Source organism: Phyllobates terribilis, unplaced genomic scaffold, assembly GCF_046119375.1.
Source record: "Phyllobates terribilis strain yellow unplaced genomic scaffold, ASM4611937v1 Scaffold_7__3_contigs__length_470593459, whole genome shotgun sequence".
NCBI lineage: Eukaryota > Metazoa > Chordata > Amphibia > Anura > Dendrobatidae > Phyllobates > Phyllobates terribilis.
The window spans coordinates 355,893,794-356,182,151 of record NW_027362767.1 but is presented as its reverse complement, the minus strand read 5'-3'; the positions used below and the strand labels follow the sequence as shown (position 1 = coordinate 356,182,151).

The 288,358-nt window shown below is 44.2% G+C and overlaps 2 protein-coding genes across 4 annotated transcripts; one reads left to right on the top strand and one right to left on the bottom strand.

Moving 5' to 3' along the window:
* Positions 1-110,767: 110,767 nt before the first annotated feature.
* On the top strand, positions 110,768-143,117 carry CD40LG (CD40 ligand). The gene is made up of 6 exons (XM_073637911.1): positions 110,768-111,018; positions 113,570-113,707; positions 127,936-127,981; positions 131,149-131,211; positions 135,305-135,355; positions 142,436-143,117. Exons 1-6 carry the CDS (start codon positions 110,803-110,805, stop codon positions 142,819-142,821), a joined length of 900 nt encoding a protein of 299 aa, XP_073494012.1. The 5' UTR covers positions 110,768-110,802; the 3' UTR covers positions 142,822-143,117.
* A 12,496-nt stretch (positions 143,118-155,613) lies between these two features.
* ARHGEF6 (Rac/Cdc42 guanine nucleotide exchange factor 6) lies at positions 155,614-282,745 on the bottom strand. Of its 3 annotated transcripts, none has more exons than XM_073641265.1 (22): positions 282,398-282,745; positions 269,444-269,527; positions 263,300-263,384; positions 253,488-253,615; positions 251,677-251,878; positions 248,319-248,389; positions 246,799-246,893; positions 242,515-242,610; positions 240,209-240,331; positions 236,110-236,248; positions 226,515-226,574; positions 203,998-204,144; positions 203,086-203,172; positions 200,458-200,536; positions 200,086-200,225; positions 197,997-198,152; positions 184,217-184,237; positions 176,107-176,200; positions 174,642-174,731; positions 170,040-170,139; positions 166,098-166,152; positions 155,614-161,520 (listed from the first exon to the last, which is right to left on the bottom strand). In XM_073641265.1, the coding sequence occupies exons 1-22, from the start codon at positions 282,560-282,562 to the stop codon at positions 161,398-161,400; spliced, it is 2,340 nt and encodes a 779-aa protein (XP_073497366.1). In that variant the 5' UTR covers positions 282,563-282,745; the 3' UTR covers positions 155,614-161,397. The 3 variants fall into 3 exon arrangements, with proteins under 3 accessions (XP_073497366.1, XP_073497368.1, XP_073497367.1); XM_073641267.1 differs by lacking the exon at positions 282,398-282,745 and adding an exon at positions 274,766-274,875; XM_073641266.1 differs by lacking the exon at positions 184,217-184,237 and having other exon boundaries at positions 282,398-282,740.
* Positions 282,746-288,358: the final 5,613 nt, after the last annotated feature.

Here is a 288,358-nt window from a genome sequence, read left to right as displayed (position 1 = left end):
TTCAACAGATATATTTGTGTCTGAAAAATCAGGGAGACACTATTTTTTTTTTTTACAGCAAAAAATGCAAAAAGCAGGATAATAGAGATGTTTTACCATGGAACATCAAAACCACAGTAATAATTTACAGGTGTATACCAGGCTTTTTAAAATATATATATATTTGCGGCTGAACAGTGAGCGACACACTCAAACTGTTTTTTTTAGATACAAATGGCCCAAAAGTGGATAATACAGAGGTTTGTACCGTGGAACTGCAAAACCACACTTGTATTTCTCGGGCCTACACCAGACTATTTTCAACAGATATATTTGTGTCTGAAAAATCAGGGAGACACTATTTTTTTTTTTTTTACAGCAAAAAATGCAAAAAGCAGGATAATAGAGATTTTTTACCGTGGAACAGCAAAAGCACACTTCTGTCTCTCTGGCCTACACCAGACTATTTTCAACAGATATATTTGTGTCTGAAAAATCAGGGAGACACTATTATTATTTTTATACAGCAAAAAATGCCAAAAACAGGATAATAGAGATGTTTTACCGTGGAACATCAAAACCACAGTAATAGTTTACTGGTGTATACCAGGCTTTTTAAAAAATATATATATTTGCGGCTGAACAGTGAGCGACACACTCAAACTGTTTTTTTTAGATACAAATGGCCCAAAAGTGGATACAGAGGTTTGTACCGTGGAACTGCAAAACCACACTTGTATTTCTCGGGCCTACACCAGACTATTTTCAACAGATATATTTGTGTCTGAAAAATCAGGGAGACACTATTTTTTTTTTTTTTTTTACAGCAAAAAATGCAAAAAGCAGGATAATAGAGATTTTTTACCGTGGAACAGCAAAAGCACACTTCTGTCTCTCTGGCCTACACCAGACTATTTTCAACAGATATATTTGTGTCTGAAAAATCAGGGAGACACTATTTTTTTTTTTTCACAGCAAAAAATGCAAAAAGCAGGATAATAGAGATTTTTTACCGTGGAACAGCAAAAGCACACTTCTGTCTCTCTGGCCTACGCCAGACTATTTTCAACAGATATATTTGTGTCTGAAAAATCAGGGAGACACTATTATTATTTTTATACAGCAAAAAATGCCAAAAACAGGATAATAGAGATGTTTTACCGTGGAACATCAAAACCACAGTAATAATTTACAGGTGTATACCAGGCTTTTTAAAATATATATATATTTGCGGCTGAACAGTGAGCGACACACTCAAACTGTTTTTTTTAGATACAAATGGCCCAAAAGTGGATAATACAGAGGTTTGTACCGTGGAACTGCAAAGCCACACTTGTATTTCTCGGGTCTACACCAGACTATTTTCAACAGATATATTTGTGTCTGAAAAATCAGGGAGACACTATATTTTTTTTTTTTACAGCAAAAAATGCAAAAAGCAGGATAATAGAGATTTTTTACCGTGGAACAGCAAAAGCACACTTCTGTCTCTCTGGCCTACGCCAGACTATTTTCAACAGATATATTTGTGTCTGAAAAATCAGGGAGACACTATTATTATTTTTATACAGCAAAAAATGCCAAAAACAGGATAATAGAGATGTTTTACCGTGGAACATCAAAACCACAGTAATAATTTACTGGTGTATACCAGGCTTTTTAAAATATATATATATTTGCGGCTGAACAGTGAGCGACACACTCAAACTGTATTTTTTAGATACAAATGGCCCAAAAGTGGATAATAAAGAGGTTTGTACCGTGGAACTGCAAAACCACACTTGTATTTCTCGGGCCTACACCAGACTATTTTCAACAGATATATTTGTGTCTGAAAAATCAGGGAGACACTATTTTTTTTTTTTTTACAGCAAAAAATGCAATAAGCAGGATAATAGAGATTTTTTACCGTGGAACAGCAAAAGCACACTTCTGTCTCTCTGGCCTACACCAGACTATTTTCAACAGATATATTTGTGTCTGAAAAATGAGGGAGACACTATTTTTTTTTTTTTTACAGCAAAAAATGCAAAAAGCAGGATAATAGAGATTTTTTACCGTGGAACAGCAAAAGCACACTTCTGTCTCTCTGGCCTACACCAGACTATTTTCAACAGATATATTTGTGTCTGAAAAATCAGGGAGACACTTATTATTTTTATACAGCAAAAAATGCCAAAAACAGGATAATAGAGATGATTTACCGTGGAACATCAAAACCACAGTAATAATTTACTGGTGTATACCAGGCTTTTTAAAATATATATATATTTGCAGCTGAACAGTGAGCGACACACTCAAACTGTTTTTTTTAGATACAAATGGCCCATAGAACTGCAAAACCTTACTTCTATTTCTCTGGCCTACACCAGACTATTTTCAACAGATATATTTGTGTCTGAAAAATCAGAGGCACACTTTTTGTTTTGGGGGGGGCACCAAAAGGTTAATAAGATGGGTATTTGTACTTGTGAAGGAGGAAAAAAAAAAGAGGATTTAGATAAAAAAAAAAGGATTTTTCCTGGCCCCCGGGACCTGGAGCTAAGTCCAGCATTTTCAGCAACAGGAGCAGCACACAGGACTGTAATGCAGCGTTTGCTGGTATAACCACTGGGTCTCCTATACAGCCTGCCTGCCTGCCTGATATACCTGGGATGGATATTAGTCCTGAGAAGGACTGTTTGTTTGATCTGGCAGCCTTTACAGACCCTACACTAACTATTTTGCAGGATATATCTCTCCCTAAATCAGCAGCGCTGTCCCTACACTGTCTGATCCGGAGCGACTGTGTCCAAGATGGCGGCGCCCGGTTTTAAATACTCAAGGTGACGCTGTGCGGCCAGCCAATCACTGTAATGCCCACAAACAACATGGCTGCGGCATTACAGTGACTGGCTCGCAATCCCTGCATGTTCATTGGCTCTGTAAAGAGCGCCAAACATGCAGGGCGGAGACCCGAGCTCCCACCCGAGTAACCCGGAAATGCTCGGTGCTCGCCGAACATCCCGAGTAGCGTGATGCTCGGGCGAGTACCGAGGAGTGTCGAGCATGTTCGCTCAACACTAGTTATTGCACATTGGGTGATTGGTTTTAGGGAATATTAATATCCTGAGTATGACCCGTGTAATAAAATAGGGGACATACAGGATAGACTGCATTCAGTACGGTGGTTTTGTTCATAGTATTTTAAACATTTATAATAAAATATCATTTTTTAATTATTGCTATTCCACCTCAGTCAGTGAGTTTTGTGTATTTTGGTGGTTATAATATATTTTGAGTTGTTGGTCCTCAGTCAGTGAATCCTTAATGAAAGTCCACCCAACCACGGACATGTGGACAAGTGCTTGTGGGCAAGGACGGTACATCTTGCTGACGGCACACTGGGTTAATATAGTGGAAGCCGGGACCCAGTCGGACCATGGGACGGAACACGTCCTCCCGACGCCGAGGATTGCATGCCCTTGGTCAATCAGGGTTGCCCCCACATTCTACAGCTCCTGCACCGCCTTCTCCTCTTCAGCCTCCATCTTCGAAATGAGTACATCAGTCGCAAGTTGAAAGCACTGCAGCACTTCCTCGGCCAAGCGGCAACAGGCTGTGCTGAAGCTAATATGCTTAGATGACAAACCGCACAATGCTAGATAGGAGGCTGTGCTTAGGACCCAGCGACTACTTCTCTTAGTCTGGGTATATATATACCTGGTGTATCAAGGTGGATGTCGCTGGTTATACTCATTTCTATTTGGAACTTGGCTGAAGCAGCATCACGTCCTCTCTGGAGTCTTGAGGGGATGTGCCCTGTTGGAGTTCTTCTAAAGCTGAATTGTTGTTCCCCTGTGTTGTCTTCCTTTTTGTCTTTAGAGTGCTAGCGGAGGTTGACTAGTGCTCATTTCCTCCCACCCCCAACTATAGCCTTACGCCAGGGATAGCAGGGCGAGGCACATGATCGGCGACAGCTGTGGAGGCTGTATAAGGATGTTAGGGGAAGACAGGGTGACGCTAGTCCAGATTAGGAGGTCACCTCTTCGCCCTTTCCCTAGTGTCTGGGTTCCCTTTCCCTTTCCCCTCTGTGTTGCATTCACACCTGGCGTGACTCTCTGTGTTGCACTCACATCTGGCGTGACAGCGGGCACTGGGTCAATCAGGGTGGCCCCCACATTCTACAGCTCCTGCACCTCCTCCTCCTCTTCAGCATCCATCTCCGAAATGACCACATCAGTCGCAAGCTGGAAGCACTGCAGCACTGCCTCGGCCAAGCAGCAACAGGCTGTGCTGAAGCTAATATGCTTAGGTGACAAACCACACAACGCTGAAGAGTTGTGGACAGCTCTGAAAGAGCAGGCAGATCTGTGGCTGACACCGCTGACCCTACAGCCAGGCATGGTCATATGTGACCATGGCCGGAACCTGGTGGCGGCTCTGAGGCGAGGCGAGCTCACACACGTACCATGCTTGGCCCATGTGCTTAACCTCGTGGTTCAGCGGTTTCTCAAAATCTACCCGGATCTGCCAGATCTGCTTGCCAAAGTACGCCGCCTGTGTGCCCATTTTAGAAAGTCAGCTATAGCTTCCGCCTCCCTTGCCGTGCTTCAGCAGTGTTTGTAGCTTCCAGCTCACCGACTGATCTGCGATGTCACCATGTGTTGGAACTCTACATTGCAGATGTTGGGAAGGATTTGTGAGCAGAAGAGGGCAGTTGTTGACTACCAGCATCAACAAGGCCGACGGTATTCAGTTCAGACTCAACACATAAGACCTCAGGAGTGGACATGGATGTCAGACATATGTACCATCCTCCAAAACTCTGAGGACTCCACCAAGATGGTGAGCGGCGATGACGCCATAATTAGCATCACCATCCCGCTTCTCTGTCTTCTGAAACGCTCTCTGCTCACAATTAAAGAGGATGCATTGCAGGCGGCGCACGATGAGATGGAGCAAGGAACCATACAGGGTGATTCCACACACCCCACCCTCATCTCATCCCAATGTGCATTCGGTGATAATGAAGAAGAGGAGGAAGAACAGAAGCTAGTTTCCTGCGCTATAGACGGTACTACCTACACAATTGTCATACCGTCTGTTCAGCGTGGATGGCCTGAGGACAGGGAGGAGGAGGAAGTGGAAGAGGATGAGGAGGAGAGCATGGTCAGTCGTCCTCTTGGTGAGGACACGGAAGTCTTGCCTCTTTGCAGTCTGGCACACATGGCTAAGTTTATGTTACACTGCCTTTCCCGTGACCCTTGCCTTGTCCAAATTTTGGGTGAGAGTCATTACTGGTTGGTGACACTTCTAGACCAACACTACAAGGAAAATTTTATGTCTCTTATTCCCATGCTGGACAGGCCTAATAAAATGGGGCAGTACCAGAATGCCCTTGTTGCGGAATTATTTAAAAAATTCCCATCTGAAAACACTGGCGGCAGAGGTCACAGTTCATTGGACAACCAAGGAGTACAGGCGAGAGAGACACAAATGCAATCCAGCAGAGGCAGAAGAACACTGTCAAAGTTCTGGGACAGTTTTCTCAGACCCTCCATCGCACAGGCCCTGAGGCGCGGGGTACTCTCCCAAGAAGGGAAAAGTTTCGGAACATGGTGAGGGAGTACCTTGCCGACCGTACCAAAGTCCTCTGTGATTCCTCTTTGCCTTATAATTATTGGGTATCCAAGCTGGACACGCGGCATGAACTGGCTCTCTACGCCTTGGAGGTCCTGACCTGCCCTGCCGCCAGCGTTTTACCAGAGCGGGTTTTTAGTGCCACTGGTGGAATTATAACAGATAGGCGCATTCGCCTGTCAACTGAAAATGCTGACAGGCTGACTCTTATAAAAATGAACAAGGGCTGGATTGGGTCAGATTTCTCAACACTACAGAATGATAGCAGCGTAACATAAACTCAAATACAGTGTCTTTTTTTGGGAGGTCTAACTATATGCTTCCTGATTTTGTCTATTTCCTCTTGTCCTGCTCCTTCTCCGCATCCTCATCCTCCACCACCATATCACCACCATATGTACCATATCAACATATCTACGTCTCTTGCAAGGGACAAGGAGTTCCTCCAAATTTTTGGCAGCCGTTGCTTAACTTCATAGGCAAAGAGGATGGGAGACCATCTCCTTTCTAATGGGAATATGTCTTTACTGAGGCCCACCTCTATGTGTCTTTAAATTGTTAGTGGGGTTTTTCCTAAATTTTGGCAGCCATTGGACTCACTGCATACCCTTTAACTGTAGAGCAAACTCTCTCCTTTCTAATGGGAACATGTCGTTACTGTGGCCCAGCTCTATGTGTCTTTAAATTGTTAGGAGGGTTTTTCCTAAATTTTGGCAGCCGTTGCTCTCACTGCATACCCTATAACTGAATAGCCGACCCTCTCCTTTCTAATGGGAACATGACATACTCGTTACTGTGGCCCAGCTCTATGTGTCTTTAAATTGTTAGTGGGGTTTTTCCTAAATTTTGCCAGCCTTTGGACTCACTGCATACCCTTTAACTGTATAGCAGACCCTCTCCTTTCTAATGGGAACATGCCGTTAATGTGGCCAAGCTCTATGTGTCTTTAAATTGTTAGTAGGGTTTTTCCTAAATTTTGGCAGCCGTTGCACTCACTGCATACCCTATAACTGAATAGCAGACCCTCTCCTTTTTAATGGGAACATGTCGTACTCATTACTGTGGCCCAGCTCTATGTGTCTTTAAATTGTTAGTGGGGTTTTTCCTAAATTTTGGCAACCGTTGGACTCACTGCATACCCTATAACTGAATAGCCGACCCTATCGTTTCTAATGGGAACGTGCAGTACTTGTTACTGTGGCCCAACTCTGTGTGTATTTATATTGTTAGTGGGGTTTTTCCTAAATTTTGGCAACCGTTGGACTCACTGCATACCCTAGAACTGAATAGCAGACCCTATCCTTTCTAATGGGAACATGTCGTTACTGTGGCCCAGCTCTATGTGTCTTTAAATTGTTAGTAGGGTTTTTCCTAAATTTTGCCAGTGATTGCACTCCCTGCATACCCTACAACTGAATAGCAGACCCTCTTTCTAATGGGAACATGTCGTACTCGTTACTGTGGCCCAGCTCTATGTATCTTTAAATTGTTAGTGCGTTTTTTCCTAAATTTTTGGCAGCCCTTGCAGTCACTGCATAAGCAATAACAGTATAGGAGACACACTTATTAATAATGGGAACAACAAAGCATAACCGGCTGATGGCTCTCTAACAATAGCAAGGGACGACTGCTGGCCTTTTAAGAATAGTAAGGGCCGCCCGATGGCCCTATAAAAATAGGCTTTGTGACTTTTAGAGTCCCTCCATCATAAATTAAACAGGATGTGTCTGATGATGTGTCACACACCACATGGCCAAATAAAGTTGTAAAATGTTAAAATGACATTTCCCAGTGAATGCATTTGTCTTGATTGAAAGCAATGCAAAAGTGCAAAAACGTACCAAAAACGCTACGTGTGAACATAGCCCAAGGTGTGGAGGAGCATTTTTGTTTTTGTATATTTATTTTGCCTTACATACAAGTCATTACCCTGGAAATGATCTTCCTTAACATATTTCCCTGGAAAATCCATTTTGGTTTTGTTTTTGTATGTTTTATTGTGAGTCCGTAAAAGTGGCGTAATACATCTGACAACATTGTTGACAGCAGGGACCTGGGAGTCAGAAATGCTTCCAGGGGTCTTCCCCATGCTGTTCCCTTGTCATTTGAGCACTGTTCCCATCGATTTGGGCAATTTTTAGGCCCTCTGCAGACCGCCGGGGGGAGCCGCCTGAAAAATGCTTGAGTTTCCCATAAACTTACATTGGGCTCCTTACTCAGACCGAGCACTCGAGTATTCCAATTTGCTCGACTCGAAAATCGAGTACCCGAGTATTTTAGTGCTTGCTCATCACTACTGATAAGATGTGACAAATTTATTAAGTGGTGTGCACCTCCTAATGAATTTGGTGCATCTTATTCTTGCAAGTCTCTGGACATTACCATTGCGAGACATGTAATGACTGACAGTCTGCTCTCCTGATCTACATGTCTCACACTGGTAACGCCCCCTTTCATCTATTAATATACTTACCTTGTAATGTCTTCACATCCTGTTCCATCCAGATGTGTCCGGATCCCAGAATTCCAAGCGGTGTGTAATGCACACGCCCGGGCTGAGCGGCGTGTGCGTGTGACTCCACTGGACCGTGCCGGAGAGTGAATGCCTGGAGGGGCGTAACTAGGTATTCACCCGATCCGACCAGGGTCGCACGACGGCATACGACGCCAGTGCACCAAGGAGGAACCGAGCAGAGGGACCAGGTGCTACTCCAGGACAGACCCCGGACACGGCTGTTGACCCACACAGGGGAATACAGGAACAGACTGGTTAGGCTGGCACACAGACTGGTGGGAATAGGCAGGCACGACTGGTATGCAGGCAGGCGGGTAAGCAGGCAGGGGGGTACAGGCAAGCATGGCTAGAGTGCAGACAGGAAAGCACTAGCAGGTAGGAACACAGGCGGGATAGGACCCAGTACACACTGGGACTCTGGAACAGAACCACAGATGTGGCGGACAAACACAGCAGAGTGAGGCCGCCCAGAGAGGTGAGCGAGAGCAGGGCAGGACGAGACCGCCCGGAGCGGTGAGCAAGAGCAGGGCAGGACGAGACCGCCTGGAGCAGTGAGCAAGAGCAGGGCAGGACGAGACTGCCTGGAGCGGTGAGCAAGAGCAGGGCAGGACGAGACCTCCTGGAGCGGTGAGCAAGAACAGAGCAGGACGAGACCGCCTGGAGCGGTGAGCAAGAGCAGAGCAGGACGAGACCACCTGGAGCGGTGAGCGAGACCGCCTGGAGCGGTGAGCAAGAGCAGAGCAGGACGAGACCGCCTGGAGCGGTGAGCAAGAGCAGAGCAGTACGAGACCGCCTGGAGCAGAGAGCAAGAGCAGAGCAGGACGAGACCGCCTGGAGCGGAGAGCAAGAGCAGAGCAGGATGAGACCGCCTGGAGCGGTGAGCGAGGAGTCAGAGCAAGACTGCCGGAGCAGTGAGCAAAAGGTTAAGAGCGGAGCGAGACTGCCGGAGCAGTGAGCAAAAGGGTCAGAGCGGAGCAAGGCTGCCGGAGCAGTGAGCAAAAGGGTCAGAGCAGAGCAAGGCTGCCGGAGCAGTGAGCAAGGAGTCAGAGCAGGACGGACAGGGCTCTGTTCACACGGAACAGACAGGAAGGGAAAGGAAGAGCCAGATACCCACAGGGCACCCGCAGTGAAGCAGCGAGTGGACCACAAACTCACAAACGGGAGTACAGAGACAACAAGCAGGAGTTAGGTACGAGTTCAGACTGCAGAAAAAGGAAAGGAACGGACATAGAGGCAAAACAGGTAAAGGATAGGAGAGAGTTCAGACTGGAACTGAGTGTACGGAAGAGACCGACACTGCAGCGGGATACAGGAGCGGGTCTGGGAATACGGCCCCCAGAGAGGCGGGACGAACAGGCAAGGAGCGTGTTCAGACAGGGCAGACAAGATACAGGAGCGGGTCTAGGTAATCGGCCCCTAGAAGGCGGGAGGAACAGGCTAGGAGCGTGTTCAGACAGGACAGACAAGTTACAGGAGCGGGTTTAGGTAATCGGCCCCTAGAAGGCGGGGGGAACAGGCTAGGAGCGTGTTCAGACAGGACAGACAAGATACAGGAGCGGGTCTAGGTAATCGGCCCCTAGGAGGCGGGGGGAACAGGCTAGGAGCGTGTTCAGACAGGACAGACAAGATACAGGAGCGGGTCTAGGTAATCGGCCCCTAGAAGGTGGGAGGAACAGGCTAGGAGCGTGTTCAGACAGGACAGACAAGATACCGGAGCGGGTCTAGGTAATCGGCCCCTAGAAGGCGGGGGAAACAGGCTAGGAGCGTGTTCAGACAGGACAGACAAGATACAGGAGCGGGTCTAGGTAATCGGCCCCTAGAAGGCGGGAGGAACAGGCTAGGAGCGTGTTCAGACAGGAAAGACAAGATACAGGAGCGGGTCTAGGTAATCGGCCCCTAGAAGGCGGGAGGAACAGGCTAGGAGCGTGTTCAGACAGGACAGACAAGATACAGGAGCGGGTCTAGGTAATCGGCCCCTAGAAGGCGGGAGGAACAGGCTAGGAGCGTGTTCAGACAGGCCTGGAAATACAGCCTCCAGGACAGGCAGACAAGAGAAACACAGAACGGGACCTGGCACCTTCAGAGTGCAAGCACACACTGAATGAAGCACAATGCTCAGGCAGGGATTGATTGGAGCAGCTGGGTTATATACCAGGTGACAGACAGCAATAGGCTGAGGACGCACAAGGGATGTGACCCACAGCAGGTACAAAAAGCAGGAAGTGATCGGGCGCCGCCCTTAAGCAGCAGAAACAGACACAAACAGACAGCATGGAGGGAAGCCAGAGAGACATTCTGGACTGGAGATCAAGTGCGCGCTCTTGCACAGTGGGAAATGGACCACCATGCAAGGGCGCCGCCAGGTATGTTACACGGTGGAAGTTCGCCCACCGTCATATTGGGACACCCAAGTGATGGGTGTCTCAATATGGAAACCGCTGGTGGTACCAGCCTCTTGCGCGGTACAACCAGCAGAACACCGTCACACCACACACACACACACTGTATACAACGTACGCACCACACACACACTGTGCGCACCACTACACACACACTCTGTATACGCCGTACGCACCATACACACACTGTATACGCCGTATGCACCACGCACACACTGTATACGCCATACGCGCCGCTACACACACACTGTATACGCCGTGCGCACCACACCCACACACACACTGTATATGCCGTACGCACCACACACACACTGTATACGAACCACACACACTGTATACCCCGTATGCACCACACACACACACTGAATACTCCATACGCGCTTCTACACACACATACACTCTGTATACGCCGTACGCACCACCACACACACTCTGTATACGCCGTACGCACCACACACACACACACTGTATATGCCGTATGCAACACATACACACACAGTATACCCCGTACGCACCACACACACACACTGAATACGGCATACGAGCTTCTACACACACATACACTCTGTATACGCCGTACGCACCACCATACACACTCTGTATACGCCGTACGCACCACACACACACACACTGTATATGCCGTACACACCACACACACACTGTATACGCCGTACGCATCACACACCCACACTCTGTATACGACGTACACACACTGTATATGACGCGCCCCCTGGGCCGTGGGGTACCCGGAGCCGGGCCTGTAGATGCTGGGGGTTGTAGTCACCGTGGCGGTGACCCGGTCCGTGACCCAGGGCAGTCAATCCAAGGGTAGTATTTGTGTATGAATGTAAATGTCCGACTACGCCACCTGTGGAATGCGGTCAATAGGAACCGCCGCTGCGGAACAGTCCTCTGAAGCTGGTGGTTTGGCAGCGAGAGTGGTATAACTCCCCACAGGAGGAGTGTAGCTTCAGGACAGTGTGGGTGGATGATGGTGGTTGTAGTGCAGGGAGTCAGTAATGAACACAGAGTCAGATTGTGCAGTCCCAGGGTCTTTACTCACGATTATAGCAGTTCCAGATACAGGGCCAGTGTAAGAGCCCACAGCGTCCTGTGCTCACGCAGTGAGGGGCTCGGTCGACCCTCAGGTAACTCTGGATTATTTTGCAGGACCTCCTTCTGTGTGTCCTCTCTCTGGCCTGCTCCCTGCACCTCACACCCAGTGGCACTTCCATCCGGTATCCTCTGGCCTTGGCGGGCGACGTCTGTTCTGTCCCCTGGGTCCTATGTGGCTACCTTCTTAGTGTGGACTTGTGGCCTGCGGTACTTGAAGTGCTGCAGCCTCCGGTTTTCTAGTTGAACCTTGTAGTTCTTGCTAGTTGAGGAACCGGTTCCCTCTATCTGGCCTGACCCCCCTACTCTCTAGTAGCGGCGGGCGTACGGGTGGCTTGCTGCACGGCCCGTACCCCTGGGGTCCCTTCTCTTCTCGTTCCTGGAGCCTGGAGCTTCCAGCCTCCAGCTCCCTCTCCTCCCAGGCTCAGGCCTCCTGACTCGGCCCGCCTGTGGAGCAGAGCTCATACAGAGCCCCTGCTTCCTGTCTTCACCTCAGTCTGTCTGACTGGAACTGAACACTGATCTAAGATGGTTCCTTCCTTTTATATGCTCCTTCTCCAGTGCTCCCAGGATCTACGTCCTCCACCCATCCACTACATAGTTCCCCCTCTCTAGGTGGTTCCCCCCACTCCAGCCAGGGATCAGGGACTGTGCTCTCCCATAGGAGCAATCTCGCCCTGTCCCCCGGAAATGTGGTGTAGTGGATGTAGTGTTAGGGTCCTGAGCCATACTCCTTCCTTACCTGAGAGTGAGATACCACACCTCTGGGTGAGATGCAATACCTCTGTGGCGACCGAACCCTCAGGGGTGCCACATATACGCCGTACGCACCACCACACACATACACACACTCTGTATACGCCGTACGCACCACGCACACACACTGTATACGCCGTAAGTGACTCGCCCCCTGGGCCGTGGGGTACCCCGTTCTGCCGGGGCGGGCGCCATTTTCAATACAGTGAAACAGTCTCTTTTCAGGCACGCAATACCGGCTTGTGGCGGGTTGGTCACGATCCTGCCGACTACGCCAAAGCTGACTCGCCCCCTGGGCCGTGAGGTACCCGGAACCGGGCTTCTGTACGATGCTGGGGGTAGTAGTGGCAACCCGATCCCGTGGCTCAGGGTGGTCAGACCATATTGTGGCAATCTATTTATCAGTGTTTTGTGAATGTCCGACTACGCCACCCGTGGATTGAGGTCAGAGATAACCGCCGCTGCAAGGCAGACCACTGAGGCTGGTGTTGGTGTGCAGCACAGGGATAGGATAACTTCCCACGGGAAGAGTGTAGCCTCAGGGCAGTGCAAGTGGATGCTGGGGGTGATGGTGCAGGCGCAGCAGAAATCACACAGAGTCCAATGATGTAGTCCAGGGTCTTTTACTCACAGTTGTTATCCAAGTCACTTCTGTCAGCAATGACTGCCCAAGCCGTGCTGCGTCCACCAGGTGAGGGGCTCGGTCAACCCCCAGGCAATTCAGGAGTATGGCACAGGACCCCCTTCTGTCTTTTCTTTGGCCTCTCGTGCCCCACCAGTGACCAAACTTCTGTCTGGCTACCGCGGACCGTGTCGGGTAAGCGTTGGCCTCCGCTTCCCCCTATCCTATATGGCGCCTTCCTAGCAGGTTTAGCGGGGGGTCGCACCAATAAATGATCATGACCTCCGGTTCTTGGCTGAGGGATGATTTACCTCTACCAACTTGGGAATCCGGTACCTTTCCACAGCCTGACCCTTCACCCGATATAACGCGGGTTTGCAACGGTTGCTGTCCGTTCTGCTCTCTTAGGGTCCCTTCTGCCTTCTTGTTTCTGGAGCCCTTTCACTACTCTGTCTCTTCTCCTTCTCCTCTTCTCCTCTCTGGCCCCGGTCTTCTCTCTAGGCCCGCCTCGTGGAACTGAGCTCAGGCAGAGCCTCGGCTCCCTGTCAGCTCTGACTGACTGAACTACTTCTCTCCTCTGAACTGCCCCCCTGACTAAGATAGCTCCCACCTTTTATCTGCTTCTCTGTGTCTGAGCTCAGGTGACCTGCACCCAATGAGCTCCTTCCTGTGCTCCAGAAACCCGCCCCCTTTCTGCTCCTACACCACTGGGTTCTCTCCCTCCTCCCCACTCCAGCCAGGGACATGGTCAGTTGTGCCTGCAGCTGGGAGCACCGTCGAGCTGTCCCCCTGAAATGGGGTGAGTGTGTGTGTGTGCATGCAGCTAACTGAGCCCTGGTCCACACTCCATCCTTACCTGGGAGTGGAATATCACACCTCTGGTTGAGGTGCAATACCCCTGTAGCAACCGAGCCCTCAGGGCGCTACATAAGCACCCCCCCCACACACACTGTACACGCCGTACGCACCACACACACACAGTATACGCCGTTCGCATCACACACACACTGTATACGCCGTACACACCACACGCACCCACACTGACAGTCTGCTCTCCTTATCTACATGTCTCACACTGGTAAAGCCCCCTTTCATCTATAATATACTTACCTTGTAATGTCTTCACATCCTGTTCCATCCAGATGTGTCCGGATCCCAGAATTCCAAGCGGTGGAAGTTCGCCGACCGCCATACTGGGACACTCAAATGATGGGTGTCTCAATATGGAAACTGCTGGTGGTACCAGCCTCTTGCGCGGTACCACCAGCGGAACACCGTCGCACCACACACACACACACACTGTATGCGCCGTACGCACACACACATACTCTGTATACAACGTACGCACCACACACACACTGTACGCACCACCACACACACACACACTCTGTATACGCCGTACGCACCACACACACACTGTATATGCCGTACACACCACACACACACACTGTCTACGCCGTACACGCACACACACACACACACACTGTATACGCCATACGCGCGCACACACACACACTGTATACGGCGTACGCACCACACACACTGTATATGCCGTATGCACCACTCACATACACTGTATATGCCGAACACACCACACACACTGTATACGAACCACACACACACACACACTGAATACGCCGTACGCACCGCTACACACACATACACTCTGTATACGCCGTACGCACCACACACACACTGAATACGCCGTACGCACCACCACACACACTCTGTATAATCCGTACGCAACACACACACACACACTGTATACGCCGTACGCACCACATACACACAAACTGTATACGCCATACGCACCACACACACACAGTGTATACGCCGTACGCACCACACACACACTGTATACGCCGTACTCACCACACACACACTGTATACACCGTTCGCACCACATGCACCCACACTGTATACGCCATATGCACCACACGCACCCACACTGTATACACCGTACGCACCACACATACACACTGTATAAGCCGTACGCACCACGCACACACACTGTATACTCCGTACGCACCACATACACACACACACACACTGTATATGCTGTACGCACCACACACACACTGTATACGCTGTACGCACCACACACACACTGTATACGCCGTACGCACCACACACACACTGTATACGCCATGCGCACCACCACACACGCACACTGTATACGCCGTACGCACCACCACACACACACTGTATACGCCATGCGCACCACCACACACGCACACTGTATACGCCGTACGCACCACCACACACATACACACACTCTGTATACGCCGTACGCACCACACACACACACACTGTATACGCCGTATACACCACACACATGTGGCACCCCAGGGGTCTGGTTTCCACAGTAATGCAATGTTATGTCTGAGAGCAGGTGGGAGGTCTCTTGGTCAGGAATCCTATGCATGCCACACCTCCTGCCCAGTCCTGGGAGGGGAAGGACTTCCCCTATATAAACTTGGGGCTGAGGCAGGGTTAGAGAGTTCAGAGGGAGAGTTCAGCCAGGAGGGCTGACAGGGAGCTGTGGCTCCGGCTGGGCCCAGCTCCTGGGCCATGCCAGAAGTAGAGACAGAGAAGAGAAGCAGCTATGGGAAGAAACAACAGGAGCTCTGTGGGAGCAGTGCTATAAGGAGTCAGGGGCTGGCAGCTGCAGAGCTCGCCCTGACTGAGAAGTTATCACCGGACCCGGAGTCCGAGGCTGTGGGGACTAATCCTTACCCAGCAGCAGAAACCGACCGGCAGGGGATTGCAGGTCCTCTGGCCCAGAAACCCAAAGGCACGGTCACACGCATGGGACCAGCACCGCCGTCGTGGAGCGGAAGCTACTAGAAGGCCCCGAGTCACCGGCCATACGGGTGAGCACCACACGGTACACTCAGGGACGTGGGCTACTTATACCCGCTTCTAGCAAGGTAGCCAGAAGAGTATCGTTAGTTTGGGAGGCCTACAACTCCGCCTGGCCAGGGGAGATCCCATCTGCTCAAGGACTGACCAGGCCCCAATCGCTAGCCAGTACTCCGAGAGGGTCTATCGTTGTCACCAGTAAAGACCCTGAACTACACCGTACCGTCTCTGAGTGGTTCCTGCTACCCCCATCATCCACGTCGGCTGCCCTGAGGCCATACCCCTCCCGTTGGGGGTTATACTATCACGCTGCACAATCCTACCACCGGCCTCAGCGGTCTGCCCTGCAGCAGCAGCTCCTTAGCTGTACTCAACGGGTGGCGTAGTCGTCCAACATCTACCGCTAATACAGCGCCACTTAGTCTGACTCCCTGGGCACGGACTGGATCACCGCCACGAGACTACAACCCTCAAGAGATCCGGCTCCGGGTAAGCTCCCGCGTGCGCAACGCAGCGCGACACAGGCCCAGGGGCGCGTCAGCTTTTGGCGTAGTCGGCAGGATCTCGTGCCCGCAACCACCGGGTACTGCGTGCCTGAAAAAGACTGTTCAAACTTACCAGTGGTGAAGATTCCCGCCATCCGTGGAGGTTTCCCGCCATCCGGCGCCATCTTCTACCTTCTTCCCGCCATCCGCGAAGTTTTCCCGCCATTCGGCGCCATCTTCTGCCTTCTTCCCGCCATCCGTGGAGTTTTCCCGCCGTTGGACGCCATCTTGAAGACGCCGCGCGGGAAGAAGAGGGGCGTGGACTCCGAAAGCGCGCGAGAACTGAAGCCCCGCCTCACGTCCGGACGTTGCGTAAGGTTCTGGAAGGAGCCCAGCAGACGCCGACGTCACAGGAGCGCGACGGAAGGTCCTCAACCCTGACGATCCACTGCGGAGCCGCGGCCTACGGAAGAGGATCATCGCAAGGTAGGCCACGGTCCACTAGGGGGGAGAAGGATGCCGGATACGCAGGAGAGCTTCACCGCTTCAACCCCCGCCAGCGCCACCGCTGTTGCGGTCATGCCTTTCACCATGCCCTATATCCCGGGGGCAGCCTGGCTACCCCAATACTCAGGGGAGTCACATACCCTGAATGACTTTAGAGAAAAGCTGGATAGCCTCTTCCAGGTGTACCCCCTCACAGAAGAGCAAAAAGTGAGCATCCTGGTGGCCCAACTAACCGGGGCAGCCCAAAGGGAGGTAAAGTCCTGGCCACCTGGGAGGAGGACTGTCGCAGAGATACTAACCCAGCTAACCGAGGAGGAGCTGCAGTACTACCAATACGAGGAAAGCCAAGAGGACCCGGACGGGTCTGAGGACTACCCTCAGGAGGGAGCACAAAGAGGACATAGCTACTGAAGGGAAGTAGCGTGAATAAAGAGCTGTACATAGTTACCCGTTAGGGTACAAGGACTGCTGCTAATTAAAATATGGTCCCCGTTGGGATTAGTGAATTGTTCCCCGTGTGTCCCTATCCCTTACCAGGCTGAGGACTGTGAGCAGCCATCCCCTATCCCTTACCAGGATGAGGACTGTGAGCAGCCAATCCTTATCCCCACTGGCCGAGGACTGAGAGCGGCCATATCCTGTAAATAATTATGTGTTTCTAGTAATTTATAGGAGTCCTTGGTGGATTTACCGGGAATCCTTTGTACAGTTAGTGGAGCGTAACCCAGGATGGACTAAAAGACTGTTAAGGACTCGGGGCAGGACAGACCCCTACCTGGTTACGTCTCCCTGTTTTGGTGAAATGGACACCTTGCTTTCTTCAAAGACTGCACCCGGTTACGGACATGCCGTGACCACCTTTATGTGTTTCTTTATTGTATTGTTATTGTTATATCTTGTTATGTTTTTCTAAAATATGTTTAGTCCCGGAGTACTAAATTTCACTAGGGGGGAATGTGGCACCCCAGGGGTCTGGTTTCCACAGTAATGCAATGTTATGTCTGAGAGCAGGTGGGAGGTCTCTTGGTCAGGAATCCTATGCATGCCACACCTCCTGCCCAGTCCTGGGAGGGGAAGGACTTCCCCTATATAAACCTGGGGCTGAGGCAGGGTTAGAGAGTTCAGAGGGAGAGTTCAGCCAGGAGGGCTGACAGGGAGCTGTGGCTCCGGCTGGGCCCAGCTCCTGGGCCATGCCAGAAGTAGAGACAGAGAAGAGAAGCAGCTATGGGAAGAAACAACAGGAGCTCTGTGGGAGCAGTGCTATAAGGAGTCAGGGGCTGGCAGCTGCAGAGCTTGCCCTGACTGAGAAGTTATCACCGGACCCGGAGTCCGAGGCTGTGGGGACTAATCCTTACCCAGCAGCAGAAACCGACCGGCAGGGGATTGCAGGTCCTCTGGCCCAGAAACCCGAAGGCACGGTCACACGCGTGGGACCAGCACCGCCGTCGTGGAGCGGAAGCTACTAGAAGGCCCCGAGTCACCGGCCATACGGGTGAGCACCACACGGTACACTCAGGGACGTGGGCTACTTATACCCGCTTCTAGCAAGGTAGCCAGAAGAGTATCGTTAGTTTGGGAGGCCTACAACTCCGCCTGGCCAGGGGAGATCCCATCTGCTCAAGGACTGACCAGGCCCCAATCGCTAGCCAGTACTCCGGGAGGGTCTATCGTTGTCACCAGTAAAGACCCTGAACTACACCGTACCATCTCTGAGTGGTTCCTGCTACCCCCATCATCCACGTCGGCTGCCCTGAGGCCATACCCCTCCCGTTGGGGGTTATACTATCACGCTGCACAATCCTACCACCGGCCTCAGCGGTCTGCCCTGCAGCAGCAGCTCCTTAGCTGTACTCAACGGGTGGCGTAGTCGTCCAACATCTACCGCTAATACAGCGCCACTTAGTCTGACTCCCTGGGCACGGACCGGATCACCGCCACGAGACTACAACCCTCAAGAGATCCGGCTCCGGGTAAGCTCCCGCGTGCGCAACGCAGCGCGACACAGGCCCAGGGGCGCGTCACACACACTGTATACGGCAGATTCTCAGGGCGATCTATGTCCAGCCCATAGATCTTAACAGCTCGTTTACATAATAAAATAAGCTGGATTTGTCTGGAATCGGATCTCAGATATCAAGGTATCATTTTGTTCAACTTTCAATTACCTACATGTCCATATAAACAGCTTAGGAGGGTTGAATCTACTGTCAAATTCCCTTTATTAAAAAGTTATCAAAGTTCACATGTACCACAAAATGACAACAAAAGAAACAGGAATTCTATATTTTGTTTATCTTATTTAAAAACAATTCCCCGTCCAGTATAATTGTCACATTATCTTTATTTTGTGAATTGATACAATCATGTCAATATCAAATATATATATATATATATAGTTTTTGTTTTTATGTTTTTAAAAATAGTTTTTTTTTTATTTTTTGTCATATTTTAAGTAACCTAACTTTTCATTTTTTTATTTACAGAACAGTATAAAATCTTAATCTTTGTGAAATCAGCTGTAGTTTTTATTGGTACCATTTTGGAATGCATACGACTTTTTGATCTGTTTTTATTTCTTTCTTTATTTTTTAGCCAAGGTTAACAAAACTGCAATTATGGCTTATTTTTTCATAATTTTATTTTAAACATTTAATAACATTTTTTTACAGTACTTACTGGTTCCACAAGGGGACTTGGACATGTAATCATTTGATCACATTGATAATACAATGCACAATCTACAATATGCTGTACAGGGCATTACCTAACCTGTCAGTGTTTCCTGCCATATTCCTCAGCCAATCAAATCTCCCAGTGTGAGTTGCGCTGTGGGGGTGCCGACGTGCTGACAAAGGGAATGATCTCCCTTTGTCAAACTCACATGCTGCTGTGACTACTGGCAACGGCATCTGAAGGGTTAAAGTGCAGGGGTCAGAGATTTGTCCAGTTTCAGCACATGGAAGTGTACAGCACCCTGGCATTAATGATGCTTTAAAAAAAAAAAAAATAATGCAGGAGTCTGGCTGTGTAGAACAGCCAGCGCCTGCTGTGGATGGCACCGGGACATCTCCAAAGCTCATGCCATCCATCAGACATAACTGTACACTGGACTGCATGAAATCACCTGCAATCTGGATATAAAGTTACATCCATTTGCAAGAAGTGGGCTAAGATTATTAATAATAACAATAATAATTCAGTCACTTACTGAAAATAGAAAAGATCAGAAGGAAGTGACGCGCCCCCTGGGCCATATTCTTTAGGGGGAATATCCGGAGCCGGATCAGATGGGAGTTGTAGTCTTCCGAGTGGCTGTGACCCGGTCCGTGCCCAGGGTGTCAAACTCAGTTGTATGTGGCAGTCCTACAGATGTTAATAAGTTCTTAATGTCGACTACGCCACCCGTTGTATTGCGGTCACTATGGCCGCCGCTGCAGCAGGGTCCGCTGAGGCTGATGGTGTTGGTGCAGCTATTGATGGTATAACCCCCAACGGGTGGGGTATAGCCTCAGGGGGTCAGGTGCAGAGGATGGGGGTTGTGGTGGTGCAGCATAGATGTTAAAGGAAGACAGAGTCGGGTTATGCAGTTAAGGGTATTTACTCACTGCTGATGTTCCGGTCACTCCAGCTTCGAGTGACCTCCCGAGCCGTGCTGCATCCACCAGGTCCTGGATCCAGCCAACCCCCAAGCAAGTCCGGAGCGTGACCCTGAGCTCTCCTTCTGTCCTTTCTCTGGCCGTCCCCACTAGTGATCCACCCAGGTCCAGCTCCCTCGGGCCTTCTGTTGGGAGACCCTTGGCCTTGGGTTCCCTGACCCTCCACGTGGTATGCCTTCGTGGTGGATGTGGTGGGTGGCCGTGGCAGACGCTGCCCACGGCCTCCGGTCTCTGGCTGGGGTGTGTTTTTGCCCCCACCAGCTTGGGTTCCGGTACCCTAATGCCAACTCTTCACCCGCTGATGGACTTTGGGTTCTCAGAGTTCCTTTTCTGTTTTCCCCTCTGGGTCTTTCTGGCTTTCTCCTCTCTCTCTCTGGGGCTTCTCTGCTCCTCTTCCTCTGACTTCTCTGCAAAGACTCACAGACTGACTGACTGTGGCTGACTGACTGACTGTGGCTGACTGACCCTGTTCCTAGTTGGTGCCCACCTTATATACACCCTCTATGTGTGAGCTCAGGTGACCAGCACCCAATGAGCTCCTATCTTTACCCAGGCTGCTCCCCCTATCTGCCCCTACACTACTTGGGATGTACCACCCCCCTCCCACTCCAGCCAGGAACAGACTCGGTCGTACCTGCACATTTCTAAGTGGGAGTACCGTCGGTCTGCTCCTCGGAAATGGGATGTGTGTAGTGCATGCAGCCTACCGAGCTCAGTCCCACACTCTATCCTTACCCGGGAGTGGAATATCACACCTCTGGGTTGAGGTGCAATACCCCTGTAGCAGCCGAATCCTCAGGGTGCTACATTCCCCCCTGGTAAATCACAGCACGTCCTCGGGCTGTAAGACATAACACCAAAACATACAAATTTTTGCATAAACATATAAAACATATAAAACATTATATATATATATATCAATATAAAACATTCTCGTCGCCTCTGGCTCCTCCTCCGGTCACTGTGCAACGTGTGACCGGGTAAAGTGCGACAGTCTCTCTGGAAAACTGGTTTTCCTATAAAACCGGTAGGGGGCGCTTTAGGACGCGCAACTATTTACAGGGAATATGGCCGCTCTCAGTCCTCGGCCAGTGGGGTTAAGGGAAATACGGGTAACAGTTCACACATGCTGGTCCCAACGGGGACTATATTAGCAACAGCAACAGTTTCAGTTTCAGTTTCAGTTCACGGTTTCAGTTTACGGTGCCCCGACGGGCAACTATATACAGCTTCTGCTTCGCTGTCCTTAGCGACGGCGTCCTCCTGCTCTTGCTTTTTGGTTACCTTTGGCTCTAGTTTCAGACCCGTCCGGGTCCTCTTGTTCTTCCTCCTCACACCGCAGCTCTTCCTCCGTCAGGCGATGCACATGGAGGGCGTAGGGACCTTTGGCACACTTGTGCCGGGTGAAGGTGACCTCGTCCCCGATGTAAAGGTCACGACCTCTGTGTCCCTCCGGTAGGTGGGACTCAACGTCTCTCCTGGTCACGAAGACGTCGCCTAGGGTGTGGTGGTCTCGGATGAAGCCCCACCCACGATGCAGGTTAAACTTTATCACAGTCCCGGTGGTGCGGGGACTATGCGCTACACGGGGGTCTCTCCTGGCCCGGCTCTTCTGCTCCGCGCTCTTTACTTGAGCTAGCTGTTCCCGGACCCGCCTCTCTCTCCGCTCCCTCTCGAAGTCCTCGAGCTGTTGGCGGCAGCACTCAGCACGCTCCGCTGCAGCTGCCCGAGTCTCTTGAGTGAACCCCATAAGATCTTCTCCGGTGGGGTCCCACTCAAACTGTGCTTCCGCTAGCGGGGGCGAGATCCTCTTTACGGGCTTTGGAGCCGGGATCAGGGGTTCATCCAGGGGTCTCTCTCTCCGGAGTCGGGGATGGTGGAACTCCGGTGGCCATATAAATGGCTGCCCATCCGGGCACGTATGCTGGGCGTACAGGTCCCCTCCCAGATGCGGCACTCTTGGTCTTATGGGCGCGGTGGTGGTGGCGCCCGGGTTGCCCGGGCCTTGCGGCCAGGCCTGGGGTATCTGGAAGGTAAAGGGCACCGTAAGGACGGCGGCGCCCTGGGCTACTTGGCCCTGCGACCAGGCCGGGGGCTCCGCGGAGGTAGGGGGCGCTGTTGGTATTGCGGCGCCCGGGGGTACTAGGCCTTGCGACCAGGCTGGTGGTACTTCCTGCTTGGTCACGCTCGGGGTCGAGGCGTGTGACGTCACAGGGGTCGCGGCTCCCGTTTGAGGCCTAGTCTGCGGCGGTGACGTTGCAGCGACGGGCACGGCAGGATAGACTTCGGGCTCTGCGACGGGGAGCTGGGGCAGGTACGCGGTTTCCCGGTCTGGGGTATAGACGTCCCCTTTACCTGCCTCCACTCGTTCGGCTCCCTTCTCGGCGCCGTCTCCGGCCTTCAGTCCTCCCGCGCCATCCTCAGAGGCGGTCTGTCTCCTCGTCTCGAGTGGCGTGCTCCGCTGACAGGTCTCGGTCTGCTGGGCCATCTCACGGCTCCACTCCGCCAACGTCTCTCGCTGCACCCGGGCCATCCTCCTTGCGAGGCCCTCCAGAGCGGTCTGTGCACACTCCCGGTCTCGGGGGAGCTGTGCTAGGACCTCCACTAGGCCTAGTGGGGTCGTTGTTTCCAGCAGGCTCCTGACCAACGGGTCGGTGCTGCTCTGCTCTCCTACAGTCGTCTCCAGCAGGCTCCTGGCCAGCGGGCCGGTGCTGCTCTGCTCTCCCTCCTCGGTTTCTAGCAGGCTCCTGGCCAACGGGCCGGTGCTGCTCTGCTTTCTCGCCATCTCCGGGTAAGCTCCTCCGATATTCTTCTCCAGGCTTCTTGCCTCCGGGTGCGCTCGCTCTAGACTGCTCCAGGCGGCACCCATCTTTTCTCTCTCCTTTCGTCTCCTCCCCCTTCGAGGGCGGTCCCGGGGCCACTTGGTGATTGTCAGCTCCAGGGGCTGTTCTTTCACGCTGACAGACACCTCTAGCATCACAGTCTCTGTTGGTGGGGGCGGTTTCCACTTTTGGCGCCATTTTCGGTCCTGGCCCACGATGGGAGGTGGCCTCTCGCCACCCTCTGGCACGCCCATAATGGCGTCCGCTCTTCCAAGGCGGGAAACCTTTGGAAATGGCGGGAATCGCTTCCCAGTGGCGGGAAACTCTGCAGATGGCGGGAAAACGCTGTTAATGGCGGACAACCGGCTGGAATCGACTGGTGATGGGGTCCGATGGCGGGGACCCTCCGGAACCGGCAGGAGACTTCTTTTTGAGGTAAACTCATTCTTTTCTTCAGGCACGCAGTACCCGGTTGTTGTGGGCACGTAATCCTGCCGACTACGCCAAAGTTGACGCGCCCCCTGGGCCATATTCTTTAGGGGGAATATCCGGAGCCGGATCAGATGGGAGTTGTAGTCTTCCGAGTGGCTGTGACCCGGTCCGTGCCCAGGGTGTCAAACTCAGTTGTATGTGGCAGTCCTACAGATGTTAATAAGTTCTTAATGTCGACTACGCCACCCGTTGTATTGCGGTCACTATGGCCGCCGCTGCAGCAGGGTCCGCTGAGGCTGATGGTGTTGGTGCAGCTATTGATGGTATAACCCCCAACGGGTGGGGTATAGCCTCAGGGGGTCAGGTGCAGAGGATGGGGGTTGTGGTGGTGCAGCATAGATGTTAAAGGAAGACAGAGTCGGGTTATGCAGTTAAGGGTATTTACTCACTGCTGATGTTCCGGTCACTCCAGCTTCGAGTGACCTCCCGAGCCGTGCTGCATCCACCAGGTCCTGGATCCAGCCAACCCCCAAGCAAGTCCGGAGCGTGACCCTGAGCTCTCCTTCTGTCCTTTCTCTGGCCGTCCCCACTAGTGATCCACCCAGGTCCAGCTCCCTCGGGCCTTCTGTTGGGAGACCCTTGGCCTTGGGTTCCCTGACCCTCCACGTGGTATGCCTTCGTGGTGGATGTGGTGGGTGGCCGTGGCAGACGCTGCCCACGGCCTCCGGTCTCTGGCTGGGGTGTGTTTTTGCCCCCACCAGCTTGGGTTCCGGTACCCTAATGCCAACTCTTCACCCGCTGATGGACTTTGGGTTCTCAGAGTTCCTTTTCTGTTTTCCCCTCTGGGTCTTTCTGGCTTTCTCCTCTCTCTCTCTGGGGCTTCTCTGCTCCTCTTCCTCTGACTTCTCTGCAAAGACTCACAGACTGACTGACTGTGGCTGACTGACTGACTGTGGCTGACTGACCCTGTTCCTAGTTGGTGCCCACCTTATATACACCCTCTATGTGTGAGCTCAGGTGACCAGCACCCAATGAGCTCCTATCTTTACCCAGGCTGCTCCCCCTATCTGCCCCTACACTACTTGGGATGTACCACCCCCCTCCCACTCCAGCCAGGAACAGACTCGGTCGTACCTGCACATTTCTAAGTGGGAGTACCGTCGGTCTGCTCCTCGGAAATGGGATGTGTGTAGTGCATGCAGCCTACCGAGCTCAGTCCCACACTCTATCCTTACCCGGGAGTGGAATATCACACCTCTGGGTTGAGGTGCAATACCCCTGTAGCAGCCGAATCCTCAGGGTGCTACAGAAGCACCCACCTGTGTTCTTGGCAAACAACCACATAAAGCAGCACTGTGTAAATCTGTAGACGGATGCCAGCCACAGAAACACTATTGAAGATGCCAACCACTGTGAAGAATGCTGACAAAAAAGGCAAAAAAAATGCATTATAATAACACCATGCAGCCATGTTTATACCCCATTCACAAAGGCTTTTAAAAAGAAAGGTGAAAATAAAAAAGTCAAATAGAAAATGTTCTTCTATTCCATGTATCTTGTCTTCTATAAGTGGAATGTAGGATTTACTAGGCTTTCCTGCAACAATGACTTAAAAGGAATCTGTGGCCAGGCTTTTGCTACCTCATCAGAGCATCAAAATGTGGGAAAAGAGACCTTGAATCCAACAATGTTTCACTTAGTTTACTGGATGCAGCAGTTGTGATACAGGGATTTTAGATGTAGCATGTAGCAGAGCTGAGAAACCTAACCCCACCCACACCAGGCTCTATCTACATTGTTTACTGACAGTGAGCTGCTTATCAGAGGAAGGGGCGTGGTTGAACCAGGGCTCTGGAGAGCTGTAGTTCTGGCAGTGTTAATCTCCTGGTGATAAAACCTTCATTGTATGTAAACAACAGCACACAGTCTGATAAGTGACACATCACTGAAATCTGTGTCTCGGCCCCTACGTCATGCTATCCTCAGATTACATAGCAAAAACCTGCTGACGGAGTCCCTTTAATTTATGGTTGTTGCCCTCTGTTATCCTGCCCAAGACTAAGTGATTTATTGGCTATCACTCACCTGACACTTAGCATTCAGGATATAGCACACCACCTTGTCATATCTACTTGGGTTTTAAAACCCCCATACAGACCAAATAGCTGTCGGCAGAATGATCATACACAGGAACACTTGGCTCATGGAGTGGGGAGGTCCCTGTACAGATTAGACTATAGACTGATTCTGCAGTCATTGGCAGGATTGGCCAACTTTAGTCTACCGTGTATGAGGGCATTTGGATATCAACATTTTTTAGAGACCATTGTATGCAAAGATGATTAAGGTTTGCTTCCTTCACAAATATGACCTAAATAAATGTCCCAACACCGCCTTCATCTCACTGTGCCTGAGCAAAACTGATACTTTCGAGTCCATGATTCACAGAATAAAACTTGAGAGTCAGCGCTTTATGGTAAAGTGGTTAACACCTGCCTATCACAGGAAGGCTTTGAAGACTAATCCAAATCAGCATTTTATCAGATGTGCTTGAGTTCATTGCCAAGTATGATAGACCAAAAAGCTAATGAAGGTAAAAGTGCAAAGGTTTAGACAGGTGTGGAAAAAATGCTGCAAAGTAAGAATGCTTTCAAAACTAGAAGTGTAGTTGATTTTTATTAATTAACAAAATGCTAAGTGAATGAACAAAAGAGAAATATAAATCAAATCAATATTAATCAAAAACTGATGGTAGGAGTCACAGGGCGGTCTAGTCACATAGGGAACCCTACAATACTTGGAGACACCCTTAGCAGGAGTGGCTTCTTGACTGTGGATTAATTATTTGGCTAATTTAAACTTCTTGTGCGACATGTAATCATACTCATGACTGGAGATACACTATATATACAACACAGGACCCATAGGCAATCAGCTAATCACCATTGATTCGGCGACTGAAATCTCAGAAAGTTAGATGCCATGAATTGAGGAAACTTCAGTCAATCTTTGTGCCTTCTAAAGGAAAGAGAGCAATGAAGGAGTACAAGATCAAAAAATATATAGAAAGAATCTCAAAATGTATTTATCAAGATATCACAAAGAACAAACATAGGGAACCGTGGACAGACAAATAAAATGGCAGAATAAATATTGAGGCCAAAACCCCACACCAAAGGAGTCAAATATGTCAAAATACCACGTATCAGTATTATAGTATCTCACACCTGAGTGATACAGATGACTGAACTAAATTACCAAGTAACTCCTAACATACTGTAAATCCAGAGGGCTGATCAACCATACTGGCGTGAGGCAGATATTCTAACAGAAAGGAAAAAAGTCAGCAAAACTATATAACTGTATCTATAGACATATTGGTGATGGTATAGCAGCGGTGTGTGTTGCACAGACCCTTGACGCGCGTTTCACCACTACAGTGGTTTCGTCAAGAGGTAGAGATATGGCATGCTAGTCAGTGTTAAATACCTTGTTGATGGATCTCAGGTGGGATGGGGGTATGGCGCATCACTGCCATGTTGCCACATCCCGGAGTGGGCCACGCTTTCAATGCGCGTCATCAGGATCACGTTTCCCGGTCATGTGACCCGGCTGTGACCAAGGTGACGCGTCACCAAGTGGGAGCACCCCCACACCGCGATGCCCAAATAAGTAACCCGAGAGGAGGAGGTGAAAGGTAAGAAAGTTTAAAGCATAATGTTGTTGATATGACTTAGAATATAGATTGCAAAAGGGCCAGAACAATAATCTGATTATGAAAAAAATATATTGGAGATTTATCCTAACTTACATTGCTAGGCCCATAGATCTTACCAAGCACAATAATACTTACAAGTCTCTTACTGTGTAAAAAAAAACTTGTATATTGCCAATACCTAATACCTATCAGATCAAACAATCAATTATGCAAGCGACAGTATAAACAGATAGAGCAGCTCAGTAGGTGAACATATATTATGTATTGCACTATAGAGCCAAAATATGTAATAAACTATCCATATCTTAAATTTATATCTAATAGCAACTTCTGGTACATCAAACAGAGCATAGAATATATGTGCAAAGTGTGTTACTGATGCCCATTAATCAGCAGGAAAAGAGTATATCTGTATAATGCCACCTGTACAGTACAGTAGGACATCAATTACATATGTAATCTTTCCCAAATATCAGCATCGAATCCTATTTCACATGTACAAAGCCATATTAACATATAATAATCCCATATATATATATATATAACCCAATAAGGCATATAAAAAGATGAAGAAAGTCTCTTCAGCTACTGAGATTTAATGAGAGTACAGCAGATCGCCCCTAAGAAGCTCATATTGATGCATCAATCTGTTGTCGTCATTGATTGTAGACGAAGGCCCAACCCATTCAAAGCTTGCAAATATCCCACACTTCTAGTTGAAAGAAAAAAAGACCCAAGGTAAGTAAATACAAGACTATATCAATAAAAGTGCCAGAATGTACTATGAAATGAAAAAAATAAAAATAAAACAACTAAACACTAACACTGTTAAAATGTGTGCCTTCAGATGAAAGGTTTAAAGCTAACATACTCTAACATAATCTTTGTGCCTTCTGTAAGAGAAATGTGGTACCACATGGAGATACCGCAACAGAAAGAGGCCAGAAGATCTGGTTTCACGCACTCCTGCACTGGTTAGAAGTACTTCACCATCTTATTAAACAGTACAGTTTTTTCCTTGCTAGCAGTGCAAGGGTTAATCTGTTCAGTTGAAGCTTCTGGAGCTTTCCTACCTGGATTGTCTCAGCTGTTCAGAGTTGGCCACTCCCCTCTACTATATATGCTCACCTCAGTGTTAGTTCTAACTGCCTGATTTGGAGTTGGAGGTGTAGTTCATGGTTCGAGTTGGCGTTTAAAGATTTGTTCAGGAGATTGTTGCTTGGAGTTTTGTTTGTGTGCACAGCCCTGTGTTCCACTCTGATGTTTGGTGACTGTATTTTGTATGATTGGTATTTTCATTTATCCCTGTCCATCTTCCCTTGTTTATCTGGTTAGTGTATTCCTATATACTTTGGCTTCCCACTGCACTGAGTGGGATAGGAGCCAGATAAAGGTTGATATAGGAGCATAGCAAGGCACGAGAACCCTGCGTCTCCACCTTCAGGAGTAATCCACGGGACAGGGATAGACTAGGGCATCCCTAGTTCTAATAATCTGTTTAGTGCCCAAAGTACTAAGGCACTGCGTGACAATATTCATATTTCATAACAGACAAACTTCTTGAACTTTCAATCTTTTTAATATATACAGGAAGCTAAGTCTATTTTGTTATTTGAGAGTCTTTTGCATTTTCATAATTCCCTTTATGTTTAAAACATGAGCTAAGTTTCTAGCAATGGATTTTCTCATGGAGGGTTTATGATCAATTCTGCTACAGTCAATATGATCCAAGACTGCAACTTGAAGCTAAAACGCATCTTCCTTATTCATATATTTTTTAAACATATTGCTTTGCAATTTCTCAAGAATGTTTGTCCGACGCCAACGCATTTCAAAACTTTGTAAGTTCTTTTTCACAGCATGACAAAGGTTTGTAAATAAAGAAGATACATTTTAACTTCTGCAATTTTGCTGCAGGCTAGAAGACTCCTTGCATTTGAGAATATGGGCTGGGTAAAACTTTCATTAGTCAGAAAGCGCTGGTCACTTGGTGTATATGTAGTAGAAGAAAAAAAGTCTTCAGGAGAATTCTTGCAGGATGTGTCAAAGATGAGGAGAGATTGCCATCTGCTGGTCAGAGACAATCAAACGGAACCAAGATGTGTTAGGAAAGTTGAAGTGGGAGCAGATTTAGACGCTGGACCCGGTCAGATGACTTCCAGGAAGGATTACTTGAATATAAAAGTCCAGAGTGCCAAGCTTGAGGCAGGATTGGTGCCAAGCTGCACATAGGAGCAGACGCGCTCCCGACGTGCTGAGAAGCCCAGTGTGGCAGGCCTGAGCCAGAGACCTGCGATGCATAACAGCCGGACACCGGTGGATAAACTCCGGATTCCCCACAGAGGTGCTTCGAGTGCTGCGCCTGCTGAGGATAGTCGGGACCTGTTTGCGGTGCTGAGTGAGTTCACAGGACCCGACATCGCCCGCCAATAGCCGAGGTCTGGATCCCCCTACCCAAGGCTTGAGAGACTGCCTCCAAAGGTCAAGCAGAGAGGAGCTGGGAAAAGGCTGCGCCAGGAGAGTCACGCCAGCAGAAGCAGAGGAGCTGCACAAGTGAACAGGGCCATCACTTCCACTGTTCACCTATGGTACCAGGGGCTGTTGGGTTTAGGATCTCAGGTTGGAATGGGACTGGTTGGGGCGGGAGAAGCTAAACTTGATTTGATTGACTTTGTCCGAAAAAGACTTGCGGCCTAGCAGGAATAACCAGTGATCCCTGCTAGGGCCATATACAGAGTTAAAGAACTAACGTGGTGACGCCCACGACTAGGTGCATCACACTACCTTGAGAGACTTTGCATTATTACTTCAAATTACCGTGTGTTATCCCTGTTACTATTACCTTGTTTAGAACACCTGTTACATACACTACCGTTCAAAAGTTTGGGGTCACCCAGACAATTTTGTGTTTTCCATGAAAACTCATACTTTTATTTATCAAATGAGTTGCGAAATGATTAGAAAACATAGTCCAGACATTGACAAGGTTAGAAATAATGATTTTGTATTAGAAAGAATAATTTTCTCCTTCACACTTTGCATTCGTCAAGGAATGCTCCCTTTGCAGCAATTACAGCATTGCAGACCTTTGGCATTCTAGCTGTTAATTTGCTGAGGTAATCTTGAGAAATTTCACCCCATGCTTCGTGAAGCCTCTCCCACAAGTTGGATTGGCTTGATGGGCACTTTTTGCATACCATACGTTAAAGCTGCTCCCACAACAGCTCAATGGGGTTGAGATCTGGTGACTGCGCTGGCCACTCCATTACAGATAGAATACCAGCTGCCTGCTTCTTCCCTAAATAGTTCATGTATAATTTGGAAGTGTGCTTTGCGTCATTGTCCTGTTGTAGGATGAAATTGGCTCCAATCAAGTGCTGTCCACAAGGTATGGCATGGAGTTGCAAAATGGAGTGATAGCCTTCCTTATTCAAAATGCCATTTACCTTGTACAAATCTCCCACTTTACCAGCACCAAAGCAACCCCAGACCATCACATTACCTCCACCATGCTTGACAGATGGCGTCAGGCACTCTTCCAGCATCTTTTCAGTTGTTCTGCGTCTAACAAATGTTCTTCTGTGTGATCCAAACATCTCAAACTTTGATTCGTCTGTCCATAAAACTTTTTTCCAATCTTCCTCTGTCCAATGTCTGTGTTCTTTTGCCCATATTAATCTTTTCCTTTTATTAGCCAGTCTCAGATAAGGCTTTTTCTTTGCCACTTTGCCCTGAAGGCCAGCATCCCGGAGTTGCCTCTTCACTGTAGATGTTGACACTGGCGTTTTGCGTGTACTATTTAATGAAGCTGCCAGTTGAGGACCTGTGAGGAGTCGATTTCTCAAACTAGAGACTCTAATGTACTTGTCTTGTTGCTCAGTTGTGCAGCGGGGCCTCCTACTTCTCTTTCTACTCTGGTTAGAGCCTGTTTGTGCTCTCCTCTGAAGGGAGTAGTACACAACGTTGTAGGAAATCTTCTGTCAAGTTTCACATGAAAGTTCTCTTTTTCTGGCCATTTTGAAAGTTTCATAGAACAAACAAATGTAATGCTCCAGATTCTCAACTAGCTCAAAGGAAGGTCAATTTTATAGCTTCTCGAATCAGCCAAACCATTTTCAGCTGGGCTAACATACTTGTGCAAGGGTTTTCTAGGGTCTTCTAAACATCCATTAGCCTTCTTACACAGTTAGCAAACACAACGTACCATTAAAACACTGGAGTGGTGGTTGTTGGAAATGGGCCTCTATACAACAATGTAGATATTGCAATAAAAACAAGACGTTTGCAGCTAGAATAGTCATTTACCACATTAACAATGTATAGAGTGTATTTCTGATTCATTTAATGTTAGCTTCATTGAAAAAAATGTGCTTTTCTTTCAAAACTAATGACATTTCTAAATGAGCCCAAACTTTTGAGTGGTAGTGTATATATATATAAACTGTTTGTATCCATCCCTGACTGTCCTCGCCTTGTGTCTCTGTGCGTTGCATTACGGCACCTGCATTACATATACACAGTCATGATGTTTGATACCATGGAAGTGAGGAGAGTATTCTGAATATCATATTATGACTTGTCATAAAAAGATATCAAGAGAGCACTACAATCAGAAACAATATTAAGAACATATATGACCATCAGTAAGAGTGTATATGACAGTAAAGGACTACATGACCAACACTAAGAGCAAATATGACCATACATAAAAACAAATAATAAGAGCAGGAGGATGGATGGCTCCAGAAAAGGCAGCTCGTAAGAGGCAGCTCAAGATATACTTTATTTGACTGTAGACTTTTTTGGTATTGCCAGAGAGCGCGGGCGCTCATGTGACCTGAAGTATGTGATTTGCACACTTCCAGACACATTCTGGCTAGACATGCTCGACCTCCTTCAATACAAATGAATTGAGCAAGGCCGAACACGTCTAGTCGGAATGTGGCAGGACGTATTCAAATGACATTCTTGGGGTCACATGACCAACCCCTGTCAGCAATACTGGAGCATCCTGACAAAGTGTGGTTCGCGTGCTATTAAGGATTTCACACTATGTGAGACTGCAGACTTTTATTAAAAGACTGGACAACCCCTTTAAAGTGGAGTCAGGTCAGTAATATCACAACAGGGCTGCTGCTGCTGCCATTGTTTATTAGGAGTTTAAACTGAGCTCATGCAATCAGCAATAACTTTCCTAAACGGAGTGGTGTCATCCAGATATGGAATGATTTAAAGGGATTTCCAGAACGCCATTTATTCATGTCATCTTAAATCTATAACCAAACCCGCAACTATAACATGTCTTTAATTGTACTGGTCCCATCATATGGGATGAAGGGATTTTTGTTTTTGTTATATCCTAAAACTCCAATCTATAGGTGTGACCACAGCCACGGCACCCCCTGTTTTGCTACCCCATACACTGCTTGAAACCAACACCTAGAAAAAAAGGTAGGTACAACTAATTCACAAAATTGCTAACATGTGGTTATCCCCGCTTAAATATTGTGGCCAACAAGTAGCACAATCACATAATAGGGCTGAAAAATGTCCATGTTAACACCAAATCCCAAAAATATCTCATATAAACCTAAAGTGCTTAATGCAAAAATAAACCAAAGTAAGAACATACCACAATAGAACATATAGGCAGTTTTATACTGCCAATGGTGGCAAGCCACGCGACTGCTATGGGGCCCGTGAGCCGGGGGAACCCGATGTCAGCGCCTGCATCGTACACCCCCCACATCAGGCCCCTGCCCTTCCCTGCATCGGGCCCCTGCATCGGCCGCCCCCCCCCCTCTGCATCGGACCCCCCCTTCTCTGGCTAGTCAGCCCCGCACCCCCTCCGCTCCGCATTCAACTGTATCGGCAGAGATGCCGATACAGTTAAAAGCAATGATGATGGAGGGAGCATCATGTGACACTCCCTCTCCCATCATTCCTACTCTGCGTCTGATGCAGCGGTGTGATGACGCGTCACGCTGGGTCAGGCAGTGGAGCCAGCAGCTGTTGAGGTGATGAGAGAGACACGCTGCTGAGACTGAAACGGCAGAGGAACGAGGAGCGGTAAGTATGTATTTATTTATTTTTAAATTATTGCATACTGATAATACTGGAGGACTGGGGGCTGCATTTTACCCTATGGGGGCTGCATTTTACCTTATGGGGGGCTGAATTATACTGCGTGGAGGACCATGGGGGGTGCATTATACTGAGTGTAGGACCATGGCGAGTGCACTATACTGTGTGGAGGACCATGGGGAGTGCATCATACTGTGTGGACGACCATGGGGAGTGCATCATACTGTGTGGAGGACCATGGGGAGTGACTTATACTGTGTGGAGGACCATGGGGAGTGTCTTATACTGTGTGGAGGACGATGGCGAGTGCATTATACTGTATGGAGGACCATGGCGAGTACATTATACTCCTCTGTGGAGTGTGAAGGTTTGTGTGGAGGCCATTATACTGTATGTAAGTAAACAATGGTGCAGCGGTCTCAGGGAGCGCCAAAGGAATACTGGACAATTTAATAGATGGCAACCGACTTTTATTCTTCCTCCAATACCACTGCCACAACGCGTTTCAACGGTCTAAGCCGTCTTCATCAGGTGGGGTAAAGGAGAATGTTACAATGACAGCTTTATAAAGGGGTGGTATTTTACATAATTTAGACCACGTGTTGTAATCAATTAACCCTTTCATTGAAAAACTCCATATAATGCATTCTATGGAGTTTTTAAATTGTCCAGTATTCCTTTGGCGCTCCCTGAGACCGCTGCACCATTGTTTACTTGTGAAATATCTCCATACGGAGCCAAAGCGGCAGGAGCAGCCTGGTCTATTTGGATGTGTGAGGACCTGCGGTTATCCAGCCACCGAGTTAAACTACTGAGGACCTGCGGTGACGTGGTATCTGGTCCGGCAGGATCGCGTGACCACTTGAGGAGCACGGAGTTGCGAGGCAAACACCGACAGGACCATACTACAAATAGAGGTGACCCGGAGCCTCATTAATCACATGCTTAATCTTGGTTGTGTAGACGTACACAACCATCACAGGTGAGTGTACTGGCACTTTTTAAGTTATTTAAATAGCCCTGTGAGTCTACACATGCGCCCTTTCTTTTCTTTTCGCATTATACTGTATGTAGGCCCATGATACTGCATGGAGGGCTGTGTGGGGGTCACAGTTAGGGGATCATACTGTGTTGGGGTCACCATACGTTTCCGGGGGAGTTGAGGTGGGGTACTGTAGGGTCATTATACTGTGCATGTGGAGGCTAATGTGGAGGAATTCACCATGGGGGTATCATACTGTGTTTGTGGGGCACTTTTGTTGGCATCATACTTTATGGTAAAATGAAAGAGGGATCTGGGACTTCAGCAGGAGGAAAATTACTATGTAAAGGCTGGAAAGTTGTGAGATCTGCTCTTCTGTAACCACAACAATTATTTACATTTTTGGGGGAGCCCAATTAGAACTTCTGCTATGGGGCCCCATGATTCCTATGTCCGCCCCTGCCTATAGGTATTAATGCGAATAATGTGATATCTAGTAAAGTAAAATAAGAATCACCTATATGACATGGAATAGCATAAAAACCAGTGTTGGAACTTGATAAGTACTACCAGAGAATTCCTCACATGTATAGCTGCATCATGCAGCTTCCTCAATGGTTACCATTTTTATGTAACAAAGTGGTAACATGCCCCAAAAATGCATCTCCTGTGATGTCATTGCTGCAGCACCTGCATCTGCTGTGATGTCTATGCCGCAGCCCCTGCGTCTCCTGTGATGTCTTCGCTGCAGCCAAATTTCTCCTGTAATATATATGCCCCAGCCCCATGTCTCCTGTAATGTCTATACCACAGCCCCAAAGTGTCTCCTATGATGTATATACCAGAGCCCCAAAGTGTCTCCTGTGATGTAAATAGTGAAGCCCCATGTTTCCTGTGATGTATACAGTGGTCTTGGTGTCTCTTGTGTGATATATATACAGCAGTCTTTGTGTCTCCGATGTTATGTAGACTGCAGTCTGGATGTCTCCTATGTGATGTATGTACAGCTGGATCAGTGTCTCCTATGTGATGTATATACGGCGTCCCCATGTCTCTTGTCATGTATACAGCGGTGTTGGTGTCTCCTATGTGATGTATATGTGTCACCCTGGCCTGGATGCCACAAGTGTAATAAAGCTGTGTCTGAGAGCAAGGGGGAGGTTCTCTAGTCAGGGGAACATTAGCATGCAATACCTCCTGTCTCAGGCCAGTAGGGGGAGCTGGCTGCCCCTATAAAAGTTGGAACTGGGGGCAGGGTTAGGGAGAACTGGACGACCTGTCTCAGCACTGAGAAGTGTCCCAGAGCAGAGAGGGACAGTTGTATTGCACCTAAGAGGAAGTGTGGCAGGAGGAGAGCCACAAGCCAGAGACAAGAGGCGAAGTGAGCCTGTCTTGGCAGATAAAGGACTTAATTTACCAGACTTTGGTGTCTGAGGCTGGGAGGATTCCACATCCTACAGCAGATAACCAGTCCACAGGGGACTGTATATTCCTTGGCCTAAGAAGCCTGGAGGCTCTGCCACAACAGAAGGGACCAGCAAAGCCGTACCAGGCTGGGAGCAGAAAGGAACCCACGTCGCAGGCCATACAGGCAAGAATACACGGAGAGCTTGGAAACGTGGGCTGTTACCCTATAAGGAGGAGATAGCCAGAAGGAGCGCAGAAAGCACGGTAGGCCTACACCCTCACCCTGACCAGGGCCAATTTCCCCATTGCTCTCAGACATCAAGGTCCCCTACTAGCCGGGACTGTTTGTGGGTCAGTTTACCTGTTCTAGTAAAGACCCTGGACTGCAACCTGTTGTCTGTGTGCTCCTTGCTCCTCCAGCACTAGCGGCACTGGGACTCTCACCACCATCACTCCCACCATCCATTATACTGCCCTGGGGCCGCACTCTTCCCGTGGGGGGTCACACCATCCCAGCTGCATACATCATCAGCCCCAGCGGTCTGACTTGCAGCGGCAGTTCCTAATGACGGCAAATCCACGGGTGGCGTAGTCGGACATAATCATCAGCACATAACGGACTACCACTGGCCTGACCACCCTGAGCCACGGAACCGGGTTGCCACTACTACTCCCGCCGTTTCCCTATTGCCCGGATCCGAGTGCCCCACGGCCCAGGGGGCGAGTCAGCTTTGGCGTAGTCGGCAGGATAGTAACCAACCCGCCACAAACGGGTATTGCGTGCCTGAAAGAGACTGTGCACCTACCTGAAAAGAGGTTTCCCGCCATCCGGAGCCGTTTCCCGCCATTTCCAGCCGTCTCCCGCCATCTTCCGTCGGTTCCCGCCATCTTCAGCCGTTTTCCCGCCATCGGACGCCATCTTCAGGACGCCGCGCGGGAAGAAGAGGGGCGTGGACGCCCAAACCGCGCGAGACCCGAAGCTCCGCCCCACGCACCGACGCTGCGCAAGGTCCTGGAAGGGAGAGAGAGCGACGCTGACGTCACCAGGTCGCGACGCAAGGTCCTCGTCCGGAGCAGCATCAGCGGAGCCGCTGCCTACAGAAGAGGATCGTCGGAAGGTAGGCCGCGCTTAACTAGGGGGGAGGAACATGTCGGACACAGAGGCGCCCACTACCACCAGCGCAGCTGCAGCAGCGGTGATGCCATTTTCCCTGCCCTACATCCCTGGAGTGGCCTGGCTGCCTAAGTACTCAGGGGAGCCCCATGCCCTGACTGATTTTAAGGAAAGGCTGTACAGTTTGTTCCAAGTCTACCCCCTGACAGAGGAACAGAAGGTTAGCATACTAACAGGGCAGTTAACTGGTGCAGCCCAAAGGGAGGTAAAATCATGGCCCACTGAGGAGAAAAGGACCGTGAAGGGTATTCTGGCCCGGCTGCGGGGTACCTTTGACATACGTACCTCCGCTGAAATTAAAATGAGGTTCTATGGATGTAAGCAGCGGGCACAGGACAGCATCAGAGACTATGCCCTAAATTTGCAGGAAGCCTTGAGGGCCATCCAACAAACTGACCCTGGCAGCGTGCAGGATACGGATAAGCTACTAACACAACAGTTTATAGAAGGTCTGCTGTCTAGCGCCCACAGGACCCAGCTGCGCCTCATTTTCTTTCAGAACCCTGATCTGACCTTTGCCCAATTTAAGGACAGGGCCATAAGGGTGCTCCGTGAACCCGCAACAAGTGGCGCTATAAACGCCCAGCGCCGTGCTCTCACCTACCACCAGGAGGCAGCGCCCTCCTCTATGGACTCCGTGGGGGCTGACGCACAGGCCCTGAACAAAGCCTCGTTGAAAGATCTGCATCACCAAGTCCAGGAGCTGACCAGGAGCGTCGCGGCGTTGACCAGGACCGTCCAGGCATTACAAGTGGACCCGTCAAGACCCATCGAGCTGGCTTCAAGTCCGGAGGATGTCCCGTGGCGTTGACAGAGGAGGATCCCGTCGTTCTGAGGGAGGCCAACAGACCGCTACGCAGAGGATGGACAGCCCATTTGCCGTCGATGCAACCAGCCCGGACACATTTCCAGGTACTGTAATTTAAACGGGTCCAACCTGGGGCAGAGGGCCAACCCCCAGGCATAAGATCACCAGGCCCTTACAATTGGCGTAATAAGTACGTTGGGGGCGCCCGGTTTTACCCGTGGTGCTAGACGGTATCCCCATGAGCGCCTTGCTGGATACTGGGTCGCAAGTAACCACTATCCCTTATGTACTTTTTAAGCAGTATTGAACTGATGCTGATATCACACGGTATCCAGACAGTAACTTGAGCATCATCGCCAGTAATGGTTTACCCGTGCCGCAGATGGGGTTCAAGGAGATGACCATTAAAATTGGTAAAGTTGAACTACCGGCACAGGGAGTGATTATTGTGGACATTGACCGTCGTGAAAGTCACCCTAAAATAACTGTGGGTACTAACGTGATTGAAAATTGTCTTTCAGAGGTAATTGTAATTCTACAACAGGTGGCGGTGAATGCTAGTTCCAGCCAACAGAGAGTCCTCAACAAGGAGATAAAAGCCCTGATGAGACGGCAGCAGGTAGAACTGTCTGGTGGTGAGATCAGTAGCGTAAGACTCAGTGACCCATTCCCCATTTCCATGCCTCCCAAAAGTGAAATGATGATCTGGTGTCGGACTGCAATTGGGTTGAGAGGTAGAGACTACCAAGCCATGGTAGAACCCGTGTACTCAGACAGCAGGCCCACCATTTTGACAGCCAGGGGGGTGGTTGATGTCCGCCATGGGAGGGTGCCCGTTCGCATTCTCAACATTGGGGAGAGAGAGGTACACTTACCCAGGTACGCTACACTTGCCAAACTGTTTGTTGTCGAACACAAAGCTATCAGGGCCGTGGAACCCTTGCCTCCATCTCCTCAGGCGGAGGGTAATGGCTCCCAGAAACAAAAGGAGGACTGGTGCCAGAAACTCCATGTGGGTGCTGACTCCACTCCCCTGCACCAAAAACAAGGAGTCTACCGGGTGGTCCAGGAGTACGAGAGGATTTTTAGTAAGCACCCGCTAGACTTCGGCAGAGTAAAAGGGATAGAACACCATATCCCCACGGGGAGCCACCCACCAATAAAAGAGAGACACAGGCCTGCACCCCCTGCACATTATCAGAACGCCAAGGGTATGCTGCGGGAAATGAAAGAAGCTGGGGTCATTAGAGATAGCTGTAGCCCCTGGGCAGCCCCCCTGGTTCTGGTAAAAAAGAAAGACGGCACCATGAGAATGTGCGTGGACTATAGACAAATCAACCGTATCACCCACAAAGACGCATATCCACTGCCTAGAATAGAGGAGTCTTTAGCCGCACTAAAATCAGCTAACTTCTTTTCTACTTTGGACCTTACTAGTGGGTACTGGCAGGTTCCTGTGGCAGAGGCTGACAAGGAGAAGACCGCCTTCACCATCCCGATGGGACTGAGTGAGTTCAATTGTATGCCCTTCGGGCTCTGCAACGCACCAGGGACCTTCCAGAGGCTGATGGAATGCTGTCTAGGGCACCGAAACTTCGAGACGGTCCTCCTTTACCTGGACGACGTGATCGTCTATTCGAAGACTTACGAGGACCATCTAAAGCACCTGGCCGAGGTGTTCGAAGCCCTGGCAGGCTACGGCCTGAAGGTGAAACCATCGAAGTGTCACCTGCTGAAACCAAAAGTCCAGTACCTAGGGCACGTGGTAAGTGCGGAAGGAGTAGCCCCCGACCCGGACAAGGTCACGGCAATCAAGAGCTGGCCAAGCCCCTCGAACATCAAAGAGGTGAGACAGTTCCTCGGGTTGGTAGGCTACTACCGAAGGTTCATCCCCGGGTTCACTAAGATGGCAGCTCCTATGCAGGACCTCCTGATCGGACAGTCTAAGTCCAGAAGTCAAAAGCCACCCTTCAAGTGGGATAAACCGGAAGAGGAGTCCTTCCGCCAGTTGAAGATGGCCCTCACGGGGGATGAGATCCTGGCCTACCCTGAATATGGCCAGCCTTTTATTCTCCACACAGACGCCAGTAATGTGGGACTGGGAGCCGTACTGTCCCAAAACCAACAGGGCAGAGAAAGGGTGATCACGTACGCCAGCCGGAAGCTGAGACCCACTGAGAGGAACCCGGAGAATTACAGCTCCTTCAAGCTAGAATTCTTGGCGGTGGTGTGGGCCGTGACGGAACGCTTCAAGAATTACCTGGCCTCCGCAAAGTTCACGGTGTACACGGACAACAACCCGTTAACACACCTAGACAATGCAAGACTTGGTGCCCTGGAACAGCGGTGGATGGCCCGTCTCTCCAACTATGACTTCGTGATCAAGTACCGGGCGGACAAAACCAATGCCAACGCTGATGCCCTATCGAGAATGCCTCACTTACCTGAAGGTGACGCAGACCCAGAAGAGCTGGAGGAGGTAGAACTCCCCGCGTTTCAACGGTATGGAGCCGCTCAATACTCCCACCGCGTGAAGGAGGAGGATCTAACAACCGTGATGATCAATCCCCTACCTCACCACAGCTGGGCCGAGACCCAAGATAGTGACCCTGCCATCCGCCTGGTGAAAGATCTGCTGACCCAGGAAGACGCCCGCATGGATCCGGATGCCCCAGAGGAAGCCAAGCAGCTATGGAAAGAGAAGAGCAAGCTGTTCCTCTACGAAGGCAAGCTGTGTAGAAGGATTGTCAACCACCAGACCCATGAGCTGACCTGGCAAGTCGTGGTCCCAAGGCGGGATGCAGCTATGGTCCTGGGGGCTTACCGTGACAGAGCGGGGCACTTCGGTTGGAAGAAACTGGAGTTCCTGCTGAGAGGACGGTTCTTTTGGGTCGGCATGAGAGGGGCTGTAGAGAAGTGGTGCAGAGACTGTGGCCCTTGTCACCTAAGGAGGAAGGACCGTGCCAGCCAGAAGACACCCTTGAGGCCCATCGTCACCACGCAGCCTCTTGAGCTGGTAGCTCTGGACCACGTCAAGTTGGCTCCAAGCCGGTCAGGGTACATCTATGCCCTGACAATCGTGGATCACTACTCCCGTTTTCTAGTGGTGGTCCCAGTGAAAGACTTGACAGCCCAAACGGCAGCCAGAGCCTTCCAGCAATACTTCTGTCATCCACACGGGTATCCAGAACAGGTCCTGACAGACCAGGGTCCAGCGTTCGAGGCTGAAATCTTCCAAGAGTTCTGCAACCTCTATGGCTGTAAGAAGATTCGGACAACGCCTTACCACCCACAAACCAACGGGATGTGTGAGAGAATGAACAATATAGTCATTGATCTCCTGAAGACGTTGCCCCTGGAAGAATGCAGCCTGTGGCCAGAAAAACTGCCGGACCTGATAGACCTATACAACAATATCCCGGTGAATGCTACAAACTGCACCCCGGCTTACCTGATGCGAGCCAGACCAGGTAAGCTGCCCGTAGACCTGGAGATGGGAGTTCTAACACCTGAGGACACCTCCCCAGATGCGGACTGGGATACGGAAAGGCAACTGCAGTACAAGAAGGTACAGGAGAATGTGGAGAAGAGCCTGGCCCAGGTGAGAGAAAGGCAAGAAAGACTCTTCAACCAACACGCCCCTGCTGGTCCCCTAGAACCTGGTGAGCAGGTCCTGAAGCGGAAGAGAAGGCTACATAAGTTGGATGACCAGTGGGAAAGGGAACCCTACACCATACTGCAGTCTGATCACGACAACCCGAAGGTGTGCGTGATCACCAAGGACAGAGGAGAAACCACTAGTACCGTCTCCAGAGACCACCTCAAAAGGTGCCCCGAGCAACTCCTTAGTGCAGAAGAGGATCAGAGTGACCTTGAACCCGCAGAGGACAAGGAAGAAATGATCAGCACCGTTCTCGGAGAGTTCCCTCAGTCCTGGACTCGAATAAACGATGCCATAGTGGTACCCGTCCTGCATTTCCTGCAACCGACTGAGCAACAACCTACACCAGAGCCGGAAAGTGAAGAAGAGCAAGCAGCTCCAGAGGCAGAAGAGCCTGTACCAGCAGCCCAGGAGAGTCAACCCTCTGCTGACAGTGAGCCTGCCATGCCTGCGGTAAGCCAAAGGACCCGCAGACGGCTGCCTGCCCTGCCTGTAAGTCCAGCTGGTAGCTGTACCCCTAACGCTAGTGGGGAAAGCCAGGTCGGTCCACCACCAGACAGTGGGTTACGCAGGTCAACCAGGAGCACAAAGGGGCAGATACACGCTCGCTGGAGAATATAGGGTGCACTAAAATTGTAAATAACCATGTTGCCAAATGTTGAAATGTTTGCCAAGTTACCTGCATCATTATTAATAGTGTATTTCAGTTTCTTGCAGCTACCGTAAGGACTCAAAGGTTATGGACTTTTTATAACCGGGACTTTGTATGGACTGCGTTCAGAGCCTAACCAAGGAATGAACTAAGACTGTAAAGGACTTGGGGTAGGACAGACCCCCACCTGGTTAAGGCTCCCCGTTGTGATGGTGATATGGACACCCGGTCACAGACCACACTGTGACCTTAAGAACTCAATTTGTGCGTCACTTTCCTGATAATGTTTTATGGTCATGCATATTGTCTTTGTTTATTGTTTAGTCCCGGAGTACTACATTTTACTAGGGGGGAATGTGTCACCCTGGCCTGGATGCCACAAGTGTAATAAAGCTGTGTTTGAGAGCAAGGGGGAGGTTCTCTAGTCAGGGGAACATTAGCATGCAATATCTCCTGTCTCAGGCCAGTAGGGGGAGCTGGCTGCCCCTATAAAAGCTGGAACTGGGGGCAGGGTTAGGGAGAACTGGATGACCTGTCTCAGCACTGAGAAGTGTCCCAGAGCAGAGAGGGACAGTTGTATTGCACCTAAGAGGAAGTGTGGCAGGAGGAGAGCCACAAGCCAGAGACAAGAGGCGAAGTGAGCCTGTCTTGGCAGATAAAGGACTTAATTTACCAGACTTTGGTGTCTGAGGCTGGGAGGATTCCACATCCTACAGCAGATAACCAGTCCGCAGGGGACTGTATATTCCTTGGCCTAAGAAGCCTGGAGGCTCTGCCACAACAGAAGGGACCAGTAAAGCCATACCAGGCTGGGAGCAGAAAGGAACCCACGTCGCAGGCCATACAGGCAAGAATACACGGAGAGCTCGGAAACGTGGGCTGTTACCCTATAAGGAGGAGATAGCCAGAAGGAGCGCAGAAAGCACGGTAGGCCAACACCCTCACCCTGACCAGGGCCAATTTCCCCATTGCTCTCAGACATCCAGGTCCCCTCCTAGCCGGGACTGTTTGTGGGTCAGTTTACCTGTTCTAGTAAAGACCCTGGACTGCAACCTGTTGTCTGTGTGCTCCTTGCTCCTCCAGCACTAATGGCACTGGGACTCTCACCACCATCACTCCCACCATCCATTATACTGCCCTGGGGCCGCACTCTTCCCGTGGGGAGTCACACCATCCCAGCTGCATACATCATCAGCCCCAGCGGTCTGCCTTGCAGCGGCGGTTCCTAATGACCGCAAATCCACAGGTGGCGTAGTCGGACATAATCATCAGCACATAACGGACTACCACTGGCCTGACCACCCTGAGCCACGGAACCGGGTTGCCACTACTACTCCCACCGTTTCCCTATTGCCCGGATCCGAGTGCCCCACGGCCCAGGGGGCGAGTCATATATACAGTAGTCTTGGTGTCTCCTATGTGGTGTAGACAGCAGTCTCGGTGTCTCATACGTGATGTATATGCAGAAGTCTTGGTGTCTCCTATGTGGTGTAGACAGTAGTCTCGGTGTCTCATACGTGATGTATATACAGAAGTCTTGTTGTCTCCTATGTGGTGTATATACTGCAGACCCCCCACTGCTTGAGTTCTATAAATGTAACGTAAGCAGCTATTAATTTCCCACTGTGAGGAGACCTGTAGTGTAATATACATCTGTGTTCAGTACAAGAGTTGCCTGCCCTCCAGACCGACACATACTGTATCTGGAAAAGCAGTTGTGAGTAGCAACATCATCCATATCACCTAACATCACAGCTGCACCAAAGAGAAGCAGCTCCGGCCATCACATTGGGTGGGGGGGGGGGTTAATTAAGTGCTTGACTAAATATAACAGGGTAATTTTCAAGTTGATAATTTTGTCCAGCCCCCGAAGGATGGTATAAATACCCAAATGGCCCTTGGCAGAAAAAACGTTCTCCGTTTTAGGCAAATAAAAATTCTTTATTTCTTGACCATTTTGACATTGCCCATTTTTACCGCTTAAAGAGGGACTGTAGTTTTTGTTAGGGAGTAGCTATTAATGCACATGGGTTGAGGATTAGTGCATTTACTGCACCCCATATTTGTGCCTCTGTCTGTTCCCAGTGGGGATTCCAATCTAATTTCCCTACACTATGAGAAAGCGCCAATTTGAGCATTAGAAAACATTGGCTTAACAAAGGGAAACTTACAGCACAAAGCATTTGGCATCATCCTATTCCTATATCCCTAGTAACATAAGTATGCATCCTGCTGATCTAAGTGTGCATGTTTATTTGGAAGTTGTGGGCATATCGCTTTTATTCAATAACTGCGTATGCCCAGCATTAGGGGCTACTCGGTACAGTGATTGAATTAATGAATACATGAAGGAATAATAATTAATTGCTGCTTTATGCATGAAAAAAGTCCATTGGTTTCTGTATTGCATCATTCCAAAAAGTTAATTTGTCGTGTACTTAGAAGTGTACAACTAACGCAATCTGTCAGGCAAGAAGTTGTGCTCCTGCTGCTATGCTGCCATTTAACATATGAGCACTGGGTGTCACTCTGTCTGTGCTGTATATGTGATGCATAGTCTAGTCTAACAGCCCGACTAATTAGCAGAATAGAGGGAAAAATGGCTGATGATTATAATATTTTAAAAATTATATATCAAAATAGTTTATGTTGTCATGAATGTTCATCCAGAGGACAGCAAAGAAGACAGAAGCCAATTTCATCATTTTAGGGGACATACTCTTTTTTTTTTTACTCTGGATTAGAATTAATCCCTCTACTAACCATACCACCTTGTGATAATATTATTTGTAAGATCCCTAAGTTCTCCACCTCTGGGGACATTTTTTTCTTTCATTACTTAAATACATGTTTTTTGGGGCTAAAAAAATATTTTTGCAATTGGGTATAATTATAAATGTTCCATTTACAAACGCTTTACTAAAGGGGTGGTCCGAAACTAACATTTATTTTAATCCTATATATGCTTTTTGCAATAGGTTTCAGTTACCTTTCTCAGGGAGTTGGAACCTGGTTTGATCTCCATGAGCAAAACGGGCATACATGACCCCTAAAAGGTTATTGTTAGGATTATGGTTTCTTAGAGTTGGTCACTAGTGGCTGCCATTTCATTGTGAACAACTTCTGCACTTTTAAGGTTCGCTCACACTTGCGATTAAATTGGGTGAGTGCAATCCAATAAAAAATCGGATTGCACTCGGCCCGATTCGGCATGCGAAAACAATCACAGCATGCTGCGAATGGCTGCGAGAATCGGATCGCACACACCCATACAAGTCTATAGGTATTTTTGTGAACGATCCCACTGCATTTGGAAGTTACCCGAGTGCAGTGCGATTCCCGTTGACACAATGGAGGAGATGGTGAAACTACTTTTTCCGTATCCTCCGCACCTGTGCTGTGTTTCTCTCATGCAAGAGGATTGGCGCACGGAGCACTGACACTCAGCTCAAACTCACAGCAGAGCAGGAGTCGAATGTCATTAGCATATTGCATCCAATGCTCTCGCATCAGGTGCTATACACTAGTGTGATTCCCGCCTTATACTTGACCCGTGGAGATTGCCAAGAAGGTCAATGTTGTTGATTTTGCCATCTTGCTTCCAGTTTGTGCCTACTTAAGGGGGTAATCTTAAGTTTGGAAGATATCCCGTCTACTGGATAGGGAATAACTTCCTGGTCTGCTGGGACCCCTGAAAGCAGGTGACTGGATGCAACGAACAGATGAAGCACAAGGTGGAAGTAACTACCAATACTATTTATTTCCCTGAGTTGTGGTTACTATAGCAACAGCAATTAATGCTAAACAGGATAATTACAGCATGAAATATACAATAACAAATATACAATGAATCCTCAGGTTCACTCTAACTGCTATGACAGTCTATTGTCAACGCTCTTGTAACTTCTGACAAAGGGGATGATGCCGGTACTAGAGAAAGTCACAGTATTATCACTTTTTCTAACACAGGCCCTAGCAGGAGTCTCCGGTTCCTCCGGCTAGACCGCAAGTCCTTCTGATAAAGTCTAACAAGGCTTCGCATCAAGAGGACCCTGCCCTGTCTGTTGTCCTACTCTAGTCCAGCCCCTGTACCGTAACTCGGTGCTGGAAGCTATGGCCCGTCTCACTCGCGCCTCACGTTCGTCACTGCAGGCTTCCACCACGAGTGAAGTCCCCTCATGGATCTTCGGAGCTTGACCGACGGCGGATATCTCTGGCACCCTGTGGGCTGAGGGCTGGGCCTCAGCTCTTGACTCGCATAGTCTGGATTCCTGGTCTTGACCGGTACAGGTCGGGTTTTCGGGCCTTGACCGAAGGGGTCTGGATTCCAGAACTTGCCTGGCTTGGATCAGATCTTCGGGTCTTGACCGATGTTGTCTGGAGCCCGAAACTTGCCTGGGGCCGTCCGGGTTCTGCTTGCAGGCACACCTCAACCCGCTGCCTTGGGCCTTCTGTCGCAGGCTGTTACATCGACCTCAGTGTCTTCCTTAATTCACGTCCTGCCCATTCCTTCAATTGGCACCAAAATTCTTTCCGCTTTGACGCGCTGGCCTTTTATATTGGGAAACCACGTCATTAAGGTCACTTGACCCGGTGCTCCATTCAAACTCTTCCTCCCTGAAACTCTCTCTCTTCTAGTTGATTCCACAGGGTCTCGTTTGGACAGTAGATGGCGGTCTTATTGCACAAATGCTGCACAGCATTGTCTCTTATGTTGTACCTTCTTATACCCCTACCAATCCCAAGAACTTAGGCTCTGAAGATTATGCACACTGCCACTCCATTCATTCATAATGGGACTAGAGATAGTTGAGCGTTGCACTCGGCTAGTCTTCGACACTCCCATAAGAATGGATGGAGTGGCTGTGTGCATGATCTTCAGAGCCTAAATTCTTCGGATTGGTGAATATGATTGACCAACATTCCATTCACATGGGGTTCTTTAGAGCCACAGTTCTTGGAATCGGTGAGGGCTGCAGCAGTCGGACCCCCAATGTCCATCGGATAGGGGATAAAGTCCAAATTTGAGAATAAGACCACATGAAAATCCAAACAGCTCTTGAGAACTGTGTTTGCCACACTATTTGCAAGATTTTCTTATACCTCAAATCCATCCTTCATGCTTCAGTATTTGACCAGTATCTTTACAATTACTCTGATGCACCTAATGATGCATGACGTAGCATGAGGTCGCCATCAAACAACTCAATTTTAAAAGCTGTCAGTTAGGCACTGTTCCATTGCCTGACCTTAACATATTAAGTACACTCCACATGATATATAGTGGGATCACTGGAGAGTACAATTGGCTCAATGTGTTTAACGTTCTGCACTGAACTCTGGAAGGCATATGACATTTTCTTTACTGATGTGTTGTAATACAAAGTGCAGCATACTGAGCTACAAAAATATTAGCATAAAATCTTGTTCTCAACTTGTATTTACTGGCGCAACAGAATCTAAAAATGCAGCAGTAAATTTATTTGTTGCCTGAGCTTTCACTTCATTCCACCATTCATCTCAATCTATAGACAATGAAAGTTCTAGCATTGCTGCTTCTTTTAGAAGCCCAAGAGGAAGCCAAAACAGGTGAAACAAAAGTTGGACTGGAGTAGTTTTTGGTCCTTCTGGTGGTTTTTAGAAACTCACTTTAGGTTTGCGGAAATGTTTTTGGACTGTGGAAATTTGTATAACTAACAAACTAAAGCTGCACTCTGTAACGCTATAGTATGCAAATATGGAACATATTAATATATTCCATTTTTGCATACTTTAGCGTTACAGAGTGCAGCTTTAATTTGTTAGCTACATATGGAGGTGACTCTCTTAGCTTGCAACTGTTCACACCTGGTTTTTCTGTTTGGAAGTGATGATCAGTCTGTGATACTTGTAGAGATTTCTATGTCTGTAGAATGAGCTGAACGATCGGGATGGGAACAGAGCTCAGGAAAGAACTAAATCCACACACATAGAAATGTTTCTTATAAGAAAAACATATGAAGCTTCTACTTCTCCAATAAATGCAAGTTGAGTGTGGGGTATTATATTAATATTTTGCCATTGTTGTAAAAAATTTTAGAATCACTGGCTTACAAAACTATAACTTTTTCATTTTATTACCAAGATAACAAAAAATAAGCAATCACATGGTTAATGAAGAACCAAGTTGAGGTCAGCTCACTAGAAAAGCAAATATTCAGATTGCACTGAAGCCTTGTAGTATAGCAAGTCTCAAACATAAAAAAGATACAAGTTCCAGCAACATGAATCATTAAAATGATGATTTATTGCATAAAAAGCCAAACAAATCCAAAGCCAACATCAATAAAAAAAAATCAAATGTGTTTTAGACACAATCCGTAAGAGAGAAACTTTGGTGAAGTCGTCAAATTCAAATTTCAAATGATTCGCTTATCTCTACACCTAACCCTATCGAGCAGTTTTAAGAGACACATTTCAGGACAGTCTTGTAGATATTGTTTGTCTACTGCTCCATTTTTTTGTTGTTTGATATTTGGGCGTCATCTCATTATTATTATTATTATTCATATAAAATGGATTTTGCATGCATAAGTGTGTGCCCAGAAAAGCGTATGAGCTCAAATAGAAAGTCTAGGAGCCCGTACACCACTGGCTGAGTAGGGCAAATCAAAGGAGTTTTTTAAGCAATTGGTGAGTATTTCAAGATGAGGACCCCCACAAATCTGCTTCACCTGTTACAAAGAAAGAAAATATGTATTGTATGGATTCATTCGCTCCGATAGGCATTAGGCCTTAGGTAGCGTTCACACAGGCAATACAGTTTTGGTCCAAACACATGCAGTTTCGATTGCTTTCCACAGGTTACCCAGCACCAAAACAACAAAATCATAAACATATATCCCTAGCCTTGTCCAGGCGCTAACTAAACAGTATTAGACCCTCACTACTACAGACATGGCTGAGCTAGCCCCAGCTCGGTCAAATAAAACTGCTAGCGCGCATAGCAACCACTGATACTTGCAGTTTGGTGCACACATCCTGTGCAGACTCTTCTCAAAGAGATTCTGTGTTGCTTCTTTCCTCAACTTCAAGACGCCTCCAGTCTGCTCAGCCTCCCCAGCAGACTGACTTAGATGAACACCTAGGCTGTTTATATTCAGGGCTAGCCAGGTTTACTAATAAAAGAATGCAGAGCTTGCATTTAACACTAGCCTACCTGCCATTGTTAATGCATATATTTTTAAATAAGTACTCTTTAAAGAAGAGATTGGTATGTATTGTATTAACATAAGCACTAAAATAAAAGAGACAGTCAAAAAATGGTAGAACATGTAGCTTCTTCCCATAGTGGGGGCATACCCACCACTGTTAAATTATGCTTACCTGTTCTTTGCCATTCTGGAGATCCATGTGGTCTGCACATGGAGAGCTCCATCATTGTGGTTGTGTTATGCACACGCCCGGACTGACTGGCGTGTGCGTGTTTAGTGATTCCACTGGACCATGAACCGGAGAGTGCCTGGAGGGGCGTAACTAAGTATCTACCCGATCTGACCAAGGTCGCACGACGGCATACGACTCCTGTGTACCAGGGAGGAACCGAGCAGAGGGACCAGGTGCGACTCCAGGTCAGACCCCAGACACGGCTGTTGACCCACACCGGGGAATACAGGAACAGGCAGGTTAGGCTGGCACACTGACTGGTGGGTATAGGCAGGCACGGCTGGTATGCAGACAGGCGGGCACTGGTAAGCACAACTGGTATGCAGGCAGGGAGTACTGGCAGGCACAGCTGGTATGCAGACAGGCGGGCACTGGTAAGCACGACTGGAATGCAGGCAGGGAGTACTGGCAAGCACGGCTGGAGTGCCGACAGGGAGGCACTAGCAGGTTGGAGCACAGACTGGAAAAGGTTCAGTACAGACTGGGACTCAGGAACAGAACGGCAGATGCGGTAGACAAGCGGAGCAGAGCGAGACCGCCGGAGCGGTGAGCAAGAGCAGAGTGAGACCGCCGGACCGGTGAGCAAGAGCAAAGCAGGGTAAGATCACCTGGAGCGGTGAGCAAGAGCAAAGCAAGGAGAGACCGCCTGGAGCGGTGAGCAAGAGCAAAGCAGGGAGAGACCGCCTGGAGCGGTGAGCTAAGGCAGAGCAGAGCGAGACCACCTGGAGCGGTGAGCAAAGGCAGAGCAGAGCGAGACCGCCTGGAGCGGTGAGCAAAGGCAGAGCAGAGCGAGACCGCCTGGAGCGGTGAGCAAAGGCAGAGCAGAGCGAGACCGCCTGGAGCGGTGAGCAAAGGCAGAGCAGAACGAGACCGCCTGGAGCGGTGAGCAAAGGCAGAGCAGAGCGAGACCGCCTGGAGCGGTGAGCAAAGGCAGAGCAGAGAGAGACCGCCTGGAGCGGTGAGCAAAGGCAGAGCAGAGCGAGACCGCCTGGAGCGGTGAGCAAGGCAGAGCAGAGCGAGACCACCTAGAGCGGTGAGCAAAGGCAGAGCAGAGCGAGACCACCTGGAGCGGTGAGCAAAGACAGAGCAGAGCGAGACCGCCTGGAGCGGTGAGCAAAGGCAGAGCAGGCAGAAACCGCCGGAGCGGTGAGCAAAGGCAGAGCAGGCAGAAACCGCCAAAGCGGTGAGCAAGGCAGAGCAGGCAAGAACCACCGGAGCAGTGAGCAAGGCAGAGCAGGCAATAACCGCCGGCGCGGTGAGCAAGGCAGAGCAGGCAAGAACCGCCGGAGCGGTGAACAAGGCAGAGCGGGCAGAAACCGCTGGAGCGGCGAACAAGGCAGAGCAGAGGGATCAGGGCTCTGTTCACACCGAACAGACTGGAAGGGAAAGGCAGAACCAGATACACACAAGATACTTGCAATGAAGTAGCGAGTGGACTCTAAACTCACAAATGGAAGTACTGCGACAATGAGTAGGAGTTAGGTGCAGGTTCAGACTCTGCAGAAAAAGGGAAGGTACGGACATAGAGAAAAACAGGAAGCAGGTTAGGAGACAGTTCAGACAGGAACTGTTACTGCAACAAAATACAGGAACGAGCCAAGGTAAAGCCAAGTGCTGGTTCAGACAATGCAGGAGAAAGGGAAGGTATGGACATAGAGAAAAACAGGAAGCAGGTTAGGAGACAGTTCAGACAGGAACTGTTACTGCAGCGAGATACAGGAGCGAGTCTGGGTATGCGGCCCCCAGAGGGCGGGACGAACAGGCTAGGAGCGTGTTCAGACAGGCCTGGAAATACAGCCTCCAGGAAGGCAGACAGGCAGGCAAGAAAACACAGAATAGGACCTGGCACATTCAGAGTGAAAGAGCACACTGAATGAACACGTTGCTCAGGCACCAGCTTCCAGGTGAAGCTGGTTTAAATATCCAGTGACGGACAGCAATAGGCTGAGGACGCATTAGGCTAGCAGACTGGACTGGTGATCAAGTTTGCGATCTTGCATAGTGGGGGATGGAGCACTATGCAAGAACGCCACCAGGTATGTTACAGGTTGTATATTTAGGACCAAGTTTCTGTGCATAGAGTTATTTCCTGCACAGCCCCCGATGATGCTCATGACATCCGCTGGCCAGGATCTGAATTAGCTGCTACCACAGTGAAGAAAAAGATGATCATGTGAAGTCACCCATGGACCTCTAAAATGGCATGAGGAAGATTAATATAATTGGGTTTGGGTAGGTACTTTCCTTAGAGAAAAAGCTTAAAATATGCGCTAAGAATGAGTTTGAGAAAGTTTAATTTTAAAAGCTACCATTAAAATATAAGTGGATCCAAATGTTCATTTCATTTTCTTCATAAATGTTGGTAAGTTTTATTTAGTAAAACCCGTATTTAATGCTCATTAGCTACAAAAAACTTAGTGCAGGATCTGACCAATTACTGTCAAGTAAATAAAAAGCATTAATTTACAAGAACACCATATCTATCAAACCAGAATCTAATTTTCCATTTATTCTTACTTTTGCGACAAGAAAATTAACTGCAAAATATTTCATTTATGTGTGAATGCGAGATTGCGGTAACAGCTTATTTACATAAGGCATCAGAAGTAACCGTAGTGTTGTCCTTAAATGGTTCCTATCTGACTGACAACTCAACATTAAAAATATAGGTGCTGATTTACTAAAGCTGTTTAATTTTTAGGGAGTGCAAAGTTAGACTAGGCAGTCTTAAAATGCAGCAGATTTATCACAGTCGCTAATGTTGATTGAGATGTTTGGTACATTTGAGACCAGGTAGCGTAAATCATGTATTGTATTAGATGACTTGCCCGAATCATCAAAGCTTTTACCCCAGTATTCTAGCATAAAAAGCTTTGAAAGGTGACATAATTTTGGCGCAACTGGAGGCTGCGCTAAAATTATGCGACTTTTGACATCCCCACGCCACTTTCACTCAACTCCAACAAAGTGTGCGTCTAAAGCACACAATAAATGTGATGAATGATAAGTAAGACAGATTTTGGTGAAAACTAAAGCAGAATTCTTTCACTTGTAGCTTAGTAAATTAGCCCCAAGGTCTGTAATAAAATCCAATTTTCTACATATGAGCCATGTGTATAAAACTAATTTGGCTGATCCAAGTGAATGTCTGTCTAGGTAACTGATTATCTGAGAAGTTTCTTGCAACAGAAATAACTTTGAAATAAAAATACATAATATTAAATTATTTCCCATGGCAATAATGCAAATTAGCATTATTCTGCATAATTAACACAATGTAGTAACTTTACATTGACAAGTACAAACAGAATTTATGAAAGAGAAACAATAGATAATGAGCTGTTGACTTACAAATATAATTTGTAAACAAGAATGACAGAGAACCCATTCTTCGCTCTATTTCTAAAAGGTGATGGTCCTAGCGGTCTTCTGTATACCCATTATTAGAGAATGAAAGTACAAATAAAACACGTTCTCGCTAAGCTAAAATCATATAATAGAGCAGGTAATATGCGTCAGGGAAAAAAAGAGCTAAAAATCCTGTCTCAGTTTGCAGTTTTCTTAGTACAATAGTGTGTTATTCTGTTTAATCAATTTCCTATACAGTGAATGTCTTCACGTAGAAACTTGAACAGAGAATTTGTTAACCAACTTTGGCCAAATGGAACTAATCCTATTAGTCTTAAAAGTCTTGTCTTTTGACTACGGAGGAGCTTTTAGCAATGGGCCTAGGAACTGTCAGAATAAACAATGTTGTTTTCATTCACAAATGTCCAATTTAACACCTTAATAGGATTAATATTAATGAATAATCAATGGGCTCCATGTTTTGACTTAAAGAAATTATACCATTCAATTACAAAATTCAATGACAAAACCTGAAAGTCATTTTTACATCATTACATAGTTATATAGATTGAAAAAATGCATAGGTCAAGTTCAACCTTTCTCCACCAGTTATACATTCTCTATTGCTAAATGATTTATAACCCACAATACCATTTGTTGTGATGAAAGCATCTATTCATATAAATGACATCGCTCTTGTTAAACAAGCCCAACTTTTCTGACCATTTATCATAGGAGAAGCCCTCCATCCCATGTAATAATCTAGTTGCCGACATTTGGACTGACTCTAACTTCCCAATATCCTTTTAAACTGGATCCCATAGTCTAGATGTGGCCTTACAGGTGATTTATAGAGCGATAACAATACATTTGAATCACAGGATTTTTTTCTCACCATCTGGTATTGCACCATTTTACTAGCCCTCTCCGCCGCAGGAAGGAGAGAAGGAAAGTTGTCCTTGTAGCCTGGGTCAAGGAGGGTGAACAACCAGTAATCAGTGTTGGCCAAAATGTGTATAACGCGAGGGTCACGGGAAGCACAAAAGGACTTAAAGTCAGCTATGTCTGCCAGACTCCCAACAGGCAAGACTTCCCTGTCCCCACCAGGAGGGCAACTCTCCATCTCCTCCTCCTTCCTCTCCTCCTCTTCCTCTTCAGCCCATCCACGCCCACCTGAACAGACAGGGTGAAGCTAGTGTAGATAGTACCCTCTTTAGCGCAGGCAACCATCTCTTCCTCCTCCTTAGCCTCCTCCTCATTATAACCCAATCCACGCTGAGAAGATGAGATGAGTCTGGGCTGGGTAGTATCACCCTGTGTACTTTCTTCCTCCATCTCCACCTGGTCCACATGCAAAGTTTCCTCTTCAGCATTTGAGTAGACACAGAAGCGGGATAGTTACACTGATTTTAGTGTCATCGCCGTTCACCATCTTGGTTGAGTCCTCAAAGTTTTGGAGAAACTCACAGATGTCAGACATCCATGCCCATTCATCGGTTGTTATGTGCGGAGGCTGACCAGAATACTGACGGGCATGTTGTAGCTGCTATTCAACTACTGCCCTCTGCTGCTCACAAAGCCTTGCCAACATGTGTAATGTGTAGCTCCAGTGTGTGGTCACGTCACACACCAGTCGGTCAGCTGGCAATTGCAAGAGCTTCTATAGCACTGCCATACCGGCGGCAGCTGTAGCCGACTTGCTGAAATGGGCACACATGCAGCATACCTTTACAAACAGCTCAGACAAATCTGGGTAGGTTTTCAGAAACTGCTGAACCACCAAGTTGAGCACATGGGCCAGGCATGGTGTGCTGTTTGTCACCTAAACAAATTAGTTTCAGCAGAGCCTGTTGCCGCTTCACCGAGGCAGTGCAGCAGTGCTTCCAGCTTGCAACTGATATGGGCGATGTGCTCAGAGATGACAATTCAGAGATCGAGGATGGGGAGGAGTAAAGGGTGCAGTAACTTATGTAGGTGGTAGAGGAAACCCTGATGGATCTAGGACCTGCAATGCTCGGCATCGGTAGGATGTGTGCCGTCCAAGGGTTCGACTCAATTCCAGCCTCGACAAGATTCGCCCAGTGTGCAGTTAGGGAAATATAGCATCCCTGGCCGCAAGCACTTGTCCACATGTCGGTCTTTAAGTGGACATTCCCAGTAACTGCGTTGGTCATGGCATGGGTGATGTTATGGGACACGTGCTGGTGTAAGATGGGGACTGCACACCGGGAAAAATAGTGGCGGCTGGGGACTGAGTACAGAGGGACGGAAGCCGCCATGAGGTTGCGGAAAGCCTCAGTATCCTCAAGCCTAAATAGCAACATTTCCAGGGCAAGCAGTCTGGAAATGTGGCTGGAGAAGGGACACCTGAATGCTGCACTGGGACAAAGAATTGGACATGGTTGCTGATGATGCTGGTGAATGTCAACAACAGGTGAAGGGCAGGAGGCATCCACGCCTTTGTCCTGGACAGAGGATTGGCAAGCACGTACCACGAGCAGGTGTTCGGCCATCCTAGTTGGGTGTTTTGATGACATGTACCTGAGCATGCTGATGGTGGTCAGGCTGTGAGTGGTCAGGCCCCTGCTGATCTTGGTATGGCACAGATTGCATATGACTGTTCTTTTATAGTCCACAATTTCTTTAACCCCTTTACCCCCGAGGGTTGTTTGCACGTTAATGACCAGGCCAATTTTTACAATTCTGACCACTGTCATTTTATGAGGTAATTACTCTGGAATGCTTCAACGGATCCCCCTGATTCTGAGATTGTTTTTTTGTGACATATTGTAATTCATGATTGTGGTAAAATTTCTTCGATATCACTTGCATTTATTTGTGAAAAAAACGGAAATTTGGCGAAAATTTTGAAAATTTTGCAATTTTCAAAATTTGAATTTTTATGCCCTTAAATCAGAGAGATATGTTACACAAAATAGTTAATAAATAACATTTCCCACATGTCTACTTTACATCAGCACAATTTTGGAACCAAAATTTTTTTTATTGGGGAGCTATAAGGGTTAAAAGTTGACCAGCGATTTCTAATTTTTCCAAAAAAATTTACAAAACCATTTTTTTAGGGACCACATCATATTTAAAGTCACTTTGAGGGGTCTTTATGACAGAAAATACCCAAAAGTGACACCATTCTAAAAACTGCACCCCTCAAGGTGCTCAAAACCACGTTCAAGAACTTTATTAACCCTTAAGGTGCTTCACAGGAATTTTTGGAATGTGGAAGAAAAAAATTAACATTTAACTTTTTTCACAAAAATGTTACTTTAGACCCAATTTTTTTATTTTTGCAGGGGTAACAGGAAAAAATGGACCCCAAAATTTGTTGTGCAATTTCTCCTGAGTAAGCAGATACCCCATATGTTTGGGAAAACCACTGTTTGGGCGCACGGCAGGGTTCGGAAGGGAAGGAGCGCCATTTGACTTTTTGAATGTAAAATTTGCTTGAATAATTAGCGGACGCCATGTTGCATTTGGGGAGCCCCTGATGTGCCTAAACAGTGGAAACCGCCCACAAGTGACACCATTTTGGAAACTAGGCCCCTCAGGGAACTTATCTAGATGTGTGGTGAGCACCTTGAACCCCCAGGTGCTTCACAGAAGTTTATAACATTGAGCCGTAAAAATAACATTTTCACATTTTTCCTACAAAAATGTTTTTCAGCCCCCACTTTTGCATTTTCATAAGGGTAACAGGAGAAATTGAACCATGCAGTTTGTTGTTCAATTTCTCCTGAGTAAGCAGATACCCCATATGTGGGGGAAAACCACTGTTTGGGCGCGCGGCAGGGTTCGGAAGGGAAGGAGTGCCATTTGACTTTTTGAATGTAAAATTTGCTTGAATAATTAGCGGATGTGCCCCTGATGTGCCTAAACAGTGGAAACCCCCAACAAGTGACACCATTTTGGAAAGTAGACCCCTCAGAAAACTTATCTAGATGTGTGGTGAGCACCCTGAAGCCCCAAGTCCTTTACAGAAGTTTATAACATGGAGCCGTAAAAATAAAAAAATCAAACTTTTTCCACAACAATGATGTTTTAGCCCCAATTTTTTTATTTTCATAAGGTTAAGAGGAGAAAATGGACCCCAAAAACTTTTGTGAAATTTCTCCTGAGTACGCCAATACCCCATATGTGGGGAAAATACAGTGTTTGGGCACACGGCAGAGTTCAGAAGGGAAGGAGCACTGTGTGACTTTTTGAACGCAAAATTGGCTGGAATCGAGAGCGGACTCCATGTCGCGTTTGAAGAGCCCCTAATGTGCCTAAATAGTTGAAACCCCCCACAAGTGACCCCATTTTGGAAACTACACCCCTCAAGGATTTTATCAAGAGGTATAGTGAACATTTTGAACCCAGAGGTACGACACAGAATTTGATGACATTAGGTCATCATATTGAATAAGTTGCCATTAGTCTTGTGCGCAAGTGCTCGCTACTTGAGTTTGCATCGGGTACTCAGGTATGCACCATGTATGACGGGTGCTCAAGTGAAATGCTCGAGTCCCCGCCCGCATGTTTCATGGTTATTAGACACCCCAAAGAAAACATGCGGTGATCGCTCGAGCACTGCAGGCAATCCCCGCAAGGTTTTTTTGGCCGCGAAGCATATGGGGCGGAGACTCGAGCACTCGCGATACTCAATGCATACCCGAGCACCCGATGCAAACTCAAGTAGCGAGCACTTGCGTTCAACACTAGTTGCCATATCGTCATTTTTTTTTTTTTTTATAAAAAAAAACAACCCTAACCCTACCCTAACCCCAACCCTAACATTAGCACAACCCTAACCCCAACCCCAGCCCTAGCGTTTATTTTTTACGCCGTTCCTCGTGCTGTATAAGTGATGAGATTACTTTATTCTTCGGGTTGATGCGACTACAGAGATACCAGAATCATATCGGGTTTTTATGACTGACAGCTGTCACACACTAAAAGACACATATTTTGTAAAATCTAGTTTTTGCATCGCCATATTTTGAGAGCTATAATTTTTCCATATTTTGGCCGACAGAGTCATGTGATGGCTTGTTTTTTGTCGGACAAGTTGACGTTTTTATTGGTGCCATTTTCAGGCATGTGACATTTTTTGATCGCTTTCTATTCCAGCTTTTGGGAGGCAGAATAAACAAAAACCAACAATTCAGGAATTGTTTTTTTTTTTTAAATTTTATTCTACTCCGCGTGTGGTAAAATTGATAAGGCAGCTTTATTCTTCGGGTCAGTACGTTTACAGCGGTACCACATTTATATCGTTTTTCTATGTTTTGGCGCTTTTACACAATAAAAGCCATTTTATAGAAAAAATAATTTTTTTGCATCGCTTTATTCTGAGAGCTATAACTTTTTGATTTTTCGGATGATGGAGCTGTTTGGTGGCTTGTTTATTGCGGGACAAGATGACGTTTTCAGCGGTACCATTTTTATTTATATTCGTCTTTTTGATCGCGTGTTATTCTATTTTTTGTTTGGCTGAATGATGATAAAGCATTGTTTTTTGCTTCGTTTTTTATTTTATTTTTTTACCGTGTTCACTGAAGGGGTTAACTAGTGGGACAGTTTTATAGGTCGGGTCGTTCCGGACATGGCGATACCAAATATGTGTACTTTTATTGTTTCTTTGTTTGTTTTTTTTCATAATATTTATTGATGGGTACATTATATTTTTATTTTTGGTGGATTATTTTTTATTTTATTTTTTTATATTTTTACAATTTTTTTTTTTTTTTTCACTTTCTGAGAGTTTTTACACTTTTTTACTTTGTTCCACTCTGGGACTTTCACTTTTTTTATTCTGATCACCTGCATAGCATAGGGATGGAGCACCATCCCTGTGCTATGCAGGCAGTCAGTGCTGCACAGCGAGACGATAGTTTGCTCATGCACTGCGCATGAGCAAACAATCTTCCTGCTGTCTGGTGACCCGGATGTTGTCATGACGACATCGGGTCGTCATGGCAACACCCGGGAAGCCGTGGCAGACAGCGCTGGAGGCTGGAAGAGGAGGTGAGTATTGCGGTCACCTCCCCTTAGCCACCGCAATGCTGCGATCGACTTAGATCGCAGCATTGCGGGGGTTAATGTGCCGGGAGCGGTGCAGGACCACTCCCTGCACATAGTACCGGGTGTCAGCTGTGACAATCAGCTGACACCCCACGGCGATCGCGCCCGCACAGCCTGTGTGCGCGCGCGATCGCCATGACATATTAATACGGGTCAGGCTCTTAAAGCCCAGGGCACAGACACGTATTAATACGTCATGGGCTGTAAAGGGGTTAAAAAAGTGCCAGACTGGGGAACATCTAACCTTTTGCCTGGGAACTTGATTTGTGTGGGTGCTCTGGGGAACAGTTGCCCACCTTCTCCCTCTGACTACCCCACTGCCTCTTCCTGCCTGTTGCAGTGCTGCAGATCCCTCCCCCTCTGTGCTGCTTCCCAGGTTGGGACTTCATCATCCACCACCTCGTCTTCCACTTCCACACTCTGATCTTCCTGACTCGTTGACTTAACAACATCACTTGTTGGCAACTGTGTCTCATGATCATCTACCTCTTGAGACATTAATTGCCTTTCCCCATCGGCGCCTTCTTCTGACCTTGGCTGTCCCTCTTGAAATATGCCGGGAAAGAGGCTAAAATCAATAAATGGAAATGTAAAGAGCTCCTTGGAGCAGCCGAGTGTGGGATCAACTGTCTCTTGAGACTTGTCATGGTGCGAAGAAGGATGGTCAGGGTGAGGATTATGTGGTCCAGACTCTTGGTTAGTGAGACTGGACCATGTAGAAGACAGGGTGGTGCTGGGAAACATACTGGAAGCATTATCTGCCATTAAACCGACCATCTGTTTGTACTGTTCTGGCTGCAAGGGTGGTGTCCCACGCCCCCCTGCAAAGTGGGACAGGAAGCTAGGTCTCATGGATGAGCGGGTTTGTTGTGCTTCCGCAACAGCCACAGTTTCACCTGGCCCATGGTTTCGGCCACTGCGTGCACCAACAGTAGCACGTTCACTTCCCCGTTCCTTACCGCACCACCTTGAGCATTTTAAATTAGATATATAATATATGCCTGCAAATGTTCCGGTATTAATAGGGAAAAGAAAATATGTAGCCCTGAAAAAGACTTTTGTTTTAGGTTGCAGTCAATAAACCCTGCCTATATGCCTCTGATCCAAAACTATCCCTCCTCTATCAGTTATCCCTACAATGAATGCAGGTAAAAGCGGTTTTACTAGAGAAAGGAGAGTATGTAGCCATGAAAAGGACTTTTGTTTTACTGGTGCAGCAGCTGTATACAAGTACTGTAATAGCAATTAAACACTGCCTAAATACCTGCTCTAAAATAAGCTCTCCCTCCTATAACAACTCTCCCTGAACCGCTTCCAAAGGAGAGTGTGCCGAGTATCATGTCACCGTGTCTTATATACGACCCGATGATGCGATGTGGCCGGCCAATCACAGTAATGCCAGTAGCAACATGGCTATGGCATTACCATGTATGGCAGGCAATCCTTGAATGTTAATAGGCAGTCTAACAGCTGCAAAACATGCAGGGCGTACCCGAGCACCCCGGTGCTCGATCAAGCATTGAGCAGTGGCGAGCACATTTGTTCATCACTACTCTTCATATCTGAAAGCATGAAAATGGTTTAGGTTACCCCTTGGTCACTAGCTAACAGCAATGGGAGGCTGCAGAACTTAGCTGCTTACTTCCATCACTCATGTCCCAGTGTTAATAAAACAGATATACAATAATTCCCCTGTACAGATGCAGGAAATTTAATTCGCTGTCACTTCCCTGCCCTGCAGGAGTTTTCAGCATTCATCATGCTCTACTGAGAGCAACTTAAATTTGATGTAGCCATTTTCATCAATTACATAGGAAATGCCGTTGCAAAGGCTTCATTGAGAAAACACAAGTTCCATAGTCTCACAGTCTCTTCAGAGCTACGCAGTTATAATAAAGTGATATCTAATATTCCACATACTATGTCTTCAGACACTTGAAAAGCTAAAAAAAAAATGTAATCATCACCAAAATGCCTCCTCAGGTAGGTGCAAAACTCTCAAACTTCTGGTCAGGAAGGTCGAAAATTACAACTGACTGATTTCATCAATAAAGTTACTGTCTGGAGTTTGAACGGATCTCACCACAGAGATTAGTGAGAAAGACAATTCATCAGTTATTTACAGGAATTTTTTGAGGAGGTGAGTTAGAATTAATCGCCAAGTCTTAAGGGGATATAGGAGTAATAGACTAGACTTAGCGTTGCTGCTAAAAGACAATTAGATGGCCACAATCTATCGGATGATTGGCATATGAAGGTAATCTTCCTTCCTAAGGGAAGGTTTCTAGGGTAGCAATGTTCATTAAATGTACAGAAAAAAAGTAAATTCGGTATACTTGTCTGACCTTTGACCAATCTTGAGCCCCTAAGGTGTTCAGAAAAAAAGTTGTGGTCATAGCAGCAGTTCTCAGACTAAGAGCCATCTTTAGTATTATACTGTATAGCCGGACTAAATAATGGCTGGTCATATCAGTAGCTTACCTTTTTCTTTAACAATATCTCCAAGTCACCTTAAACATGTTGCAGGAAAGTCATAATTGAGCCCTACAAAACAATTGTAGTCTAGTCAATTTGCAGGACCATGGTCCAACTACCACATCAGTATTCCATGGTCGCTGGATGGGAACAGTACTTCCATCCAGCCGGCCATGGAGTACTGATCTGGTCACTGGCTCAATGTCCTGCAAATTGATTCATTTACATCTACAAGGTACAAAAATTCCATCAAGAATGGTTTGGCCTGATCAGCCATACTATATGTTTAAAGGTTTGATTGTCCTGGTCTATAGACCAGTCATAAGACAGGCAGTGTCATAAACTAAAATATATTTTGTACTGTCTAACTGGAACTGAGACAATCAAGATTGAGTAGGGGGTTAATAATAACCCAAGACATTCTGTCCAGGATCAAGTAATAAATGTCAAATCTGGGCTTGGAGTCTCTGTCATCAGTCTATTGGTTGTAGTTATCTGGGTTGAGGAACCTACTAAATGTATTAGTCCCCAGAGGAAAGAGTTTTCTATTCCAATCAGAAGGAGATAATGGTCATAAGCCAGGTAAGACTTGAAGCAAACTTTTGCTGAGGGAATGAAATCTTCTGCTTCCTTTTATCAAAAGACTATTAGCATCCCTTATCCAGAATCATCTCAGTGTTAAAACTAGAGCTCTTGCAGTCAGAGTTCTTATCAGCCAAAATATGGGACATGCTGCAGATCAACCTCATGGCCTTCAAGAAGAATGCCAAGCTTTCTCTCTTCTTCTTGCTCAAACCATTCTCTCCAGATTTATGTTTTGTCAATGGATAGGTATCACATATTTGTGTACAACAGTCCGCCCACCTCTGATATTTTTTCAGAGAACCTTGGCCATGATCAAGGAGGAGAAATCAAGTGCTATACAGATAGCTCTTTTTGACCTTGGTGATATTACTCCCCTATACTGCTTCACCTGTCAGTTGAAAGAATAGTCTTCAAAAAGAAAGGTATTCCAAACGGGATAAATCTATATTGCTTTCATCCAGTATAGTCGTCACTGCCTGTAAACCTATGCCAAGATCTGGAAAAATGTCATGGTTGGTATACTGTACATTGAAACAATTTTTCAGCCTGGATTTTTCTGATCTAATCTTATTGCAAGAGGGTTTTAATACGTTGATGAGGTATAACTTCCTAGAGGTACATTGGGCAGTCCTAAATGTATTCTTACCAGATTAATTCTCAGATCATCATTTTGCTATTAATCCTTTAGAGCAGTGTTCCCCAACTCCAGTCTTCAAGGTCCACCAACAGGTCGTGTTTTCAGGATTTCCTTAGTTTTGTTCATATGATAATTACATCACCTGTTCAATACTAAGGAAATCCTGAAAACATGATCTGTTGGTGGGCATTGAGGACTAGAGTTGGGGAACACTGCTTTAGAGCAAGGATGTCGAACTCAAACATACAGAGGGCCAAAATGAAAAACTTGGACAAAATCGCTGGCTGACCAGTATACAGTATAATAGGCCCCACACAGTCCTCCATACACAATAATGAGCCGCACATAGTCCTCCAAACAGTACAGTACAGTATAATGGGCCCCACATAGCTTTCCATAGAGTATAATGGGCCCCACGTAATCCTCTGTACAGTACAATATAATGGCCCCACAGTGCTCCTTATAGTATTATAGGCCCCACATAGTCCTCCATACAGTACAGTATAATGGGCTCCACAGTCCTCCTTATAGTATTATTGGCCCCACATTGCCTTCTATACAGTATAATGTGCCCCACAAAGTCATCCATACAGAATAATGGCCACACATAGGGGCAGGGTTGGACTGGGGCACAGGGACACCGGAGAATTCTCCGGTGGGCCAGTGTCCTCGGCGGGCCCCCGAGCAGGACATACAGGGGCCCGCTGGTTAACATGGCCGCCAGGGCACCTGCACCGGAGCCTGGAGATCGAGGGCAATCTGGCCTGCTTCTTGGACCCCCAGGCTCCGGGGGGCACATGGCCAGCTTGCCCTCATCGTGTGCGGCAGGCAGGGAGCGATTCCTCCAGCTCCACTGCTGACAGGAGGAAAATGGCAGCGGAGCTGAGGGATCCGTCCTCTGCTTCCTGCCTGGCGCTTTCTCCCACAGGCTCGCGCGGCTTGATGGCTTGATCATGCAGCGCGCGCCTGTGTCAGGAAGAAAGTAGCCGGCAACGATGATGCTGCGGGGGAACAAGCAGAGAGGTAAGTGTTTTTTTGTTTTTTTTAACTAATACCCTGTGGATGAGGGAGAGCAATAATGATGGAGAGGTGGGGGGAGATATGGCAATGATGATGGAGGAGGTTGGGGGGAGATATGGCATGGCAATGATGATTGAGGAGGTGAGGGAGATGTGGCGATGATGGAGGAGGTGGGGGGAGATGTGGCAATGATGATGGAGGAGGTGGGGGGAGATGTGGCAATGATGATGGAGGAGGTGGGGGGAGATGTGGCAATGATGATGGAGGAGGTGGGGGGAGATGTGGCAATGATGATGGAGGAGGTGGGGGAGATATGACAACGATGGAGAAGATGGGGGAGATATGACAATGATGGTGGGAGAGAGCAATGATGGGGATGGGAGAAAGCAATGATGGAGGAGGTGGGGGAAAGCAATGATGGGGATGGGGAGAGCAATGATGGGGAATTATTTGGACGCTATATGCTGTTAATATCTGGTCTGGTCACGGTATTGTGGTATTTCTCCCTTGTATGTAGTATTATTCGGTCACTATGTGTTGGTAATATGTGGTCTGGTCATGGTGTGGCAGTATTTCTACCGTGTATGTGGTATTATTCGGTCACTATGTGGTGATAATAAGTGGTCTGGTCACGAGTGTCACTGTATTTCTCCCTTGTATGTAGTATTATTTGGTCACTACAGTACAGACCAAAAGTTTGGACACACCTTCTCATTTAAAGATTTTTCTGTATTTTGACTTTGAAAATTGTACATTCACACTGAAGGCTTCAAAACTATGAATTTACACATGTGGAATTATATACTTAACAAAAAAGTGTGAAACAACTGAAAATATGTCTTATATTCTAGGTTCTTCAAAGTAGCCACCTTTTGCTTTGATGACTACTTTGCACACTCTTTGAATTCTCTTGATGAGCTTCAAGAGGTAGTCACCTGAAATGGTTTTCACTTCACAGGTGTGCCCTGTCAGGTTTAATAAGTGGGATTTCTTGCCTTATAAATGGGGTTGGGACCATCAGTTGTATTGTGCAGAAGTCTGGTGGATACACAGCTGATAGTCCTACTGAATTGACTGTTAGAATTTGTATTATGGCAAGAAAAGAACAGCTAAGTAAAGGAAAACGAGTGGCCATCATTACTTTAAGAAATGAAGGTCAGTCAGTCCGAAAAATTGGGCAAACTTTGAAAGTGTCCCCAAGTGCAGTTGCAAAAACCATCAAGCGCTACAAAAAAATTGTCTCACATGAGAACCGCCCCAGGAAAGGAAGACCAAGAGTCACCTCTGCTTCTGAAGATAAGTTTATCCAAGTCACCAGCCTCAGAAATCGCAGGTTAACAGCAGCTCAGATTAGAGACCAGGTCAATGCCACACAGAGTTCTAGCAGCATACACATCTCTACAACAACTGTTAAGAGGAGACTTTGTGCAGCAGGCCTTCATGGTAAAATAGCCGCTAGGAAACCACTGCTAAGGACAGGCAACAAGGAGAAGAGACTTGTTTGGGCTAAAGAACACAAGAAATGGACATTAGACCAGTGGAAATCTGTGCTTTGGTCTGATGAGTCCAAATTTGAGATCTTTGGTTCCAACCACCGTGTCTTTGTGCGACGCAGAAAAGGTGAACGGATGGACTCTACATGCCTGGTTCCCACCGTGAAGCATGGAGGAGGAGGTGTGATGGTGTGGGGTATTTTGCTGGTGACACTGTTGGGGATTTACTCAAAATTGAAGGCATACTGAACCAGCATGGCTACCACAGCATCTTGCAGCGGCATGCTATTCCATCCGGTTTGCGTTTAGTTGGACCATCATTTATTTTTCAACAGGACAATGACCCCAAACACACCTCCAGGCTGTGTAAGGGGTATTTGACCAAGAGGGAGAGTGATGGGGTGCTACGCCAGATGACCTGGCCTCCACAGTCACCAGACCTGAACCCAATCGAGATGGTTTGGGGTGAGCTGAACCGCAGAGTGAAGGCAAAAGGGGCCAACAAGTGCTAAGCATCTCTGGGAACTCCTTCAAGATTGTTGGAAGACCGTTTCCAGTGACTACCTCTTGAAGCTCATCAAGAGAATGCCAAGAGTGTGCAAAGCAGTCATCAAAGCTCAAGGTGGCTACTTTGAAGAACCTAGAATATAAGACATACTGTATTTTCAGTTGTTTCACACTTTTTTGTTAAGTATATAATTCAACATGTGTTAATTCATAGTTTTGATGCCTTCAGTGTGAATGTACAATTTTCATAGTCATGAAAATACAGAAAAATCTTTAAATGAGAAGGTGTGTCCAAACTTTTGGTCTGTACTGTATGTGGTGGTAATATGTGGTCGGTCATGGTGTGACAGTATTTCTCCCTTGTATGTGGTACTATTGGTGTTGGTGTAGTGGATTGTGTTGTGTATGGCGGTCATTTGTTCTCTCTGATATTAATTAGGAGAAGATTCTTTATTTCCATTAGTGATTAAATACTTGGAACAAGATGCACTTACAGGGGTTCTCCGGGGAAAACAAGTAATCACCTCTCCACAGAATGAGTGATAACTTATTGATTAGTGGGGGTCTGAATGCTGGGACCCGCAAAAATCAGTAGAATGTGGAGCTTTTATCCCCATTAGACTGGAGCTCATGTGTGAATTAACCACTGATACATTCATTCACTCAGTGGTTGTTCTTGTTTTTTTCTGGAAGCCCCAAAGAGAATAAATGAGGATGCGGTCAGACGTCCCACCTACTGCTGCATTTTAAAATGGGGATAAGTGTCTTGTCAGGGATAAAACTTCCCCATTCTTCCGATGGGTGCATTTTCCAATGTTGTGACCCAAACGATCAATAAGTTATCACCTATTTTGTGGACCCCATGGATCGGTGATAACTTATTTTAACCAAAGAACCCCTTTAATGCACTATAACAGGGGTAATGTATAACAGGTATTTGCATATAGCTGTAGGGTGGGCCCCGAGGATCAATTCCTCCTGTGGGCCCCAGACACCCCAGTCCGACACTGCATAGGGGTGGTGGTTCTGGTGTTGCGGGCCAAATATAATCACCCTGCGGGCCAGATTTGGCCCACAGGCCAGAGTTTGACATGCATGATTTAGAGCAATCAGGACTTTAAACGGAATCTGTCAGTAGGATTAACCCCTCCTAAGCCGTCTATATGGGCATGTAATTTATATAAAGCTCAATAAAATGATATCTGTGATCTGATGTCTTATTCCAAAGAAATCCATGTTTTTATTATTATGAGGGCATTACCAGTGTGAGACATGTAGATTAGGAGAGCAGACTTTCAGTCATTGCATGTCTCACACTGGTAACGCCCACTTCCATTTAAAATAAGCTTTGGGGGCAGATTTTCCAGGACATCTATGTCCGGCCCATAGATCTTAACAGCTCATTTAAATATTAAGAAAAATGTGGATTTCTCTGGAATAAGTAGTCGGATCTCAGACACCAATATATTATTTTATTCAACTTCCTATGAAGTCAACAGTCTAATGTGTATCGGAACTTCCTGACTGAGAGAAGGATCTACTACATTGAATTTCCAACAGCTGTTCACTTTGATCTCAGCAATTTAAGCCGCTGTTAGAGGAGACTTGCAGTGGCTCTCTCATAGAGAACACAGGAGTGCTCAGGTGAGAAAAGTGTTCCTGTGCATGAGGGAGTCAAGAGAGATATCGTTTGGGCCACAGTTATCTAATGAGTATAAAGAAAGGGATTGGCCAGGAGGGTGCAATTTTTGAAACAAAGAGATCCGGATTGGGTATAAGAGTGGAGGGGGCGGGCATTTGGGGGGGGGGGAGTATATTAAGGAAAAAGTGCGGGAAATAGTCAGTCATAAGAAAGTTCATAGTAAAAGACACAAAAAAAAAAAGAAAATTACCCACTCACCCATCAATTGTGGACACTGACCGGGCGTAATGGAGACGGTGGAATCCCTGATTAACAGGCTGCGGGACGCAGCTTGATCCAGGCTGGAGTCACAGCTTGCAGAGTTGCTGGGTAATGTCCCAGCCGAAGAATCGCTGGCGGGGTCGGGAAGGAGAGCAAGGAGAACGCGGCCCCCTGAGAGGCTCTCACCCGAGATGTCCGCGCGCAGCAGGCGCAGGCTGCAGAGCCCCTCAGGGGACCCTGAGTCAGGTGAGCATGGCGGCGGAATCCCCCGCCGCCGCGCCCGCCACTGCAGGTATCCGCCCAGCCGGCCTGCAGGCGCTGCTGTCAGAGGGTTGCAGTTCGGGACCGAAGTGAGGGCCCCACCGGTAGTGCGGCCTGCTCCGGCGGTGCGCCGCAGTAACAGAGCCCGGGCCGCACTGGAAGCAAGGCCCGCACCTCAGCCGCGTTACCAGTCAGGGGGCGTGGCTTCACCGTAAGTTCGGCCTGCGTCATTTCCTGTGCCTGCAGCACGTGACCGGGCCGGACAGGAAGTGGTGCGTGCACCAACAACGCTGTCCCCCACAACTAGAGCCGGCAGCGGTTCTTGGCGGCGGGAGGCTTATAGCAAAGGGGCAAGAAGGAGCAGCAGCACGGCAGGCACACCTGGCGAGGTTCCAGTCGGGGTGCCTGCCAGACCAATCACCAGTGGAGGACAGCACGGCGTTTTTACGGGCAGGCAGCAGCAGTTTGCTGACCTGCTGCCTGGCCCTAGTCACCAGATCCAGGATAGCAGAGCGGCGGGCAGTGGCAGGGAGTTGCCTGGCAGTCTCCCATGGATCAGCACGGACCGGGCTGGGGAGTCTGGGTCCAGAGGTCGTGCGAGGCCACGGACGGCAGGAAGGATCGGCGCAGAGACGGGCGGCGGACGAGCTGCGGAAGCACCGGCACGTGCTCAGGTCCCCCCTGATGACGAGGAGGACAGGGGCGCGGGCCTTGAGCAGCAGCAAGAATCTGGAGGATCAGAATACGGAGAGGATCGGGACGACTCAAGAAATCAATAGGACTCGGGACGTACAGCTGGCGGGGACACAGCACCTGCGCAGCTCGGTGAGTATGCGTCTATGTATGGTTTGTCACCCGCGGGGTCGTTAGCGGATGGGGCGGGGGATAGGCAGTTGGCAGGGCCCAGCGGGGAAAATGTTAGGGGGAGGCGTGGGTCGGATGTCGTGGGGCTCAGGGATATTTTGGCAAGAATGTCACAATTCCTGGCTAGGATAGACATTGGTGGAGCCAGCGAGGCAGGGTTATCTCTGGTGGGGGCTTGGTTACCTAGTTGACCTGTAGTGTCGCAGGTGGGGAGTTAATCTGCAAAGTCGGCAGTGTGTGTAGTGGGGGCACCTTCGGGAGTATCGGTTTCCGTGCAGACAGAAAAGGATAATGCGGATGCCGTAAAATTGGATGATAGGGCAAAAGCGGAGGTATATCTGTGCTTTGAGGGGCCGTTGGGGGCACACTTGAAAAAAAGAGGTTAAAGAAAAAATATGGCGGGACGAATATGTTGAAATTTTTTCCCTACTTCCTCTGGAAAAGTTTAATTTGGACAAGGGAAAAAAGGGAGACAGTAAAAAAGAGGAGGAAGAGATGCGTAGGTGGAGATTGATTCCTCAGACGTTTGTCAATTGGTTGCAAGCTTTTGCAATAATGGCTAGCGTCATTGGAGAAAAAGCTCCGGATAATTGCTCGAGTTTATTTTGTTACCTAGATGCTATAGGGGAGGCTCATCGTACTTATGGGGGCCAGACATGGTTACGATACGACGAGCAATTTCGGCAGTCCGCCCGGAGATTAGATGGGATCAAAAGGATATAGGGTTGTGGCTGAAGGTTATGGCTCCGGTGAGGTATGGGCAGTCCTTTCATGGGAGCAGCAGTAGTGGGAACCAATCAGCAGGACACGGGGGAAGAAGCCAGGGGGCACAAAGCACTAAGAAGGAAGCGGGAACTTGCTGGCAATTTAATGATGGCCAATGTAAGTACAGGAACTCCTGCAAATTTAAACATGTGTGCTCCCATTGTAACGGAAGTTCACACTGAGCATCTAAATGCTTTAAAAAGGGTAAGGGAAAGCTGCCAATGGGTATCGGTCAAGGGGGTGACTCTGGTGAGGCTTCACGAGATGGCCCCCTTTCTAAGTAGGTATCCGGACCAGTTGAAGGCTAAGGTCATTTCAGATGGTTTCTTGGAGGGTTTTAGAATTCCTCCTCTTGATCACGAGGTCCCCTCTGTGTTAAAAATTTGATGTCGGCTTCCCTTCATCCGGAAGTGGTTAGTGTGAAGTTGGTAAAGGAGGTTGAATTGGGTAGGATGGCCGGTTCGTTTCAGGAATTACCTAGTAGAAAGGTGACTATTTCGCCGTTGGGAGTAATGCCCAAGAAAGAGCTGAATAAGTTTCGTTTGATTCAGCATTTGTCGTACCCTAAGGGGCTTTCTGTGAATGATGGCATTGTGCAAGAATTGTGTTCGGTTGAGTATACATCATTCGATGCGGCGGTGCAATGGGTACGGAGATATGGGCCAGGATCGTTGCTAGCTAAGACTGATATCAAGTCGGCTTTTAGGTTGCTGCCAGTTCACCCGGATAGCATCCCGTTGTTAGGTTGTTTTTGGAAAGGAAAATATTACATGGATAGGTGTTTGCCAATGGGCTGTGCAATTTCGTGTTCCCTGTTTGAAATGTTTAGTACTTTTTTGGAATGGGTGGTGAGGGACTTGGCATTAGTTCATTCGGTCATTCATTATTTGGATGATTTTTTGTTTATAGGTCCTCCACAATCGTTGTGGAGGAATTTGTTAGGTACCATGGTGTGGGTAGCGGAGCATTTTGGCGTACCATTGGCGGAAGAAAAATCAGAAGGATCTTGCACCATGTTAAGTTTTTTGGGCATTTTAATTGATTCAGAGAGGATGGAGTGTCGGTTACCTAATGATAAATAGAGTTTGCTCAAGCAGGAGGTTGCATAAGGTGACGCTGAAGGAGTTACAATCACTGTTAGGTCGTTTGAATTCTGCATGCAGGATTATGCCAATGGGCAGAATATTTTGTCGCAGGTTGTCAGGAGCGACAGCAGGAGTGCGAGCGCCTCATCATTTCATTCGTTTAAATAAGGAACACAAGGAGGATTTGAAGGTTTGAAAGTTGTTTTTGAAAAAGTATAACGGCAGGTCGTTAATTCAGCACGAGTTTTTTAGCAGTTTTGATTGTGAGATTTTTACAGATGCTGCAGGAGGTGCTGGTTATGGGGCCTATTGGAAGGGGTGTTGGAGTATGGCCGAGTGTGTGGAAGGAGAGGGGTCTTAAGAGGAACCTGGCGTTGTTGGAATTGTTTCCTATTGTTGTTGTGGTTTCAATTTGTGGGGAGTGTTTTGCGAACAGGAGAATAAGGTTTCATTGCGATAATATGGGAGTGATGTCTGTCATCAACAGCTTGTCGGCCTCGTCTCCGCCTGTGATTAGGCTGCTGAGGGAACTAGTTCTTTGTTGTCTTAATTTGAACCCTTGGATTACGGCAGTCCATGTTCCAAGTGTACAAAATTCCATCGCAGATGCCTTGTCTCGTTTCCAGTGGAATAGTTTCCGGGCGCTAGCACCAGAGGCAGAGGACGTGGGACAGGAATGCCCTTCACATCTGTGGCAGCTGGTTATGGAGGAGCGGTTAATACGGGAGTAGAGATGAGCGGTGTTCGACTATAACTGTTCGCCAATCTCAAATTCGAGCTGTTTTGGGCGGTGTTCGAGTCGTTCAACGAACGCGAACAATTTGCAAAAAATTTGGCTGTTCGAGGTTATGTTTGATAACTGTTCGTGCACCAAAAGCGTGTCCTGCATGTCTGGCGCTATTTAGAGCACCAATCATGCAGGGATTGTCTGCCACTCACTGTAATGCCACAGCCATGGTGGTTGTGGCATTACAGTGGTTGCCCAAATCGATGGGAACAGTGCTCACAGTGAAACATGAAAAGACGCAATTCAGCAGCGACATACACCGGTACCCGACAATTTAGAACAGAAAGAATAGAGTATCACACATAGATTAGATAGATAGAAACATGTCAGTCACATATATAAGAAGTACAGTGATAGTGTTGATTACTGTACTTGTCATTTAGTGTTAAAATAAAGGATTTCTAAAAAAAAAAATTGGCGTGGGGTTCCCCGTAATTTTAGTCTCTTGCGGAGGTTAAGCAGATGGCTGGGGCAGATGTTTGAAGCCTGGGAAGGGGGTAATAGCCACGGAGCTTCCCAGGCTACTAATATCAGCCCCCAGCTGAATACCTAGCCTTTACTAGCTATTAAAATGGGGGACCCCAAAAAAATGACGTGGGGTCCCCCCTATTTTAATAGCTAGCAAAGGCTAGGCAGACAGCTGGGGGCTGATATTAATAGCCCAGGAAGGGTGCCATGAATATCGGCCCTCTCCCAGGCTAGAAACACCAGCCGTCAGCCGCCCCAGAAATGGCGCATCCGTAGGATGCGCCAATTCTGGCACTTAGCCTCGCTCTTCCCACTGCCCTGTAGCGGTGGCAGTGGGGTAATAGGGTTGGGGTTGATGTCAGCTTATAATGCCAGCTGACATCAAGTCCAGGTTAGTAATGGAGAGGCGTCTATAAGACACACCCATTACTAACCCCATAGTCAAAGTTAAAAAAAAAGCACAAACACCCAGAATACACTGTGTTCCAAATTTTTATGCAAATAATATTTTCTCAGATTTTCCCTAATTACCTATATGAATTGCAGTCATTGTAATTTTCCAGTCAAATAACTATTAGAGTACAATTGAAAGGTTTTTGTACAAACTGCCTATGATAACAGTATATTTTTAAAAAAATAAAAAACTCAAACTGCACTCAAAATACATGTTCCAAATTATTATGCACAGCAGAGTTTTCAACCTTTTCATTTTAATAAAGAACAAAAAAATGGTCATTTTTGAAATTATAAGCATTAGCAGGTTATTACAAACTGAAATCAAACAGTTTTCAACTCAAAACTTTATTCTAGGTGATGTTACATTTGCACATAGGACCGCTTGTTCGAAAGGAGCTTCTGAACTCTCTCGTCCATTGAATTTGTGAGGTTTTGGATGGTTTCTGCTTTAATTGTTTTGCATGAGGACAGAATACCCTCCCAGAGCTATTGCTTAGATGTGAACTGCCTCCCGCCATGATAGACACTCCTTTTGATGATGCTTCAGAGGTTCTCAATGGGGTTGAGGTCAGGGGAGCATGGGTGCCACACCATAAGTTTGTCCCCTTTTATGCCCATAGCAGTCAGAGATGCAGATGTGTTATGTGCAGCATGAGACGGGGCATTATCATGCAAGAAAATGATCTTGCTGCGGAATGCACGGTTCTTCTTCTTGAACCATGGAAGGAAGTGCTGTTTTAGAAACTCAACATACATGATGGAGTTCATCTTTACCCCTTCAGGGATCCTAAAAGGGCCGACAATCTCTCTGCCCATGATTCCAGCCCAAAACATTTGTCACGGGTGTGTCGCCACGAAGATCGTCACGATTACACAGCCTGACTTCTCGCAGCTGACTTTTTGGTGCTTTGTGTTTTCGGCAGTGAGGGAGTTAATTCTCTCTCTCTCTGTGCTAGACGAGGTCCAGCCTCGCCCAGCTGCAATCAATGTTGATTTAGTGAGACTCCTTCAAATGCCTGCTGGTCTGTTTGGGAAGTGTCGGTGAAAGCATTTCATACAGACTAACAGAGCGGATCGTGGTATTTGGAGTTTCTGAGATAAGTGTATTTGGAGTGTTTCTTCCCTTCCTCGCTTTATCATTTATCTCCTTTCCCGTTGGTGTTCCCTCTGTTGTAGTTGTGTAGTTTTTGTATGCAAGGTGGTTTTGGTTTTTCCCTTGTACTGTCTCGTTCGTCTAAGTACTGTGTGTGGGCATATTATTACTTGTCCCCTTTTGTTGTGATCGGGGTCCTTCTCAGGACTAGATTACTTAGGTACAGGGATCCTCAGGAGGTAGGGGTTACGCTGGCGGCCTGGACCTCTGTACCTTTAACAGTACCTCCAGGTTGAGGGATTAGTCAGGGCCCCAGCTTAGGGTCAGCTTAGGCCCCCCTACCTCCAGTATACTGAGACAGCGTGACAACATTACTCCACCTCCTCCTTGTTAGCGCCGTAGCCGTGTTTGCATGGGGTGTCCATCAACCAGCCATCCTCCACTCCATCCATCTGGACCATCGAGATCATTTCATGCATGATAATGCCCCGTCTCATGCTGCACATAACACATCTGCATCTCTGGCTGCTATGGGCATAAAAGGGGACAAACTTATGGTGTGGCACTCATGCTCCCCTGACCTCAACCCCATTGAGAACCTCTGGAGTATAATCAAAAGGAGTGTCTATCATGGCGGGAGGCAGTACACATCTAAGCAACAGCTCTGGGAGGGTATTCTGTCCTCATGCAAAACAATTGAAGCAGAAACCATCCAAAACCTGACAAATTCAATGGACGAGAAAGTTCAGAAGCTCCTTTCGAACAAGGGGTCCTATGTGCAAATGTAACATCACCTAGAATAAAGTTTTGAGTTGAAAACTGTTTGATTTCAGTTTGTAATAACCTGCTAATGCTTATAATTTCAAAAATGACCATTTTTTTGTTCTTTATTAAAATGAAAAGGTTGAAAACTCTGCTATGCATAATAATTTGGAACATGCATTTTGAGTGCAGTTTGAGTTTTTTATTTTTTAAAAAATATACTGTTATCATAGGCAGTTTGTACAAAAACCTTTCAATTGTACTCTAATAGTTATTTGACTGGAAAATTACAATGACTGCAATTCATATAGGTAATTTGGGAAAATCTGAGAAAATATTATTTGTATAATAATTTGGAACACAGTGTAAAGTCCTTTAATTGAAATAAACACACAATTCTTTATTGTTCTAAATTAAACCATACTTAACATCACGCCCATTTCAGCTGAAGCCAACGATCTCCTGCAATAAAAGTAAAATAATAAAGCAACATCATCCTTACCTTTCCATGGTTCCCACGACAGCTTCAGCTCTGCTACATTCACATGACAGGCTGGACCGCAGCAGAACGCTGCAATCCAGCTTGCCATGCCGCAGACACTGAGAAGCGCAGGCATGCTTGCGCTCCTCAGTGTCTGGCTGTGACGGCATAAAGATGAGCCGAGGTCATGTCCAATGAACTCAGCTCACCTCATGCACGTCACTGACAGCGTGGGAAAATTCTCAGCGCTTCAGCAGGAGAATTCTCCCACGCTGTCAGTGACGTGCATGAGGTGAGCTGAGTTCATTGGACATGAACTCGGCTCATCTTTATGCGGTCACAGCAAGACACTGAGGAGCGCAAGCATGCCTGCGCTTCTCAGTGTCTGCCGCATGGCAAGCTGGATGGCAGCTTTCTGCTGCGATCCAGCCTGTCATGTGAATGTAGCAGAGCTGAAGCTGTCGTGGGAACCATGGAAAGGTAAGAATGATGTTGGTTTATTATTTTTCTTTTATTGCAGGAGATCGTTGGCTTCAGCTGGAATGGGCATGATGGTAAGTATGGTTTAATTTAGAACAATAAAGAATTGCGTGTTTATTTCAATTAAAGGACTTTATTCTGGGTGTTTGTGGGTTTTTTTAACTTTGACTATGGGGTTAGTAATGGGGGTGTCTTATAGACGCCTCTCCATTACTAACCTGGACTTGATGTCAGCTGGCATTATAAGCTGACATCAACCTCAGCCCTATTACCCCACTGCCACCGCTACAGGGCAGTGGGAAGAGCGAGGCTAAGTGCCAGAATTGGCGCATCCTATGGATGCGCCATTTCTGGGGCGGCTGACGGCTGGTATTTCTAGCCTGGGAGGGGGCCAATATTCATGGCACCCTTCCTGGGCTATTAATATCAGCCCCCAGCTGTCTGCCTAGCCTTTGCTAGCTATTAAAATAGGGGGGACCCCACGTCATATTTTTTGGGGGTCCCCCATTTTAATAGCTAGTAAAGGCTAGGTATTCAGCTGGGGGCTGATATTAGTAGCCTGGGAAGCTCCGTGGGTATTACCCCCTTCCCAGGCTTCAAACATCTGCCCCAGCCATCTGCTTAACCTCCGCTAGAGACTAAAATTACGGGGAACCCCACGCCAATTTTTTTTTTTAGAAATCCTTTATTTTAACACTAAATGACAAGTACAGTAATCAACACTATCACTGTACTTCTTATATATATGACTGACATGTTTCTATCTATCTAATCTATGTGTGATGCTCTATTCTTTCTGTTATAAATTGTCGGGTACCGATGCTGAATTGCTGGCAGGCTTTTTTAAAGAGAGTGTCTTCTGAGCAGTTTGTCAGCTTTTGAACACCTTTGAAGGTGTTTTCTATGTGTTTCTATGTGTTTTTGTTTGCCTGCCATTGGTTTTAACGGTGTTCAACGGTGTTTTAAGGTGTTCGACGGACAGTTACACGAACATCCCGGTGTTCGACGAACCGAACCCGAACACTATGGGGGTGCCTCAATACTATACAGGAGTCCATTACAAGGCAGACCTGGTCATCATACGAGGCATCTTGGCGAGTATGGCAAAGTTGGATACTGCAGTGGGGCTTGGTGGAGAGTGACGGAGATAGAGGGATGGCAGTGTTGTTTCTTGTGGGAAGGGCAGTGGAGATTGGGTGGTCTGTTTCAAAAGTGGGCAAATTCGTTGCAGGACTTGCGTTTGGTTTTAAATTGCAGGGCAAAAAAGATGTTGCGAAATCCTTTTTAGTGAAGCAAGCACTTAGGGGCTTTAGGAGAGGAGGTAAGGAGTTAAATAAAAAGACCGGTGTCTTTTAGCATCTTGGAACGGTTGGGTTTAGTGTTGTATAAGATATGCTGTTCAGTTTTTGAAGCTACACTGTTTAGGTTGGCTTTTTCATTGGCGTTTTTTGGTGCGCTGAGATTAGGTGAATTGGTGGCACCAAGCATGAATAAGGTTGGGGGTTTGTTGGCACAGGATGTTAGCTGTTGGGATAGGGGCATTGAATTTTGGATCAGGCGTGGGAAGACAGATCAATTGGGCAGAGGCAAGCAGGTAGTGTTGGATGAGGTTAATGGAGCTTTCATGTGCCCTAGGAAATGTTTAACGGTGTACTGGCAGGTTTGGTTTGGGCGAGTGGGTCCCTTATTATGCCATGAAAATGGGGAGTTTTTGTCACGCTTTCAATTCATAGCAGTATTTAAGAAAGGAGTTCGGGAGTTGGGCCTTCGCCCGGAGGTGTACAGCTCACACTCTTTTAGAATTGGCGCGGCATCAGAAGCGGATGGTTTGGGTTTAGGCAAGGACATGATAAAACGCATCGGGAGGTGGAATTCTGATCGTTATTTGTCTTATGTACGGCATTAGGTATGGGGGCTTAGGTTATTTTATCTTGTTAAGTATTGAATACCTTGTGGTTGTTTGTTGCAGGTGGCATCCCGTTGTTAGCGTGGATTCTGGGACACTCTTTCGTCTACTGGGGGGCGCTGCGGGCGGACGTGAGGCCAGACGGTAGGCAATTGGGTTTTGGTAGAGAGCAAGTGGTGGTTCGGTGGCTTGGCTTTAGAGGGATGATATGGAGAAGGGTGCTGCCTGAATTTCATAAGGCAGCCCGTTTGGACCGTACGCCGGATATTTTGGTGGTGTATATGGGGGGGAATGATTTGGGGGCTCGCCTGGTTAGGGAATTGATGAGGGAAATTCGATTTGATTTTTTAAGGTTATGGACATCCTTTCCTGAGGTGTTGACGGTTTGGTCTGACATTGTGCCAAGGAAAAAACGGAGGGAGGCTAGATCATTGAAGGGGATTAATAGGGCACGAGTGAAGTTGAACAGAGCCATATCAGCTTGTGTGCCCAGGAACGGTGGAGTAAGCGTTCGACATTTTGAACTCGAGGCGGGGGTTGGAAATTTTTGGGCAAAGGATGGCGTGCACTTGAATGACATTGGTATCGATTTGTGGGCATTGGCTAAACAGGAGGGGATTGAGAGGGCTTTGGCGGTGTTGGGGCACTCACAAGCCTGAGGGGGTCAGGGCTGTTCATTTTTGGCGTGGGGTGGGGTTCTTGGAGTTGGTACAGAAGTGTCGGTGGGAAGAATTTGGTAAAATTACAGGCAGTTGGTTAATTCAGCGGGGTGATCTGGCATCTGGTTTTGGGCTCTAGACGGGGTTTTGCCCTGGGAGCTTTTGGTGCCCTTGAGCTGGTGATGGACGGCTGAGGGTAATATGGTGGTTCGAGTTCGGTTTAATTTATGCCAGATCTATTTTAACTCCAAGAACCCTCCCTTCTTATTTATTTTATAACACTATTAATATGTTAATGTTGTTTGTTAATAAAATGGCCGCTGTGGCCAAATTTATCCAAAAGAAATCCAGGTGCAGTGTTTTTATTTGGTGGGAAAAGGTGAGCGCTGGAAGATGGGAGGGGCATGTTAAACGGTGGAACCCGGGTTGGCCATACGCGGTCAGGGCTATGGAACAGAAGTTCTACAATTTTCATCGAATATCAAGACAAGAGGAACGATATGAAGGCTTCTTGAACTTCCTTGTATAGGTATACCATTGGCCTGTCTTGCAAAACTTACTTTCTACTGATTGGGTCAAGGTACATTCTACCTGACTAATTTTTATCTTCAGTGTGAAATTTGATCAACATTTATTTTAATCATTTCTCTTACCTCTGCCAAGCAGCAACATGACAACATAGTCTCTTTTGAAACATTTGTGCTATAGACTAAACATCTCATCTTTGGGTTCAGGCTTTGGCTTCATTGTGCTATCTAAAGTTGCTGAAATTTCTCCCATCCTTTCTTTTGCTACTTACGCTCCAATAATTCTTATTATAAAATGATAAATTAGAATTAATTGTATGTGCTAAAAATGTATTTTTGACTGTTGACGACTAAAAAACTAAAAATGGTGGCAAACACTAGTGACAGCTATATATAAGCATTCAAATCACGTAACACCATAATGCAAAGAGTTTACATTATTCATATCAGGATATACAGGCGATACAAAATTCATGACACTAAAGGAATAAATTACATGGTGGTGTCAACAAATCCTGCCATCATCCTTGAAGTGTGTTTCTCTGTGTAAGTAAAGAGCTTATAAATATATGATAACTGTGCAGAATCTGAGTTCATCTATTGAAATCACGATGTTCCTATTGCTAAGCAAATTTCTGATCATCCACATGTCCCCCACCTCCTTAAAAAGGATATACAGGGATTCACTCCAGCCTTGATTACCTACTTCTAACATCATCTAATCAGCAGGACACCTTTGGATAATGTCCTTGTCTCAGCTTAAAGATTATTTCCATGATACACATTGATGATATATCATTTACATATGACCTAGGCTGGGAAGAAATGTCAATGGCACCAATTGGATACTCTGGAGCTGATTCACTTTAAGGGGTTTTCCCATGAACAATAGTTCATTTTAATCAATGCCTGTGTCTGACCGTGTACAGAACATGGTCTGATCATACCACATCTCCTGGGCAGGAGAGGAAGCAAGTGAGTATACAGACAGGACAGCAGGGGATCACAGCTGATTCTTTCTTTGAAGTAAAACATTGTTTAAAAACAGGCAGTGAAATTTTTTACCTCACAAAAAGAATCAGCTGTGATCCCATGGTGTAATGTCTGTATACTCTTTTGCTTCCTCTCCTGCCCAGGAGCTGTGGTATGATCAGACCATTACACAGAGGAACATTTATAAGATTATCTCATAGGAACATCTTGTTTAAACACAACCAATTGTGGAAGTTATTATTATTCCAAGATCTATTGATTAAAATGAACTTTCATTCGTGGGAAAACCCCTTTAAGGGTCATTTATACTGCAAGATAGTCGTGAAGGAGAATTGTTAAAAGCGCTGATTTCACAATTATCTTGTTGTGTAAACAGGCTGCCGATCATCCGATGAACGAGAAAAACACTCGTTCATCAAGTGAAATAATCTTTTGCGCAGTATAAAAGATCATCTCTCTCGGCGATGCAAACAGAGCTCACACCTCCGAGAACCATGAAAGCCTATGTGCACTGAGCAATCTATACTCAATCGTTTGCTGTATTCTGTCTGTGTAAACACGTATTCCAACAACCACCTTTACGGTAAAAGTTTATAGATCAGAGATCATATTATGCAGCCAGTCGGGCCGTGTAAACGGATAGCAAGCTACATGAGCCAAAATTCTAGCTTAATTTGTGCCCAAAACTGTCTTGTATGCCTTACACCACATTTATTATGGGTCTTAAAGAAGGGTGGATTAAGAGTAGCCAGGCAGTTTAGAAGGCATGGGTATTATGCGCTTTGCAGAGAGACCCAGCAAGACTGGAACCAAACCAGCAAAGGCGCAGCCACAGATGTACTTGGCATAAACTTCCCAGCTAGGCAAGCCCTTGAGGGACGGGAATACTCTTCACCCAGGTCCCAGTAAATGGAGGGGGGACTTTGGCAGAGCCCTTCCCAGGCCCACTGTCGCCGGACCGCTGATGTCTGGTGACTCGGTCAGTGCCTAGTCAAGAACCAGGTGAGTACCTCTGCAAGAACCCCAGGAAGTGTAACCAGAAGAGAAAATGAGAAAACCCCTGAAAAGATAGCAAAACTAATGCTAGCAGCACTCACCACCCAGCACATAGGAACTGCAATAAACAGCACATGACTGAGCAGAGAGCAGGGTTAAATAGCCTGCCTAATGATCAGGTGTTGAATACCTCCCAATCATAGCCAAACAGCCACTCCCTGCTTGTAGAACAGCAGAATGGACAACATCCCACCACTGCATAGTGTAAGACACAGCAGCATCCTGCGCTTCCTGGCAACCAGAGAAATCAGTGAGAGACACGGCGTCCCACGTCCTCACACATCCTACAACACCAGAACGCAATGCTCCATAAGATTGGGATAGTCTCCGTGCATGCATAGTAGCTCGCCTCCAGGGTCAGGACAATGGCATTGCCTGCGACCGAAATAGCGTAGCACCGGACTTGATCCATTCTCAAGTGGGAGCACAGAGCCATGATTCCTAACAGTGGGACCCCCCAGCACCTAATGTATTGTGTGACATGTCCCATGATTCCCTTGAGAAATCATGTGATAGGTTATGTGATTAACACACAGGTGCTCGGCTGCAGATCTCCAGATGGAAAATGACAGAGAGAGCGGCCAACATTGCGCATAATATAGGATACTATGTAATAAGAAATGGCGCTATATATAATAAGAGGACTCTATACAATACAGGACAGTGCTACATATAACAAAAGGGAATGCTAAGTAATAAGGGACAGCGCTATATATAACAGGGGATGCTATATTAAACCGAACGGATCGCTCAGTGTGCATAATTTAATAGCCTGTTTAAACAGACAGACTGCAGTAAACGGTTGTTAATTGGTAATGGTTTACCGACTGATGGTCGTTTAGTGCTACTGGTCGGTCTGTGTAAACATACATCAATATAGTGTAGATACAGAATAAGTATTCACATCCAGTAATTTACCGCTGATGTATTGTCCGATTACAGCCTTTTTCTTCTTCCTCTTGTCAAACCTTCATGTCGATGTCCTACCGCCATGACTTGGTCAGTGCAGCTTGCCGCAATGATCACCGCGAAAATGAAAAAGCTCACATATATGCACATATCTGTTTCCTGAATAAGAAATCCCACCGCACTGCGCCGCTGAATACAGACATGCACCCACCATTAATATATAATTAGCTATTATGCAACCCACCATTACAAATGTAAATTAACAATCCACCAATTTGCCTCCTTTTTACTATTAGCTACTTTTCCCCTACTCAATGAATATATAAAATTATTTAGCCCCTGTATTATTTCCCCCAATTTATTACCAGTCATTCTCCTGTGTCTTCAACTCCCCACCATTGTGCACCTTCAGCTCCCCGATTCATTATAATGACATGCCCTTCCAATTCATTATACTTACGAGCCCCCTCCCCAATTCATTATGTTATGTCCACTCTCCCACCCCCACCCTTAATTCATTACAATTTCCTCTATCACACCCCCACTCGCTGTTAATTTCATACATTTTAATGAAAAAAAAAAGTTTTTAATACTTACCTCTCCATACGATCTCCTGCGGCACATGAAGGTGCTTCCTGATTGGAACACACTTTCAGTGATAGCGCCTCCTGTAGCTGGAATGCACACTATTCCAGGTAGGTGCAGCACAAAGGAATTCAAGTTATGATACTAGTTATAAAAGGGTCGCTATATCAAATGGTTTGTCTCTATTTTTACTCCCAGTGAAGTACTATTTTTAGTATTTCTTATTTCAGTGTATTATGTGGTGTGAATTAAATTAAATAACTCAACCATTCTATGTTGGAGGACCTGATTGGGTTTGAATTTGATTCTATAAGTCTTTCTCGATTTAGGGACTCAAGCCACGGCCCCACTATCAGTATTTGGTCAGTATTTGGTCAGTATTTTTTCTATGGAGTGGGAGCCAAAACCAGATGAGGAACAATCAGAGAAAAGGTTTTATAGAAACAAGTCACCAATTTTGCATTTACCACCCACTCCTGGTTTTGGCTCCCACTCCTGAGAAAAATTACTGACCAAATACTGATAGTGGGGCTGTGGCTTAATATTTGTTTTTGTTTCTACTCCTAAACTTCTTTTTGGTGAGCAGACTAATTTTTTTTGAAACTGCATTATGAATCATCCACTGGTGACATATAATCGCTTTTAAGTGACCCGTTCCTTTTTTTCCTTTTTATGCACAGTACATATTGAAGCTGTAGTGGTGACAAACAGCACTCAGGTCAATATTCAAATGTTGCTAACATGCACCCAATATGTATGCAGCTGTGGGTGATATAGAGGAAGATCCTGAGAAAAATAGTGGCCTAGCAGTCTCAAAATCCATCAGAGATGCCTGGACTTCGTCATACATGTGGCTGGCACAGTGGATAAGTGGGGCATGATGTTGTTGACAATAGTCTTGTGTGACGAAACAGCTTCTTACCTTAATCAGCCACATGTCTAGATTGGTTAATCCAAGAGAAATACACTATTGTGTTTGTGTTGACTTGTGAATGTATGTGTTTCTTTGGCTGGTCAAGAAGTACAGTGACTCAGTGTTTGGGAACAATGAGGTTTGTTACTATGCTAATTGCATATTCTACTAAGCCAGCTAGTTTATTTACAAGAGCAGGGGAATTAGCTCAAACAATGAGACCTGAGTGCTGCACCTTTCCCCCCAGACCTGTGACTGATGACCTTAGCCACATATGTAAATATAAAAGGGTTTTATATCCTGCTGCAAGTAGAATTAGAGAATCAGAGAGACATTCTTCAGAACATCAGCTTGGTAGCAAGTCTCAATCCAGAGAGACACAGGTTTGGATTCTACATGATTCCGGCCTAAAGGTACACAGCCCTGACTGGAAGGATACGGATCTGCTCCACTGACCATCAGAGAACCCATGTATATATTTGGGAAGACCAGGTTGGGACAATGAAGTCACCTGGCCCCATGGATATGTTTTTTGGGGTTGCCAGGCTGGACCTTCTGGTTGCCTGGAGCCCATGGAGACATTTGGAGAAGCGAGATTGGGACCAGTCAGTCATCTGGCCCCATGGAAATTCTCGGAGAGGCCAGGGTGGAACCCTCAAGTCTCCTGGCCTTATACCTCGATGGACTGTCACCTTCCTAAGCTTGCCGCTACCTCCTCTCTGTGGGGGCCCGCCAAAAGTGGGGGAGGAAACTGGTTGAGGTAGTTGGCCCTGGAAGTTCCAAAGTCGCAGCTGTTCAATTCTCGGTAGGCCAGCGGAAGGGTGAGACTGTGTAATTTTGCACCATCTTGGGCATTAGCTGGGGCTGTTCTGTGTGTTTATTGTCTGTTTGGTTGTTCAATAAAGTATTGCCACACTGTTAACCCTCACCCTGTGTTGTCTGACTAGTGTTCTTCCCATGGAAGACCCCGGGTCTTCACACCTCGTTTTGATAAATAGCTGCAAATTTGCTTTGGAAAAAAGCCATCAGCCATCTTAAGCTGCCATGCAAATTAGATAGCCATTAAATGGCTGTCAGCTGAAAGATTGTTTGTCCTACAGCCATGTCATCCAACTCCCCCAAACACAGGAGCGCTTGTTCGGCCAAGCGCTATTGTGTTCTCCCTGAGAAAGCTGCTGACTGACATGTACATCGCCAGCTTATCTCAGGGAGAACAATGTTATTGGTCGTGTCCGATTTTGGACTGCGAATCGACATCTCTCCCGACCCACAGTTGGCCGGTGCCCCCAAACACTATGGACCGTCAATATTGGCAGATTCAGCTGACATAAGTCTATTGTATGGCCACCTTTAAAGGGAATCTGTTACTAGGCTTTTCCAGTATACAGTAAAGTAGGGCCAGCAGCTTTAAGCCCTATGTGACAACATTCTAGAATGCTGTATATATTTCCCTAATGAGCTCTGCATAAAACAAAAAATAGCTTTTATTATACTCCCCTACGGGTGGTCCAGTCAGATGGCTGTCGCTGGACTTGATTCGGCGCCTCCTCTCTTCTTGCTTTATGTTTATAATGGGTTCTATGTCATCCACACAGTGCCTGCAGCATAGAGCTCTTTCGCAGGCACATACACAGAGTGCAGAGCAAAGTATTGTAGTGCTCATGTGCTGGCGCTCTTTGGCCTTTCCCCGCGCATGCGCATAGCAGTACTTTACTCTGCCTTCAGCAGGGCAGAGGAATGCGCCTGCCCAGGAGCGCTATGTTGCAGGCACTGTTTGGATGGTGTAGAACGCATTATCCACATGATGCAAGAAGAAAGGAAGCACCGGATCAAGTCCAGTGACATCCATCGGACCAGACTGTAGGTGAGTTTAATTAAAGCTATTTTTTTGTTTTAAACAGAGCGTATTGGGGACATACATACAGCATTCTAGAATGCTGTCACATCGGGCTTACAGGTGTTGGCCCTACTTTATGTGGGAAACAACTGATGACAGGTTCCCTTTAATCACAACCTGACCTTCTGGAGGATTACTAGTGTGGCACACAGTTTTTCAGCCCCCAGCACAAAGACTGCAGTGATAGGTCATAAATCAGTTTTGTAGATTATTCAGAAGAACATCAGACAAGCTTACCAATGGATTTTAATGTTAACTCATTCCGCAGTTTTCTATGTAAAATGAAACATATAGGCTGCAAACAGTCCAAATTTTTTAACCCTATTGCAAAAATGCTTTACAGAAAAAAATATGCGACACCCCAGGGGTCTGGTTGCCGCAGTAATAGAGATATTATGTCTGAGAGCAAGTGGGAGGTTTCTCTGGTCAGGATCCCTAAACATGCAACACGGCCCACCCAGACCTGGGAGGGGAGGAATCTGCCCTTATAAACTGGGTCTGGGGCGGGATTAGGTGAGACAGAGCCTGCAGAACAAGCAGTCAGAGCCTGGAGAGGGAAAGTAAGAACTAGGAGCTCTGTAGGAGCAGTAGCAGAAGTCCAGGGGCTGGAGCTGAGCAGAGATCGCCCTGGACGAAGATACTAAAGCCGGACACAGGAGTCCGAGGCTGTGGGGACTGATATACACCCAGCAGCAGAAACCAGCCGGCAGGGGATTTCAGGTCCTCTGGCCATAAAAGCCCGGAGGCTCAGTCACAAAGAAGGGACCAGCGCCGCCATCCAGGAGCGGAGGCTAACAGAAGGCCCCAAGTCACCAGCCATACGGGTGAGCACCACACGGTATACTCAGGGACGTGGGCTACATGTAACCGCTGACAGCAAGGTAGCCAGGAAGAGTGCAGATAAACGGGGAGGCCTACAACTCCACCTGGCCAGGGGAACTCCTGCTTGCTCGCAGACTGACCAGGCCCCTTATACTAGCCAGTACTCCCGGGAGGGTCTGCCTTGTACCATCAGTAAAGACCCTGAACTGCACCTCACGTCTCTGTGATTCCTTGCCGCTCCTGCACCATTAGCACTGGGACCCTCACACCATCACTCCCATCATCTTCCACATTAGCTGCCCTGAGGCAATACTTCTCCCGTGGGGAGTCATCCCATACTCAGCTGCGCAAACAACATCAGCCTCAGCGGTCTGCAGCGCAGCGGCGGTCCCCACTGACCGCAATCCACGGGTGGCGTAGTCGGACACTTATTACAACATTTAGACTGCCACTGGTTTGACCACCCTGGGCACGGACCGGGTCACCGCCACGGAGAACTACAACCCCCAGCGATCCGGCTCCGTGTATTCTCCCTGCACAGCAGCAGCAGCACTGGCCCAGGGGGCGCGTCAACTTTGGCGTAGTCGGCAGGATTTCGTGCCCGCAACCACCGGGTACTGCGTGCCTGAAAAAGAGACTTTTATACTTACCTGTGGTGAAGTTTCCCGCCGTCCGGAGTCGATTCCCGCCATCAGACGCCATCTTGGACCGTTTCCCGCCGTCTTCTGCCTTCTTCCCGCCATCCGCAGCTGCTTCCCGCCTTCGGACGCCATCTTCGGGACGCCGCACGGGAAGAAGAGGGGCGTGGACGCCGAAAGCGCGCGAGATCCGAAGCTCCGCCCCACGCTCTGACGCTGCGCAAGGTCCTGGAAGGGAGGAAGAGCGACGCTGACGTCATCAGAGCGCGACGCCAGGTCCTCAACCCCGACGATCGACTGCGGAGCCGCGGCCTACGGAAGAAGAGCATCGCAAGGTAGGCCACGGTCCACTAGGGGGGAAGGAGGATGTCGGACACCGAGGGGAGCTCCACTGCCACAGCCACCGCCAGTGCAACCGCTGCAGCAGTCATGCCATTCACCATGCCCTATATCCCGGGGGCAACCTGGCTACCCCAGTACTCAGGGGAGTCACATACTCTAAATGACTTTAGAGAAAGACTGGATAGCCTCTTCCAGGTGTACCCCCTCACAGAAGAGCAAAAAGTGAGCATCCTGGTGGCCCAATTAATCGGGGCAGCCCAAAGGGAGGTAAAGTCCTGGCCACCTGGGAGGAAGAGGACTGTCAGAGAAATACTAGCCCGGCTGAAAGACACATTTGATACCCGCACCTCAGCCGAAATAAAGCTCAGATTTTACGGGTGTAAACAGCGGGCACATGAGAGTATAAGAGACTATGCTCTAAACCTACAAGAGGCCCTGAGAGCCATTAAGCAGGCAGACCCTGACAGCGTGGGAAATGAAGATAAGCTGTTGACTGAACAATTTATTGAGGGTCTACTGTGCAATGCCCACCGAACCCAGTTGCGGGCAATGGCCTTACAGGACCCTGACCTGGACTTTGCACAGTTCAAGGACAGAGCCATCCGGGTGCTCCGAGAACCGGCACCAGGTGGCGCTGTGACCCACAGGCCCCCTGCTATCACTTACCACCAGGAGACGGCGCCCTTGTCTGCAGGGCCTGTGGGAGCTGATGCGCAGGCTTTAAACAGTGACCCGGCTACAGACCTGCACCATCAGGTCCAAGAGCTGACTAAGAGCGTTGCCGCGCTAATGAGGACTGTGCAGTCTTTACAGGTCTCTTCTCCAGGAAAGATCCAGCTGGCATCCGGACCGGAGGACGTCCCGTGGCGCCGACTGAGGAGGACCCCACCGGCCAGAGGAAGACCCAGCGACAGATGCAAAGAGGACGGACGACCCATCTGCCGCCGCTGCAATCAACCCGGACATGTGGCAAGGTACTGTCATTTAAACGGGCACAACCTGGGGTAGAGGGCCAACCCCCAGGCATAAGACCATCAGGCCCATCAAACTGGCGTGATAAATACGTAGGGGGACGTCCAATCTTGCCTGTGGTACTGGATGGCATTCCTATGAGTGCCCTACTAGACACCGGGTCACAGGTCACCACCATCCCGTACGTGCTCTTCAAGCAGTACTGGAATGACTCGGACATAACCCGCTACCCAGATGACGACCTGAGTATCATCGCCAGCAATGGTCAGCCCGTGCCGCAGGTGGGATTCAAAGAGGTGACCATTAAGATCGGTAAAGTCGAACTGGCGGCACAAGGACTGATAATAGTGGACATAGACCGTCATGAGAGTCACCCTAGAATAACCTTGGGAACTAATGTGATTGAAAATTGTCTTGCAGAGGTGATTCTCATTTTACAGCAGGTTGCCAAGAACGCCAGTTCCGGCCAGCAGCGTGTGCTCCAAAAAGAGATCCGGGCACTGATGAGGCGGCAACAGGTGGAATTATCTGGTGGTGAGATAGGTAGCGTGAGAATGTGTTACCCGTTCCCTATTGCCATGCCCCCAAAAAGTGAGATGATGATTTGGTGCCGGGCAGCTATTGGTCTAAGAGGCAGAGACTACCAAGCAATGGTAGAACCCATCTACTCAGACAGTAGGCCCACCATTTTGACAGCACAGGGGGTGGTCGATGTACGCCATGGGAGGGTGCCCGTTCGCATCATAAATATCGGGGAGAGAGAAGTACACCTGCCCCGGTATGCCACGCTAGCCAAATTGTTCACCATAAACCAGAATTCTGTACAGGCCGTGGAACCCTTGCCTCCATCTCAACCAGAGGAAGGTAACGGCTCTAAGAAACCAATGGAGGACTGGTGTCAGCAACTGCATTTGGGTACTGACTCCACTCCCTCACACCAGAAACAGGGAGTCTATCGGGTGGTTCGAGAGTACGAGAGAGTGTTTAGTAAACACCCGCTAGACTTCGGGCGAGTAAAGGGGGTAGAACACCACATCCCCACGGGAGACCATCCTCCCATAAAGGAGAGATACCGACCCGTACCCCCGGCACACTACCAACACGCCAAGGGGATGTTTAGAGACATGAAGGAGGCTGGGGTAATCAGGGACAGCTGTAGCCCCTGGGCAGCTCCACTAGTCTTAGTGAAAAAGAAAGACAACACCATGAGAATGGGTGTAGACTACAGGAAGGTCAACCTTATCACACACAAAGATGCGTACCCGTTACCAAGGATAGAAGAGTCCTTAGCTGCATTAAAATCTGCTAACTTGTTCTCTACTTTGGATCTCACTAGCGGGTACTGGCAGGTTCCTGTAGCAGAGGCGGACCGGGAGAAGACCGCATTCACCACCCTGATGGGTCTCAGTGAATTTAACTGCATGCCGTTCGGGCTCTGCAACGCACCAGGAACCTTCCAACGGTTGATGGAATGCTGTCTGGGACACCGGAACTTCGAGACGGTCCTGTTATACCTGGACGATGTCATCGTCTATTCCAAGACCTACGAGGACCACCTGAAACACCTGGCAGAAGTGTTTGAAGCTCTGGCAAACTACGGCCTAAAGGTGAAACCCTCCAAGTGTCACCTCCTGAAACCAAAGGTGCAGTACCTGGGACACGTGGTGAGTGCTGACGGAGTGGCTCCCGACCCTGATAAGATCACCGTAATTAAGGCCTGGCCAAGACCCTCCAGCATAAAGGAAGTGCGGCAGTTCCTCGGGTTGGTAGGCTACTACCGAAGATTCATTCCCGGTTTCACCAAAATGGCAGCCCCTATGCAGGACCTCCTGATAGGTCAATCTCGGAAAGCCAAAAACCAGAAGCCGCCCTTTAGGTGGGAAAAGCTGGAAGAGGAGTCCTTCTGCCAGCTGAAGATGGCCCTCACGGGGGATGAAATCCTGGCATATCCAGACTACAGCCAGCCTTTTATCCTCCACACGGACGCAAGCAACATCGGGCTAGGAGCCGTACTGTCCCAGATCCAGCAAGGGAAAGAACGGGTAATCGCTTATGCCAGCCGAAAGCTATGGCCCACGGAGAGGAACCCTGAGAATTTTAGCTCATTCAAGCTGGAGTTCCTGGCAGTAGTGTGGGCAGTTACCGAACGTTTCAAGCATTACCTTGCCTCCTCCAAATTCACCGTGTACTCGGATAACAACCCGTTGACACACCTGGACACTGCAAGGCTCGGTGCCCTGGAACAGAGATGGATGGCCCGCCTGTCCAACTTTGAATTCATCATCAAATACCGGACAGGACGCTCAAATGCCAACGCGGATGCCCTGTCTAGAATGCCGAACTTACCGGACGTAGGGGAAGATCCAGAAGATCTGGAAGAAGTTGAGCTCCCTGCGTTCCACCGTCATGGGATTACCCTGTATTCCCACCGTGTGAAGGACAGGCGCTCCGTGACGTTCAATCCCTTGCCCCACTACAACTGGGCGGAGACGCAAGACAGTGATCCCGCAGTCCATTTGGTGAAGGAAATGCTGACCCAAGCCGATGCCTGTCTTGACCCAGACGCTCCGGAGGAGACCAAGCAACTGTGGAAGGAGAAAAGTAAGCTGTTCCTCTACAGGGAGAAGCTGTGCCGGAGAATGGTTAACTCTCGAACACATGAGTTGACCTGGCAGGTAGTGGTCCCAAGACGAGACGCGGCTATGGTTCTGGAGGCATACCACAACGGAGCAGGACACTTCGGATGGAAGAAGCTGGAGTTCTTGTTGCGTGAACGGTTCTACTGGGTAGGCATGAGAGGAGCCATCGAGAGGTGGTGCAGAGACTGTGGCCCATGCCACCTGAGAAGAAAAGACCGAGTCAGCCAGAAGACTCCCCTGCAGCCCATCATCACCAGACAGCCACTGGAACTGGTAGCCCTGGACCATGTGAAACTGGCTCCAAGCAGATCTGGGTATGTCTACGCCCTCACAATCGTAGATCATTACTCCCGGTTCCTGGTGGTGGTCCCGGTCAAGGACTTAACGGCTCAAACAGCAGCTAGAGCCTTCCAGCAGCACTTCTGCCATCCACACGGGTACCCGGACCAAGTGTTGACAGACCAAGGACCAGCCTTCGAAGCGGAGGTCTTCCAGGAGTTCTGCAACCTGTATGGCTGCAAGAAGATAAGAACAACGCCCTATCACCCTCAAACCAATGGACTCTGCGAGAAGATGAACCAGGTGGTGATAGATCTGCTAAAAACATTGCCCCTGGAAGAACGCAGTCTGTGGCCTGAGAAACTGCCCGATCTGGTGGACCTGTATAACCACATCCCTGTAGGTTCCACCAACTGTACCCCGGCTTACCTAATGAGAGCAAGACCTGGTAAGCTGCCTATTGACCTGGATATGGGAGTCCTGAAGCCTGAGGACACCTCGCCAGAGGCAGACTGGGATACAGAACCGCAGCAGCAGTATCGGAAAGTACAGGAGAGCGTCGAGCGAAGTCTGTCTCAAGCTAGAGAAAGGCAAGAGAAGGCTTATAACCAGTATGCTCCCGCTGTTCCCCTGGTACCTGGAGAGCAGGTCTTGAAGAGGAAGAGGCGGCTCCACAAGTTGGACGACCAGTGGGAGAAGGACCCGTACACCGTACTGCCATCAAGCCATGAGAACCCAAAAATCTGCGTAATCAGTAAGGATGGAGGAGAAACCACAGCCATTGTCTCCAGAGACCACCTGAAGAAGTGTCCCGAGCAGCTGCAAAGCCCTGAAGAAGATCAAGAAAACCCTCAACCCGCAGAGGAAAGGGAAGAAATGATCAGTACCGTACTCGGAGACTTCCCCCGGTCTTGGACACAAGTAAACGGCGCTGTCGTGGTACCCGTCCTCACCTTTCTCCAGCCAGCCCCGCAAGTGCCTACAGAGGAACCGGTAGAGCTGGAAGAGCAGCCGGCCCAAGAGGCAGAAGAGTCCACACCAGCAGTCCAGGAGGATCAACCCTCTGCTAGTAGTGAGCCTGCCGTGCCCCTAGTGAGCCAAAGAGTGCGCAGAAAGCTGCCCAGCTTGCCCATAACACCTCCTACACCCTGTAGTGCAGAACCAGTTAGTGAGCTCCGTAGGTCCACTAGAGTCACTAGAGTTCAGATGCCCGCTCGCTGGAGAATCTAAACCAATGCACTGTAAAGTTGACTGTTTATTGAAAAATGTTTATGGTTTATGTTTGTTGCCTGTTACTATTTATGTTTCTCAGTTACCCTGCAGATTTTTATGGACTAACAGGTTATGGACGCTGGATAACCGGAACAGTTTTGTAGATAATTGCACATTGGTGCCTCTTGCGAAGACGGCCGCGGAAGAGAAAACCCAAGGACAACGCAAGGGGTTTGCTTTGGACAGGTCCCCTATTCTGTGCCAAGACTTCGCCTTGCTGGGTGATATGGACACCCGGTCACGGAAACGCCGTGACCTCTACAGACTAAAGCTTCTTGTAAATATGTTGTCTTGTTATTGTTATACCTTGTATTTATGTTTCTTTAAAAAAATGTGTTTAGTCCCGGAGTACTAAAATTTACTAGGGGGGAATGCGACACCCCAGGGGTCTGGTTGCCGCAGTAATAGAGATATTATGTCTGAGAGCAAGTGGGAGGTTTCTCTGGTCAGGATCCCTAAACATGCAACACGGCCCACCCAGACCTGGGAGGGGAGGAATCTGCCCTTATAAACTGGGTCTGGGGCGGGATTAGGTGAGACAGAGCCTGCAGAACAAGCAGTCAGAGCCTGGAGAGGGAAAGGAAGAACTAGGAGCTCTGTAGGAGCAGTAGCAGAAGTCCAGGGGCTGGAGCTGAGCAGAGTTCGCCCTGGACGAAGATACTAAAGCCGGACACAGGAGTCCGAGGCTGTGGGGACTGATATACACCCAGCAGCAGAAACCAGTCGGCAGGGGATTCCAGGTCCTCTGGCCATAGAAGCCCGGAGGCTCAGTCACAAAGAAGGGACCAGCGCCGCCATCCAGGAGCGGAGGCTAACAGAAGGCCCCAAGTCACCAGCCATACGGGTGAGCACCACACGGTATACTCAGGGACGTGGGCTACATGTAACCGCTGACAGCAAGGTAGCCAGGAAGAGTGCAGATAAACGGGGAGGCCTACAACTCCACCTGGCCAGGGGAACTCCTGCTTGCTCGCAGACTGACCAGGCCCCTTATACTAGCCAGTACTCCCGGGAGGGTCTGCCTTGTACCATCAGTAAAGACCCTGAACTGCACCTCACGTCTCTGTGATTCCTTGCCACTCCTGCACCATTAGCACTGGGACCCTCACACCATCACTCCCATCATCTTCCACATTAGCTGCCCTGAGGCAATACTTCTCCCGTGGGGAGTCATCCCATACTCAGCTGCGCAAACAACATCAGCCTCAGCGGTCTGCAGCGCAGCGGCGGTCCCTACTGACCGCAATCCACGGGTGGCGTAGTCGGACACTTATTACAACATTTAGACTGCCACTGGTTTGACCACCCTGGGCACGGACCGGGTCACCGCCACGGAGAACTACAACCCCCAGCGATCCGGCTCCGGGTATTCTCCCTGCACAGCAGCAGCAGCACAGGCCCAGGGGGCGCGTCAAATACATTCACTCAAAGGTGTCTGTAACTTTTAAACACAAGGTGTGCCAGGGTAGTGGAAGCCTAGGGAACAAGTAGGTACTGCCAGTCTATAGATAGTGTGTATGATGCCACAGAGAAGTCCTTCATCTTTGTCCGTTTTTTTGCTTGATGGTCAATAATCTTTTAGTTTATATTTAGTGTTGAGCGAGCATGCTCGACACTACTCGGTACTCGCCCGAGCATCTCACTACTCGGGATGTTCGGCGAGCACCGAGCATTTCCGCGTTACTCGGGCGGGAGGTCGGGTCTCCGCCCTGCACGTTTGGCGCACTTTACAGAGCCAATGAACATGCAGGGATTGCCAGCCAGTCACTGTAATGCCGCAGCCATGTTGTTTGTGGGCATTACAGTGATTGGCTGGCCGCACAGCGTCACCTCGAGTATTTAAAACCGGGCGCCGCCATCTTGGACACAGTCGCTCCGGATCAGACAGTGTAGGGTCAGTGCTGCTGAGCTAGGGAGAGATTTATACTGCAAAATAGTTAGTGCAGGGTCTCTAAAGCCTGCCAAATCAAACAAACAGTCCTTCTCAGGACTAATATCCATCCCAGATATCAGGCAGGCAGGCTGTATAGGAGAGGCAGTGGTTATACCAGCAAACGCTGCATTACACTCCTGTGTGCTCCTGTTGGTCAAATTGCTAGACTTATCACCCCAGTCTCAGGGGCCAGGAAAAAAAATTTTTTTTTCATCTAAATCCTGTACTTTTTTTTTTTTCCTCAGTCAGACTGTCCAAATAAGCGTCTTATTAACCTTTTGGTCTTTCCACCACCCCCCCCAAAAAAATTGAGTGTGTCTGTGACTGTTCAGACACCAATATATCTGTTTAAAAGAGTCTGGTGTAGTCCAGAATAATATAACTGTGGTTTTGCAGTTCCACGGGTCAAATCTCTGTATTATCCTATTTTTGGCATTTTTTGCCGTAAAAAAAAGCCGTAATAGTGTCTCCCTGACTGGTCAGACACAAATATATCTGTTTAAAAGAGTCTGGCGTAGGCCAGAAAAATGTAACTGTGGTTTTGCAGTTCCACGGGTCAAATCTCTGTATTATCCAGCTTTTGGTATTTTTTCCTTAAAGAAAAACAGTAATAGTGTCTCCCTGATTGTTCAGACACAAATATATCTGTTTGAAAGATTCTGGTGTAGGCCAGAAAAATATAACTGTGGTTTTGCAGTTCCACGGGTCAAATCTCTGTATTATCCAGCTTTTGGTATTTTTTCCTTAAAGAAAAACAGTAATAGTGTCTCCCTGATTTTTCAGACACAAATATATCTGTTTGAAAGAGTCTGGTGTAGGCCAGAAAAATATAACTGTGGTTTTGCAGTTCCACGGTTCAAATCTCTGTATTATCCAGCTTTTGGTATTTTTTCCTTAAAGAAAAACAGTAATAGTGTCTCCCTGATTGTTCAGAAAGAAATATATCTGTTTGAAAGATTCTGGTGTAGGCCAGAAAAATATAACTGTGGTTTTGCAGTTACATGGGTCAAATCTCTGTATTATCCAGCTTTTCGAATTTTTTCCGTAAAGAAAAACAGTAATAGTGTCTCCCTGATTGTTCAGACACAAATATATAAGTTTGAAAGATTCTGGTGTAGGCCAGAAAAATATAACCGTGGTTTTGCAGTTCCACAGGTCAAATCTCTGTATTATCCAGCTTTTCGTATTTTTTTCCGTAAAGAAAAACAGTAATATTGTCTCCCTGATTGTTCAGACACAAGTATATCTGTTTGAAAGATTCTGGTGTAGGCCAGAAAAATATAACTGAGGTTTTGCAGTTCCACGGGTCAAATCTCTGTATTATCCTGTTTTTGGCATTTTTTTCCGTAAAGAAAAACAGTAATAGTGTCTCCCTGATTGTTCAGACACAAATATATCTGTTTGAAAGATTCTGGTGTAGGCCAGAAAAATATAACTGTGGTTTTGCAGTTCCACGGGTCAAATCTCTGTATTATCCAGCTTTTGGTATTTTTTCCGTAAAGAAAAACAGTAATAGTGTCTCCCTGATTGTTCAGACACAAATATATCTGTTTGAAAGAGTCTGGTGTAGGCCAGAAAAATATAACTGTGGTTTTGCAGTTCCACGGTTCAAATCTCTGTATTATCCAGCTTTTGGTATTTTTTCCTTAAAGAAAAACAGTAATAGTGTCTCCCTGATTGTTCAGACAGAAATATATCTGTTTGAAAGATTCTGGTGTAGGCCAGAAAAATATAACTGTGGTTTTGCAGTTCCATGGGTCAAATCTCTGTATTATCCAGCTTTTCGCATTGTTTCCGTAAAGAAAAACAGTAATAGTGTCTCCCTGATTGTTCAGACACAAATATATAAGTTTGAAAGATTCTGGCGTAGGCCAGAAAAATATAACTGTGGTTTTGCAGTTCCACGGGTCAAATCTCTGTATTATCCTGTTTTTGGCATTTTTTTCCGTAAAGAAAAACAGTAATAGTGTCTCCCTGATTGTTCAGACACAAATATATCTGTTTGAAAGATTCTGGTGTAGGCCACAAAAATATAACTGTTGTTTTGCAGTTCCACGGGTCAAATCTCCTTTTTATTACCCTTTTTTCATTGATAGTGCGAGTCTAAGCTATTTTACTTAATTTACAATGAGCAAGGCGCGTCGCAAGGGACGTGGAAGTGGACGTTCTGGTGATGGTGCGTGTAGAGGACGGGGCCGTGGCCAAGGTGAAAATGTGCCACAACCAACAGCCACATCTTCTCGCTCCCACTTCTTGACCGAATTACTAGGAAACCACACTACAACACCAGTATTGAAAACTGATCAGTGTGAACACGTTATTAATTGGATAGCAGATAATACTTCCAGTTACCTGGGCACCACCACCTCCGGTCTGTCTTCCACACGGTCAAGTTTTAGTAGCCGTGAGTCTCTACTGCATATTCCTCCTCACCCTGATGCTCCTTCCTCCCACCATGCCGAGTGTCGTCAGACAGCAACTGATCCCACACTTGGACACTCTTATGAGCTGTTCACTGGTCCATTTCCATATTTGTGCCCCTCGCCTGCTCCGCTTGAAGTGGTGGAAGAGGAGATCCCATGTAGCGATGCCCAAATATTTGAACAGCCACGGCCAGAGGAAGTCAACGCTGGCAATTTGTCACGAGAGGTGGACGATGACGAGACACAATTGCCACGAAGTGAGGAGAAGGATCGTGGTGCGCAAGTGGAAGAGGAGGAGGTGGTGGATGATCTAGTAACTGACCCAACGTGGCAGGAGGACACGCAGAGCGAGGCCAGCAGCACACAGGGGGAGGGAGGCAGAGTACCCCAACAGGCAGGAAGAAGCAGTGTGGTGGCCGCACACAGAAGGCGGGCAACAGTTCCCCGTAACACCAACACGAGGGACATTGCCAGTACAACCGGTAGGTCTTCCAGAGTCTGGAATTTTTTTAAAGACTCTGCTGATAACCCCAAAAAGGCCATTTGTACCACCTGCCATGCCAGCATCAGCAGGGGTGACAAAACTACCAGCCTGACCACCACCAGCATGATCAGGCACATGGCAGCAAAGCACCCGACTTTGTGGGGCGAACCCCAGGGTCCACGACCAGTGTCAGTGGGTGTCACCACTGCTTCTTCCACTGCTGTGCATGTAATAGAACCCCCTGTTGTGCGTGCAAGGCAATCCCCTGTTCATACTGCATGCAAAGATGCCCCCTCCTCTCAGTCTTCACTTGTTATGGCAGTTTCTCAAGAAATAGCATCAACGTCCACGTCCACGTCCCACCGCAGCGTTCAATTGTCCATATCCCAGACCATTGAACGAAAGCGCAAATTCGCAGCTAACGCCCCACAGGCCACAGTCCTAAATTCGCACATTTCACGACTGCTTGCGTTGGAAATGCTGCCTTTTAGGCTGGTGGAGACGGAATCCTTCCGCAACCTTATGGCAGTGGCCGTCCCTCGGTACTTGGTCCCCAGCAGACACTATTTTGCCCGGTGTGCCATCCCCGCACTACACAAGCACGTGTCCCAAAACATCTGCCGTGCCCTCAACAATGCAGTTACTGGGAGAGTCCACCTGACAACGGACACGTGGACAAGTGCTTGTGGCCAGGGACGGTACATCTCCCTGACGGCACACTGGGTAAACATAGTGGAAACCGGGACCCAGTCGGACCTTGGGACTGAACACATCCTCCCCACACCGAGGATTGCGGGCCCTATGTCAGTCAGAGTTGCCCCCACAGTGTACAGCTCCTGCATCTCATCCTCCTCCTCCATCTCAGATATCACCACATCAGTTACAAGCTGGAAGCACTGCAGTACTGCCTCAGCCAAGCGGCGACAGGCTGTGCTGAAACTCATAAGCTTAGGTGATAAACCTCACACTGCTTTTGAGTTGTGGACAGCTGTGAAAGAGCAGGCAGATCTGTCGCTGAGACCGCTGAACCTACATCCAGGCATGGTCGTGTGTGACAATGGCCGTAACCTGGTGATGGCTCTGAGGCGAGGCGAGATCACACACGTACTTTGCCTGGCTCATGTGCTTAACCTCGTGGTTCAGCGGTTTCTGAAATCGTACCCCGAGTTTCCAGATCTGCTCGTCAAAGTACGCCACCTGTCAGCTCATTTTTGCAAGTCAGCTACAGCTTCCGCCGCCCTTGCTATGTTGCAGCAGCGTTTGCAGCTTCCGGCACACCGACTGGTTTGTGATGTCCTCACACGTTGGAACTCTACCCTCCACATGTTGCAAAGGATTTGTGAGCAGAAGAGAGCAGTTGTGGAGTACCAGCTGCAACAAGGCCATCGATATTCAGGTCAGACTCCACACATAAGACCTCAGGAGTGGACCTGGATGTCGGACATATGTACCATCCTGACAAACTTTGAGGAGTCCACCAAGATGGTGAGTGGCGATGACGCCATCATTAGCGTCAGCATCCCACTTGTCTGTCTTTTGCAACGTTCTCTGCAGAGAATTAAAGAGGAGGCATTGCAGCCAGAGTATGATGAGATGGATCAAGAAGCCATACCGGGCGATTACACACAGCCCAGCCTCATCTCATCCCAACGTGCATTGGGGGACAATGAGGGAGAGGAGGAGGAGGAAAAACAGGAGCTGGTATCATGCACTGCAGAAGGTAGTACCTGTACAACTGTCATACCGTCGGTACAGCGTGGGTGGCCTGAGGACAGGGGGGAGGAGGAGGAGGAGGAGGAGGAGAGCATGGTCAGTCATCATCTTGGTGAGGACACGGAAGTCTTGCTCATTACCAGTCTGGCACGCATGGCTGACTTTATGTTACGCTGCCTTAACCATGACCCTCGCGTTGTAAAAATGTTGGGTGACAGTCATTACTGGTTGGTGACACTTTTAGACCCCCGCTACAAGGAGAACTTTCACTCTCTTATTCCTGAGGTGGAGAGGTCTACAAAAATGGGGCAGTACCAGAAGGCCCTTGCTGCAGAACTGTTAAAAAAATTCCCATCTGAACACGCTAGCGGCAGAGGTCACAGTTCGTTGACCAACCAAGGCGTACAGGCGAGAGGCAGGGGAACACTGTCAACATTCTGGGACAGTTTTCTGACACCCGCCCAGCTTACTGGCCCTGAGGCACGGGGTACTCTCACAAGGAATGGAAAGTTTCTAAAGAAGGTGAGGGAGTACCTTGCCGACCGTACCAGCGTCCTCCTTGATTCCTCTGTGCCTTTTAATTATTGGGTATCCAAGCTGGACACTTGAAATGAACTCTGTACGCCTTGGAGGTCCTGGCCTGCCCTGCCGCTAGCGTGTTATCGGAGCATGTTTTTAGTGCCGCTGGGGGAATTATAACTGAAAAGCGCACACGCCTGTCAACTGACAATGCTGACAAGCTGACCCTTATCAAAATGAACAAGGGCTGGATGGGGCCAGACTTCTCATCACCACCAAATGACAGCAGAGTAACAAAGTCAAATCCACTGTGTTATTTCGGGAGGTGTATTCCCATGCACCGCTTCACACCCACACATGGGTATATGCTTCCTCATTTCGGCTGTATTTTGCTCTTCTCCTTATCCTCAGCCTCCACCACCACTATACCACCAGGGTGACATTGGTCCGTGTTGCCAGCATTGCAAGTTCCTCCCTCCTAATTTTTGGCAGCTTTTGTTTGGAAGGCATAGGCAAAGACTATGGGAGACCCCCTCCCCAATAATAGGAATAATGTTTTTAAGATGCTGTACTGCATTGCTCTTCCAAGGGGCATTAAAAACATCTTGTTAAGCTACTGCGACCTCCACCACTTTTCAAAGGGGCATTAAAACCGTCTTGTTAAGCTACTGCGACCTCCACGTCTCTTCCAAGGGGCATTAAAACCATCTTGTTAAGCTACTGCGACCTCCATGTCTCTTCCGAGGGGCATTAAAACCGTCTTGTTAAGCTACTGCGACCTCCACGTCTCTTCCGAGGGGCATTAAAACCGTCTTGTTAAGCTACTGCGACCTCCACCACTTTTCCAAGGGGCATTAAAACAGTCTTGTTAAGCTACTGCGACCTCCACGTCTCTTCCAAGGGGCATTAAAACCGTCTTGTTAAGCTACTGCGACCTCCATGTCTCTTCCGAGGGGCATTAAAACCGTCTTGTTAAGCTACTGCGACCTCCACGTCTCTTCCGAGGGGCATTAAAACCGTCTTGTTAAGCTACTGCGACCTCCACCACTTTTCCAAGGGGCATTAAAACCATCTTGTTAAGCTACTGTGACCTCCACCACTTTTCCAAGGGGCATTAAAACAGTCTTGTTAAGCTACTGCGACCTCCACGTCTCTTCCAAGGGGCATTAAAACCGTCTTGTTAAACCATTCTGAACTCCACAGTTCTTCCAAGGGGCATTGAAATGTTGTTTTTAATTAACTCTAACCTCCATGACTCTTCCAACGGGCATTGCATTTCCTCCTAATTTTAGTCAGCTTTTGCTTTTCAATGCATAGGCGAACACTAAGGGAGACCCACTCCCCAATAATGGGTAGAAGGTTTTTAGTATGCTGTAATCCATGTCTGTTTCAAGGGCCATTGCAGTTCCTCATAATTTTTGGAAAGCCTTCCATTCACTGCTTAGGCCAACAGTGCACAGGAGACCCAGTTGCTATAAATGGAAAAAACGGTTTAGTTAAGGCCCTCTGACCTCCATGTCACTTCCAAGGGGCATTGGAGTGCCTCGAAATTTTTGGTAGGCATTGCACTCACTGTATGCCCTATAACTGTGTAGCCGAACCGCTCCTTTTGGTACAGAAACATATGTGGCACCCCAGGGGTCTGGTTGCCACAGTAATAGAAATATTATGTCTGAGAGCAAGTGGGAGGTTTCTCTGGTCAGGAGCCCTAAGCATGCAACACTGCCCGCCCAGACCAGGGAGGGGAGGAATCTGCCCTTATAAACTGGGTCTGGGGCGGGATTAGAGAGTTAGAGCTTGGAGAGGGAAAGATACAGCAGGAGCTCTTTAGGAACTGTAGCTGAAGACCAGGGGCTGGAGCTGAGCAGAGCTCGCCCTGGCTGAGGACACTACAATCGGACACCGGAGTCCGAGGCTGTGGGGACTGATATACACCCAGCAGCAGAAACCAGCCGGCAGGGGATTCCAGGTCCTCTGGCCATAGAAGCCTGGAGGCTCAGTCACAAGAAAGGGACCAGCGCCGCCATCCAGGAGCGGAGGCTAACAGAAGGCCCCAAGTCACCAGCCGTACAGGTGAGCACCACACGGTATACTCAGGGACGTGGGCTACTTGTAACCACTTACAGCAAGGTAGCCAGGAAAGAGTGCAGATAGACGGGGAGGCCTACAACTCCGCCTGGCCAGGGGAGATCCTGCTTGCTCACAGACTGACCAGGCCTCTACTGCTAACCAGTACTCCCGGGAGGGTCTGCTTTATACCATCAGTAAAGACCCAGAAGTGCACCACACGTCTCTGTGTTTCATCGCCGCACCAGCACCATTAGTACTGGGACGCTCACACCATCACTCCCATCATCCACACTAGCTGCCCTGAGGCAATACTTCTCCCGTGGGGAGTTATCCCATACTTGGCTGCGCTTACAACATCAGCCTCAGCGGTCTGCAGCGCAGCGGCGGTCCCCACTGACCGCAATCCACGGGTGGCGTAGTCGGACATTTGTTATTACACTAAGACTGCCACTGGTTTGACTACCCTGAGCCACGGACTGGGTCGCCGCCACACTGAGACTACCACCCCCAGCATCCCACCAGAGGCCCGGATCCGGGTTCCCCACGCGGCCCAGGGGGCGCGTCAACTTTGGCGTAGTCGGCAGGATTTCGTGCCCGCAACCACCGGGTACTGCGTGCCTGAAAAAGACTTTTGTACTTACCTGTGGTGAAGTTTCCTGCCGTCCGGAGTCGTTTCCCGCCATCTTCTGCCGTCTTCCCGCCATCCGCAGCCGCTTCCCGCCATCGGACGCCATCTTTGGGACGCCGCACGGGAAGAAGAGGGGCGTGGACGCCGAAAGAGCGCAAGATCCGAAGCTCCGCCCCACGCACTGACGCTGCGCAAGGTCCTGGAAGGGAGGAAGAGCGACACTGACGTCATCGGTGCGCAACGCCAGGTCCTCTACCCCGACGATTGACTTGCGCAGCCGCGGCCTACGGAAGAAGAGCATCGCAAGGTAGGCCACGGTCCACTAGGGGGGTAGAAGGATGTCGGATACCGAGGGGAGCTCCACCGCCACACCGGACGCCAGCGCAACCGCTGCAGCGGTCTTGCCATTCACCATGCCCTATATCCCGGGGGCAACCTGGCTACCCCAGTACTCAGGGGAGTCACATACCCTAAGTGACTTTAGGGAAAGATTGGATAGCCTCTTCCAGGTATACCCCCTCACGGAAGAGCAAAAAGTAAGCATTCTGGTGGCCCAGTTAATCGGGGCAGCCCAAAGGGAGGTAAAGTCCTGGTCACCTGGGAAGAAGAGGACTGTCAGAGAAATACTAGCCCGGCTGAAAGACACATTTGATACCCGAACCTCAGCCGAAATAAAGCTCAGATTTTACGGGTGCAAACAGCGGGCACATGAAAGTATAAGAGACTAAGCTCTAAACCTACAAGAGGCCCTGAGAGCCATTAAACAGGCAGACCCTGACAGCGTGGGGAATGAAGACAAGCTGTTGACCGAACTATTTATTGAGGGTCTACTGTGCAATGCCCACCGAACCCAGTTGCGGGCAATGGCCTTACAGGACCCTGACCTGGACTTTTCACAGTTCAAGGACAGAGCCATCCGGGTGCTCCGAGAACCGGCACCAGGTGGAGCTGATGCGCAGGCTTTGAACAATAACCCGGCTACAGACCTGCACCATCAGGTCCAAGAGCTGACTAAGAGCGTTGCCGCGCTAACCAGAACTGTGCAGTCTTTGCAGGTCTCTTCTCCAGGAAAGATCCAGCTGGCATCCGGACCGGAGGACGTCCCGTGGCGCCGACTGAGGAGGACCCCACCGGCCAGAGGAAGACCCAGCGACCGGTACAACGAGGACGGACGACCCATCTGCCGCCGCTGCAATCAACCCGGACATATGGCAAGGTACTGTCATTTAAACGGGCACAACCTGGGGTAGAGGGCCAACCCCCAGGCCTAAGATCATCAGGCCCATCGAACTGGCGTGACAAGTACGTAGGGGGACGTCCGGTCTTGCCTGTGGTACCGGACGGCATTCCTATGAGTGCCCTACTGGACACCGGGTCACAGGACACCACCATCCCGTACGTGCTCTTCAAGCGGTACTGGAATGACTCGGACATAACCCGCTACCCAGATGACGACCTGAGCATTATCGCCAGCAATGGTCAGCCAGTGCCACAGATAGGATTTAAAGAAGTGACCATCGAGGTCGGTAAAGTTGAACTGACGGCACAAGGACTGATCATTGTGGACATTGACCGTCGCGAGAGTCACCCAAAAATAACCCTAGGTACTAACGTAATTGAAAACTGTCTTGCAGAGGTGATTCTTATTTTGCAGCAGGTTGCCAAGGACGCCAGTTCCAGCCAGCAGCGTGTGCTCCAAAAAGAGATCCGGGCACTGATGAAGCGGCAACAAGTGGAACTATCTGGTGGTGAGATAGGTAGCGTGAGAATGTGTGACCCGTTCCCTATTGCCATGACCCCAAAAAGTGAGATGATGATTTGGTGCCAGGCAGCTATTGGTCTGAGAGGTAGAGACTACCAAGCAATGGTAGAACCCGTCTACTCAGACAGTAGGCCCACCATTTTGACAGCACGGGGGGTGGTCGATGTACGTCATGGGAGGGTACCCGTCCACATCATAAATATCGGGGAGAGAGAAGTATACCTGCCCCGGTATGCCACGCTAGCCAAATTGTTCACCATAAACCAGAACTCTGTACAGGCCGTGGAACCCTTGCCTCCATCTCAACCAGAGGAAGGTAACGGCTCTAAGAAACCAATGGAGGACTGGTGTCAGCAACTGCATTTGGGTACTGACTCCACTCCCTCACACCAAAAACAGGGAGTCTACCGGGTGGTTCAGGAGTATGAGAGAGTGTTTAGCAAACACCCGCTAGACTTTGGGCGAGTAAAGGGGGTAGAACATCACATCCCAACGGGAGACCATCCTCCCATAAAGGAGAGATACCGACCCGTACCCCCTGCACGCTATCAGCACGCCAAGGGGATGTTAAAGGACATGAAGGAGGCTGGGGTAATTAGGGACAGCTGTAGCCCCTGGGCAGCTCCACTAGTCTTAGTGAAAAAGAAAGACAACACCATGAGAATGAGTGTAGACTACAGGAAGGTCAACCGTATCACGGGTGGCGTAGTCAGACATTTGTTATTACACTAAGACTGCCACTGGTTTGACCACCCTGAGCCACGGACCGGGTCGCCGCCACACTGAGACTACCACCCCCAGCATCCCACCAGAGGCCCGGTTCCGGGTTCCCCACGCGGCCCAGGGGGCGCGTCACATATCCTACAAGACATGTGTGGTTGACTGGCCGGATATTGATGTGAATGTTCCCTGTTCCTCCTGCTCTTTCTCCTTTGCCACCACCTCATCCATCATTCATCACCTGAAGCTTTGTTTTAACGGGAGTCATAGAACTGGGATAGTAGCAGGAAAACATCCAGCAATCCTCGGAGGAGGTAGGATATGTGCCAAAACGCTGACCACCTCAGGCCTAGCCGCTACTACATACATGCGCTTGCATTCCAAGGATCAGAAAGCTAAGGAGATGGATGGCTTCATGATCATGAATAATTTACTCATTGTGTAGGAGGCCGACCACTGCTGCTGTCTACCTTTTGAACTTTGTGTTGAAGCCTGATTAACCCAGGACCCGCAATCCTCTATGTCTGGAGGACGTGTTGCATCCCAGTGTTCAACTGTGACCCGGCTTCCACAATATTAACCCAGTGTGAAGGCATGAGATGGACCATCCCTGGCCACATTCACTTGTCCACGTGTTTGTGGTTAGGCTGTCCTTCAAATAGGGACGGCTGGGGACCGTTTATGGACACCCGGTCACCCCCAGGCGGCTGGGGACCGTGTGTGGACACCCAGTCACGGGGCAGCTGGGGACCGAGTATGGACACCCGGCCGCCCCCTGGCGGCTGGGGACCGAGCGTGGACACCCTGCCACCGGGCGGCTGGGGACTGAGTATGGATACCAGGCCGCCGACGCAGCCATGACGTGGTGGCCAGACTCCGCCTCCACATGCCTAAAAGGCCCAATTTCAAGTGCAAGCAAGCTAGCAGTATGGTATTGCAGCCTGGGGGTGGGTGGGTGGCAGGTTGCACACTTACGCTTGCATTCCAAGAAAACAAAGCAGATGCTATCTTCTATTATCATCATGCTCCTCACCTTGGCACTCTCAACTCCCCTGATCGGGAAGCCAGGGCCCACCAGAGGAGTTTGGTTCTCTGGTGGGCTCGTCCAATGCTGCCCTAAAGCAGGCCGGGCTAAGAAAAGTGTGTGGGGGGAAGTTGACAGGAGAAATAGGGGCGGCTGGGGACCGTTTATGGACACCCGGCCGCCCCCAGGCGGCTGGGGACCGTGTGTGGACACCCAGCCGCGGGGCGGCTGGGGACAGAGTATGGACACCCGGCCGCCCCCTAGCGGCTGGGGACCAAGTGTGGACACCCGGCCGCCGGGCAGCTGGGGACTGAGTATGGATACCAGGCCGCCGACGCAGCCATAATGTGGTGGCCAGATTCCGCCTCCACATGCTTAAAAGGCCCAATTTCAAGTGCAAGCAAGCTAGCAGTATGGTATTGCAGCCTGGAGGTGGGTGGGTGGCAGGCTGCATACTTGCGCTTGCATTGCAAGGAAAGGGGGAGGTACAATTGAACACTGCCCTGGGACAAGGACTTGCACGGGGATAGTTGCAAGTCTGCATCTTCTGATGCGGCAAGGATCACTTCTGATGGGCACACTTTTAGGCAGTGACCTGGGTGTCAGAGATGCTTCCAGGGGTCTTCCCCATGCTGTTCCCATGTCTTTTCAGCACTGTATGCATGTGTCACACAGCACATGGCCAGATAAGATTGTAAAATGTTAAAATGACATTTCCCGGTGAATGCATTTGTCACGGTTGAAAGCAATACAAAAGTGCAAAAACGTATACAAAATGCTAATTGTGAACATAGCCCAAGGTGTGGTGGAGTATTTTTGTTTTTGGTTATTTATTTTACCTTATACACAAGTCTTTACCCTGGAAAGGAAGTTCCTTAACATATTTCACAGGAAAACCGTTTCAGTTTCGTTTTTGAACGTTTTATTGTGAGCCCGTAAAAGTGGCTTAATACCTCTGACCACGTTGTTGACAGCAGTGACCTGGGGGTCAGAAATGCTTCCTGGGGTGATGCCCATGCTGTCCCCATGTCTTTTGAGCACTGTCACTATCGTTTTGGGCACTTTTTAGGCTTTCTACAGACTGCCGGGGGTGCCGCCGCAAAAATGCTCGGGTCTCCCATAGACTAACATTGGGCTCGTTGCTCGGGTCGAGCACCCGAGTATCACAGCGAGCTCGGCCCGAGCTTCGAGCACCCGAGCATTTTAGTGCTCGCTCAACACTATTTATATTTTATTCCTTTTATTGCATGAAGGAAATTCTAAACTATACTGGAAACTTTAAAGGAAGATACTCTGTGGAACTAATTCCTTTGTGACTTTTGTGATTAGCCAGTCTACAACAGGAGTTGGCAATACCATTACCCAATCTCACTACCACAGATATAGAAGTAGACATGGTCATCTTAAACATGGTCTTGTCCTTATTGACTGATCTTTTTCCTTTGTATACCCATTAAAGTTTGCTCTTGCATTACCAACCAGACTGTGTGTGTTTATATTTAGTGTGACTACTTTACATGCCTGTTATTGCCCCCTTTACACTGTAAATAACTCACCCATCCTTTGACAATAATACAATTATTCTGCTGATGTTCTCTAAATATATTTCACCATTTCATAGTTTTTAAGGTTGAAGGTAAACTTAAGCCCATCGAGATCAACATTTAGTCTAACATGTTGATCCAGAGGAAGGCAAAAACCCCATGGGGCAGACACTAATAGCTCCATATTAGAGGAAAAATTCCTTTCCGACTCTACATACAGTAATTAGACTAGTTCCCTGGATCAATGCACCAATGGCGGCAGACCATGCAGCTGCTATTGGGCCAGAGAGCCAGGGGGCCTGGTGCCAGCGCCGACACCGCCCCACTCTGCTTGTCATCGCTAGTTCATCAGTATCGGCATCCCAGCTGACACTCACTCTCCCATTATTTTCCCTCGGCGTCTGACGTCTCAGCGCAGGGGGTGAAATTACATCACTACATGATGCCCACTGCCATGAGATGTGCGGCACTCAGAATGCTCCAACAGAGACCGGAGAAGAGGGGAAACGAAAAGGAGAGGTGAGTATTGTATTTTTTTTAATCAGTGAGTACATTGTGGTGGCCATAATACTGTATGGAGGACTATGAGGAGTGCATTATACTATACAGTTGAAAGCAGAAGTTTACATACAGTATATAAAAATACACATATGCATGTTTTTCTCAATATCTGACATTAAATCAGAATAAACCTTTCCAGTTTTAGTATTTGGTACCATTGCCCTTAAACTGAATGGAATTACTTGAGTCAAATGTTTGGGATATCCTTCCACAAGCTTCTCACAATAGTTGGTCGGAATTTGGGCCCATTCTTCCTGACAAAACTGGTGTAACTGATCCAGGTTTGAGGTCTCCTTGCTTGCACCTGCCTTTTCAGCTTTACACATAAATTTTCAATAGGATTGAGATCAGGGTTTGTGATGGCCACTCCAAAACATTGACTTTATTATCCTTAAGCCACTTTGTTACCATTTTTGCAGAATGCTTCAGGTCATTGTCCATTTGGAAGACCCATTTCCACCCTAGCTTTAACTTCCTGTCTGATGTCTTGAGATGTTGCTTCAGTATTGCCACATAATCTTCTTTTCTCATGGTGCCATCTATTTTGTGAAGTGCACAAGTCCCTCTTGCAGCAAAACAACCCCTCAACATGATTCTGCTACCCCCGTGTTTCACAGCTGGGATGGTGTTCTTAGGCTTCTAAGCTTCTCTCTTTTTCCTCCAAATGTAACGATGGTCATTATGCCCAAAAAGTTCAACTTTAGATTCATCAGACCACAGGACATGTCTCCAAAAATTAAGGTCTTTGTTCCTGTGTGCATTTGTAAACATTAATTTGGCTTTTTTATGTTTCTTTTGGAGTAATGGCTTCTTCCTGGCAGAGTGACCTTTCAGCCCATGTTGATACAATACTCGTTTCACTGTGGTTATTGACACAATCTTACCAGCTTCCGTTATCATCTTCACAAGGTCTTTTGCCTTTGTCTTTTGGTTGATATGCACATGTCGGACCAAAGCACGTTCATCTCTGGGACACAGAATCCATCTCCTTCCTGAGCGGTATGATGGCTGAACATTCCTATCTTGTTTGTACTTGAGTATAATTGTGGAAAACAAAATAGGAACAAGTCCGCTCACCTTGAGGGGTGTGGAGTATGTGCAATCCTGCACAGATCCAGTCAGAGCAGCTGTGTTAAGGACTAGGAAAAAATACAAAATGATCCAGTGGAAATTGTTAAAAAGTTATTAAAATGTAGCTTTTATTTAGCCTTTAAAACATAATACTCCACCATATGTTGGCATTAGTGCACTATAAGAGTTACGACCTACGCGTTTCTACGTTAGTCTTAATTATGGTCTGTGTATAATTGTTTGTACAGATGAACGAGGCACCTTCAGGTATCTTGAAATTGTACCCAAGGATGAGCCAGACTTGTGCAAGTCCACAATTCTCTTCCTGATATCTTGGCTGATTTCTTTAGACTTTCCCATGATGCTACACAAAGAAGCAGTGTGTTTCAGATGTGCATTAAAATACATCCACAGGTGTGTCTCTAATTAACTCAGATGTTGACAAAAAAACTATCAGAAGCTTCCAAACACATGATATTATCATATGGGCAGCCCAGAATTGTTTAAAGGCATAGTAATCTTAGTGTATGTAAACTTTTGACTTTGCAGTAAGTAAAAAAAAGGTTTATTCTGATTTCATGTCAGATATTGAGAAAAAACATGCATATGTGTCTTTTTATATAGTGTATGTAAACTTCTGGTTTCAACTGTATGTATGACTATGAGGCGCATTGCATTATATTATATGGAGGACTATGGGGGTGCATTATACTATATGGAGACCTATGGGGAGTGCATTATACTATATGAAGGACTATAGGATCCAGCAGGAAAATGAATCGATAGCAGAAAAATCAGGCTTCAAAGATCCTCTAAAAACATAGGTTTTATTGGGTAGATATTAAAAACCAAGATAATAGCATGTATGTATATGAGATCTAGCAGATGCGTTTCAGACAGAAAAGTATTTAGTCATTGCATAGCAAAAAAGACTAATTGGTCAGCGTTATATGTCATATCCTGTTAAAGGCACACGAAACATCAGAACAAATCCAGGATTACATAGTAGAATGGTAAAAACATGAATGAAAGTTAAAAACATGTGAATAGTATCGTAATGCAAGAAAACACACACCATTAAACATAAAAAATAAAAAAGAAGAAAAACAACATTCATAGTGGTATATAAGATCGGAAAAAACATTCATAGTGGTATATAAGGTCGTATTTGATGTTCATGCCTTGCGGCATTCTAGTTTGTAGTATGTAAATCCACCATGATTCTTGATTAAGGAGTTTCCTGTGGTGGTTTCCTCCCCTATGCGGTCTATTATCCCCTTCAATACCAGTGACCTGACATGATGTAGTGTCCCCATTGTGATATGCTGAAAAATGTTTTGTGGCTGCTGAACATTTAAAAGTCAATTTATTTGATGCATCAGGTAGATGACGCCTGATGTGTATCTTCAATGGGCCACAAATGTATCCTACGTATTGTATATTGCAGGTTTGACAGGTAATCAATTAAACAATATATGTCGAGTTAGAGTTTATGAAATTATTAATTTTATATGTTTTATTGGTGACTACAGATGTGAAATGAGTGGCGTTTGTAACGTGTTTACAGCATGTACAGATATTGTGTCCACATTTAAAAAAAAACTTTAGTATGTAACCAAGTGTTTTTTGGTTTCATATCCTAGCTCAAGTATAGGCAAGGTGATAAAAGGCTCCCTGGGTTGGGTGCTTTTTTAGCTGTAAATCAAACTGGTTTAGTCAAGATGTTTTTTAGTTTTTTACTATAGGTTGCAGTATACTATATGAAGGACTATGGGGCCCATTATACTATATGGAGGGCCATGTGGGGGCTATTATAATATTTGGAGCGATATGTGGGTGCCATTATAATATTTGGAGTGCTATGTAGGGGCCATTATAATATTTGGAGGGCTATTTGTGAGCCTTTATACTTTATGGAGGGCTATGTGGGGGCCATTGTACTGCATTCAATCAATTATACAGTGTGAAGGTTTGTGTGGGATCCATCATACTGTGTGGAGGCCATTATACTGTTTGGAGGGCTAGTGGGGGCCATTATACAGTGTGGTGAGGTGTGGGTTCATTATACTGTATGTAGGCCCATTATACTGCATGGAGGGCTTCAGTCAGAGGATTATTACTTTGTAAGGACTGCAAAGTTGTGAAATATGTTATTCTGTGACCCAATTTTTTAATTTTTTGTTGAGGGGGACCCAATTAAAACTTCTGCTATGGGACCCCTTGATTTCTATGTACGGCCCTGCAACGCACCCGTGCAAAATCTAGTGCCCATAACTTGCAATATTATATTTTTCAAGAAAGGCATGCAGGGCCTTCTTAAATGACAGGATACAGTTGATAAGACCAATATATAAAAAAAATATTTGAAATTGGTAGATTTGCCAAGTTTTATTTCTACACAGATCTTAGTAAAGAAAGAAATTAGCTGTATTGAGAGCTGAACATGTCATTGGGTGGGGAAAAAAATTAGCATTATTTAATGGAAAGACAGGTAAATGGATTATTTGGATCATTTGAAATATTGTTTCACCCCTAATTTCCATAGGAAAATCTGTCAATGGAACATGCTCTTCAAGACACTGTGGAATCTAAGTGAAATTTTGTAATGTGTAACCATACATCATACTGCACACTGCAATAAATATTCCAGGAAGTGTGTAGGTCTCACAACCGAGTTGTACCTGTTGTCTCGACTGTTCAGTAACTTTAATGCCATATGCTTTATCCAGCCGCCTGAAGAAGACATCATTCATATGCTGCACAATGATCAACTCTTACAATCAAAGCCCCTCAGAAGATCCGTCTCGGCAGAAGTCGCCTTCATCCATCATGAAAATATCCCTGTGGATTTTTATTCTTTGTGTGTTAGCACAGATTGTTGGGATCTGTATTTTTGGTGTATACTTCCACATGAAAGTAGATAAGGTAAGTTATCAAATTCATAACATTTTGGCTATTTGATTGGCTACACCAAGATAAATTTATTAATAAATTTGATACCATGAGCCTGCTGAGAACGTAGAAGTTTCATTTATTTAATAAACTTTATGAGTTGGAATTGTTTTGGTGATACTCAAAAGTAGAACCAAAAATGAGACGCAGAAAACGTAAATTTCCCCAATAATAAAAGTAAAAGTGAAATTAATTTGTGGATATTTAATAGCTCGAACCTTCTCTTTTTTTACTTTAAAAGATAAAGTTGACCTTGCAAAAATAGACCTACATATGTTGTGACCCAAGTTTCCTCTAGTAAAGCCTAACTCCTCTCTAAAAATTATAATGTGACTGCAATTCATTTCTCCACCTTTTTCCTAATCACAGTTGTCCAAAAACCTGAGACGGAAGTTTTCTATGGATTCTTTACACTTGTGTTTTTGGAATAAAATATTATTTTTTTTACCCCGTAGAGCTTCTATCTCCATTGTGAGGAACTTTCAAAAACACCCTATATTTTAGCCTCCTGAACCCCTGGGAATGTGAAATGAAATCTCACATGAAATTCCAGTATAGAGAAGAGTTAAGCTTTCACCATAATTTAATTTGCCACTATTACATTACCTTGAACCTAAGCTTTGCTGAATGCATTTAAAAAAAAATATATATTATATATATATATATATACCAATTAGGAGGAAACTCTTAACTCTTTGCCTGTTATTTTAGAGGACAATTATAGGACATAGAATGGTGTTCAACGAGGCCACTTAATTTAATCTACTGCTCAAGGAAAAGCCTTATTAGCAGTTTAATAAGAAGCTAATTAAATAATGTGGCTTCAAATTTTCCAGAATCTGGTTCAATGACAATTAGATTCAGGAGAATTTAGAGATGTATGTTATAATATATTCAATTTCAAATTATGTTTAATTAAAATGATCTGAAGCCTCATTTTTTATCTATCTATCTATCTATCTATCTAAAAACACGACAAAAAAACAGCACCATCAAAAACTTCAGTGCAAAGCTCCCCAGGTACATACCAGTCCTCAATATATCAAAAAATATGGAAGCAGCACACAAATAAATTGAAAAATAGATGATTTTTAATGGCCCATATGGTGACATTTCGGTCCAGCAGTGGACTAGCTTGAGAAAGGTCCCCACCGCTGGACCAAAACGTCACCATATGGGCCAATAAAAATTGTCTATTTTTCATTTTATTTGTGTGCTGCCTCCATATATTTGGATATCCATCTACCAAAAGGAAATAAAACAGCACCAGTAACATATCATAAAAAGAAGAGAGCAAATGGGGGTGCAAAGCTTCCCAGGCATAAGCCTAACCTGAATAGTAGAAATAAAAAATGGAAGCAGCACTCCAAAAATGGTGCAAATTATAGGACTTTAATGGCCCAATTGGCGACATTTTGGTTCATAGTGTAAACCTTTCTCAAGCCTCAAGCTAGATCGATCTATGTATCTAATGTGTTGAACAGACCATGGAGAGATAGACAGATAGACAGACAGACAGATAGATTCTGTAAGTCAATATGTCGAGCAACAATATCAAAAAGATGTGGTAGTAAGAAGAACGCCAACTCAACTCTGCTCTTTACATTGGCGAAAGTGATCATGTCTTAAGAGCAATAGAGAGCTTTATGCTCTTAAGTCACCCCAGCCATGAGATACTTAAGTAGTGTTAACACATCGAATTTCATGTCCTTTATTTAGTTACAAGACATGAATCTATACTTTAAACAGTAACTAACCATATGGTTTTCTCATCTTTGAGCACCCTTCTAATTTCAAGTAGATCAGTGGGGGTCCAGGTCTTGAGACCCCCACCAATCACTAAAAAGCCCTAGTCAATCCTCTCTATTGAATCCATACCCTGCTCTATGTGAGCGCTCAGGCAGGAGGTGTGCACCTCTCAGTGGGGAAGGGAGTGGGGTGCGTTGAGTGATTGGTGGTGGTCCCAGGAGCCGAATCTCCACCGATCTACTTGAAATTATAAGGTCACTCAAATATAAAAAAAACATCATATAAAGGTATTATGAGTGCTACACCCAGCTGAGAGGGGCATGGTCCCTCTTTAACAATATGTAGCTATGCAGACTAATTTTCCATTGATTCTCGGCCAATAATTTTATACCTTGTTCCTCAAAACAATTGATTTTTGACTATTCGTCAAAAAATATCCAACATTTCATCTGGTAGTTAACCAAAATCATTCGTAGTATGAATGGCCAATCAATGACCAATACGATTTTATACAAGGTTATCAGCCAGTTACAACCTTTTGTACTGTAACTGCGGACACTATTGAAATGTAATGTGGTACATGTAAATATCTCTATAAGCATGTAGTAGAGCACTCAGTGTCAGCTAGACATCCAAAACATTCATGTATATAAAACAATTTAGCAAATCTCATATTAACTTTTTCTCTCGCTATATCATTTAATTTTCCGATTTATGTATCACAGTAATAAAGTACAGAGAAATATAATATTTTTGTATTCATATCTCAACAAAGATTCAAGAAGTAATGGACCTCAACGAAGATTACTTGTTCCTACGGAGAATACAGAAATGTATCAAAGGAGGAAACGTAGACTCTTCTTTACTGAGCTGCAAAGAGGTTTTAGATAGATGCCGTAGCCTAATCTCACAGGTAAGCCGTGTTGGTGTGAATGTAGACGGGTGGTGAGCACAATGAGTCTTATGTGGTTTTGTCTTTTGGTTTTTTTTTCTGTTTTCATGTTGCAAATGGAATATAACCTAAGCTTAGATCTTTTGCTGGAAAAAAGTTACCATATTTGAACATGAAGAAGACATTTCAATGACTATATTAATAGGTAGCATTTAATTTGGGTTTGAAAATGTCATTGTGTAGGCCCCCTCATTTATGAAAACACTACACATACATTCAATGTGGATTATAGTCATTTTTAAATAGTGGTGTCCTTAATGGTTAAAGACAAGTTATTCTCATTTGAATTAACAATAGAGATGCTATGACCTGGTTTTAAATACCTTCATATTAATTACCATCTTATGGGTCAAAATGTTGAAAAACTTTCTTCTTATCAGTCGTCAGAAATTATAGGAACTAAATGAAACCCATGGACAAATCATAATTACACCAATACAACAGTCAATCAATGAGTCTGGAGATAAACTATTGCAAAACTTATTGGAGAGTTAAGAAAGAATTTGTTTGGTAATTACCAATATTATAAGATGCACATTGGTAAATGGATTCCTAGTTATCAATTATTAGCTCAAAGTGTCTACCCTTACAAACAATTTTGTTTTTAAGTTATAATATTACCAAAATAGTTTGCATAGTATGCAATTAGAATATTCATATTATGCAATTAGAATATTATATTTGATTTATTTGTCTATGGTTTCCCGGCACAGTGTTTGATTCGCCGGCCTGGTGTGACGTCATCTGTGCGGCGTACAGGTGACATTTCACCAGCCCAGCTAATCATAACTCGAGCCTGGGAGCCCACAGGGTAAGGAAATTCACTCAGCTCCTATCCACGGCCAGAGACCACTGTCCTGGACCATGGACTGGGGTAGCGCGAAGCTATCCGCTCATCTTTATTTCTGTGCACATATAAAGTCTGGTCTGCCTATCCAAACAGGCTATTAAACAACCACCGACATGTTGCCAATTGGTGTTTGTTTAATGAACCTTAGGAACAACCAACATCTTTTGGCTTTCAATTAGCCAAGTGCAATATCTTGTAAATCTCTGTCTTGCATTTACCTAATTTGCGATATTTGATTTGTGCCAGTATTTTGTGATTACAGTAAGTGATTTCATAATGGTGTCCTCAATATTGTGCACTCCATAATTTTGCCCCTAACTGATCTGGATAAAACATGTCATTATTTATCATAATGCACTAGTAGGTTCGGACTGGCCAACAGGAGAACAGGAGAATCCTCCGGTGGGCCACCACCGGAGCGGTTATAGGAAGTTTCGCCCCCAGCAATTTGCCCCCAGCAGTTCGCCCCCAGGTACATTTCGCCCCCGATATGTGCGGGGGCAAAACATCCTGGGGGCCAAATGCTGGGAACGAAATGTGCGGGGGCGAAATGTACCCGGGGGCGAATTGCTGGGGGCGAAACATCCAATTCCCCACCGGAGCAGCACCATATGAGCACTACTTGGCACAATATACTTGAATCACTATGTACAGACAAAGGCAGCATCTTATTCATTTAACAATCCACCCAGTTCATTGTTATATAGATTTGTGATTGAGGATAATGTCACATTTGCATGTAACAGAAAAGTGGGGCCCTGGAGTTGGTTACTGGTGGGCTCTTGGCACCCCAGTCCGATACTGTGTACTACCCTTTGTTTAGTGTCATGCCTGTGATTTGTATATTTTCTAAAATGTTAAAAAGCCGGATAACAAACTAGTAAGCGCAGTGATTTCTTAACTTCATCAGAGGTTGTGATCTCTGTGAATGCAGGGTCCTCTCCTTTCTGTAGCAATCTGTCATTGTTACTTTGCTCATTGCAATTTATATTTGTATTTTGTATGTAGATCCTCTTCGCATGTACAGCCCCATGGAATCAATGGTGATTTAAAAATAAATAATAATAATAACTATATTTAAAAGTACTTAAAGGGAACCTGTCACATTATACATTCAGTCCAATCTGTGTACCGCATGGCATAGAGAAGGAGAAGCTGAGCAGAATTATATATAGGTTTTTTAGGAAAAGATTCAGTATAACTTGTATTTTATTCATTTATTCATTGAAATCTCGGGTGTCTGTATGTTTACGAGTCCAGTAGGTCCTACTCAGTGAGTGCATAATCATAAGGGAAAGACTGTCAATCACTGAGTGGGACCATCCACTGGACTCCTATGCATACAAACACAAGGGCTTTCAATTATTGCATTGAAATAAAATAAAAAGTTTTACTGAAACTTTTCCAATAAAAAATGTCTATCCATCTGATCTCTTCCTCCTACTCTATAACATCTTGCCTGCAGATCAGATACAATTTTTATCATTACATGTTCTCTCTATAAAGTAAATGTCCACTATGGATAATTTTTGTTTTTATAAGGGTTCTCCAACCATAAATTCATCACATGGTTTCCCACTGCTTAGACCCCTAGTGAGTAACTACAATCCATGAGAGAACTTGGTAGCAAGTAATAAAAAGGTGAAATCCATCAAGCTTACCCCTACAACCCTAAAACTGCATCTGTAAGTCATTTCCTAAGCAAAACCAAAGCCACAGCTTTCACCCTTGTAGACAATTGTCGATTTTCACATTTACTTGAAACTCAGACAATATGACTATGTAAATTAACATATTCACTTATTCTGTGGTAAAAAAAAATACTTCAAGGGAAGCAGTATGATGTAGAGGCTCAGTGCCTGATTCCAGGGATGTGTCAATTACTAGGCTGTATGCTGCTGTTTCAATAAAATCAGTGTTTTATCAGTAGGAGATTATCACTAGAGGACTAGGTGTCTTGTGCTGCCTAGTCAACTGCTCAGTGTAACCCCGCCCCTACCACAGATTAGCAGCTTTCTGTCAATGTACAGTGTACACAGAAAGCAGCCAATCGGTGGTGTGGGCGGGGTTATGTAGAGCTCAGCATTCTGAGAGCTGCTAGATCTGCAGCAGAGAAAACAGGGCTTCAATCAAAATGACAGCAAGCGGCTCAGCAAGTGACACATTGCTGGAATCAGAGTCTTTGCCCCTACATCATGGTACTCTGAGATTACATAGCAAAAACCTGAATACAGAGTTCCTATAATGAAATTAATAATAAAACTGGTTGTTTTGTTTAGTCTCAAACAACAAGGGTGTGGGCAATATTACTGCTATATGAAATACCAGGCAACATATGAACAAATGCTCACTGCCGCCTGGGCACAATTCTATAGCTTGTATTTTCATCCAAAAGAGTTTATTTTGGGCAGAACATTTGGCAGATAATATATATATTTTGCCAGCATGAACATTATGTTATGCTCTTGTAGAAGAAATAGAAGAATAATTGAGGATTATGAACGTCTATTACATTAAAGGAATATGTCGCTAGATTAATAATGATGTCCCTTTAATAACAGTGCCCTTGTAAAGGTCCAATGCACCCTATTTTGGCACATTTATCTGAGCCTCTTATAGCAGTACCTACTAAGCTGGCCTAATGGGCAGCCAAAGCCGGTTAAAGTTTGGTGGAGGTTTCTGGACAAAAAATCTGGTGGTGCACCCCATAATTTTAAACAGACCCCAAAAAAATACAAACCCCAGACCAAACTCCCTAAAAAACAGACCTCTTAAAGAACTACAGACTCCAGATCATATCTCCCATATACAAATGCCAGGCTCCTAAACTAATACAGACACTGAGAACAGATCCCCTATATAACGACCCCAGACAATTACACAGCGGCACACCTTCCACTGCAAGGAGCTTTGTGTCCCAATTTATTCACTTGAGGACTTCATAGAATCATAGAATCATAGAATGGTAGAGTTGGAAGGGACCTCCTGGGTCATCTGGTCCAACCCCCTGCTCAAAGCAGGATTCACTAAATCATCTCAGACAGATGTCTGTCCAGCCTCTGTTTGAAGACGTCCATTGAAGGGGAACTCACCACCTCTCGTGGCAGCCTGTTCCACTCATTAATCACCCTAACTGTCAAAAAGTTTTTTCTAATATCTAATCTGTGTCTCCTCCCATTTAGTTTCATCCCATTGCTTCTAGTCTTTCCCTGTGCAAATGAGAATAAAGATGATCCTTCTACAATGTGACAGCCCTTGACATATTTGTAGACAGCTATTAAGTCTCCTCTCAGTCTTCTTTTTTGCAAGCTAAACATTCCCAAATCCTGCAACCGTTCCTCATAGGACATGGTTTGCAGACCAGTCACCATTCTGGTCGCTCTTCTCTGAACTTGTTCCAGTTTGTCTATGTCTTTTTTAAAATGTGGTGCCCAAAACTGTACACAGTATTCCAGATGAGGTCTGACCAAAGAGGAGTAAAGACCGATAATGACTTCACGTGATCTAGACTGTATGCTTCTGTTAATACATCCCAGAATTGTATTTGCCTTTTTTGCTGCTGCATCACACTGTTGACTCATGTTCAGTCTATGATCTATTAGTATACCTAAGTCTTTTTCACATGTACTGTTGCTTAGCTCTATTCCTCCCATTCTGTATATGCTTTTTTCATTTTTATTGCCCAGATGTAGTACTTTGCATTTTTCCCTGTTAAAAACCATTCTGTTGGTTGCTGCCCACTGCTCCAGTTTATTTAGGTCTTTTTGAATCCTCTCTCTCTCTTCTCTAGTATTAGCTATCCCTCCTAGCTTTGTGTCATCAGCAAATTTAATCAGTTTACCCTCAATTCCTTCATCTAAATCATTGATGAAGATGTTGAACAATACAGGTCCCAGGACAGAGCCCTGTGGTATCCCACTTGAGACATTCATCCAGCTGGATGTGAAGCCATTTACAACCACCCTTTGAGTCCGATCACTAAGCCAGTTATGAATCCACCTAACAGTTGCCTGGTCCATTGCATACTTGGTTATTTTTTCAATAAGGATGGTGTGAGATACTTTGTCAAATGCTTTGCTGAAGTCAAGATATACTATATCTACAGCATTTCCCTGATCCACCCAGTCAGTGATTCTGTCATAGAAGGAAATTAAGTTAGTCTGACATGACTTGTTAGTTACAAACCCATGCTGACTCTGGTTAATCACTTCATTCTTATCCAGGTACTTACATACATGATGTTTAATAATTTGTTCAAAGATCTTTCCTGGTATAGAAGTCAGACTCACCGGCCTATAGTTCCCTGGGTCCACCTTCTTCCCCTTTTTGAAGATAGGAACAACATTTGCTCTTCTCCAGTCTTCTGGGACTTCTCCTGTTCTCCAAGAATTTTCAAAGATTATGGAGAGTGGTTCTAAAATTTCTTCTACGATCTCCTTCAGTACTCTGGGGTGTAATTCATCTGGACTTGCATACATAATACATACATGTGACAATAATTTTAAGGTCTTCGATCATTAACAAGTCCCCTGCACTAAAAGGGAAATTGCATATCTTAGTTTGTGGTTTTTATGGCAATTTGTTTCAAAAACATGCGAGAGTAAGGGTATTAAAGTGGTTTTCCTCCCCTTTCTTGTAATGTTCATGTGGTCTGAGTGCTATAAAAAAGAAATAGCACATACTTACCCATGGATCCCCTGCCAGTTCTAAGTTCTGCAGGATGGGTCCCCAGCTGGTCTCTTCTCCTTCTCCTATGGCCTGGTAGCCACTATGGCCACTAATTAGGCGCAGTGATAAGACACCAAACAGAATGGAAGAGAAGGTGATGAGACTACCGATGGACTAGGCCAGTGGGATGGAGTATTGGAAAGGGATTCATGGGTGAGTATGAGCTATTTTTTTTACAGCCCACTTAGACCATATGCAAATTACAAGAGGGGGGTGAAAAACCCCATTTAAATCCCTGACTATCAGTTCTGGTGGAGATCCCCAATTCCCTTTCATTGGTCCATCCCTTTCTCTATTTCGGCTTTGTGGATAGATTTTATCTGTATCTCTGTTAACTAAAAGCTCTGTCCTTTCATTTGAGGTGTTACCCCTCTCTTATTCTTCTGTAAACATTAACCCCTTCTGGGCAAATTTAATTTTTGCACTTTTACTCCCCTTTTTCCAAGAACCACAAGTTTTTAATTTGTCCATGTTTCTATGAAGGCACTTTGTAAGTAGATGTGTGGAGACTGGAAGTTTCATGCAGCAACAGAAACCATTTCTTAGCAGTTTTCACAATGTAACTCACGGCTGGCTCAGGTCACTCTTTGAAAACAGAGTGTCTCTGCTTGAACCCATCAACAATACAGAATATAGGATGGAAGTGGTCCACAAGACAACTTATTGCAATATCCCGGGCCACCTCTATTGGAGTGCTCTCTTCATCAGGCCTAGACAGCGGTCCAAAGCAGGTCAATAGTATGTGCACTGGCCTAAAACCATGCCATCAGGTCTCAGGGTCACTACATCTCTCAGCAGGTCCATCTCCAACTATGGATCCTCCTTACTGCTACTAACAGTAGACGGGTGTACTTTGGCTTTTGTAACTCAGTAGTATATAGTATCATTGTCTAGCCATCTGACCACCAAAGCATGGTAAGTATATTCTGGCCCCACCTGGACCCTGTGTGGCACCACATTGCTGAATCAATACTTGGGACCTAGTCAACTTGAGTGCCCACCACTAAATGTATACTACAACTTGGAAAGGGTTTTTCACTTTTAGAAAAGCAGACCCGAAACGATTACAGTAATGTAAAATAGCAAAGACAGATAGTACTCATCCTCCTCCGCTCCAGGACAGGCTCCATGCCGCTGCTCCGGTCTCTATGTTTTGGCTGTAGCGGAGATTTCATTTCAACAGCTTACATCACCGCTGACCTCAACAGCTTGTCCCGTCTTCTTCGGCACAGCTGCTGAGCACAGTGATTGGCTGCAGCAGTGATGTGAGCTGTTAACGTGATGTCACCACTTCAACTAAAACTAGACACTGGAGCAATGGCAGGAAGAAAGTGTTGGAGTGGGGCAGGGCAAAAACTATCTTGATTTGTTATTTTACAGTACAGGAATTGTTTGTAATCCATTTTTTCTAAGAGTAGAAAATCCCTTTGAAGGCAACATAGATACATTAATCAGGATGCTCAGATTAATAAATGAACAATGATATATCCAGTAAGGGTTACAATCAGTTCTGGCCTAATGCAGAAATACATATAGACGACAGATGCAAAAGCATACCACAGTATCACTTCTTACTTGTTTCAAACATTAAATGAGTTGTTATTCATAATCTATTGTGGTAGATCAGCGCACTTGGCTGCTTAACGAGGTAGTCGCAGGAATGCTTTTTGATTAAATTTTCAACTGGTTTATTAAAACAGGCTTCATAAACTAGTGCAAACAAATTAGACATATTCAGTCTTCTTGACATAAACAAAAACCATAGCACTCACTATAGTCCTTGTAATTGCGAGGATCCGCCTGCACAGGAAAACAGGTTTCAACTCCGTTTACCAAGGGCCCAGCTCTGGAGGTCATCTCCTCCAGAGTACACAGAACACTGAAGGAGCGCAAAGGCTCCACATTTAGCTTCTAGACCACACACTGGGGTGGAGATATGGTGGACAGCCTCCCACCCACTCTTCAGCTGTTCACTAAAACCTAGCCCTTAACATGGGCAATTTACCCCTCTCAGCACTTAGTATGCTGGAGCATTTTTCCAGGTTCATATCACTGAGGCTAACATCCTGAGTGACACATATCTCCCCTCCAGTAATTTACCAGCGACCTTCTCACAATATGTACAAGAAACATCATTATCTGGAACAGGGGTGGACATGCCATTGGTGCAACCTGTGTATCCGCACAGGAGCCCAAGAAGTATGAGGGCCCGCTGTCATCTCCAAAGTATTGGATTGTGCATTATGATATGCTATTAGGCTGCAAAGGGCCTATAAATTATTGTTGCACAGGAGCCTCTTCTGTCTGTGTCCGCTACTGACCAGAATAATTCATGTAAATGTGCTATTGTGATTTGAGCAGGTTATTTGGATGCAACTAGGCAGATAATGATGATGCGGAAGTAGTCAACTAAAGCGATTTATTTTCCTACCACAGAATGAAATTTTAACTTTAAGAACAGGTTGTTATTCAAGGATATGGAAACACGTAACACAATCTTAGCAATAATGACAAGAACAACAGTATAACAATTGCGATATCTTATTCTATATGCTATCCAGTTATCTCTCAGTTAAATGACTATTAATGTCTTTCTGTCTTAGCTCAACGGGCGTCACCCCCAATGATAGGCCCGTCACTGTAATATACTCTTCAAACGTTTCCGATTGTTATAATGGCACTAATGGGGGTCACCGGCATTTCCCACAAGACCGTAGGTCTATTAGTACCCTGTGTGTGTTCATCACACTGGCAGCCCACGTTCCCTTCCAAAGCGCGGCCACAGCCCACAACCTGTACCATACGTCAACGCTGGGAGTAACGGCCCAGTTTAACTCATGTCTCCTCGTCACCATGTCAGACGTCCAGTCACGTCCAATGATCAGCATCCGACTTTCGGTGCTTGACCTGCGGCGTCTGGATGTCGAGTCTTGACTGGTGAGGACCGGGCTTCGGGTCTTGACCAACAGACTCTGGGCTTTGAATCTTGACCGACAATATCTGGGCTTCAGTATTTGACCAATGATGTCTCACTTTCCCCGGTCTCCAGCCACTGTCCGGTCGCTCTGCCTTTGCGTTCCACCGCTCGCACATCCTCTCTGACTCGCTTGCTGGTGCTAACTGACTTCCAGCTTTACTACCACTGCCTTTTATATTTGATAACTGCTCCACAGCTACCACCTGACCTGGCAGCCCTTTCAAGTTCTTCCCTCCAGAAATGCTTTCTCCATCTTTTAGTTCTGGCCCACTCGGTTCGCTCAGCAGATGGTGACATTTGGTTGCGAGTACCATAGGACGGTGATGAACCACATCTTCTGCTCTCCACCCCCTTACACTATGACTAAGAGTTTAATGGGACTGGGAACTCAGAAGCAGTTGTAGTGATTATTTGCAACTTCCTCTTGTATGGCTATTATTTTAATGGATCTCTAAATAAAATCTGAACAGTTGTATCTAAGAAAGACTAAATCTGGGGCACGGGTAAAACTGGAGATGGCTTAGGTCAGTGAGAGAAGTTTGTTGCAGATGAAGTATTCAGGTCCACCTTACCGTATTGCTAAGAATTTTTTCTTGCAAGTGATGAGCTGTCACCATAATGACTGTGCCTCTGATAAAGTGAATCTGTCATTAGGCTTTTGCCACCTACTCAAACAGCAGCATATTATAGAGACAGAGACTCTGATTCCAATGATGTGTCACTTACTGGGCTGCTTAGTGTAATTTTGATAAAATCACTGTTTTATCAGCAGGAGATTATCACTAGAGGACAAAATCTGCTGCCAGGTAATGATCCATATACATGAGCTCTGTATAACCCTGCCCCCACCACTGATAGGAAGCTCCCTGTGTACACTGTACATGGGCAGAAAGCTGTCAATCAGTGGTGTGAGTGGAGTTAAAGGGATGGTCCGAAACTAATATTGATTTTCAGCATAAATGTCGCTCTATTTATTTTAATAATATAATAGCTTTTCTAATACAGTTTAATTAAAAAGTCCCTAGCCTTCTCTAATCTAACTACTTTATTTTATTTTTACCTATTTCGATTTTGATGATGCTTCGCTTGAGCATCTCCAGTGCATGCTGGGATACTCAAACGAGCCATCATCGGGGGGCAGAGGATGTAGTCACTGCCACAGCCTCTGTACCACAGTGAAATCAGGCCTCACCAGTCACGTCCATATCAGGACATTGAAAGTAAAGAACTCGACGAGGAGAGTTCAGCCTCACCCCCGAAAGTGATGTTTGTTTTGGGGGCAGGACAGGTCTCTGCTCGCCAGGTAACCTTCTTACAATGCGCACTGACAGTGCGCTCTGTTCCTGGCTCGTCACTTCTAATTAGAGCCGCGAGGGAGTGCACAGTAAAAAGGAACCTCGCACTGAGTACACTTTGGAATTGACAACCAACGCAGGCTCAGTATTGCAGGGACTAGCACAGCCCCTGAAATGGACATCACTGATGAAGCTTCGTTTCAGAGTAGGGACAGGGGCTGTGGCAGTGATGGCAGCCTTTGTCCCTTGATAACATCCTGTTTGAGTGCCCCAGAATGCACTGGGGATTCTGAAAAAAAGCGTCATCAAAACAGGAATAGGTAAAAAATAAATAAATAAAACAGTTATATTAGAGAGGAAAAGTTTGAGAATTTTTAATTAAGCCATATTAAAAAAAGTATTCCATAATTAAAATAAAATAGAGAGACAATTAGGATGAAAATAAATATTAGTTTCGGTCCACACCTTTAACATTCAGAGAACTGGTAGATCTGCAGCAGATAAAACAGTGATTTTATCAAAATGACAGCTAGCAGCCTAGTAAGTGAGACATCGCTGGAATCATGCTGCTCTCAGATGGGGTAGCAACAACTCCTGACAGATTCCCTTTAAACACAGCAGAAGTAAAGACAAAGCGTTATGCCAGCTACCTCCTGTACATAGGTTTCACCAGTTCCAACAGTAAAGTTCAAATTATTTTTATTAAGAAAAAAAAGTTTTCAGGGTGTCAGACATCTTCTCACTTCTTTACATATGAACATGTAATTTTTAACCAGTTTAATTAGGTACACACTGAAATACTACAGGGTGGGTAAAAAGAGAGTCCTGTTCCTTGATAACAATTGACAGGGTGGTCACACATTTGGAGATAATCTGTGTGAAAATGGTGAAATATTATTCAGCACATATCTTGCATAGTTGGAACATATGTCTACTATCTATATGAGATGCAGGCATTGAAATTTTCTAAAACAAGATGATAATTCTTCATGTAATTTTTCAAAGACTAGTCAAAAAGGGAAATTGAATACCTTAGAAAGTGTCACAGCAGCTCTTATGATGCAAACCTAACGCCATCTGTAAAAAAGCTGAAGTTGAAAAGAGGATGGCTTATACAAATGGATAATGATCCTAAAACACAGGTCAAAATCCACAATAGATGACCTCAAAAGGCACAAGCTGAAGGTTTTACAATGGCCCTCGCAGTCCCCTGATCTGAACATCATTGAAAATCTGTGTCTAGACCTCAAAGTAGCAGATCATGCACCACAACCCAGGAATCTCTCAGAACTGAAAGAATTTTCCAAGGAAGAAAGGATGAAAATCCCTCAAACAAGAATGGAAAGACTCTTGGCTGCAAAAAGCGTTTACAAGCTGTGATGCTTTCAAAAGGGGGCGCTACTAGGTATTAACCATGCAGGGTGCTCAAACTTTTGCATCAGCCCATTTTACTTCTTGTAATTCTTAAAATGTAAAAGATGAAAATATATACAGAGGGGGGAAAAAAGTATTTGATCAATTGCAGTTTTTGTAAATTTGCCCACTGACAAAGACATGAACAGTCTATAATTTTAAGGGTAGGTTAATTTTAACATTGAGAGATAGAATATCCCCCCAAAAAAATCAAGAAAATCACATTGTATAAATTAGATACATTTTTTTGCATTTTGCAGTGAGAAATAAGTATTTGATCCCTCTGGCAAACACTTAATCACAAAACCCTTGCTGGCAAGCACAGCAGTCAGACGTTTTTTGTAGTTGATGATGAGGTTTGCGCACATATCAGGAGGAATTTTGGTCCACTCCTCTTTGCAGATCATCTCTAAATCATTAAGATTTTGAGGCTGTCGCTTGGCAACTCGGAGCTTCAACTCCCTCCATACGTTTTCTATGGGATTAAGGTCTAGACACTGGCTAGGCCACTCCATGACCTTACTGTGCTTCTTTTTGAGCCACTCCTCTTTGTCAGTGGGCAAACTTACAAAAACAGCAAGGGATCAAATACTTATTTCCCCCACTGTAGATATACTTCAATTCTCTCCTCTGTCCTCCAGTGCCTCCTCCCTCTCCTCTCATCTCAGCCGAAGACTTTGCCTCATTCTTCAAGCAGAAGATAGACACCATCAGACAAAGCTTTTGCCTAAAGTCCCCCCAGCCCCTCCTCACACCTACTCAATCCTCCTCCTCCAAAACCACCTTCTCCACCATTACGGAAGATCAAGTTTCCTCTTTACTCTCCAAATCACACCTCACCACCTGTGAACTTGACCCAATCCCGTCCCATCTCATCCCTAACCTCACCACAGTCTTTGTTCCAACACTAACCCATCTTTTCAACCTATCACTAACAATTGGTGTCTTCCCCTCATGCTTCAAACATGCCTCGATCACACCCATCCTCAAAAAGCCATCCCTTGACCCATCCTGTCTATTTAGCCATAGCCCCATATCACTCCTCCCCTACGCCTCAAAACTTGTGGAGCAACATGTCCACTTTGAACTGTCCTTCCACCTCTCTCTTTGACTGCCTCCAATCTGGCTTCCGATCGCACCATTCTACTGAAATTTCCCTGTCTAAAGTCACTAACTGCCAAATCCAAGCGACACTACTTTGTCCTCCTCCTCCTAGACCTGTCATCTGTCTTCGACACAGTGGACCATTCCCTCTTACTATAGATTCTCTCATCTTTTGGCATCAAAGACTTGGCCCTATCCTGGATCTCCTCATATTTAACAGACAGGACATTCAGTGTCTCCCACTCACACACCACCTCCTCATCTCGCCCCCATCTGTCGGTGTCCCCCAAGGTTCAGTCCTAGGACCACTGCTCTTCTCCATCTACACTTTTGGCCTGGGACAACTCAGAGTCTCACGGCTTTCAGTACCACCTCTATGCTGACGACACAGAGATCAACCTCTCTGGACTCAATATCTCCTCCCTACTAACCAAGCTCCCTCAATGTCTGTCCGCTATCTCATCCTTCTTCTCTGACAGATTTCTAGAACTTAACATGGATAAAACAGAACTCATCGTTTTTCCACCATCTCATTCATTCCCCCTACCTGACCTATCTATCAACGCCAAAGGCTGTTCACTCTCCCCAGTCCCACAAGCTCGCTGCCTTGGGGTAACCCTGGACTCTGATTTCTCCTTGAAACCACATATCCAAACCTTTTCTACTTCCTGCCGACTCTAACTCAAAAATATCTCCCGGATCCGCACATTCCTCAACCACGAATCTGCAAAAACAATAGTGCACGCCCTCATCATCTCCCGCCTCGATTACTGCAACCTCCTGCTCGGTGGCCTCCCCTCTAACACTCTCGCACCCCTCCAATCTATCCTAAACTCTGCTGCCAGACTAATCCACCTGTCCCCACGCTATTCCCGGCCTCTCCTCTCTGTCAATCCCTTCACTGGCTCCCCATTGCCCAGAGACTCCAGTTCAAAACCCTAACCATGGCATACAGAGCCACTCACAACCTGTCTCCTCCTTATATCTGTGACCTACTCTCCCGGAAGATACCTGCACGCAACCTTCGATCCTCGCAAGATCTCCTGCTCTACTCCCCTCTTATCTCCTCTTCCCACAATCGCATACAAGATTTCTTACGTGCATCCCCCCTACTCTGGAACTCTCTACCCCAGCATATCAGACTCTCGCCTACCATGGAAACCTTCAAAAAGAACCTAAAGACCCACCTCTTCCGACAAGCCTAAAACCTGCAGCAACCATTGCTCCACCATACCGTTGACCGACCAGCTCTACCCCCAACTACTGTATTCTCACCCATCCCTTGTAGACTGTGAGCCCTCGTGGGCAGGGTCCTCACTCCTCCTGTACCAGTTGCCATCACGTTTTGTTAAAGATCATTTTAATTGTTCATGTATGTATACCCCTTTTTTCACATGTAAAGCACCATGGAATAAATGGTGCTATAATAATAATATTTATTTTGGCCTAAAATACAAAAGGAAATGTGTCATCTTTAACTTTAGGCCTTTTAGAGATCATTTCATCTTCAACTTGCTTAACTGTTCACAATAACAGTCATTTTCATCAGGGGTGCCCAAACTTTTACATTCCACTGTATAAGAACAGGGGGAGGGCTTGAATTGTATTTAGTGAGAATATACAGTATGTAGATGCTCACTGAAATGTGAAAAACAGACTAGTAATTGTCATTTACACTATCATCTCGAATCATCGAGTAGGTTTTGCCAGTTCTCCTTAATATCATTGTTTGGAAACACAAGTAGAATTGAAGATTCTCCTTTACTTACATATGAACCAGCACCTTTGACAATTTGCACTAATACAGGTTTTCTTTCTGTAGATCAATCAGCTGGGACCTTCAGGAGAAAAAACTGATAAGTTAACAGGTAAATTAAAAGTTCACATGTTCGTTCTTAAAAAATAAATTTTGGGAGAACATCCACTAAGGCCAAACTGAGGATGTTAGTGTTGGGATTGTTAATGGATCCCTCCCCCCCCCCCAAAAAAAAATAGGATCTACTAACAGCCATTTCATGTCTATAATCATCTTTAGTGATATTTTAAAAATTGAATGTGGTTCACTAAAATGGCAGAGGCCCTTACACATTCTTCTGGTTACTCTACGGTTACCTAATGGTAAAGTGTCCAGTAAAGTATCTAGAGCCACTTAAAAAACAGTTTATAAATGCTGCATGGACAGAATCTGATAGCGTTTGATAAGCTGAACAGATTGAAATTTAGATTTATGGGAAACGTTTCAGTACCAGGTTCAATCATTGAAACCCCTGGGCTTAGCAGTAAAGAGGTGGAATACAGAGAACTGTCAGTCACTGATTAGTACCACCCACTTGACTGCTAAGCGCAGAATGAGGAATTTCAGGGATTAAATCTTTTTCCACAAACCTATGTGTTTAGATCCTTTTGCTCTATTACATGCTAGTCTTGGATTGCACAGCATTTCCATCTCTTCCCAGAGCACCTACTCACTCTTGTACTGGAAAAAGTAAAATAACTAAAAACATGTAAGAGGAAGAGCGCAGTGAGCTTCTTTCTTTAAGAACCAGTTTATTTTCAGAGATTGTAATATGAGATATAACAGAAGATCATATCAGTGGAATCTATGATCCCCAGCCAGTGTCAGACTGAAGAACATTGGGCCCACCAGAGGATTTGATTCTGAGGGCCCACCTTTCTCCCCCACTCAAGAGCCCCATAGCAGCTGCAAGGTTTGCACTATGAACTCTCCTGAAGGAGAAGCCAGGGCCCACTGGAGGATTCTCCGGTTCTCTGGTGGGCCAGTCCAACCCTGTCCCCATCAATCACTGGAACAGTAAAACAAAGACTTATCACATACTGCCTTTTGAAACCACGTCAAGTGTGGAAGTATGAACAGTGCAACACGTAAATGCTGTATTAATGAAAGTTAAGTTATAGTTAGTAGCACCTGCGAAGAAAAGAAATATCATTGATAGGCCTCATTGATAGAGCTGATTTTTCCACGTAAGAGAAAAACAGAGTGTCATAAGATTTTCTTAAACGTGGAGAAATAAAAAAAAATAAAAATTAAAAAAAAAAGAAGTTTCTCCATCTTCCCCATCTTGACAATCTGTGAAAATTGGAGCGCACTCGGATGTGATCCAAGTGCAGTGAGATTTTTTCACGGACCCATTGACTTGCATTGCCAATTTTGATCCGACATGTCTCAATGATATTCCATGGACTTCTTGTTCCACAAATGTGAATGGCCCTATGGACTATCACTTGCATAAGTGCTATTTGTGAAATACACGGATATCACTTGTACGTGAAAATCGGACGTCTGAATGAGTTATCAAAGAAGTTGTCCATGTTTAAAGAAGAGTTTATGCTTCTTTTTTTTTTAGAAAACAGCACCACCTATATTCATCGGCTGTGTCTGGTATTATGGTTTGCAGGAAACACAAAAAATCTGAGTACACAGAGGATAAACAATTCAATATACCTAGACAGTGCAAAATTTACACCCATTAGGAATAGTCCCTTATGGTGCAGAAACACAAATGAGGCAGAAAGCCTTGAACACCCCTCGAGAAAAACCACATAAATACAATGTTGGACCACTCAAAACATAAGGCTATGCAAATTCAGTACCCACTCACAACCAGAGTCAGGTGTTCTTATAGGGGTCTCATAAGATAGATGTTACCATTTCAACCACCAAGGATCGGCATCAGCTCATCCACAATACACAGTATACTGGGGAATAATCCTCCAGGACCACTTTAATAGGACCAACAGACATCCAACTATGGTGTAAAACAGTAAGGATTGATTTTGTTGGCCCAGTGTATTGTACTCATAGACCTGGATAAAACAGCACTTTAAGATAATTTAAAAGTCCATAAAGCAGTAATATAAAGGCCCCAATTCATTAAGGCTGGCGTTTTTGTATGCCAGTCTTATTGAGGGCCACGCAAGAATAAGATGGGCCAAATTTGTTAAGAGGCGCATGAAACTTAATGAATTCAGTGCATCTGAATAGTGGCATGCGTCTCTGTGAGGATTGCCAGAAATGTTACTCTAGACAGAGACTGGAGTAACATTTCTGGCATAAAAAAACACTGGTACTATTCATGAACATGATGTATAGGCATAGCCCCGCCATGGCTTCTCTCCAGCTCCACCCATTTTGGTGGAGCTGCTTGAAACAGGCATGAAAATGCCTATATTTTTGTGAAACTCTGTGTCGCCCCACAATTTTGCAAGTTTTCAAAGTTTCAGTTTTCTGGTGATAGCACTTTGATGAATCACCCCCATAGTCTCTTAACAGACTAGAAGAAAACCAGACTCTGGTCATGAGTGGATACTGAATCTGTATTACCTTACCTTGTTATATTTATTGTGCCTGGTATTGCAACAGCCTCATTTACTTGAATGGGGGTGAGCTATAAAAATCTGACATAGCTAATGATCGTCACTGTTTTTAGAAAAATGCAGAACCTTTTTATGCCACTTATCCTTTAAAACTATATGTATCACAATAATACCAGTGTCAAATACTGAAGAAAATAATTTGTAGCTCATGCCTTCCAATTTGTATAGAACAGATTATTGACTTGAAGATTAGTAGATTAGTAAATTACAAGAACCTATATGAATCTCAGCCTTGATCTGTTAATTTAATTTTAATTTCATAATCAATTTTTCTTAGAAGCACTGATATATTGACATCATTAAGTAATTGGAACTTCCTATTGGAATATGAACAATAGTATGATGGAATATTTAGTATTCAATGTTCTCAAATTAAGACCTGGGTAATTGGTGACAAATGTAGGTTTCTTCTACAAATTATATTGGTTTCTATTACTATGGTGATAGTCAAACAGAAAACAAAGGGTCAATGGTCATATTAGCAAGCAGAACAAACATATGTTTAATGTTCTGGTCCACCAATATAATTCGTTCTAAGTCATTTTCCATGTCAGGAACACATGATTTCCATTCAGAATATCATAGGATTCACAATAAGTTACAAATGTAAAAATAATAACAGTTTGTATTTTAACTTTAGATGGAAATGAGATATCAAGCTATGTGCCTTACGTAGGAGGAGAAGACATAACTTTAAAGAAAGGTACCGTGAACTTTAAAGTGTATTTGTTGCTTCTAATTGTTTAATATGATCCTGTTATTGTAAAGTCCCATAATGCAAGATGAAGGAATCCGTTAAGGGTGACGCATCAGATAAATATTTAATGACCATTTAGAAATGTACAAAGAAACATTTATAAAACAAAATTATTCTACTTAATACATTCAGCCACAGATGCACTTGGCGCAAGTTACCCAGCTAGGCGAGCCCTTGAGGGTCGGGAATACTCTTCACCCAGCTCCCAATAATTGAAAGGGGGACTTTGGCAGAGTCCTTCCCAGACCCACTGTTGCCAGACAGCTGGTGTCTGGTGATGCGTCGGTACCTAGTCAAGGACCAGGTGTGTACCTCTGTAAAAATCCCAGGAAGTGTAAGCAGAAGAGAAAATGAGAAAAACCCAGAAAAGAGAGCAACACTACTGCTTGCACCACTCACCACCACAGCACAAAGGATCAGCAATAAACAGCACAGAACTGAGCAGGGAACAGGATTAAATAGCCTGCCCAATGATCAGGTGTTGAATACCTCCCAATTATCCCCAGACTCCTTGCTAGCTTGCACAGCAGAATGGACAACATCCCACCACTGCCTAATGCCAAACACAGTAGTGTCCTGTGTTGCATGGCAACCGGGGAAATCAGTGAGAGACACAGCGTCCCGCGTCCTCACACATCCTACAACACTAGAACCTAATGATCCATAAGTTTGGGTGGGTTTCCCTGCAGGCGTAGCAGCTCCACTTCCAAAGTCAGGACAAAGGCGGTGCCGAAGTAGCATAGTACCAGACTTGATCCATTCTAAGGTGGGAGCACAGAGCCACAATTTCTAACAGGTATGAAAAGCAGGCTAATCAAAAATGGCTGAGACAATTATTTAACATTGCTGCTACCTTGATATAAGTCATGACCGGTTTCATAAGAAAGCTAATGCCAACCTGTAGCAAAGCAACGACCTACAGTGCTCAGCGTAAATGAGTACACCCTCTTTGAAGAACCATTTCCAAAATTTTGACAAGACTGAGTTTCATAGAACAGCTTTTTAACCCATAACTGAAAGAAAGGTTATTAATTAGTGTTGATCAAGCAGTGAAATGCTCAAGTGCTTGGTACTCTAATAAAGCACGCTGGATGCGCTCGACTTGAGCTTAATGGAAGTGAATTGCAAACACAAGCATTTTTCCAGTGGACAGAACCTCTCTCTCTCAAGCACCACGCGATACTCGACACTACTTGACCAAGCACCCCGATGCTTGATCAATTATCGAGGAATGCAGAGCACGCTCGCCCATCACTATTAATGATATAACTTTTATTACAAAATGAAAATTAGTTGATGCAAAAATGTATACACCATGATTTTTTTAAACATGAGCACCAAGTCTTCTAGGCATGTAATAAGCAAATTGCCATTGTCTTGCAGCATCTATTTTTTTTCCATTTTTAAGAGCCTGGATGCTGGGTGGAGAGTGATGATCAACTTGTTTCTTCAGAATATTCCATAGGTGTTTAATTGGGTTCTGATTACGAGACACTTGGCCACTGAATCACTTTCACCCTGTCCTTCTTTAGAAAGGCAACAGATGTGTGTTTTAGATTATTGTCATGTTGAAAAAGTACATGATTTCACTAAGGATAGGGTTGCATAAATAGACTAGTGGAAGCCAATTTGAAAGATGCAAAAAAGACTTTCTCATCCACCAACCAACAGTAATAAAGCCATCTCCTGCAGCACCTTATACAGGGATTGTGTGTAGTGATTGGGGATTTGGAACCTATGTTGGCCTAGAGTCCTGTTAATTTTAGTTGGCCAAGTGGACTTAAAATTGCTCTTGGTGTCTTGCCAATATTTTCCCTCTAGTTGTGTATCCCTAAATTTCCTATGCTCATCTCATGGTCATATTTAGCAGATCCAAGCTGGAGATCCTGTTTGCATTCTTTCACACTTAGTAAAACAGAAGATCATTGTTATCGGAAGTATAGTTCGACATAAATATGCAAATGAGTATTTATTTCATAACATACATTTTATGCAAAAAAGTGAGAGCTGTGTCAGAACTTAACATCCTGTTTGCAAAAATGTTTGACCAAACTACTATGTGGAAAGTCTGAACATAATCTAATTCTAAAAGCAAAATTGGGTTTGGTTTCACGTCAACTATTACTAGAAGATTTGTTTCTTTAGACAAAATTATTTAAAGGGGTTTACAACCTTTTCAATAAATGGACTATCCTTAGGATAAGCCTTTAATGTTAGATCGGTATGTGGGGGGATTCAAGGCACCCACACTGATAAATTGTTTCATGGGGTGCAAACATTAAAGGTGCTACAGTTGTATAGGTAATGGGATAGGCTATTCATTTAAAATTGCTAGCGTATCCCAAGGATAGGCTCTAAATTTTGAAAAAATGGCTAACCTCTTTAAATATATTTTCAGGACCTTTTAAACTTGGTTTTAATATTGCTAAAACTGGGGGACAATCTAAATTGTAATATGCTTACCTTAGAATTTCTGTGCTGTTTTCCACACCACCGGTCCCACTGGTTTCCCATTTATGATCGGTAAGTCCTGTTGAGATGTCATATGATTGTGGCATTCAATGATTTCCATGCGACATAAAGTAACCATGAAGGGAATGTCATAAAAGCGACGATCATTAGTGCCACGATCACTTGATATAACTTCTCATGACTAGAGTAAATAAAGGCAGGAAAGACAAAAAGCATAATATGGTTTAATCCGGTGTAAAAGTGAAAAGTAAAAACAGTTTGTGCTTATAGAGTTGTGACAGTCACAACTCCTTTGTTAGCTTGTGGAAAATGGGGGTTGCTGCGGATCCACCAGAGAAGATAAGATGCTAACTAGTGGGAAAAGTGGATGTGATACCACGCTGCCAATAATCCACCAGGCGATGAGAGAACAATGCCGTTTTTATTTGTCAACGCATTTCAAAGTATACAAAACTCCTTCTTCAGGACAAACCATAATAGACTTGTGGTTTGTCCTGATGATGAAGTTGTGTATACTTCGAAATGTATTGACAAATAAAAACTGCATTTCTAATATATTGTTCTCTAATAACCTGGTAGATTATTGGCAGCGCGGAATCACATCCACTTTTCCCACTAGTTTGCAACGTCTCAAGGCAGTCATATCATCAGTTACAGATGACATGAAGTATCAGGGACCAGCTGGACTGGCATTTAGGAAACATCACATAATTTTTAAAGGGTAAGTTATCCGGTGAACATAAGTTATCACCTATCCACAGAATAGGTGGTAACATGTTGACTGGTGGGGTCTGATCACTATGACCCCTATCGATCAGCAGAATAGACAACCTTTATCCTCATAAGAATGGAGCAGCAGTGTGATTGCTCAACAGATGCTCTATTTATTCCCTATGGGACTGCCAAGTGCTACGCTCAATTTTTCCAGCAGTCCTATAGAGAATGAATGAATTGGCAGTCGTGTGGCTTTTTGTAATGGGGATAAGAGTTCCCCATCAGGGATAAACATTCTCCATTCTGACGATCGGGACGCCCACCAATTATCAAGTTATCACCTATCCTACAGATAATTGATAACTTGTTTTCACAGGACAAACCCTTTAAAGTAGCTATATATTAGCACTTTATTCATTTTCTAGTCTTTTATTTATTGCTTTAAACTTATAAAAGGCTAATAGATCAATTTTTAATACGGTATATAATTTTGAGTTTTATGTATTAACATATTTGGAAATTAATTTTTGAGTACAAATTCTAACACTATCGTTCATTCAGTAATCTTCTAGTGTTATATTCATGAACCATCATTTCCGAAGAATAATTAAAAAGAAAATGTTTATTTTTCACTTTTCTATGAAATTGTCACTAACAGTCGACTTCTGGGGAAACTTAACTGCAAATCCTATTATACATCAACATTTTTTTATCTTTTTAATCTCATCATTAGATTAGGAGGACACATAAAAAAATGTCCTTGGTTGTTTTAATCAATTATTGGGCTGAATAAATTCTACAGCTGAAATGTGTTTTACTCTGATGAATTTTAATGTTCTGTTACTTATTGCAGGAGTAGTTGCGGTACATTTAGTGGGAGACAGAGCTAACAGCACCAAAGAAGGTGAGTGACAATGTTAGAAATCAATGTGGTTAATTACATGAATTGAAAAACTACTATTCTGCTCTGCAGAAGTGTTCTCCACATTTGACCTGTGTCTATAGAAATATATAGTGACAATGAGCTCGCTGAAGCGAGCACTCCCAGTTCTGTAGCAGGACACCCAGGAAGGGACAAGCGGATGGCTGAGAAACACAATGAAGCTATCATCAGCTCACCGGGTTGAAAAATACCTGGAATGAGGGTGCGGTGCATGGAGGCTTCACGCTGGTTCCCTGAACAAGTTAACCGTGAAAAAAAATGGAAAATCCAGTTACCGCAAAATTTATTAAACATCAAAAAGTTAAAAAAACATGTCAGCGCGACAGTTGACGCGTTTCGAGCTACGCTAGCTCTTGATCATGAGTAACAGTTAGTGTAGCTCGAAATGCGTTGACTGTTGCGCTAACATGTTTTTTAACTTTTACTTTTTCATGTTTTAATCTTCAAATAAATATAATGTTTTAATGAATTTTGCGGTTGCTGGATTTTCCACTTTTTTTCACAGATGGCTGAGAAATCTACTAAATGTTGTGAAAAGTCCTATGCAACTTTCTGCTTTAGGACTTGTTCACACGTTGGGTTTTTGATGTGTCTTCTGTTGTCTTCCTGTTATTATTTCCACATCAGTATTTTATACAACCTTAGATTAAGGGGCTTTTTTTCAGATCTCAGTTAATGGCTCGCTGTAATCACTTTCTCATATTTTATCAAAGTGCTTCTTGTGAGTCAGAACTATCAAAGTAGAGGAGATTTTTACTACACATTGCTCAGCCCACATGATGAGATTTCTACACTTTCAATTCATGACCTATCAGTTTGTCGCCTCCAACTATGCTTGATTGTTCGTTACTGAGGAAGATAATGGTAGGAGGAGAAGCCCACATGTCCCGCATGCAGCCTATGAGCACAACACTGGAGGAGGGGAGGCCGGTATAGTAATTCAGAGAATATGATACAAAGTAAATGGGAATTTGCAACCACTCACAAAATGTTATTGTTTTATTTGTTCCTAGGCTCAGTGCATTGTGTAGTTGTAGGTAGTTTTTCTATCTGTTTTGTAAAACAATGCATAAAACAGGAAGCATGTTTGATATGTGGTGTGTCATGTTGGAGATCTTCTTAGATACATGCAATAAGCAAACCATGATCTTAGATTTATTGATTAATGCGGGTCGTAGACACAATTGAAACTTGAGGCAAAGCAAGGAACTTATGTTCTTTCATAACCGTTGACTTATTGTCATTCTTCAAATGGTGGATGAAGACGCTTTACTTATAGTTGGTGAAATTACGCAGGTCTGATAATGGGTTATACTTCTATATTTATGACATATCTGCAGTAAATGCTCTAAATGTACTAGATGAGAAAACCCCTTTTTAGTTTCATTGTGGAAGCAGTAGTAGCTAGGCTTGCTTTTACTTGGGGCAAAGATTTAACATATTTGGCAAACTGCAAGATGGACTTGACCATAGGACATGCTCAGGTTTAGACAAGAGGAAATAGGAAAGTATTTCATGCTAATTAAAACTCCCCTTGTGGACTAAGGAAGTGTACAAGTTAAAGGGGCTGTCCATGCTTGGGGTGCAAGTCCACAGTCACTATATGTGACTTCAGATTTGTGAGTCCTCAGAGCGCACAGTGTGCACGCTGTCATTACCAATGCCTAGAGCGGATGGTCATGACCGCAAGTATGCTTTTTGAATTCTCCCGGCCATAATTCGACTAGACGTTTCCAACCTCGCTCAATTGACTTGTAAAGAACGAGGCCACACATGTATAGTCGGTATGTGACCGCATGTGTATAAATCACATATTATAAATAAGTAAATAATAATAATATAGCACCATTGATTCCATGGTGCGCTACATGAGAAGAGGTTACATACCAAATACAGATATCACTTACAGTAACAAATAAATAATGATAGACTGGTACAGAGGGAAGAGGACCCTGCCCTTGCGGGCTTATATTCTACAGGATGGTGGGGAAGGAGAAAGTAGGTGGGGGGGTTGCAGCATCTCTGGTGTTGGTCAGGTGCAGGTCTGGTGTTGGTAAGGCAGCAGATCCAGTGGTGTTGAGGAGGTAGCGGGGTCATGGCAGGCTGTAAGCTTTCTTGAAGAGATGGGTTTACAGGTTCTGTCTGAAGGAAACTGAGTGTGGTGGATAGTCGGACGTGTTGGGGCACAGAATTCCAGAGGATGGGGGACATTCGGGAGAAGTCTTGGAGGCGATTGAGTGAGGAACGAATAAGTATGGAGGAAAGAAGGAGGTCTTGGGAGGACTGGAAATTACGTGAGAGAAAATATTGGGAGATTAGTTCAGTGGTGTACGGAGGAGAAAGGTTATGGATGGCTTTGTAGGTCAGTCTTAGTAGTTTGAATTGGATACGCTGGGGAAATGGGAGTCAGTGAAGGGATTTTCAGGGGGGGAAGCGGAGGAGTAACGAGGAGAGAGATGAATTAGTAGGGTGGCAGAGTTAAGAACGGACTGAAGAGGTGCGAGAGTGTTAGCAGGTAGGCCACAGAGAGGATGTTCCAGTAGTCCAGGCGGGAGATGAGAGCATGCACGAGCATTTTATTAGATTGAGGGTTGAGTAAAGGACGGATTCTGGAAATATTTTTGAGTTGGAGGCGACAGGAGGTGGAAAGAGCTTGGATGTGCGGTTTGAAGGACAGGGCAGAGTCAAGGGTTACTCCGAGGCAGCGGATGTCTGGTACAGAGGAAAGCGTCATATCATTTATTGTGATAGATAGATCAGGTAGGGAAGATACGTGAAATGGAGGAAAGATGAGGAGTTCAGTTTTGTCCACATTGAGCTTGAGGAAGCGGGAGGAGAAGGAGGATATGGCTGATAGATACTCTGGGACTCTGGACAGCAGAGAGGTGATATCTGGGCCAGAGAGGTAGATCTGAGTGTCGTCAGCGTATAGGTGATACTGGAAGCCATGTGAATTTTTGAGTTGTCCCAGGCCAAGGGTATACATGGAGAAGAGTAGGGGTCCTAGGACAGAGCCTTGAAGGACTCCAACAGAGAGAGGGAGGGATGAGGAGGTAGTGTGGAAGTGGGAGACGCTAAATGTGCAGTTGGAAAGGTATGAGGAGATCCAGGATAGGGCAAGGTCTTTGGCGCCAAAGGAAGAGAGGATCTGTAGTAGGAGGCAGTGGTCAACTGTGTCAAAGGCAGAGGACAGGTCTAGAAGGAGGAGTATAGAGAATTGTCTGTTAGCTTTGGCTGTAAGTAGGTCGTTAGTAATTTTGGTCAGGGCAGTTTCAGTGGAATGATGGGGACGGAAACCAGATTGTAGGTTGTCAAAGAGCAAGTTAGATGAGAGATGGGAAGAAAGTTTAGCGTGAACATGTTGCTCAAGGAGTTTGGAAGCAAATGGGAGCAGCGATATGGGGCGATAGCTTGACATAGCGGTAGGGTCAAGGGATGACTTTTTGAAGATAGGCGTGATTGTGGCATGTTTGAAAGCAGAAGGGAAGGTACCAGAGGTTAATGATAGGTTGAAGAGGTGGGTTAGGGCCAGGATAAGTGGGGTAGTGAGGCTGGGGAGGAGGTGGGATGGGATGGGGGTCGAGTGCACAAGTGGTGAGGTGTGATTTGGAGAGGAGGCGAGTAAACTCTCCTTCAGTGATGTTAAAGAGGGAGGGGTTAAAGGGGAGGGGCATTGGTCTGGTATACAAAGGCGTTGTGGTGGTTGAACAATAAAGACTTCCCTTGTTTCGTCTATCTTATTTTTGAAGTGTGTGGCAAAGTCCTCAGCAGAGATGAGGGGGGTCAGAGGGGACAGTGGAGGGCGGAGGAGGAAATTAAAAGTGTTGAATAATTGTTTAGGGTTGTAGGACAAGGAAGATACGAGGGTTGTGAAGTAGGCCTGTTTAGCAGAGCTGAGGGCTAATTTGAAAGTGATTTAAATGCAGAGAAGTCATCTTGCGAATGTGTTTTCTTCCACTGCCGCTCCGCAACCCTGGATACTTGCCAAAGCTTTTTAGTGAGGTTATTGTGCCAGGGTTGTCTATTGATTCGCGCACTTTGCCATGCACGAGAGGGTCGACCGCTTCAATAGCTGATGTGAGGATGTGAGCGTGGCATTGTAGAAGGCAGTGGCGCTGTCTGTGTCATGGAGTGAAGATATGGATGCAAGTAGTAGGAGTAGAGTCAGAGAGTGTGTGAGTGTCTAGATGTGCGAGGTTTCTGCGGTGGTGTGCTAGTTGCTGGACAAGGGTGACAGGAGAGGACAGGGATGAGAAAGTGAGTAGATGGTGGTCATATAGGGGGAGAGGGGAGGTTGTGAAGTTAGACAGGTAGCCGAGGCGGGTGAAGATGAGATCTAATGTATGTCTGTCTGTGTGGGTGGCTGACGAAGACCACTGAGTAAGTCCAAAAGATGAAGTAAGTGACAGGAGTTTGGAGGCTGCTGACTGGTGGGTGTCAATGGGGATGTTAAAGTCGCCCATGATGATGGTGGGAATGTCAGCAAAGAAAAAGTGAAGAAGCCAGGTAGAGAATTGGTCAACAAATCCAGTGAAAGGGTCCGGAGGTTGGTATATGAAGGCAACTTAGAGGTTGGAGGGAGAGTAGATGCTGACAGAGTGGACTTCAAAAGACGGGAAAATAAGAGAGGGTAGAGGTGGGATTGGGTTAAAGGTGCAGTTGTTAGAAAGGAGAAGATCCACTCCTCCACCATGTGTGTTGCCAGGGCGAGCCATGTGGGTGAAGTGGAGGCCGCCGTAGCACAGCGCAGCAGGGGAGGCAGTGTCAGAGGGTGTCAGCCATGTTTCGGTAAGGCCCAGAAAAGAAATTGCGGGAGGTAAAGAGGTCATTAATCACATGGAGCTTATTGCAGACAGAGCAGGTATTCCAGAGTGCTCCAGAGAAAGAGAGTAGGTGGTTGGGCATCAGAGGGACGGGTTTTAGGTAGAAGAGATTGCGGTAGTTAATTTTTGGTTTGGAGTAATAGGATGGGGAATAAGTGGGACGTGGCAGCTGTGGGGGTCCAGGATTGGGAGATATGTCACCAGAAGTGAGGAGAAGCAGAGAGAGGGAGAGGAGGTGAGAGAAGGCGAGCAGCCGGCTTGTTTTTTTTTTTTAGTAGGGTAGATCTGAGGTTGAGGAGCAGGTCAGCAGATGAGGTCAGGTGGGGAGGTAAGAGGGAAGGAGAGATGATTATTTGCAGTCATGTGACCACCAGCTCCTGGCACGAGCATCGGAGAATCCTGACAGCGTGCCCACAGCGCGCTGTGATGATTTACAAGTCTACTGAACATAGAATGACTGCAGAGTTGAACCTCTTTAATGTGATTAACTTTGGTGTCCCCTTTTTTCGGAGTTCTGATATTATTGTAAACTTTATTAACTCTTTACGCACCATTGTCCATTGGCTTGTCTGCAATGAACTGAAAGACCACCTTTTTATTACACCTATATGCAGTTTGACTGAGGAGAGTAGAAATAGAGAGGCGAAGACCCCCTAAACTAGACATCCTGTAATCTATCTCAAAGTTTCTGCTGCTATAAACAGATTACGTGATAACAGGCAGTGTACACAAAGTTGGACAGAAAGGAGACACCCAGCAGATAGCACTTGTAGGATTTTGAGGGGCTAAAAACATCACTTTAGGTGATTTTGTCACGACGGAGGATGCTCAGTGTATCCATAATGGGCTCAGTGAATGTTAGTCTATCCATAAACATCTGTACTTGAAAGAAGAAAAAAAACTGAAAAACACAATACATGACATTAGATGAAATTCTAAGAATTTTCTCAAATACATGTCAATAGTAAATAAGAATTACAAGGACATAGGTTTGACTGCCATTTAATCAGGTTGAGGTCAAAATCTGGTGAGATTCTCTTTTTCCCGGAGGTACCAGCTGTGAGTGGGGGTGTGATTGTTTACAGTATCTGAATTGTAAATGTAGCTTTATGAGCGAACCTAAAGGATTTATGGTGGACCAATGAATTTACCTTTTTGGCCATTTTGAAGAGACATTGGTTCAATAGAATATTTAGTTTTCTCATAAATTGACCTAAACAGATACATAAACATAGTGATTTATTTCTCCAATGAATCCTAAAAGAAAGTCGATAAATGAAATGCAAATCTGGCGAGCCTCAACTTTATTTTATACGGAATATTGTTATTTATTAGCTTAGCCTTTTAATAAATTCCTAATTATTCTGCAAGCCAGGCAAAGGGCTACAAGAATGCTGAAAAAAGTACACAGCTGCTTGTAAAAGTATAATCTGAATCTTACACAAGAATCCATCTTATATGGTATCTTATATCATTCCATCCGGCATGAAGCCAGTAGCACAGATCTCCATTGCGTTTATATGCTGCACACTCCAGTCTGCTCCTCATAATTGTATTTTCTGGCTCAGAAGCAGGAAGTCTCACACAGCTGTAAAAATCAAAATAGTCAGACAGTGGAGAGCCGCACTTCAGGTGACTCCAATCTCCATTTATTAAAGGGCCAGAACTTTTATCCCTAAATTACATTTTATTAAAATTTTCTTAAATATATCTGTTACAGAAACGTTTATATTTTTATTTTACTTCATCATATTTCCCAATAGATTATACAACAGGTCCTCTTTAAAAAGCAGTATAGCTAGAATAATTAGGAGATAAAGATTTATTTTAGTTGATTAAAACTGACCTTATACTGTCTTAAGCTTGTTAAACTGAAAGTGATCTGTTATGATACCTCCAAAAGCATGCATGCTTGGATGATTTTTCTTTAAGTCATGGATGAGAACATGGTATAAAAAATAACAAGTAGGAACAATTTAAAACTAGGTCACATCTTAGAAGATATATCACCAATGTGACTCACAGTGATCTAACATACAAATATGTCATTGTGACTGATTTTATCTGCATGATTACTTTTTCTATCTTACTATTATTTAAGGGTTATCACTAGTTTATCTTAACATGCATTGTTTCCTGCTTAGCAGCTATTCTAAATATTCAAGACACAAGTCAACTAAATAAGTCAATTAAAATGCATTGATCTCTGTCTTCACAGCTCTTCGCTGGAAAGAAAAAGGGTATTTAACAACAAAATCAGAAGTATTATATATAAATGGAAAATTACGAGTGGAAACTCCTGGCGTATATTATGTGTACTCCCAAGTCAGTTTTACTGCAGACTCCACACAGTTTCCGAAGGCTCCATTTGTGCATTACATCTATATGAAGAGACCGCACGAAACAGAAAGGCTTTTGTTGAAAGGGGCAAACACATTCATAACCCAACCGGCATATTCTAACCTGCATTCATCCCAGATTGGAGCCATGTTCACATTCAAGAAGAACGATTTTATATTTGTTAACGTGACAGATCCATCACGCATCGATTACAGTCCCGAATTTACGTACTTTGGCATGTTCAAGCTTGGCGAAATGTCATGATCCTCAAGATACATTCTATTATGGAAATGTAATGTACCTGTCGTTTGTTGTATGTATGTTTTAGCTAAAAAGAGATTTCTTGGTCTTGCTGGATACAGAAAAATACATAAAATCTAGTGATGAGCGAGCATGCTCGTTACTCGAGATTTACGAGCATGATTGGGTATTTTCCGAGTATCTTCGGTGTGCTCGAATGTTATGTTTGAATCGCTCCCGTGTGCATGATTTGCGACTGTTTGAAGCTTTAATACATGTGAGGAATGCCTGTTTGTTAGGCATTCCTCACATGTATTAAAACTGTCAAACAGTCGCAAATGATGTACACACAGTGACTCAAAAATAACACCGAGCACACCTCGAATACTCTGCGAGCACCCGAGCATGCTCGCCGAAAGGGTTAACAGAACACACTCGCTCATCACTAATAAAATCCTTTAATGTACAAAAATTAGGCGTCATATACATAGTAAAGCCGATATGGCATTGGGGTCTCTTAAATTCTGTACTCTGTACCATTGTGCCATTGTATGGCACCTCTATGAGCCACCATATTTTCCTATAGTGTACCCTCGTAATATGGCAGGTGATAGCCCATGGATTACATTTGAATAGGGTAGGAAAAAAATGTATTCAGAAAAAGATACAAAAATGTCGGCAAGTATGTTTTTTTATTATTCACTTAAAGGGATAATTTTTCATAAAAAAACAAGAGCACATCCATAGAGGATGCAAAGATACAAAGATAGCAGTCTCATCTGGTCCCTTTTGCCACAAATAAAAACACAAGTATGAAATGACACATGATAGATGGGTAGCCCTGATACGGATTTTCCAGATTGACCCAGGAGCTTCACATTATAACTCTGGTATTTGGGTTCTGGAAAAATGAGGTTCTAAAAGTGTACAAGAGATCACTAGACTTACTCTTGATCAAGTCTCTTGCATATTTTTAAGATATGATTACAAAAGGATTGAAAGGTGAAATTAAGGATATTAAAGAGGACTTGTTACTAGATCAAAAGTGGTCATTTTTTGCTGCCCTTAATATTCTATTTCTTTTTTGTTTTTGTTTTTTGATCTACCATATGGTTCCAAACACACAGGACGTTTTATTGTGTTGTTCTTTATGGTGTTTACCAAGTAGGCGTTGCTCACAGATTCTCTGGGGGCGTGTCTTTAGGCTGCTCCGTATTATTATCTTGTGATGACTGCCCCCTTGGTAAAGAATATAGAGAGTAGCCCTAAATAGAAAGGCTCATATCTCTGAAACCAAATGGTGGATTTAAAAAAAAAATCAACACTCAGGAAAGCAGAGGAATTAAATAAGAGTAAAAACTAGCCACTTTTAATCTGGTGACAGGACGTCTTTAAGTGCAGTTAAAAACATAAATGCCATTGGAGTAAATATACATGCCTCCACAATGTGTTTGATATATTGTTTCATAAAGAAATCCTGTAAACTCCGTGACTCACAGTAAAGCATTCCTTTGATAGTTAGTATACTTCAGAAGCATCTCTCTCATGACACCTGTCAGCCTAAGGCATCCCAGCATTTTCTAAATTCTAAGTCTTCATACTTTTGATGAACCTGATGAGCTTCCTACGTTTTAAATCATTTTATTTTAGCGCTCTAGAGCATGTAAAGGAAGCTACTTTGAAAATAGTTTTTAAAATATTCTACAATTTTTGGTATGCAGCTCCCAGACAGACCACGCGTTTCTACAAACAATCCTCTTCTATCTAGATAATGACTTTCAGCTGGAAGGAAGCAACACCTGACTGCAAGACCAGGCTACATTCAGAGGCCCCGATTCATTAAGACTGGCACCTTGCATTCCAGCCTTAATGAATTTGGATGTATCAAATGTATTAAGATGTGTGTGCTTCTTAATGAATTTGGCCCATCTTTCAGTTCCCATACACTAGCAAAAGAAATGTAGTCTGGCTACATTTCTACTATAATATACGCCACATTTATAGTATAAATTATGATGAATTCACTAGGAACCCTTGGCCACCTCCCTACCTGCTAAGCTCCACACACTTTTCAATAAGTTGGCAGAGCTGGATGTGACATACTGTCATGCTGGTTACACGCACAGTTTATAAGTCCCTTCCTACTCACTGTGTGCACCACTCTACTCCTCCCAGTGTCAGACCATCTCACTGAGCTGCCTCGTGCAATACTTCTATCACTGCTACATCCTCCTGTTGCTGGTGAGGGGCGGCCAGACTCTGCTGAAATTTAAAACTAATGTGTGCTGCAGAGTTTTTCTTCCCTGGCCTATCCCTTGCTAGAAGTGGATATATTAGGCAGCTCCTCCGTCCACACCCTGCCTGAGCTTAGGTCGTAGCTGCAGTTTGTTACTAGGTTCTTGTCAATGTGCATTATTGTATTGACTCTCCTGCTACCGACCCAGCTTGTTTTCTCATTTAATCTGACCTCTCTGCACCTGACCCCAGCTTTGTATTTTGAACCTGCGCTGCTTGCCCCAACCTCGGAATATCTGACCATGTTTCTGTCTCTGTCCTCTGTGCTTCGTATCTGTGCCCTGTGCTTCGAAGGTCAGCTGCTGCAGGTCCGGAGACTGCCCTGGAGTGGTACCTGGTGCCTACACTAATGGCCCATGCTTATCCTCACCATCATAGGCTCTAGTGAAGACCAGGTAATCACTTAGTTATGCCCCTCCAGGGTAAGCCCGGCCAGTGGCGCAGTGAGTCCACACCCGCCATCGTCACACAGATATAAAAGCGCCAAAAGTCACTGATGAAATTTTACAATAGAATTCTGGTGAAAACAGTTCGATTAGTTGGGGCCAGGGTTAGTTTGTAATCTGCAATCATGAAAATACATAGGTCTACATAGGGGCTGTAGACACAATACGGTAGGATTTTTTTTTTTAATATAGACATTATATGAAAGATTGGTTCATTTTTTATTTTAGAAACTTTAAAACAATAAAAATGGTAGTAATGGTCTACACACCTTTTCACAGTCATGATACTATAAAGAAAGAATGGTTGTATTCTGCCATAAGGGTAGACCAATTTAGACCGAATACACTTAAAAGTAAAAATTAACGAACTGTGTTACTCTTTTTATGCAACAAGGACTTCTTTGCTGAAAAAGCTAATGTGGTCATTATAAAGATAATTATTAGGTAGGGACAAAAGAAGCTTCCTCCGATGAGTGTTTTCTTCATGTCAGACTTATGTCTTTTGTTCATTATGGGATTACTTTAGTTAATAGGATTATATTACCAATATATGCAGTTAATCAAACACAAACCGAACCTCTCTCAAGGTTCCAATACAAATAAAATGGCAGTTAACAAAACTTGCCAATTTCGGAAGGACTAGACAAATTTCTAATGTAAAAGGAGGCATCACCTAACAACAGATGTCATGGAAAAGAAGGATAAGGCATATTGTATTTCAACATGCTCAATACTTTGTTAACGCAGGAGATAAGTTGTATGTTGCTCATTTTCCCTGCAGGACAATGTATTACTAAATGGAGCCTTTCAAAACGTGCTGTTGCTTGTTAACATTTCTCCACTCCATATGGACAGGACTTGTCCTGATGTTACCGTGGCTTTATCCCTGATGTTCCTAAATACAGCACTACATTAGAATGTTGTCCCAGAGCAGAAGGCTTTGATCATCTGCATTGACATGCATCATTATTAAATATATGAAAGTCATTTAAGTTAGGTGTCCAAAAAAAATATGATATGCCTAAATTCATGATATGCAATCTCTATGAGATACAATTACAATGCTGGTTACTTTTGATGAGATTCTTAGATTTCAATAAGAAACAAAGAACTGACTCTTCAAGTGTAATTAGAGTATGTGGCAAGATGTAAATACGAAGAATTTCTGTGCTTTTTATGTACATTATACCTATTTATATCTTCATTCAATTGAGTTCTTATAAATCCAAACAATTAATTGTACAGTTTTTAAGTTATTACCACTTATGTACATAGAAATAAATACGTTTTTTTTCTTTATCAGTTCTGCTGTTTTATTGTTGTTATTATTTGTGTTAAAGAGGTTAAAGGTTCTAGACACCTCAACATGGAAATATATAGTGTAGTAACGTAGGTGATTAAGTAAAAAAAAAAAAGTTGTACTATGTTTCAGGCTGCTATATCTATTACTTCAATCATTTTCAGACCTTCTGATGTGCAGTTTGCAACCAGTTTTACACATTTGACATGTAGCAGTGTCCTATCCAGTAATACTTGATGGATGCAAGTTCTATGGATTCAGGATGCTGCCGTCTTCACTTGTTCTTATGGCTCATCTAGCATAATTTATTTGTGTACCAATTTCTACTTCTACAACCTATGACAGATATTGACATTAAGGACAATAGGATTTTTGCCTCCACTTTCTACAACACCTGCATATGCCGCCTGTATGATATCTCCCAGTTCCTTCTGTGTTTGCTGTCCTCTCTGAATACAATCCAACTTCTGTGATCTACCCACATTGAAGACTTGGGTGCTTTCCTCCTTATCCACACTTTGATCTGCAAAACCTTCACCCACTCCCTGCTGCTTTTTCTAACACTGATAGAAGAGGCTGAACATACAGACCTGGCACAGCCAGGATAAGATCCACGTTAGAGATAACAGAACAGCCAGCTATGTAAAGGGGTTACAGTGGTGACCAAAAGTATTGGCACCCCTGCAATTCTGTCAGATAATACTCAGTTTCTTCCTGAAAATTATTGCAATCACAAATTCTTTGGTATTATTATCTTCATTTAATTTGTCTTCAATGAAAAAAAACACAAAAAGAATTGTCCTAAAGCCAAATTAGATATAATTCCACACCAAACCTAAAAAAGGGGGTGGACAAAAGTATTGGCACTGTTTGGAAAATCATGTGATGCTTCTCTAATTCGTGTAATTAACAGCACCTGTAACTTACCTGTGGCACCTAACAGGTGTTGGCAATAACTAAATCACACTTGCAGCCAGTTAACATGGATTAAAGTTGATTCAACCTCTGTCCTGTGTCCTTGTGTGTACCACATTGAGCATGGAGAAAAGAAAGAAGACCAAAGAACTGTCTGAGGACTTGAGAAACCAAATTGTGAGGAAGCATGAGCAATCTCAAGGCTACAAGTCCATCTCCAAAGACCTGAATGTTCCTGTGTCTTCCGTGCGCAGTGTCATCAAGAAGTTTAAAGCCCATGGCACTGTGGCTAACCTCCCTAGATGTGGACGGAAAAGAAAAATTGACGAGAGATTTCAACGCAAGATTGTGCGGATGGTGGATAAAGAACCTCGACTAACATCCAAACAAGTTCAAGCTGCCCTGCAGTCCGAGGGTACAACAGTGTCAACCCGTACTATCCGTCGGCGTCTGAATGAAAAGGGACTGTATGGTAGGATACCCAGGAAGACCCCACTTCTTACCCCGAGACATAAAAAAGCCAGGCTGGAGTTTGCCAAAACTTACCTGAGAAAGCCTAAAATGTTTTGGAAGAATGTTCTCTGGTCAGATGAGACAAAAGTAGAGCTTTTTGGGAAAAAGCATCAACATAGAGTGTACAAAAAAAAGAGGCATTCAAAGAAAAGAACACGGTCCCTACAGTCAAACATGGTGGAGGTTCCCTGATGTTTTGGGGTTGCTTTGCTGTCTCTGGCACTGGACTGCTTGACCGTGTGCATGGCATTATGAAGTCTGAAGACTAACAACACATTTTGCAGCATAATGTAGAGCCCAGTGTGAGAAAGCTGGGTCTCCCTCAGAGGTCATGGGTCTTCCAGCAGGACAATGACCCAAAACACACTTCCAAAAGCACTATAAAATGGTTTGATAGAAAGCACTGGAGACTTCTAAGGTGGCCAGCAATGAGTCCAGACCTGAATCCCATAGAACACCTGTGGAGAGATCTCAAAATGGCAGTTTGGAGAAGGCACCCTTCAAATATCAGGGACCTGAAGCAGTTTGCCAAAGAATAATGGTCTACAATTCCAGCAGAGCATTGTAAGAAACTCATTGATGGTTACTGGAAGCGGTTGTTCGCAGTTATTTTGGCTAAAGGTTGTGCCACCAAGTATTAGGCTGAGGGTGCCAATACTTTTGTCTGGCCCATTTTTGGAGTTTTGTGTGAAATGATCAATGATTTTATTTTTGCTTCATTCTCTTTTGTGTCTTTTCCTTGCAAGTAAATTAAATGAAGATAATAATACCAAAGAATTTGCGATTGCAATCATTTTCACGAAGAAACTGAGTATTTTCTTACAGAATTGCAGGGGTGCCAATACTTTTGGCCACCACTGTACATACTGTGCACTATCCAGCAAAATTGTAAATGCTTTTATAGTGAAGGAAGTTGCTGAATGTTGCAAGATGGAACAAAAATTTCAGTGCAATAGATTATAAAGACAGAATTCTATTTTGTACTGCAAACAACTACAGAAATTTGCTTTACAACAATTACCTAGACTATGAAAAGTCAGAAATAATACATGTTAAATTCTATGGATGTTCTGCGTATATTAGTGACCTGTGCAGAGGAGATTGTTTAGGAATTAGGATTAGGGTCACCATCATCCATTGTAAATAGTGAATCCTAAAGCATTCCAAATGTTTTGTTATCATATGTGTCATGTTCGAGATCTGTGTTCTGCTGCTGTGATACCGCAATTTCCTCCGGGATAAATAAAGTATATCTTATCTTATCTTATCTTATATTTGTTACTCGCCTCCAGCTTTATAATAGAGGTGTGACCCTGTTTTTGTTATTTTGGTATTCTGCTCTCTGATAATAAGGAGATAATTGCTAACCCTGCCCCTAGCTTATTGAGAGAGCTCTTTAGAGTAAAAAGACAATAATATTTCAGGATTTGTTTTTCATATAGATTAACATAGATTAGAAAGGGTGAAAAACGAAAACAACAGCCGCACTGTCATCTTTACATACAGTTGTGCTCAAAAGTTTACATACCCCGGCAGAATTTTTCTTTTCTTGGCCTTGTTTCAGAGAATATGAATGATAACAAAAAAACTTTTTCTCCACTCATGGTTATTGGTTGGGTGAAGCCATTTATTGTCAAACTACTGTGTTTTCTCTTTTTAAATCTTAATGACAACCAAAAACATCCAAATGACCCTGATCAAAAGTTCACATACCCCAGTTCTTAATACCGTGTATTGCCCCCTCTAACATCAATGACAACTTGAAGTCTTTTGTGGTAGTTGTGGATGAGGTTCTTTATTTTCTCAGATGGTAAAGCTGCCCATTCTTCTTGGCAAAAAGCCTCCAGTTCCAGTAAATTCCTGGGCTGTCTAGCATGAACTGCACGCTTGAGATCTCCCCAGAGTGGCTCAATGATATTGAGGTCAGAAGACTGAGATGGCCACTCCAGAACCTTCACTTTGTTCAGCTGTAGCCAATGACAGGTCGACTTGGCCTTGTGTTTTGGATTGTTGCCATGTTGGCACAGCTTCCGTGCTGATGAGTGCAAATTCGCCTCCAGTATTTGCTGATATTGTGCTGCATTCATCTTTCCTTCAACTTTTACCAAGAAGTTTCCTGTGCCTTTGTAGCTCACACATCCCCAAAACATCAGCGATCCACCTCTGTGCTTTATTGTAGGAATGGTGTTCCTTTTCATCATAGGCCTTGTTGACCTCTCTCCAAATGTAACGGTTATGGTTGTGGCCAAAAAGTTACATTTTGGTCTCATCACTCCAAATTACCTTGTTCCAGAAGTTTTGAGGCTCGTCTCTGTGCTGTTTGGCGTATTGTAGGTGAGATACTTTGTGGCATTTGCGCAGTTATGGCTTTCTTCTGGCGACTCGACCATGCAGCCCATTTTTCTTCAAGTGCCTCCTTATTGTGCATTTTGAAACAGCCACACCGCTAGTTTTCAGAGAGTCCTGAATTTCGGCTGTGATTTGTGGGTTTTTCTTTGCATCCTGAACAATTTTCCTAGCAGTTGCAGGCCAAAATTTTTGTTGGTCTACCTGGTTTGGTTTTTACAGAGGCCCTGATTTTCCATTTGTTAACCACAGTTTGAACGCTGCTGATTGGCATTATCAATTTCTTGGATATTTTTTTTGTATCCCTTTCCTGTGTTATACAGTTCAACTACCTTTTCCCGTAGATCCATTGACAATTCTTTTGCTTCGCCCATGACTGACAATCCAGAAACGTCAATGGCTGGATGAAAGATACAAGAGTCTGTCTGAATCCCAGAAACTCAATCAGCTTTTATGCACACACATTGATTACAAGCAAACACGTCATAGGTAAAGATGTTACCTTTAGTAGCCATTCAGACCCATTTGTGTCAAATTCTGTGCATGTTATCAGGCCAAAATCACCATGGAATGTGAACTTTAAATCAGGGTCATTTGGATGTTTTTGGTTGTCATTAAGATTTAAAAAGAGAAAACACAGTAGTTTGACAATAAATGGCTTCACCCAACAAATAACCATGAGTGGAGAAAAAGTTTTTTGTTATCAGTCATATTCTCTGAAACAAGGCCAAGAAAGGAAACATTCTGCCGGGGTATGTAAACTTTTGAGCACAACTGTATATTCAATTTAAGCAAACTTGCATCTGGCTTTGAGTTTAAAGGCAGAAAAATAGGAGCAAATATATTATTGACATTGGCAATAATAGTGTTCTTCAGCAATTATGCTTACAACAACCATCTTAAGACCTTGATAACCACATTCCCTTACAATGTTATTTGTTCACATGAATTCAGCTTGCCAAGAACCATTGTTAGGATGGTGGTAGATACAGGAAAAAACATAATAAATTTGCATGAAATATCATGTGGAAATCAGGCAAGATGTTATGGGCTCATCTGTTGAGGTGGATTCTCTAATGCGTAGGTCTGGGTGAGCAGCTCAGACCGGGGGCGATGGTGCAGTGGAGTTTGTCTTTACAAATTGTCACATGGATCAGCAAGGACTAGAACAGAAGGGTTTGCAGGATGAAAGTCAAACAAGTGGAGCATGTAGCACAAGATGAAGGTGAGCTAGAGGTGCTGATACACACAGGAAAAGTAAACATATAGGAACTGATATCTTCCAGCAGAGATGCAGTAAATCGCAGGAATACAGACATTTATATGCAATCCGGTATCTTTCAACAAAAATGCAGTTACTCACAGTAATGACTGAGGACATTTAGATAGTCTGATATCTTTCAGCAGGGCAACAGTAGCAGCAATGCATGCAAACAGTGTGCAAGGAAATGGTTAACTGCTGGATAGCAGTGAAGTATGAGCAAATTGGAGACATGCCTGAAGAGCTACATTACCTTGATTGCAGAAGCTAAAGTGTGAACAGTACCGAGAACAGTTGCGAGAAGTTGGTAACAAGCTTGATAAGTGGTAGATGTGGATAACACCTAGTAAGCTGGACTGAGCTTGGAAATAATGCTGATTTTAGCATGGATCTCAGGGGTAGCAAAGTAGAAGATGGAGACCTGTCAGTTACTAAGCCAAGTAAAGTAAAAGCAAACTTCTGACAAACTTGAGGCAACTGTGCTACTTAATACTCAAGCACCTGGCCTCTGCCTGAGCTGGTCTTTAAAGGCCTAAGGTAATAATGTCAGAGAAGTTATCTAGGTTTTTTGAATAATCTGGAATAAACTACTCGAAAAGGGAGGTGGCAGTTGGAGATGGGGGCATGATGTGGCGTTGGAGCAGGGATAGGCGAGTAACACAAGAGCCCCGATGTTAGTGGCAAGCAGGAGTCTATTGAAGTTAACAAGGTAAGCCAAGGGAGAAAATGAGGAAAATGGATGCAAAATGGATAACACCAAAATAAAATAACAGTCACTCTAGAGGTATCTAATCAGTAATCTCTGAATGTTGCTCCTTTTAAATGAGCATAGATTGGTTGAGCCAAGATAGATGTGGACCTAAGATATTTCATCAACTAAATCTAATGCTTAAGAACTAAAGCTCATACAGAGGCTTGATCTTTTTTATTTGTGTGCAACAAGTCTATGCTCCAAGGTATTAAATCTTCTTTTGAAGCAACATCCCATACTATGAACATGTGGTTATATACCCTATCCCACTCACAGAAATACAGCAACATTACAGATATTGCCTCACTTTTTGTCTGCTAGGTCCACTCCTCCATAGCTCTACTCCCTCCCTTCATTTGAAGGGGGTATGTCTAACATGAAAACAGCATATCATACACTGTCTTATTAGCAGACTAGTGTCTCAGAATGTTGTCTGTGAAGAAAATAAGTAATTACACTAGTGGTTTTCACTTTATAATAGAGGGACAGACAGACAGCTGTAAATAGTTAGAATGTATGAGAGGCAAACGGAATTATGGGAATGGTATACTCTTATTGGTAATCCTATGGACAAGTAGCGCTGGCAGCATAAAAACCACTGTGCTGCACAGAAATGAGCAAGATCATAAAGTGAATAACAATTACGTCAAAATTATGGTGGCATCTTATAAAGGATTCAGACACATCTGGTAACTTTCCCTTTAACACTGCATCCATTTAACCTATTTAGAGTCAAGTATCAGAAAAGGTCCGACCACCATCCAGATATATTAAATCAGCACACATTTTTTATGTAATAATAACAGTGTTAAAATGTGAATATTCACTTTAAAATGCAGTATAACTGGGTGGAAAAATATTCCATATAGACATTTACTTAAAAAAAGATATTTATTGAAAATGTCAAATAGCAATAAAAAAGTAATACAAAACAAGACAAGAATAGCAACAAAACACATCACAGAAAAACCGCTGTTTACAAGGTCAAAGCAGAACAGCAACGTATAGTATTCACATATTCTGTAAACAGCCGTAAAGCAATACATATACTACATCTATCACTAAACCCATGGCTTACCTTCCAATTTGAGAATCTTTGGATTTTAGTGCTTGCATAAATGGTTCTGTTGAAAAATCACCATAAGTGAGGTCTCGCCTCTGTCATCATAGAAGATCACAGACCTACTGTAGTCTTGTTGTATTTTTAAAGGATAGCTCTGTCCCAGAAATAAACTAGGCTTGGTTGATAAGAAATAATGGTGGCATAAACAAATGATTTTGTGCATTAACCCTACAGGATTATCATATTGCAAGCGAAAACATTGATAAATAGAGGTTTTTCACTTACATGGGTGAGACACACAAAACATTTCAGTTCGGTGTGTGGCCACATCACAAAAAAGCAGAACATTGTACAATTACTAAGGTAAACCAAAGCTTTCTTGGTCACCAACCAAGAGACACTACTTAGTGGTATAGACCAAGGCCTAAATCTAAACGTTTTTCGATTATGAGAGCAGTCTTAAGCAGGAATATACTTGATGGAGTCGTCCAGCCAAAATAGTCTCTTCTTACATTACCTGTTCGTGCATATGAGTGTCACAGAAGGGGTTTCCCACTTGAGACTATCTTGATGAGCTACAGATGTGTCCACCTTTAATTTTTCTCAAATTACATAAAGTCATGATAATAATTCAATACGAAGTCATGACATCCAGTATAAAAATATATAAGTTGATAAATATATTTTCATGGGAGTCTAGAAGTGACAGAAGGCTGATGGCAGACCAAAACTAGATTGGAGTTGGTGTGGACCCGATCCATTGACCATGTCAGTAATCTGTGGCTGCTGGAGAAATGCCCCGAGATCTGCCTACTACCTGACTGCATCCATGGCTCTTCTTTTGATTACCGTGTCTGGCTTGACGTCACGTGTGTGTCAAACCATAACGATGATGTTGTGAGAGGCCAGATAATCGAAAGTAATGCAAAAGGATGCTGGGAGGTAGGAGGTGGTTCTCAGGACCCCATCCAGATACCACAGATTACTGATGTGGCAGATAGGCCAGGCCCTGTGAATCAATTCCCCCCAACTCTAGACTAGATTCATATACAGGGAATAGGGGGCCTTTATTTCAAGAATGAAGAGATGCACACTACTTCACATTGCACCAGACCATGAAAAATATCCGAATGACTCGAAACATTTACATTGGCCACCTTCTTGATATGAGGAATTACTTGAATGTTCTATGTTGACCTATCAATAAAGCTTCACTGCAATCTGAGTGTCATGGTTCTCCATACTGTTTCAATGTTTGGAATCTCTGGGTATATACACTGTGTGCAGAATTATTAGGCAAGTTGTATTTTAGAGGATTCTTTTTATTATTGATCAACAACTATGTTGTCAATCAACCCAAAAGACTCATAAATATCCAAGCTTAATATTTTTGGGAGTTGGAGTGTTTTTTTTTTAGATTTGGCTATCTTAGGAGGATATCTGTTTGTGCAGGTAACTATTACTGTGCAGAATTATTAGGCAACTTAATAAAAACCAAATATAATCCCATCTCACTTGTTTATTTTCACCAGGTAAACCAATAGCAGTGCACAAAATTTAGAAATAAACATTTCTGGCATGCAAAAACAAAAACCAAAAAATTAGTGATCAATATAGCCACCTTTCTTTATGATGACACTCAACAGCCTTCCATTCATAGATTATGTCAGTTGCTTGATCTGTTTTCGATCAACATTGCGTGCAGCAGCCACCACAGCCTCTCAGACACTGTTCCGAGAGGTGTACTGTTTTCCCTCCCTGTAGATCTCACATTTTATGATGGACCACAGGCTCTCTATGGGGTTCAGATCAGGTGAACAAGGGGGCCATGTCATTATTTTTTCTTCTTTTAGACCTTTGCTGGCCAGCCACGCTGTGGAGTAGTTGGATGCATGTGATGGAGAATTGTCCTGCATGAAAATCATGTTTTTCTTGAACGATACCGACTTCTTCCTCTACCACTGCTTGAAGAAGTTGTCTTCCAGAAACTGGCAGAAGGTCTGGGAGTTGAGCTTCACTCCATCCTCAACCCAAAAAGGTCCCACAAGTTCATCTTTGATGATACCAGCCCATACCAGTACCCCACCTCCACCTTGCTGGTGTCTGAGTCGGAGTGGAGCTCTCTGCCCTTTACTGATCCAGCCTCTGGCTCATCAAGAGTCACTCTCATTTCATCAGTCCATAAAACCTGATTGAAAAATCAGTCTTAAGATATTTCTTGGCCCATTCTTGACGTTTTATCTTATGTTTCTTGTTCAAAGGTAGTCGTTTTTCAGCCTTCCTTACCTTGGCCATGTCCCTGAGTATTGCACACCTTGTGCTTTTTGATACTCCAGTAACGTTGCAGCTCTGAAATATGGCAAAACTGGTGGCGAATGGCATCTTGGCAGCTTCACGCTTGATTTTCCTCAATTCATGGGCAGTTATGTTGCGCCTTTTTTTGGCCAACACGCTTCTTGCGACCCTGTTAGTCATTTGCCATGAAACGCTTGATTGTTCGGTGATCACGCTTCAAAAGTTTGGAAATTTTAAGACTGCTGCATCCCTCTGCAAGACATCTCACAATTTTGGACTTTTCAGAGCCCGTCAAATCTCTCTTCTGACCCATTTTGCCAAAGGAAAAGAAGTTGCCTAATAGTTAAGCACACCTTATATCAGATGTTTTCTGAGAACGGTCACAAGTTGGGAAGAGTGCCCATACTGTATCATCACGCTGGCCCTTCTGAGAAATAGATCTATTGCCTGGACAACAGAGGCAATATACAGAAACCTTCAGAAGGCATGAAGAAAAAGAACCAAAGAAAGGGCACACAGAGGGAAGGGATGTAAGAACAATGATTAGAGAATCAATAAAGGAGGTGGGGGTGCTCATTTTATGGGGTTGAGCTGTGATGGGCACAACTCCACTCTTAGCATAAGGGTGAAATCCCATTGCAACCATTGTCCTCGTCCCTCACCTGAATGTGCCTAACAAAGCCAGGAAGGAAATAGCACAGAACAGATCTTGGCGTAAGTGATGAATGGAGTCTGTAATATTGGGCAAAAAGAATGTTCTTTAGTCAATATATCTCCACTTGCACAACGCGTTTTAGGGCACTCAGGACCATTTGTCAAGTAACAGAGATATGTTTGACCAACATCAAAGTCTGAGCAGTGGATACTGCAGACCCTCACCTGGCGCTGCAGCATGCAGTTCCCCACTATCCAGATGACCGATGAAGGTCTTGTATTGACCGAAATGTCTCTTGGTTTTCCTGGATTTTTCTACAATTAATAAATCTTCCTGTTGAGTACACTGAAAGTGTGCCAAGTGTTTTTGCAGTACAGCATCAAAGAGTCATCACTTGTGCCAAGATCTGTCCTTAGTTTGCTGGGCGCTGCTCAGTGTGATATGGTAATCTGTCTTAGCATACCCATAAAGTGCTCTGTACACCTGATCTGTTTTCTTCTGGGGTCTTCTAGAAATACTCTGGAGATTAAATTGATTTAAGATTAGGCAATTCATTTTATTCAGATTATTAATCCCAACCCCCCTCCACCATAAACATGAAAGCTCAGTTTAGCATTAACATCTTCTGAAAAAAGGGGGATTTCCACTCCTCCCTATCATCTGCTGTTGGTGGAAAGTTAGGACACCCTAAAAAACAGTTAGGTGGGGGTGGGGTTAGCTGACACATTAATGTGTATGCCACCTTTACTCCTTGAGAATGGCAAACATTCAATGTCAGTGTCGAATATATAATTTTATATGAGTCGGGGAAGTTGACTGACTGTTCAAACAAAATTTAGCAAATCATGAAAAAGGACATTTTTACATTAAAGTTACTTGAGGACACAGACTCCATTTATATAAAATATGGCTCATTTAATACAATAACAAAAGTTGATTCGATGAGTTGTTACCCAGCGTCCTACGCTCAGATCAACCATTTTTAGGACAGAACTGTCCATATTCTCATAAAAAAAATACATATAAGATATCATGGTTAGAGGGTTACATATAATAAGGATACAAGTATGTATGAGAACTAATGAACCTAAAGATAAAGGTATCACAGTCTTTGATTGCATATTGAGTCGTATTGCATATAATAATGTGCAGCCACACAGTAGGATACGTTTGCAGCAAAGTAAATAGGGAAATGACACAGTGTCAAACCCGGGTTAGGTAGAATTATCACTATCACGTGAGTATTAGTGCAGGATAGACATAAAATAATGGCCACACAGACACTCCTGAAATAATTCACAATGCACTGTGCATTTACACTGACACCATGGGCCTAAACTTTATCAAAACCATCAAAGAAAACCTGTTGCCCATAGTAACCAATCACAGTGCAGCTTTCATTTCTCCACAGCAGTTTAACAAATGAAAGCTAAGCTCTGATTGGTTGCTATGGGCAACAAAGAAAGCTGTGATAAATGAGGCCCAGTTTTACTTGAAAATCGCATTTCCACTAGTATAAATACCTTAAAGGATTGTCAAGGAATACAAAAACATCACTGTTTTCAGATATACATGTATGTGCACAGGATATGTTTAGTAGCACAGGTCCATTTACTTTCTTGTAGAGGAGTTGCATTATCAAGCTCAGTCCACAGACCAGTTTGAGATGGTTTCTGTTTTTCTATTTCTGGACAGCCCCTTTAAAGAAGACCTGTTACTTGCCATAATTACATAATTTTTTTTTAACTGGTGAAGTTGCCACTTTTCTCTTAAATACAGAGTTTTCTTTTTTCGCCTGCACCTCTTCATTCCTGAAATATGGCCTCTCTTACCTGTATTTAAATCTAGTAATTTTTTTCCAAGCGGTTTTGGGTCTCAATAAGTATTCCGAAAAAAAACAATTGAGGACTACTCCCATTTGCTAAAAAGGATACTAGATTTACAGGCAGGGCAGAGGGGGCAATATCTCCGGGACAGAGAAGCACAAGTACAAACAAAATCAGAACTATGGCGGGTAAAAATCACATATAAGGGCGCATTCAGATGACTGTATAAATCGGACCGAGATCGGACTGCAATGCATAGACTGACCGGCGAATCTAGATTTCTATGAAGCTGTCACATTTGGGTGAGGAGAGCTGCCGGCCAGTCCGTGCATTGCCGTTCGATCTCGGTCCAATTTATACGGTTTTCTGACTGCACCTTTAGGCTTCGTTCCCACAATGAGCTTCTGGTGAGTTTTTGATGTTGCAGATTTTCTGCACCATTTCTGCACCCATTAAGTAAAATATGTTACTTGCATTTTTTTCGAAAATACAAGCATAAAAAAAAAAAAAATCACCAAAAATTCATTGTGGGAGCGTATTATCCTTATAGCCTTATAATCTAGAAAACAAAAAGAAATCATAAGTATCTTAAATATCTCTTACTAGGTACTGTATAGTAAGAGAGTGAATATTGTGAGGATAGATAAATAGATTTATGAAAAATATCTCAAATAAAAAAATAAGATACACTGGCCCACACCAAACAATCAGAAGCCACTTGTAGTTCTTGCATAGACCCATTATAATCGTCCCCTCCCCTCCCCACAATAATTAAACCTTTAAGAGGCACAAAATGAAATCGCCTGTGTTTGAAGGTCACTTTAAGGGATAGTAATACAAAAAGTTATGGTTACAGGCACAGCCTGCAACTAGAGGATGCAAAGCTTATACTCCCCACATAATACAAGGGACAAGTGAATAGAAACAAGTGCAGACACGGAGGAGCTTCCTGTACAATCTACCTGAAATCCTTTTGTCATTTTTGAAACTAATCACAAAATGAAAAATGGGGTCTGTGTGTTATGGACAGCACACCCAGACTTTGTCTGCGACAGTTTTCTAATAAGTGAGGCTCATCGTGTTCATTATAAGTTAAGGAGGGAGCCATTCACATATCATTTGTGGAGGGAATCAATATTGCACTTTTGACAAAAGTATAAATGACCAAATATTTTTTCAAGTGATTTCACCATAATGAAGGAAGTCAATGAAATCAATGAATTCCTAAGTAAAGTTTATCCTGGCTACACATTGGCCAATTCTTCCCCTCGCCGTGAGTACCCTGTTACAGGTTTACTGTGCATAGGGGAACGGGGCAATGGGAATATGTTACACACTGTCAACTTTGAGCCTGATTGATCAAGTAGTTTTCACCAGAATTCTGGCATAAAACTACTTGAAAAACTATTGGTAGATGTGTAAACATTTTGAAACTTTGCCATGTTTATGCCAGTCCTGGCCAGCTCTGATGACTTTTAGAAAAGTGAGCACAGCTCAGGCAGGATGGGGCGTGCCAAGCGTGCCTGACAAATAAATAATAATTTACACCACAAAGTGACATAAATTATAACAAAAGTGTTCACCAGCATTTGGCTGGCATATATATCTGGTGGTAGTGCACTGCAGTCAAAAGATACATCAAATTCATTAAAGTGGTTTCCCGGTTTTAGAAAAACCCCTCTTCCCCAGCTTCAGTTTGATATAAAAAACAAACAAACAAACAGTGCTTTAATCGCCATCCCCGGGTGAAGCATTGAGTCTCCACGGCTGCTCCTGGTGTCTGCAGCGCTGACGTAACAGTGGCAGTGCTGCAGTTAATAACGAAGTGCCGCAGAGCTCACTGATTGTCCGCAGTGATGTTGACGGGTCATTGGATAATGACAGACCTCCGGAACAGCTGTGTATACTCAGTACCAGACCTGGGGAGGGTGAAAAAAGAACAATTTATTATTTAAAACAAACGGCAGTCAGGGGACAGGGGTTTTCAATAACCAGAAAACCCTTTTAAAGAGGTGCCCGCCTCATTATGAATTCCGTGCAGCTTCCTCCAGCGCTCCCTTTATTTATGCCGGCATATAAAATACCAACTTAATGAATCTGAGCCTTTGTGTACAGTCTTCTATATGTCCCTACATGGCTATAAAAATAGTGTGACTTATTGCCACTCTTTTTATATGATATTGTGGCTCCATAGTTTATATATAATGCTGCGTTAGTTATGGCTTTTCTTCCACCAAATGATAAGATTATTCTTAGGTTTAAAGAAGGTAGTCTCCTATAATGATAAAAGAAAACCTACCGCCACCCTGCTACTACTGAATGACTAGTCCTAATTTAGTATGTCAACCAATGCCGATATCCCATATATAGTGCGACTGTGAGATTATGGCCATTGAGAGCCCATTCCAATAGTCCAGCTATCAATCCTTTTCTATCAGCTCCATTGAGGTCTCCGGTGATGATCCTGTTCAGTTTACTGTAAATAAAGTTTATTGAAACAAGCACTTTCTCTGGGCCTTTACTTTGAAATAGAACTATAGGAAGGCCACATAGAGTGTGCACATGGTCACATACAATAATATCCATGCATGAGATGTGAATATATAGGTTTTCTCCATGTAGAAGCACAGAGTGCCTGTTTCAAAGACCAGACAACACCTTTAAAAAGCCACATAAAAAAAAAAAAAATCACCTTATAAAATGGCTGCTGCTGCCTCTGTCATGTTATGGGTACACAGAACCTACACAGAAAGTACAAATGGATTCCGGCCACGTATGTATCTGTTCCTTCTCCTCAATGTAAACCCCACATACTGAGAAGGGTATATATGGCTGCTCGTATTCATTATTCCAAGTCTTTCAAAGTTCTTAATATGAAGTCTTTAAAGAAAGTAAGTCACTGACGACTGCTGACACTGCAAAGTTAAGTAAGAACTAATGCGAGGGGTCGTCACGTGCCGCCTCACTCGCTTGTTTTAACATTTTGCGAACCAATTTTTCTAATTCCTTTCTTGACTTTTGTTCTTCGTCCAGACTTTGCTTCATTCTTTTATTCTCCTGTGAAGACAAATAGACAATAAATATGGCTAGTAAGAAGCATCGGCCATTTATCAATGTCCATACATCTTTATGGACTTCAGATAAGTAACCCTTTCCAAAAGTACCTATTTCAATGACTACATGTGTAAGTATTAAAGTCTATATCTCTAAAAGGACTTCCTCCATTGCCAATCTAAGAGCTGCTCTCATTTTGGTTGACCTCCCCCAAATTTATATGGTCTACCTACACTACATGGGCAAAACTATTGGGACACATTACATCTACGGGAGCTTCCATGACATCCCATTCTAAACTCATAGGCATTATTTGGAGTTGGTCCTCGCTTTGCAACTATAATGGCCTCCGCTCTTCTGGGCAGCCTTTCTAAAAGATTTTTAAGTGTGTCAATATTTCTCCCCATTCATCCAGAAGAGCATTTGAGGATCAGACACTGATGTTGGAGGAGAGGTGGAACTCACAAACTCCATTCTAGTTTATCCTAAAGATGTTGAATGGGGTTGAGGTCAGGGCTCTGTGCTGCCAGTCAGGTTCTTCCACACAAAACTCATCCAACAATGCCTTTATGGACCTTGCTTTGTGCACTGGAGACCAGTCATGCTGGAATAAAAAAGGGCCATAAAAAAAACAAACCCACAGAATTATCCCTCCTCCACCAAACTGTTTGTTCTCCTGGAGTTCGCTAAAATCAGACTTATCCATCAGATGGCAGATAAAGAAGTGTGGTACATCATTCCACAAAGCACATTTCCAATGCTCCAGGTGTCCACTGGCATTGTGCTTGAAATCATTCCACCCGCTGCTTCGCATCATGCTTGGTGATGTAAGGCTGCATGCAGCTACTTGGCCACGGAAACCCATACCATGAAGCTCCCAGCGCAGGTTTTGTGCTGATGTTATAGCCAGGGGAGGTTTGGACTGTGCAGTTACGGAGTCAGCAGAGTGGTGGTGACATTTATGCCGTCTCTTCCTCAGCACTCAGTGACCCCACTCTACATAAAATTTCAGTCTCCACTTTGTGGCTGAGCTGCTGCGGTTCCTTCCACTTTTCAATAATATCACTCACAGGTATTTAGAAAAAAAGAAAGGAAATGTCATGAACGCCGGTGGCTCCTATTACAGAACCGCACTGGTATCAGTGAGCTCCTTAGAATGAGCCAATCTTTCTCATGTTAGTAAAGGCAGGCGGCATGGTGGGGGGCAGGATTTTATACACTTTTGGCAATGGGTATAAATGAAAAACCCGAATTAATCACACAATATATGAAACAATCACAGGAGGAGAGTGAAGAGGAACCCAGGCAAACCTACCCAATTCTGTAAAATATTGATAAGGGGCGAAAGACTGTTAAAACCTTCAGAAAACTCATTCTGTCACAGTGACAAATCTATTCCCTGCTTTCTATGCCAAGGTCATATACTACTGCTCAAGTGAGAGAATGAAATTGATATATGTTAAAACACAATCACCAAAAATTATTCTTCCCAGTGTATTCAAGTGCAATACATTTTCTGCTTTCTTAAAAGGTTCTAACAGGACGCAGGGTCTAGAAAGGAAATTTCTCATAAACTGCTATCACAACTAAACAGGTACTAGGGAAAAAAGTGCAATAATACTTACAGTACAGACCAAAAGTTTGGACACACCTTCTCATTTAAAGATTTTTCTGTATTTTCATGACTATGAAAATTGTACATTCACAATGAAGGCATCAAAACTATGAATTAACACATGTGGAATTATATACTTAACAAAAAAGTGTGAAACAACTGAAAATATGTCTTATATTCTAGGTTCTTCAAAGTAGCCACCTTTTGCTTTGATGACTGCTTTGCACGCTCTTGGCATTCTCTTGATGAGCTTCAAGAGGTAGTCACCGGAAATGGTCTTCCAACAATCTTGAAGGAGTTCCCAGAGATGCTTAGCACTTGTTGGCCCTTTTGCCTTCACTCTGCGGTCCAGCTCACCCCAAACCATCTCGATTGGGTTCAGGTCTGGTGACTGTGGAGGCCAGGTCATCTGGCGTAGCACCCCATCACTCACCTTCTTGGTCAAATAGCCCTTACACAGCCTGGAGGTGTGTTTGGGGTCATTGTCCTGTTGAAAAATAAATGATGGTCCAACTAAACGCAAACCAGATGGAATAGCATGCCGCTGCAAGATGCTGTGGTAGCCATGCTGGTTCAGTATGCCTTCAATTTTGAATAAATCCCCAACAGTGTCTCCAGCAAAGCACCCCCACACCATCACACCTCCTCCTCCATGCTTCACGGTGGGAACAAGGCATGTAGAGTCCATCTGTTCACCTTTTCTGCGTCGCACAAAGACACAGTGGTTGGAACCAAAGATCTCAAATTTGGACTCATCAGACCAAAGCACAGATTTCCACTGGTCTAATGTCCATTCCTTGTGTTCTTTAGCCCAAACAAGTCTCTTCTGCTTGTTGCCTGTCCTTAACAGTGGTTTCCTAGCAGCTATCTTACCATGAAGGCCTGCTGCACAAAGTCTCCTCTTAACAGTTGTTGAAGAGATGTGTCTGCTGCTAGAACTCTATGTGGCATTGACCTGGTCTCTAATCTGAGCTGCTGTTAACTTGTGATTTCTGAGGCTGGTGACTCGGATAAACTTATCCTCAGAAGCAGAGGTGACTCTTGGTCTTCCTTTCCTGGGGCGGTCCTCATGTGAGCCAGTTTCTTTGTAGCGCTTGATGGTTTTTGCAACTGCACTGGGGGACACTTTCAAAGTTTGCCCAATTTTTCGCACTGACTGACCTTCATTTCTTAAAGTAATGATGGCCACTCGTTTTTCTTTACTTAGCTACTTTTTTCTTGCCATAATACAAATTCTAACAGTCTATTCAGTAGGACTATCAGCTGTGTATCCACCTGACTTCTGCACAACACAACTGATGGTCCCAACCCCATTTATAAGACAAGAAATCCCACTTATTAAACCTGACAGGGTACACCTGTGAAGTGAAACCATTTCCGGTGACTACCTCTTGAAGCTCATCAAGAGAGTGTGCAAAGCAGTCATCAAAGCAAAAGGTGGCTACTTTGAAGAACCTAGAATATAAGACATATTTTCAGTTATTTCACACTTTTTTGCTAAGTATATAATTCCACATGTGTTAATTCATAGTTTTGATGCCTTCAGTGTGAATGTACAATTTTCATAGTCATGAAAATACAGAAAAATCTTTAAATGAGAAGGTGTGTCCAAACTTTTGGTCTGTACTGTATGTCTTCCCTCAGTAATAAATCTCACCTTGGAGATTAAATTTTATCCACTTCATACGTACAGTACACTTTAGATATCTGCTGAACCTTAATTGATTCTTAAAATGTCCTGTTTTAATGGCGGCAACACCTCCCAAATCTATTCCATCTGCTCAAGGTTCACAACTCCTGCTGAGGACATCTAATGACACTGGGGTCCACAAGTGATGTTAATCTTGAGCAGATGGCGGGGGTTGGAAAGCGTTAGTATCATTAAGACAGTTCACTTACAGAGTAACCGTCGTTTTAATTTTTATTGCATATATCAACAGTACACACGAATATAAGAAACTTTGTAATATATCAACAGAAAAAATCTCCTTCTTTCTCCTCCTGGACTGATTATTCATTTTCAAAATTCTCAATTTTCAAATTCTCACAGAATGTTTCTTTACGGAGATAGGAGATGGCAGTTGGTGCTCATACAGTTCTATCTATATGGGAGGAGGAGGAGGGAGGGGCTAGATTCAGATCCCGACCTTTCTTCTCGCTTCTATGTAGAACTTTATGAGCACCAGCTGCCATCTCCTATCTCAGTAATATAACATTCTGTCTTCACTGAAGATAGATTTTACCCAGGAATTGAGAATTTTGAAAAGAAATAGAATAGATAGTTTTAATTTCACACAGCAATATTTTTCTCATATATGAAAAAGGTTCTTTTTTTTCAGTTTGCTGGATCCATTTTTAGTCCTTGTGTTATCAGTCTTGTTTCTCGCATGAAGAAAAAAATTTCTTAAATTCTTAAAGAGTAAAATATGTGTTTTTTTCACAGAATGATTGCCTTGCAACGGCAAGTCTGATCTGCAACACGGATCGAAGTAGAACGTCTCAGTTTTATTTTTGCAGGCAATCGGTCCGAAAAAAAGGCATAGCATAGCAAGGGGCTGGATTTTAACAAGGCACATGTAACAAGTCCATCATCTATCCAGAAAAACATCCAATAGCACACGTCCCAAAAAAAAAAACTGATGCGTGACAAAAGTCAACAACATTTTGCTCTGAAGTCAGAGCATAAAAATATATGCTTAAATTAAAGGGTGTGTGGCATCCCCTGATAAGTATTGCTTCCAAATAAACAATGGTAACCAGGAGAATACATTTCCTATATGTGTATTCAGGTAGTCGACCATTTATCTGATTGATGCCAACCTTTCTGCCTTATAGATACAATTAATAATATAGTCTGAGGGCTAATTAGACGATATGATAGTTTTTATCCTTGGATTATAATATATTGTGCTTTTACAACCACAGGTTAATGCTGTGGAGGTGGCATCTTCCCCGTTATTAATACCTGTTTTAATTCTTTGACTTCATCTCGTAATGCATAGACGGTGTCTACCAGACTCCTGTAAGGCAAGAACGGCAAGTTAGAAGTACTAAACACTTGGTGGCAATTCAATTAGTAACATAAAAAGCCTGTCTGCATAGCATCAACTGTAGAATAAAAGCTTTAATATAGAAATCATCAATATCAAATCACAAAAGCCAATATGCTTGCATGTAGAATGTCGATAGGACCCTCGCGCTTGATACATAACACAGCTATTTAATGGCCATTCTCCCAACTTGAGTATTTGGCCAAACAATGCATGAAACAAAAATCTAAACAGTAAGGAGTCCATTAACCAGGCAGAGCTGGTTCTGTAGAATTAAAAGGCCACCCCTGGTGTGAAAAGGGCAGATCATCACAAGGGAAGTCTCATGTTTGTAACAAAAATCCTCTATAAATATATAAAAAAAGGTTAAAATATGAGCAGACCACACATAGTTCTAGCAATGTTACAGAGAAATTTCCTATTTTTTTTTCTTTTTTTTTATTAGTGAATCTTAACCTGAGCATTCATCCATGTATTAGTCACAATCATGCAGGACATTACTGATGACATCAGAGATTCTGTGTTGTCATTCTCATTAAAGGGGTTGTCCACTACTAGGACAACCCCTTCTTAAACTAAATGCTCGGTCCCAATAAAATAATAAAGCCTACACTCACCTCCCATGCCGGCTCTGTTCCAGCGGTGTCGGCACTTCGCGGTCCCGGGGCAGTGATGCGGTGGAATGACATGTGATTCCCGGGGCCCAATCAGTGCTGACGTCACTGTCCCCGCCTTTGTATGAACTGAACATGAAGAGGAAGTCAGGGCTGCAGCTGATCTTGGTCTTCCTCGTCTTGTTCAGTTTGTCCGAAGGCGGAGACAGTGACGCCAGCGCTGATTGGGCACTGGACATCACGTGTCATTCCACCACATCACAGCCCCGGGACCACGAGTGCCGATGTGGCACCCCAGGAGTCCGGTTGCCACAGTGGCATTGCCTCCCTCACAAGGGGGTGATGCCATGACTGGAAGCAAGGAGGGGTCCCCTAATCAGGTTTTGCTGGCATGCAACACTTTTCTGGCTCCAGACCAGCAAGGGGAGCTCCTCTCCTTAGCAACTGGGATCTGGAGGCGGGGTTAGTTAGTGTGAGGAGAGCAGAGAGGAGTTGAAGTCAGGACGTCGACGAGGAAAGACCTAGGGAGTGGAGCTGCACGGCAGTTCACCCCAGAGGAGAGAAGCGCAGAAGAACCGGACACCGGAGTCCAAGGTTGTGGGGCACTGAAGGCCCAGCAGCAGAAACCGGAGGGCAGGAGACTGCAGGTCTACTGGCCCCATCAGACGCCCGGAGGCTCAGCAGCACGATAGGGCCCAGCACCGCCACGTGGGAGCGACACTCCAGGAAGGCCTGAGCTGCCTGCTATACGGATGAGCACAAAGACGTTTTACTCAGGGACGAGGGCCACAGCATAGCTACAAGCAGCAGGGCCAAAGGGATTAGCGCAAAGGGAAGGCCTCCAACTTCACCTGGCAAGGTGGATTCCCAACTTGCTTCCAGGCTGCCTGGACCTCTACTACCAGCTAGTACCCATGCCCCGGTCTGCCTAACCAAAGCAAGTAAAGATAAGAGGAAACCGCCATTAAGTTGTGGACTGATTATTAACTGTGCCATCCTCTGCACTACACCGCACAGAAACATCTATAAAATCACTACTTCCTGCCCTGGAGCTAAGCTCTGCCTGTGGAGAACTGAACCAACTCTGCTGCGTCATCATCGGCTCCAGAGGTACTGCACCGCAGAAGTGGCTCCATATAGCCGCATACCACAGGTGGCGTCACGAACATTATATAAAAACTATAATCCCCTTTCCCAAATTCCCCTTTTATTGACCGCCCTGGGTCACGGAGCGGGTCACCGCCACAGTGACATCTCCCCTAGCAACGACCGGCCCGGCTACCGAGTACCCCACGGCCCAGGGGGCGCGTCACCGACACAGAGCCGGAACGGGAGATGAGTATAGGCTTTATTATTTTATCTGGACTGAACATTTAGTTTAAGATGGGGTTGTCCTAATAGTGGCTAACCCCTTTAGTAGGAATATGTGCTACTATAATTTCATCTTAATAATGGGAATATCAAATACCAGGAAGAAAGCATTCCAGACTGAGAGCCCAATTCATTATAGAAATTGCCCCATTTTTTTGTTCAGTTTTCAGAGTTTCATGCCTTTTTTTGGTTCATGCCATATTCATCTTTCCATTTGCACCTTTCTTAAAGTTCTTAAGAGTTTAGGGTTTCCATATGTTTTTGTCTGAATCATCAATTGTGACTTTTCGCAAAGTTGCAAAATTTGTAGCACATATAGTCAAGTAAAAAAGCGATTTCATGTATGCCTGAAATTTTGGCACAAATTTTGCGACATTTTAAAAGAACATGCAACCTTTTGCGCTAAAAAAAATAAAGAAACGCAAAACAGGTTAAAGACAAAGATAAAGAGCACTCTTTGTTTGACACATAATTCATGAACCACAAGCGTCTTTTTGATGAATTTGGTGCAAAAAACCGTCTCCGAATACCACATGACAAAAAAAACAAAAGAAGTCTAAAAAAACTGCAAATAATGAATTGGGCCCTAGGAGTTGCTTTATTTATTTAATTTATTTTTTCATCTTCTTTTAATGTTATAATTTAAAGGGGTTTTTTACCTAAATAATTATTATCTTCACTAAAAAAAAAAAACAATAATAAAAAAAAAAAAATAAGATTATGAATTCTTCATGCATCTTTAAAGCAGAGAAGCTTGTGCTTTTGACCTCTCGCTCCTTCTCATTTCAGTGAGTTTAATATTTGGTCTCTTATCACAGATCTTAAAATAGAATCTATTAACCCCCACCCAAGACCACATAAGTGGGCATGCAGGTTTCTAAAATGTATATCTATCAACACCTTTTAAGACCTGCATGCCCTTATATGCAGTTTCAGGTGGTTGATCTTACTGACAGATTCCCTTTAAAGCGGCAACATCTACAGGAATGCAGAACATTTAAAGGGAACCTGTCATGTAAAATAACACTATTAACCTACAGATATGGGGTTAATCTGCAGGTTAATAGTGTTCTAATACCTAGCAGTGCTGGCACTGAGAGCCCCGCTGCCGGGAGGAAGTTAACTTTATCCCCCTGGCAGCTTTCAGCTTCCAGCCATAAGGCTGGCGCCAACATGGTTTCAGTCACCACTCAGTGTATAGAGAGCGGTGGCTGTAACCGCGCCCCTGGCACTGACTGACAGCCTGCCCAAATGCTGATCCTGCTGTCAGTCAGTGCAGGGGGTGCGGTTACAGTCACTGCTCTCTATAAACAAAGAGTGACTGAAACCATGCCAGCACCACCTTTGTGACTGAACCAATAACGCTGCCTAGGGTAAAGTTCATTTCCACCTGGCAAAGGGGCTCTCAGTGCCAGCACCGCACGGTGTCAGAACGCTATTAACCTGCAGATTAACCCCATATCTGCAGGTTAATAGCGCTATTTTACATGACAGGTTCCCTTTAAATTAATTATAGCTTTGATTCAAGTCTGGAATTTTGCATGCCAATTTGATAAAAAGTGCGTTGGAATAAGATGCGTCAAATCTATCAAGATTTTAATAAAGTAGATGCATCTTTCAGCCGCAATGCACTGCCTGCAAGAAGTGTACTCCAGTCACGGATTGGAGTACATTTTAATTGTAATTTATGCCACTTTTTGGCGTAAATTATAACCAATTTGTTCGGTGCACTTGGCAAGTTGCACCGACTTTTCAGAAAGTTAGCTGCACAGCAATTTTGAAACATTTCACACTGTTTTATGGTGAAAACTGTTTGATGAATCGGGGCCTATTTTCTTTCCCATCAAGTTATCTGAGTAAAGGATAACTTACTTTTCTTCAGGAGCAGTTTGTCCATTGCTTCTCAGGTCATCAATGATCAGATTTTCATCCTCTAGTAGCATGACCTGTGGAGCCGAATCTTTGCGGGTACCTGTAACAGAATACCAAGCGAGTAATGATCACAAACACTATTATAGGAGCAGCATAAAACAGATACGGCATGGCTTCAAACTATAAAAGCCCAGAGCAGATAAATACAATTATAACCACTTCCAATTTGGTTTCAGATCACTTGTATTTCTCTTCTACTGCCTGTAGTCTTCTAGGCTATACAATGTCATTGTGAGAGCAATGGACGGCAAGTGCACAAGGTGACTGTTCACACTGCCCTCTGGAGTGATGCCGACACTATCGTGGAATTGCTACTTCCAAATATTCTTATACAAGTTCTTCAGTCATCTTTTATTTCTGATCCATAAATAAATATTGTGAATGAAGAGATTAGACATTTCAGTATTTTTGTGGTGGAAATACTTTATGAAGTCTCCACTAGTGAAGCAACACGGCACTGAAACATGCAGCATAAACTTGCACTTTTAGAAGGATGAGTTTATGTACTTACATGTCGTCCTCGCACGCACCTTTCATTTTAAAAGAAACATTTTTGTGGCAAAAGAACAATTGATTTGGAGATATTCTTCTTTTGTAGCACACACAGGAAGCAACAAGATTGTTTCTAAATCTGTGAGAGATTGCAATCTCTGCCTTAACCCTTGATGTACAATACAAAGTTATATTGTTGCACAGCGGTAGCCAGAAAAATCGATGTAAAATACTTTTATGCCCAAAAATGAAAAAAAAATATTCTCGCAGTGATACCTTTATTGGCTAACCAGAAAAAATATATTAGCAAGCTTGCAGAGCACAGAGGCGCCTTCTTCAGGCAGAATTACAATTGAATTAATAAGACAAGAGCACAACATTTAAAAGATATTACAGCTCTGATCTTCATGCTCTTATTCTCATAAATTGTACATTTTTTTAACATAGCATGAGCTGGATTTTTTTTCTCAAAAATAATATAGATTTTTTTTTGTTGAAATCAATTAGCCCCTTTATTACAATTATCTATTGATACTCATGGAGGTCTATCTGATTCTACCTGACACAGAAGTACAATTGGTCTTCCTGTAACAACAATTTCTATAGTTTTGTTACAATTTTTTTTTATTTTGAGCAATAAAACTTTTTTTCTTATTGCAAAATAATTTGTTTTAAGACTTTACATTAAAAAAGCTTGGATCAATTTCGCAACAAACTTGTAATTTTAATTGATATCATTTCCAGGTACATAAGACTTTTCGATCACTTTAAAAAAAAAAAAAGGTCAATAACATGTTAGTATAGGACCTGGTGGATGCAGCAAAATCAGCTGCAATTTTGTACTTTTTGCTGGCTTATTTTATAAATATTTTTCCTTAAAGGGGTTGTCCGGTCAAAAGTGATGTCTGCAGTCACTCTGTGTGACTACAGGCTTATGAATGCCCCCAGTTCAGGCACTGTGCGCTGCAGGGATTCGTTCCAGACCTGGGAATGGAGGGCATGTATGTGTTTTACATACTCCCGGCCAGTGGGGTGGCCTCCCTCTCCATACACTTGTATTGAGCAAGGTCGCGCCTTCTAGTCGGACGTGCCCACTGGCCGTCTGGGTCACTAGACGGGGCGTGGCCTCGGCTCAATACAAGTGGATAGAGTGAGGCCACGCCCACTATGTATAACTTCTACATACCTTCCGATCCCAGGTTTGAAACCAGCGAATCCCTGCAGCGCACAGTGCATGTACTGGGGAGATTTATAAGTCTGCAGTCACACAGAGTGACTGAACACTTATCACTTTTGACCGGACAACCCCTTTAACATTTGTTTTATTTGACTTCAAAACTTTTATTTTGTTTGATTAAGGCCAGATTCACATGTAAAATACTGACCAAATACTGAACATCAGTATTTGTAAGCCAACACCAGGAGTGGAACAAATCAGAGGAAAAGTATAATAGAAACAAGTCACCGCTTCTGGATTTATTACCCACTCCTGGTTTTGGCTTACAAATACTGATGTTAAATACTGAACATGTGAACGTGGCTTAGTCCCACTGTATTATGTCTATAAGTGCTCTACTGACAATCAGCCTATCAGGCAGGGCTTATGAAGACCTTGTACATGGCAATCCTTGCCAGACCCTTCTTAGGTCCCATTGGCACCCAGTTTTAATATTCCAGGGGCTCCGATGGCTTTGTAATTTTGTAGGAATGGGCACAAGATAAACGTGATTCTGCTTAGTGTATGGACCCATCTATATGATGTTACCTTGTTATGGCTTCAAAATGTGAGCTATAAACCTTACATGTGTAAGTATACTAAACCTAGCAGTGTGATTTAAAATAAATCTATATATTCAATGCCAGTGTATATAACTTGCCACTCACACAGTGCTGCTGCATTTTTTTTTTTTGCTTGTTTGTTTTTTGCATTGCAGTTACAGGAGATTTGCCCCTGCGCATACATTTGCTTAATGTATCTTCACACAAGAAAACAACCTCTAAATAAAAGACAGAGTCTATTGTGAAATCATAAAAATAGAACACATCTTAGAATAAAACATGCCATCGTCACAACAGAACTACAGGCCATCAATAAAGCAGCGCATAACCAGAACAATAGAACAGAAGCCTAAGGATAAAGAAAAACTATTTTGTGACAAACAATAAAACAGTGTTTACAAATATAGGCAAAAACTTTTGTGACATCATCACAATAGAATACCGCCTAGGAATAAAAACCAACACTACTGGGTAATCTCTACAAAGGACGATAGCCTATAAATATACAGTACAGACCAAAAGTTTGGACACACCTCATTTAAAGATTTTTCTGTATTTTCATGACTATGAAAATTGTACATTCACACTGAAGGCATCAAAACTATGAATTAACACATGTGGAATTATATACTTAACAAAAAAGTGTGAAACAACTGAAAATATGTCTTATATTCTAGGTTCTTCAAAGTGTGCTTTGCACACTCTTGGCATTCTCTTGATGAGCTTCAAGAGGTAGTCACCGGAAATGGTTTTCACTTCACAGGTGTGCCCTGTCAGGTTTAATAAGTGGGATTTCTTGCCTTATAAATGGGGTTGGGACCATCAGTTGAGTTGTGCAGAAGTCAGGTGGATACACAGCTGATAGTCCTACTGAATAGACTGTTAGAATTTGTATTATGGCAAGAAAAAAGCAGCTAAGTAAAGAAAAACAAGTGGCCATCATTACTTTAAGAAATGAAGGTCAGTCAGTGCGAAAAATTGGGAAAACTTTGAAAGTGTCCCCAAGTGCAGTTGCAAAAACCATCAAGCGCTACAAAGAAACTGGCTCACATGAGGACCGCCCCAGGAAAGGAAGACCAAGAGTCACCTCTGCTTCTGAGGATAAGTTTATCCGAGTCACCAGCCTCAGAAATCGCAGGTTAACAGCAGCTCAGATTAGAGACCAGGTCAATGCCACACAGAGTTCTAGCAGCAGACATATCTCTACAACAACTGTTAAGAGGAGACTGTGTGCAGCAGGCCTTCATGGAAAAATAGCTGCTAGGAAACCACTGCTAAGGACAGGCAACAAACAGAAGAGACTTGTTTGGGCTAAAGAACACAAGGAATGGACATTAGACCAATGGAAATCTGTGCTTTGTTCTGATGAGTCCAAATTTGAGATCTTTGGTTCCAATCACCGTGTCTTTGTGCGACGCAGAAAAGGTGAACGGATGGACTCTACATGCCTGGTTCCCACCGTGAAGCATGGAGGAGGAGGTGTGATGGTGTGGGGGTATTTCTGGAGACACTGTTGGGGATTTATTCAAAATTGAAGGCATACTGAACCAGCATGGCTACCACAGCATCTTGCAGCGGCATGCTATTCCATCCGAATTGTGTTTAGTTGGACCATCATTTATATTTCAACAGGACAATGACCCCAAACACACCTCCAGGCTGTGTAAGGGCTATTTGACCAAGAGGGAGAGTGATGGGGTGCTACGCCAGATGACCTGGCCTCCACAGTCACCAGACCTGAACCCAATCAAGATGGTTTGGGGTGAGCTGGACCGCAGAGTGAAGGCAAAAGGGCCAACAAGTGCTAAGCATCTCTGGGAACTCCTTCAAGATTGTTGGAAGACCATTTCCGGTGACTACCTCTTGAAGCTCATCAAGAGAATGCCAAGAGCGTGCAAAGCAGTCATCAAAGCAAAAGGTGGCTACTTTGAAGAACCTAGAATATAAGACCTATTTTCAGTTGTTTCACACTTTTTTGTTAAGTATATAATTCCACATGTGTTAATTCATAGTTTTGATGCCTTCAGTGTAAATGTACAATTTTCATAGTCATGAAAATACAGAAATATCTTTAAATGAGAAGTTGTGTCCAAACTTTTGGTCTGTACTGTAGTAATATGAAAGCTTTAATCCACGGAATAAATATAATTATGGCATCATCTCATTAGAACATCAATATTAAAATCTATATTAAGTAGAGTAAAATTTTATAAATTAAAAAGTTACATTTAATAAATGATAATGAAAGAGAACACAATAATGAACATTTACCAGAATTAAGGCTTTGCTGAAACCCGGCTCCTGTGCAATATGCCTCAATTACTTTGAGAATTTGTGCATCTTCTTCCAATGCTACAGTGCCTGCAAGGTTAAGCATACCATTAAATGTCTATGCATGCAGAATTGAACTAGTATAACTGTTACAGATGTGGTCTCCATTTTGACTTCTTAACATGCATTTTGGCTCATAAGGAACAAAGTTCCTATCCGCTAGGGTAGCCATACAGGTTCCTAAAGATAACAGGGCACAGCTGTAGATCACAGCTTTAGGCAGGGGTCACCCGAGCAAGAGAATCCGCTCGATTATGCTAATGACACTCGGCGTGATCCGGTTCTCTCGCACGTAAGAATCGGAACAAGGAAGAGAATTTCTCTATCTTCTCCATTGTCTGTGTCTTCATAAATCAAACTGCACTTGGATGACATCCGAGTGCAGTCTGGTGTTTCACAAGCACCCATAGAGTTGTATAGGTCTGTGTGATCCAAATTCCGGAGCCACTCACAGCATGCTGAGATTTTTTTCTCATGCTGGATCGCCATGAGAAAAAAAAAATCGCAGATCTGCACTGCCCCATAGAATAACATTGGTTTGAGAGCTATCTGATAAAAGATTGCATAACAATTGACCGTGTTATATGCTCATGTGAACTAGCCCTTAGGCCAAATTCAGAAGCAGAGTATGGACCACATCTTCAGGGCTGACCACGGGCTTCCTGACCGAACCCGACAGCCTCATATATGCCTATGAGCTATTAGTTCAAGACAGGAGACCTATGGTTGGTCTGGGCATGGCGGTCGATACATAAATCATGAAAGAAGCCCATCTGAATGTGGCCTTATTCTGTTGGTGGAGCAGATTAATTTACACCCATTTATGATGTCGGGTTGATTGACTGGATAAATATCCCAAAATAAAAAAATATATACTTTTTTCCTTTCTCATTATTACACATAATTTATGGACATGTCCATAGCACCTTTAGAAATATATTTACTATATATATTTAATGATGTGTTCAATACTGATTTCACCAGCTGTATGCATATATACATACATTATATATACTTTATATTTATTTATTTATTTGCAGGTTTTTCAGTGTTTTTAAAAGATGTAGTGTTAGCAGGACTTTGTAACAGATCCCTCTAAAGAGTATATGCAGGACTATTTTTTTTTTTTTTTTACTATGGGTCTAGAAACTAATAGGCAGCTAGTTGCTAACTACAGCAGAGCGGTCATTGACTGATTCCACTGGCACAGCAGGCAGGTAGATAGGTAGCAAGCACCTGCCTGTTAGTACTTATGCCCATAGTAAAAAAAAAAAAAAAGAAATAGTCCTGGATAACCTCTTTGAAAAGTAAAACTTTATTTCTCTGCACTGATACAAATGTTCTTTCCATACATATCCATGAATTGTAACTGAAGAAAATAGAAAACAACATAAGTGCAGCGTACTTTTCCTAAAGGCAGACTCATCATCAGACGCTTTCCTTTCAGGCTTTCGCTTAGGAAGAAACTTCTTGACATTTTTGGGGCTTTTGCTGGAATCCTGCAAAAATGTTTCAAGAGTTTGGAAACAGACACTTAGACTCCTCTTATACAGACAGTGACAGGATTTCAATTGCGAAGACAGAGAACAAAAGTGCATAATCTGACAAGCTCAACGATGCTCTAAGGACATAGCTTGTGAGAGGCGAGCAGCTTCTCTATGTCTGGAAATCATGGCAACAGTTCAGAGGGTTTGGCAGGTTTTATATAAATATCCCTTAATCATGTATAATGGTTTTACCATTTTGCAGTATACTTTGTGCTCTAAATTCCCACCAGTTTTAACATTGCAATTAGTGAAACATTCCTTTATACATTAAGAGGCTTAAAACCTGTAGAGACTCATCTGGCGTATAGCTCCAGAAGAATGTGCAGATGTAGTAGTTGCACATGGAACCTAGTGTAAAATTTTACATCGGCGCCCAGGAGCTTTAGGCTATGTGCACACGTAGCATTTTGATGCGTTTTCGCGAAAACACTATGTAATCTGTCTGCCAGGTATTGCAATGGTAATCCTGATGTGCTATGCACATGATGCGGAAATTTCAGCTCAGGATTTCCATTGCGGAAAAAAACACAGCATGGCCATTGTGTGCGCGTTTCCGCCATGAATTCACACCCACTGACTTTAATTGAACCGCAGCAAATCCGCAGGTATAATATTTATACCTGCGGGTTTGCTACGTTTCAATTAAAGCCAATTGTCGCAAATTTGTGGCGGAAACGCACTGCGGGTGGTACCCGGATCGGCAGAGGAGGATTACTACTCCTCTCATCCGACCGCTGCTCCCGCTGATAACAGCGCGGCTGAGGGGAGCAGTAGTCTCCTCAGCCAGGCCGGTGGTAAAAAAAAAAAAAAGAGAAAAAAAAAAAGTAAAAATTTTTTTAAAAACACTATACTTACCTGTCCGGCGGCCCCCGGTGTCCTCCTGGTCCCAGGCGATGTCTTCAGCCCGGCAGTACACTGCTGGGAGCGCACTGCCAAGACCTGCGGTCACGTGAGCGATTAGATCATTCTCAAGAATGTTCCCACCAGTACTAGTGGTGAGAGCTCACCGAGGCTGATCTTCAGCTGATGAACCCCAGTGGCCTCACTCCAGCAGCAATGTACACTGTCAGGGGGTGATTTTACACTCCTGTCAGTATACATTGCTGTCTTCTACAGAAGGGACATCAGTGATTGCTGATGTCACTGCTGTAGAAGTGGCCCGGATCGCCGACGGACAATCGTTGGCAGTAATCGTGGATTGAGTCTTGACAGCGGACAGGTGAGGGATAATGTTATTTGTTTTTTTACTTTTTTTTCAGAAGATCAAAGAATTGGGGGACTGAGAGAATAATAAAAAAAATTTTTTAAAAAGTGTGTTTTTTATTTTATTAAAATACTTTATTTTGGCTGTGTATTTATTGAAAAAGCGGCGACCATTTTACTATGTGGTTAGCAATGGGGGCGTCTTATAGACGCCCTCCATTACTAACCTGGGCTTCACATCAGCCGCCAATACAAGGCTGACGTGAACCCCAACCTCATTACCCCACTCACCACCGCTACATGTCAGTGATAAGAGCAGAGCCAAGCGCCAGATTTGGCGCATCTTATGGATGCGCCATTTCTGGGACTGCTGAGGGGTGATATTATTGGCCGCAGAGGGGGATAGTATCCAAGGCCCCTTCCCTGGCTATTAATATCAGCCTGCAGATGTCGGTTTAGCCTTTTCTGGTTAGATTTTATAGGGGGACACTACATCAATTTTTTTCTGGGGTCCTCCTGTAATGTAGCCAGTAAAGGCTAAGCAAACAGCTGTGGGCTGATATTAATAGCTAGGGAACATTGTTGGCTAATAGCCCCTTCCCCGGCTACTAATATCAGGTCCCAGCGGTCGGCTCTGTTCCCATGATCCGGACGTAGCAGAACTTTGGACGCATATTTTTTGCTGCGTCCAAAACATTGCATTCTATTGAACGCAGGTAAATCCACATGTGTGTCACTGAACCATGTGTATTTACCGCATTCTATACTTTCTAGTGGTCAAATTTCTGTTGCGGAGACTAGCGACTCCGCAAGAGGATTTCACATGCCGCGGTCCTGAAAGACGCGCCGCATGTCAGTGTCCACGGGTGATTCACAGCCTCTGAGGCATGCATAGTGGACATGGGATTTCTAGAAATCCCATCCACTATGCTGTAACATCTGGATGCTGCGGGTTTGACGCTGTATAAACACGCAGAAGCAAATCTGCAGTGGCTCCTGATCGTGGCCACGTACCCAAACTCACCTGCAGCATGTCAATTTCTGTAGCGGACACGCTAGTTTCCGCTGCAGATTTTGACTGATTGAAGTGTCATTATATGCGGTGGATTCACATGTACTGACAACAAAAGTACGGCACAGCGTTTTGGACACAACAAAAATATGCTGCGTCCAAAGCATTGCTTGTTGCTGTTCGTGGGGACATAGCGGCTAATAAAACAACTGTGAGCTGTTATAATAGCCAGGGACCATGTTTGCCTAATGGAACCTTCCTAGGCTAAAAATAGCACCTCACAGCTGCCCCAGAAATTACATGAATAGAAATGCTAATGAAGATTGTGTGAATGGGATCAGCTGACACCCAGCTCTTTTGTTTGGTGATGACAAGGTGGCAATCAGACCCTTTCATCACCAAACATAATTAAAGTAACATAAAGAGTTAAATAAACACACAGACACAGAGTAAACACTTTACTTGAAATACAACAGACACATTCTTTAATCATTTAAATTAACCAATATACTCACCCCAGTTCTGATGGTAATGCAAGGGTCAAAACAATGTCCCACCAAATAACTTTATTTAACTCCAAAAAGCATTCATTGATGTACAAAAACGCTTTAAAAAAGCATAAAAAAGCATAAAAAATGAGGCAAAAACGTGCGTTTTTTCCGCAGCGTTTTTCCTGCCAAGGAGATGCAGAAACGCTCAGGAAATTCCTGCTTCAAATCCTGAACGTGCGCACATAGCCTTAAAGAGAAAAAGTCATCAGTTTTTTTTACATGTAATCTGAAAGCAGCACAATGTTGGGGCTGAGACCTTGATTCCAGCAATGTATCACTTACTGGGCTGCTTGTTGCAGTTTCAATAAAATCAGTGTTTTATCAGCAGAAGACTATCACTACAGGACTAGTTGTCTCGTGCTTTGTAGTCCTCCTGCTCTGTGTAACTCTGCCCCCAACACAGATTGGCTGCTTTCTATGTACATTGGTGGAAAACTGCCAATCAGTAGTAAGGGCAGGGTTATACAGAGCTCAGCATTCAGAACAGCCAAATCTGCAACAGAGAAAGCAGTGATTTTATTAAAATGACAGCAAGCAGCTCAGTTATTGATACATTGCAGGAATCAGGGTCTCTGACCCTACTTCATGCAACCCAGATGGGATAGCAAGTACCCAGAAACAAATTCCCTTTAAGTTACACCTGTTTCCCACAACCAGAGAGTATCCTACAATTTAATTAAGTTTGTGCAGTCTTCAGAAAAGAAAACAGTCTGGACTCATTTAAACTCCATTGATATATTGTAGCAAACTATTAAAACTGGAGAGAGGTTTGTTCAGTTGCAAACAGACCTTAAAAATGGTGGTACAGAGGCATGCATTTTCATTACAGAAGACTTAATTACATAAAACCTGGAAAGGAAATTCCTTTATCTACCCACAACCATAAATTTGCATTATACACTATTTTATAGTGGCACATGAAAGCTTGGCAAAGCACAAATTGCAGAGAGCATTATGGACTGTTGGGATCGATGCCATCAACGAAGATTGACCAAAGAAGCAAGGAAATAGAAATCCTACATGCTATAGCTGTAAGTAGCAATTTCCTAATACAACATTGTATATAAAATTGTTATTACAGGGAACCTGAGAGCGGATACATGCTTCCCGATCTACGAGCAGCATGCATCAGACGCTGGCTGTACGAGAACAGCCAGTCATGTGTAACTCTGAAAAGCTAAGGATAAAAGTAATTAATAATTCAATTAAAAAGTATATTTGGCAAGTCACCAAAATATGGGTGTAGGTATTTCATAGCCTAGGGCAGCACTGCACAGCATCAGCACAGCTATTATATTTATGTGTTCTCTGGATTACCAAACATTATGTGGGCAGCATGACTTAAAAAAAGATTTTTATAGGTCTTTCTCCACCATCATGACACTCATTGTGGTGGTAATACCTGTGGCTCATAGAATTTTTTCCACCATTAAAGTTGGTGCTTCACAGGCTAATTTTACTTTCCTGCAATGACAAATACCAATAACAGTACAAGGTGGACAGAACTACATCTAAAGTAGTTTAGTACTTTAGTCCCTTAAACCAATGAATGAGCGACGCTTGGCACAACTAGTTAAACAGTAACTATCATTTTCATTTTTTTTCTTCATAAATCACTATAGTATGCGTGAACATAAGCAACTTTAGAATATATCTCATTAGAGGAATATTTTTTCTCATCCTCGACTGATCTTTCAGTCTTAAAATTCTCAATTCACTGGAAAAAAATGGTCTTCAGGAATACAGAGTTTTCTATTACGGAGATAGGAGATGACAGTTGGTGCTCATAAAGTTCTATGGAGAACTAGAACGGTCGTTTCAGGAGAATGTCTGAGTCTGCCGCTAGCTAGTCCTCTCCTCTCCATAGAATTTTAAAAAGTGCCATCTGTATCAGTAATGGATAAAATCTGTTTTCACTGAATACAGATTTTACCATTGAATTGAGAATGAAAGATAAGTCCAGGAGGAGAAAAAAGCAGATTTCACTGATAAGATATATGACAAAGCTGATTACTTTTATGTGTACGATTAATTTATGAAATAAAAATTAAAACAACGGTTAGTCTTTAAGCAGGTGGTACGGTGTGAGGCCATACCTATCAATCTCCTTCCACTGGGCAATCAGAATAACAAAAAAGTCCTTCCATCTCTGTACTGTTGATTGGCCGCCAAAAGACAGACCGACATTGATTCCTGCACAATCCTCTGCCCTGTCCTGTCATTTGAGGAGTACGCACACTTAGCTCATGCATATATTGAAGTTACTAAGTTTGCTTTCCATTAAGGTACCAGCAAAATTCTGGCTTTCAGTCTTGTATTATATAATTCAAAATGGCTACTTTATTGGCTGATATATCTTATTATTTGGTTTATTTGCTTTAGTTTGCATTCAAATAGCCATATTATAGATCCGAGATCATGGTCCATGCATCCAGAGAACTCCCTGGTAGTAAATGGTCAATCACTGATCTCCCATTTGTAAGACATGTATACTGCAATATCTACAGTACATATTCACTTGTAGTGGCAAAAAACGCAAATACATGAGATATTAGCATTCCTGTTCCGATTGAATTCATCAGCATGGCCAGTACTAGTATGGAAAAGTTGACTTTGGCTATGCCAGGAGCAACACATCCTGTCTTGGACTAATGCTGATACATTCTGATAACATTTGCAGCAGTACGAAACTGAGTTAGACCAGGCTTAGTTAAGCTAAGTTAGCCTAAATGACCCTTGTTTATTAAATTCAGTCATCACAGGGGGTGTACCTATAGTTGAACCCTAGAGACTCGGGGAGGAGGGGAGGGCAAAATACACATTTGGCCCATAAGAGAACACCAATCTCATGAAGGTTGGGATCCGGTTTGACACTTTGCATTGGCGCCCACAAGCTTCATGTTACTGGTCATCTGTCACGGGTGTGTCAGAGGTGACAGACAGTCGCCCTGCAGTTGGTTGCAGGAGATCTCTACGTTTGGCATTACAGACATCTTCTTAGAGGCTGGCTGTCTCTAGGACCCAGCGGCTACCTCCCTCTGGCTAATTAGCTCCTGGCCTGAGTGTATAAATATCTGGTGTGTCTAAGAGGGAGGTGCTGGCGATATTCATTACTACTTGTGAGGCTTTAGCAAGAGCAGTACTTCGTCCTCTCTGGAGCTTGAGGCCGTGTGCACATTTGTCTGGAGTCGTCTAAAGCTAAGCAATCCCCCACCGTTTGTCTACCCTTGTTGTCTATAGTGTTTAGTGGAGATCGACTAGTGCTCATCTCCTTCCTTCCCTAGCCTTAGTCATACGCCCGGGAAAGTCCCGTGTGGCGATTGGTGAAGAGCCAATATAGGGAAGTTAGGGGAGACAGAGTGACGCTATATCAACCTACTAGGTCTCCACTCCCCCCGTTCCCTGGAGTCTGGGCTCCCTTTCCCTCGTCCCTTTGTGTTGCACTAAGTCTTTACCACCCCTGGCGTGACATCATCAGTGAAACTTCACAAATATTGATGTAATCTCAAATGATGAAACATTGGAATACATTCAAATTTCTTTGCATATTTGCTTATTTGACAGAGATACAGGCATTTTGGCATGATCTAATCCACCGTCATAATAGCCTAATTCGTTGACTGGGTACAATGGCTTCCCGTCAATGGTCTCCTTTCAAAATAACATTTGGCCTTCTAATTCAATACAAGGATAAAGTTCCCTTTTGGACACAAGTATTGCAAAGCATTTAAAGAAGCAAACATCATTTCTTATTCTGGCAACGTTCTTTGTTAATGCAACAAAAGCAAAGGCCGTCTGCAGACACAGCAATAGCAAACCATCAAAGCAGCACCATATTTGTATGCTTTTCCATGGAGACGAGTTACTAGGACCTTACCACATTATGTGACGAATCCTCTTTAAATATCATATTCTTTTCACAGTAGCCTGACAAACTAAAGGGGTATTCCCATCTTATAAAAATGAGGGCAGGTGGCTAAGATAGCCATCACTTTATGATCAAGGGGAATCCAATCCTTGGAACAGCCATTCATTTTCAAAATGAAAGGTCTGCAATCCACATTGCTGGTATAGGGCCAGAATCCCCTTCACAATGATGCCCTGACCTCCGCCATGAAGGAATCTTCGTTTTTGGGACTAGTGACAGTGCCAGAGGTCGGACTCCCATCAATTATAAAGTTGCAGCAGATGAGATGGGAATACTCCTGTGAAGCATAATGGATGCCAGAGACATTTTAGCAATTACCATGTATTGCATATTAAAGGTGAATTAGGATGTCTTTGCACATTGTTTCTATCAATACAACTTCTGCATGATTTTTTTTTTATATTGCTAATATTTTGACAACCTCCTTCATGAACACATGGACTAGATTTTTTTTTTAAAGAGAATTTGCCAATAAAAAAAATAAAATAATGCCCTACAAGTATAAGTCCCTTAGTCAACCTCTTGCGTAAAGATTTGTAAGCGGAATATAGATCTAAAAGGAGTTGGCATGTAAGGACAACACCAGTCTACATGCCCCTTTAGGGCACATGGATATTATAGAAGGGGGCCCCCTCCAATCAGTATCCCCCACTATGGCTATGTTCATATGTCAAGTAATCATACATCAGACCAGATCCAGCAGCAATCCGTTGCCCAAAAAAATGTGTTCTTTTGTCTGGCTAAAAAAACTGATTTCAACTGGGTCCATTTTTTTTTTTTTAACATTGAAGTCTATGGAAAACGGAAAAATAAAAAAAACAAACAAAAAAAAAACATAAAAAAATAAAGTTAAAAATGTAAAATAAAAACCTGATTAAAACAACAGAGCATGTTCTGATGACACATTCCCTTTTAGGGAAAACTTTTCCAAAGGTATTTTTTCACAAAAGTTAATGAGGTCACAACCCGTTAGGTAATGAGAGGTGTTATATTGCCCCTATCATCACCCTTTTATCATTGGCATTAGGAAATCATTATGACTCAAGAATAACCAAATGGAACTGTAAAGATTCCCTACTTGAGGGTGAGCCAGAGACTTATTTCACTTAAAGGGAAATTCTCTTTATAATGTTTGGAATCTATTTAGCTTTATGTAATTCTGCATGGACCACACTGGAGACTGGCGGCTGATAAGACAGACAGAAGCAGAAAAACTAAAAGGCGAGGGGAAGAAGCTTTTTGATTGCAGCATAACATTGTGGTTCTACCCTTACCTTTAAGATATAAGACATCCTCTAAAATAAATATGTAGAAAGAGAAAAGAATATATGTAAGAAGAGAGCAGTCGAAAATGACAGTAATAACTTAACCACTCATTCCAAGAAAAGTAAGTACGCAGTGCAATGAAGAAACAGCTTTCCTGTGTGTTCTGCGGTGTGATGTTAGAGGCGATACATTGCTCAACCGTCTTTTCTGTTCTTCCAGGGTGTGTGTTCATCTGAGTACAATGCTATAAAAGATAACTTCAGGTAACACTTACCAGGCATGGAACATTACCAAGTCAAAGGCATAAAAAAAATAAAATACAAATATGGGCTAAGAGCCTGGCATGAGCACTAATGAATTCATTATACACGCTGTTTAGAATTCTATGGTGGTAAACTGAGTTTTAAAGGGGACCTATCAAGTGTCCAGTTTCTGCACTAATTTTATTTCTGTCGCTCCCAAGTTTGTAGTTTTTTTATTTTTTTAGAAATCCGCCATACATTTACAAAGATACAGTCCTTTCTATTTGGTGCTGGTTTTTATGGTCTTCAATAAAAGGGGCGTGGCTCACAGGGTGATTAGGCAGAGCAACCTAATGACACGCCCCCGTAGAATACTGTGAGCCACGCCCCCTTATTAAAGACCATAACAATTAGTGGTAAATAAAAAGGCCCAGATTTCTGGAACCTTATGGTGGATTTAAACAAGAACAAAACCTGGAATACCCAGGGGAGCAGCGGGAATAAACTCAGAGCAAAAAACTGACATTTTTGACCTGGTGACAGGTCTCCTTTAAACATCCGCTGTCGGTCATAGATTTGTAACATTAACATAGCGGAAATCAGTAGAGGCTCATTCCCATCTTATGAAATTGTGTGATGTGCAGGAAAAAACAGTGAAGGGAAAGAAATGGTGCAGCGGAGTGGGACACCAGCGCTGCAGCATCTCCATTCTTCGGATCGATGGATGTCTGAGAAGAGGTCTGCCCTATGATCAGAAAGTGATGTCCTAACGATATGGCATTACCTCACATGCTGGCCATATCCTTGTAAAGACACCGCTGGCGCGATCTGATCTGTAAACCTCCATGTATCCACCTTCTGAACAAATCAGAGCAATATTCCTACTCTTTGTCTTGTAGCTGCTGTACTTGTTAAAGAGAAGTTATTCTTACTATTACAAGTAGCTCGCAGCCACAACAGTGCAAGTACGCTGTCACTGCCATGGAAGCACTGTGACCGTTTCTGGTTAGGGTAGCACTGTGCCCGACGCTATGGAGGCAGTGAAATCATAACTGCGATGGGGACACTGCGTCCGACACCGCTATGGGGGCACTGTGACTGACACTGCTTTACAGGCAGTGAGACCGTAACCACTATAGTAAAAATAACTGCTAGAGAGGTAGTGAGACCATAACCGCTATGAAAGCATCGTCACTGACACTGCTATGGAGGCACCGTGGTCGACACCGCTATGGAGGCACCGAGACCGACACCGCTATGGAGATACTGCATCCGACACCGCTATGGAGGCATCGTGACCAACACTGCTATGGAGGCACCGTGACCAACACCGCTATGGAGACACAGAGTCCGACACCGCTATGGGGACACTGTGACCAACACCGCTATGGAGGCAGTGAAATCATAACTGCGATGGAGACACTGCATCTGACACCGCTATGGGGGCACTGTGACTGACACTGCTTTACAGGCAGTGAGACCGTAACCACTATAGTAAAAATAACTGCTAGAGAGGTAGTGAGACCGTAACCGCTATGAAAGCATCGTCACTGACACTGCTATGGAGGCACCGAGGCAGACACCGCTTTGTAGGCACCGAGACCGACACCGCTATGGAGATACTGCATCCTACACCGCTATGGAGGCATCGTGACCAACACTGCTATGGAGGCACCGTGACCGACACCGCTATGGAGACACTGCGTCCGACACCGCTATGGGGGCACTGTGACCAACACCACTATGAAGGCGGTGAGATCATAACTGCGATGGAGACACTGTGTCCGACACTGCTATGGGGACACTGTGACCAATACCGCTATGGAGGCAGTGAAATCATAACCTCGATGGAGACCCTGCATCTGACACCGCTATGGGGACACTGTGACTGACACTGCTATACAGGCAGTGAGACCGTAACTGCTGTAGTGGCCCTGTGACAGTCTTTGCTAGAGAGATAGTGAGACCGTAACCGCTACGAAAGCATTGTGCCTGATACCGCTATGGTGGCACTGTGATCAACAATGCTATGGAGACACCGTGATCAACAATGCTATGGAGACACCATGACCAACACCGCTATGGAGGCACTGATATTGACACAGTTATTGGGGCACTGTGACTGGCCCTGTTATTGGGGCACTGTGACTGGCCCTGTTATTGGGGCACTGTGACTGGCCCTGTTATTGGGGCACTGTGACTGGCCCTGTTATTGGGGCACTGTGACTGGCCCTGTTATTGGGACACTGTGACTGGCCCTGTTATTGGGGCACTGTGAATGGCACTGTTATTGGGGCACTGTGACTGGCCCTGTTATTGGGGCACTGTGACTGGCCCTGTTATTGGGGCACTGTGAATGGCACTGTTATTGGGGCACTGTGAATGGCACTGTTATTGGGGCACTGTGACTGGCCCTGTTATTGGGGCACTGTGACTGGCTCTGTTATTGGGGCACTGTGACTGGCCCTGTTATTGGGGCACTGTGACTGGCCCTGTTATTGGGGCACTGTGACTGGCCCTGTTATTGGGGCACTGTGACTACCTGACTTTGCCACACAGCACCAACTTTCAGCATTTCTGAAAAGCATCTAACTTTGTCAGAACTGATTTTCCATTTTCCGTGATAGTGAAAGCAACAATTTACCATAAGTGCTGACTAAGAAAGGACGTAAGGGTAGTGTCCTCTTATATCTGCAACCAAGAGCAGAAAAGTGTCACACTCTACAACCAGACGTCTAGCTGAAGGGTTTGATGACCCAGCACATATGTAGAGAGACCCCCGAGAGGATCCGGACCTAGTGCATAATCACACATCAAGGCTGCACGTTTGTAGTAACAGAATGGCAGTCTGACACGTCTCATAAAATCACATGTGATGTTGTCGGCTTCTCGATTAGAAAACCTGCTCTAAGCAGAACTCTAAGCGCGCCTCGGTGACCTTCAAGCGCTTCCTGTTTCCTTGATGCACAAATTTAGTAACATTATGATTCTCAGCGATAAAAATAATAATGTAACATAAGCAAATAATATAATGCAAACTTAATTATACAGTCTAGAAATCTGTCACCAGATCCTAACGTTTTATATTGTTGCCTAATTTTATCTGATAGTATTATTGCGCCACATACTGGGGGTTAACTCAACATATTGCGGGGGCTTCAAACACACCCTTTTATCTGCCTCAAAGGGGCGCACATCACTTTCAATCAGGGCTGCTCACCCATATAACATTTTACATGTATATAAATATGGGGGCACATTGCCTGGCTGGTATTCTGTAGAAGGCAGCTGCGCCATAGAGATTTATCGTCCGGTCGGTCTCAGGGGCATCACTGGTCTGGCCAATATGTCTAACTTTCTATCTGGTTCTTAGGAAATTCTTAGTATTCCACCCATCGCTGAATGTTAATTCTTCTGTCTATATTGTTGGATCATGTATCAGAGCAGCAAGGCACAGACTCCTTGCCCTACCACTCTCCGTCCGCAGGCCACAGTTGGCAGGATCCAGGAACAAGCAGCGTAATGACGTCAGCACATTACTCCGCCTGCAACGGCCCCCTATGTGGGCAGGATGGAAGAGGAATCTGTTGCTGTGGTCTTCAGGGAATCAAAATTAGGGGAGTATAAACTTTATTTTTTGTGGGGTAGGAGGCGGCACAAAATTGTCATTCTTATATTTAAAGGGAACCTTTCACAAGATTCATGAGAGTAGACTTAACTGCACGCTTCCAAATTCATGCAAAATATTTATTGACACAGCAGGTATATCACATGAGATAGGTTAATGTCAGTGCTTTTGGCAATAAATTAGTAAAACAAAAATTTTGACTCTCCAGAGTCTTAATCAATATATATATATATATATATATATATATATATATATATATATATATATATATATATATATATATATATATATATATATACACACATATACACATACACATACACACACACACACACACACTCTGTGTTCCAAATTATTATGCAAATAATATTTTCTCAGATTTTCCCAAATTACCTATATGAATTGCTTGTCCATTTAATTTGTCAGGTTTTGGATGGTTTCTGCTTCAATTGTTTTGCATGAGGACAGAATATCCTCCCATATCAGCCAAAGATGCAGATGTGTTATGTGCAGCATGAGACGGGGCATTATCATGCATGAAAATGATCTTGCTGCGGAATGCACGGTTCGTCTTCTTGAACCATGGAAGGAAGTGCTGTTTGAGAAACTCAACATACATTATGGAGTTCATCTTTACCCCTTCCTAAAAGGGCCGACAAGCTCTCACACCATGATTCCAGCCCAAAACATTACTCCACCTCCTCCTTGTTAGTGTCATAGCCGTGTTTGCATGGGGTGTCCATCAACCAGCCATCCTCCACTCCATCCATCTGGACCATCGAGATCATTTCATGCATGATAATGCCCCGTTTCATGCTGCACATAACACATCTGCATCTCTGGCTGCTATGGGCATAAAAGGGGACAAACTTATGGTGTGACCCCCATGCTCCCCTGACCTCAACCCCATTGAGAACCTCTGGAGCATCATCAAAAGGAGTGTCTATGATGGCGGGAGGCAGTTCACATCTAAGCAACAGCTCTGGGAGGGTACTCTATCCTCATGCAAAACAATTAAAGCAGAAACCATCCAAAACCTGACAAATTCAATGGACGAGAGAGTTCAGAAGCTCCTTTCGAACAAGGGGTCCTATGTGCAAATGTAACATCACCTAGAATAAAGTTTTGAGTTGAAAACTGTTTGATTTCAGTTTGTAATAACCTGCTAATGCTTATAATTTCAAAAATGACCATTTTTTTGTTCTTTATTAAAATGAAAAGGTTGAAAACTGTGCTGTGAATAATAATTTGGAACATGCATTTTGAGTGCAGTTTGAGTTTTTTATTTTTTTTAAAATATACTGTTATCATAGGCAGTTTGTACAAAAACCTTTCAATTGAACTCTAATAGTTATTTGACTGGAAAATTACAATGACTGCAATTCATATAGGTAATTTGGGAAAATCTGAGAAAATATTATTTGCATAAAAATTTGGAACACAGTGTATACACACACAGTACAGACCAAAAGTTCGGACACACCTTCTCATTTAAAGATTTTTCTGTATTTTCATGACTGTGAAAATTGTACATTCACACTGAAGGCAAAAAGTGTGAAACAACTGAAAATATGTCTTATATTATAGGTTCTTCAAAGTAGCCACCTTTTGCTTTGATGACTGCTTTGCACACTCTTGGCATTCTCTTGATGAGCTTCAAGAGGTAGTCACCGGAAATGGTCTTCCAACAATCTTGAAGGAGTTCCCAGAGATGCTTAGCACTTGTTGGGCCTTTTGCCTTCACTCTGCAGTCCAGCTCACCCCAAACCATCTCGATTGGGTTCAGGTCTGGTGACTGTGGAGGCCAGGTCATCTGGTGTAGCACCCCATCACTCTCCTTCTTGGTCAAATAGCCCTTACACAGCCTGGAGGTGTGTTTGGGGTCATTGTCCTGTTGAAAAATAAATGATGGTCCAACTAAATGCAAACCGGATGGATTAGCATGCCGCTGCAAGATGCTGTGGTAGCCATGCTGGTTCAGTATGCCTTCAATTTTGAATAAATCCCCAACAGTGTCACCAGCAAAGCACTCCCACACCATCACACCTCCTCCTCCATGCTTCACGGTGGGAACCAGGCATGTAGAGTCCATCCGTTCATCTTTTCTGCGTCGCACAAAGACACGGTGGTTGGAACCAAAGATCTCAAATTTGGACTCATCAGACCAAAGCACAGATTTCCACTGGTCTAATGTCCATTCCTTGTGTTCTTTAGCCCAAACAAGTCTCTTCTCCTTGTTGCCTGTCCTTAGCAGTGGTTTCCTAGCAGCTATTTTACCATGAAGGCCTGCTGCACAAAGTCTCCTCTTAACAGTTGTTGTAGAGATGTGTAGAGATGTGTCTGCTGCTAGAACTCGGTGTTGCATTGACCTGGTCTCTAATCTGAGCTGCTGTTAACCTGCGATTTCTGAGGCTGGTGACTCGGACAAACTTATCCTCAGAAGCAGAGGTGACTCTTGGTCTTCCTTTCCTGGGGCGGTCCTCATGTGAGCCAGTTTCTTTGTAGCGCTTGATGTTTTTTGCAACTGCACTTGGGGACACTTTCAAAGTTTTCCTAATTTTTCGGACTTACTGACCTTCATTTCTTAAAGTAATGATGGCCACTCGTTTTTTTTTACTTAGAATTTTTGTTATGGCAAGAAAAAAGCAGCTAACAGCCTATTCAGTAGGACTATCAGCTGTGTATCCACCTGACTTCTGCACAACACAACTGATGGTCCCAACCCCATTTATAAGGCAAGAAATCCCTTTTATTAAACCTGACAGGGCACACCTGTGAAGTGAAAACCATTTCCGGTGACTACCTCTTGAAGCTCATCAAGAGAATGCCAAGAGTGTGCAAAGCAGTCATCAAAACAAAAGGTGGCTGCTTTGAAGAACCTAGAATATAAGACATATTTTCAGTTGTTTCACACTTATTGGTTAAGTATATAATTCCACATGTGTTAATTCATAGTTTTGATGCCTTCAGTGTGAATGTACAATTTTCAAAGTCATGAAAATACAGAAGAATCTTTACATGAGAAGGTGTGTCCAAACTTTTGGTCTGTACTGTATATACAGTGCCTACAAGTAGTATTCAACCCCCTGCAGATTTAGCTGGTTGACACATGCGGAATTAACTTGGCATTGTGACATTTGTACTGTAGATCAGCCTGGAAGTGGGAAATGCACTGCAGCAAATTTTTTTTTTGGTTTTTTTTTTTTGTTTTTTTAAAAACGTTAAAAGTTAATTCAGAGTGTCATTTATTATTCAACCCCTCAAACCACAAGAATTCTGTTTGGTCCCCCTAAAGTATTAAGAAGTAGTTCAGGCACCAAGAATAATGAGCTTCACATGTGTGGATTAAAGATCTCTTTTGCCAGCCTTTTCTGACTATTTAAGACCCTCCCCAAACTTGTGAACAGCACTCAGACATGGTCAACATGGGAAAGACAAAGGAGCATTCCAAGGCCATCAGAGACAAGATCGTGGAGGGTCACAAGGCTGGCAAGGGGTACAAAACCCTTTCCAAGGAGTTGGGCCTACCTGTCTCCACTGTTGGGAGCATCATCCGTAAGTGGAAGGCTTATGGAACTACTGTTAGCCTTCCACGGCCTGGATAGCCTTTGAAAGTGTCCTCCCGTGCCGAGGCCAGGCTTGTCCGAAGAGTCACGGCTAACCCAAGGACAACAAGGAAGGAGCTCCGGGAAGATCTCATGGCAGTGGGGACATTGGTTTCAGTCAATACTATAAGTAACGTACTCCACCGCAATGGTCTCCGTTCCAGACAAGCCTGTATGGTACCTTTACTTTCAAAGCGTCATGTCAAGGCTCGTCTACAGTTTGCTCATGATCACTTGGAGGACTCTGAGACAGACTGGTTCAAGGTTCTATGGTCTGATGAGACCAAGATCGAGATCTTTGGTGCCAACCACACACGTGACGTTTGGAGACTGGATGGCACTGCATACGACCCCAAGAATACCATCCCTACAGTCAAGCATGGTGGTGGCAGCATCATGCTGTGGGGCTGTTTCTCAGCCAAGGGGCCTGGCCATCTGGTCCGCATCCATGGGAAGATGGATAGCACGGCCTACCTGGAGATTTTGGCCAAGAACCTCCGCTCCTCCATCAAGGATCTTAAGATGGGTCGTAATTTCATCTTCCAACAAGACAACGACCCAAAGCACACAGCCAAGAAAACCAAGGCCTGGTTCAAGAGGGAAAAAGTCAAGGTGTTGGAGTGACCTAGTCAGTCTCCTGACCTTAACCCAATTGAAAACTTGTGAAAGGAGCTCAAGAATAAAGTCCACATGAGACACCCAAAGAACCTAGATAACTTGGAGAAGATCTGCATAGAGGAGTGGGCCAAGATAACTCCACAGACCTGTGCCGGCCTGATCAGGTCTTATAAAAGACGATTATTAGCTGTAATTGCAAACAAGGGTTATTCCACAAAATATTAAACATAGGGGTTGTATAATAATTGACCCACACTTTTATGTTTAAAATTTAATAAAATTCAACTGAGCAACATAACTTTTTGGTTTGTAAGATTTATGCTTCTGTTCATAAAACCTACTCTCGTTTGCAGTTTGAAGGCTCTAACTTATTTGCATCTTATCAAACCAGCTAAATCTGCAGGGGGTTGAATACTACTTGTAGGCACTGTACATACATATATATATGAAAAAAATAATAGAAACAGCATTCCAAAAATAGATGAGGTTTCGGCTGAATACAGCCTTTTCCTTATACAAATCTCCAGAATGCCCCATAGGAGCTTCGATAGATTCAATATTTTTACCACTGCTACCATTGCATTTTTACTCCTCTCATCAAGCCCACCAAGTAATTTATACTTGATGCGGGACACTTTCTGGATATCATCCAGAATATCAAGACTGTTTCTCCTGACATTATTCTTGTGACTTCAGACATTAACAGTCTACACATCTATCCAATACAATGAACATTTTCTACCATTCAAAACCCAGCTCAGCAATACTGATTACTCAGAGGATGCAATTAAATTCTGCTTACAACTTTTAACCCTAATATTACATGAAAAAAAATTCTCTTTGGGGATAAATACTGCATACAGTTGTGCGGAACCACTATGGGGGCAATGTGGCTCCTCATTATGCCAACAGTTACATGAACCATTTTGAGGAACGACACATATACTTAATACATAATATTTAACCTCTCTCTTTCTTCAGGAATCTCTCCCTCCTCATTTAAACATGCCATAATAACCCCTTTACTTAAAAAGCCATCCCTGGACAAGAACTGAACTGCTAACTACAGACCTGTGTCTAACCTTCCTTTCATCTCTAAACTCCTGGAACGCTTGGGTCCACTCCAGTCTAATCCGCTATCTCTCAGATAACTCTCTTCTCGACCCTTTACAATCTGGTTTCCGCTCCTCACACTCTACTGAAACTGTCCTCACTAAAGTCTCCAATGATCTACTAACAGCTAAATCTAATGGTCCCTATTCCCTGCTGATTCTCCTGGATCTCTCTGCCGCATTTGACACTGTGGATCTCCAGCTCCTCCTTACTGTGCTCCGCTCTATAGGCCTCAAGGAAACTGTTCTCTCCTGGTTCTCCTCCTACCTCTCTGACCACTCCTTCACTGTGTCTTTTGCCGGCTCATCTTCCGCTCCTTGTCCCCTTACTATTGGGGTTCCGCAGGGCTCAGTCCTAGGCCCCCTCCTCTTCTCTCTATACACTGCCCCTATTGGACAAACCATCAGCAGATTTGGATTCCAGTATCATCTCTATGCTGACGACACCCAATTATACACTTCTTCCCCTGACATCACCCCTACCCTAATACAAAATACCAAGGATTGTCTGTCTGCTGTCTCTCCCTCTATCTTAAACTGAATCTCTCCAATACTGAACTTCTTGTGTTTCTCCCCTCTACTAACCTAACTCTACCTAACATCGAAATTGCCTTGGAGGGTTCAACAATAACTCCCATGCAGCACGCCCGCTGCCTTGGGGTCATTTTCGACATTAACCTTTCCTTTACTCCCTATATCCGATCACTCACTCACTCTTGTCACCTGCATCTTAAAAACATCTCCAGAATCTGACCTTTTCTCAGCTTTGAAACTGCTAAAACTCTTATTGTCGCTCTTATTCACTCTCATCTGGACTACTGCAACTCTCTTCTGATTGGTCTCCCTCTTACTAAACTTTCTCCTCTCCAATCCGTCCTGAATGTGGCAGCCAGGGTCGTATTTCTGTCCAGCCGCTTTACCAATGCCTCCATCTTGTGCCAGTCATTACACTGGTTGCCCATTCGCTACAGGGTCCAATATAAACTCATCGCTCTCACCCACAAAGCTCTCCACAGTTCTGCACCGCCTTATATGTCCTCTATCATCTCTGTCTATCACCCTACACGTGCCCTCCATTTTACAAATGACCTAAGACTAACATCGCCCATAATCTAAACCTCAAACCTCCGCCTCCAAGACTTCTCTCGTGCTGCACCAGTTCTCTGGAATGGTCTACCCCAGACGATCCGACTGATGCCTAGCCCCCATGTCTTCATAAGTGCTTTAAAAACCCATCTCTTTAAACAAGCCTACCACCTCAACTAGTCAGAAAACTAACTTTCCCCTGTTCCCTCCTTCTAAATATTATACAGAATCTGCACCCTACTATTCATCTGTCTCCACACCCTCCATGCACACGATAACTGCACTCGATACTTGATTATTGCACTTAAGCATACAGGCTGATGACCGGATCATGCAGCTTTATATGAAAATCCCTACTTATTATAATTGCCAGACCTGAAATAACAAGCACTTTTCACCTATTGTGTCCCCCCATTTCCTTGTAGAATGTAAGCTTGCGAGCAGGGACCGCACTCCTAATGTAACTGTTTAAGCTGTCTTAAATTGTATTGAATTTATTGTCTGTACATGTCCCCGCCTAATTGTAGAGTACTGCAGAATATGTTGGTGCTATATAAATAGAAATTATTATTATTATATACTCACATAATATATTTCAAGAGCCTCCATACCTTATATTACAGCTAAATTAATTATGATGTACTATTTAGCCAATTATTAATGGTGCCCATCTTTACTTTTAGTGACATCTTGATAAACACACTGGCAAGTCAAAATGTTTTTTGTATTAATTGTCACCAAGAGCACTTAAATTAACCTAACTTATCTCAAGTGATATACCTGCTAAGTAAATAAATCTTTCATGTTTGCATGAATTTGGAAGAGCACAGTGAAGTCTATTCTCATTGTCATTGGGGTCCCACCTCTATCTACTAGCACCTTCTACCACTTGTGGATTGGGTGTACTCCAATTTATTGAAAGTCAGCCGTCACTAGATTCATGCTGTCTGGTTCGGGGGCATAATAATTTTTTAAAAAGGGAACTTAAGAGGCACTATTACTTTTTAAAATTTGTCACGTGAACATAATTACTTTGAAAAGGTAACTTGACAGCAGATTCATGTTGTAGAACCATGGACAGCATGAATAAGACACTGGCTACACAGTTACAGCCATGTATATTTTACTCTGAAATGCTGCAGTGTTCTAGAGAAAACATTCATTGAAGAGCAGTAAGTGGACTCTACATCTCAGATGACTAGATCAAGGCAGGTTTGGCAACTTCTCCCTGCCCTGCTCCCCTAAACGGACAGGTCTCTCCCTATGTGTATGTATATTGTGAGACCTGTTAGTCTATGGGAACAGGGTGCAAAGAAGACACCGGACACCTTTCTAGTAATCCTGGACGCATATTTCCCAGCTGGCACTTAAAGAATACCCAACACCAGCTGCCTTTTTCATTTAATAAAACAGTAGGTAGCCCCAGCCTTGTGATTTTGCTAAGTTACACAGGTGTACAAAACAATCCCATGTCCCCCTAGTTGACCTGACTCTCTAGCAAAAGTTGGATCCAAACCTCTAGGTCGTGGGATCCCCCAAAACTTTGCCACCCATCTTGCATTGAAAGTGCAAGTTCTCACATTTTGCTCTAACCCAACGCTGCCAAGTACTTTAGTAATTTGTTATCGAATGGTAGCATCATTAGACCGGTCACCACTTCGTAAACAATGCGGCAGTGATGGGTTAATGCAAAAAGTGAGATCTCGTAACTACATGTAAGATTTTACATTTTCACAGTGCTTATGGCTACATAGAGTTGTGGCATACTGATCTGCATGCCGGTATCCTTCATGCAGGTTTGTGCCGATTTTTGCAAGAAAGTTGTGCCCTTTCGGGGAACTTAGAGAATGGTTCTGCTCACTTTTGACAACTTATATTTAGAAAAATCACCTGTCTGGAGCTTCCTGCTCATATTGGATATAAAACTGATAATTGATACTCTTTAAAAAGTATGTTTTTTTTCCTGAAAAGTAGCATTTCAGAGTAAAACATACACGACTGCACTAATAAAGCCAAACTTGAACTACGGTCAGCAAGAAACTACAATCGGGTTCACTTTAAAGGAGAGCTTGAGCATTATTATTTTTTAAGTGGACACTCAGGGGTTAAAGTTTTTTTTGTAGTTCTTTTAGCTGTTTTAGAGAGCAGTTATGACACTAGAGGCAATCCATTTTTTTCCCCTGCATATACAATCTACATAAAGAATGGAGCACCTCTGTAAATACATTACTTATCTTCTACTAATTCCAGACTACAGCCTGTATTACTGAACAGAGCTGAACTCACAATTCTGTAGGTTTCAGAGTTGAAAGAACTCTCTAAGAACTCTCTATATTCTTGTAAGTCTGATGCGTTAATGTGTTCTATCACTGTACAATCATCTGAAGTAAGAAAAAGCTCATTTACTGTCCCCCCTGCATTACTGCAAGTGATGGATCCGTCAACAAGCTTGCTGTCTGTTTCCCATGGTAACCAACAGAATTGTTAATGTACTTCTGATCTATTCATCAGGATCAGTAGAGGATAAATAAAGAGTAAAGCAGCAAGACATGACACTCATTTTGCCCCCTTCCATCTCCACAAGCTGTGAAATTAATTTGCAGCACTGTAGGTTAAACAGAGGCATTGCATTATGGCGATGAATTCCAAATCAAGCAAGGGCCTAAAATATTCTTTAATGAGAACCTGTCAAGAACTTTTAACCCCCCCCATCTAATATGACTGTGTAGCCCTTTAAAAGTAAAGCCAGTAGATCCCTTTATGATACTAAAGCACTGCTCCAGCAGTGAGGAATTGCATTTTTAAAATTGTGTCTGGAAATGCATTGGGATGTGACGATGCACTTACAGCTCCTCAGCCTCACTCTGTAATTCCCTAACTAGCAGCACCATCCCGTGGCTGATTGATAGATCGCTTGCTCTGATACAGGGTCAATGACCAGTCAATCAGCCAGGGAAGGGTACAGCCAAATAGGAAAAACCACATGAAGTTGAGAAGCCAGAAGTGCATCATCACGCCCCAATGCACTTCCAGTCACAACTTAAAAAAGATATTTCTTGCTGTTGGAGCTGTGCTCTGGGGTCATATAGAGATCAATAGGTTTATCTGTTAAATGGCTACACAATCATATTAATGGTTTGCGGTGGGGTTCCTGGCAGGTTCCCTTTAAAGCAGCTCCAAGTAATCATTTTACTTTATACAGTATATTTTAGATTTTTAGGCTCTTTAATGAGCAGTAAAAAAAACTTTTGGATACCTGAATGTTGCAATCGTGTGCATTATTCATATCAGCTTGAGATACACATATCCTCTCAAGTAATAATTTGGTAATTTTGGTCAGGGTGTGATAACTACTTTAATTCTGCAACTCATTCAAACTGTAACCACAATAAGAAGCAGCAAAACTGAAATCGCAAATTACATTTGATTAAATGTCACCATGTTCACTTCAGCTCTAGAATTGAGAAATAAACTATTCCAGCTGTAACTTTCCATACCTCTTTATAGCCAAGTGCAGCAGAGGGTCTGAGCGGAGGAGCTGGCCGGAGACAACTTAGAGTCCAGGTTTTATAAATTTTGGGAGGTTCCAGGGGGCCATGAGGAAGTACTGATATTGTGTGATGAGAAGGAGCGGGGTTCTTTCTATCTGTGAACTGGCACATTAAATAAAATCAACATGACATTTATGGGCAAATAAATGCAACATCAAACATGAATACAATAATTTAGGGTCATAATAAAAACAGAATAGCACCTATATGTAACTGAATGCTTGACATATGATGAATGATACATTCCTTTTATTTACTTAAATTAATTATCAATGACCACTCTCTGCAGCACCTTTGTTTTTATGCTATCAGGGATTGCTATAGGTGGGATTTGTGACGGAGAAAGATTAAAGGGAACCTGTCAGCAGGTTTTCGCTACCTCATCTGAGAGCAGCAAAATGTAGAGAAAGACCCTGAATCCAGCGATGTATCACTCAGTTTACTGGGTACAGCAGTTGTGCTACAATTAGAGCTTTTAGATGTAGCATGTAGCCCCCCCGCTCACTCCACTGATAGTAAGCTGCTAATCAGTGCTGGGGGCGTGGTTGGACCAGGATGCACATGAGATATAGTCCTGTAATAATAATCTCCTGCTGATAAGACACTCATTGTATTGAAATAACAGCACAGAGCCTAATAAGTGACATCTCTGAAATCAGTGTCTCAGCCCCTACTTGATGCTACCCTCAGATTACATAGCAAAAACCTGCTGACAAATTCCCTTTAAAGTTCCCATGATCTCTCTTCCTTCTCACAGAATTATTTACAGCTGCCTCTATGTCCCGCTATAACAATTTATAAGGTAGTGCTGAAGTGACACCTGGGTCTGCTCTGCTATGCTATTGATCACAGACTGTAAGTTATCTACTGTCAGACATGATCACTCACAGACAAGCGGGGGGTGGAGAGAGCACAGGGGAATGGTATGTGGGATATCCTGTAGTACAGGGGGTGAAAAGAGAAGATCGCCATATTTTCAGAGTATAATGAGATGCCTTAGTAATCATATACTATCTAACTTGACATCCTTGCTGAGGCCAGTGATTGTCTGCAGTGGTCATATGTTGTAGAAGGGAAGTCACTGCTGCAGTCTTCTAGACAGGGATCGTCAAGAAATAGCTGATAGGTGGAGATGGAGCAGCAGGGGATTTAACAGGTAAGTTAAAAAAAGAGACAAGAAACAAACGCCCATAGGGTGACGCTGTGAGGTAGAATAAGCGTTGTGGGCGAGATGTTACTGATGGAGATGTGAATGTCACAACTCCAATAGAAGCCTGTGTTAAAATCAGTCACTGCAGTCCGCCAGCAAGGAAAAGGATCCCTTCTTCTGCACAACTGTGGATATAGATGAGAGGAAAGGTGTTTAAAGATGACCGCATTGCTGTAAAGGATGAAAAGTACACTTCAGGTAGATGCAAGTAGTTTTATTACGGGTTTCTGGCTCAATCCAAGACCTTTTTCAAATCAAACTACAGAACTTTGTAATTTGACTCGAAAAAGGTCTGGGTTCGCGTAATAAAACCACTTACATCTACCTGGAGTGTGGAACCTTGCACCCTTTACAGCAGCGCGGTCATCTTTAAACGCCTTTCCACTCATCTATATCTATTTTGTTATTTTAAAGCAGTAGCTACTAGTGCTCCAATTTTTAATCAAAACTGACAACCCTTTTAATGGAGCTCAATCAACATTATAGTTGTCAAAGTAACTACTTACAAGAATTGTACAGGAGATAATTAAAAGTATAAAAAAGTTACAAAAAAGGTTTATTTTATAACTAACTTACATTTTGTACCATGTTAGCCAGTAGGTAGAAAAATATTACAATTTAAGAGTCCTCATTGTTTGATACCTTGTAATGGCGAACTGAAAAGATGGTAACAAGTTGCAAGCTTTCTAGACTACTAAGGTCTGATGAAGAGACCTAAGTAGTCTCGAAAGCAATTTGTTACCATCTTTTCAGTTCGCCATTAAAAGGCATCAACCACTGAGGACTCTCAAATTTTAATATTTCACTATTATAAACATCACTTACTGAGTGACTTGGCCAAGACGGCGCTTTACACAAAGAGGCGTGAGAACCAGGAGACCTGGTTAACCTGTACAGATGGTCAAGCCACTCCTGGCAGTCCTGACTATTATTGCAGTAGACTATGATGCGATCTATTGTGTGACCTGAAAAGCAAAATAATATATTATTTAAAAAAATATGCAAACAAGAACAAACGGTTGTTACATATAATGTGTTTTATCCATCGGTCTGAAATGGACATGTGTGAAGAAATCAACAATTTATGAACCTGCTCACATTACTCTACAAAATGTAAACTTCCCAGCATTTCACATGTTATATGCATTCTATCCCTAAAATAAAAAAAAACACATCTTCAATAAAGGATTAGCTCACCTGAGATCTCAAAAGCATTGCTGATTGTGTCATTCTCCTCCAACCTAATTACTAACATGCCATTTAATGGTAATTTCCCCTTTAAAAATAGAAAAATAAATGTAAGAAGATGCACATATCAGTAGATGATGTGAATTATAACGATGGTGTTGGCAGCTCTCAGAGACAGTTTCCTAAATACAATCAACTCCAGCCATTAATCACATAGACAAAAGGATCCTATATATGGCACAACAGTAAGTCATGTAGAGATATGTGGTGTCTAATACTCTTTGGTGCGGAGCCATGAAATTAAAGGTAATGAATGGGGTTGGGGGGGGTTGAATTGTTCACATATGCAAGAAATGGGACAAATGTTCATTAAGGGAATGCAACAAATATGATATGTTTAATAAGCAGAAAATACACACTAGCCCATAGTCATTGGAAACAGGATTAGAAACCTTACATTTTGAGAAGCAATGTGAACATGTGGAAATTCTGTGTTTGTGCTCAGTCGGGTTGAGATCAGAAGGCAGACTCGAGCAATGAAGAATATTTTATTACTTTGACTTTCAAAAAGTGATTAAGTTGGGTCATTTATCCAAACCGTAAAGCATCATTGCGTCCAATCATTTTGCAACATGTACAGGATTTAATTTTATACTTTATACTGTTCTCTTCAAATTAACATTCTAATACAAGTTAATCCTGGTTTCATTAGTCTTGTCCCAGAATGGAGCGGCTTCTGTTTTAGTAAAGTCTAATCTAGCTTTTCTGCTCTTCAGTGTTACCAGTGCTTTGCATCTTGAGATGAACCCTTTGGATTTACATCTGCGGAGGCCTCTCTTTATCGTAGACTTTGACAATCATATATCCTCTTCTTTACTGGGTTAGACGTTGTGATGGGATTTTTTCCCCTTTTTACCAAGGAAACGATTCTGTAATCATCACTAGAGGCAGGGTTGGACTGGCCCACCAAAAAACCGGACAATCCTCTGATGGGCCCTGGCTTCTCCTTCAGGAGAGTTCATAGTGCAAACCTTGCAGCTGCTATGGGGCTCTTGAGCGGGGGAGAAAGGTAGGCCCTCAGAATCAAATCCTCTGGTGGGCCCAATGTTCTTCAGTCTGACACTGACTAGAGGAATAGTAAACTTGCTGCCATGTAGTCCTCCATATTCATGAGCTCTATGTAACCCCACCCCACCACTGATTGGCAGGGCAGCTTTCTGCCTATGCACAGTGTACACAGAAAGCAACCAATCAGTTATAGAGAGCTCAGAATCCAGAGAACTGGTAGATTTGCAGCAGATAAAACAGTGATTTTATAAAAATGTCAGCTGCATTTCCTGCTTCTGCTTTTATACAAGTTGTGATGGTCGCACTGGATTGGCTGAGCTATACCAAGTGATGTGATAGCTGCAAGGGCAGCTTGTCTAGTCATGTCATCCTTCTCTGGCTAATGACATTTTCTACAAAATATTAAATGGTTATGCCAATTTTAGGCAAATTACATATTCTTTGAATTTGTTAAGTTCATTAAATTCCTAAAAAAATGATACAAATTAAATCTTTACTGGGCAAGCAGGGGGCACCACGGAGGCGTCTGTAGGAGGCCAGGAGAGATTTGATCAAAGATGTCATCCTGTAGAGGAGATGGACATCCTGTCTACACTGCACTGGAAGTCAGACTGTGATGATATGATGCAACTGGTCATAAGGGGCTTAACATGTATAACTATAAGTGAGCTGGGATGAAACATATTACGCAGTGTAGCAAAGCCAGGTAAGCTAGGATTAAATCCTAGCACTGCCAGTCTTGATTAAATGCACCTAACTAGCTTTAAGTCAGAACCAATGCCTGTGTTCACTAGGGGTGTAAGCCTGCTGGATGGAGCAGAGTCGAGTGTGGTGCTGGTGAGTGACCAGTCAAATTGTGAGCTCTAGCTGAGAACGAAACGTGCTGGGGTCAGTCTCTGAATGGGTCAGTTAGGAAAGCTGAGCAGTCTGTGTGTGCAGAGAACCATGTGGAAGCTGCAACCTGTTCAGTGTGAACTGTGCCTGGAGTTGAATACCTCTGTTTGGCACTGGCAGCTGCTGGAGCTCAGGCTGATGAGGATACCAGGACTGGTAGGATCGTGCCTTTTCTGTGTAGGACGTTTGCGCCGAGAGAAAGAAATGTAATCTGTTCGAGTGAGCCCAAAAGGACACATGTGCCCTGGTAAATTAACTGTTTATTTGCTGTGATACCTTTGTGAGGCTGTTTTTGGTTTTGAACCCCTTGGAGTTTTATGAAAGCAATAAAACTGCACGTTTGGACTAAACCGCATTGACTGTGTGAACGTTACCTAATGCCTTTACTAAGAGAGGGAAATCCCTGTAGCAGTTAGAATATAACTGGAGAGTTGGCATAATATGGCCTTAAAAATGTATTGGAGTATTACTTCATATTCTATGTGCATGTATAAGAAATTCTGGTGCTATTAAGGTGAGCCCTTTGAGAGAACCTGCCCAGGTACAGACCTATTATTATTTATGTACATATGTCTCATGAATGCTTTAGTTTAATGGACAATTGTGTGATCTGCAAATTATAGGAAGTGAATAAAAGAATTACTAAAGCTAGAAGAGAAACGTTTTCTACAGTACCTGATAAATGAAGCCGCTCATCCGTGGACTGGCAGACAGCACTACTAGTGCATTTGGAAATAACATAAAATACCGTTCTTCTTTTTCCTTGATTAGAGAAGAAATGTAACAAACAATCAGTGTCAGAGAGATGATCAGGAACGCGCGGAGCACAGAATACAAATCTTAACAAGAGACTGGACATATTAGAAGGGTACTTCAATCAAAATACTGGTCTGACTGCATGGAAACAAGGCATTCAGCATGAAAGGTTCATTTATGCAGGTCTTCATCATCCATCCTAACACAGATGACACTTGAATCCCCATTAACACATTTTAAGCCCCTAAAACAGCTATTTTGGGGCATAACTGCATAAGTATTGTCCCCTTTGAGGTTTGTTTCACAACAAGTTCAATGGGAATTGTCAGTGTCAGACTGGGTTGGCAAAGGCCCACCAGTAACATTAATTCTTGTGGCCCACTGTTCAGCTACATGAAAAAATAACCTGACTCTAGTACACTAATTTATTTTTGCTTCTATATAATATTAATTCAGCTAACTTGTTTAATAAATGATTAGATTATACATTTTACCACACATTTTGAATCAAGTGTAATAGCACTACTCATTAGCAGTCCTTCACAGGGGCGGCCTACCGGAGGATTCTCCTGTTCCGCTGTGGGCCAGTCCGAGCCTGTGTATAGTTGTCCTTTATACTTTCTTGGCTTACTAAATACCTTTTATTTATGTTCATTCAATAAATAATAGATTTTTTAGCTAAAAAACTCCTTTGTTTTTTGTTGTATAAACAGTTCAGTGGGGTGGAAAATACAATCTCGGATAAAAAGCAGAATTTCTGAGCCATATTTTAAAATGCTTAAGATACAGACTAGCAACGATGGATGTGGTCAATGGGTGACAGCTACATACCTCACTAGCTCCACATTGTACCATAACTTGTGACATATACAGGACACTTCCTAATGTCTTAATGTCTTCTCCTTCCCAACACTGGATGGGTTCAGAAAGGATTTGTAGCTCCAGCTGCTTCCTTTTCCGCAAGTCCTGACACTGTGCCTGAAACATGCAAAGGTACAAATTTTCTAAAGCAACGGAACACATTATTACAGTATATCCACACAGAATGTACGTTACCCCTTAATTATTAGTCATTGATTTTTGTCCTCCACCCTGCCCTCATCTGCTCCTACATCTTTTTTTATGTGATCTGGACCCATGTGTAGATTGGCGAGGATAGAAAACGTGCTACAACTAAAGATGCCCAAACACCATACATTGGCTGACAGCTTTCGGTCCCAACTACGCCAACATTTTCAGAGCTAACATGTATGGGGGGAGAGGATTAAGCCACTGCTAACCTCTGACGCTGGTTTATCTCCAAGGAGAACAAAAAATAAAATTTAACAAAAATCTGCCGTTGAATTTCAACATGTCCAATGTTTCTTTGCTATAACTTCATCTGACGAGATGGTCTACCAGCCTCACCAAATCTGTGGGTTCAGTACGGGTCCCTATACAAATATGTATGGGGACCTAATGTTGTTGTATGATATAATGAAGACATATGTTGGACAAAGGACACATGTTCAGTACCATTATGCACGCTGTCAATTTCTTTGGCTAAACGAACTGCAATAGAAGACACAGGGACAACTTACAAAATAAAGGCCTTCTGGTACCATCTTAGGGTATGTTCACACATGGTGTTTTGCAGTGTTTTTTTCTGCAGCCAAAACCTTTGTTCTTTGTAGCGAAAACGCCACTTATAACATGCAGCCATTCTGTGTTTTCCTCTGGATTACATGTGTGATTTGTCTACCGCATATGTTTATAAAGTTAGTTATAGTCACTAAAAATGCTGCAAAAAATGCCGCAAAAACAGGGCACAAATCTTATGCTGCATTTTTGCAGATGTTTTTATTCTTTCTTATTACATTCAATGGATAAAAAAAACACTGCAAAAATTCAGTCAGTCATGGAAAAAAACACAAGCCTGAGCATGAGATTTAGGAAATCTCATAGCTTTTTCTGGTAATATAAAAAGCAGCTTTTAATTTGCATAAAAAAACTCAGAAAAAAAACCCGCTGCATGTGAATATAGCCTAACTGTCCAAAAATAGAAAAAAAAATTCAATATTTATCTCTTGAAAGGAACTTTCAGAAACGTTAAGTTTTGTTGTAGACTGGTAACAAAAGCGTTAAATCGATAACAGAATTAATTAGTGACTCCTGGCCTTGTAATGATAATTCATGACTGTGACACTGAAAAGCCTATTGAGAAGCGTTCAATAAAGTAAAACTGCACCGTAAGCCATTATATCATCAACTCATCCTCATCATCAGCTCCGCTCATTAGCTGCTGCACTACATTGTTTCATCTGGTGCTTAGTGAACCGGCCTTCTTGACATTCTGGAGTCTATTAGTACCGTGACACCGGCCTATAATAAGTCATAGCAGTGAACAGTGCAGTCATGGCCAAAAGTTTTGAGACTGACACAAATTTTGATTTTCACAAACTTTGCTGCTTCAGTGTTTTTAGATCTCTTTGTCTGATATTTCTATGGTCACTAAAGAACAATTATCAGAATTTCATACGTTTTTAAACTTTTATTGACAAATACATGAAGTTTATACAAAGACTTAATATGACTGTACGTCTCTGCTTTTATTTAGGTCACCTTGGAATACCATTGATAATATAGTATATGTAATAAGAAGAGAAACTGAAAATACATTGCATTACTTATCTTATATTACCCTAAGTTACAGTCTGTATTAATGTCCAATGCTGCAGTCGTCAGAGCAGAAGTCTCCAGCATTTGACCACAGCTTAGTCTGGTGATTTGCATTTTGCGGAGTGCACTCTTTATACTAATCATATTGGTGGTCTCAGCTAAGCTTTTAAGGTTTATCAGCAAGATTGTTGACGGCTTCTAGTAACGGCCAGCAAAGCTGTGATAGATCAAACAGCAGAAAACCCACAGAAACATTAAGTTAATTTCAGTTATTTAATTCCTTAAAGAGGGCCTGTCACTTGCCATACGTATTCCTAGTTGTTTTTTTTGCTCATTGTAGATGCCGCAGTTCTGCTGAATCTATCATTGTTACGCCTCTCCATTCCTGAGATCTGGCCTCCTCTTCCCTGTATGAAAATCTAGTCTTTTTAGCCAAGTGGGCATAGTCCTCAACTCTTTTTTGTGGGAATCTTCTTGAGGACCACACCCACATGTCTAAAAAGACTTGATGTATATACAGGGAAGAGGGGGCCATGTCTCAGGATCAGAGAGGCATAGGAACAAAAGAAAAGCAACACCGGATTCAGGGGAACAGCCGCATTTACAAGGGGTGGAAAAAATATATATTTATGGCAAGTGACAGCTCCTTTTTAAAAGTCATGGTCTGTATTCAAAAATGTGAAAATCCAGCTTTTCCCAGATGCGTAGTGACAAGCCAGCAATGTTACACAGCCATATAGCGTCACGCCTCTGTTGTCGGATTATCAATCATTTTTAGCCCTTGCTATCCCTGTTTCCGGATTACTTCTAATGGTGAAGATGCCGGGGCCACGTACCTTGCTGAGCTCCTAAATCTGCCCTCAGTTTGTTCCCTACCCCCTCCCAGGGAAGATGGGAGTAGTAGTGTATGGTAATACACCAACCACTAACAAGGTAATATGTACAGGGATAAAGGCAAACACCAATCATACAAATATGCTGTCACAAACAACAGAGGGAAACATCGGGAGTGAAGGAAGGGGAAAAACAGAGTAGGAGAAGGATAGGGTTTACACACAACCAAAACCAAGCAATATGCTTTAGCTAAATCCACCAAACACCTTCTCCACCAACTTCTGAACCATGCAGCATGAAGCTAACTCTGGCAATGCCTGCTTGCCAGAGTCCAGTATATTTGGAGAGGGGAGTGGTTAACACTGAACAGCTGAGAGCATCACCCAGGAAAGCTTCCAACAGCTCTCAACTGAACAGATCAACATGCACTGTTACAAGAAACCTGCAACTTTAAGATGAAGGTCAAGTGCTTCTAATCAGTGCAGGAGTGGGAGTAATGAGATGACGTGGTCTTCTGGCTCCTCTCTGTTGCGGTAAACCCGTGACAATGCGGTAAACCCGTGACATATAGGAACTGAGGAATGTTTAATGACATGTGCCTTAATTGGGTCTAAAAATGATCGATAATGACTTCTGTAAGACCCTAGGGTATGACTATAGGGGGGAGGCACAGGTTATGGTCACACTTGGACTCCAACAGTACCCAAAAGATCCCCATGACGCATTACAGTTGAGTGATACAATACAGATTTCGCCTTGGGGCCCAGATCTTATAAGTTACCCCTCTGGTGGCAGCTGTACTGGCAGCAACACCGGCTGACACATAGTCTTATCACAAATATTAATACATACTAATGGGAAAAGATTCAATTGCATGCAAACTAAGCAGTTTGTTGATTTCTAGCTAAACAGGAAAACCCAGACAGGTGCCAATCATATCTGAACGTGTAAATTATCACAGAAGAGCAAGTCTCCGCTTCTTTATCTGCATCATCACTTTCCAGCACTCCCATTTTCTGAGAAACACACTTGTCCTGTGAACACAAGGCAGAACAGAGAGGTTGTGGTTTTTAACACTAGAAAACCCAACCTGATGGGGAAACAGCAACTCTTCATAGAAGGGGCAATCCCACTAAATGTTGTTATCTAGCACTGAATTTGCCAGTTTCAGAATTTCACATATTTAGAAATGTAAATGTCATTTTAAGAATTTGTTAAACGGTGTATTTTTATTTCGAGGTTAGATACAAGCAGATATAGAAACCCACATACACAAACATACACATGTACTGCAAATATAAGTGCAAGGCCAAATGGCATATGGGTGTCACAGTGGTACCTCTCTCAGGACCCCCTTCTACAAGATAGAAGAAAGTAACAAACCAGCAGCAACTCTTCCTGTAGTGGGCTCAGGTCATACATATAATACATGGAAAGTCATTCTCTGACAAACAAAGTCATTTTCACCCTTAATCCCTATATATTTGTTGCCATAAACTAAACTAATTTCTAATATACTTGAATTAAAAAAAATTCTAACAACACTATATAATTGCTTTTCTTTCTTTTTTTTTTTCTACTTCCTTTTTGACAACACTTTGAGAATCCTAGTGCATGCTGGGATACTCAATAGAAGCGTCATCAAGGTGCAGAGGCTGGGTCACTGCTACAGCCTCTGCCCCCTTCCTGAAACGAAACGTCATCAGTGATGCTTGATAACGAGTCGTCAACTGAGCGTCAGTGTGTGTTCCAAGACTACCGGGCGTGCAGAGACTAGCGCCACTCCCCGCAAGTGTTAATACCTCACCTTGTGTCAGCCGACCTCAATATAGATGGTGGCAGAGCAGGACCAAGGCCCAACTGTTCAGACCCCTGTCCGTAAGAAGCCATATAGAAAAAATAACTAGCTCAAAAAGCAGCACCCACGCCCCCAACCCCCAGTATTAAAGCCATACTAGAGATCGGACCATCCTGATTGGGTACACCTTGTTGCGGTGGGATTATTTTTACACTTTTTTGATCAAAACAGTGTTAACTAAGTAACCTATGTTATTTACATGTACTATTACTATTTACTTACTACAGGGTTTATGCTCATTTTGTTTGTTTTTTCTTGGGTTTTCCCTTTATTGGAGGCAACATGGTAGAAAGCACTAGTATGGGGACACTATGGCAGTTATGAATCATTGTGGTTGTCTTCTTTTTAATGGGTAAGGCCACATTAACCCATCAGTATGTGGTCAGTATTTTACATCAGTATTTGGAAGCCAAAATCAGGAGAGAGACAATCAGAGAAAAGGTATAACATGGGCACCATTTCTGCATTTATCACCCACTCCTGGTTTTGACTTACAAATACTGATACCAAATACTGACATGTCAACTCTATTTTTAATGTTTTTTCTTATATATTTTTTTTAAATCAATTTTTTAAAGCCAACCTCGTCATGCAATGGTAAGAGCAGTAAACCAACTACATATAATCGCTCTCAAAATAACTTTCACATTTGACTATAAGATAAGTAAGATTTCCATAACTACAGAATCCATTGTATTGAATGTACCATTTTCCATTAGAGACCAATTGTCAGTACGTGAGGGAATTTTTATTTTTAGACTCAGTAAGTATAAAGTATATAGAACAACCACGGGGTGCGACAGGAGAGAAAGGAAACTCCACCCGCACAGCTTACATATATGGGAACATTTACTATCGCAGCACAAATGGTACAGCGTGCATCATCCCTGCAGGATTACTCACTTTCCATGGCACACGATACTGCACATGGTACGTTCCAGTCATCAGTAAATCAGATAAAAGAACATATTACAGGCTTATATGTCTGCAACCATCTGATAAGGCACAGGATCATTTATTAAAGAGCATGGACTTCTTCAAGGACATTTCTTTACTAAATTCAATATGTCACCAGGTTTTTGCTATGGAATCTGATAGCAGCATGATGTAGGGGCAGCAACCCGGATTCCAGCGATGTATCACTTACTGGACTGCTTGGTGATAAAACACAAGCCAACTTTAAAGGGAATCTGTCACATAGCAAAAACTATTTAATCTGGGAGCAGCATGATGTAGGGGCAGAGAGGCTGATTCCAGTGATGTATCACTTGCCCAGTGACTTGCTGCAGTTTTAATGCAATTAGTGTTTTATCAGCAGGAGATTATCACTGCAGGACTAGGTGTCCTTGTGCTAGGCAGTCAGGCTAATTTGCGTAACCCCAACCCACCACTGATTGGCAGGTTTCTGCCTATGCACAGTGTAAAACAGGGATCCTACCAAAACTGCACCAAGCAGTCCAGTAAGTGATACATCACTGGAATCAGGCTCTCAACCCCTACAAGGGGTGTTAAATAAGTTATCTACCCCTGAAAGTTATGTCAGTGTTAGAGAGCTGAGCTTCTCTGTGCATGTTTAGCTACATGTCGAGACAGGTCTCGTGTGTCCATTTTAGGACATGATCAGATATCAAAATCAAACATCAGAATGATGCCAGTTTGAGCCTAAATACCCTGATGTTTGAAGAAAGTCACACATCAGACTCACACATCAAAATCAAACATCATTTGAATTTGGCTTGCTTGCAGTCTGTGCATAAGTTCCAATGAGTTTCAATCAGGTTTGCACTGAAAATCATATAACCAAATAGAACTCTTAGGTTTTAACAACTGAGTATATAGCTCAGTGGTTAGTGCACTGGCTTCTGGACATAAAATTTTGGGTTCAAGTCCCATCAGCGAACAGTGACATTTTTTTTTTTTAATATTACAGTTGTAAAAGTCACTTGTCAGAATCACTTGTCAGACAGGGTATTTAGACTCAAAGTGACATCATTCTGATGTTTGATTTTGATATCTGATCATGTCCTAAAATGGACACTGTATGCAGCAGACACAGTAGAAGTTCAGTTTGATGAAAGCACTGGAAGTGACAGGATGGCAAGTGCAGTACAGTGCAGCTTACAAACAAAGTGGAGGATTTGGAGCTTCGTTCTGAGATTAAATTTCTTACAAAGGAAAAAAAGAAGCCTAAAGAAAATCATGAAGGGATGATTGCTGTATATGGTGATGATGCACCATCCTATTACGATGTAAAGTTTTGGGCCAAGCAGTTTAAATGGGGTAGGGAATTACCGTATTTTTCGGATTTTGGAGGAAAGTGGGGGGTGCGTCTTATAGTCTGAAATATACTGTGGCTCTGGGTGGTGGGGGATATGGGGGAAGCGGCAGCAGCGGAGGAGCAGGGCACAGGTGGCAGCAGCCGCCTGCTGCAGCCTACAATGAGCCCGCTACTAAAGGAAATGAATATTCACTGCTCCACACGCCCATGGGCATGGGGAGCAGTGTATATTCATTTTCCTTAATAGCTCGCACACTGTACCTGCAGCGGGGCTCCTAGTATGTATGGCACCCTTCATCCCTCATCCTGGTATGTATGGCACCCCTCATCCTGGTATGTATGGTCCCCCTCATCCCTCTTCCTGGTATGCTTGGCACCCCTTGATCCCCATCACGCTGCACACAAAACAATAAACAATCATACTCACCTCCTCTCTCCTCCAGTGCTGCGTCCTGCTCTGCTGCCGACAGGTATCTCACTGTGTGAGCCATGCGTGGTGTAACTTCCATGCGCCCTCACACTGTGAGATGCTGTGCCAGAATAGTCCCTGCTACCTACGTTGGGACTGTGTGCGTGGGGAGCAGTGACCATTCACTCACCTTAACAGTGCGCACACTGTACCCGCACAGTAATCCTGCTGCGGCCGGCGGTCTGTGTGTCCGCTACTAAAGACCATGAATATTCACTAACACCCATGGAAGTGGATTGTAGTGAATATTCATGGTCTTTAATAGCGAGCACACAGACTGCAGAGCGGCAGCAGGAGCTGCACTGCGGGTGCAGTGTGCACGCTATTAAGGAGAGGAGAATGAATGGTCACTGCTCCACACGCACACAGTTCCGGCGTGGGGAGCAGTGACTATTCTGGCAAAGCACCTCACAGTGTGAGGGAGCATGGCAGTTAAGTCATGCTCGGCTTGCACAGTGAGATCCCTGTCAGCAGCAGAGCAGGACACAGCGCTGGAGGAGAGGAGAGAGGAGGTGAGTATGATTTTTTAATTTTTTGTGTGCAGTGTGATGGGGATCCGGGGGTGCCAAGCATACCAGGATGAAAGGTGCCAAGCATACCAGGATGAGGGATGAGGGGGACCATACATACCATGATGAGGGATGCCTTACACCAGGATGAGGGATGAGGGGTGCCATACATACCAAGAAGTGGGATGAGGGGTGGCATACATACCAGGATGAGGGGTGCCATACATACCAGGAAGAGGGATGAGGGGTGCCATGCATACCAGGAAGAGGGATGAGGGTGCCATACATACCGGGATTGGGGATGAGGGGTGCCATACATACCAGAATGAGGGATGATGGGTTCCATACATACCAGGATGGGGATGAGGGGGGCCATACATACCAGGATGGGGGATGAGGGGTGCCATGCATACCAGGATGGGGGATGAGGGGTGCCACGCATATCAGGATGGGGATGAGGGGGGCCATACATACCAGGATGAGGGATGATGGGGGCCATACATACCAGGATGAGGGTTGATGGGGGCCACGTATAACAGGAAGGAGGGGACCATATATACCAGGATGGTGGATATTAACAAAATTGGGGGACATTACCCCTATAACAGTGTCAGCAGAACCCCTCCCCCTTAACAGGGCATCATGACCACATTTTTTGCTTAAATTCTTTTTTCTATTTTCCTCCTCTAAAATCTAGGTGCGTCTTATAGTCTGAAAAATACGATAACTGAAGATGACCCCTGTTCAGGGCGACCTGTCAAAGCATCTTCAGAGGAAATGTTCTATAAAGTGGACGCCATGATTTTGGAAGATTTTCGGTTCATATTCACTCTTATAGCTCATGAATTAGGCATTTCAGTTGGTACAGTAGTTTCTAGCATGATGTCAAAGGTCAGTTCCTCGTGTGTGCCATGAATGTTGACACATGAGCAAAAAACAAGTTGCCAGAAATTTAGCCAAGAGAAGTTAGACGTGCTTAAAAAAAAATGCAGAAGCCTTCTATTCTCAAATTATTATGGGTGATGAAACATGGGTCCGCCACCATGATCCTGAGACCAAAGAAGAGTTCATGCAATGGAAGCACAATAGGTGACGAGCTCCAAATAAATTTTGTGTCCAGCAGTCAGCGGGGAAAATCATGGCAACACACATTTGGGATAAAGAAGGCGTTTTATTACTAGAATTCATGCCACACTAGACAACAATTGCTGGAGACTCCAATGCTTCAACAATGAAGGTATTAAGTGAAGCAAACAGAAATGCCGTGGGAAGTTGTTGGCAGGTTGTTGCTCCTTCATGACAATGCACCGACTAACAAGTCTCACAAATCACAAGCTGCTATCATGGAGCTTAAGCATCCACCCTACAGTCCAGACCTGGTTCCCAGTGATTACGTTCTATTTCAGAACCTGAAGAAATTTCTCGGTGGGCAACAATTCCAATGCAGTCAAAGAGGCAGTAACAGGGATCTTGCAGCAGCAAGAAGTGTCCTTTGATTCTGAAAACATCCGACCACTGGAGGCGAAGTGGAAAAGTGTTGGGAAGTCAAGGGGGATTATACTGAAAAGTATAAAAGTTCAATTTTCTCAAAAAAAAAAGTTTCATATTCAGGTAGATACAGAGAAAAAATTATACATTAACACGATACAAATATAAATCCATGCGACACATTCGTAGCAAATCATTTTTGTTCCCCTGTTCACAGCATCAAAGACATGAAATTACTGGTATTAAAAGGTAACTTCAAATCTCAGAGAGAAAAGAAGAGTCTTGGAATATAAACTAATGGTGACCTTTGACACCTTCAGAGCAGGAATGAATGTGTCACATGGATTTATGTCATTCTACATCAACTAAGGAATGTGGCCATCAGAATTGTGGGATCATCACAACACTGCACCAGACAATAAAACTTTCACAGTCCTTATCTATGAACTGCTAAAATATTTACAGCCAGAAATGTTTATCTCTCCCATAGTAATAGCTCTGCTTCACGTCACCTGTCTCATCTATTGCATTATTTCTGTGCTCTATTGTGTATAAATATGTGACTCTTCAGATTTCATGTTATACGAGCCTGATGAAGAGACCTGAGTAGTCTAGAAAGCTTGCAACCGGTTACCATCTTTTCAGTTAGCCATTAAAAGGTATCAAACAATGAGGACTCTCAAATCTAAATATTTTTATATTCAGGTAGATAAATTATTGAACACTTCTCATACATCATGCTGCTCTCCTGCTGACAGATTCCTTTAATACACTCTTACAAACATATAGTCCAAACTTACTTCAGGCTGTGGTATTCAGTCATCACGTCCACTAGGAAATCCAGCTCCAATCTACAAAATTAAAATCATTCACGGACACTGCTGATTCAATTGTGAAATATTTTTCTTTTAATTTAAAAGCCATATCACTAATGCTCTCCGTGACATGGAACAACACACATGGATGTTTTGCGGGAACGTTCCTTTACTGATGCTTTAAGAAAGGGGCAGGCACCTGGACCATCCAGGTGTGCTATTCCATGTGTAATGCACTCTGTGCCATGTCTCATATGTTATTCATTGACTTTCATGGGGTATATTGCGGTGATTTTTGCGGCCGGTGTATTTGTTTTCCATGGAGTGAAGTTGGGATATGGCTTCAAAATTATACAAAAAATATCTTACAATTGAATCATCAGTGTCCATGAGTGCTTTTTATTTTGTGAACTTTAATACACTCCTGAACAATGAAAATGCAACACTAAGAAGGAAAAATCATGGAATTATGGAAATCAGAGGATGGATTGTAAAGCGCTGCGGAATATGTTTGCGCTATATAAATTAAGATTATTATTATTATGGATAGACATGTTAATGATAAGCGAATGATGAAGAAATGGAAACTAAATTTTCAAAACATCTCGATTTATTCAGTATCATGTATGAGCGCCGCACACAGAAATACACGCATGTGTGCTCTTGGCTGCTATTAATGAAGTTATTAATGGCTGTCTGAGGAACGTTCTGCCTCGCTGAATGCACTTGGACAAGCAAATCATCAAGATCGATAAGATCAACTTATCTCAGCCGTCTATATGGGCATGTAGGTCATAAAAAGTTGAATAAAATGATACCTTGATATCTGTGATCTGAGGTCTTATTCTGCAGAAACCCATGTTTTTCTTAATATGTAATTCAGCGGTCAAGATCTATGGGCCGGACATAGATCTCCCTGAGAATCTGCCTCCAGAGCTTATTTTATATGAATAATGGAGTTACCAGTGTGAGACATGTAGATCAGGAGAGCAGACTGTCAGTCATTACATGTCTCACACTGGTAACTCCTCCATACATTTACAATAAGCTCTGGAGGCAGATTCTCAGAGAGATCTATGTCCAGCCCATAGATCTTAACAGCTCATTTACATATTAAGAAAAACGTGGATTTCTCAGGAATAAAACAGTGGATCGCAGACATTAAGGTATCATTTTATTCAGCTTCCTGTGACCTACATGCCCATATAGACGGCTTAGGAGGGTTGATCCTACTGACAGATTCCCTTTAATATTGTCATTGATAGCATGCCAAGGCGTATATTTCTGCACATGGCTCTTATACTCAATGCAAAATGAATTGAGATTGTCTGAAAATTTTGTTTCCATTTTTTCATCATATACAGTACATATCATTAACATGTTGATAAATCCTGTGATTTCCATAACTTTTGCTTTTTCGTGTTGCAATTTCAATGTGAAGAAGGGTATCCATACTTTCATATCCAGCATGGATATAGCAACAAGAAAGTAAGAATATTACATGAACTATGTATACACTGACAAGGAAGTTCGGGAAGCCACTATATGGCAAGTAGTTTTATACATCTGCTAGGAGTAAGCCATCATCCTTTTTTGTTCTTCATATGTTTTCTCTCTAATGCAATACAAAACAAGAGGACAACATTGCAGAAATTATGGGGCTATAATAATACTTCCATATTGTCTTTGGTAGCGGCTGAAATTTTGAACACATGAACATTGATTGTACCATTTTCCAAGAAGCCTTCCTGTGACGATACAGCTTCTAATCTTAATTAGCCAGACGTCTAGATTTGTTAAGCCAAGAGAAATATACTATCGTCTTTGTATTGACTTTTGAATGTATGTGTTTCTTTGGTTGGTCAAGAAGGACAGTGACTCAGGGTGGAACAATGAATGTTTGCTAAATATGTTGATTAACCATTGAGTGGATCCTGTGGCTTGTTGACTCACAAAACAGGAGGACAAACTACGCAAATTCATTAAATGCTCAAACAATGAGACCTGAGCACTGCACCTTTCCCCCGACCTGTGACTGATGTCTTCAGCCACATATGTAAATATAAAAAGGGTCTTTCTATCCTGCTGTAAAGAGAATCAAAGACCAGTCAAACACTTCAGAACAGCAGCTTGGTAGCATGGCTCGATCCAGAGAGACACAGATTTGGATTCTACAGGATTCCAGCCTAAGGGTAAACGGCCCTGACTGGAAGGATACAGATCTGCTCCATTGACCATCAGAGAACTCATGGGCACATTTAGGGAAACCAGGTTGGGACAATGAGGTCACCTGGTCCCATGGATATGATTTTTGGGGTTGTCAGATTGGACCTTCCGGTCGCCTGGAACCCATGGAGACGTTCGGAGAAGCCAGATTGTGACCAGCCGGTCATCTGGCCCCATTGAAACTGGCTGAGAGGCCAGGGTGGGGCCATCGAGCCTCCTGGCCTTGAACCTGGATGGACTTTCAGATTCCTAAGCTTGCCGCTACCTCCTCTCTGTGGGGGCCCGCCAAAAGCGGGGGGCCACTGGTTGAGGTACTTGGCCCTGGAAGTCCCAAAGTCGCGGCTGATCTATTCTCGGCGGGACAGTGGAAGGGTGAGACTGTGTGATTTTTCACCATCTTGGATATTTGCTGGGACTGTTCTATATGTTTCTTGTCCGTTTGGTAGTTAAATAAAGTATTGCCACACTGTTTTACCCTCACCCTGTGTTGTCTGAGTAGTGTTCTGCCCACGGAAGACCCCGGGTCTTCAAACTCGCAGACTGCAATTTCCTTCCATGGCTAGGTAACCACATACCATATATGCTTTCATGGTACCATTGATATGCAATATACAGTACAGACCAAAAGTTTGGATACACCTTCTCATTTAAAGATGTTTCTGTATTTTCATGACCATGAAAATTGTACATTCACACTGAAGGCATCAAAACTATGAATTAACACATGTGGAATTATATACTTAACAAAAAAGTGTGAAACAACTGAAAATATGTCTCATATTCTAGGTTCTTCAAAGTAGCCACCTTTTGCTTTGATGACTGCTTTGCACACTCTTGGCATTCTCTTGATGAGCTTCAAGAGGTAGTCACCGGAAATGGTCTTCCAACAATCTTGAAGGAGTTCCCAGAGATGCTTAGCACTTGTTGGCCCTTTTGCTTTCACTCTGCGGTCCAGCTCACCCCAAACCATCTTGATTGGGTTCAGGTCTGGTGACTGTGGAGGCCAGGTCATCTGGCGTAGCACCCCATCACTCTCCTCCTTGGTCAAATAGCCCTTACACAGCCTGGAGGTGTGTTTGGGGTCATTTTCCTGTTGAAAAATAAATGATGGTCCAACTAAACGCATACCGGATGGAATAGCATGCCGCTGCAAGATGCCGTGGTAGCCAAGCTGGTTCAGTATGTCTTCAATTTTGAATAAATCCCCAACAGTGTCACCAGAAAAGCACCCCCACACCATCACACCTCCTCCTCCATGCTTCACGGTGGGAACTAAGCATGTAGAGTCCATCCATTCACCTTTTCTGCGTCGAACAAAGACACGGTGGTTGGAACCAAAGATCTCAAATTTGGACTCATCAGACTAAAACACAGATTTCCACTGGTCTAATGTCCATTCCTTGTGTTCTTTAGCCCAAACAAGTCTCTTCTGCTTGTTGCCTGTCCTTAGCAGTGGTTTCCTAGCAGCTATTTTACCATGAAGGCCTGCTGCACAAAGTCTCCTCTTAACAGTTGTTGAAGAGATGTGTCTGCTGCTAGAACTCTGTGTGGCATTGACCTGGTCTCTAATCTGAGCTGCTGTTAACCTGCGATTTCTGAGGCTGGTGACTCGGATAAACTTCTCAGAAGCAGAGGTGACTCTTGGTCTTCGTTTCCTGGGGCGGTCCTCATGTGAGCCAGTTTCTTTGTAGCGCTTGATGGTTTTTGCAACTGCACTTGGGGACATTTTCAAAGTTTTCCGAATTTTTCGCACTGACTGACCTTCATTTCTTAAAGTAATGATAGCCACTCGTTTTTCTTTACTTAGCTGCTTTTTTTTGCCATAATACAAATTCTAACAGTCTATTCAGTAGGACTATTAGCTGTGCATCCACCAGACTTCTGCACAACACAACTGATGGTCCCAACCCCCTTTATAAGGCAAGACATCCCACTTATTAGACCTGACAGGGAACACCTGTGAAGTGAAAACCATTTCCGGTGACTAGCTCTTGAAGCTCATCAAGAAAATGCCAAGAGTGTGCAAAGCAGTCATCAAAGCAAAAGGTGGCTACTTTGAAGAACCTAGAATATAAGACATATTTTCAGTTGTTTCACACTTTTTTGTTAAGTATATAATTCCACATGTATATAATTCCACATGTGTTAATTCATAGATTTGATGCCTTTTGTAACATACCTGGCGGCGTCCTTGCATAGTGGTCCATCTCCCACTGTGCAAGAGCGCGCACTTGATCTCCTGTCCAGAATGTCTCTCTGGCTTCCCTCCATGCTGTCTGTTTGTGTCTGTTTCTGCTGCTTAAGGGCGGCGCCCGATCACTTCCTGCTTTTTGTACCTGCTGTGGGTCACACCCCTTGTGCGTCCTCAGCCTATTGCTGTCTGTCACCTGGTATATAGCTCAGCTGCGCCCATCTATCCCTGCCTGAGCATAGTGTTTCTTTCAGTGTGTGCTTGCACTCTGAGGGTGCCAGGTCCCGTTCTGTGTTCTCTTTTCTGCCTATCCTGGAGGCTGTATTTCCAGGCCTGTCTGAACACGCTCCTAGCCTGTTCCTCCTGCCTTCTAGGGGCCGATTACCTAGACCTGTTCCTGTATCTTGTCTGACCTGTCTGAACACGCTCCTAGCCTGTTCCTCTCGCCTTCTAGGGGCTGATTACCTAGACCCGCTCCTGTATCTTGTCTGTCCTGTCTGAACACGCTCCTTGCCTGTTCGTCCTGCCTCTCTGGGGGCCGTATTCCCAGACCCGCTCCTGTATTCCGCTGCAGTGTCGGTCTCCTCCGTACACTCAGTTCCAGTCTGAACTCTCTCCTATCCTTTACCTGTTTTGCCTCTATGTCCGTTCCCTTCCTTTTTCTGCAGAGTCTGAACTCGTACCTAACTCCTGCTTGTTGTCTCTGTACTCCCGTTTGTGAGTTTGTGGTCCACTCGCTACTTCACTGCAAGTACCCTGTGGGTGTCTGGCTCTGCCTTTCCCTTCCTGTCTGTTCCGTGTGAACAGAGCCCTGTCCCCCCTACTCAGCCTAGCCTGCTCTGACTCCTTTGCTCACCGCTCCGGCGGTTCTAGCCTGCTCTGACTCCTTTGCTCACCGCTCCGGCGGTTCTAGCCTGCTCTGACTCCTTTGCTCACCGCTCCGGCGGTTCTAGTCTGCTCTGACTCCTTTGCTTACCGCTCCGGCGGTTCTAGCCTGCTCTGACTCCTTGCTCACTGCTCCGGCAGTCCTGTCCTGCCCTGCTTCTGCCCGCTGCTCCGGCAGTCCTGTCCTGCCCTGCTTCTGCCCGCTGCTCCGGCAGTCCTGTCCTGCCCTGCTTCTGCCCGCTGCTCCGGCAGTCCTGTCCTGCCCTGCTTCTGCCCGCTGCTCCGGCAGTCCTGTCCTGCCCTGCTTCTGCCCGCTGCTCCGGCAGTCCTGTCCTGCCCTGCTTCTGCCCGCTGCTCCGGCAGTCCTGTCCTGCCCTGCTTCTGCCCGCTGCTCCGGCAGTCCTGTCCTGCCCTGCTTGTGCTCGCTGCTCCTGCAGCCCCGTCCTGCTCTGTTCTTGCCCACCGCTTCGGGCGTTCCCTCTCTGCTGTGGTTGTCTACCGCATCTGCGGTTCTGTGACCCAGTCTGTACTGGGTCTTAACCTTTCTGTGCTCCAGCCCGTCCTTTCGGCCAGTACCTCCCTGCCTGCATACTCGCCTGTATCCACCCATCTGCATACCTGCCGTGTTTGCTTATATCCACCAGTCTGTGCCAGCCTAACCTGCCTGTTCCTGAGTCCCAGTGTGTACTGGGTCCTATCCCGCCTGTGTTCCTACCTGCTAGTGCCTCCCTGTCTGCACTCTAGCTGTGCTTGCCTGTACCCCTCTGCCTGTATTGTTCCTGAGTCCCAGTGTGTACTGGGTCCTATCCCGCCTGTGTTCCTACCTGCTAGTGCCTCCCTGTCTGCACTCTAGCTGTGCTTGCCTGTACCCCCCGGCCTGCATACCCACCTGCCTGCATACCAGTCGTGCCTGCCTATACCCACCAGTCTGTGTGCCAGCCTACCAGTCTGTTCCTGTATTCCCCTGTGTGGGTCAACAGCCGTGTCCGGGGTCTGTCCTGGAGTAGCACCTGGTCCCTCTGCTCGGTTCCTCCTTGGTGCACTGGCGTCGTATGCCGTCGTGCGACCCTGGTCGGATCGGGTGAATACCTAGTTACGCCCCTCCAGGCATTCACTCTCCGGCACGGTCCAGTGGAATCACTACAATCACACGCACACGCCGCTCAGCCCGGGCGTGTGCATAACAGCATGCTCAGGCCATGGTTCCCGTTGAGCCCCACGGCCTTCGCTCTCTGAGAAGTTTTCCAGCGAATACATGCATTAAAATAAATAAATAAATATTTTTTTTTTTCCTTTAGCTGAGTTCCAGGCGAATTACGCACCCGTCCAGATGGATCTATCTGCTCTCGTTCCCGCGGATCCGCTACGTTATTATGGGGATCCTAGACAAAGTCGTGCATTTGTGGAGCAATGCATGCTACACTTCAAGTTCTACCCTCTATGTTTTCCCACCGATCGGGTTAAGGTGGCATTCATTATGTCTTACCTGGCGGGTGATGCCTTGGAATGGATCAACCCCCTATATGAAACACAGGATCCGATCCTCCTGGACCTAATGGCCTTCCTGGTGGCCTTTCTAATAGTCTTCGATGATCCTAACCCGGAGGCTCCTGCTGAAGCTTCACTTCCCAATATCCCGGAGCAGCCCCAATGGGTAATGTGTGTGGGTAGCGCAATAGTCCTCCAGCCCAATGAGACTACTGCCCACCCAGAATCCTCACAGGGTGACTACGCTTTCCGGAATACTTCTCCCAACCTCAAGAGGCAGTCCAGACGTGCTAGACGTAGAGGCAAGCCGTCACGCCAGGGTCTGTCCTCCCTGAGACCTCCTGACCCCAACCTTGAAGTCCCTACTGAAGCTTCATCTCCCTGTATCCCGGAGAAGCCCCAACGGGTAATGTGCGTGGGTAGTGCACCAGTTCTCCTGCCCGAAGAGACTTCTGCCCATCCAGACTCCACACAGGAGAACTTCCTGCACCCGGCATCAGATGCTTCACCCACTTTAACCGGTGTGCATGTCCAAGGATGCTCCAAAGCTGTGGTTACCTCAGAGTCTGTGCACCTCTACTACCTGGCGGAGGACCCCCTGTTGCCTCCTGAATCCTCCGGGATACCACTCGATGACAAATGGAGAGAGAATTCTCTACACCCGGTACTCGATACTTTGTCCGCTTCGTCCTGTGAGCCTGACAATGGGTACCCCAAAGTGGTAGTTACCCCCGAGTCTCTACACCCCTCCGACCAGGCGGAGGACCTCCAGTTGTCTCCTGAACCCTTCGGGGTGCTACCTGGTAGCGAAAGGACAGAGACTCTCCTATACTCTGTACCTGATACCTCGCTCGCTTCGTCCAGTGAGTCCAACCTAGTGTACTCCGAAGCAGAGGTTACTCCCGAGTCTCTACACCCCTCCGACCAGGCGGAGGACCTCCAGTTGTCTCCTGAACCCTTCGGGGTGCTACCTGGTAGCGAAAGGACAGAGACTCTCCTATACTCGGTACCTGATACCTCGCTCGCTTCGTCCAGTGAGTCCAACCTAGTGTACTCTGAAGCAGTGGTTACTCCCGAGTCTCTACTCTCCTCTGACCAGGCGGAGGACCTCCAGTTGTCTCCAGAACCCTTCGGGGTGCCACCTGGTGGTAAATGGACAGAGACTTTCCTATATCCTGGATCTGATACCTCGCTTGCTTCGTCCAGTGAGTCCGACCTAGTGTACTCTGAAGCAGAGGTTACCCGTGAGTATCTACACCCCTCTGACCAGGCGGAGGACCGCCAGTTGTCTCCAGAACCCTTCGGGGTGCCACCTGGTGGAGAATGGACAGAGACTTTCCTATACTCGGTACCCGATACCTCGCCTGCTTCGTCCAGTGAGTCCGACCTAGTGTACTCTGAAGCAGATGTTTTCTCTGAGCCTCTGCACTCTTCTGACCCGGCGGAGGACCTCCAGTTGTTTCCTGAATCCTCCGGGGTACCACCAGAAAACAAAGAGACAGTGACTTTTCCTCATTATGTACCTGATAACCCGTCTATTTCTTCCTGTGAGCTTGACAAGATGTACCTCGAAGCAGAGATTACCCCCAAGTCTCTGTCCCCCTCCAACCCGGTGGAGGACTTCCAGTTGTCTCCTGTACCCTCTGGGGTGCCACCTGAAAATATGTGGAGAGAGACTTCCTTGTGTGCTGTTCCTGGTACTCCACCCGTTTCGTCTGTTGCTAAGGGTGGCTGGATGGGAGGTAGCATCCTAGCTACCCAGAGGAGACCAGTTTTTCCGGTGGACAGTGGAAGTGATCTCTTCGAAGTGAAGAATTGGCCCTCGAATTCCCTGCGGAAGATTCTGGCAGGTCTGAAGAAGAGGGGGCGTAAGGGGGGGGGTACTGTAACATACCTGGCGGCGTCCTTGCATAGTGGTCCATCTCCCACTGTGCAAGAGCGCGCACTTGATCTCCTGTCCAGAATGTCTCTCTGGCTTCCCTCCATGCTGTCTGTTTGTGTCTGTTTCTGCTGCTTAAGGGCGGCGCCCGATCACTTACTGCTTTTTGTACCTGCTGTGGGTCACACCCCTTGTGCGTCCTCAGCCTATTGCTGTCTGTCACCTGGTATATAGCTCAGCTGCGCCCATCTATCCCTGCCTGAGCATAGTGTTTCTTTCAGTGTGTGCTTGCACTCTGAGGGTGCCAGGTCCCGTTCTGTGTTCTCTTTTCTGCCTATCCTGGAGGCTGTATTTCCAGGCCTGTCTGAACACGCTCCTAGCCTGTTCCTCCTGCCTTCTAGGGGCCGATTACCTAGACCTGTTCCTGTATCTTGTCTGACCTGTCTGAACACGCTCCTAGCCTGTTCCTCTCGCCTTCTAGGGGCTGATTACCTAGACCCGCTCCTGTATCTTGTCTGTCCTGTCTGAACACGCTCCTTGCCTGTTCGTCCTGCCTCTCTGGGGGCCGTATTCCCAGACCCGCTCCTGTATTCCGCTGCAGTGTCGGTCTCCTCCGTACACTCAGTTCCAGTCTGAACTCTCTCCTATCCTTTACCTGTTTTGCCTCTATGTCCGTTCCCTTCCTTTTTCTGCAGAGTCTGAACTCGTACCTAACTCCTGCTTGTTGTCTCTGTACTCCCGTTTGTGAGTTTGTGGTCCACTCGCTACTTCACTGCAAGTACCCTGTGGGTGTCTGGCTCTGCCTTTCCCTTCCTGTCTGTTCCGTGTGAACAGAGCCCTGTCCCCCCTACTCAGCCTAGCCTGCTCTGACTCCTTTGCTCACCGCTCCGGCGGTTCTAGCCTGCTCTGACTCCTTTGCTCACCGCTCCGGCGGTTCTAGCCTGCTCTGACTCCTTTGCTCACCGCTCCGGCGGTTCTAGTCTGCTCTGACTCCTTTGCTTACCGCTCCGGCGGTTCTAGCCTGCTCTGACTCCTTGCTCACTGCTCCGGCAGTCCTGTCCTGCCCTGCTTCTGCCCGCTGCTCCGGCAGTCCTGTCCTGCCCTGCTTCTGCCCGCTGCTCCGGCAGTCCTGTCCTGCCCTGCTTCTGCCCGCTGCTCCGGCAGTCCTGTCCTGCCCTGCTTCTGCCCACTGCTCCGGCAGTCCTGTCCTGCCCTGCTTCTGCCCGCTGCTCCGGCAGTCCTGTCCTGCCCTGCTTCTGCCCGCTGCTCCGGCAGTCCTGTCCTGCCCTGCTTCTGCCCGCTGCTCCGGCAGTCCTGTCCTGCCCTGCTTCTGCCCGCTGCTCCGGCAGTCCTGTCCTGCCCTGCTTCTGCCCGCTGCTCCGGCAGTCCTGTCCTGCCCTGCTTGTGCTCGCTGCTCCTGCAGCCCCGTCCTGCTCTGTTCTTGCCCACCGCTTCGGGCGTTCCCTCTCTGCTGTGGTTGTCTACCGCATCTGCGGTTCTGTGACCCAGTCTGTACTGGGTCTTAACCTTTCTGTGCTCCAGCCCGTCCTTTCGGCCAGTACCTCCCTGCCTGCATACTCGCCTGTATCCACCCATCTGCATACCTGCCGTGTTTGCTTATATCCACCAGTCTGTGCCAGCCTAACCTGCCTGTTCCTGAGTCCCAGTGTGTACTGGGTCCTATCCCGCCTGTGTTCCTACCTGCTAGTGCCTCCCTGTCTGCACTCTAGCTGTGCTTGCCTGTACCCCTCTGCCTGTATTGTTCCTGAGTCCCAGTGTGTACTGGGTCCTATCCCGCCTGTGTTCCTACCTGCTAGTGCCTCCCTGTCTGCACTCTAGCTGTGCTTGCCTGTACCCCCCGGCCTGCATACCCACCTGCCTGCATACCAGTCGTGCCTGCCTATACCCACCAGTCTGTGTGCCAGCCTACCAGTCTGTTCCTGTATTCCCCTGTGTGGGTCAACAGCCGTGTCCGGGGTCTGTCCTGGAGTAGCACCTGGTCCCTCTGCTCGGTTCCTCCTTGGTGCACTGGCGTCGTATGCCGTCGTGCGACCCTGGTCGGATCGGGTGAATACCTAGTTACGCCCCTCCAGGCATTCACTCTCCGGCACGGTCCAGTGGAATCACTACAATCACACGCACACGCCGCTCAGCCCGGGCGTGTGCATAACACCTTTAGTGTGAATGTACAATTTTCCTAGTCATGAAAATACAGAAAAATCTTTAAATGAGAAGGTGTGTCCAAACTTTTGGTCTGTACTGTATGTATATATAAAAATCAGTTTGTTCATCTCCACTTTATAGCCACTTTAGGTCCTTTTAGGACTTTTACCATTTGCTATAAGTTATTAGAATTTCTGTGTTTTCAATCAGGAGTAATCCAATAATATCAGTTCAGGGCGAGGGAGAATGTAATATTCCCTGCAGCTATCCTGAAGGTACCATCAGGTTTTTATGCAGTGAATTTCTCCTATGTTCAGCAAGACAAGCCTTAGGATTTATTCACCCAGCACGAACGTGGTCCATTGGTAAACTGAGCTTTATGTCACTTCATACTTGGATCTGTAAGGCAGATTCTTATTTAGGAGCCACATGAATTTTGTGCACCACCGTACAATGCTCCATTGGGTACCATATACATGAAACTATTCTTACCTGAAGGCATCATTGGGTTTTATGCCTTCTTGGGAAGGGAAATTGCTCCTATATTTAGCAAGGAGAAATACAGGACAGCAATGTTACATAATGCCTTAGTCGTTTCCATTTGAAATAGTAGTTTACTGTGCCCAGGAATGCTTTATCTCTTTTGAGACCATAATAAAAGTGGAAAAAGCGTCCATGGCTTCAGAACCTCCTCCTTCCAATAAATGCTACTACACAAAAGTGCCGTCTTGTCCTCCTGGACTAACATTCTGGTCCTCAATAAGCTTTTAGTAAGAAGCATTGTTAAAGTAGAGTCACAAGGACTCTGTGTGCTGCTAGACAATGCTCCAATACAGAAATGTCCATAACTCTAATGGAGCACCAATGTGAGATTGGTGGGGGGCAGACTTCTGGCACCCCCAACGATCAGCTGAAGACTGCACCTGCAATGGCCGAAGCAAAGCTAAGTACTGGGCAGAACACAGCAGCCTCGTATATTGTTTAGTGACCGAGCTTTATCTCCCATTCACCTGAATACAAAATGAAGCGTAATTACTCAGCAGTGGCCAAATTCACTTGAATAGGAGATAAAGTGCAGTACCTGGCAGCGGCCACTAGGCAATGTATGGAGTTGCTGTGTTCTGTCCCGATCCACTGCAGATTTCAGTTGATTGGTGGTGGTGCTTGGTGTCGGACCCCGACCAATTTCATACGGATGACCTATCCATCCCATAGATAAGCCATCAATACTTCAAGTCTTCGAAAAACCCTTTAAGTGGCAAATATTTATGTACATATAAATATATATAGGGCCATTGTCAGTCTGTATTTTTTCAATGGAGCGCTCAGAGAGTCACTGATGACAATGAGGGATGCTGACATCTGGCAGCTGCTCGGCCTAAAGAAACAGCTAGGGAATGTACAGTGAATAAGTGCAAAGTGCAGATTTACGCCTAGAAGGAGCTTGGGACTTTTTGCCTTCGTCAGACATCCCCTCACAATGGCTGTCTGCATCCAGCTCCGTTCCACTCTACATAAGTGGAGAAATGTCAGCCGTGATTCACTCTGCTCAGAAGCCGATCACCGTACATACATGCGTGTGGCTTCTGATAACAAACGTATCTTACCACAAGAGTCTTGAATGATGCGGTGACTCGCAGAACATCTTTATGATCTGGATGTGCTTCCTAGAAGAAGAAGAAAGAATCATTGCTTAGTTTTTCCTATTGATGAGGACAAGATAAAGCGTAATGCAACATATGAACCACTACCCGCATATTGGCACAAACTAGGTAAATAGCGGAAATTTGAGGGTACTTTCATATGCAACGGATTTTTTTGTATTTTGGCCATATGTTTAAAATGCCATACAATGCAGCAGAAAAGTATCACATTCTGCATCTTCTAAAGACTCCATATGCTGCGGATTTCCCTATCTGTACTCCGCGGTAACACTGTCCGTTTTCCCAAAAAAGTTGTTTATGGGACAATTTTCTAGAACTGCTTCTATAAACCAGGAAATTTTTTACAAAATGCAAGTAAGTTATGAAATTTCAAAAATCATTTACAACCACTCCCATATATTTTCTAAGCAACAGACAAGTGGTGAAAACGTCACAAAATGCTTTACAATCATGGGCAATGTCATTTACATTTTTGATTGAGATTAAACATGAAAAAAATGCAGAAATAAAAAAATGTGTTAGTAGTTAAAAGTCTGATCCAAGCATTGCCCGAGGCGTACCGCAAGTCCTAAAAATAAAAGTTCAGACTGTGCAGAGTTCAGACATGCCACTTATCTCTATACAATCATCTTCACATATAAAGCAAAACTGAAGCAATCGAAAATCTCTGAAATCCAAACGCAGTAATCATCCAATTTATGTCCTTGACAAATAGTCCGATGAGGTGGCGGGTGATGAGATATGCAACTATTCATCTCTCACTTTAATTAAAAAAACACACAACAACTCCCTAATAAAGCTGTCACCCACAAAGACATTTAGGTTTCATACATGCATTACATAAGACTTTGGCAGAGAAAGACATATGTTAATTTTTAGTGGTCCAGTAGATTCAAATTAAATATTAAATTCTGCAAATATCTTTGATTCAAAGTTCCCTAGCATTGTGTCTTCAGCTCGTGTGCAGACCTATGCATCGCCATGGTTACAGACTACAAACAAACTCTGTATAGTCTGATCCTAGAGTAATACCCTCCTTCTATCTCTCCCCTACTTATTACTAAACCAGCAAATTTATTTAGGTAGGAGGGCAGATGGAAGGAAGGAAGTATGTAATACAAGATCAGACTACGAAAGACCGTTTGTAGTCTGTTACTATGGAAACACATTGGACTGCATTGAAGCTGCTCTTAAAAAGTAGAAAATGCTTAATCTTGCAAATTTCTTCAGGTTTCATTCCAGATGGACAATGAAAACATACTATCCCCTTATAATTTCACAACATTAAACTTTATCACGTACAGTTTTTTTTGCAGCTGACATAGCGATATGTAAAAATCATTACTTGCAATAATGCACTACATTGTTCTATAGAAGCAATTTAGTGCATTTCACCCAACCTCTCCAGGATAGATTACATCTGCAAACTCAAAGCCAAAACTGGGGAAAAGGGGGTCTTACAATGTTCCAATCGTCTTAAGTACATTTTTAGAATAAGCTCTCAGTTTTCTCTAACCTAGTGGGTGTAGACTAGCTGTTGCGATGTCTCCCATGCACAGTAAACAGAGAAGAGGAGATCCTGGAGGAGGAGCAGAAGAAGTGGCTTATAAGTGGTAAAAGAGACATTTTTCTCTAACTAGATTTATTACAAAGTTTCTTACAATCACTTGCACTATTGATATATGCAAAGTTTATTGGAAGTACAGTTTCCATATGGTTTATACACTGAACCCAATAATATACAAGTGTGCAGTCAGCGATAAAGCCCTTCACCCCTAGTGTGGCCTAAAAAAATAATTTACAGTTGTACTGAGCTGTGTGGCTGTGAATCTAGCAGTGAGGTCAAATAAATTTGCTAGAAACTGCAGCTCAGTCTTCCAGTCTGTCTGCGTCTCCAGATTTCAATATGCTCCGTAACCTGAAACCTCATTGAGTTGACAGACCATCTTACTTTAACCAAGATAGATGTCAGCCCTTTTTAAGAGTGTATGGTGAGTTCAGGAGGCAGGGGAAGAGGAAGAAGAAGCTCATAAGTGAAGAAAGAAGCAGAATTCTCTGAATATAACACAACGTTTACTATAAATGCCTGTGTTCTTAATTTATTCAATTTGTTGAAATGACAGTGACCATTTAAGCTCATCCTGACCCTAAAATACAAAATCTTACCAATATTTCTTCCACCAAGATTGGAGTCTCTTATGCACCATAACACAACCATAATTCACCATAAAGATATAGCAAATAATTCTATCAGGGATTCTGGTCTGTTTTATTTAGTCAAGCGGGTGACTGATATAGATTAGCATATACAATTTCTGCTCTGTGCATTTTATATATCCACAGTGTGAACATTATAATGTAAGCTTTCATGCACTGGGACTAAGATATCAAAACAGAACAGATTGCTGGGTGCTGTGGAAAATCAGTACGGTCTTTTTAGTTTTGTTTATACGGTTTCTGAATTTACACAGAGAAATTGCAGTGATGTTAGGAAATATGTACATTATTCATATGTAAATAAGGCCGTTTATGTAGAAATATTCTGCGCATGAAGACCAAGCTATTTCCATGCAGGGCTGCTTGCCATCCTATATTTGTATATATAACAATTTCATAGTTGTATCTGTTATATGGCAGTAAATGAGATTCTGAATGCCTTCCCGAGATATGACAGCTTGTCACAGCTTCTACATGCCCATAGGCGATCTGTAACATATTATTCAATAAAGCCGGAAATTCCTTACCCTATTCTAGTAAGAGTTAGAAATCTACTACTATCTAAATAATACAAGAGCTGAGTTCTCCAATATATGTTTTACTAGGATCATAGCACTTTGTAACCAGTCATATATATTTACAGATAATATATACCCAAGATGCAGGCTCTCCATCATACTACATTTTTAGAAAAATCTAATTAATAATGTAGGCAGTGATTGTGAATTGCATAAACCGAATTGCTGCCAAGCTGCTTTCGTTCTGTTTTGCTTCCAGCACATGGCTAATCCAGCTTTGAGATATTTGAGAAGGACCGGCTGCTACACATATATTGTCTAAAAACTACATATGGTGAAATTTAAAGGAATACTCCAATAAAAACTGATATATGATGGAATGTTTAGTGCAGAGCATGAGTGGGCGGTGCATGACACAGGCATGCTCGGTTTGGTGTTCTGTGAATCCCTTTATCGAGCCCCACCCCTGGATGGAGTGTATGTGTCACCGAGGTGTCTATCCTCGATGATATCAAACCCAGACAGCAGGCTCTAGGACTGATAGTGCTGAGGGTTTTTTTAATGCGCCTGGATATTGGGTTCAGGTTTTAGGAACGAGTGGAAGAGCTGGATGGGACTGGTCGTTTCCATTCTCCAATCCAGGAGTTGCAGCTGGTGTAAAAGGGCAGCTGAACTGCTCCATAATGGTCTGTGTGTGGGAGGTGAAAGACTTTGTTTATGTGGCCCAGTCTCTGACAAAGGCTGTGAAGGAAGGACTGACCTCTAAACTGAGGAGCCCCTGATATATATGGACAGTCTATTTTCTGTTTTCGTTCTGTTATACATTCTATACTATATATGTATATTATAAACAAAAGTATGTTGGAACATATAAAAGTGAATACAAGGAGCATGTTAGTGGATGAATACTCAATTGTAATATTACAGCAGGACTATATGGCTATTTGCCCACAATGCAGAAATTCTCCGCATTTTTTCCTGAGCGTTTCTGCATCTCCCTGGCAGAAAAAACGCATGCGGATTGTACATGCGGATTGTACATGCGCTTTTCCTGACAAGGACAAGCGGAAGTGAAGCGTTCTTCACATGCATTTCCGCATGCGGGTTGACAAGCACTTTCCAAGCGATTTTAGCATCACTTGGAAAGTGCTTGACAACTTGGTCACACTATATATAAATCCATGCAAACGTCATGGATTTATATACTGTGACCAAAAGAATGGTAAAAAATAAATCTATACTTACCTTCTGATGGCCCCCGGAGTCTTGATTCGATGCGTCTCGGCTTGCCGGCAGCTCGCAGTACACTACACTGAAGGACCTGCCGTCACATGACTAAATGACGTCAGCGCAGGTCCTTCAGTCCACCGCGATCTGCTGGCAAATGAAGACAAGCGCACCGCGGGCCATCAGAAGGTAAGTATTATATTTATTTTTTATTTTATTCTTTTTTTTTTTTACAGGTTCTATGGTACCCAGGTCCGGAGGAGAGTCTCTCTCCAGGCCCGGGTACCATCCGCACATTGAAACGTTTGGATTCCGCATGTACAGATGCAGTGATGCGGATTCCATGCGTTCCAATGCAAGTCAATGGCGGCGAAAACACAGCGCTTCCGCAAAATAACTGGTAGTGCTGCGTTTTTTTCCGCAATGATAATCCGCAGCGGAAATTTCCGCAGCATGTGTGACGCGCCCCTGGGCCTGTGTCGCGCTGCGTTGCGCACGCGGGAGCTTACCCGGAGCCGGATCTGTTGAGGGTTGTAGTCTCGTGGCGGTGACCCGGTCCGTGCCCAGGGAGTCAAACTGAGCGGCGATGTATCAGCGGTAGATGTTGGACGACTACGCCACCCGTTGAGTACAGCTAAGGAGCTGCTGCTGCAGGGCAGACCGCTGAGGCCGGTGGTAGGATTGTGCAGCGTGATAGTATAACCCCCAACGGGAGGGGTATGGCCTCAGGGCAGCCGACGTGGATGATGGGGGTAGCAGGAACCACTCGGAGACGGTACGGTGTAGTTCAGGGTCTTTACTGGTGACAAAGATAGACCCTCCCGGAGTACTGGCTAGCGATTGGGGCCTGGTCAGTCCTTGAGCAGATGGGATCTCCCCTGGCCAGGCGGAGTTGTAGGCCTCCCAAACTAACTGTACTCTTCTGGCTACCTTGCTAGAGGCGGGTATAAGTAGCCCACGTCCCTCAGTGTACCGTGTGGTGCTCACCCGTATGGCCGATGACTCGGGGCCTTCTAGTAGCTTCCGCTCCACGACGGCAGTGCTGGTCCCATGCGTGTGACCGTGCCTTCGGGTTTCTTGGCCAGAGGACCTGGAATCCCCTGCCTGACGGATTCTGCTGCTGGGTAGGAGTTAGTCCCCACAGCCTCGGACTCCGAGTCCGGTAAGAAATCTTCTCAGTCAGGGCGAGCTCTGCAGCTGCCAGCCCCTGACTCCTTGTTACACTGCTCCCACAGAGCTCCTGATGTTCTGTTCCTATATTTGCTTCTTTTCTCTGTCTCTACTTCTTCTCTACTCACTAACCCTGCCTCAGCCCCAGTTTTATATAGGGGAAGTTCTTCCCCTCCCAGGACTGTGCAGGAGGTGTGGCATGCATAGGATTCCTGACCAAGAGACCTCCCACCTGCTCTCAGACGTAATATCTCTATCACTGTGGCAACCAGACCCCTGGGGTGTCACATTCCCCCCTAGTGAAATTTAGTACTCCGGGACTAAACATATTTTAGAAAAACATAACAAGATATAACAATAACAATACAATAAAGAAACACATAAAGGTGGTCACGGCATGTCCGTAACCGGGTGCAGTCTTTGAAGAAAGCAAGGTGTCCATTTCACCAAAACAGGGAGACGTAACCAGGTAGGGGTCTGTCCTGCCCCGAGTCCTTAACAGTCTTTAGTCCATTCCTGGGTTACGCTCCAACCATGTACAAAGGATTCCCGGTAAATCCACCAAAGACTCCCATAAATTACTAGAAACACATAATTATTTACAGGATATGGCCGCTCTCAGTCCTCGGCCAGTGGGGATAAGGAATGGCTGCTCACAGTCCTCAGCCTGGTTTAAGATAGGGGCACATGGGGAACAATTCACTAATCCCAACGGGGACCATATTTTAATTAGCAGCAGTCCTTGTACCCTTACGGGTAACTATTTACAGCTCTTTATTCACGCTACTTCCCTTCAGTAGCTATGTCCTCTTTGTGCTCCCTCCTGAGGGTAGTCCTCAGACCCGTCCGGGTCCTCTTGGCTTTCCTCATATTGGTAGTACTGCAGCTCCTCCTCGGTTAGCTGGGTTAGTATCTCTGCGACAGTCCTCCTCCCAGGTGGCCAGGACTTTACCTCCCTTTGGGCTGCCCCGGTTAATTGGGCCACCAGAATGCTCACTTTTTGCTCCTCTGTGAGGGGGTACACCTGGAAGAGGCTATCCAGCTTTTCTCTAAGGTCATGCAGGGTATGTGACTCCCCTGAGTACTGGGGTAGCCAGGCTGCCCCCGGGATATAGGGCATGGTGAAAGGCATGACAGCAACAGCGGTGGCGCTGGCGGGGGTTGAAGCGGTGAAGCTCTCCTCCGTATCCGGCATCCTTCTCCCCCCTAGTGGACCGTGGCCTACCTTGCGATGATCCTCTTCCGTAGGCCGCGGCTCCGCAGTGGATCGTCAGGGTTGAGGACCTTCCGTCGCGCTCCTGTGACGTCGGCGTCTGCTGGGCTCCTTCCAGGACCTTACGCAACGTCCGGACGTGAGGCGGGGCTTCAGTTCTCACGCGCTTTTGGAGTCCACGCCCCTCTTCTTCCCGCGCGGCGCCCTCAAGATGGCGTCCAATGGCGGGAAAACTCCACGTATGGCGTTAAGAAGGCCGAAGATGGCGCCGGATGGCGGGAAAACTCCACCGATGGCGGGAAGGAAGCGGAAGATGGCGCCGGATGGCGGGAATCTTCACCACAGGTAAGTTTGAACAGTCTTTTTCAGGCACGCAGTACCCGGTGGTTGCAGGCACGAAATCCTGCCGACTACGCCAAAAGTTGACGCGCCCCTGGGCCTGTGTCGCGCTGCGTTGCGCACGCGGGAGCTTACCCGGAGCCGGATCTGTTGAGGGTTGTAGTCTCGTGGCGGTGACCCGGTCCGTGCCCAGGGAGTCAAACTGAGCGGCGATGTATCAGCGGTAGATGTTGGACGACTACGCCACCCGTTGAGTACAGCTAAGGAGCTGCTGCTGCAGGGCAGACCGCTGAGGCCGGTGGTAGGATTGTGCAGCGTGATAGTATAACCCCCAACGGGAGGGGTATGGCCTCAGGGCAGCCGACGTGGATGATGGGGGTAGCAGGAACCACTCGGAGACGGTACGGTGTAGTTCAGGGTCTTTACTGGTGACAAAGATAGACCCTCCCGGAGTACTGGCTAGCGATTGGGGCCTGGTCAGTCCTTGAGCAGATGGGATCTCCCCTGGCCAGGCGGAGTTGTAGGCCTCCCAAACTAACTGTACTCTTCTGGCTACCTTGCTAGAGGCAGGTATAAGTAGCCCACGTCCCTCAGTGTACCGTGTGGTGCTCACCCGTATGGCCGGTGACTCGGGGCCTTCTAGTAGCTTCCGCTCCACGACGGCGGTGCTGGTCCCATGCGTGTGACCGTGCCTTCGGGTTTCTTGGCCAGAGGACCTGGAATCCCCTGCCTGACGGATTCTGCTGCTGGGTAGGAGTTAGTCCCCACAGCCTCGGACTCCGGGTCCGGTAAGAAATCTTCTCAGTCAGGGCGAGCTCTGCAGCTGCCAGCCCCTGACTCCTTGTAACACTGCTCCCACAGAGCTCCTGATGTTCTGTTCCTATATTTGCTTCTTTTCTCTGTCTCTACTTCTTCTCTACTCACTAACCCTGCCTCAGCCCTAGGTTTATATAGGGGAAGTTCTTCCCCTCCCAGGACTGTGCAGGAGGTGTGGCATGCATAGGATTCCTGACCAAGAGACCTCCCACCTGCTCTCAGACGTAATATCTCTATCACTGTGGCAACCAGACCCCTGGGGTGTCACATGTGCACCGCACATGCGGATTATCATTAGGGGACATGGCAGGCCTTCTACTAAGCGTTTAAGCGTTTCTGCAGCGGAATTGCCGCTGCGGAAACATTTATAAAAACGCATCGTGGGCACACAGTCTAAATGTGTATATTAATTAATTCTATAATGTCACCATACTTGTCAACTTTTCCAGAATTTACTGGAGGCTCCTGGAAAAAGGAAAGACCTCACAGACTCCCATAAGAATTGCCTAATCTCCAAAAGAACACAAAAGTCTTAAGGGGATTGTCTCGCAAATTGAAAGAAAAAAAATCTTTGTATTAACACCTGTCATTTTTTAACCATATCACTGCAAAAAAATACCACTCCAGTGTGATGTTCACTCTTTTAGCCCATTTTTTTCAACTTTACTGCAGTTTTGGCCTTTCCTCTTGGTTAAAGGGCAGACAACAACATGAAATATGTGACCAGGAAGCAACAGATTCCCCCAGGAATACATTACAGTCAGCTTGTGCTATCCCCTGAATGCCTGTCTTCTTCCTCTGACCTGCAGATCTACCATTTATCTAATTAGATTTATGTCTATTTATTTTTATCTATTATCTGGAATCTATCCATCCATCCATCTACAATCTTATCTAATCCAATTATTTCATTCCCCCTTGTTACTGGTCCTGCACATGCTCCATTTCTCCTCCCATAATCACATAGTATCGACCTCTTCACGGTCAGATCACTGAGCAGCATAAAGAGGAGGGACAGAGCAGTGAAGCTACTGAGCATGTGCATACACTTCTGAAGGCGGCCCAACAATCCAGCCAACATTGGGCATTACAACAGGTAAAATTGAATGTACCTCCAAAGCCACACACTATATTTAATTGATGTATATTGGAAATACACTTCTTCTGACACTCTCTATTAAGTATTTTCAGTGGGATAATCCCATATAGGAAATTGGCCATGCCTGAATGTTTTCTGCACATGACGCCAAGACACTGGGTCATCAGACCATGGAGCATGGGAGCATATTCAGGGGGTGAGAATGAAGCCTGTAACAAGGTGAGGGTCTACAAAAAAAAACTTTTTAAGAGTGTGAATATGGAATGGCCTACAGAAGGGGCATGCTTACGCTTTAAAAAATTATGCTTGTCCTGGAGCAAAATTTTGAAAAGCTACCAAGTATGAATATTACTATTACAATACCAAAGGGCTTGAAGATATGCCATCCTTTCTCAGGCTATGTCCTTGATTTTATTGATCTAAGGAGAATTTATCCCTTTTCCATCATTGAGGTTTCATAAGGAAATATAGATCTGCAAGTCCCTGGTCATAATGTAAAGACATAAATAGGATGATAGAGCCCATACAATACTAACAAACAAAGCAGCACACTGCAACGCTAAGTATGCGAACATGAAATATCTGAAATTTGAATAGCATTACTGCTGTAGAAAATAGAAATAAATGAGACTTTTGTCTCTTAGAGAGGAGTTCACACAGGCAGGTTCCTGGTATGATGAGAAAAGCCTTAACGTGGCTACCAGGTAATGCTATTCAAATTTCATATATTTCATGTTTGTATACTTAGTGTTACAGTGTGCTGCTTTGTTTGTTAGTATTTTATGGAGGTAGCGGCTCCTAGTAAGCACCTGTTCACACCCATTTCTTGTATTGGAAGTGCCGTCAGTTTTTTCTGTTTCAGAGCCCATACAATGACACTATTCATAGTTCATACCAACGGATGCTGCGACACCAATAACCACTTTACAAAGCATTTACCTCTATGTGCCTTTCCAGTTCTTGAAGAAGAGTGACATATTTGTCTAGCCTCATGAAAGGTTTGCTGAGACTTGTAGTCAGCATCAGAATTCCTGGGTTAGTGGCTCCTTGTCCCTCCATAAACTTCTCCAGTTCATCACTGACAAAGAAGAATACAGTCACTAGACGACAGTCAACAAAAGGCGCAAGGAGAGACATCACCCTACAGATATTAAAGGCTATGTAGGAACATGTACTTATCCACTACTAAGTTTTAGAACATACTAATACTAAAAAAAATGAGCAAAAACATTCATGATACCCAGTAACGGCCTCTAGTCCAGTCCTTTCCTTGCGGAGGAACCTCTACTGGCCGGCAGGCTGAGCGCGTCTCGAGATAGCATGACGTTATGGAGCTTAGTATGAGGATGCCGGCCACAGAAGTAAAGTCTGGCTGCAACAGAGCATTGGACCAGAAGCCGGACCTGAGTAATGCATATATTTATGCTCATCTCTAATCAATACTAAACAATATATTCTTAATATCATCATTATATTATCACTACAGTATACAGAACACAAAAAAGCAGCAACATTGTACAATATATGGATTGTTTTAAATTGCATTAGTGCTTTATTTACTTTACCAATAAATGAGAGGTTTTTAGTGCACATTTTGATCAATTCGAGAGAGCCCACCTGCCATGGTAAGGTGACCTCATACAGCTGGGATCCTATACTGCGAAGACTTACTTCTCTCCTGGGCCTAAGCTTACAAAATTAAATCAGAGCAGGTGGGATCCAATTTTATGCTGCTATAATTAACCCCTTAGCGATGGTCACCGCGCACGGGCTATCACTGTATGTAGCAGGATCAGGAGCTGAGCCTACTCCATACAGCAAGGTAGCTGGCTGTGTTATAAAGCTGGCATCAGACAGTAAGGGATGCAATCTGAGCTGGCTCTGATTGCATCAGTTTAACTTCCTATAAGCCGCTGTTAAGCGCAAGGTCAGGATATGAATGGGCTACAATATGGCGGCTGACACTTGTGATGTCCATCAGCACCCATGTTGCCGATGGCAGACACAGGCTTGCTGAAGACGTGTCTGCCATGCTAGAAACCTTATTAAGCCTAGCTTGTCCAGAGGTCCAAAAGGTAAACAATGCATAGTGCCACCATATAATACCTAGACCACACAATTACACCCAATAGGTCAATAAATAATGCATAAGGAATAAAATTAAAAATATGGCTACATCCAGATAACCTCCATAAATGCCCACTAGTGATGTGCAGAGTTGTCAAAGATGGAGCGTCAGAGTGTGTGTCTGCCATGGGCAAGAACATTTCAGCTTTAAATTGTATTGTCCCAGATTTATTAACCCTTTTCAAGAACTAGTAACTTTCAATTTTTGTGGACTCAACAATGCAAAACATGTAATAACCTGACACTATCAGCAGCTCCAAACGGTCTATTTGGTATTTTTGGGCAATTTGGGTATTTTTTCCCCTCTTCTTCATGATGCTAATAGCATGGAACATTTGGAGTCTAAAACCTAACTACATAGATTTGGGTTCCGAATTAACAATTACGTCTGATTTTTTTTGTATTGGTTTGACCCAGTCCATCCGGTGTGGTAATGGCAGCTTTTATTAGAATACTTTTCAGGGAGATAATACCACATTTTTTTAACATCAATTGAAGATAATGACATGTCTATTAAATTGAAGAGCTAATCCGGCTGATTAAAATAATGGGTCTGCTAATATGGAAGGATGTGATGACAGCCCTCCTTCCTAATGACACCGGTTACACATTACCTCTTATTGCAGGTTGGTGAATTGTAACTGGTTTGACCTACTTTCCTGCACATATTAGGAAATTGCTGAAACAATTATTTGAAAATGATGTCTGAACTGAAAAGAAAAGAGCACTAGTGAGGCGGTAAGAATTTCCATCAACAGGAAAAGCGTACTAGCCCGATTCATTATTGCATTGCCGCCTTTTTTTTCTCTAGTTTTTGGTGTCTTTCGCCCATTTTTCATTCACTTCTTCATTTTCACCTTTTTTAAATTCCACTTTTTTTAGTTCTTTTTTTATCTTTGTGGGCAGGATTTGGGGTTTCCAGATGTTCTTGGCTAATTCAACAATTACAATTTTTTAAAAAGTCACAAAATTTTTGCATAAGTGTACTTTAGTTCCACTCTCTCTTACCCTAAAGTGATTTTATGTATGCCAGATATTTTGGTGCAAATTTTGTGACATTTCAGCAGGATATGTAACTTTTTTGTACCAAAATAAAGAGTATTTTTGATTTTGCACAAAATTCACTATCCACGTATGCCATTTTGAAAAATTTGCCATTAAAAAACATTAACGAATACCTCAAGACAAAGTGAGAAAAGTGGCTTAAATAAAATGCAAATTATGAATTGAGTCCTATATTCTCTGAATAAGGCAAGGACCTATCATTTGCTCAATAAAATTGAGTTAGGCTATGTGCCCACGATGCAGAAATGAAGCAGAAAATTTCTGCAGCATTTCTGCATCTCCCTGGCAGAAAAAAACGCTTGCAGATTGTGCATGCGTTTTTCCAGCAGAATACATGCGGATCCACATGCGGGTTCACATGCGTTTCCGCATGCAGATTGACAAGCACTTTCCAGGCGATAGCATCACTTGGAAAGTGCTTGACAACTAGGTCACACTGTATAAATCCATGCAAACGGCATGGATTTATACAGTGTGAACCGTAAAAATTAAAACAAGTAAAGCTATACTCACCCCCGAGGCCCCGGCGTGGCTGCAGCGCTCGTTCCTGTCTGGTTCCCGGCTGCCGGCATATCGCAAGACAGAGCGGTGAAGGGCCTGCGGTCACACGACTGTGACGTCACCGCAGGTCCTTCAGCGATGCCGGCATTCAGAGAGAAGACGCCGGACAGGTGAGTATAAACTTTATTTGTTATTTTATTCTTTTTTTACAGGTACAATGGTACCCAGGTCTGGATGAGAGTCTCCTCTCCTCCAGAACTGGGTACCATCCGCACATAGAGACGCATAGAAGCAGCTTGTAAAAATGTACAGTCGCGGTTTCTGTGCGTCTCAATGCAAGTCAATGGCGGGAGTTCCGCTGCACTTCCGCAAAATTAAATGACATGCTGCGGATTTTTGTACGCAGCATAAACGCTGCGGAAAAATCCGCAGCATGTGCATAGAACATGCGGAATCCCCTTGGGGACCATGGGGTGCGGATTACCTAGCGTTTCACAAGCGTTTACGTTGCGGAAATTCCGCAGCATAAACGCTTGAAAAACGCTACGTGGGCACACAGCCTAAAATACCTTGCAAAAATCCCCAAGCTCCCCTGATTTTTTGGCATTTTGCACCATGTTGCTGCATTGCAAAAATATTAACATTTGTTTCTTCTGGAGCGCAATAAGTGAAATCTCTGCTTTGCAGACCAACTAAGCATTTCTCCAAAGTCTTCTCTAGGGGCATGCGCTTTCACCTCTCCCTCCTGTCGGTCACAGCTTAGCAGTTGATCTAGCAGTCTATCAATCTCCGATGCTGCTGACCAGTGATTAGCAGCATTTGGGAGGGAGGGGTGAAAGCGCACACATCCAGGGAAGACTTTGAAGAAATGCCCAGTTGATCTGCAAAGTATAGATTTCACATAGTGTACTTCAGAAGAAACACGTGATTATTTCTGCAATGGAGTGATGCAGCACAAAAAGGAAAATAGCATATTTATCTCAATTTTTTTTTGAGTGACATGTCCTCTTTAAAGTGTTACTGCCGGGAACTGCAGTACTCAGCAGTGGCCACTACACAGTTAATGCTTATAGCCAGCTGCTTCAAGCACTGAAGCTGAGTGGTGGGGTGCTGGGTATAAGACCCCCACTGATTTAATATTCATAAACTATTTCATGGATAGGTCATTAATGTTATTGTAGTGGAACAACCCTTTAACCCTTTCATTAGCCTAGGCCACCAGCAAAGTCTGAAATTGGTCAGAAATTTCTCTCCTAATTTCTATCACCGACATTTTGATATATATTCTATAAATCTGTTGTATCTAATATTCCTAAAAATATTATATTACTAGGAAAAGACTTACCTGTGCTGAGTCAGGACATTTACAGCTACCGGATGATTTGCACAGTACGTCAAATATAAAGACTTAAACTGATTAAAAAGTGTTAGAAAGCATCCTCCGACTTTTTGATGATTTTCTGGCAATCTGTAAAAAATAAAAAGATGCATATTAGCAGCTCGGCTGATGAAGTTCTGAATACGTCCTACACGTCAATGATTTCATTAATGGAAGTAACAAAGAAAGAGGTATTGATCGCACAACTTTACACTGTGTACAGTGAGCAGTCCATCCCTATGGAGCGATATCTATTCAGAGCACTACAGTAACTGGACATAGAGATACAAAAACAAATTCAAAAAAAATAAAAAATCTTTGGAAACCATAAAGGAATATTCTAGGCATGGATGGATGGATTGATAGATAGATATGCATGCTTTTTGGCCTGGGAGAGGCATGTTTGACAAGAAAAGGTAAGGGGCCCATCAAAGAAAGGTCACCTTGTTGTGGCTGGTGGGCACACACAAATTTGTCAACTTGTGAGTTAATTACCTTAATTTCATATGCATTTTCTATATAGCAGTAATGGAGCTTACATTTCATATATTTAATGTTTTCATGCATCTTGGTGCATGCATTGTGCTTCTGCTGCGCTCTTTAGTTTGTAGTTCCTAGCTAAAATTTCACCTGAAAATGTAACAGCAACATCTAGTGGAAAAATCTAGCAACTGTTTTGTAAAAATTTTAGATTGGGTTCACAACTCCATATTTTATTTTTTTCTGGACAGCTTATCCAATAATTACGGGCGGCCAACATATTTTTTTTTATATACACATTGGAAAATAATTATATATTAGTAGGATTTTAAGTTCTATGTCCACAGTCCAGAATTTATGAACACATTAGCAGATCATGAACTGTAAAATAATAATTACAGTAATAATCATCTCTACATGCTCCTCCGACTGCAGAAAAATCATGGATGTGTCAATTTTTTTTCATGGACAGGGAAAAATGTGCCCAATTTTTACAGACTATCCAAGAAACTCTGGACAGTTGGCAGCCTGCTATAGGAGAAACTGTGCCAAAGCAGTTTTACTGCAAATTACTGGGGGTTTCTATTTCATTGCTAATTACTGCAGGGTCTTGTAAATAAATAGCAGTTTTACCCACAAAAATCACACAGTCGTTAGAATTCAGTTTAAAAAACAGCCTGATTATGTGTAATGTACATGAGGAATAACATGATTTCTGGCCATTGTATGACTTGTATCCTGCATTTTTACCAGTTTTCCCCTCTATAGGCGCTATTTTCAGTTCTTCAGTTCTCTCTGAGGTAGTAGGTGGAGACTAGCTGCTATGTCTCCCATACACAGTGCACATTCTTATAGTACAATATTTGCTTAAAATTGAGATTTTTAAAGGACCCATATGATTTATATGGATAAGTCATCAAAGTATGATTGCTTGTGGTCTGACTGTGGTGACTGTACCAATCACTAGCAAATAACAACTTTACAAAGAAGACTATAAAATGTATACATTCTGGTAATTTCTAACATTTAGGTAAAAACCTTTCCAAAAATCAAAAAACTGACCTGCAGCTCCAAACAAAAAAAAAAAAAAAGTCTTAACAGGTGCAAGTCATCACGAGTATACAATATAACCAAGAAAATACAGCAGCACTCTGAAATGCTATAAAATGCAAAGATTGAATATAGGAAATTGGATCTGCATTACTGTTATAGAAAATAGATTTAAAAATAAAGGTACTTAGCGCACAAATTGGCCAATTCATAGGAGCCCGTCAGCTGCAACAAGGCGTACCACTTTGATGGGACCCTTCGCTTGTGTGTCTCTTCTAGACTGAAAGCCTACAAATTTAAGGTGCAGGTAGGATCCAGCAGTAATTAAAACCGCCTTAGACTTATAGGAGGCATTTCGGACTGAGCTACTTCCATCAACTTAAGCCTGTTTTTAATTAGTGCTGGATCCTGACTTTCCTTTAAATTTGTAGGCTTTCAGCCCGGAAGAAGGTTAAGATCTCACCAAATGGGTACGTCTTGTCGGGGCTAATGGTCTCTTATGAATTGGCCAATTTGTGCGTATTTTCATTTTTAAATCTATTTTCTACATCAGTAATGCAGTTCCAATTTCATATATTCAATGTTTGCATATTACAGCATTTCAGAGTGCAGCTGTATTTTCTTGGTTATATTAAATAGGTGAAAACCTTTAACACTGTAATGTTCAGAGTACTGTTTGACTTTTGCTGTTGGATAAACATCAGTGATCATTACATTAGTTACTTTGTATCACAGATTCTTACTTTGCACACTCTTCTAATGTCTGGCATAGCATTTGCTGAAATGTGCAAATTTCCTCAAAATTTCCTAGCAATGACGTGACATCCCCGGCACTTAACCTGCAACAACAAAAATGTTGATCACAATTGAAAAAAATGACCCAAAGCCTGCATTTATTTTTTTTAATGAAGAGTGTGGAGTAAGTGGGAACAAAAGGATCCTGCACAGAAATTTACCAGTTCTTCTTTCCCCAATATGATGAATCGTTTGGTTCATCTGACATTAGTCTAACGTACATGGTGGCCTTGAGAGTTGTCAACGGATAGGAAAAGGCTGATTCTCAGTTAACATCTGCAGATGATTCTAAGGGAAACGGCACAGATGTGCACTGTTATACAAATTCATTTTATTATCAACTTTTCTTTTTACAAAGATGTTGAAATGTTAATCTATTATCTAGTGGAAAACCTGCCAATAAGTCTTCATTTTCCCTGCAACGCTGCTTCTTGAGAAATGGGTACAGTTCTTATAGAAACCAATGGGCTGAATTCTCCGGAGTAGGAGACGTTCCAGATAATGGCTGGAGGTCTAGAACTGGAACATTCCTCAAACTCATAATGATCCTTAACAGGGTCTTTGAAAATAAGTTTTCATACAACCCCTTTACAGCATGCCTACTTCTGATTTTTGGGATGACTGCAATTGTATGTATGCTACATCATTAGTAAGTAAGCACTGAGCTATATGAATGAGCTTTGGAAGAACTCTTTCAGAGTGGGGAGATGGCTGTCATTACATCTTCAATAAATGCCCAAGTTTACATTGATATTTTGGACAGTTTTCTTATCCCATCAATTGAAAGGATGTTTGGGGATGATTATATCATTTTTCAAAATGATAATGCATCCTGCCATAGAGCAAAAACTGTGAAAACATTCCTTGAAAGAAGACATATAAGGTCAATGTCATGGCCTGCAAATAGTCCGGATCTCAATCCAATTGAAAATCTTTGGTGGAAGTTGAAGAAAATGGTCCATGACAAGGCTCCAACCTGCAAAGCTGATCTGGCAACAGCAATCAGTTGGAGCCAGATTGATGAAGAGTACTGTTTGTCACTCATTAAGTCCATGCCTCAGAGACTGCAAGCTGTTATTAAAGCCAGAGGTGGTGCAACAAAATACTAGTGATGTATTGGAGTGTTCTTTTGTGTGTTTGTTTTTCATGATTCCATAATTTTTTCCCTCCGCTTGGTCTGAAAAAAATTACCCTTACTGAGTACCACATTTTTTATCTTGATTTCTTTTAGTGTTTCTTAAAGCCCTAAAGTTGCCATTTGAAATGACTTTAGTTTTGTGCCATGTCTGTGATCTGCTTTTTTTCAACAACATTAAACAACTGAATGAACATCCTCCGAGCCCGGTGATTCCATAATTTTTGCCAGGGGTTGTATATTAAAAGGGTTGTTTCATTTTATTAAATGGGTAGAATTGTAAAGTGCTTGTAAAATCAAGTCACTTTGCAATTTACCTCTTATTAAGAATCCTCTATATTAAAAGAGGATAGCCGTGACTTTATAAAAAAACAACAAAAAAATGTACCTAAGCACTAACAGGCAGGTAATTGCAACTTACTTGCCTGTTGTGCACTGCGCCGTTCTTCCCCGTCACAGAGAGGTCATAGACTGCTCCTGCCGGGGATTCAGAAGCCTCTGCTGACGTCATATCTACAGAGGGGAGGCTTCTTTTCCGCTTCGCTTTGTCGCCGATTGACAACCGGATCCCCGCTGCCTAACTGGGGGAGCCGGCTGTCAATCAGAATGACGTCGGAAGTCCTGCCCCGTCAGCAGAAACAGCTGAATCCCCAGCAGGAGCGGTCTGTGACTGCTCTGTGCCTGGGAAGAACGGCACCGGGCACAACAGCCAGGTAAGCTGCAATTACCTGCCTATTAGTGCTTAGGCACATTTTTTGTTTTTACATAAAGTCCTGGATATATCCTTTATGCTATGTTCCCACTGAGTTTTTTGGTGAGTTTTTGATGTTGCAGATTTTCAGCACGCACTAAGCAAAATAGGTTTCTTGCATTTTTTCAAAAATACTTAGCGTCAAAAACTCATCATGTTAACTTAACCTAACAAGAACAAGTGGATTTTTAAATCTGTGGTTTACAGTTCATTGCCATGATTACCAGCCACCTCTGCACGCTATCAGAGGAGGCCAATTTCCTAAGCAAGGAGCTACAAAGCTTGCAAGCACAGCTCTGAAGCCGGCAAATAGCTGGCTCCTTTGGTGCCACAGAAGCAAAGCTGCATCTGCTTGCAGCACCAGAGAATGGCAGAGAAAGCAGACTGTCAATCATCATGAGTACATCAAAACCAGGGAAGAAGTAAGGCAGGGGAGCAGTGCGCTCCTGAAGACAGGACCCTGAGACAACTCCTCTAAAGCTTTGTTTATCCAGTTCAAAATTACTTCAAATTTACAGAAATAAAACCCCAAACCTAATGATTTTATTCTCCCAATACAGTAGTTTTGATGATAATATCGATCTGATTAATTTCTCAACGTAGAGGATTTCTGTGAATCTGATTATTTTGTGTTTGGCACCAAAACAATCTAATGAGGGCTGTTAACCTTCTATGGATGGAAATGATGTTAGGTTTATGGCCACAAGGTGAGATTTTGTAGGCTATTTAATTGACGGTGTATGAATTACATGCCCACAATTTCATGAGTCCCAAACTGCAGTTATGTTGGATGTGTTTTATCATCAGAAAATATTATGCACATGCTGTGCATAGAATATAAATGATTTCTAATATTTTTGGCATCTTATGCAAGATCGGACTGCAAACATTGCATGAGATACAAAATATGGAGAAAAGTATTGGGACACCTGCACATTACATCTACAAGAGCTTTCTGTTCTTCATCCATAGGCATTAATATGGAGTCTGTCCCCACTTTGCAGCTATAACACTTCCACTCTTCTGGGAAACTTTTCTACACGATTTTGGAGGTGTCTGTTGGAATTTTTGCCCATTCACTGAAAAGAGCAATTTGTGATATCAGACACTGATACATGGAGAGGCCATGTCAGAATTCCTGTTGTCCTTCTACAATTTGACCACTAGTGGTTGCTATTGTTCACCTAATTATGCTGCAATCCCACTCCTTACCACTGGAGGCTGCTGTTATGTTCTGCAATTGCCCTTTACTAAGATGGCAGATTCTGAACCTGGGGGATCCATCTTGTTTCCTGTTTGGGCCTACTTAAAGCCGCATGGATCTCTCACTCATTGCTTGAGTATTGTGTCTAGCTGTTAACCTAGTTCAGTCTCTAGCTCTGAACATTCTTACCCAGATTGTTCTCACCTATCTACGGATGGTTACCTCCAACTCCTTTTCTAAACTGCAAGAACTTCTATTACCGCTTGCTGTTCCGGCTCGTGCTCCTTCAGCCACTGGTTTCCAGCCATACTACGCCAGTATCTAAGCAGGCCGGACTCACAACCTCCGTTAATGGTGTTGTATGCGGTGGAGGTCTGAGCTTGTTCTTCCACACCAAATTCCCCCAACCATGTCTTTATGGGCTTTGCTTTGTGCACTGGGCACAGTCATGGGAAACAGAACAGGGCCTTCCCCAAACTGTTCCCACAAAGTTGGAAGCATATAATTGTCCAAAATGCTATATTGGGTTCTCAATGTATAAAATGGATTCATAACTTTGAGTAAACTTTTGTCAGTGCCCCCATTTTTCCATCCAAAAGAGATAAAACTATACACCACAGAGTCTACGTTCCACATCTGGAGCACAGCAGTCATGTTTCCCCCATCAAAAGCCATTGTGCTACCACCAGCCTTACTATTTTATGATAGACCTTGTTGGATCTTCATAATAGCCAGTGATATCATTGAAGAATATTGTTCACGCATTGGCCATTAATAACTAATTATTCATCGCTTAGTAGAGAATGTCAAGACACCAAAACAGCCATAGAGGAATATTGGTTTGGTCATCCGGGGCTTTCTTCACAGTAATGTGAAGTCTGTAGGAATACAATGGAAAATTGAAACTTAACTAAGTTTTACTTTTTTGCTCCTTTAGGCCCCCGGAAATATTCACATAGTAGGGATAGTTTTGTGTTTTAATTACACTTGGGGTGAAAAAACAATATCACTAATGCAATACAGAAGATGTTGCATGTAACGACCGATAGTAATGATCGTCAGAGTGATAGCAGTCAGATAGGTGATGCATCTATACATATCCATAGAAGTGTGGAGAGCAGTAAATCGGCCTCTTAACTTACTTATCATATGTCTGAAGAGGCCTGAGGTAAGTTGCCAGCAGTAACTGAAGTTCTTTTGAGTAGCTTCGCTCAGTTTCCAGAATATTCTGCAGGACCTTTAAGTGGAAAATGAGAACAATTTTTATGTCGCAGTTATAGAAAACCTGTAAGTAACAAGATAACTGACTAATAGAGACATTTATTTTCTTTTTTTAATTTGCAAATATTTATTGAATATTATATATTAGTTTTCATTAGAGCTGGATCTTATTATTAATAATCCCGTTGTCCCTTTCCACCCAAAGGATACATGCATGGGTGGAAAAGGTAGAGCTGTTCTCACTGTAGTGAATATACCAAGGATCAACCACAAGAACTCCATTAGCGGTGTTCATGCACATCCTAAAAGGAAAGCATTTCTGCAATTGGGTTTCACTGAAAAAACTTTGACCGTTTGGTTTCTACAATCTTCATGTATCAAAGGATATAGCAGACTGCAGAATGAGTTACCATCACATGCCCTTATATCAGGGTCTGTGGCCATCACCTCTCTTCTCCTGAAAAATTTTCTAAGATGACTTATGACTAAATCAAAGTTGAACTTTGATTTGGTCATAAATCTTCTAAGAGGAGCCTTCAGCAGGAAGTCAGCACACTCGACTAGCAAAGTGAGGTGGAACTACAGGAGGTAACCCTAGGCAGTGAGTTAGAAACAACACATTATGGGCCAGTAAGTGAGTAATTTAGAGGCAAAGCTGCCTCTGCCTGCAGTATGGTAAAGATCTCAGCTTTGACCTGCCCTCCGGCCCAAATGGTCAATCTTTAAAGGGACCCTAACAGGGGATACATGCTGCTCGATCAATGGGAATACCCCCCTGCTCCCCTTAAGTGACAGGTCTCTCCTTGCATGTGTTTATAGGGAGAGACCTGTCACTCCAAGAGAATAGGTGGGTTGAAGCCACTGGGGACCCAACTGTCCGACAAGTCTCCCGTGTGGCTCCATGACGAGTGGCTTTTAAAGTATGTGTTTCAATGAAACGCCACAGCATTTCAGAGTCAAATATACAAGGCTGAAATCATGCAGCCAGTGTCTGATACATGCTGCCCAAACCACAGGCAGCATGTATCAGCTGTCAGGTTCACTTTAAGAGGGCACTGGCCTTGTAAATCGGGAAGCTGGGTGGTGGGGAGCCGTGCGTTTGATTTAGAGTACAACCCTTTAATTCTGTAACAGACCAGAGTTACTGACACAATGAAGATCGTATATAAGAAGGCATTCTTCATGTAGTTTCTGGTTAAGCCAAAGGACCCATAGAATAGAAGCATGCAAACGGTTACCCCAACAGTCCGTCAGCAGGACACCGTCTAGTAATGGGGGTCATTTATATATGGTGAACACATTAGGGGACTGTTTCCTACGTAATTTACTGTTATATTAGTGTATATTATGCACATTAATATATTTAAATAAATAAGATTTACTTCCAGAATACAGCAATTATCTCTATGTATTAGATATTACATAGAAAATATTTTCTTACCGCTGGGTAGTAATTTTTGGTTAGTTGAGCACTTTCACAACCCTTCAGTCCCTTTGGAGAAAGTGGTTTATCTAGAAGAAAGGATACATTTATATGGTGTTAAAATAAGAATATCGGTGACCGAATTATGGCTGAATCTGAAATGACAGTGCATTATCTTTGGCGACCCTCAGGTGCACGTACTTCTATTTATTAGTGTACACAGCATTTACTTTTATTATGGGAATTGTGAGAAGGAATTATCTAAATCTTAGACGGTTTCCTTGCCAGAGCACTGCTGGTGGCCTTGCATGCCAACGATGGAGAATCGGATTTCTTATTAACTTGCTCCCACTCTTACAGATAGACCTGGATCTATTCTTGGAATATATTTTTTAGTCGTTGCCAATGCTGCCTTTATACAGAGACAAAGAGGAGATTTCATTGAGAGCAGTACACCAAAATCGCGAAGGGGTTGTAACTTTTTCTTCCCCCCCATTTTCTGATGCTCCCACCACTTTTCTCTGGGCTTAGCGTAAATTAACCCATTACATGTGGATTTTGTCACAGATTTCAACCTACTTTGTTACAAAGCATTGCATAGGATGAATCTGCAGTAAACAGCTTGACAAGAACAAATATGCAGAATATCTGAAAATTATAATGCAGACTTTTCCCGTGGAATGGGGTTTCGTAAATTCTGTAAATGTCTAAATTTGTGGTGCAGAATTTCCACTTCAAATCCATAACAAATCCTGAATGTTTTACACTAAGGTATCTGGTTCCAATTCTGTAATAGTTAATACAGTAGATCCTTCATAGACTTCTTCGGCAATGTGCCCATCTTTCCATTTAGGAGTGTAGTTAGGTGATGGTGTGCCTCTTCAAATATGAAGAGGATATAGTGGGCCTTGGTGGGGGAGTGGAATGGATTCCCCACTTAGGGATGGCAGAAAGATAAAGGCCTACATAGGAGACAGTTCAAGAACAACTTTACTCTCGAAAGAGAACAAAGCTGGGCAGTTAAAGTGTCTCTCAAGAGGTAATTTGCTTGGTGTTTACAGAGTATCTCGCAAGAGGCAATCGCTTGAATATAGGTATATAATTGGTATGTAGAACAGCAATGGGCTTCCACTCGCGGCACGTTATTCAGCCTGCTGGCAATATCTTCAGCAGCTCTTCCTTTTTTTCTTTAACTCTCAATGCAACACAGCACATTTTCTTGGTTCTGATCTTAGCTGCCTCTCAGTTACCGTATAATTATTCCTCACACACAAGCATATCACTGGCATCAGCATGCAGACTCCATCCTTACACATGGTGGGAGGCTAATCTTTGCATTTCTGACCATATTGATTGCCTAAGCAGGAATGGACCAAAAAAAAGAGAGTCTCCCAGTAATAATCGTTTTTTACAGTTATGCTGGTGCTCAACATAACAACAACAAGCATTTGTCAGGTGAAGGAATTAAGATGGAGCATTAACCAGCTGCAATAAATCTGTGTCTTTATTTAAAATCTAGTAAAACATCAGCACTTCTATAGTAGTAACAGTTGAGCAGACAGCATGATACAATGTGAAATAGATATCACCTGCCCACTCCACTCCCACTGGAGCTTCGCTGATGTTTCACTGGAGCTCATGATCTACAAGGCTTCGCTACGCCAGCTTGGCAGTCTTAAGGAGAAACTTTATCCCTTAGACTCTCCAATAAAGGCCTATCAACCAGTCTCCTACTTTGCACTGATGAAAGGCAAGAACCCTGAAACAGTAGTGTGCAAATGGAGGTCTTTTTCTTTTGGAGAAGCTCGTAGTTATGCTTTATATATTAGGTCATAAGGCAAAGCCTTTTAAAAGGGTCAATATTTAATTCTAAGAGCGCTACCTTTAATAGGTGGCACCAGAGAGCCTGTTCTCTTTCACTGTAAAAAGACTATTTGCATATATTATTCCCAGGGAGAAATGCATAGCCTATATGTCTTCCTAAGCCAGCTTGCCGATCTCCTTAAGAAGAACCTTTACGTCTTCGACCCTGCATGGAAGGTCTCTGAGCTAGCCAGCCACTTTCCTGCTTCCACTGATGAGGGGCAAAAAACCTTGAAACAGCTGTCTGCAAATTGAAATCTTTTCCTTTTGGAGAAGACCGTCGCTCAACTTTATATCCAAAGTCATGTCCTTTAAAAGGGTCAATATTCACTTGCATGATTTGCACCGCTAATTGGTGGCACCAGACACCTTGGTCTATTTCATTTTGAAGAGGCTATTTGCTTTTTGGATTTTAATAAAGACAGAGTTTACTACAGATGGTGAGTGTGGCACTTCCATTCCTTTACCGTACATAGCTATGACACAGACTTTTTCGGTTCGACTCCCCAACTTTTCTTCTTCTTCTTCTGCCAGGCTGGTCTGTCTGTATGTTTGATCTCTACTGGTGGGATATATTAATTGTTTATGCTACAACGTTTTCAGGGGCAAGAGTGCACATTCGAATGCCAACCCAATGTCGCCCTCTGACCCAGTTGTGTCACCAACATTTCACTGAATTAAAACAAATCACCTATCCACAAGATAGGTGATAACTTACTGATCAGTGGGGGGGGCCATGCGCTGGGATCTAAACCGATTTGCAAAATGGGGAATTTTTTATCCCCGATGCGGCACGTTTATGCCAGTTAGAATCGAGTTCCATTCATTATCTATGGGGCAATGGAAAAAAGCCAAAGGCAGCTCCATATTGAATGAATGGAGCAGAGGTCCAGCATGCGCACTGCCTCTCCATTCTAACGAGGGATTAAGGAGCCCTATCCCACAGATCAGTCCAGGTCCCCGCAATTCGACCCTCTCCGATCAACAAGCTATCATCATGTGGATAGATGATAACGTTTTTGTCCAGTAAAAACAAGTTAACTCTTTAAAACACACCACCCAACCTCCGCTTCTAATGAGTGGCACCTCAGACCTATAAAACACTACCAGTAGCATCCTGTTGGCTATTATATGGCTTGGGATGTACCTCCCCATATTGCATTTCTCCCATTTTCGCACATTTTGTTGTAAATTGTGACAACACCCACAATTTACATGACAGTAGTATGCATCATACACATATCAGTCATAGCGTAGCTAACTGAAATAGAAATATATTTCTGTAAAACGAGTAGCAGCCATGCCATACAAGCATCTGAGATTCTGGATTTAACATGTCTGATCATGTTTTTCCTTAGGAGAAAAGTAGAGTCAGATTGTCTGGCAGTAGACTCACTGCCAACCCAAAAATGCATATTTATGGGAGACGGAGAGGCGATTGTCTTAATGGCCATCATGGATAACCTGTGATCTTGAACCCTTTCATTCCCCTTAGCCTGACCTCTATACTTACCGTTAGACTTGCATTCTTTGACATAGTTACTGGGGAACCAGCCCGTTTTACCATTCAGGGTGCCTTCCCACCAGCCTCCATCCACTACTTTGGTGACATGGATAGTGTCACCTTTAGAAAAGGACAATTCATCTTCATTCTGCTGCTTGAAATTAAACTTTGCTTTCACAATTAACTGAACGCTGCCATTTCCTGTCATGTCCTGATGTGAAATGATAAGAAAAAAAAAAGATAAGAACTAAATATAGTCAGAATTTACAAAAAGAACAGAAGAAATTAATACAGTCCAATACGTGACAGATCGCCCTAATAACCAGTGCCCTATAATTATGACACACTGATGCGAGACCGATTCGCTCCTCTTCATCTCATGCCATTCTATTTCTCCTACCCTTATAGAAATAGCTGAGCTTGCCAATGTGCAGTCTACTAGGATTTAGGTCAGTATTTTCAGCTTATTTTTTAATGAGGCAAGGAAAGAAAAAGCCTGAGAGTCCTGCCTATCCGGCCGCCCACTCGTATAAAAAGAATGCGAGTCCTGACCCACCCAGAAATCGGGATTAGCAGCTCTAGGCTATGAAAGTTCTGCTGAAAATCCTGATGTGTTGGCAGGAAAAGTGCTGCATAAAATATGCACATTTTTGCCATCATTTTTCCATGCGTTTCTGTTACGTATTTTTCCCAATTCATTAGTATGGGCGAAAACTACTGCAAAAACGCTGCAAGAATTGACATGTCGCAGATTTGCGGAAAATCTGCAAGGAAAAAATAAGCAACAGATATCAAAAATCTCAATCGCTTTGCTGGAACTGTAAGATGCTGCATATTATCCGCACCAAATCCATGCAGAACAAAAAGCAACAAATACACATGTGCACACAGCCTAATAGTAAGAATTTAGAAGAACTTACAATAATTGAAAGCAGGACTCGTATGCTTACTCTAAGAGTCCTGGCAGCATTTAAACAACTTTAGACATGAAAATCAAATAAATAATTATATTATGCATCCCTAATATCAGCATCTTTCCTGTAATCTCCCTGGCACCCCGCAGACATGGTGCCCAAGGGCAGTCAGAGGTCTAGCAGTGTCCCCCCCAGGAATAATATATTAGAATACCTATTAGACAAAAAGTACACACAATAAGTATCACTGCACCTGTAATGATCAAAACAACATAATAATCTTGTTATTTAACCTACATGGTGAACACAATAAAAAATAAAAGTCAGAATTGCTACTTTTTATCCATCTCCCTACCAAATAAAAAAAAAAAAACAGAATGAATTGCAACCAAACAGTATCCCAAAGAGGTACCAAGAAAAAACATCAACTCATTCTGCAAAAAAAGAAAACCCTCACACAGCTCCACCGATGGAAAAATAAAATAAAGCTATAACTCTCAGATTAAAGTTTCACAAACATTTTTTTAAATAAAAAAAAAACGTTTTGGGCAAGTATTAAATGTAAAGTAAAAAAAATATATTTTGTATGATCTGCAGTGTAAAGGTAATATGCTATTTATATCGTAAGGTGAATGATGCAAAAATATAAAACATTAAAAAAAAATTATATAATTGCTGTGTTGTTGTTTTTTGCTTGTTTTAAATTTCCCAATATAAAGAGTTAATAAAAGTTCTATGTACCGCAAAAAGGTGGTAATGGAAATTCCAACTCCTCCTGCAAAAGGCCAGTCCTTGATTGGCCACGTTAATGGAGAAATAATAAAGGTTTGATTTTCGGAACGTGATAATGAAAAAAAATAAGTAAAAAGAAAATGGGGGTGTCTTTAAAGTGTTAAAATGTAATACCATAGGTTTGGATTGCCTCCGTAGTACTCGGGTTGAACTATCCACTCCCTGTGTGTTTATCTGGGAGGATGCGGTGAAGCTATGCGATCGTGAAGACGTTCGAGAACATGGCCTCTTCAATGTCTCTTCTGGCAAGCACAAAAATGTGAATAGTATTACGTAAAATCGGGAATAATGGACAATAATTAAGCATAATACACAATAAAAAAATATAAGCACATAAACAGAAAATAATATATTGAGCATAGCAGATTTTCATACAATAAGGCCTAATTCAGACAGCAGTAATTTTTCTGGTATGCAAGAAAAAAGTATTCCATTTTCATCAGTGTTTTGGATCAGATTTTAATCAGTTTGTCCGTTTTTACTATCAGCGTTTCATCTGTGATTCAGATCAAAAACAGACATGGGGTTTCATGATGTTTATGTGGACACTCAGTCCGCAAAAAAAAAAAAAGAAAAGGACGTGAACATCTGCATAGAGGTCATGCGATCTGTCTATTAAAAAAGGTCAACAGCACACATGCGTGAAAAATGGATGTCTGAATAAGGCCTAACTTATATACCACATACAGAGCATACCTTTCCTATTATTACAATATGAATACATGTAATACAGATATCACTGTCTCCAAGAAGAGAATGTCAATGGCATTAATAGTTCTGAGACACAGAAAACACAGCGTTAACTTACACTGGACAGTCTGAATACGCGCCACATTTAACATAGTGGCTCTCACTGGATAAGGAATTTGGCGCATCTTTAGGCACTTTTACCTAACTTTACAATACTTCTTGGTTAGCTTTACTTTGCATCGCTTTTATGTATCTATTATGTTGTCATATTTTCAGCCATGTCCCCTTCCTACGGAAGCCACAACTCCTCCCACAAAGCCACATCCCCTTTTTAAAGTGGGCTGAAAAAAGTTTTTAAATACATGAGCCATAATTCACCATTTTTTTTCGCCCTTACAGATATTGCTCTGAATTTATCAAAATGGTGCAAAAATATATATCATTATTTATTTGTTTTGCACATTTATAGAGTTAAATAAGTTGTCCACTACTTTGACATTGATGCCATCAATGTATGATCGGCCAGGGTCCCGCACGCGACACCCCCGCCGATCAGCTGTTATCGGTGCCAGAAGTCCTTACCTGCGGTGCTTGGCCGTCCATCTGTAGTGGCCGCCGCGGGGTACTGCACATCCGCCGGCCACTACAACTTGATGGCCAAGCACTGCAGGTAAGGACTTCTGGCCGACGGGCGCCGACGCTGGCACCGATAACAGCTGAACGGTGGGGGGTGCCGCGTGCGGGAACCCATGCCGATCATACATTGATGCCTTATCCTACGGATAGGGCATCAATGTCAAAGTAGTGGACAACCCCTTTAAAAGTTATTTTCAACTGGGAAAAAAAAGCCGGGAGGGTAATGGAGTACATATGCACAAGAAAAATTGCAACTTTATAAAACATCATAAATGGTTATTTAGGCAAAACAATCTGGAATTGGCTAACCCCCATGACACTGATGGACGAAAAAGAAGAGTGTCAAGAAGACTAAAATTTTGCAGAAGATTGCATCAGCTACAGAAGGTTCACATGACCTCAGGCATGGCCCCACAGACTTTCCACTAATGCCTTACAGCCAGCACATCACATAGTATAGCGCAACCAATCAAGATGGACTATCATAGCCTGTATAAAAGAGAGGCAGACAATTTAGTGTGATTCAGGATAGTGAGAAGATGTCAGAGCACAGAGCTCAGTAACAGAAATAGAAAGAGAAAACTATAAAACATTGGAGTCATTCTCATCTGCTCGTTTTTGACCAGGAAAGGTCTTTTTAGTATGTGACTGTCACTGCAGCACGTTGTATATATCTATTTTTGGCGTGTAGTGCAGAGCCACTGTGGTTCTTTCTTGCCCCTCAAAAAGTTGGATCTCTTTTCCTTATTTGACAAAGTAATATTGGCACACTCCCCTGATGAGGCCTCACCATTGAGGCAGAAACGCGTTGGAGGGGGCTATTTTTCTTCTGGGGTTAATTTCTGATATAGGCTACACTTGGGTAGTGCTCTTGTCAGAGTAGGAGACAAACAGGGCACGACAAGGTACATAGGGAACATTTATTGTACTCCTGTGTTTTGGCTGATCTGTCTCCATACCTAGGATTGATCTGAGTCATCAAGGTCTCGGTGAGATCGTGATTTTTTTAATGAGCACTGGCACTATGAGCACTTTATTATGTGTTTTTTATTGTTTTATTAAATCTAATTTAAGGTTCTTCATGCACTAGAAAGCAGCAAGCCAATATTTTTCAAAGAAAAAAAATTTGAGCTTAAGGTCAGTCATAAGCGACCAACTGTACTGACTTTTTACATTTCTTACGCCATACATTTTGTGAAGAGGAAAATAATTTTTTTTTTTTTAAGAAAATTGCCTAAAATTCTAACATTTAACTTAGACTTTCTACCTCATATGCCACACCAATACAGCATTATGTTGCGTTTGCTGTTGCTTTTTTGGAGGTATAACCACATTCCTTGCTATTCTTGTCACGCACTCTTGGGAAGGCAGGATTATTATTTAAAAGAAAAAAGTAAACAAAAAAAATGTTCACACTGGTACATGCCACACCAATACAGTGCCCTAGGAATGCATTTGGATTGCTGAACATGTAGCTACCTAGCTAACATTTTTGGCATGTCCTTTTTTGGCAAAAGGTACTGTAAAAAAAATGTATGGTAAAAAAGTGGCAATAGCAATGAATAGGGATTGTAAAAGATAACAAAAAAACATCACAGCTAAGAATGTGGGTGCTGCAAGCTGTAGCATCACCAGCACCGGCAATATCCGGCTGGGTAGTAGTAATAATTCTAAACGCAGGTCCAAATTGTCCACCTTTGCCTCCAGCAAGCGTACCAGTGGGAAGAAGTACAGTACAGACCAAAAGTTTGGACACACCTTCTCATTTAAAGATTTTTCTGTATTTTCATGACTATGAAAATTGTACATTCACACTGAAGGCATCAAAACTATGAATTAACACATGTGGAATTATATACTTAACAAAAAAGAGTGAAACAACAGAAAATATGTCTTATATTCTAGGTTCTTCAAAGTAGCCACCTTTTGCTTTGATGACTGTTTTGCACACTCTTGGCATTCTCTTGATGAGCTTCAAGAGGTAGTCACCGGAAATGGTTTTCACTTCACAGGTGTGCCCTCTCAGGTTTAATAAGTGGGATTTCTTGCCTTATAAATGGGGTTGGGACCATCAGTTGTGTTGTGCAGAAGTCTGGTGGATACAAAGCTGATAGTCCTACTGAATAGACTGTTAGAATTTGTATTATGGCAAGAAAAACGCAACTAAGTAAAAAAAAAACGAGTGGCCATCATTACTTTAAGAAATGAAGTTCAGTCAGTGCGAAAAATTGGGAAAGCTTTGAAAGTGTCCCCAAGTGCAGCTGCAGAAACCATCAAGCGCTACAAAGAAACTGGCTCACATGAGGACCGCCCCAGGAAAGGAAGACCAAGAGTCACTTCTGCTTCTGAGGATAAGTTTATCCAAGTCACCAGCCTCAGAAATCGCAGGTTAACAGCAGCTCAGATTAGAGACCCGGTCAATGCCACACAGAGTTCTAGCAGCAGACACATCTCTACAACAACTGTTAAGAGGAGACTTTGTGCAGCAGGCTTTCATGGTAAAATAGCTGCTAGGAAACCACTGCTAAGGACAGGCATCAAGCAGAAGAGACTTGTTTGGGCTGAAGAACACAAGGAATGGACACTAGACCAGTGGAAAGCTGTGCTTTGGTCTGATGAGTCCAAATTTGAGATCTTTGTTTCCAACCACCGTGTCTTTGTGTGATGCAGAAAAGGTGAACGGATGGACTCTACATGCCTGGTTCCCACCGTGAAGCATGGAGGAGGAAGTGTGATGGTGTGGGGGTGCTTTGCTGGTGACACTGTTGGGGATTTATTCAAAATTGAAGGCATACTGAACCAGCATGGCTACCACAGCATCTTGCAGCGGCATGCTATTCCATCCGGTTTGCGTTTAATTTTCAACAGAACAATGACCCCAAACACACCTCCAGGCTGTGAAAGGGCTATTTGACCAAGAAGGAGAGTGATGGGGTGCTACGCCAGATGACCTGGCCTCCACAGTCACCAGACCCGAGCCCAATCGAGATGGTTTGGGGTGAGCTGGACCGCAGAGTGAAGGCAAAAGGGCCAACAAGTGCTAAGCATCTCTGGGAACTCCTTCAAGATTTTTGGAAGACCATATCCGGTGACTACCTCTTGAAGCTCATCAAGAGAATGCCAAGAGTGTGCAAAGCAGTCATCAAAGCAAAAGGTGGCTACTTTGAAGAACCTAGAATATAAGACATATTTTCAGTTGTTTCACACTTTTTTGTTAAGCATATAATTCCACATGTGTTAATTCATAGTTTTGATGCCTTCAGTGTGAATGTACAATTTTCAGAGTCAAGAAAATACAGAAAAATCTTTAAATGAGAAGGTGTGTCCAAACTTTTGGTCTGTACTGTATATGGCACATCACTTGTCTCATAATCAGTGGATGATATTTCCTCTGACAGTGACACAGTCAGTTTGTGTCAGTGTTCTGCATGATCCACCTCCACAATAGTTAATCTTTTACATCGTAGACTTTCAATTAAATTAATGACTTCTCTATCTGTTCTGCCACTTAGACACCTAAAAATTAGCATTCCAGGGGCTGAAGAAGACATTTCACAACAACTTCCAGTTGATTTATTGTAGGAAATGACCAGTCAGCCTTCATACTTGAATGACAATGGGTTGGAGAACATGGAGGGCACGATTCAAACGCCAGCTGTGTTGGCGACTCTGTCAGTCTTTGTAGTAAAGTAACTTGCAGTGGCAGCAGATGTGGTAGTGGCACTCTGAGTCAGGGCAGATCTAGAGGTGAGAATCAAGCAGGAGGGGGAATGGGGGGGGCAATGAGGTCCCACACTAAGACAAATGCCAGTCAGGGATGATGACGATGACAAATGTGGGGTGGATCAGACCTGGGAACCAGATGGTGATTACGAGGAGTGGATTACATCAGTGAAGGAGGTTGGGGGCATTGTCAAAGAGCAGAGCCGACGTTCGGTCAACAGATCTTCCAAAGCCAGACAGATCTGCTTCTTCTGCAGGAGAAGGTGATGCCGCGACTGTTGTCTGAGGAGGCTCGGTGGTGTCTGAAAGCTCTGGTCATGGTGGTGGTGAGGTCTACTTGGTGTGGGAATTATTTTCTACATTACCAGCCAATTAATTTTTTTGCACTCTGCTGACTCTGTAAGAGTAAAAAAAAGCCATGGATGTCCAAGCTCAAATAGACAAGGAACTATGGCTATCAATCAGCACATGAAGCGACATCACCTTCGTATTTGAAAAGACAAGGTTTAAACCATCCTACTACCACTTCTCATCTTTTTCCTTTCTTTCTGGTAGTCAGGTTGCATACTCAAGTAGTGCTGGTCATCAACACCATCATCATCCTCATCTACTGCTTTCTGTACTCTTCCTCCGTTGTGTCTTCAGTTAGCTAAATATGCACCCAGGTAAGATGTGTCCAGTTACTTTTTTTTTGTTTTTTTTTTCCCGAAACTCAACTCTCACATGTCCAACTTTATCACAATCGCAGCAATACCACATGGATTGTACTAGCTTTTAGGAAATGATGTGTAGGGATTGTACTCACTCAGGTGCGATGAGAGGCAAACAGGAGGCATGTTCCTCTAAATGTCCATAGCAGTTTACTGGCTTCATAAACCGTCAAAAGCAAAATGTAAACAAACAGCCTTTAGTCCAGGCAAAAGCAAAAGAAAACAGTCCTTTAAGCAAAGTCTCTGGTAAACCGGACCTGTGGTCACACAGGCTGGTAAGCATCCAGCACACAGCTCAGTCTGGAGACAACACATAGGAGGCCTTCTCCCTCCAAACACAAACCAAGTGCCAAACAACAACCTCCATTATATAGTCTGCTAACCACACCCAGAGGTGAGGTATGTGGGTAGCTAGACCCACGCATCTCTCTAAACTACCCGTAACCTGGTCCCAGGTGCACCAATTAGTCCTCTTAGTGCTTTTCTGCACTAAGAAAAAATACTCCGGGTTACATCACAGAGACCATCCATCTCTGTGACACATACCTCCCATCTACTACGCGACCATTAGCCAACTTACAAATGAGATGTGCTCAACCTAGAAGGGAAAAACCTAGCCACCAGTTTTATAGTTTTAAGGTTGAAAGGAGACACAAATCCATCAAATTCAACCTATACCCCAGCATGTTCATCCAGAGGAAGGTAAAAATGCCATGGGGCAGATGCTTCCTTTCCGACACAACATACAGCAATCAAACTAGTTCCTTGGATCAACGTCTCATCATAAAATCTAGTACCGATAACCTGTAATATTATATTTTATTTTTCAAAAAAGGCATCCAGGCCCTTCTTGAACTCTAGTGAATCAACCATTACAACATCACGTTGCAGAGAGTTCCATAGTCTCACTGCTCTTACAGTAAAGAATCGCTGTCTTTGACTATGATAAAACCTTCTTTCAACTAGACGTAGAGGACGCCCCCTTGTCACCGGCCTAGGTGTAAAAAGATCATTATACAGATCTCTGTACTGCCCGATCATAAATTTATTTACAATAAGATTGCCCCCAAGTCATCCTTTTTTTACCAAACTGAATAGTTTGCCAAAATGTCTTGGTATTGCAGTTCACCCATTCCCTTAATAACCTTGGTCGCTCTTCACTGCACCCGCTCTAGTTCAGCTATGTCTTTCGTATACACTGGAGGCCAAAAGCTGTACCCAGTATTATAAGTGTGGTCGCACTAGTGGCTTAACTATGTTTTTGTTATGAGCAAAAGGGCCTCTTTTAATCCCTTTATGACCTTGGACATATGAGTACGTCCAAGGTCACCTGCCCCTGCTTGATGCGGGCTCTAGAACTGAGCCTGCATCTTTTCCAGCACATGACAGCTGATCTGATTAGCTGTCATGTGCCCCTAATAGCCACGGATGGAATCACGATCCACCCGCTGTTATTAACATGTTAAATGCCGCTGTCAATCTCAGATAGCAGCATTTAACATAGCCGCACCAGAAGCGCTTCATAAAACCCGCCCATTGGTGCGCCTGTCACATGATCGCGGGTCTCCGATGGGTTGGCATGAAAACCTGGGGTCTGCAGGAGACCCCTCTGGTTGTCATAGCCTATCTGCTCTGAGCACCGCCCAGAGGTCAGCGCTCATAGCAAGTGAGTATTTTTGCTACACACAACAAGGCTGAAGTCCTGCTATGTGTAACAGGCAAATCAGATGATCGCAGCTTCTAGTTTCCCATGGAGACTATTGAAGCCAGTATAAAAATAAAAAAATGTTTTTAAAAATATAAAAAAAATGAAAAAAATAGAAAAAGTTCAAATCACCCCCCTTTTGCCCTATTCAAAATAAAACAATTAAAAACAAAATAAAAAATACACATATTTGGTACCGCCGCTTTCAGAACTGCCCGATCTATCAAAAGAATTTATCCGATTAGTAAATGGCGTAACGAGAAAAGAAATCAAAACGCCAAAATTAAGTTTTTTTGGTCGCCGCAACATTGAAATAAAATGCAATAACAGGCGATCAAAAGATTATATCTACACCAAAATGGTATCAATAAAAAAAGTCAGCCCGGTGCGCAAAAAATAATCCCTCACCCAGACATAGATCCCGAAAAATGGAGACGCTATGGGTCTCAGAAAATGACGCCATTTTTTTTTTTTTTTTTTTTTTTTTTTTTTTTTTTTTTTTTTTTACAAACTTTGGATTTTTTTTAATCACTTAAATAAATAAAATAATTAAATAAAAAAGAACCTATACATGTTTGGTATCTACGAACTCGTAATGACCTGGAGAATCATAATGGCAGGTCAGTTTTAGCATTTAGTGAATATGGTAAAAAAATTATATATATAGTGGAATTGCATGCACTTTATTTGCAATTTCACCGCACTTGGAATTTTTTCTCGTTTTCCAGCACATGAATGCTGTCGTTCAAAAGTAATACTCGTCCTGCAAAAAAAGGAGCACTCACACGGCCATATGGACGGAAAAATAAAAAAAGTTATGGCTCTGGGAAGAAGGGGAGCAAAAAAAAAATGAAAAAAAACAAAACGGAGAACCCAAGGTGGTAAAGGGGTTAATGCAACTAATGATTTTGACTTGGCAGCAGCTGCCTGGCTCTAGTTATTTCTTGAAGAAAGCCGTGCCTCCTTTGTAGTCTCCTGGCAGAGTCTGTAGGCCGCTCCTTGGGACTGACTTTGTGCTGAAAGTTGAACTCCACCATCAACAACAGTAATTACAGTCAGGAACTTTCCATTACTTACAAGGCCCATTGAATCAGTGTGATGAAGCACCGCAAGTGGCCAGGTGTTGATTGGGGATGCCTCCACACCAGGCAACACTTTACGCACCTTCTCCACAGCCTCCTCAATTAACATTTTCCCGTCCGCAAAAAAGGGCAGAATGTATCAAATGTCACACTGACTGGCTCCTTCTTATCTATAACTGGGCAACTTAGTAAGCGACAATGCTGGAAGCATCATGGCTGTCATGGGTTTGGAGAAAGTAACATATAGTCACTGCATAGTACATAGCCTCAATTTCAATGTGTATAAAAGGTGAAATTTTTTTCAAACAAAAATTCATGTGCTTTAAATGGCTCCAATTTTTCTTTACCAGCATCATCGTTTTTTTCCAAAAATGAGTATCTTGTGGAATTGACTGGTATATGTTCCCCCCGGTAGAGCACTGCTCAGGATTGGGACCCAGAGCTGGGCACAAAATGAAAACCATTTAAGAGAAAATGAATGTGCAACCATACAAGACTACAATTTTCTTTACCGTCATCTTCATTTTTAGAAGACATTTGTATTTTATTTGCATCGATGGGAGTGAGTTAACACTCAAATCACCTACCCGGAGAGCACCACAAGTCCCAGAATATCAATCACAATTGCTGCATTATTGCTCCGCATCGACAGAAGCAGAGGGAGCAAGCCCCAGGTATGGATGTTATAGCTCTGATGTGAAATGCTGAAATGTAGCAGTTTAATGGGGATTGTATTTTCAACAAACTCTGGATGAATCAGTTGTACAAGGAGATTAAAATAAATAAATAAAGTTTGAAATATATCTTATCATAAATTTTAGCTTCTTTCCCCACGAATGACACTTCACCATCCATTCTGGAAAAAAAAAACCTAGACCAACTCCATCTTGAGAGGGACTGCCAGACTACTGAAGTTTAAAGTTACACCTCTTATTATATTTTATGGAAAAAGAAGGGGGAGGAGGATTGAGGAGCAGAGTGAGGAACCAGGCAGAGACACATAGACATTACGTTGAACTTTCAAGCAAGTCTTTTCCCTCACCCCAGACCTGAATTCACATCTTCACTGCTCAGTAATTCTGTACCACTTCCTCTATGCTGCTCCTCTATGTGTTCACTAAGGAATGAAGAGCAAGAATCCCCCTCCGATTGCTGAGTTGTGTTTAGGAGACAGCTAGTTTCCTCCCACCAGCTTAGAGTCAATTGCTAATTAAGAGACAAAGCCTGCAGAGGGGCATACTGGTGAAAAATGCAGGATACAATCATATATTGACCAGAAATAGTGTTATTTCTCATGTACACAGCAGGGCAGCTTGCTCTGTAAAGTTGCTTGAAAGTACAGTTACCCTGTGAATAGACAAGAGATCTGTTACGTCTTACCTTCAGTAGCTCTGTTGACAGCAATAAGTGTGTTCAATATCTTAGAAAAGTTCTCACCAGTGTAAAGGTCATGCGCCTCAAATAGCTGTGGAGAAATCACAATCCCAATGTATCAGTTTATCATTTCAAGATGTATCTGCTTATTTTTAAGGTAACAAGTTTCTCCCTATTCCAGTCTCTAAATTGCGGAAACCCAGCTTTCTAGGGTAACCACAAGTGATCCATCAATATTAAGCTAGGCGGCTTGCCACTTACATGTTTTAGAACTTAAGATATTTCAGATATTTGCCTAAAGACATTCCAAGTAATTGTCTGTAATCTGTCAAGTGTTCTCCGAAGACATCAAACTTACGTAGAGCAGCAGTGACATGGTGTCAAGGGTGAGACATTTTACCCTCAATCAGGGGGCTTGTGTCACCTCTGGACCCATCAGATCACACTTGGAAAGGCGCAGGGCATGTTGGGTTATAGACAGAACATTCAGCTGCCAAGTGGGAAGCCAAAATTAGATACTGGAAACAAAACAGGTTACAGCAGCAAAGCAGATCTAGGTAATTCTTCTGGAATGCTTTCCCACAATCGTAAAAACTTAGAAGCCTGCATGGAAGGGTGCCATGATACACCCTATTCTTATTCATATAGATACCAATATACCGAGGATGATGCATTTATCTATAGAGTAATGTCTCCTGCACGCAGAGAATTCTATAGGCTCAAAACATACCTTGAATTTTATACGGAGCACATAGAGTTTACTATTTTGTACTTTTTCCGCCATGCTCTATAGCATTGGTCCCCAACCTTTCTTGGTTTCAGAGCTACATTCAGGTCTGAGAGATGGTCATGAGCCACATCCAGCGTCCACCACCCAACATTAGTGACACCCAAACCCCCATTACTGGTATAATGACAAAGCTTCCCCACAGAAAGCAAACCAAAATCTTCTGTCCCTGACCCTTATAGACAATATACTTGCATCCAAAGATTCCTACGCTACCCCCATTTGGTATTCTCACATAAAACACACTCCCAACACACTACCACATCCATCTTCAAGCACCCCTGTAACTGGCAGTTTCATACTCCGGCTTAAGATATTTATTTCTTCATATTTTTCTATTCTATGAAGAACATTTCTCAAAAGCCACCACCTGGAAACCTTCTCTACAAAGCCGTTTGCTACACCGGGTGCTAATGGACCAAACTGGTAGACCGCCGTGAGCCACACATCATGGCCTACGAGCCACATGTGGCTCCCAAGCTACAGGTCGGAGATCTCTGCTCTATAGAATACCATAATATAGAGGTATTTTTCTATTTAATAGAGGAATAAATGGTGGCAGCACATAGGGTGGCTGCTAGTCTGTAATAATAGATTAATAGGACTCTGTGCCATTGTATAAACATAGGCCCCCATACACATTAAAGTCAGTCAAAATAGTCAATACTGGTGGGATTGATCGTCCAGCTAATCCCTATATGGGCCTCCCGGCTCTCACCCGTCAGAAGATGTGGGTAGAGATAGGGGCAGGCCGATTGAATTCAACCGCCTGACCCTTTTGTTCTCCAGAAGAGTAGCATTTACCAGAGCTGTCCGGATGCGACTTCCTCCACTTTCCCTATTGAAAACACAAATGCTCGGCGAAATCGAGAGAGATGGCTGACTGCTGACCGCTGTCACAGCCGTATGGCCACCAAGACAGCAGTTCTCTATAGCTGGCTCTGGGCCCCCGTGCCGCAGATAAGTTCAGGATAAGTTTGGAAACTATAAATTTGAGAGTTTGGATTTTAAGCTTAACCCAATTGGAAAAAAAAAAGTATTTCTGAATCTCCCCTAACTTTTATCAATTCAACATATCAGCTACAAGCTGAGCATTTTATCCAATGGTTTATATAAAACTACACAACAAATATATACTGAGAAAAAGCCAGGATAGTGCATCTTGGCAGGCAGTTCTCCAGAATGGAGATGTAGTATATAACCAATGTTTTATTCAGATATAACATCCAGAAATAAACCATCTCGGAGTATGAACCTTGAGTAAACATTTCGTTTATAATCTTTGTTTAAAGGGAACCTGTCACCATGTTTTCCCAATATAAATTAAGGCCATCGCCTTTAATAAGTCAAGTCACCACCCCCTCTTCAGTTCCAAAGAAATATCTTTTATAATGCCCCCATATGGCACGGTCTGGTCCGATGAGCATCGCTGGTCTTGCTTCGGCGCCTTCTCCATCCCCGCAATCGCCATCCTCCTGCCTGCTTTATGTGGAAGACATGTCATATGTCATCCACACAGCGCCCCCGATTGTTCTCCTGCGCACTTCTCCCTGCCCTGCTGATGTCAGAGCAAAGTTCCTGCGCAGGAGCGAGATTGGGGGTCTGTGTTGATGACATAGGACGCGTCATCCACATTAAGCAACTAGGTGGACGGGAGTAGAGAAGGCGCTGAAGCAAGACCAGCAATGCCTATTGGACCGAACCTTGCCAAATGGGGGCAATAAAAGGTATTTTTTGGATATGGAGAGGTGGCTGGAAACTTATATACAGCTTGCTAGAATGCCGTAAAAGAGGCAGTAAAGGTGGTGGCTTTAGCTTATATACAGGGTGGTCCAAAAGTAGGTGGACAGAAAGTGTAATAAGGTTATGAAGGGGAAGATTTATCAAACACTAAATTGCAGCCGCCTGTCTGGATCATCCTCCAATAAACCATGAATTAGACGTGGACGATAAGCTTTCCACCCAATAGATTTCAGGATTCGCATGATAGAGGCTCGTGAAATTCCCAATTCCAAAGAGGCTCTTCTCGTGGACTTTTTTGGACTCTGAACAAATGTTTCAGCAACAAGTTGTTTATTATCTTCTATACAGACTGTCGAGCAGTTTTTGGAGCATTAAGGATTGAGCCAGTGGCATTGAATTTGTCACGAATGCGGTAAATGGTTTGTCTCTTTGGGGCTTGAGTACCAAATGTTTCAACCCAATTTGCTCTAACGGTTTCAGCATTTTGAGATTTCCAATACTCTGTTAAAATCCATTTTCTTTGATCTGTATTTAAATTATTTTCCATTATGTGTTATCTGAATTATCTGAAAAGAAAACAGATTTGGGGGAGATCTATCTGTGAAAACTAGATCTGTGAAACTGGCTCAGTTGCCCTTAGCAACCAATCAGATTCCACCTTTCATTTTCCAAAGAGTCTGTGAGGAATGAAAAGTGGAATCTGATTGGTTGCTAAGGGCAACTGAGCCAGTTTCACTTCACACCATGTTTGATAAATCTCCCCCTTCATAACCTTATTACTCTTTCTGTCCACCTACTTTTGGACCACCCGGTATATATTGGGAAAACTTGGTGACAGGTTCCCTTTAATTCACACATTTTGCCATCTTTTATTGATTTATTTAGCTGCTTTTTAAGTGCAAGTAGAAATCTTGCCTTTCCCATTGAGCCTGAATTTTGAACTGGATTTGTAGTCATCCACAAAATCCATTTATGTTCTCCTCCTCGGTGATGCTATTCAGAGACGCTCTTCTCTGTTGTATTCTTATAGCTCAGAGTTTATTACTCTGATACATTTCTTATACATTATTTGTAAATACTGAGTATAGCACAATACCCAACAGTTTAGTACATTTCATTTATGATAGAAAGATAAGCAAGTTTTATTTTTCCTCCGTAGCAGTAACCAAATAAGTAACAATTTACACAATGTGGATTCTTCGGTTTTCTTTTAATGTTTCTGGGCTCTTTACTCATTTTACAGTTTATTGGGCTAAGCACCAGTTTCTAACCCTTGGAAGGATGAAGAGAAACAAACAAAATCTATATATAAATACATATAGAATATTTTGCTGTAACATGCCAGAACTAGAAATAATCAGCCAGACAAAATATACCATCATTCCATATCGTATACATTCCTCTGACAAGCCACAACAGCTTGTCATGTAGAACTGATAAAAAAAAAAAAGACAAAGAAAAGATGCATTTTTTCCAAGATTTGCATTTCCAATGTTGTATTTGTATGTATATAATAACTGGTCAGAATATATGGAGCTAAGGGAGACCTAAATCATGCCTGGGGCCAATATAATAGGGTAGAAAGCTAAAAGAGACACCCATATCAGTCAGATCTCTGTCTGCTGTAGGACATATGAAGTACGGTAATGCAGACGGCGATATGAGCGCTGTACATGCACGAGATGCAAGGTGAAAGAGTGACGTTTCATCAAAACGGTGGGGCCATCAGTCAAGGCCAAGCAGAAGATGATCGGTGGGTTTATCGAGGGGGGGCTGAAACACTTGTCAGACCGGTTGCATAATCAGAGTTGATTTTCTCTACAATACAATGTCTGCGGCCACACAGGTCTGTTTGAACGTGTCTTAAAGAGACTGCAGCTATATGCCGAGACTTTGAAGACATTGAAGGAACTGGGAGGGTAGGTGGTCTTCTCATCCATCCTCCCAGCGGATGGTCAAAGAATAAGGAGATTGAACAAGATTCTACAGTTGAACAACTGGCTACGTCAATGGTGCCGTCAGCAATGTTTTGGTTTTCTTGACCATGGAGAGAATTACCTGTATGATGGATTCTTTGCTAGAGATAGGTTGCATCTTACGAAAATAGGAAAACTCATAATACTGCATATAGAATCTGCCCTACCTGAAAGCAACAAATTCCAATCCTGTGTTACTTACAGGACTTTTTGCTATGGCTTTGATAAAACAGTTTTATCTGCTGCAACTCTGCTAGTCCTCTCAGTGATGAGCTCCTGCTCTGTAATCCTTGATATCCAACAAGGCCCCAGTGCTGATTGTCAGCTTTCTGCCCATGTTTTCATTTATGTTGGCAGAAATCTGTCATTCAATGGTGGCGGGTGACAAGTATATAGAGGGCTCAAAGTTGAGAAGACTAGCAGATAAAATTGTGATTACTACAAAAGCTACAGCAAGTAGCCCAGCATGTGACACAGCTCTGGAATCGGGGTCTCTATCCCTATTTTATGCTGTTCTTAGATTAAAAAGCATAAAGCTGGTGACAGATTTCCTTTGACATCACCTAACCTGCAGAGTAGATAGTAAAATAAAGACATAACTCTACTAATAGACCTCCTGAAATAAATGATCACAATCCTATGGTGACCTGCTAAAAAGAAAACCCCCTTGAAGGCTACTAACCTATTAATATTTTAGGGGTGTAAGATTTAACTATTTTCATTTAGCATGGACTCTGGATATGTCACGACAGGGTCTTTCCTCTCTCTGTACCAGTCTTTCGCCCATGTAGTTATGTGTTACGCAAGGTGAGGGAAGGAACAAGTGTACAATGATGGGAATACGGGGAAGGGAGCCCAACAACTAAGGAAAGGGGGAGTGGAGACCCCCTAGGCAGACCTAATATCACCCTGACTACCCTATCGTCCCTATATAGGTTCCGCACCTATCGCCAAGCAGGAAACCTAGTCCCTGAATGTCCCTAGAGCTTGGCCCTAGGTAGGGAGGGGACAGGGTGAACACTAGTCAGGCCCCACTGTAACTAAAGACAGCATGGTAAATAAACAAAGGGAATACACTTGGCTTCAGAAGACACCAGAGAGATAACACCAACTGTCCTCCAAGGGAAGTCCAAGAACAATCTAGCCGACTACTAGTGCTCCAGGCATGGACAGAGGAACATGGAACTATCACCGGCAACTCTCTAGAGACACAGAGTTTTTAACTATCAAGCAAGGGTGTGTCAATCAGCAACAGAAGGTGGAGGTCGCCTCTGGTTCCTAAAGGAAGGAGGATATCACTACACTACAGAGATGAGAGGATCAAGAAGGCATCTGCAAAGCCAAGCGCAGTGACCTTCTACAGTCAGATCCAGAGCGACTATCACACTTGATACACCCGTGACAATATGTCTATGGTCTTCATACTTTTGTTATGCCTCTTTCCTATGTTATACTATTGTCTACCTGAATCCCTGTTTGTACCTTTTTCTCGTGTGCAGTATCCTTAAATCAGGGGGCGGTAAGATAATAATATTAGGGTATAAGTGACCTGACCTAGTCTGAGCTTGCATGGCATGCTTCTGATGTTACCTGCTGTAAATCAGCTTCATGCATAATAGATTGGAAAGCGATCACTAAACTCACCTCGACACGGAGAGAGCCGCATGCTTTCAGGAACTCACGGATGTTTTCAAGGCAGTCGGCTTCACTCTTCGGCTCCGCGACAAACTAAAGAAAAGAATGAATAGTTACAAATAAGTGTTACATAAATTACAAGGCACAAACAGATCACGAAAAAATAATGGCAGTGATGACAGATGCACACTTGGACAGAACAACATCAGGGTAGTATTAGGCTATGTTCACACAGGGCGTTTTTGCTGCAGCAAAACCTGCTCTCTTGGCAGTAAAGTTTCTGCCTCAAAAAAGCAGGTTTTGCTGGGTTAGTGCTGTGTTTTTGTCACTGTCCATTTGTCTCTTGTGCATGCTGATAAAGTTTAGTAAAAAAAATTAAAAAAAATTACCTAATTCAACTTTCACAGGTTTTGGCACAAAAAAACGCACAACAAAACCTGATACCTGCATTTTTGCACTACCCATTGCTCTCTATGGGTGAAAAACGCTGAAAGAAGGGACACGGTGCATTCTGCAAAAACGCAGCTCTTTGACAAAACAGTCAGGAAAAACCCAAAGTGTGTGCATGAGATTTCTGAAACCTCATAGACTTTGCTGGTACTGTAAAACGCTGCTGAAAATTGGCACTAAAAAAGCCCAGTGTGAACATAGCCATAGGGTTATGCTGTTCACTTGTTAGCAAGCACCACTGATAACTAAAGCTTAGGAGTCTTAAACAAGTTATCTGGGAACACAGGAGTATAACTCTGAGGGCTTATCTGGGAAATAAAAGAAAACTCCACAATATACCGCCGACCGGTATTCCATCCGTCTGTACTTCCTGCAGCAGCGATGACATCCCATCACAGGGATATGTGCCCGCTGCAGGCAATCACTGACTGCAATGATGACACGCCAGTTAGTGACTACCTAAGGTCGGTCACATGCAGCAGGTAGTACACACTGACTTGGGACTGGACAGAGTCTTAATGAGAGTTTCAAGGATTTGGTGAGATAAATATTGCTTTAACATTTTTTTTTTTTTTAACAAATGCTGAGCATTTTATAAAAATGTTTGTCCCCCAGATTTCACAACACAATAAACAGATATTAGATCCAATGAGACTGGTTTACTTACTTTGCAAAACCATGTCAGAATGACTTTTTGATATTTTAAAGGGAATCTGTCAGCAGGGTTTCGCTATGCAATCTGAGAACAGCATGATGTAGGGACAGAGACCCTGATTCCAGTGATGTGTCACTTACTGGGCTGCTTGCTGCAGTCTTGATAGAATCCCTGCTTTCTCCGCTGCGCTCCACTGATTCTCAGCAAGGTGCCAATCAGATTAGCTGGACTGGCTTGCACGAGACTTAAAGGGGATGTCCACTACTAGGACAACTCCCTTTTCAATCTGAACGTTTGCCCCCATTAAAATAAAAACACCTATACTCACCTCCCGTGCCGGCGCTGTTCCGGGGAAAGTCACACCGGAGCTGACTGGGCACAAGGCTCGTGAGATGCAAGAACCTTACATGAGCACCGGGAACCAAGTGCTGACACCACTGGAATGGCGCCGGCACGGGAGGCGAGTATTAGTGATTTTATTTCAACAGGAGCAAACGTTCAGATGAAAAGGAGTTGTCCTAGTAGTGGACAACCTCTGTAATCCAGTAGTCATATTCTCCTTCTGATAAAACACTGTTTGTATTGAAACTTCAGCAAACTGCAAGTGACACATCCCTGGAATCAGATTCTCTGCCTCTACATCAAGCTGCTCTAGGATTACATAAGAAAAACCTGCTGACAGATTCCCTTGAATTCACTGCTGCTCTAGTATCAAGGCTTCAGGGTCACCTGAGACTTTAAAATGCCAATAAAGTACAATAGTTATTCGGCTGAAAGTCACAAATGTTTTTAAATGTGCAGTCTGCCTGTGAAATGCAGTTGTTCGACATTCGTCATTGTGTAGCCATAGCCCGTAACCCTTTCATTGTGAACCACTTCCCTAGTGCAAAAATGACCTCTCTGAGCACGATATGAAGCAATGTATACATATATACTCTATACATAGAGAGAGATCTGCTATGCTGGTCAAATATCTTTGTGGACTTTTTCTCATCAGCACCAATCAATATCTCCCATCAATCATTGCGGAAAATATAAGAGGGGAAGGGCTGATCCGTGCAATCATTGCATGTGGATCTCTCCCCCATCCACTGCCAGTCATCTCAGCTCAGTGGATTCACCTGTGAAAACCTTAAAGGGTCCCATATTTTGATGTTGGGTCCTGTGAGTTGTAGTTTCCTTCTCTTGTAAAAGGATGAACAAAGCACTAAATATCAATTTGCAGTGATGAAGTCCTGTGAACTTAGCAGAACACAAACTCCCGGAAAAGTACACATTAAAGGGGTTGTCTTTTAAATATAATCCTATTAAAAATGGGCCAGTGGGGTTTTAAAACAAAAAAGAACAGATATTCACACCGCCCCTCCACACCGCTGAATGTAACCCCTTATTTCCCTTTCTGGTGGGAGTTATCCTGTGACCACTGCAGCCACTCAGTGGTCACTAAACAGGTGCAGCAGTGACATTCTGCCTAATCAAGAAGAGAAAGCTAGGAGACTGCTTCTTGCAGCTTTGATGGAACGTTCGAGTTCCAGCCAATCACCGACCATTGAATGGCTGCAGTGTTCACATAACGTCCCCCACCAAAAGAGGAAACAAGGAAAGCAGAAAAGTCACAGGCAGTGGTGCAGAGGAGAGGTGGAGGTCCACTAGTGCTTTTAGAATTTGATAGGAACTGTCAAGCAGGAGATGCTGAGATGTTTCTTCCTTCTGAGGACCCCAGTCATAAGGGCTAATCCATATCCCTCTGTCTCTGGCCGCATGCACTCTCTCTCAGTTCATATAGACACCATTAACTTTGTCCGAAATCACAGAGCAATAGTGCAATAACCAGCAAGGATTATGTACAAGCAGTAGATAAAAATGCAAATATCATAACCACAAAATCTTCATCTGCCTAACTAGTTTCACCTACGTCGGCTTCATCTGGGGCACCTCAACTTTCTCTCTTAATTGTTGCTGCACCAAGATCCCTTCATTCTTGCTGTACGACACATTATATATTATACTATGATTGAATCTGTTCGTTTTTAAGACCAGGTGGGTCCATTTTTAATAATAGCTGGTATGGAAACCCCCATTTGTGCTCTATCTGGCCCCCATTTCACTTTCTGAAGGACAAGAGTGTCTTTTGGCCTCTGTTGAAGTAGAATATGTCTGCATGCCGTTTATTTAAAGGTTTATTCCGGCGCGGCTCACCAACTTATTTGGAGATAAACAGCACCACTGATTTCATGTCTACAGATAACTGCTGGGGTGGTGCACCATTGGCAGGTATTGAGCACTAGTCCTATTACAATATGGACCTGTTCTTGACACCTGCTGATCACACACGCACTCCTGCAGAGATCTGTAACTGTGATCTAATTGGAGCAGCTCACCTCCTGAAGTGGGTGTGAGTGGCCCCGGGATAACCCTTTAAGTTTCCGATATTGGACCATCTTTGATTTCATAATGAAAGCTTTATCAAACCCCTGTGACACTTCCTATAGATTTCTGGTCTGGGAAATCAGATACAACATAAGACTCTATTCACACTTCTGAGGCTATGTGCCCACGTTGCATTTATGAAGCAGAAAATTTCTGCTGCATAAATGCAAGCCCTCTCCCGGAAAAACGCATGCGGAATTCCGCACGCGTTTATCACGCGTTTTCCACATGCGGAATTGCCTTGCGTTTTTTATGCATTGGACTAAGGCAATTCCGCTTGCGGAAACGCAAAATTAAATGACATGCTGCGGATTTTTGAACGCGGCATAAACGCTGCGGAAAAATCCGCAGCATGTGCATAGAAGTTGCGGAATCCCATTGGGGACCATGGGGTGCGGATATACATGCGTTTTTCAAGCGTTTACGATGCGGAAATTCCGCAGCATATACGCTTGAAAAATGCTACGTGGGCACACAGCCTGAGACTCTATTCACACTTCTAACAGAAGGTTGCCACTGTAATTTCCTTCACATTTAATGGCAAAGATAACACCGTATGCAGCACTACACTTAATGTAAAGAGCACAGACGCCACAGGAGAGCCCGACAGACCCCAAGTCCATCTTCTTCAATGGTGTCTGTCATTCCCAGATGTAAAGTTAGTCTCAGCAAAGCCTCATTCAAGTCAATAGACATGTTTTCCTTATGCCATAAACTGTAGCTTATTACATACAAATATTGACTAGTTTATATAAATTTATGAAAACTGAATAAATGTACAGTAACCCCATAAATATTCCCATGTATCGTAGATGTGCTCGTACAGTCTGCTTCTCCATGGAGTATTCCAGGCATTTTATCTTGGGAATCGCTGATTTAATCTGATATTAAACATGCAGGCGACGCCGCTATATTAGGTAGAATATTTCGTTATGTTAGTGATTTAAGCTACTACAAGACTATGATAAAGTCACATCGTCAGCAAATATTTGACTATAAAGTCAGGCTATATGAGAATAGATTTTCTGAACCAATTAAAGATTCAGCGTTACTTGAGGGGGGTCCGCACTCAGGGTCCTCATCTATTAGCTGGATAAGCAGAGAGCGACTACAGGGAACGTTTCTCCCTCTATTACATGTATGTGTGTGTGTGTGTGTGTGTGTGTGTGTGTGTGTGTGTGTGTGTGTGTGTGTGTGTGTGTGTGTGTGTGTGTTACATACAGTCTATTGATTTCAATGGAAATTATATAATGCTTCACAAACAATGTGATAGCACTGCAGGGAAACCCAATGCTTACAGACATGTTCCTCCTATTGCTAGGGGTCCAAAATGCCAATAGTCTAAAATAAACTATTTTTTTGCAGAGTTATTCTAAAAAAAAAAAAAAGGGTATTGTTTAAAGCCATCCTTTAAATTGCCCATTACAGCTATCATCGGTAATACAGGAGGGGGGTAAATTAATGCATAGCTAAGTAAGTTTGTTACTTAGAAGTCTGGGAAAGATGGATGACAACCCCTGTGCAGACATGGTAGTCATACACGTGTCACCCAGCTTTCCCAGAAAGATAGAAAACAATCTATTTTTACTGGTATTTGATTTGGGGCAAAAATAGGCTACAAATTTCCATTAAAACCAACAGCGCAATTTGCTTGCACATCACATATGTAGACAGCACTGAGTTTGTTAGACAGATCTATAACTTATCTCATTCAATAAGACACATTCTGTAAAGTCTATACACAATAAATAACAAGTAAAAAAGCAAAGAGGGGTTCATGGGAAACGTCCACTGACCTTGTATGTAGCAGTTTGTGGGACAGAGCAGCCTTCAGTGCAGCAAACTACAGTATATACATTCACTGACAGGAAGAGAAAGCAAACTGGGTTGGAAAATTCCCCAGACCAATGAGAAAGTCACACAGATCTCACCAATTGCAGTTTCTGCCCAGCTACCAATGACTAACAGTCTTATATCTACAGCTTCAGGAAGGAGGCACAAGAATGATACATTGTATCACTGACTGCTGCACATGATACACAATGTATCACTGGGAAAGAAACTCTGCTGTGTTTGTAAATAACATTGGTGGTGGTTGATGCAGATGTCCAGCTGGAGTGGGACTACAAATTGCAACAAGAAAAGTAATCTACTATGTCAACAAAAGGGCATGCTGGGATTTGTAGTTCCACTGACGCCAAATTTTCATGGCCTTTGCAAGAAAGGCTAACATCCCAGTTCTCTTCATGGTTTTCACTGATACCACTCATACCTGTGATAGTCTATGGGGCATTCACATGACTGTGATTTTTCGCAGACAGAGTGGTCCGTGGAAGATAGTGGAGACATGCTTTATTTTAATCTAAGGTTGGATCAAAATCAGAAATGGAAGTCTATAGGTCCCTGAAAAAAAAAACTGACTGCGCTCGGATCACATCTGAGCGTGGTCCGATTTTCAGGCTACGGTCACGTGAGAGTATATTCTCTCTTCCGAGAGAATCAGATCGATTGTGTAAATGACATTCGGATCAAACTCTGATCCAAGTTTGATCTGAATATCAGCTTAGTGTGACCTGATTGTGAGAGACCCCTAAGCACAGGTGAGAAGAAACTGGAGAACATTTCTCCATCCTGTGACTCCGCAGAAATCAGTCTGCACTCAGAGGTCATCATTGTGTGGTCTGATGCTTTCCACATACCCATAGACTTCAATGGGTGAGTGGCATCCGAGTTTTGCATGCTGAAATTTTTTTCAAATGCCAGATTGGCACGAGAAAAATACCGCTGATCATTACTGCCCCATTGAATGACTTTGGTCTCTGAGCGCTATCCGATAAAACATTGGATACTACTCATCCGAAGTATATAAGCGAGCCCTCACGGACAGTCACATAGGAGAAGGTAGAGAAACTTTTTTTTTTTCTCCACATACACAAAAAACGCATGACACTGACTGATCAAAGTCTGATCAAAATAATCGGTCCATTTTTCTTGTACATGACAAATGAATGAGTCCATATATCATGTATTTCTATTCTCTTGTCTCGCTCGGGTCAGGAGAGCCGCCAGTCAGTCCGCGCATTGCAGTCCGTTCTGGGCCTGATTTATATGGCCGTCTGACTGTGCCCTAAGTCAATTGTATAAGGCCACACAGTATTATGCAGTATTATGACAAATTCACTTAAGTTTCCGGTGCCTGTAAGCCGTCCATAAGGAGCATACAAGAAGTGAGTCACATAATAAGATGATATATTACATAATTCAGTAATATAGTAACAGTAGAATAAAGTATGCGCCATAATAGGGCTCCAAACTACACCCAAAAGAAAATAAATGAATGGGGCTTCCATAATCTAACTCCATTGACGATTAGGTATCAGGGAGTATGGGAATAGTTTTATTGATATGAAAAGAAAGTTTATAATCATATGAGGACATGTACAAAAAGATCTACTACAAATTGGCTACATCTGCAAGTTTATAAGTTTATGGCTAGGCGATAAATGTTTTTCTTCTATCCGACCCTTGAGGCCATGTTTCCGCATGAGATAAATATTTTTTTTGTGTAGAAAATCTGCAGCATTTAACAGTGCAAGTGAAATGGGTGCGATTTCATGAAAACTCCGCGTTTAAAGACGCTGTTCAACTATCCTTTTTTTGTGCATCTTTTATTTCCCTCCATAGGTTTTTATGGGAAGTCTGACAAAATGCATGTAAAAAATTGCAGTTGTGTTTTTAAAGAGGAACTTTCACCACATTTTTCATATTGAATTTGACACAATGTAGTAGTGACTGCAGAGCGGAATAAAAGTTTTTTTTTTATTATTTTGTCACTCCCTTGCGGAGAGATTAGCGATTAAAGTAATTGGCACCTAATGAGTTAACTTTTGTCAAGTCCAAGTGGGTGTTATCAGATAGCAACTCATACAGGGAGAAGAAGTGCAGGCCCAAATGCCCACTTGGGCTAACTAAAGTTAACTCTTTAGGTGCCAAATACTTTCATTGCTAATTTCCCTGAAATGGAGAGGGAAAAAAAAAACAAAAAAAAAAACAAAGCTTTGTATTCCACTCTGCAGCCACTATTGCATTGTATGTCCAGCTTAACATGAAAGATTTGGTTAAAGGAGCAACATTAAACATTTTCTATACAAAACAAAATGCATTAAAACAGCTGCTTCCAGTCTGCACCAAAGCCGCATCAAATAAAAATGGGAAATGCATAAAAAAATGCACAAAAAATGCAATAAACAAAGAAGATTGTTATTGTTTAAGACACATGCAGATAAAGACCAGCAGTAACAAAAATGTACAATTTACGCTATGTGTGAACACGGCCTGAGGGAACCATATCTGGGGTTTGGATTGTGACATACCACCATGCAGGGGAGAAAGGGACTGGGCACAAACTTCACACAAGTACTCCAAAAATATCTGTTCCATTGTGAATCAGGTAACATTCTGAGCACTGCAAAAGTTTAACCTAACTTTCTATGTTACTGTGCTTAAGGCCACGGCTCCACTATGAGTATTTGGTCAGTATTTGGTCAGTAATTTTTCTCAGGAGTGGGAGCCAAAACCAGGAGTGGGTGATAAATGCAAAATTGGTGACTTGTTTCTATTCTACCTTTTCTCTGATTGTTCCTCACCTGGTTTTGGCTCCCACTCCTGAGAAAAAATACTGACCGAATACTGATAGTGGGGCAGTGGCCTTAGTGTCCAATTCAATGAGTGCAGATTATACTGAACAACCCTTGATTTATTGCAATCGCCTCTATTACAGCATCTGCAGGAAATGATGCCGCACTGTATTTAGATGAGGATTGTGGAGGCCTCTCGGTCACAGCAGAGGTGGAGCTGAGATCTGGATTTCAGAATGTGTCTAATCAAACACCATGTGGCCATGTGTAACAATGTGACTTCCTCCTTTCTGCAGATGTCGGTTGTTCTGCACCCTGTCCTCTCCTTGGTCACTGAGTAACACATGGTGTATTGCAGATCTATACTGTACAGATCCGTTATACAGCACTTCTAGACCGCTCTAGGTCCATATTGTACCTACACAGAGTCGGACTGGTTTGGTAAAGGCCCACCAGTAACATTGACTTTTGGGGCCCACTGTTCAGCCACATGCAAAAATACATTACCGTAGTATACAAATTTACTTTTGCTTTCATATAATATTAATTTGCCTAGCTTTGTTTAATGAATGATTTGATTATACCTTTTGCTGCACATTGTAAATCAAGTGTAATAGCACTACTTATTAGCACTCCTTCACAGGGGCGGCCTACCGGAGGATTCTCCTGTCCTCCTGTGGGCCAGTCCGAGCCTGTACCTACGTATGCCTTGGATTTTATATAGGTGTAATTTTTTATAACATGTGGCAAAAATGCAGATATTCTTCTATATTATCATCTTCTGGTGAAGAACATCATGCTACATGTAGGGACCATACATGCACATATACTCTCGACAGCGAGAGATACTTCTTCCAAAACCCCTATCAATTAGCTGGGAGAATCACAATCAGAGCGTTATTAACTTACGGTAATAAATGAGGGTTGCCTGTATACATCAGGTCCCATTCATGATTTGTGGGTTTTGCTTTTTAAATGTTTTGTCTTTGTTGACATTTGTTTTGTTTTTTTACATTTTTTGAGCCAAATTCTTCAAAATGGAGCAAGTGGTTCATGATTTTTTTGCAAAATCAAAAAAGCTCTTTATTGTTTACTTTAACTTTTTTGTTCCTTTTAGGGTAAAATAAAATTGCATGATTGCAAACATGTTTTAAAATTTGAGCAAAAATTCTCTATGTATAGAATTATTCTGGAGGGGGGGCTGGAGTACAGATTTTACAACTTTTTAAAAAGACGTAATTGATGAAGCAGCTAAAAACATGTGGAAACCCAAACCCTGCCCACAATGGTGAACATAAAAAAAACAGGTGAAGACATAAGGTGAAAAAGAAAAACAGGCAAAAAACGCCAATAAATTAAATGAAAAAACGTGCAAAAGCAATAATGAATTGGGCCCTAGATTTTAAGTTCTCCACCTGCGGTACGTATACTTCAGGGCACTGGCGGACACAGACCAAAAAGGGCCCCTGTACAAGAACGTTATGTGGGCCCTTTACAGTCTGAGAGCTCATCATAATGCAAAATTTCACCTGCTTTGGAAGTGGAAATGGGCCCTTCTTTTTCCTCTTGGGCCCTGTCTCTAGAGGGTTTCTGCAAGGTCTAAGTATGTTCTTCTTTGATAGGATGGAGGGGGATGGGGGCTTGATTTAGTAACAGTGACAAACATGAGACCACTCGTATTAACATCCGAGAATGGGGTCCCGTTGCTCGCGGTTGTCATTAGAGAGTTGGTATGTACACCTTCGTGCTCCCGATGTCGGCGGCGGCTGGAACTGCTGATTGGCGGTGGGGTGCTGGATGTCGCACCTCCACCGGTCACACATTGATGACCTGTCCTAAGGATAGACCATCAGTGTTAAAGTCCCAGACTAAACCTGAGCCTAGTTGGGAATATCCGTGACATAAGTGTAACTCTGGGGTGTAGCTAGCACCTATACACATAGGAGCCTACATGGAAACAATACATCCAGTAACCTCCATAGGAGTACGTACTATGTGGGGAAAATACTCTGCAGGTCAAGTCTCAACGTAAACTCCACATAGGATAGGCCGTCATATGAGCCATTTATCTGGACATACAGTATAGACCAAAAGTTTGGACACACCTTCTCATTTAAAGATTTTTCTGTATTTTCATGACTTTGAAAATTGTACATTCACACTGAAGGCATCAAAACTATGAATTAACACATGTGGAATTATATACTTAACAAAAAAGTGTGAAACAACTGAAAATATGTCTTATATTCTAGGTTCTTCAAATTAGCCACCTTTTGCTTTGCTGACTGCTTTGGACACTCTTGGCATTCTCTTGATGAGCTTCAAGAGGTAGTCACCGGAAATGGTTTTCACTTCATAGGTGTGCCCTGTCAGGTTTAATAAGTGGGATTTCTTGCCTTATAAATGGGGTTGGGACCATCAGTTGTGTTGTGCAGAAGTCAGATGGATACACAGCTGATAGTCCTACTGAATAGACTGTTAGAATTTGTATTATGGCAAGAAAAAAGCAGCTAAGTAGAGAAAAATGAGTGGCCATCATTACTTTAAGAAATGAAGGTCAGTCAGTGCGAAAAATTGGGCAAACTTTGAAAGTGTCCCCAAGTGCAGTTGCAAAAACCATCAAGCGCTACAAAGAAACTGGCTTACATGAGGACCGCCCCAGAAAAGGAAGACCAAGAGTCACCTCTGCTTCTGAGGATAAGTTTATCCGAGTCACCAGCCTCAGAAATCGCAGGTTAACAGCAGCTCAGATTAGAGACCAGGTCAATGCCACACAGAGTTCTCGCAGCAGAAACATCTCTACAACAACTGTTAAGAGGAGACTTTGTGCAGCAGGCCTTCATGGTAAAATAGCTGCTAGGAAACCACTGCTAAGGACAGGCAACAAGCAGAAGAGACTTGTTTTGGCTAAAGAACACAAGGAATGGACATTAGACCAGTGGAAATTTGTGCTTTGGTCTGATGAGTCCAAATTTGAGATCTTGGGTTCCAACAACCGTGTCTTTGTGCGACGCAGAAAAGGTGAACGGATGGACTCTAAATGCCTGGTTCCACCGTAAAGCCTGGAGGAGGAGGTGTGATGGTGTGGGGGTGCTTTGCTGGTGACACTGTTGGGGATTTATTCAAAATTGAAGGCATACTGCACCAGCATGGCTACCACAGCATCTTGCAGCGGCATGCTATTCCATCCGGTTTCCGTTTAGTTGAACCATCATTTATTTTTCAACAGGACAATGACCTCAAACACACCTCCAGGCGGGTTAAGGGCTATTTGACCAAGAAATAGAGTGATGGGGTGCTACGCCAGATGACCTGGCCTCCACAGTCACCAGACCTGAACCCAATCGAGATGGTTTGGAGTTTGCTGGACCGCAGAGTGAAGGCAAAAGGGCCAACAACTGCTAAGCATCTATGGGAACTCATTCACGATTGTTGGAAGACCATTTCCGGTGACTACCTCTTGAGGCTCATCAAGAGAATACCAAGAGTGTGCAAAGCAGTCATCAAAGCAAAAGGTGGCTACTTTGAAGAACCTAGAATATAAGACATATTTTCAGTTGTTTCACACTTTTTTGTTAAGTATATAATTCCACATGTGTTAATTCATAGTTTTGATGCCTTCAGTGTGAATGTACAATTTTCATAGTCATGAAAATACAGAAAAATCTTTAAATGAGAAGGTGTGTCCAAACTTTTGGTCTGTACTGTATAAAACCCTGTTATTTGCATTATTCATAAAACCAGTAAAAACTATGTGAAAGCTTTTGCAGACATTAGGATTTTTTAGATGGAAGAATTTCTGGCGTGTATCTAGGAATGTGACTGTATTGGGTTAATACCTGCATAGACACGGTCCTCACAGTTCACTACAGGCTGCGGGACCTTTCCTGCCATGGGCGATGCAATTTCGGGCCATTAGCAAGCACTGATATAAGTTGACCATGGCTCGTTTACTGTCTTCATGGGTTGATGAAAAGTGATGGGACCAGAATGATCGCTAGCACAATTGTTCTGTCCCCTGTACTCGTATAGCATCACGCTTTCAGTAGCACATCCCCTGTTTACATGGCGCAATGTGCTGCCGACTATGTCATAAACGATCCAATCCACCGATGAACGAACGTTTCTACACTGGCCGCTCATAGATTATTGGCTTGTCTAAACTGACCTTATCCCTTAGACTGCGTTCACATGCTGCGGCTGTGTTACGATCGTCTGCGCAGTTTTGTAGGTGAAACAACTGCAAAATCAAAGGGAAGGTGCCACGATTTTTAATTATGTATTAATAATTATTGATTACTATAATTTAAGGAGCAGATAGAATACTGCAGTGGATCAGGGCTGCTGTGGATCTGAGGCTCCTCGCAGAGCTGCACTGTGTGAATCCAGCCTAACGTCTATCCTCCATTAATGAAGTGCATTGTTCTCTGCTATCAGCCACGTCAGGCTGCCCAGGATGGAGTGTTCTTCACGCCCTTATCTCACAGATCTCCAGCTCAGATCATCTCCTTACATGTCTGTAATGATAATAGCCGCTTTCTTCTCTGTTTTAGGTATTCTGACAATTCACTATAACTTTCTCCAGCCGCCCAGCTTAACCCTACAACTACCAGCATTCTGTGACATGCTGAGAGTAGTAGTTCCTGAGCATTTGGATGTTTCCCAGTAGTGGGACATTATCCAGCGATTAGGGCGTTTCCTCCTTGCTTGCAGCCCCATGTCACAGCCGTATACAGTATATATATCGCCATAGCACAACTATGCCATGCTGGGGTTTAACCCCATGCTTACCTTGTCCACAGAGCCCGGGAGCAGACGGCTCATCAGCTTACACAGCACCACCCCATCCTTGAGGGAGCACTTTAAGAAGTCCTCTGGGTCACAGATGTTCTTCTTGGGGGAGTTGAGGACCCCCAGGGAGATGAGCCAGGTGACAGTCTGCTCCTCTGGGTTCATGGCTGCGCTGCTGGGACTAGATCTCTGTAATGTACCCACATCCTGATTACATCTCAGGCTTCTTCCTTTTTCTGTGCACCAGCACAGACAGGAAGCTGCTCGTTATGTCAGACACTGTGTGCACTGCTGGAGACTGGGGTGACTCCAGGGAGATCCTGACTCTGAGAAGGGGATGCGCCCATGAATCATTCACCAGAACATACAACCCTCTCCACTAGTTCTTACTATATTCGTGTCTGGGAAAGCTGGGTGACAACTCATATGTGATCCCCGGAGCAGCCACTCAGCTTTCCTGGGACCCTACAAGTCAAACCCAACTACTTCTGCCCACATACTGGCGGGGGTAAGCTAAAAAATGGACAGACCAGCTGTGGAAACATTTATGGAATCTGCGAAAGGTGGACATACAGTCACCCAGCTTTCCCAGAATCAGCTGATTCTTATTTATTTTATTATTTTTAACTCTTGGACTTTGAATATTTGAAGTTAATGAATATGAAGAAGAACGCGAACTGAATAGGTTAATTAATAACTTTTAAAGCTTACCTGACATCTCTTGTTACTGGAATTCCCCATGAAAAATGTTTTCTTACAACTGCATTGTGCCACTCCTCTGTTATTCCTCCTGGAAATGTGTAAGTTAGGGTGCGTTCAGACTAGTGGTGTAACTAAAGTCTGATGGGCTTCGTTGCAAGAATTGGACCACCCCACCATCCTGATTTTATATATATATATACAGTTGAAACTAGAAGTTTACATACACTATATAAAAAGACACATATACATGTTTTTCTCAATATCTGACATGAAATCAGAATAAACCTTTCCCATTTACATGTACAGATGAACGAGCCACCTTCAGGTATCTTGAAATTGTACCCAAGGATGAGCCAGACTTGTGGAAGTCCACAATTCTCTTCCTGATATCTTGGCTGATTTCTTTAGACTTTCCCATGATGCTATACAAAGAAGCAGTGTGTTTCATGTGTACATTAATATACATCCACATGTGTGTCTCTAATTAACTATTAGAAAAAAACTTTCAGAAGCTTCCAAACACATGACTTCATCATATGGGCAGTCCAGAATTGTTTAAAGGCATAGTAATCTTAGTGTATGTAAACTTTTGACTTTGTAGTAAGTAATAAAAATGCCTTAAAACAATCTCTCTCATTATTCTGGCATATGGCAAATATTAAAAATTATGCTAATCCTAATTGACCTAAAGCGGGAAGGGTTTATTCTGATTTCATATCAGATATTGAGAAAAACATGCAGATGTGCCTTTTTATATAGTGTATGTAAACTTCTGGTTTCAACTGTGTGTATATATATATATATATATATATATATATATATATATATATATATATATATATATGCCCTCCATTCTGGTATTTATGTCCCTCATCTTGGCCCCATCTTATCCTTGGCCCCATCCTGGTATACAGCTGCATCTCACAAAATTAGAATATCATCAAAAAGTTAATTTATTTCAGTTCTTCAATACAAAAAGTGAAACTCATATATTATATAGAGTCATTACCAACAGAGTGATCTATTTCAAGTGTTTATTTCTGTTAATGTTGATGATTATGGCTTACAGCCAATGAAAACACAAAAGTCATTATCTCAGTAAATTAGAATAATTAACAACAAAACATCTGAAAAGGCTTCCTAAGCATTTAAAAGGGTTCCTTAGTCTGTTTCAGTAGGCTCCACCATCATGAGGAAGACTGCTGACTTGAAAGATGTCCAGAAGGAAGTCATTGACACTATGTAAATGCAAAGTAAATTTTGCATTTCATTTGGAAATCAAGGTCCCAGAGTCTGGAGGAAGAGTGGAGAGGTCACAATCCAAGCTGCTTGAGGTCTAGTGTGAAATTTCCACAATCAGTGATGGTTTAGGGAGCCATGTCATCTGCTGGTGTAGGTCCACTGTGTTTTATCAAGACCAAAGTCAGCGCAGCCGTCTACCAGGAAATTTTAGAGCACTTCATGCTTCCCTCTGCCGACAAGCTTTTTGGAGATGGAAATGTCATTCTCCAGCAGGACTTGGCCCCTGTCCACACTGCTAAAAGTACCAATACCTGGTTTACAAACAACAGTATCACTGTGCTTGATTGGCAGCAAACTCGCCTGACCTTAACCCCATAGAGAATCTATGGGGTATTGTCAGGAGTAGTGTTGAGCCACCCCCGTAGTGTTCGGGTTCGGTTCGGTTCGTCGAACACCGGGATGTTCGAGGAACTGTTCGTCGAACTGTTCGTCGAACACCTTAGAACACCGTCGAACACCGTTAAAACCAATGGCAGGCAAACAAAAACACATAGAAACACATAGAAAACACCTGCAAAGGTGTCCAAAAGCTGACAAACTGCTCAGAAGACACTCTCTTTAAAAAAGCCGGCCGGCAAATTCAGCAGCGGCATACACCGGTACCCGACAATTTAGACAAGAAGGAATAGAGCATCACACATAGATTAGATAGATAGAAACATGTCAGTCACACATATAAGAAGCACAGTGACAGTGTTGGTTACTGCACTTGTCATTTAGTGTAAAGGATTTATTAAAAAAAATATTAGTGTTTTCATGCACTGTCTCTTTAAAAAAGCCGGCCGGCAATTCAGCAGCGGTACCCGACAATTTAGAACAGAAAGATAGAGCATCACACATAGATTAGATAGATAGAAACATGTCAGTCACATATATATGAAGTACAGTGATAGTGTTGGTTACTGTACTTGTCATTTAGTATTAAAATAAAGGATTTATTATTAAAAAAATTGGCGTGGGGTTCCCCTTAATTTTAGGCTCTAGCGGAGGTTAAGCAGACGGCTGGGGCAGATGTTTGAAGCCTGGGAAGGGGGTAATACCCACGGAGCTTCCCAGGCTACTAATATCAGCCCCCAGCTGAATACATAGCCTTTACTAGCTAGTAAAATGGGGGACCCCCCAAAAAAAATGACGTGGGGTCCCCCCTAATTTAATAGCTAGCAAAGGCTAGGCAGACAGCTGGGGGCTGATATTAATAGCCCAGGAAGGGAGCCATGAATATTGGCCCCCTCCCAGGCTAGAAACACCAGCCGTCAGCCGCCCCAGAAATGGCGCATTCATAGGATGCGCCAATTCTGGCACTTAGCCTCGCTCTTCCACGCTGCCCTGGTGCGGTGGCAGGGGGTAATAGGGTTGGGGTTGATGTCAGCTTATAATGCCAGCTGACATCAAGCCCAGGTTAGTAATGGAGAGGCGTCTATAAGACACCCCCATTACTAACCCCATAGTCAAAGTTAAAAAAAAACACAAACACCCAGAATAAAGTCCTTTAATTGAAATAAAGACACAATCCTTTATTGTTCTAAATTAAACCATACTTACCATCACGCCCATTCCAGCTGAAGCCAACGATCTCCTGCAATAAAAGAAAAATAATAAAGCAACCTCATCCTTACCTTTCCATGGTTCCCACGACAGCTTCAGCTCTGCTACATCGAGATGACAGGCTGGACCGCAGCAGAACGGTGCCATCCAGCCTGTCATCCCGCAGACACTGAGAAGCGCAGGCTTGCTTGCGCTGCTCAGCGTCTCTCTGTGACGACATCCAGATGAGCCGAGTTCATGTCCAATGAACTCGGCTCACCTCATGCACGTCACTGACAGCGTGGGAAAATTCTCACACTGAAGCGCTGATTGCAGGAGAATTTTCCCACGCTGTCAGTGACGTGCAGGAGGTGAGCTGAGTTCATTGGACATGAGCTCACCTCATGCACATCACTGACAGCGTGGGAGAATTCTCCTGCACTCAGCACTTCAGCGTGAGAATTTTCCCACGCTGTCAGTGACGTGCATGAGGTGAGCCGAGTTCATTGGACATGACCTCGGCTCATCTGGATGCCGTCACAGCGAGACAGTGAGGAGCGCAAGCATGCCTGCTCTTCTCAGTGTCTGCGGGATGAGAGGCTGGATGGCAGCGTTCTGCTGCGGTCCAGCCTGTCATCTCGATGTAGCAGAGCTGAAGCTGTCGTGGGAACCATGGAAAGGTAAGGATGAGGTTGGTTTATTATTTTTCTTTTATTGCAGGAGATCCTTGGCTTCAGCTGGAATGGGTGTGATGGTAAGTATGGTTTAATTTAGAACAATAAAGAATTGTGTCTTTATTTCAATTAAAGGACTTTATTCTGGGTGTTGTGTTTTTTTTAAATACTTTACTAGAAATTCATGGCGGTCATGTCTAATACTGGCGTGACCCCATGAATTTTGGGCTTGGGGCCAGCTGATAATACCAAGCTGGCCCTAACCCCTTTATTACCCAGTGAGCCACCGCACCAGGGCCCTGGATGAGTTGGGTACAGCGCCAGAAGATGGCGCTTCTATGAACGCGCCATTTTCCGGGGTGGCTGCGGACTGCAATTTGCAGCGGGGGGGGGCCCAGAAAGCTTGGGCCTCCCTGCGCTGCAGATTCCAGCCCCCAGCTGCCTAGTTGTACCTGGCTGGACACAAAAATAGGGCGAAGCCCCACGTACTTTTTTTTTAATTATTTCATGAAATTCATGAAATAATTAAGAAAAAAAGGGCTTCCCTATATTGTTGTGTCCGGCCAGGTACAAATAGGCAGCTGGTGGTTGGGGGCAGCCCGTTCCTGCCTGTTGTACCTGGCTGGACACAAATATAGTGCGAAGCCCCACTTCAATTTTTTTTAATTATTTCATGAAATTCATGAAATAATTAAGAAAAAAAGGGCTTCCCTATATTGTTGTGTCCGGCCAGGTACAAATAGGCAGCTGGTGGATGGGGGCAGCCCGTTCCTGCCTGCTGTACCTGGCTGGACACAAATATAGTGCGAAGCCCCACTTCAATTTTTTTAAATTATTTCAGGAAATTCATGAAATAATTTAAAAAAAATTGACGTGGGGCTTCGCACTATATTTGTGTCCAGCCAGGTACAGCAGGCAGGAACGGGCTGCCCCCAACCACCAGCTGCCTATTTGTACCTGGCCGGATACAACAATATAGGGAAGCCCTTTTTTTCTTAATTATTTCATGAAATAATTTAAAGAAAATTGACGTGGGGCTTCGCCCTGTTTTTGTGTCCAGCCAGGTACAACTAGGCAGCTGGGGGCTGGAATCCGCAGCGCAGGGAGGCCCAAGCTTTCTGGGCCACCCCCGCTGCAAATTGCAGTCCGCAGCCACCCCGGAAAATGGCGCGTTCATAGAAGCGCCATCTTCTGGCGCTGTACCCAACTCATCCAGGGCCCTGATGCGGTGGCTCACTGGGTAATAAAGGGGTTAGGGCCAGCTTGGCATTATCAGCTGGCCCTAAGCCCGAAATTCATGGGGTCACGCCAATATTAGACATGACCACCATGAATTTCTAGTAAAGTATTTAAAAAAAACACAACACCCAAAAAAAAGTCCTTTAATTGAAATAAACACACAATTCTTTATTGTTCTAAATTAAACCATACTTACCATCACGCCCATTCCAGCTGAAGCCAACGATCTCCTGAAATAAAAGAAAAATAATAAAGCAACATCATCCTTACCTTTCCATGGTTCCCAGGACCGGTTCAGCTCTGCTACATCGAGATGACAGGCTGGACCGCAGCAGAACGCTGCCATCCAGCCTCTCATCCCGCAGACACTGAGAAGCGCAGGCTTGCTTGCGCTCCACAGTGTCTCTCTGTGAGGGCATCCAGATGAGCCGAGTTCATGTCCAATTAACTCGGCTCACCTCATGCACGTCACTGACAGCGTGGGAAAATTCTCACGCTGAAGCGGTGAGTGCAGGAGAAT

What these genes read in the sequence shown, in the direction of transcription:
- CD40LG (XM_073637911.1), top strand. Translation starts at nt 110,803, where the DNA reads ATGCCATATGCTTTATCCAGCCGCCTGAAGAAGACATCATTCATATGC. An exon ending in GCCGTAGCCTAATCTCACAG is followed by an intron (nt 113,708 to 127,935) that starts GTAAGCCGTGTT and finishes TTCTTTCTGTAG; the next exon opens with ATCAATCAGCTGGGACCTTC. An exon ending in AGCTAACAGCACCAAAGAAG is followed by an intron (nt 135,356 to 142,435) that starts GTGAGTGACAAT and finishes CTGTCTTCACAG; the next exon opens with CTCTTCGCTGGAAAGAAAAA.
- ARHGEF6 (XM_073641265.1), bottom strand. Translation starts at nt 282,562, where the DNA reads ATGAACCCAGAGGAGCAGACTGTCACCTGGCTCATCTCCCTGGGGGTC. An exon ending in TGTCAACAGAGCTACTGAAG is followed by an intron (nt 253,616 to 263,299) that starts GTAAGACGTAAC and finishes TGTGCTTGCCAG; the next exon opens with AAGAGACATTGAAGAGGCCA. An exon ending in TGAGCGGCTTCATTTATCAG is followed by an intron (nt 200,537 to 203,085) that starts GTACTGTAGAAA and finishes CTATTTTTAAAG; the next exon opens with GGGAAATTACCATTAAATGG.